Genomic DNA, 288,358 nt, shown 5'->3' on the forward strand with positions numbered 1-288,358 from the left:
TTTATTATGCTTGTACAACAATAATTTGCATAGCCTAGTAGAATACATTGGTAAGGGGCAGCCTACAGGATGTGATGTAGTAATGTTATTAAATTAGTCTGCATTAAATTACAAGTCATGGTAATAATAGCTTGCTTTAGGAAATCTCCATTCACAAGAGCACAACAATAGCGTGATTGAGCACTTGAAAGGGACCCAGCTGACCTTACACTGTGATGTTAACCTAGATAAGGAACAAACTATAACTCTAGACCATCCCAGAGGACAGCTCCTAAACTTTTCAAAGGCTTAACTGTTCAACAGAATCTTGAAATCCTCAGAGTCCGACTATACACTGTCATGTTTATGTAATTTATCTAGGTGGCCTGTCAAAAAATCTGCCACAGATTCATCAGAACTTTGCAGATAAATCAGGTCTGTGTTTCTCTAAAACTGTATTTTTCTTGATATTATTGAATAAGTGCTCTTTGTGAACTATTTCTAGTTCTTCATTAAGGTTTTTGACATTTGTTTAATTGAAAGCCTTGCTAATTTAATAACAATGTCCAGCAGATGGCAGCACTACTTTTCGTATCTTCTATTAGTTCCACTGATGAAACAGGCCAGTTCTGTCATTCTAATGTCCATCATTTTAGTTGTAGTGTTGTATTCCTTGTTTTGGATTCAAGGAGTAAATGTAAACGAGGAATTCGAGTCAAAAGCCTTGAGGATCAAAAATGTCTAGTATTACTACCCTTACGAAAAAGAAGTATACTTCAAGTTCATTTTATCAAGTAGGCCTATACTTAAGTAATGTTCAAGTATATATTTTTAAGTATACTTCATGTAATAAGTATACTAGTATCAATGTACTATTAGTAAACGTATAACTTATACTATTTTAATAGGCCTACCGCTTGGGACTAAATTGGTTTAATTAAAGTATATGTTTAAGCTACGTTTAACTGTACTGCACCTGTGCTACAAGTGAACTTGTAAGTATACTAGTAATTTACTATTTTAATACTAGTAGTACATTCTTAGTATATGAAAGTACACTTTGAAATATAGGCTGCGTCCGAAAACTGGAAAATGCTGCCTTCTGAGGACACATTTCAAGGTAGGAAGACATCAAGGCACGTCCGAATCCAATGTTAGCTTCACTTCCTGTCTCATGAGATACCTTCCTCAGATCGATTTTTGAAGGAAGCATGGATGTATCCTTAGCTGCCTTTGATATCCCACAATCCTGTGCTTTCCATTCTGTGACAGTTGAGCTAGAAAAATAAAGATGGCGTCCGAAAGTTGCGTTTGCTGCTCAGTTTGTGTATAAATGTACGATTTTGACCAACATATTTCAATTTTGATATCATTTCTATCGAGAAATTACTACTGTAGTAATTAAATATTTGTTTAGTTCTCACCAAAGCTCGCACTATATTGCTGTAGATCATTAAACTGTTACGCTGCATCAGAAGTCTGTCCGTAATCAGTTTCGTGAGGTACCTTCATGCACAAACGCTGCCGTACAAGTCATTCTCTTATAAGACAGCGAGGCAGCAAGACAGCTACCTAGGTTTTCGGACGCAGCCATACTCTCAGTAAACTACTAGTTTAGTGCAAGTATACTTGTAAGTTTTCTTTAAGTGAACATATCTTATAGTTTACTTTTTATATATTATTTTTGCACTTTAAGTATACTACTATGTTCCTATTTAGGTATTATTTTTTTTATACCTGAAATATACCTTTAACTCTTTCCATTTTAAAAAACATTTTATTATAGCTTCATGAATCCTTTTTTAATCAACACTTATATGTGGTTAAGTTTCTTCTTCTTTTTTTTTTTTTTTAAAGTAAACATTTTAAACAAAAAGCTGAGAAAATTGCATTTTTGTCAAAGACTATGTCCGGATGTTATTCAGAACGATGACCAAACACAGGTGGAGTAGATCGAGTCCATAAACACCCCCAAAGCTTCATAGTCCTAATTCAGTAACGTTTGGCAGTTTTTATTTATAAGCTGTTTAATGTTTGATGATCGCTTTATTTTACATTTGCGTGAGTAAACTTCTATCGCTTGTTTCAGCTTCTTCTCCTGCATTTTGATCCGGAGATTCTGTTTTCTTTCAGAAGATGCATAACAGCGCCCCCTACTGTATAGCCTGAAAATTCAGTCAATGGCGAGTCAAGAGTGAAGTAGATTTGAATTAAATTCCTATGTACACTACCAGGGGACTAGCCTACACAAACATTCAGATACTCCGAATCAGGAATATATCCGTTTTCTTTATAAATCAATATTTTCAAACGATGTACTTTTATAAATATACTTTTAAGTTTATCTCGATCAAAAGACTGAGTCCAAGTATAGGCCAAATATGCTTAGACTTTTCTGTCAGTATAAGTCAAGTATACTTAAGTGCAACTTTAAGCATATTTCTCAGAAGTACATAAAGTATATTTATGAGAAGTATATAAAAAGTAGACTGAAAGTATACTTTCTTATTTTTAGTTTAAAAGAAGTATGCTAATAGCACACTTGAATAAACTTTTTCGTAAGCGTAGTCTAGTAATAAATGTCTGAGTAATATGAATGAATTTACAGAATTGGGTGAGAATAAGACAGACAGAGAGGTGTATGTGTGTGTGTTTTGCTCACTGGTTGTGAGGGAATTAGAGGCGCAGCAACGGTATAAGATGTCCTCATCATTTTTCTCTGCTGTCAGAGCCCTAGTCCACTGGGTCTGTTGAAGGGAACAAGTGACCTGTGCCTGCAGAGCAATGCCTCACATGCTCATAAGCATATAAACACTCTCACACACACCCCTAACGCTTTTCTTCCACTTACCAGTGAAAAGTTGTAGCTCTTTGCAGACAGTCATCCTACTTTTCATCCTAAAAAACAGATTCCTGATTTATAACATATACCAAAGCACTTCAGGTCTGTTTCAACTCTCCAGTTCACTGGGCTGCACTATCAGAGAGATTTTTTTTTTTTTTTAAATAAATCTGTGACATTAACAAAAACATTCTAGCACAGACATATATTATTAAAAAAACCATTCTCCAATGAACAGCATTCTTGCAATTAATCAATAAACCGTTAACTAGCAGTTGAAATACTACACAACTGCTAATCTATGAAATTTATAATCAATACCTACTGCTAACCAGTAGTGCTCTATTTATTTTGTGATCTCACGCACATGCACACGGATTGCAGCTCTGTGACACTGTTAGAACAAACGTCCTGAATGCGGTTTGTTTTGGGCATAGTGATTGCTGGGTTATAATTTTGCTCTAAAATAGAGCAGTGCCATTATGGAGAGAACAACCAGACTGTCCTTATGCTGCAACCGTCAGACAGGCACTTTTTTAAATCGATGAGGTGTTTTAAATAGTGTCACTGTCTGGTTTTATTGCTGTCTCGCTAGTTTTGTCCTGACCACAGCTTAGGCTTTAGAACTGATCTTTTTTTTATGGAATTAAGAATTTCTCTCCTCAGGAGAACCTCATGTTAGTGTTGTATATAGAAGCTGCTTTAAAAAAAAAACCAAAACAAAACAAAAACTCCAGGGAACAAGTAAAAAATTTTTTTTGCCTAAAACAAAAAGTGCCGATGCCCCGGTCACTTTCCTTGTACTAGCATAAATACTTTGAATTAAGAACCTTTAGATATTAAAGTCAGCATGAAGTCAAAGTTCAAAATCATATTTTCTCCATTTTTGTGACGTATGTCTGAGTGAAAAGGACGAAAAACACAAGAAAAATATGTAGTATAGGTTGGGACATTATTATGTCCATTGGGAATTGATTGGAATACTGTTCATAAGTTCATAAAGAGATCATAAAACTAATCCATATGAATTAAGTGGTTTAGTCCAAATTTTCTGAAGAGACATGATCACTTTATATGATGAACAGAATGAATTTAGGCTTTTATTCACATATAAACATTCATTAACTCACACATCAGTTGAAGCTCAAGCATGTTCGCTTGACGTGCAAGAACCAATGAGGTTTGTTCGTCAAGCAGTTTCATTTGAGCTTCTGGTTATGTTTGCTGATCAGTTTTTATATGTGAATAAAAACTTAATTCAATCTGTTCATCATAAAGAGATTGTTTCTCTTCAGACAATTTGGACTAAACTGCTCAATTCATCTGGATTAGTTTTACTTAGGGCTGTCACGATATTTTTCACACCACGGTTATTGTGGCCAAACAATATCACAATATCGATATATCGCGGTATTTATAGAATCCTTGGGGGGGGGGGGGGGGATTTATCAGTCTAAATAATTTTTACTTTGTTTATTTAGTTTTTCTCTTTCAGGGTCGCTGCACATTTTTAAAGTCAAATTTAAGGCCTTTTAAGACCTGAAGAAATAAAAATTAATACTAGCATAGTAGCCTATACATTATGGCTGTTACCAGTCAAATTAAATCATTATCAACAAAATCCATCTTTGCAATACAGAGGTGACACAGAATGAGAAGTGGCATTAATATATTTACACAGCATTTACAATTTGTCTACATAAATTTAATTCAATATTTAAATATTTGAATACATTTTTCTAATTTTAACTTTTTAATTAAAATGTACCTTAAATATGAAACTAATCTACACTGCCAGTAGGTGGCAGCAAGTCACTGTCTTAATGAGTGAGTGAGTGAGTGAGTCAACCGATTTGTTCAAATGACTGATTCATTCAGGAACGAAGCTCGGATTCATTCGTTCTAAACGCGGATTCAGTCAGAATAACAAAAACATTTCTGTTGCACGGGACTCTGTTCTGCTGTTCATCATTTTGAAATTTTTGTTGGCGAAATAAAGGGGAAAAAAAACAATATTAACAATAGGCCTACTGTGTCTAAAATGTAACTCACATTGTTCATTTAACAATAAGTTGAAGGAACATTGCATTTGTGCTGATTTGGGGAAAACGGCACTTTTGCTCGTGTGATATTGTAAAACAACTACATCTTATAATATGATATAATAACAAAAAAATGCCTGGGTATCTTGAATTTTGAGGGCATATAACTGCATGCATAGCTATATCAAGCTGAGTAAAGAAAACGCGGTAGGCTTATTAAAAGAACCACCCTTTATTTAAATATATGAACACAGAAAATTGCTGTTAACAGGTAAATATAACATTTCCCATTCCATGACTAGTAAAATAATCGCAACTAACTCTCTGTAAAATGGCGTAATCTGGAGGGTTATGGACACGGAGGTGGGTAAAAAGTTTGGTGGTGTTGCCACCCTTCGCACTGACTGTAGCTAGGCAAATCCTGCGGACTGGGCTGTCTAAGGAGCCGAAAAACTCCCATGCTGTCGAGCTTATTTACTTTTTTCGGGTGTGGACAGAGCCTCTCACTCTCCCGCTCGGAATAGCTGCGCGAGCTGCGTCTTCTTCTTGTTTGACAGGTGTCAGCGTTAAGGTGCAATACTGCCACCTGATCATTTTAAATATTGTGGTTATCGTCAATACCGGTATTCGTCACACCCTAAATTAACACGATATCGATATTTCATGCTTTGAATATCACGGTTATCGTCAATACCGGTATATTGCGACAACCCTCGTTTTACTATCTCTTTATTAACTTTTTAAAGCGTCAAAATGGTAGTTGCATAGCTGTCAATAAAGGGACAGAAAGCTCTCAGATTTCATCAAAAAGATCTTCATTTGTGTGTGGAACAATTGGAATAATTTGGAACAGCAAAGACACTTTAACTCACTGCAGGTCATGAGCAAAAAATGGATGCAAATTATATTATTGCATACCGTACTTTGTCCTTATTAAAGAAAATGATGTGGGACAACCTTAGTGCAAAACATTAAGCTTAGGTAAATCATTGAAATTAATTCATGAACTCAAAACATTATTAGGAGTCCCGTCCGCTCTTGTCGCTCTCATCAGATGACGGATTCTGGTGCTGGTCAGAATCGGAGTCAAACATGGGGCTGCACTGTAAAGGATGTGGCAGACGACTCTGTCTGGAGGTGAAGGGAGGGGACAGCGAGCAGGACAAATGATCCTCTACATGGGGGATCCTGGCAGGAGACTTGCCGGAAGTGCTGCGTAGGGCTGGAGCCACGGTGGCTGGACTGCTCCTCAACACCACCTCTCTCAAGCGCTGACTCTCTCTGGTCGCTGCCTCCCAAACCACCTCCAGTTCACCTTCCACTTCTCTGAGAAACACACACAGAGAGAGAGAGAGAGAGAGAGAGAGAGAGAGAGAGGCTTATTTCATTGCAGTATGGCTATGCTTTCCTGATTTAAATACAAGCTCTCTTGTACCATCAAGTGCTCTAAAAATGGAGAATGTCTTGCTACACACTCCAGCAAACACACACAAGCATTCAAAACACACATGAACACACACACACACACACACACACACACACACACACACGCTGTGACCTTTCAGTTGCTTTGTAACCTCTAACAGTGGATTCACTCACCAGGATTCTGAAGGCTCAGCTGTGCAATAATAACAGGTATTAAATGGTAATGTGCTAAGGCACAAACACGAACAGAAAGAGAGAACGAAGAAAATGACCGAGCGGCGGAGGGGTTTAAGCTGTCATAATTATAGATCAATTAGCCCAACCATCTGTTGACGCACATCCTCGCTTCCACATGCGCGCGCACACACACACACGCGGTTTATGACAAGCTTTCTATCTCTCTGTCTCCCGCTGTGTGGAAAGTGGCGAGTCATCTCTGTAACTGCCCTTACTTTGCGGGTTTCTAGTCTGTTATTAAGATGTGTTTTTGAGCTGCCATCTACTCCTCTGCCTGCCTCAATACACAAAATCTCTGACAAACGTAAGCAGTGTCGAGCAGACTTGGTCAAACTCATCTTCTCTCATACCGCTTCAGACACCACAAACCTCAGAAACATAATGAAACATGTTTGTGTGTGAACATGTGATCATCAAATACGTTCCCTTTCCAATGGGAACTCTACACTGCATCTTGGATAGGCCCTATGGGGATGCCATCAGTGTAACCGGTGTCTGAAGCATATGTAAAAACACTCCAATTTGATCGGAAGTATAAGAGGGTGCCCGTAGTACACATCATCACCTTTTTTGTCTTCAGGAGCCGTTGTGTTGTTAGCACATGGTGAAGGCAGGATCTAAAATGGAGAATCCTAGCAAGCATTTTAGGAAGTGTGTGCCTCCGTGTCCCAGGTGTCTGACATCTGAGGACACACACGACTAGGAGTGGGAGAGAAAAAAAAAAAAAGCATTGTGATTCTCTTTCCAATGATTCCGGACCGATTCTGACAATTTCAGAATTGATTCTGCGCTTAGTTTTTACCCAGATGCTCGATGACGCCGAGTGTGCTTTCAAACATTGTATTCTGCTTGCTTCCAATTCCTCACACACATACACCAGTCAAACCTTCTGTAAAATAATCTTTCATAAAGTTCGGAAAGTTGAAGCGAATTACAAGGACATTCGCAGGCTTCATTGCACAGGATGCGCTGTGAGAGATGCGCACTGACGTGATGTTACACTTGCAGTGCGCGGTAACGCCTGTCTGTATTTTCCTTACAAATTCTCTACGAAGTCATCATTTATGTTGTTTGGAATGCAGTGGACATATATTTAAAATATGGAACTCACTAAAAGAAGGCTGCTTTCAATTTCAAATGCGGACGCACGTTTTGTTTGTGAAGAGTAAAGAGTGCTCGCGCATGCAGCTGTGCACAACTCCGTGTAAGTGGTTTAATGTACTTGCGTCTCAAAATGGTTTTATGACACAAAATTAATTAAAACTAAACACAGCCAGTTATGTCTTAAGGGAATTAAACAGACAGGGCAAACCACATCACATTGCAAAAGAGATCCGTGTGTGAATGCAGCTTATTAGGTCTCCTGCCGTCTATGATGTCATAGTAACAATCAAACAACAGTAAAGATGAAAATGAAAAATCACTCATAGTTCTTGAATGGAAAAAAAATCTTAAATACTGAAACCACTCTTTGTTTATTGCTTGTAATATGTTTCTTTGCTCCTCTTTATTATGTGCTACTTGCTTGTATGTTTTGAAGTTAGTTTAAAATTCTTAACAGACAATTGTTTTAATTTACTTTTTTTTTCAATTTGTAGATAATTATTTTAAAAAGTACTTCTAATTACTTATGTAAGGATATGTAAATGTAAGGATTTTAAGATTTTCAAGTCGGTAGAGGGAGATTTCAAGGGAGATCAAGAACTGTTTTGGAATCGGATCGTGACTCCCAGAATCAGAATCGGATCGTGAGGTGACTAAAGATACTCACCCCTACACATGACCAGTGCGTTCAGAAGTGCAGAGGAAATGGGACACGAGGAAGAAGAGACAAGATCTGGGGGAAGTGGTTAATAAAAAGCAGTTTGGTAAAGACATTACGAGAGCAAAACAGGAATACAGTAGGAAAACCGAACTACAATTTAAATGCAGTAAAGATGCGCATCAGATGTGGTAGGGGATTCAAACCATAATGGACTACAAATCGCAGATGTGGATATTTAAGGCTGCAGGTGAGTCTCTCCATGATGAACTGAACATGTTCTATCCACATTTCAAGCTCGTAAATAAAGACCCTCTAATGCGAGCTCCCACAGCATTGCATGACTCGTTTTACCGTCTCTGAGACAGAAGTGAGATGCACTGGTCCAGATAGAATTTCAGGATGCATTTTAAAAACATGCAGTACGCAACTGGCTGCTTTGTTTATGGACATTTTTAACATCACTTTAAAGAGCTTAACTCCCAAGAAAAATCCAATTCATGGATATCTGCTGAAACATACGTTTATAATCTGCTAAACAATAATTTTTCATAGTGAGGAGCAGCAGTGTGATCGGAGCGGCTTGGTCAGCTCAGTAAATGCTGCTCCATCTCTGCAAACGCTGTGAGTTTGAGTCATATATGATGTGCGTTTGAAAAGCAAAATCCGCCAAACATTACATGATTTTACTCCAAACTCACTTCATAACGTGAATCGAGTGTTTGAAATAACTTCCATTTGGGATTAGAAGTGGCTTCTTATCACAGAATGAGGCCGACAGTATTCTATACTGTAATTAATGCTATGTCGACTAGCAGGGCATTACGAATATACTTTATTCTTATTAAAATTCCCGCGATGGAAGAAACCATATATTAAACCATATATTGTTGCAGTCATGTGTTTGTCTTCATGTTTTATAAGTCAAAGTGTTTCATTTTTTTGAGCTACAGCGATAGCTCATAGCTAGATGTTTTTGTCCATATCAGGGATTTCCTGGAATGTCATAAGTTATATTACTTCTGTAAGGCATATTTGGACTTTCTGCACGAGGGCGCGCTCCGGCTTCCAGTATGAAAGAAGCAGACATAATGTGTTTATAGAGCTCAATAATGCTTACACCACCCTATTTTGGGTAAAAAATATGAATAAATTTAAAGTAAACATGATAATCTATGATTTTCTCTTGTGTAGTGTACTGAAGTGTTTGTTTCTAATGATTTATAGTTATAGGCCACCTGCATTTTCCCATAAAAGTTGTCTGTAAAGTAAAATTTGTATTATTTTAATTACTATATTATGTTTATGCTTAAATACAGTATTTAAAAAAATAAATCTTCTTACATTCTTTCTTCTAGTTCCCTCACAGTCACATTCACCTGATTCACCTGCCATTAGGGGGAGGGGTCATTGTCTTCCCAGGAGTGAAAAATCAGTATTCATGATCATTCACGCATCCTTGCATAAAGCCTTTCTGACATAAAACATGTTTTACATATTTGAAATCAATATATTGTTTTATTTGAATGAGTGGGCAGGATGATTCTCACATTGTTTTGAAGAAAAAACTCTACAAGATCCACTTCTCAAAAGTCTTGTGAACAAATATTCAGTATGGGCATTAGGTTTTAGTTTATTTGCACAAATATAAAATATATACAATAAAAAACAAGTACCATCCATATACTGTGCAGGGAGAGGCAAAAAACCCAAAGGGTTATGGCCTTATTTCAGTGACTTAAATATATTTTTTTCACTTACCATGCATAAACGTCATTTTCTCAAAACTACAATTCATATATATGCTGCTCACATATTATTGTAGCAGAATATGTGCTGAATACAGTCTAGACTTTAGCCATGAAAATGTTATATGTAAAGGAAATAAACACGAATGTGCACGAATGTACACCTGCAGGGCCCAGAAAATACTTCAGACTGCAGAGGGTTAACCCCTATTGCAATTAAATACTTTGAGAGGCTGGTGCTGCAACACAAAAAAACATCATCCCAGACACTGTAGATCCACTGCAGTTCGCCTACCGTCACAATAGATCAATGGAGGATGCAATTTTACACACGATTCACACCACTGAGTCATCTGGACAATAAAAACTGCTATGTGAGGCTATTATTTGTGGATTATAGCTCTGCATTTTATACTTTCATCCCAACCAAGCTGATTTACAAGCTGCTAGATCTGGGACTAAGTGCCACATTGTGCAATTGGATCTTGCATTTTCTCACCAACAGACCCCAGTGCGTACGGACTGGCAGTAAAATCTCTTCCCCACTGACACTCAGCACTGGAACTCCACAGGGAAGCGTTTTTTAGCCCGGTGCTGTATTCCTTTTTTACACATGATTGTGTGGCTGTTCACAGCTCCAGTTCCATTATTAATTTTGCTGATGATACCACCATTGTGGGTCTAATCAGCAACGATGATGAGGCAGCCTACAGTCTAAGGTAAGCTTCTTGAGACAATGGCGCCAGAACAACAACCTGTCTCGTAATGTCAGTAAAACTAAGGAGTTGGTGATTGACTTTAGAAAGAGCGATAAAGTACACATACCCATTCATATCGGAGGGAAAGTACAGAGAGTCAGCAGCTTTAGATTATTAGTGGTCACCCTCACTTCTAAACTCATATAGACTGTGCACACAGCATTCATCATTCATCGTTTGAAGAAATCCAGGATGTCCACTACAGTCCTCATCACTTTTTACAGGAGTGCAGTGGAGTCTGTCCTTATAGGGTGTATTGCATCCTGGTGTGGCAGCTGCTCCACACTGGAAAGTCCCACAAAGGGTTGTTACAACAGCTCTGAATATAATCGGCATACAACAACCAGCAGTTGAGGACATCTACATTACACGCTGCCTCAAGAAGACAAAGCGCATCATGAACGACCACAGTCACCTGGCACAAGCACTCTTTTATTTTTTGCCCTCTGGCAAATGGCTCAGGACTATTCGAATATGCACTACAAGATTCAGGAATAGTTTCTTTTCCAATGCCACAAGACTGTTCAACACACACTAATGTTTAACTAACACTAATGTTTAAGACTTATGCTAGTGTTACTGTAGGTAAGAATACTGGACACTTCATAATGTCATAAATGTCACTTCTGTCACTTTATTATCTTATTGCTTAGCAATTCTTTTGTAATTTCTGTATATTTTGTATGTATATTTTTTGTACATAGCAGTGATGTCTGTCTAGTCTGTGGAGTAGCATTCAAGTACATTTTTCATTGTACTTGGTAACTTGTACACATGACAATAAATGATTTTGACTGAGGAGAAATAACATCTCTCCTCTTCGGTTCGGTCGCCTTTTTGATTTCCCTCTTAGGGTAATGCAAAAGCAAAGAGTTGACAATACTAACGAGTCAAGGAGGTTCACCTAAGGGGCGTTCCTTCTTATCTGCCCTTCACTATAAATATTTTCATTGCTTTGTTTCTCTATCTGGCTTTATTTTTCACTTGCTGGAGTAAGCAAAAACAAAAACAAAAAAACTGTTAGATCCTAGAGAATTATTTACCTAACCAGGGTTTGAGTTTCCTCCCTCACATTTTAAGAGTTTTAAAGTAAGGCTGTGGTAACCCTGTGGCTCTCAAGGTTTAGCCTCTCTCCTGTGGCTCTAAGGGTTTAGCCTCTTTATTGTTGAGGCTCGCCTTTTGAAGAGGCAGCGATATCGGAGAAGGCAGACACTGTCAAAAAATAATAATAATAAAAGGTGTCCCTCCCCATCTATTTTGAGTATTTATGTAGGGTCACTTGTCCCTTTTTTCCACCCTGAGTGAAGGCCCAGTGCTGCAGCTATCCAGCTCTAAAGAGGTGGATGTGCACAACATCAAAGCAGGAGAGCTTGAGAACTCGCCCCATTCACTCTCCTGCTTACGAGGAGCTGCTGAAGATTGTAACTGAAGTCCAAATTAAACACCAAATTGGTGTGAGCTCTGCAGCAAACTTCTTCCCGACAGCAAAAGCGTAATTACATCATGAAAATGCAGACTTGTAGAAAGACCATGAGTGTCTAGGATGCCATTTGTGACAGGGCCAATTATGGGGTTGAAAGAGCATGGTACGGGGCAATGCCTAAGGTGGAGCAGACACTTGCAAGCTATCTATCCTGTCACAGCATCGTCCCTGAAGGCCCTGAGTAAGTTCTTATTGTTGAGACCTGAATTGTGAATAATAATACAATACATGTTAATCTAAACACCGCACCCCTCTCTTCTCTGGTTGGGAGTTTGAATGTTGTCAGTATTTCTGTGTTAAGTGTCATAACAGCCATATAACCCTGTAGCCCAAGACTGGTTGCCCACTGAAGCTAAGCAGGGTTGAGCCTGGTCAGTACCTGGATGGGAGACTCCTGGGAAAACTTGGTTGCTGTTGGAAGAGGTGTTAGTGAGGTGCTCACTCTATGGTCTGTATGGGTCCTAATGTCCCAGTGTAGTGACAGGGACACTATACTGTAACAAGCACCATCCTTCGGATGAGACATTAAACTGAGGTCCTGACTCTTTGTGGTCATTAAAAATCCCATGGCACTTCTCGTAAAAGAGTAGGGGTGTAACCTCGGTGTCCTGAACAAATTTACTCCATTGGCCCTTACCAATCATGGCCTCCAAATAATCCCCATCCACTGAATTGGCTCTATCACTCTCTCTCCTCTATACCTAAAGCAGGTGTGTGATGAGCACACTGGCACCATTGTACTGTGGCTGCCGTCACATCATCCAAGTGGATGATGCACACTGGTGGTGGTTGAGAAGAGACCCCACATATGATTGTAAAGTGCTATGGGTGTACAGTAGTACATAAAATATATAAATGTGATCCGATCTGGGAAAACTCATTGGATGTCGCGATAGAACATTTTCAAAGTCAAAAAATAGGTCGAATGTCATTTTTTTTTGGTCAAAATTGGGTTTTCATTAAATTATTATTCTATAACATCTTGTCCATCATCTCTGAAAATATCTTGGCAAAATTCAGTTAAGTGCAGAAAAATAGCAATTTATAGTGGCAAGCTGAAAAAACTCTTTCTCTATTGTTAATATTTAAGAACACACCTGACGGAGGTGGGGGGGAAAAATAAAATCACCCATAGTTTTCCCTCTCTGAACACTACAAAGACAGTTCACCTATCAAAATAAACCACACAAACATGTAGAATGAAGGTGTATTAATGCAAATTACAATCTAATAATCTAATACAACATTATCGTGAAAAGGCGTAACATAAGAGAACAACGAAGCTATAATGCATATACATGTTCTAATTGTGTTTATGCGAGGTTGAATTCAAATCAAATAATAATAATTAAATTTATTGTCATTTTAAAAATACAACGAGATTCAGCAGTCTGACTGCCTGGGGATAGAAACTTTTGGCCATTCTGAAGGTTCTGGCCTTAAGGGACCTATACCTCCTACCCGAGGGCAGCGGGTGGAACAGACTGTGTGCTGGATGTGACCGGTCTCTTATGATGTTGTATGACCTGCACAGGAAGCGGGAGGTGTACACAGTAGAAATCTCTGGGAGAACAGTCTCGCTGATCTTCCCAGCATTTTTCACCACCCTCTGGATCCTCTGCAGTTCAGCCATAGTATAGCTAGAAAACCACACTAACAGCCCATAAGTCAGCACACTTTGGATTGCACAGTTATAAAAATTTATCATGAGCCTCTGAGGGAGTTTGGCTCTTTTCAACTTCCTCAAGTAAAAGAGTCTCTGCTGGGCCTTCCCTACAGCTGAGGTGATGTTACTGCCCCAGGACAGATCCTCAGACACAGTAAGACCCAGGAATTTAAAGCTATGCACTCTCTCCACTACCTCTCCATTAATGTAGAGAGGGGAATGTCCAGGATGATTTGATTTCCAAAAGTCAACTATGATTTCTTTTGTCTTTTTGATGTTAAGAGCCAAATCATATTTTTTACACCATCCTGCCAGTAGTTCAGTCTCCTCCCTGTATGCCATCTCGTTGTTTGTTATGAGGCCAAGCACAGTTGTGTGGTCTGCAAATTTAATGATGTAATTAGTGGGGGAAGAGGTAGAACAGTCATGTGTATAAAGTGTGTAAGGTAGTATGCTGAGCATGCAACCCTGAGGGGCACCAGTGCTGATGTATACGGTGTTTGAAACGTGCTCGCCTATTTTCACACATTGTGATCGGTTGGTTAAAATAATCCAGAATCCAATTACATAATGAATTGTTCAGTCCAAGGTTACACAGTTTCAGCAGGAGTTTATTTAGCCAAATTTTATTAAAAGCTGAACTGAAATCCATAAAAAGCAGCCTTGCGTAGGTGTTTTTGTGCTCCAGGTGTTCCAGCAGTATGTGAGGCACAATGGCAATAGCATCCTCCATTGATCTGTTCTCCCAGTAAGCAAACTGGTACTGGTCAAAAGCAGTTGGTAGGGCCTTTTTTAAGTGTTTCACGACCAGCCGCTCCAAGCATTTGGTGGGGATAGGTGTAAGTTCCACAGGCCTGTAGTCATTCTGGCATGTGACCTTGGCTTGTTTGGGGACAGGAATGATTATGGCTGCTTTGAAACATGCTGGGACCCATGACTTAGTCAGTGACAGGTTAAAGATGGTGGTAAAGACCTCTGCAAGCTCGGCCGCACAGCCTCTTAGCACCCGGCCCAGCACTCTATCTGGTCCAGGTGTCTTCCTGGGGTTGATGTTACCCAGGCAGAGTCTCACTTCATGAAGGCTCAGGACTGGTGCAGTGTTGTCATTGGTGGGAAGGTGGGACCACAATGTGTCCTTGTTCTCCCAATCAAAACGGGCATAGAACAGGTTTAAGTCCTCTGCTAGAGTGGAAGAACCATTTACAGAGGCAAATGTTGTACACTTGTAGTCCGTTATCACTCTTATTCCTTCCCACACCTGCCTACGTTTCACAACCAAACACACGCGAGAAATGACAAAGGAAACAACGTGATATCACGTGTTCAAGACCAGAGATCTCACGTGAGATTGACCCTGCGTCTCAGTCAGCTCCCTAGCTCCCTAGGTCGTGAATCAGTATATACTGAAAGTGAATGTGGCTGATACCCTGATCAGTGCCCTGACTACTGAACTAGGGAGCTGATTGAGACACACGGTGGGATTATTATTAAAAATAGTAGCCCGCAAGAAGCTTGAAATACAAATTGCCTGTGTGCTGATTTGCAGCGAAAACAACATAAAGAAAAGAATATAGAGGAGGAAATGTTTGGGGAGACGCGAAGAACAAGGATTGTGTGTTCTGCAACGACAGTTGGAGCTAAATACATAACTTTTCAATGTGCTGCTGTTGCGGATGGTCAAGCAAATGTTTGTGCTTTGGTTCTGTTTGATAGAATTGTAATGTTTATGTGTACGAAGCCATGCTTGATGATATTGTGGTCTATAACTCCTCCCCGAACTCCCCGCTGCTCTGTATCTTGCTCTTTCATTGGCTGTCGGTCATTGCCGATGTAGTTTTCAGTCAGAACAGTTTTCACACAGCAGGATTTTGAATCGCCGACAGGTCCAGATATATAGCATGCCGACTCGTCGGCGATTCTCTCAGATCGCGTCTTTGCTCATTCACACTGCGTGATTGTCACTCGCGTGAACGAGCATCGATTTCCCTGTGATTTCGGGCATTTGTCGGCGATTTCTCAAAACCTGTCGGCGAGCCAAAATCGGGGCTAAAATCGTGCAGTCTGAACTCGGCTTAAGAGCACTCCTGGCTATACTGTAGGCCTCTCTGTCTCCAGACCTATAGGCTGCATCCCTGGCATTAATTAGCATCTGAACATCATGTGTCATCCATGGTTTTTGGTTGGGAAAAACATGGATCAGCTTTCAGTATGTAACTCTGTCCACATAAAAATTTATATAATCCATAACTGTGGTGGTGTATTCATCAAGGGCCTGGCATGTTAGTAATTCCTGGTCACCGAAAACATCCCAGTCTGTGTAGTGGAAGCAGTCCTGTAGCTCAGGGATAGCATGTTTTTGCCATATTCTAACTGGCTTCACTGTGGGCCCTGCAGTCCTAATAATGGGTAAATACTGAGGATGAAACAGGAGGGAGATATGATCACTCAAACCCAGATGAGGATATACCTGGACTTTGTAAGCATTGGCCACAATGGTATACACTTGATCCAGTGTTTTATCTCCCCTGGTTGTGGGTATTTGTGAAATACAGACTTCAAGTCAGCATGATTAAAATCCCCTGCTGCTATAAAGACATTGTCAGGGTGTGCAGCCAGGCTGTTATCAATACTGTCGTGTAGCTGTGCTAGAGCCAGTTTTGCATTAGTGTCGGGAGGAATATACACAGCACAATTATACACAACAGAAAATTCTCTCGAGAGATAAAACTGCCTACATTTAAGCAGCATGAACTCCATGTCAGGGCAACAGAGTCTTTCAACTACAGTGGCATTTGTGCACCAAGGGTTGTTAATGTAAATACACAGGCCTCCGCCGATCTTCTTACCTGGATCAGCTGTTCTGTCGGCTCGGTGGGAGGTAAGGCCGGTTAACTCGATAGCCGTGTCTGGGGTGGTGTAATCCAGTCAGGTTTCCGTGAAGATCATGCTGCAACAGTTGGCTATATTCCTCTGCGTTGTCAGTCGCAGTCAAATCTCGTCCATCTTATTGCGGATTGATCGGGCATTAGAGAGGAAGATGGTAGGGAGCGCAGGCTTAAACGGGTTAGTCTTTAGCCTAGTTAACACGCCAGCCCGCTTGACTCTCTTCTGCCTCCACTCGCAGCGTTTCCTTTTCTGTCTTGCTGCTGCGAGTGTCCCGAAATGTGTTCTGACGATCTCAGGAGGGATAAAAAACAAGTCCGCAGTTAAACGACATGTATCCCCAGTGTTGAGTTCAAGGAGTTCAGCACGGCTGTACTTTAGTGCCTCAGCCAGATGGATGTGCAAGAAAATGCACAATAGCAACATCACCAGGAAAACACATTACGCCAGTCGAGAGAGCTCAGAGCTGCTGCGCCTGTGCACGCCGCCGCCATCCGCACCGCTGCCAAATTGCACATACTGCTTCTAAATAGGATGTCTACTTCATAAAATGTATGAAAATATGGAAATATATGGTTCAGATCACTCAAACCATAAATGGAGGTGCCCTTAAATGGTCAGTAATGGAGCTTGGATGTCATCTAGTGAAAAAGTTTGGTACTGTGCCCAAACAAAATCTTACTAAAAGCTCATTTTTGAAATATCAACCTAAAATTGAAATGTTGACATTTTTGCCTTTGATTTTCTTGTAGTTTAAGAGTAAAACATGTTTTGTAATATATTATTATAAAATAAACAATTATATTTTTAAATTTTCATAAAATTAGACTTCTATAACTTTTTTCATTTCACTTTCATAATTTATTTCACTTCACCTTAGGTCTATATTCTAAAGCATTCTTGAATTACAACCATTTAAGTTTTGCATTTGCATGTCTATGCAAAAAAAAGGGGGGTGACAGTTACTTAAACCTGTTTTTCTCAAAATTCCGTTCCTGAAAATCATAGCAATCAGCCGACTTCAGATAACATAACTTTTGTTAAAGAGAAATAAAAACAGATTTGGAAAGATATTGGTAGGTAAAATTTCACCATGTTATGGGTTTTCGCAGATCACATCACATATATAAATGCCTCATTCATTCATTAATACAAAAGAACTGACAGTCAAACAGAATGGCCATTAGCTTTACTCTTACCACCACAACATTTCTGGACCCTTAAGCTTAGACCTCCATTTAGGAATCAAACACAAAAATGCTAATTTCGAAAAAATCCATATTTCAGTCACAACAGTTTGAGATAGGAGATTTGTTCTAATACTGAATATTATACATCATTTTGTCATTGATGTGTTGTCATATAGTGCCCGAGGCTGTTCTTTTCACATCCTGACAAAGAATCAGGTACTATAAATATGGCTATGTTCATTTTTCATCTTGTTTTCAGGCATACTTGAATACCTAATGAAATTCTCACCTCGAGACTTTTATTTCTCCTTGCAGGTGCCCTTTTTCTCTCTCCTTCCTCCTTTCTATTCATCACATATTGTGCTGTCTCAGCAAAAGTCAAACAAGGTCTTATCTATGCACACAGCTATCCTGCCCCTGTCACCTTAGAGATTTATAACAGAGAGAGAGAAACAGAGAGAGATTGCAGCCAGTGGGTGGGTCAGAGCTGATCAATAGTGTCAGACAGGGGAACAGACAGTAGGACAGAGTGATGCAGAGAGAGCAGATGTGAGGGACAAATAAACCCACAGACTGACAGATCAGTAGGGAAGACATGTCTGACAGACTAATATCACATTTGAATGTAGAAGCCCATCAAACTTTTGTGCATTTTCTGTGCTGAAAATGGAGCTGAGAATACTAGACTCTAATTGATAACTGAAAGCATCATCAAATTATATGATAAAACTGTTATATTAATGGTTGCATAGATTCTGATCAGTGTACATCAACAATCCATACAGGAATAAACATCGGTAGAAACTAGAGATCGACTGATATATCGATTTACCGATATTTTCCCCGATATTTGAGCATTATTAATATCGGATTTACCGATAAATGCTGCCATCCTGTGGGTGTTTTGAGAATTGCGCACAGGATCGCCATTACAGCGCATCTGAGGGGAGACGAGACAACGGCGTACACAGGTAAAGTATACTTACCTGCTTTGCTGTAATTAACTTTATTTAACATAACAGCCATTAATGCACAAATTAGATGTGTTACATAAATGCCTGAAATGTAGCTAGTTTATGCAGCTTGTCTCTAACAAATAGAGACAAGCTCACGGAGTCACGTAAGATAATCCGTCACATCCTATCCCAATAAAGATGTAACTTTGCATGAATTAAATAATACAGCCATGAATGAGCACATGTTGGAAATAAAAGCGCTGAATTTAATTCTCTTTCTGTTGTCTATGCTCATCATTAGTCTCGTGAAGTCATCTGCATTTTGCTGTTCACTCAGCGGGTTGATGTTCAGGAAATTCTCCAGTATGGCCATCGCATGTAACTTTTAACAAGATTCACTTGTTTAAAACACCGTAATTATATAAACATTTACTATATAACTATTAATTCGCTAATAAACATCCAAGTAAACACAACTCTATGGAAATTAATTATTTATCTCCTAGCACTTTGTCAGCAGATATTTCATAATCTAGAATGACAAAACATTATTAATAATTCTGATATAACATACCAGTCGAGAAATGCAATAAAATACGATGTTTTTTTTTTTTGTTATATTCCAATATTCCAGAGAATATTATTCAGTTAACATTATCCAGTGAATTATTCTTCACTCTTTAGCCTATTAAACAGCTAATAAATCTACTAAAACTGTAGTTTAAAATGAAGTATTACATTTCTGCAAAGTTGATATGACTCCTGTCTTTACTTTATTTTCTCCATTTGAAAACATCAGACATTCATGACCTCAAGGCTAGATTACTGTAACGCTCTACTGGGTGGTTGTTCCGCTCGCCTGTTAAACAAACTAAAGCTGGTCCAAAACGCAGCAGCTAGAGTCCTTCTAGAACCAGGAAGTATGATCATATTAGCCCGGTTCTGTCAACACTGCATTGGCTCCCTATTAAACATAATCATAGATTTTAAAGTCTTACTACTTCCCTACAAAGCACTAAATGGTTTAGCTCCCCAGTACCTGAGAGAGCTCTTAATGCATTATAGTCCTTCATGTCTATTGTGATCTCAGAATTCAGGACAGTTGATAATACCTAGAATATCAAAATCAACCGCAGGCGGTAGATCCTTTTCCTATTTAGCACCTAAACTTTGGAACAGTCTTCCTATCGCTGTTTGAGAAGCAGACACACTCTGTCAGGTTAAATCTAAACTAAAAACACATCTGTTTAAACTTGCATACACATAACACATTATCTACTTCTATAACTCAAATCATGTAAATTGTTAGGCTGTATAGATTAGGTCAGCCTTGCTACATCATAAAAAGAATGGTGTCTACGCTAATATTAGTCTCTCTCTGTTTATCCCGAGGTTTGCCGAAGCCTGCCAGATCCAGGCCGTATCCAGATGAGATGAAGGACCTGCATATAGACATGACGATAACAACATTGACGATAACAGTGTCAACTAAACTATCCCCTGAGAAGGCCTCCTTCCCTTTCCTTTCCCTATGTATAGATAAAACGTTATCAAATTATTCCAGTTCGCATAGATCAAACATGCAAACCTATAGACTAAACATGTAAATGAACAGCAAGAATGCATTAAAGGTATTCAGTTTTTCAGTAGGAAAGGTGTCATTTAAGCATCCCCTAAAGTAATAATTAACAATTTTTACAACGGACATGATTCAATCAAAAACCAACTTTAGCTCGATAATAATTTTCCTATTGTCACTGTGAAGCTGCTTTGAGACAATGTGTATTGTGAAAAGCGCTATATAAATGAAGATTACTTGACATTCTACATTTATTTTGCTTATTGTTAACATTAGTGTTGCTGCTGATGCTTTTTAAATAAGATTTGTTTTGTTTTCTATGCAAGGAGGGAGTGATTGTTATAAATAAAATGGTTTGTTCAGTTGTAATTGTGTCAAAAACAGAAGTAACAGTAAATAAATATTGGTTCTGCATATCGGTTATCGGGCACATAAACACACAAACTATTGGTACTGGTTCTAAAAAAAAAAATCAATGTCGGTCGATCACTAGAAGAAACTGTTTCTAGGTTAATAAAATTTTTCTTCTCTAAAATTGTCCTTTATAAATACATGAAAATAGAAAATAATAATCATTCAGATAATTCATTTTAATTTGTGCTTCCTCCAGGTCCTTCTCTCACCATCTGATCGATTGCTAGTGTTTGCTTTCACTCTCATTCTCATGACCCAGTTGCCAAAAGAGAGAGGGAATAGGACCGGAGAGACGGGCGTGAGTGGGAGTGAAGGAAAGAAGTGACACGTCTGAGTGCTGAACGTCAGGAGATGAAAGATGAGAGAGAGACCAGTATTGACCGTGCTGGTTTTAGCATCAAAGACTTCTAGAAGAGATTAAAAAAGAAATGAGAGAGATGGGAGAGTTCTTTGAGAATGCTGCACAGGGAAGTAGGTTCATGGGAGCAGTAATAATTTAAGTAATGAGGTTGTGGTACATTCTGCTGTGTCATTGTGTATAAAAGCCACTTTGAATGATGCCATACATTTAATCTACGTCAGATCAACCAAGCTGTAATTTACTGGTAAACGGCTAATGTCAGAGATAGGAAATACTTGGTTTCTTCCTCATAGTGTTTTTGAGAGGGCACCAGCGGGTGTCATGGTGAGATGACCAGTTGCAAGTTCAGCTGCACTGTTTGTTTAGTTTTTTATTCCACAAAAAAAAAAAAAAAAGAATTATATATATGTATATATATATATATATATATATATATATATATATATATATATATATATATATATGATATGTGATAAGTCTTTATTATGATACAAACAGAAAATATGTACACAAAATGTTAAAAAAAGAGGCTTCTTTAAGAAGAAGCGAAACTTATAATATTTTGAAAGTTTTCTTTGCCTACAAGTCCTTTTCCATTCCATTTAGGTTTAAGAGAACGTACTCGGTTACTAACGTAACCTCGGTTCCCTGAGATACGGAACGAGTACTGCGTATGGGGAAAGGTCTCCTTTTTCCCCGTTACTGAAGCCTTTTTCAATAACGCAGTGTAACTGCATCGTCATTGGTTCACTCATAGACAAGTTGTTGAACCAATGACAGCGCGGCATAGCTGCGCGACCTATGGCGACAGAGCGCGCGAATATTCCCGCTAAAATGGGCGGGGTTTAGGGCTATATAAGCGGGCGTTTCGCCATAGGATTTCAGGTCATTCGACTGAAGCGACGACACTGAAGCCGCAGCCTCGTGGAACGGCATGTAACGCAGTACTCGTTCCGTATCTCAGGGAACCGAGGTTACGTTAGTAACCGAGTACGTTCCTTTTCGATACTTCACTCGTACTGCGTATGGGGAACGAATTCAACCGCGCCGTGCCACGGCAGGGAACGACTGGACTTGTCTTGGGCACCGTGAGGGAACCAGAGGACAAGTGAGAAGGCCGGAGCCGTTGAACCCTCGTTACACTACAAAAAGGGAGTTAACTCCCAGAGTGGCATGAAGCAGAGCTCGATAGAGGCCGCTGGATCATACCGAGAGGACCCGAGCTTGTAAGGTCGGGACGTCCAAATGATAAAATCTGACAAAAGTGGACGGCGAGGACCAGCCGGCCGCCTCACAGATGTCTTTAATCGAAACTCCACTAGACCAGGCCCAAGAGGAAGCCATTCCTTTAGTAGAGTGAGCTCTAACTCCTATGGGGCAGTCGAGGCCCATAGAGGAGTAACAAAGAGCAATAGCGTCGACTATCCAACGCGAAAGATGTTGCTTTGAGACCGAAGACCCCTTGGTGCGGCCACCAAAGCAGATAAAGAGCTGATCAGATTGCCGAAAAGGCTGTGATCGATCAACGTAGGTCCTTAATGCCCTGACAGGGCAGAGTAGTTCCAACTCTCGCTCGTCTGACGAGGGAGGAAGCGCTGAGAGGGAAATAACCTGTGCTCTGAATGGAGTCGAGAGCACCTTAGGGACGTAGCCATGCCTAGGTTTCAAAACGACTTTGGAGTCGTTGGGCCCGAACTCAAGGCATGCAGGGCTCACGGAGAGGGCCTGCAAGTCACCAACTCGCTTAACCGATGCTAGTGCAAGTAGCAGAGCGGTTTTGAGTGTCAGGGGACTGAGGTCAGCTGAACGCAGTGGCTCAAAGGGAGGCCCTTTAAGAGCTCTGAGGACCAAAGAGAGGTCCCAGGTGGGAACAGTGAGAGGACGAGGAGGATTTAATCGCCTAGAACCTCTCAAGAAACGCACCACAAGGTTGTTTCGTCCCACTGACTGGCCAGCGATAGGAGCGTGAAACGCTGCAATGGCTGCTACGTAAACTTTGAGCGTTGAAGGGGTGCGACCCAGATTCAAACGCTCCTGGAGAAAAGACAGTATCGGAGATACGTCACACTCCACTGGGTCTATGTTGCGTGTAGAACACCAGTCAACAAAGACCGACCATTTCTGGGCGTAGAGGCGTCTCGTGGACGGAGCTCTTGCCTGAGAAATGGTATTCAGCACGTCCCCGGGGAGGTTAGCAGGCTCCCGTCGAGGGACCAGAGGTGCAGAGCCCAGAGTTCTGGCTGGGGATGCCAAATCGTCCTGTTCGCCTGAGAGAGGAGGTTCCGTCTCAGGGGGATCGGCCACGGAGCTTTTGTGGAAAGCCTGAACAGCTCTGAGGACCAAACTTGGCTCCTCCAGAGCGGGGCCACCAGGAGGACTCTGTGCTTGTCTTCCCTGATTCGTCTGATGACCTGTGGGATCAGAGCGATCGGGGAAAAGCGTAAAGGAGGGTGCTGGGCCAGACATGGGCCAGCGCATCTTCCTCCTTTGAGAAATAAATTGGGCAGTGAGAGTTGCCTTCTGAAGCGAAGAGGTCTACCTCTGCCTTTCCGAAGAACTCCCAGATCATGAGAACCTTCTGGGGGTGGAGCATCCACTCGTCTGAGGGGACATTGCTCCGAGATAGCATGTCTGCTCCCAAGTTTGTTCTCCCGGGTATGTGAGTCGCCCTGAGCGACTGAAACCTCGGTGATGTCCATTCCAGAAGATGCTTCGCCAGAGCGCATAAGCGGCTGGACGAAAGACCGCCCTGGTGATTTATGTATGACACCACTGTCATGCTGTCCGACTGGACTAAGACGTGGCGCCCTGTCAGGTGTGCTTGGAACGCATGAAGGGCTCGAATCACTGCCAACATCTCGAGGCAGTTGATGTGCAGATGGCATTCCTCGTGAGACCACGAGCCAAAGGCCGGTCTGCCCTCGCAAAGAGCGCCCCAACCTGCGTTGGACGCATCCGTTGAGAGCACCGTCCTTCTGGACACCGCCTGTAGGGGTACCCCTTGGCTGAACCATACAGGGTTCATCCAGGGTTTCAGAGCTGCCAAACAGGCCTGATTGACCCTGAGACGCAGGCGGCCGTGCCGCCAGGCGTGAGGAGGGACCCGGAACTTCAACCAGTACTGCAGAGGCCGCATCCGAAGAAGGCCGAGCTGCAGAACCGGGGAGGCGGAAGCCATCAGCCCTAGCATCCTCTGGAAAAACTTCAGAGGGAAATAGGCTCTGTTCCTGACCGATGCCGCGAGCTGCTGAATGGCCAGAGCGCGCTCTGGAGATACTACAGCCGTCATACGGACTGAGTCGAAAACTGCACCCAGGAACGTTATACGCTGGCTGGGGAGCAGTGAGCTCTTGGCAAAGTTGACCCTGAGACCCAGGCACTCCAAGTGGCTGAGTAACACGGATCTGTGATGCTCCAGCTCGGCTCGTGACTGGGCTAGGATGAGCCAGTCGTCGAGGTAATTGAGAACCCGGATTCCCATCTGTCTCAGTGGGGAAAGCGCCGCGTTCATGCACTTGGTTAAAGGTCGAGGAGCTAGGGACAGTCCGAATGGAAGGACCGTATATTGGTAAGCCACACCCTCGAACGCGAATCTCAAGAATCGCATGTGATGGGGGGCTATCTGGATGTGAAAATATGCATCTTTCAGGTCCAGCGAGCAGAACCAGTCCCCGGGGCAAACCTGCGCGAGGATCTGCTTCAGCGTTAGCAACTTGAACTTCCGTCTCATGAGGGAGAGGTTCAAGAGCCTGAGATCTAAGATGGGTCTGAGACCGCCATCTTTTTTGGGAACTAGAAAATAACAGCTGTAGAACCCCGAATTGCTCTCTGAGGGGGAGACTATTTCTATAGCTCCTTTCCTCAGAAGAGACGTGACTTCGGCTCGGAGGACATGAACGTCGTCCGTGTTGACTGAAGTCTGAAGCACCCCGCTGAAGCGCGGGGGCCTTCGGGCGAACTGAAGCGAGTAGCCTCGACTTATGTTTCCCAGAACCCAGCTTGACACTCCGGGGATAGCCCGCCAGGCCTCGGCCCGCGTGACAAGGGGCTGAATGGTATCGGGTGACGGGCCGCCAATCGGGGGCCCGTGCACTGGAGAGAGTGGAAGAGGAACTTCGCTCTTTCTTAGAGAAGGTAGAATATTCATAGTGTTCGCCATAAGAATAGCGTTTTGCATGGACGCAGCACTGGGCCCAGTTAGTACAACACTGAACATATCTCCCACGCCCGGATCTGAACGAGGTGGAGGGGGGGTGGAACGAAAGAGCTTTTGGGGTGGTCCGGCCGTGGCGAGACTTTGCCCCATCCTCTTCCTTCCTGAAATATCAGGAGGGCTTAGGAGGCGTTGGGTCCAGCGTAATCTTAGGCCGGGGTCCCTGACGTTGCCTCGGGAAGGAGGAGCGCTTACGATGGCGCTGTTCCTTGGGTGGTGCTGCCTGAGAGGTAGAGGGGCAGTTTTGTTCTGCTGAGCCGGCGCAGACTTGGGGCGGCTGGAAGCAGACGTGGAGCTAGGGCGTTTAGGCAGGAAGTGTCGCATAGCCTGAGACGACTTTTGTGCTGCAGTAAAATGCTCCGTAAAGCCCTCTACTGCTGGCCCGAAGAGACCAGAAGGAGACACCGGGGCATCCAAAAAGGCCGTCTTGTCCATCTCCTTAATCTGGAGAATAGCCATGGTGTGCAGCGCTGAGGCAGCCTGGCCCGCGGACGTATATGCCCTGCCAGCCAGGGCAGAAGTGGTCCTGCAGGGCTTGGATGGAAGGGCCCTCTTAGTTTTCCAACCCACAGCCGTGGGGGACAGAGGTGAGCCGCCACCGCTTCATCCAGGGGCGGTAGATGCTCGTAACCCTTCTCTTCAGAGCCATCCACAGAGGTGAGAGCTGAATAATGCGTAGTACATAGGCGGGCAGAATACGGGGCGCGCCATGACTTCGTCAGCTCGTTGTGAACCTCTGGGAAAACCGGTGCGGCGCGTTGACAAGGGGCCTGGCGGGAACCTGGCAGGAACCACTCATCGAGCCTGCTCCGTGATGGCTCCTCTGGCGGAGCCCATTCGAGGTCCAAAACCTCTACTGCTTTCGAAAGGATGCGGAAGAGCTCGGCATCCATACCCGGCTTGCAGTCAATGGGCTCCAGCGAGGGAAGGCGGGCGGGGTCAGAATCACCGGCCCAACCTTCGGATTCAGAGGCCGCGAGAGACATGACGTCATCAAGCGGCTCGTCCTCAGAACCGCCAAAAGAGATGAGGTCGCTCGCATCTGCCGAGGGACTCAGCTCTCTCGGGGGAGAGGGTGAGGCACGCGGGGAAGCCGGCGTGGCGTCATCCACTCCGTGCGCTGGGCCGCTCTACCCCGCCGTCTCTTCCTAGCCGGCTGAAAGAAGACGGGAGGGCGCGAGCGGCGAGATCGCCTTCACTGAAGAAGGCGATCCGCGAGCGCAGAGAGGCGAGACTCATGTTCTCACAGTGAGAACACGAGGTCCCGGTGAGCGCGGCCTCTGCATACCCAGGCAGCCGACGCACTCACCGTGACCGTCGTCGTCATGCAGAGGGGCTCTGCATGTGCCACACGAGTGGCGCGGCATTTGTAACAATGCCGCCGCCGTGAAAACGGCGTTTGAGGGGCTCTTTTAGAGCGGCGAGGGCCGCTAGAGCAGTGAAAACCGCTGTTGGAAAGTTCTTTTAGAGCGGCAATAAACCGCGGGAAAATCGCTCTTTTAGGCGCGCCGGATGGCGGCAGGAGACGGGCTGGCAGGCGGCCGGAAGCGGGAAGCGGGAAGCGGGCGGCTCGAGACGGCGCTCGAGGCGGCAGTCGACGAGGGCGCCGGCGCTTCTTCCTCGGCGAGCTCAGCAGTCCGCTGCGGGAGCCTCTTCGATGGTGGCGAGAGCTTCTTTCCAGGCGAGCTTCTTCCAGGCGGCGAAGGCTTCAGCTGGAGATCAGCGAGGAGCGATGTGAAGTCGTCGCTGAAGGAGAGAGAACTGAAATCCTATGGCGAAATGCCCGCTTATATAGCCCTAAACCCCGCCCATTTCGGCGGGAATATTCGCGCGCTCTGTCGCCATAGGTCGCGCAGCTATGCCGCGCCGTCATTGGTTCAACAACTTGTCTATGAGTGAACCAATGACGATGCAGTTACACTGCGTTATTGAAAAAGGCTTCAGTAACGGGGAAAAAGGAGACCTTTCCCAATACGCAGTACGAGTGAAGTATCGAAAGGGAACCAGGTTTCTGCTATTGCTCAAGTATAAGGGGAGGTCACTAAATACCTGCTACTTTAGCCTATATAATCTTTTTTTTTTTTTTTGGGTTTGTTTGTTTCTTTTAGTTTCTTAATACTGCATACAAATTTCCTGTATTTTCTGGTTATATTGTAATAAAAAGACTGAGAAATAATTCTATATGGTCATTATACCCATAATAAGTTACTGAAACAAAATCTAATGGTGGCCTAAGACTTTTGCAAAGCACTGTACAGTACATATGTATATGTATTAGAGCTGCACGATTAATAGTAAATCGATTCAAGCACCCTTGCGATCCTACTTTATTCTTGCGATCCTACTTTATTAATGACAACAATTCTCCCGCGTCTATTAAACCCTTGACAAAATCATACCGGAACATTCAAATCTGTGTTCGTGCTGCCAGAGCCAGAGAGAGCCGTTTTGAATCACACATTAGTTATTTCTGTGTTACAAATATTCACATTATCACAGAAGTACTGAGATATAAGTTTTAAGTTAGTATTTAAACACCGATGTCTACGACAGCAATCAAAATAGAGCAAAATAGCTTTTGAAACTAACTTAGCACGTCAAATAATGGTTGTATCAATTACATCTAATTTCACTAGGTGGCTGACTGTTAAAAAATGTATTTGTCATTGAATCGCTCATTCAAAAGATTCGTTCAAAAATGCTGATTCATCCAGCAATGACAAGTATTTATTAATGATTCATTAAATTCATTCAAAACCATTTTTTAAATAATTCATTCAAACATTTTCCAGCAATTAGAGTCAGCAATTTATATTTTGTCAGAACCTCTAGTAAATTACATTTTGTTTGGTTGCATATTCAGAATCGTGGGAGAATCGTGATCTCTATTTAAAACCAAAAAATCGTGATTCTCATTTTATGCAGAATTGTGCAGCTCTAATATGTATGTATGTATACACAGGGCTTGACATTAACTTTTTTGCTCACCACCCACTGTGGCTAGTAGTGGTTTTCCAAAGTTACTAGCCACTTAGCATTTTCACTGGCCACAATTTTGACATGGATAACATGGGGAAAATTTGCCATATAGATATTTTTTTATTTTTTTATTATTATCTCATAATTTGGCAGCAGATATATTAGCTCTTTCCCCACCAGCATTTTTGAAAAACAATAATGAGTCCGCATTCTGACATAGAACCTGGAAGCGTTGAACATAAACAGTGTAGGGGAATGACAGAAGATAAGATATTGTTGAATAAAGTCATTATTTTTGTTTTGTTTTTGTGCACAAAAAGTATTCTCTTCGCTTCACAAAATTTAAGGTTGAACCACTGCAGTCACATGGACTATTTTTAACGATGTCTTTAGTACCTTTCTGGACCTTGAAAGTGGCTGTTAAATTGCTGTCTTTGGAGGAGTCAGATACCTCTCGAATTTCATCAAAAAGATCTCAACTTGTGTTCCGAAGATGAACGAAGGTCTTACAGGTTTGGAACAACATGAGGGTGAGTAATAGTCCTATTAAACATTCCTATTTAACATGAGTCCTATTAAACATTCCACACACATCAAAATGACTGTGATGGATGTGGAAACTCGGTTCATGCGTACCAGGTCATTTCATGTGTTATCTCTGATCGGATCTAATCGTGCAAAGACCTAAAGAGAGGGCATTTTTTCGCATTCCAGATAAAAATGGACAAAATGCATCTGGTTGTTGAAGCCACAAATGTAAATTTTATTCCTCCTAAAATAGCAAAAAACTGAACATGTGAGAGCATTATAACGGCTCCCGGTACCCAGATAAGACGGCATTACTGCAGCACGCATCGCTGCAGAGGAGCAGCGAGGAGCAGCTGAGCATCATTCAGAAAGCCGATGTGCTAACTGCTGCAAATGGTACTGAAATCAGCGTCACATCCTGAAGCTCAACACAGTCATCTTCATTAAAAGTAGTACTAAATTATCTTACCAGTGCTGACGCTGCTCTCTCTCTCTCTCCAATTGAGGTCTTTGATCTTGAAATTGGCTGATGTTAAATAAAATGAAGCTCATATCCTGCTTTCTTTGACGTTAACTCCGTTAAATTTGCATATAGTGCGGGAATTGAAGATTAGATTTATGTTCATTTTGCATAGACACATTTAGGCCTATGTGGCCAAGTGTAAATGTAACAGTTTAACAAAACAGATAGCTATCCGATCAGTTAAAATGCATGAATAACAGTGATTAACTCTGAAACTTAAAAATGGCACTTCATGACAAAAAGGTTGCTGACCCCTGCTCCAGAGTCTGGGATGGGTTGCTATAACTGTATACTTCATTGTTTTGTTTAAGGTCATCACATGGGTGCTTTGTCTCCATTTCTGAGCACTGCCCCCTAAAATGTATATAAACTATAATGTATCACTGCCTTAGTTGGACTTGATGACTGCAGTGATCAACAGCACATTCTCAATAAAAAATCCCGCTGAAGATACACCCAAGTCTCCTGGTCTGCGCTTCTGAGTTTCCTACACACCCAACTGATTTGTTCAAAACGTAGATTCATTCAGAAACACCACTGTTCCACTTGCGGGAATTCAAGATTAGATTTATATTCGTTTTGGTTAAAAACATTTAGGCCTATGTTGGCAAGTGTAAATGTAACAGTTTTAACAAAACAGATAGCTATCTGATCAGTTAAACCACATGAATGATGATCAGTTCTGCTCTGGCTTATAGGTAATATTTTTGTTGGCAAAACAGAGCAAAAACAGACAATATTGTGTCTAAAATAACACAATATTAACTTTATTGAACTGTTGTATAAAATCAGTATCACATTTGCACTCATGCATTCAGGCATAACAGCACTTGTGTGATATTGTGCTCATTACTTGTGTAATATAAATCATAAGATTTAAATATGAGACAAATCTCATACAGGGGCATTTTTGCCACGATAACATGAATTTTAGGGGCATTCTAAATATATTCTATAAGCTCCATCATGCAGTGAGTTGTTGCCCTGCTTCATGTTCATCACCAATCAACTGTATGAAATGCAAGATGCTGTAGGTCTGGAGCGGGGTGGGTGCATTAAATGCGTTAATAATCGACAGCCCTAATACATATACAAACCCGATTCCAAAAAAGTTGGAACACTGTACAAATTGTGAATAAAAACAGAATGCAATGATGTGGAAGTTTCAAATTTCAATATTTTATTCAGAATACAACATAGATGACATATCAAATGTTTAAACTAAGAAAATTTTTCATTTTAAGGGAAAAATAAGTTGATTTTAAATTTCATGGCATCAACACATCTCAAAAAAGTTGGGACAAGGCCATGTTTACCACTGTGTGGCATCTCCTCTTCTTTTTATAACAGTCTGCAAACGTCTGGGAACTGAGGAGACAAGTTGCTCAAGTTTAGAAATATGAATGTTGTCCCATTCTTGTCTAATACAGGCTTCTAGTTGCTCTTAGGTCTTCTTTGTCGCATCTTCCTCTTTATGATGCGCCAAATGTTTTCTATGGGTGAAAGATCTGGACTGCAGGCTGGCCATTTCAGTACCCGGATCCTTCTTCTACGCAGCCATGATGTTGTAATTGATGCAGTATGTGGTCTGTCATTGTCATGTTGGAAAATGTAAGGTCTTCCCTGAAAGAGACGACGTCTGGATGGGAGCATATGTTGTTCTAGAACATGGATATACCTTTCAGCATTGATGGTGCCTTTCCAGATGTGTAAGCTGCCCATGCCACACGCACTCATGCAACCCCATACCATCAGAGATGCAGGCTTCTGAACTGAGCGCTGATAACAACTTGGGCTGTCCTTGTCCTCTTTAGTCCGGATGACATGGCGTCCCAGTTTTCCAAAAAGAATTTTGATTCGTCTGACCACAGAACAGTTTTCCACTTTGCCACAGTCCATGAGCCTTGGCCCAGAGAAAACACCTGCGCTTGTGGATCATGTTTAGATATGGCTTCTTTTTTGACCTATAGAGTTTTAGCTGGCAACGGCGAATGGCACGGTGGATTGTGTTCACCCATAATGTTTTCTGGAAGTATTCCTGTGCCCATGTTGTGATTTCCATTACAGTAGCATTCCTGTATGTGATGCAGTACCGTCTAAGGACCCGAAGATCACGGGCATCCAGTATGGTTTTCCAGGCTTGACCCTTACGCACAGAGATATTATGCACTGTAGATGATGATAACTTCAAACTCTTTGCAATTTTTCTCTAAGAAACTCCTTTCTGATATTGCTCCACTATTTTTCGCCACAGCATTGGGGGAATTGGTGATCCTCTGCCCATCTTGACTTCTGAGAAACACTGCCACTCTGAGAGGCTCTTTTTATACCCAATCATGTTGCCAATTGACCTAATAAGTTGCAAATTGGTCCTCCAGCTGTTCCTTATATGTACATTTAACTTTTCCGGTCTCTTATTTCTACCTGTCCCAACTTTTTTGGAATGTGTAGCTCTCATGAAATCCAAAATGAGCCAATATTTGGCATTAAATTTCAAAATGTCTCACTTTCAACATTTGATATGTTATCTATATTCCATTGTGAATAAAATATAAGTTTATGAGATTTGTAAATTATTGTACTCCTTTTTTATTGACAATTTGTACAGTGTCCCAACTTTTTTGGAATCGGGTTTGATATACTGTATATCAGTGGTGAGCTGTGACTTTTTTAACCAGGTATGCTGGGTCGTGCATCATGTAAAAAAATGTGACCGATGCAGTTAGGTTGAATGGGTTTATAGTTTATAGTTTATAATATGCGAGACTGGAGAAAATGAAATACTATGAAAATAGTTTTAGTTATGATTTTTTTCCCCATTTGGTTAAGTTTAGTTAGTTTTGTATCAAATACAATGTGATTTTCGGTGATTGAGATCTGGTAGCAGCTAATTTTTCCTCTTGGGCAAGCGGTCCGCTCACAGCTTATCCTGCCCATGAAAACTCAGATAACTCACAACAAACGGGACACAGACGCGCATTCCGACTTCACCTCAGCACCAGGCACAAGTCAAACGAGCACAGAAAAGGTGACGACGAGGGAGCTTCAGTTGAACAACAGTGAACTGTGGTCAGATGATATGTTGTCAGGCTATGTTGGTAAAATTCAGAAAAATTAACATGACTGTCCAATCAGCCGTTACTATGCTCGCGGCACACACTCAAGAATTGCATGTGCAAATGCGCTGGCGTGCGCTGCATAATTACTTTATATTATAGCTTAAATAAAGCGCAAAAGAAACTACGAGCATGCACCGTCGTTGTTCTGTTGTAAGTTAAAGGTGCTACAGAGGATGTTTTGTTTTACACATTTTTGCAATATTACTTGAAACTGTCTTTACTAACTGATAAAAGACTATTTATTAGGTGCACTGAAAGGAATAATATTAATATACATCATCTGTGCACGAGGTAGGGCCTTAAAAACATCAGCCAATCAGCCGATTGGCCCTCTGGCTTGTCAATCAAAGCCATTACGTTCCTTGTGAGAGACGTGCGCGCTCCAGTAACTTTCCACAGGCGCGGCATGCAATGTTTTTGTCAGGAGACAGGAGTAACAACTGCAGATTATGAGTTACCTGTGGTGAGTCCGACATAATGAATCCACTAACACAACACAGTGAATGCCGGTGGTAAACAAACACTCGTGTTCCAATACTCGTGCACGAGTTTTAAAACATCTTAAAAATGCACATATGTACACCAGGGAAATCTACATTTTCTTGGGGGAGCATGCCCCCAAACCCCCCTAGCAAACTACTTTTTTCTGACCTCGGTAATTATTAAACCCTGCGTACAGCACATCTTATATTCTATCTAATGAAATCTGAGGTAAACGTGTATTTCTACAAATGTGCGCAATTTTGGGCTAAAAGTTTGTATGTGTATGCACTGTGATCAAAAATAAATGGGACCTAACACGATTGAATGTAAAGGTTTGTGTCTCGTTATTCTATTAATAACTACCAATTGATTTTGCATTTCTATCAGAAATTAAAAATCATTAGTGTCATTGTAGATGCAAATATCTAAGCTATCTAATACAAATATCTAACTCAATATCTAACTCAAATCTCAAGGTTAAATCAGAATTATTTTGTAGCTGCCAAAAATACCTGAATTTATTAAAATACCCCGTTCATAAGTATGTGAACCATTGGTTCTCAATACTGTGTGTGGTTACCTGGATAATCCACGGCTGTTATTTTGTTTTGTGATGGTTGTTCTTGAGTCCCTTGTTTGTTCTGAGCAGTTAAACTGAGCTCTGTTCTTCAGAAAAATCCTGCAGATTCTTCAGTTTTCAAGCATTTTTGCATATTTGAACCCTTTCCAGCAGTGACTGAATGATTTTGAGATCCGTCTTTTCACACTCAGGACAATTGAGGGACTCAAACACAACTATTAAAAAAGGTTCAAACCAGGGCTGGGCGATATATCGCATGTGATTGTCACGCACATTTCGTCAGTAAAGCCGGTTCCCTGATTACCGCTAAATCGCCATCACCTGCTTTCAAATGAAGCGGCATTTAATAGACAGAGCCATAGTTCACTGACAAGCTACGCAATATCGCGTTCATTATCGAAGGCGATTCATCTGCGATAATGAACGCGATATTGCGTAGCTTGTGTGCAGTATTAATTCGGAGAGGAGGGGGGCCTTGGCGTAAAAAGGGTTGGGAACCACTGCTCTAGAGAATAGAATACCTATGAGAGTTCTAGAGAATAGAATAGATACCTATGTCAGATACCTATGGCAAATAACATGTTATTACATTACTGTGTGTATCTGAAGCATCTCTGTGACTGTATCATTAAAATCACATGGTCTTGTTAAATGTACAATAGCAGAAGAATCATCCATAGCATGTGTCCAGTATAATTTGCAGTATAATCTACATTTTACAGTCTCATCTGTTCATTTTACTTCTGTACATTACAATGTTAAATTAGGTGCACACATGGCCAATCAGCAGCATTAATCCAATGCACACACATACAACACTCTTAATATAATTGATTAGTGGCGTGTATGGATTGCAGACGTAATGAGAGATGATTCGCCCATACTACTGGAATGGATAAACATATAGGCCAGCACATGCACACACATGAACACAAACCTACACTCACATGTGTGAGAGAACGACAAAGACTGAATGTTACTGCAAGACAATAGTGGCCATAATTTGTGAATGATAGACATGATTAGAAATGTCATTTTATTTAATACTGAGACAAGTATTTTCTACACTGAGTGTGTGGAAATTAAATCAATCTTTCATCTGCCCTCCAGCACTGCAGAGCAACATGCAGAATTGTAATGCAGCTCACACAGAATGGCTGATAAGCAAATTATTGTTTTAACATGTCACAACCCATCTGTGCCCACAGAAAACTGAGTGTCATTAAGTGTGGTAGGGTCAGGGTGACAGGGTGAGAATACATTGCCTGGCAAGTCCAGAATGATATATCTTCTACAAGATATATCAGTCTGGTCAGTCCGCCCTCCGTTGCGCCTCGAGTCAACTCCAAACTGTACCGTGCACTCAGATTTGTTTATTTCAGTGACGCAAACAGCGTCACTCTAGTGCGGCGAAAGTCCCTTCAATATCAGTTGGCAATAACACCACGTATTCTCAAATTCTTACCGCAACAACGACACAAGTCATTAACGTCGCTCTCTCTAGCGGTAGCCTTGTTAAACTACTCTCTGTGCTTGCCAAAAAAACTATTGTGCTTGCCCGGGGCCGTTTATTTACTTTTCGCTGTTGACTCTCTTGTCGCTTTGCTAACGTCATATCCGCCCTTCTCTGATTGGTTTACTCCGCTTCCTGTTTGCTCGGATTTGCTCCGCCCTAGAAATCGAATTGATTCAATGGCAACCAGACTCATCCGCTGGTACAGCGGTGAGGCTGGATTTTCCAGGCAAGAGAATACAAGGGCTTACAGGTCTTTAGTTGCATAAGAGCATCTCATTACTTTTGTGTGTGAGTTTCTCTAATGAGGAAAAAATACCCAGATGTAAATACACATAAAAACTAATCCCAAGCAGAGAGATGTGAGACGTATGCTGATGCATTTGTGTGTGCTTTCAGGTGTCAGTTCTGCTAAAATCACTTACACCATCCTGACCTACAAAATACAAAAACCTTTTGAGACTCCTTCATTTTTAAAACACTAACATGACAAGAGACGTAAACACAAAAATTTCTGTTTTTTATACTCTGTAAGGTAAATGCTTTTTCAGATCCACACATATTTTCCTTCTTTCAATCAATGGCACATAACTGATAAATCCACCAAACTGTAATTCATCAAACTATGCTTTTCTGCAAAAAAGGTTTGCACAGTACTAGAATGACAAGCCTTTTGCAGGCTGTAATTTGTAATTTTTTCCATTGTTCGTCCGGCAGTCCTTTCAGTCGACTCAACAAAGCGATACAAAATACAGCCATGTTCAACTCAAGCTTAGTACTTTAGTCATGAGAGAGTCTGTCCCATGCGTTAAACTGTAGTTGATAAATAAATAAATAAAGACAGACGATGAAAAAGAGAAAAGGCAGGCAGGAGAAGAAGGATTAACAGTGAGAGAAAACAAGACATTAAAATTAGGATGTTTTAGAAATGAAAGAGGTATCCTGTGCCCTGGGTTCATCTCTGACCTGCTGACACACACAGCTGTCATTCAACACTGCTGGGAGAGGAGGAATGACTTACAATAAATGACACATCACATGCCCATAATAATAAAACAAGAGGAACACTATATAATTTGTCGAAATGCTCATGTGTAATTTAGATATGTCCATTAATCTTCCCTTTCTTTTCTCTTTTCATTCTCTCTCTTCCTTCTGTTCTCACTCACACAGCCAGGAGACATTTCAGTATATATCAAAGATTTTTATCTCTCTTTCTCACACACAAATCTCAGAGCACACACACTAATCTCTAAGTGATTGGAAGTTAATGTTTCAGCAGCCTACAAAAGCAATATGAGCAGCAAAAGTTCAGCCAGGTTAGATCTCTCCAGATCCCCATGAGTGCCACCTTTGGCCCACACTTGAACTTTTTCTCTCACATTCACCCCCACACAGCACTGCAAACTAGCCCATAGTTGGAGTGAAATCCTCCAGAAATAAAGGAATAGTTCACCTGAAAATGAAAATTCTGTCATAATTTACCCATCCTCGTGTCATTCCAATCTATGACTTTCTTTCTTTTGCTCAACACAAAAGAAGATATTTTGAAAAATGTCTTAGTTTTTGTCCATACAATAAAAGTCAATAGGGTTCAAGGTTGTTTGGGATCCCATTGACTTGCATTGTATAAATATAAAGTTATTCAAAATACACTACTGTTCAACAGTTTGGGGTCAGTTAGATTTTTTTTTTTTAATAAATTGATACTGATCAAAAGTGAAGACATTTATTGTGTTGCAAAAGATTTCTATTTCAAATAAATGCTGTTCTTTTAAACTTTCTATTCATTGAACAATTCTGAAAAAATTCTACATAAATATTAGGCAGCACAACTGTTTTCAACATTAAGAATAAGAAGAAATGTTTCTATAGCAGCAAATCAGCATATTATGTTTTCTGATGGATCATGTAACACTGAATACTGGAGTAATGATGCTGAAAATTCAACTTTGCCATCACAGGAAAACATTACATTTTAAATTAGAAAACAGTTATTTTGAATTGTAAATTTCACAATCATACAGTTTTTACTATATTTTTATATATAAATGAAGCCATGAGCAGAGACTTCTTTCAAAAGAACACAAATCTTTTAAACAGCAGTATGTATGCTTTTGTGCTGCACAGAGGAAAGTCATGTTTGCAGCAACATGGGGGTGAGTAAATGATTATTAGTTTTCAATTTTTATGTCATTATATTAGTTATTGAGGAAGCTCATGAACATTGCATATGTTTTAATAAATTTGCCATTTGTATGTATGCAAACTGCTTGTATTGAAAAGGTCCCATGAGGGACCAGTTGAGTAAGTGTCTATGAATCATTCGCACATGAAAGAGAAGCATACAACACAGCAAACGAGAATAATTACAGTATTAAATGAATGTTCATTACACCTTTGAACATCATAGTGTTAAAAGAAATCAACACACACGGTTACAAACAAACACAGCACTAGACCAGAGAACATGCCACCACAAACACTTATAAACACACTCATGAAGACAGAGAGGGAAAAAAAAGCATCATGAGCTGTGGTGATAGCCATATTCTGAATAATGCCACATCTCTTCCTGAAAAACAGCCCATTCATTCAAAATTAAAGTTTCGAGTCAAAATTAAATGTTAAAAACATTCTAAATAAAAAAACCAAGAGGTTAAAGCAGATGGGTGAACAGCTGCATAGTAAGAGCATGAATAGTAAATATCAACAAAGGAGTTGTCATTTCCTATTCATATTCTTCACAATGTCAGACACACATGCATAAAAACAAATTCTTCTGCAGGAGAAGTATTTTACTGACATATCAAAGCTGACATTTAAAACCCTCACACTCAGGCTTGGGAAGGGAACTGACTTCAATATGAGCTTTGATGTAAGGTTGAGACCACGAGAGAAAGAGAGAGAGGGAGAGAGGCTGTAAGCGTTTAATGGGCGAGCGAGTACACTGCAAGCAGAGGACCTGAGCTGAGTTGGACATGGCTCAAATTCTGAACAAGAGTATAGTGTGTCATAGTTTGTGAGGATGAGTGGTCCAGACAGCAGAGCAGATCTGAGTCCATCAGTGTGCGTCTGTCCCTAGCTGGACACTGTATCCTGCCTTGACTGTCTGACTTGTTTCTGTCCTGTCTAGTGTAGACTATTGATATGTGAGTGTTGTGTGCACTTACACCACCGGTCAAAAGTTTTGGAACGGTAAGATTTTTTAATGTTTTTAAAAGAAGTCTCTTCTGCTCACCAAGGCTTCATTTATTTGATCCAAAATACAGCAAATTATTTCTGTGATGGCAAAGCTGAATTTTCAGCATCATTACTCCAGTGTCACATGATCCTTCAGAAATCATTCTAATATGCCGATTTGCTGCTCAAGAAACATTTCTGATTGTTATAAGTTTTGAAAACTGTTGTGCTGCTTAATATTTATGTAGAAATTTTTCAGAATTGTTCAATGAATAGAAAGTTTAAAAGAACAGCATTTATTTGAAATAGAAAGCTTTATTTTGGATCAAATAAACAAAGTCTTGGTGAGCAGAAACATTTAAAACATTAAAGGGTCATGAATTGAGAAATCAACTTTTCCTTAAGCTTTTGATATATAAGAGGTCATCGTACTTTAAGAATATCCTGAAAACGTCCTTGGTAGTCCAATAAAATTTTTTATTGACACCAGGCCCACGACTCGTCCTGGTATGTGCCTATCTATGACACAGATAGGTAAAACGTCGCCTCCGCATAAGAAATCAACGCCTACTTCATCATTGCAACATTAGCCCCGCCCACTGGCGTGTTAGTGAAATGAGGAGAGAATAGGCTGCCTGTGGCATCTGCAAGCAAATACAGATACATGAACATAGAATTCTGTACTATTAAGAAAGCAGCAAAAAGTATCTGCTCTTCAAAATAGATAATTATAAAGTAGAAACCCAGTTTTGCTGTTTGAGCAACATATTTCGAAAAATAAAAGGTAAAACTCCAATTTGTTTCTAAAAACAGTTATAATTAACTAACAATGAACAATTGTTTAGTCACTTATGAAATCTAGGTTAATGTTTAATTAAATAAATGTTTGTGTGTGTGTGTGTGTTTGCGGCTGTCAAATGATTAATCGCGATTAATCGCATAATATGTATATATAAATACACACAAATGTATATATTTAAGAGAAATATGTTATTTATGTACAAAAAATGTATTTATATTAGGGCTGCACAACGATTAATCGCGATTAATCGTTTGCAAAATAAAAGTCTGTGTTTACATAATATATGTGTGTGTTCTGTGTATAATAATTATGTATATATAAATACATGCACATACATGTATATATTTAAGAAAAAAATTATATTTATATATAAAATATTTATATTTATATGTAATATAAAATATATATAAATATGTATATTTATTTATACATGTATATATTTCTTAAATTTATACATGTATGTGCATGTATTTATATATACATAATTATTATACACAGAACACACACATATATTATGTAAACTAGGGTTGTTCCGATTCCGATACTAGTATCGGAAATACCACCGATACCACAAACATTTCTGGCATCGGTATCGGCGAGTATTTAAACTCACGTACCGATCCGATACCATTTTCTTAAACAATACCTAGTTGTGCCCGCTATCTTTGCTTAACGCAGCTAATCGGAAATCAATTCTTCTTTGCGGCTCAGAATGCAAACACAGGAAGTTGTGCTGTGTTGCCACAAGCAACCACTATTTAGAGCAGCGGAGAAGTGAAAACGCGCTAGCAGCATGTCTGCTGTTTGGCAGTATTTCAGACCAGTAAAACGGCGACATGTCTCATATGCAATGCTGCAATTTCGAGTGGCACAAGTATTGGCAACTTTAACACAAATAACTTAATAAAGCATTTGAAGATGCGTCACCCCGCGCAACACAATGGTTACATAAAGGCTAATGCTGCGTTCACACCAGACGCGAATGAAGCGATAAGCGCGAGTGATTTACATGTTAAGTCAATGCAAAGACGCGAATTGACTTCCTGCGGCACGATTCGCGTGAATGACGCGGTGCGAATTGAGCGATTCATGCGTTTGACGCGCTTAAGATGGAGAAGGATGAGGCGTGCCAGCTTCATTCAAACAAAGAGAAAAGTTTTCAAAAGACAAATAAAGATAACCGACAAAATTGTCGGGTTTATTGTTCTGGATGACCATCTGCTGTCAGTCGTCGAAAACGTGAGATTTTTATTTAACAAAATTGTTTCTGGACTTCAAGTTTTAAAGAGATTATTTTCTTATATAATTATATTCCTAGATTTATTTGTTGCACTGTTTTTATAGTTATATTGTAAAACTAATATACCTTTTTCAGTTTACAGTGTTAGATTTGTGGCTGCATTTGAAGTTCTTTTTAAGTTAAAATAAATAAATAATATAACTGACAAATGTATGTCAGATAATAAAAATACTCTACTCTACAAAAACTCTACAAAAACATACACTGTATGTTTTTGTTCTTGTTTTATTAAGGGATAAGTCTGAAGCACACCATAAATAATTCTATCAATTCATACAGGGCTAGTAGTGTATATATATATATATATATATATATATATATATATATATATATACACAGATACACACCCAGGTATCGGATCGGTACTCGGTATCGGCCGATACCCTGAGCTCAGTTATCGGAATCGGTATCGGGAATGGAAAAGAGGTATCGGAACATCTCTAATGTAAACACAGACTTTTATTTTGCAAACGATTAATGGTGCAGCCCTAATTTATATATAATATAAATTATATAAAAATATGAATACATATACTTGTAAATATTTCTCAAATATATACATGTGTGTGTATTTATATATACATAATTATTATACACAGAACACACACATATATTACGTAAACACAGACTTTTATTTTGCAAACGATTAATCGTGATTAATCGTTGTGCAGCCCTAATTTATATATAATATTAATTATATAAAAATATAAATAAATACATATACTTGTAAATATTTCTCAAATATATACATGGATGTGTTTGTATTTATATATACATAATAATTACACACAGTACACCCACATATATTAGGCAAACTTTTATTTTGTATGCGATTAATTGTGATTAATCATTTGACAGCCCTAATATATATATGCACAAGAGTGCTCACTGATTCTAGTTTCTGAATCTTTTTGTAGAAACTGCAATACTTGTCTTATAAACCCAAAACTAAAAATAAACTGCAATAATAAATCGGTATACAGCGTCATGAGAGAAAGCGACAAATTAAAGAAAAGCAAACATAATTATGAAAGCTCGAAATGATGAGAGTACATGGAACATTTAGACAGATGAGCCTGCAGCTGTGCCAGCTTGTCTAGAGCCCCTCCTCTTTCTCTCTCTCTCTCTCTCTTTCCGCTGTCTGTTATTGGTTTGTGCCTTTGTGACAGCTGCTCCACTACTGCTCTCACCTCTTCTGCTGCATCCCTCTATTCACAGAAAGCAAGAGAGAGCGGGAGAGAGAGAGAGCGTGTATGTTCATGTGTGTGAGAGGATCACCTCTTCTGCTGCAGAGCTCCGTGCAGTTGTTCCTGTCTGTCTCTTAGTTGACTCTGCAGGTGCCGGATCTCTCGTTGATAACTCGCTGCTTTTCCCGCAAAGTCTTCCTCCTGCTCGCGCAGACGGTGACCCAGCGCATTTACACTTGCTGACGCCTGCTGCTTGTACACCTAGGGTGGCCGGGAGAGAGATATGAAAACAGTTGTGCAGGAGAGCACTGAGGAACGGTGGAGTACCACTTAAACTAATAAAAAATCAAGGGAAAACAAAATAACTCAAACAACCCTGGAGGAGCCAGAGACAGAGACTACACAGCACGGTAAGACTAGAACGAGAGCTAATGTGTGTGTGGAGACATGTTCATCTGTCTGGATTAGATGAAGTCTAACCAATGCAGGAAAAGTGACAAACTATTATTACCTGTAAAGAGAGGAATGCTGAAGAAAAGGGAGGGTATAGGAGCAACGGAGAAGGTCTGAATTTACAGTTTAATAGCTGAGGTTGTAAACATTTATGAGGAAATATTTTACCTCCAGCTGGTTACCTTGTGGAAGAAAAATAATCACGCATACAAACACAATAATAATAATAAAAAACAGGTTGAAAGAAATACAGTTAATGGCGATGAATGAAGCAGCGATCTGATGTATTGGGATATTGCAGTGATATGTTGAACTGCAGACTCAGGGCAGATGCATTACAGAGAGGAACAGATGTTGGCCTGTCTGCTGCTAAAACAGATGTGAGCTATTTAGATAAACAAACACACACATTTGCGCAGCTCCTGGGGTTTCTAGGGAGAGGCAGCCTGTTGATATAACTTATCTTCACATAGAAAAGGGCAATGAGACAATTACAGCCGCGTGAGTAAACGTGAGTAGTCAGATATGCTCAGTCCATAAATGCCTCATCGTAAATACATAACACCAGGGAGGATATGAGATGGATCTCTGAGAAACAATTAGGTGCAAAGAAAAACCAAGAGAGATAGACAAATGGATAGAAGAGCAATAAAAGGGAAAGAGACAGAGCGACAGATAAGTTGATGCTAAGAGTCGTGCTCCTAGGTAACTGATGCTAGGCACAATTGTGATTTCCTTCAGAGATCAAAACCCAGAAGGAGGAATGCACAAATTAACATCTAATAATATCCAGGAAGAACGTGTAAACGCATACGGATGCGTTTAGAGAGCTGATTAGCAATGGCAATGTTTTTAATGGACCACCCTGTTATCATATCTGTTTCGAGCAGAGAATGAGCATGTGTGAAGAAAGTGGGATTGTGTGTGTGTGTGTGTGTGTGTGGAAGAGAGGGAGAGATTTGACTGTATTCTGACTCTGGGGTTTTAGAACACATAGGGTTCAGTCTTTCCCTCACATATGGATCAATAACACTCCACACAAACAAGTCTCAGTCAACAGCTCTTTCAGTGCATGTGTGTGTGTGAGCATTCAATTACAGCAATTCTGAATCTCTCTGGTTCTCTCGTCCCTTTCTCTTCTAGAGATATTAGTGTTGTCTTGATTGTGTTAAAGAGCATCTGAGCAGCCACCAGACAAAACCAACAAAACCAATAAGGAGTACCGGAATTTATATTGCAAAGCATGCCAACATGAAGCAGTTTCAGTGACAAGGAGTGATCTGCACTATTATAAAGATGGTGCTAATGTGATTTCAGTTTGTGACATTTTATTTATGTGATAGTGATATATTCAATTTGAGCTTGTGATGGCAAGCTTCTGGTCATACTGCTCTTTAGCAATGCTTGCTTTCTTTTGAAATTCTCACCATCATGGTAAATCTATTTGCTGTTTGGATATTTCACTTCTGTTCTAAGTTGTTCTGTCTTTAGAAAGCCTTGTACACTGTCCATAATGGAGCTTTTCCATACAAAACTTCCTCTTATGACCTCTTAAGGAATCCAGTATGTCAAATCTAGTGTTGTCAAAATGAATAGGCCCTACTCATAGCCAGATTCTTTCTGTGTGGTTAGAATGAGGCTAAACACTGTAGTGAATCCTTTGGGAAGTTCAATCAATAAAATGTATATCTTCAATATTAAATGTATATATAACATTTTCTGCCATCTTGGATTTTGTCTGAAACCTACTTTTGCGAACTAGTCCTAGGTTTTTCACCTGATAGGAACCGAATTAGTGCAGAAATATTCTCTGGAGAGTGAATATCAATATATATATATATTTTAAAAAAAGTAAAAATTTCATGGTCGCTAAGTCTGAGGTCACAGTAAAAAGTTGCAGAGCTTGGTCACTTGGTGGCGCTATAACAGGAAAAAAATAAAAACAGCTAAAACTATGCAATGGATTGTCCGATTGACTTGAAAATTGGCATGCAGTGTCTTTGTCCAAGGTGCCATGACTGTCTATGAGGACATTTGTGTATCTTGAAAAACATGGCCGCCATCAGCCAATGAAATTTGAGCACCTATTAGACAAGGTTAACAGAGGCCGATCAGAATGAAACTCAGTGGGTCTGTTTGACTCATGGTATCTGTGAGAATTTTGAAAGAAAATGGCCACAAGGGGGCGATAATGTGTTTTACAAGAAAATGTAAATGATTGTATGTTATGCAAGGTTTCGCACATAAACACAATATTCATATCATATGATAGATCTCATTCGGAACAATTTTGCCTAAAGAACCACTGCTGTCAATCAAATTGTTAAATATTTGAGAACATTTAAAAAAAAACAAAAAAAAAAACAAGTTTTAGGTTTTTTGCTCAACCTCAATAAAACCAGTGCAGTACAATTCTCTGGACTCTCTAGGTCAATAGTTATACAAAAAAAGTTTAACTTTTGCTTTTGGATGGCAATAGTAGGGTCATTTCAAAATGTGGACTTGACCAAGTGTCCCCAAAAGCCTATAACTCCTCTAGGAATGCTCAGATCTTCTTGAAAACTTGTAAGAACAAATGATAACACATGATTACAGTGTAATCATTATGTGGCTTGATATTAAGTATTGGGGACACTTAATTTTCAACAATTTTATTGATCTGACTGCATTGACACCACTGTATTAGAAGTGAACTGAGCTAGATGACATCACTGTTCTCTCCAGAGATGCTGTATAGATAAACAAACTAAATGAGTAACTAATGATTTTTGCAACAGAAATGAATCAACACTGAGCTTATTATGATTTCACTTTTTTAACATTAGGTAGTATGTAATGTTGCTGTTAGAGAATAAACAACATCTGCAAAGTTTCGACATTCAAAGTTCAAAGCAAAGGGAGATATTTTCTTTCAAAGAATTCTCTGTTTAAAGGACTACAACAAACAACTGGTAGGGACTACAACAAGCTCTTTCCCGGGTTAGTGACATCACTAACCCTAAAATTTACACAAACCCTGCCCCCAAGAACACGCAACAAAGGGGTGAGGCCATGTTATTGCAATACAGTATGTAACATAAATGCAACAGCATGTCACAAAAGCTAAATGACAACATAAGTTATAACCATAATTAAACTAAACTATACCTGTTTTGTCTTCATGCAGAAAATATTCTCTGGCTCTGTAGTCATCTTACAACAGTTCCCACATGAGCGATTTATAGATGATCATGGCAGAATATGCTAATCAATGACCTTAAGATAGTTAACTCCACATCAGCTACATACATTAATCAACTAACCATTCAGAAATGTCCTGTTGCATTCTACATGTTGTCACTTCTTGAGTCTCTCCATCATTGTCTGACTCCGGTTTGAACATAAAAGGCTGAACAGTTTCAGTGAGACTGCTAACGCATATAAGGTTGATTTGTTGTTTTGCACCATCAGGTCTACCTCAGGGTATGAACAACAATAATGTTAATAAAATGTTTATACAGTGCCTGAATTTCATTTTGGAAAATGGGGGAGACCCCTTAGGTGACTCTTATAAATTAAATACAGATTAATTCTTCTCACTATCTTTTGTTGCTTAATTAACAGTTAAGACAGTCAACAGCAGGTAGGCTGCTGTCACTTTAAGAGTTTATGCACGGATCCAATATACTGATACACATGCATTTTGTTTTTCAACTGTTTAGGTTCACTTAAGACATCACCGACTGTGTTCATGTGAGTACTCGCCAAGACAGGCATGTGACAAGATGTTGTGTTTCTGAACATTAAAGCGCAATAAGCCTTGAAAAAGCACTCGGTTTGGTACTCGCAAGCTGTTTGAAAGGCAGCTTTATTTGTATGCGCTCTGGGTATGAGAGCGTGCGTGTACTACTGAATGCTTTAAAATTGCTTCAATGTTTAAATTGACAAGTCATGCATATGATAAACTTTAGTAACGATGCAACACTGGCCGGGCTGGGCAAGTGACAATTCTGTCCCAAAACGTGAGCTAAAGTCTTGTATCGCAGCGTGCAGCTCGCTTGTACAGAAGATGTGGTGATGTGAAGCCATATGCACATTTTGAAAGAGAGAGAAGATGAGGTAGAGCTGAATCACTCTGGCTGTTTGTGAAATTATGTCTCAGAAAGTTTTCAAATTACTGATTTAATCTGATAATCTGTGTGGATTAGTTTGCTCATTAAACCAACAAGCTAACTGTATAAATGTTTGCGGGAATTTCCCGCCTTATAAGCATGAAACCTGCGGGAATGAGTATTAATATTATGCGCAATACCCACAATCCTGCACCAAAATTCAAGTCCTGTTATATGTCATCCATTTATAATTAAAAGATAGGGACATTTTGTGCATGTGTTTGTCAGTGTACTATGCAGCTGTTATTGGCTTCTTTCAGGTGTGCATCCCTTCAGCTCAACTGAACTACAAATAACCCTCATTTTCAGTAGAAAATCTCATAAATAATTAAATAAAATAAAAATTGCTTGTTCCCTAAATCTATTCCCAATCTCCCACGTAGCTTCCACTTAGACACCAAACCTACAGAGCCTTTTTTCCTCAAATTCTGGTTACAAAAGCATCTTTGAAGCCAAGGGTCCCACTTTAATAGGGACTTGTGAGTTAGGGCTGCTACAAAAGACACACACATTACACAGCAGGGACCTGTTACTTACAAAAAGACTGGATACATGATCTGTCATTTTCACTCTGCCTGCCCTGTTTGAGTGAGGAGGATGAAGACTTTTACACCTACAGCATTTTTACTAAGATTGTCTATGAGATCCTGGAGATACATGAATGAGATGTATGGTACAGCTGGGAGATTACAGAAAGATAAAACTGAATGAATAATCTGATTGAGTTTCAGTCCTCTAGAATAGATAATATCACTCTAATCTAAACTTGTTAGTGAGTAATCTTTAATAAACTAAACTCTTTCATACAGTACACACCTAAACAAAAGCACCTCACCCCAGCTGCATCTGCTCTCTGACAGACGGATTCAGGTAAACAGGTTGATAGGATGCTAAACAAAAACAAACCCACAGAGTAAGAGAACAAACACAGTTAATGCAACCTAAAATAATAAAACCGATTAATAAAATCAATGATCGATAAAACTTCTCGATTAAGCTCAACTGTTAAACTTGTAAAGCAGACACAAGGAAAAACGATGCAAGCACGCATGACTAATAATAACTACGATTGGGACGGTCATATTATATAACATTAATAAAAACAGTATTGTAATAAATCATTGTGAATTAATTTAGTTTAGGTGCCTTTTTCAGTGCATTGTTCCAGGAAGAGCACTTTCACAACAGGAGTACACATTATGACAAGCATGCATCTGACATGGCGTCATTGACACGTTGTATCAGTTGTTATGTTTGATTAATAAATAATTAGATTAAAAACCCTTGTTGAGGAACATGGTGTTTTGAGCAGCATTTGCTCACACTGTCATGTTGTTGACTATATATGCCACTGCAGTAGACCCTTGTTGCAGTATTAAGGCTAATGATTAATCGATTAATTGATCGTTAATTTAAACGACGATCAATCATGGGAATTTGTGTAAATTGACATCCTTACTGACAAGACACAATCAGTTAAACAAGTATGCCAACACAACAAAGGCAAACTATGAATTCATTCTTTTCGACATAACATGGCATGCATTTATCCTCAAGCATACAAATAAACATTTAACCTCTTGACAGAAGCTGATGAGCAGGAACAGATGTTCAACTGTGTGTATATGAAGATTCTCTTACAGTGGTGGCAAACATTTATTTCTCTTGTCCTCAGACTAGAGGAATAATGACATGGTCCTAATCAATTTGCCTGACATACTGTATGGATCCAATTATTTTAGCTGGCAGAATAGATTAGCAGCACAGACCTGCAATCTGCTTTTGAATAGGGTTCAACAAAAAACACTACTACTATCTTCTGAAAAGCTCAGTTCACTCTATCATTGTCTCCATCCTTTCATTCTATTACAATCTCTCCACAGATGCAAACGTGTTACTGCAATACTTCAGCATTTCAGATTCTCTAACTCATAGGTGTGATTGGCAAAGGACAAAAAAGCAGGAAACTATACGGTGCACTTACCATGGGGGCGGGGCTTTGTTATGGGGAGGGGCTTATGGAGGGGCGTGGCTTGCTTTTGTACTTTTTTTTATGATAAAGTTATGTAAAATAACTGCTCAGTGCTGCAAAACAGACAACTCTGCTAATGCTAACTTAATTCTATATAAACTATTAGGGGTGTGACGAGACAGGTATCTCAAAAGACGAGACTCGAGATTGAGTTCACGAGACGAGACAAGATGGTGAAATACACGACTAGATAAAATATTCTGCAGGTGTATTTGAAATGTTTTAACTAATCATCTTGTAATGAATGTCATTTCAGTTCTACTTTCCGAGTATGAATTATCATATGCAGTAAAAGACAACAATACTCAAGCACTGTAAAAGGTTTTGCCACTAACTCAACTGACTGACTTCTCTCCTGTATGATTTCAGTCTCTTCAGGCCTTACTGTACATGATTTATGAGCTTCTACAACTTTTGACCTCCTAACTGAACTCCTTTCCACAAACTGATCATAGAAATAAAAACAGTATAAATAAAAATGGTAACACTTTACAATAAGATCTCATTTATTAACATTAATGTATTAACCAACATCAACTAACAATGAGCAATATATGTGCTACAGTATTTATTAATCTAACATGTTAATGTTAGTTAATAAAAATAGTCATTCATTGTTAGTTCATAGTTTACAGTGCATTAACTAATGTTAACAAATGAAACATTATTGTTTGTGCTTAATAAGATTAAGAGAAAACTGTTATTAATTTTTATGATAACACTTTACAATAAATGCAACCATAACCGCACTCTCTTAATATTCAAAGTGCAAATAAGACCAAATTTTTCTTTGATACAGAGCTAAGAGATGGTTACAACTACACTGCCCAGCCTAAACTAGCTTTCATATTGAGAGATATTTGTATTCATCAGGGAGCCGCTTTCAAGATGCGGGTATTTAGATCTCGTTTGAATGCGCGCGCGTTTACTTTCACTTTCGTGATCGCTCGTACTCTGTAAATATGGAGCGGCGGCAACCGTTATCCAACTGAATTAAATGTTTTTTTTTATTTAAATACAAAGCAAAACGACAGGAGAGGCATAATGTAAACGTAGCGGTGGCATATTCTTTCCTAATCATCCTAACACTCTGTCATGGCAACATCACGAGACTACTTTTCTGCCTCGACGAGAAATCTCGCCACATTTTAGTCTCGCTCGTCACACCCCTATAAACTATATAACAGCATAGGCCTATTAGTTACTAGCCTAAACTGGACGGAGACACGGAGCGCCCTGTAACTCACTGACCTGCCTGCGTTCACAATTCACACGGTGCAGATGGGAAGGAGAACGGCTGACTACACCGTTCATGGGAATAAATTGTGTATTTCCCTCACAATTGTCACAAAATCTCACTAGTCTGTACACTGTCTGTCTGGTCTCTCTGCGCGTTGCTTTGTGAGATCATGCGGCGCGATTTTTTTCCCTCACTGCTGCACGAGTCTGCGTGAGAATATGGGGGTGTGGCGTCAGAGCGTGAGAATTGGGTGAGTTTAGCTGAATGCGTGAGAGTTGGCATCCTTGCCGTTACTTTGCTAATTAGCACAGCATCGTTTAACATTAATGTTATGGAATCATGACAAAAATGATCAATAGATTGGTTAAATTTTACTAGACCTGCATATAAAAATGAAAGACAATATGGATTTGCTTATCTGAATCATCCGTGTTCACTGAAGCTGTTCACGTGAGTAGATGGTTGGGCGCGGTTGGGTGTGTGCGCATTCATAACAGTGCGCGTACACTTTGAACTTCAATCGTGACAAATGATTGGACTACTTGCGGAGTGACATGACGACATGAATCAGAGGCACAAAAAACGTTGACAGCGGTGAGCGGTCATTATGTTTACCAATACTCGACCCATCGCAACCGCCGCAACCCTGACCCCCCACCCCTGGTTTTTTTTATTTTTTTTTTTGCATGATTTACGAGAGCATCATTTTCAGGTCGGAAAATCCGGAAGAATCACACCCCTGCTAACTGTGCAAAACTCATTGTAAGATGAATCCAGTCTCATTCTCTTTAAGATGACAGTAACTAGAAAAAAATTGGACAGAGCAAGCAGGAAACACTTTTTCACTGCTGTGCTCCAGTTGAAGATACAGCACAAGAGAGTGTACATATATATGCACCCTGAGCCTGATTCACAGTTAAAACATTTGTGAAATGACAGATGATTGTGCACAGACAAGGCAAATTTGTGATCTAACAATTTTTAATCTCAGTAATCACTATCATAGCTCAACACAGAGTTGTATGAATAGCTAGTATGAATGAGAGCATGATGGGGTGCTTAGTATTATCTGTCACTGAGGTATTTCTTGATTTGTGCCAATTTCCTATAAGTGAGTGAAATGCAGGAGACTGTTATTTCCTGTGCTCTGAATCCCTACCCTGAAACTGCAAGAATTAAAGAAGTTACATAGACATTACTGCCTGTTTTGCCCAGATTTATTTGGTTTCGGGCTTGACAGAAACACCACCCTCTTTGGTTTAACCCACTCAATGCCAGACTTTAGACATTCAACTAATATAGAATACTGATACAGATACTAATTTAGAAATTTATCTCAAAGAACTTAAGCGAGTCTGGCTTTGGAAAAGAATCAGTCACGCAGGATTTCAAACCACAGCCTTGAGTAATGAAATATTAACAATTATGCATGTGCCTTAAGAGCAGATCCAAGAATCAAGTGAGAATCTTCCCTTTGTAACTCACTATTCATAATGTATTCATAATCATAATCTATAAATGACTGAATACAGCTTTAAATAGCATTGCTTTATCGTTAAAACAGACAAGCACTCACGGTTCCTCTTTTGCCCCTCGCTCTCACTCCTTGTAACTTACATATACATGATGGTCTAAATAATTGAGTTGACTTTGGATTCTCAGGTCTCTGGAGGGCAATATGAATGAGGCGACTAAATTTAAGAAGTCTAAGTGATTACACTTAAAAGCGACTTAATGAGCTGTGCGTGTTGCTGTTTGTGATGTCTTGCTGAAATTCATCCAATAAGGAGCTTTGATTCACTTATCTGATCACACACTACACATCTCCTGGAATATGATTACAAGAGATGCTAAGTGTTTACACAATATACAGTGTGAGCCACATTAGTGCTTTATTTTATCTTAAAGGGATAGTTTACTCAAAAGCAAAAATTCTGTCATCATTAACTGGAGCTGTGAACCACGCTCCGCAACCAGGAACCAATTGTCCAACCGTGAATGCTTAAGGCAAGGCGGAGGGTTCCATTCAAGCCCGATTCCTGCAGAGGCCCGGGAAAGCATTGCCCTCAACTCTGACTCCGACTCAGCGTGAGTGACCACCCCAGAGGGGGAATATCAGCTTCGCCTTCATTCAGCTTGTGAAACTAAATCAAATCAATATGTGAAATTTGTGTAGATGCCCATCCCTAAATAAAATAATGAAACTGTGTCCCCATTTGTGCTGACAAAACCACAGAGTATTGGCCTGTGTCTGCATCACTGTGTGGAGACAAGCTTTAATATCCAATGGGACTCAGCAACAATAAAAGACCATTTTATTTATTTCTGAAATCTCCAGTCTGGACTGCTACATGTTTCTATTAACTAACTGGACTGCACTGTTAGTTTAGTGGGAAACCTGCAGTCAGGCTCACAGCAGTCCCATAACTACAAGGAAATGTTAAATAATTTCACCTAAAAAGCAACTCAGAAGTATTCTGTAGGGTTAATGTTTCCATGGAGGTGAAAGTAGAATATGCCAAATCATAGTGATGTCCGCTGACAGGCTTATAGCATGTCGTCCACACATTTCCTCTTTTAAGGTGTGAGGCTCTTGAAGTATTCTCAAAATGGTGTCTGTTTTTGCTTGCTTTGCATATTAGAGTTGTATTTAAGCAAAAAACAAAAAACAAAAAAAAAGGCATTAAATATTTGCCTGTTTTCAGATGTTTGATATGTCATTATGACAGAAACTCTGTGTGAAGTTGTCTGTTGAAAGAGTTTTCTGACACTAACAGTGTTGTCTCAAACATACGATTTCATTTTAGTATAGAAAAAATACTGTAAAACATTCTGATTAAACTTCTGCCATCTCATCCTTCTAACAGATTTTTCCAGGAAGATTGCCAAGTACACATCAACATGTTGCTCTCCTGAGTGACATGAAATGGCCCGTTACATTTATAATTTATAATCCATGACATTCATTAGGTCCCCATTTCAATGCTTTTTGTGAGATAATATTACAATGACAAAATTGCTTTTGTCCATTTAAGCTACAAATGAGCTTCTTATATTAGATTTGAAATGTAAAATAAGATGACTTTTCAGCCCAGAACACAACTGAGCTCTGAAAAGCATGTTAAAACGCCATATGTCATTATTGCCAGGAGAAAGGAAAGGAGGGAGAGAAGAACAGAGAGGAAAAAGAAAAGCTTTCATGCCCCAATACACATTGGAGTGACAAATACTGTGGTACATTACCATTACTATATCAATCAAAGCCATTCTCATTCAATACGGATCAATACTGACATGCAAAAAATTGACATGCAAAAAAACTCAGTTCCAAAACAGGGACTGGAAACAATTACTCTTTTAACTGGTAATTCAAAAAGGCTCTGCTAATACAGTTTGAACCCTAAATAGCCTACAAGCCTGTTTCCTTATCGGGCTTCTATTGACAGCCTCTGCTGGCTATATTTTTCTATCCAGCAAAGCAAAAAAAAATCCTCTCAGAATTACAATTATGCATGGGCATTGTTGTCATTAATAATAGAGACAGGTTTGTATGCTGGAGGACCATGCTCTTTGCCCAAAGGGCCGCTATTTTTTTCCTCTAACAATTGGTATCTCTTTCTTCAGTATGACAACGGCTGGGTGACATTAGGGAAACAAAAACGGTTGGCTCCCCAAGACAACAAAAGCAAAATCCCTACGCTGATCCCACATTTCTTTCCGTAATTAATTTCACAAACAGCGATTAACAAAGCTGCTTAATTAGGCCTTTGGAGAGTTGCACACTGAATGAGACATTTGAAAACATCCATGTGGCACAGTAGGACACTTCCTGTGAAGACTTAATAGCATGGGTGTTAATATATATAATGTGACACGAACAATGCACTAATGCATGATTGCATAACACACTGTAGGAACCTCTTATTCTATGAAATCAAGTCACTAAATGCACAGATTTGTTTAATGTTTTCAATGTCATTCATTTTTAATGACAGCTCACTTCAGCTAGATATGAATGGTGATACAAAATGCATCTGCAATCAGTAACGTAATTAACTAAATTAATCAAGATCTAATATGAATTAATAAGTCATTGTACTGTAACAAACGTAGAAATTAGTTTAGTATAAGATTACGATATCACGGTTCAAAAAAGGCAAGTTGAAGATCTTTAAGCATCAGTCAGACTTTATTGAACAAACTCAAAAACACACAGGAGCACAGAAAACATGCAGGCGTAACCTTAAAGAGACCTTAAAGAGATGAGAACGGACAAAGAAAATGAAATGAAAATGAGGGCTATTTATAGTTTTTGTATTACATCACACAGTGGTGTGTGACTTCATGACAGCATTGATAAAGCACAACTCCCTCACACCTTCAGCAGTCATACATCTCTATATAAGTGCTTTACTACCACTGAACTTCACTGTGGGAACCATACACTTCTCACTGTACTCCTCCTCTAGCAACACCATAACATTTCGGATACCATTAGGTCCAAAATTATTGACTTGGTCTCATTACACCAGAGTATGGATTCCCAGAAGTGTATATTTTGTAAATATAGGCTTTGGAAAAGGCTAAATGACTTTATTGTTCTTTGACCACAGTGGGTAGTTCCAGTCTCCACTTATAAGACATGTTAGGGTACTTTAGAGATGTAATGTTCCAACAAGTCTGCTTCATCAATTAATAAGTGGCTCTGAGACACTCGCTTGGTATTTCTCCAGCTCTTTGTCTAGCAAAAAAAAATTTAAAAAAAATCACTCAAGACTAAATGAAAGCTTAAAATGAAGGCCCGATTATTTCAGGGGCCTTGTCACAAGTCCATTGTTTTGAATTTCTGTGTTACTTTTGCTATATTTTCACACTTAAAACAATGATTTGGTAATCCTCTTGTATGACTGTACTCTTTTGTGCTAAGAAATAAGTCTCCTGACAGTTCTCTCCCAAGTGGTTCCATTGTTGTCAGCATTACAACAATGAGAATGATTCAGTGGGCTATATAACACGTTTAATTGTAAAGAAATTACTTCTCTTTAAATGTTTTGGTTCAACATACTTACCTGTTGATCAGAAATTGCCTTAAACTTACACCAGAAAAAAATTATTTAGTTTTATTTAGTAACTTTCAGGAGGGTGTACTCATTTTTGCAACACAACATTTATGACTTTGATAAGAAAATCTTATTTTCCTACATAATTTTGACATGCCTCTTTGGTAATTGATGAAGCAGACTTGTTGGAACATTACATCTCTAAAGTACCCTTACATGTCTTATAAGTAAAGAGTAATTGCTGGATTTGTTAAGTTTCAGAAGGGGTGTACTCATTTATGCTGTGCACTATATTATATATATATATATATATATATATATATATATATCTCTGTCTGGCAATCCGATGGACGATTCTGGGTTTGGCGGTTGCCAGGAGAACGGTACTTGCCTAACTGCATTGTGCCAAGTGTAAAGTTTGGTGGAGGGGGGATTATGGTGTGGGGTTGTTTTTCAGGGGTTGGGCTTGGCCCCTTAGTTCCAGTGAAAGGAACTCTTAATGCTTAAGCATACCAGGACATTTTAAACAATTTCATGCTCCCAACTTTGTGGGAACAGTCTGGGGATAGCCCCTTCCTGTTCTAACATGACTGCACACCAGTGCACAAAACAAGGTCCATAAACACATGGATGAGTGAGTTTGGTGTAGAGGAAATTGACTGGCCTGCACAGAGTCTTGACCTCAACCAGATAGAACACATTTTGGATGAATTAGTGCAGAGACTGCGAGCCAGGCCTTCTCGTCCAACATCAGTGCCTGACCTCACAAATGCGCTTCTAGAAGAATGGTCAAAAATTCCCATAAACACACTCCAAAACCTTGTGGAAAGCCTTCCCAGAAGAGTTAAAGCTGTAATATCTGCAAAGGGTGGGCCAACTTCATTTTAAACCCTACGGATTAAGAACGGGATGTCATTAATGTTCATGTGCACGTAAAGGCAGGCGTCCCAAAACATTTGGCAATATAGTGTATATATAAATTAGTTTTAGTGGCATCTGCAGTCAAGAGAAAAATCTAACCTTACACCTTGAAATAAAAAAATAAAAAATAGCTTATACTGTATCGCTGTATAAGTACATGTTTTAGTCCGTGCTAACATCCTGTTCTTGTTTCCCAGAGCATGAGGCCACGATGAGCTGTGCTCAGGCTGGACCGGAGGAGGGCTCCACTAATGGCAGCGTTACTATTAACACCAGCCTCAATGGCACCACCAACGATGAGTTGGAGTGCAAAATCTGCTACCAGCGCTACAACACACACGGCCGCAAGCCCAAGATTCTGGACTGTCTGCACCGTGTGTGTGCCAGATGCCTCAATAAGATCCTGGACATTGGGGACGGCTCAAGCTCCATCAGCTGCCCTTTCTGCCGCCACGAGACGCAGGTCAGTGAGTACGAAGTGGCCAGGCTGCCAGATGACTCAAACATCATGTCCCGTCTTGCTGTGCGTGACAAGTCCTGGAGCTCGGACAACAGTAAGGAGGTAGTGCTGACTCCCAAGAGCCTGTCCTCCAATGATAGCCCATCCCACGACTCCTCCAACTGCCTGGTCATCACCATCATGGAGGTGCAACGGGATCAGCAGCACTCACCCAGCCAAAACAGCAGCTCTGATTACTATGGTGATCACAGTCTGGACTCAGTCTCTGTAGCTTCCAACAGTGGTGTGGTGGATCAAGACGCACTATCCAAGTTCTGCAATCACGTTCCACGGGTCTTGGTGTGGCTGCTGGGCTTTTTCTACTTTGGTTCGCTGCCACTTGGCATATACTTGCTGGTGATCCAGAGAGTGACTCTGGGGATTGTGTGCGTGAGCCTGGTGCCATCCAGTCTCACAGTCTGTCTGGTCTATGGCTTCTGCCAGTGTCTGTGCCAGGGCATGTGCGACTGCTCCAACAGGGGGTGATTGGTACGAAACAGGCCACTGAAAATCAGGTTACATCATCCTACCACACCAAGAGGAGATAAAAATAAGCCCTAGGCATCTGAATCTCCTCGCTGCAAATCAAATGCAATTTGTACCTTCTTGCTTTAAAAGGATGTGTACAAGCAGCTGTGATAAGAGGATGAGTGAAGCATTAAAGAGGAAGGACAGTCTGGAGGAAACACTATTAGCTTAACATAGCTTCTGCACACACACTTCACGCTCATTCTGAAGTAAAAATGCTGACCTAAGAAAGTTCTCCATGCAGATCAGATGATGATGCATGAGTGGGAGTTTATCAAAGAGGAGCAGATGGACTCTATGTGTACAGCCATGCAGAGTGGATGGGCCACAAAGAATAAAGTTTCATTGTGGTTGATTCTCATTGCTGTGAAATAAACTACGTGCCCTGATTATCAATGAAACGGCTCCATGAGCAGCACTGTAACAAGTTAATAAGACTGGAATAGTCTGTCTGGTTAAAGACTTTTACTCTAGGTATTACAAAGTGAAGGGGTGGGTAACCACTGAGGTATGAGGGGGCCTTGAAATAAAAAGATCTGACCCATTTTGTTGTTCTGTCCATGTGTTTATGACCCTCCAGGACTCTTTGGATTATGCCATGTTGTTTCATCAGGACTACGGAAATCATAACCATCTCACACTATAGTTTTCTCTCTCACTGACATTAGAATGTGAAAATGTCCCTTTGAGATCATGACACAAATTGAAAGGGTGTTCCACACTTCCTGGCTGAGCTGACATGATTAAAACGCTCCTGGAATTCAATAACAGATCACAAACTGTCTGTATAACACCACATGTGCTGGAGTGCAGGTAAGGAGGGGATGCTATTGCACTAGATGAGCGGAATATCTTATCTAAACTCACTGACACCTGACCTGCATCTAGGAAGTATTTGAAGAGAGTGCCATTTTTTGTATGACAGTGAATCTCACAGCTATAGTTGTGGTGATGCAATCAGTCCAGGCTCAAAGAAAAATCTAATCAAAACATTGCAAAATCCTTGGCCATTTAGATAAAACCTTTGCTCTAAAGGTCATTGCACACTGAGTCCGAAATTCGCATGCGAAACTTTCGCACGTTAAAAAATAAATTCGACCTCACGTTATGTCAATCGCGTTTGCATACTGCCTCCGAAACTTTCGTCCGTCAAAAAAATATTCGGATCAGGTTCGATTTTCTGCGTTTTTCGCATCCGTGGCACACATTTTGAGAGACGTTTTGACAATTCAGAGCCACCGTACGCGAACGCAAAAATCCAGAATGCCATCTGACAAGTTGATCCACGTCGTCTACAGCACAAAACAGCAGCACTGAATGACAAACAACGTGAGGAATACAAAGAGACCGAATATAAAGACAGATTGTGCCAGTAGTAAAGCATCAAACAGAGCCACTGACATCCTGAAGTAAACTTTGAAACGCTCGGATAATCCCGCAGCTCCTTGATGAGGTGAATTCTCCTTTCTCTCAATGCAATCTCGGGATTGAATGGACCCAATATTTCCTCTTTCTTTTTCTCTTTTTAAGAAGAGAGACGACAATCGTGCTCACTGCTTGAAGACTTCATTTTGTATTGTTTTGCGATTTGTTTTGCGATTTTTTCGCAACGCATTAATTTTTACGCATCGGACTCAGTGTGCAAGGTCTCTGTGCGTGACGAATTTTTAGGATTGCGAATACGAAAAAACGCATGCGAAAATTTCGGACTCAGTGTGCAAAGGCCTTAAGCCTTAACTTAAACCTTATACTTTATCTAAAATCTATATCTTTAAAGGTAACTTTGAATCTAATAAGTACAGTGGCTCTTTTACCCTTCACTCAAGCCTATGTTTCTTCTCCCTGCAGGTCCTTTACGGGGGCCTTCACCTTGAGTTTCAATGAGAGCCATTCTTCATTCTAAGGCAGAATTTGAATTTCAGAGAACATCAATGTGATATATTGAAAACAAAGAGAAAATTTGCATGAATTATGGTTGGTTTAACAACAATTTAATTGAACTCAGCCATGAGAATGTATTTCTGAGCAATCGAAAATCAAACCACCTCCTAATCACCGCACACCACATTCTCTAAAAGCAATTCAACAATCAGGGAAGGACGGCTAAGCGTGCAATCTAAAAACAGCTCTCATCATCACAAAATTCCATTTAGGACTGTATTTATACACACAATCAAATATTCAACATCTTTTTTCTGCCGTTTCAGGCAAATGTGCTGCATGAATTTTAATAACCTGTGAATAATTTACACACAATATTCTCTTGTAGGAACTTCCACATCCATCCTTTTCATAGACTTGTTCCCTCTTTTCTTTCACCCACCTCCTCATCTCTCTCATTAATTCAACCAACCATCCAATTATTCATTTCTGGTTCTTTATGTATCCTTCCTTGTCTTTGCTTCAAAATTGTTTATGTTTTGGAATCGGCTTAAGCAGGTACAGCTCTGTTCATCTCACTTAACACACACACACACACACACGCACGCACACACACACACACTCAAGCAGTGCTGCTCTTCTGCTACAGTCAAATCTGAATCTGAAATCTTAATTAGTGGCAATGGAGTGAGGGTTGTCGGTGAACGAAAGTGTGTGCAAAGCGAGTTGCAGCTGTAGAAGGAGGTGTGCTAAACCATACTAAGTAGCCTAATTTATACAAGGTGAATGTGTCTACAGATCAGGGCTAATGTCCTTAAAACTGTCTGACCGCAAGTCACCATGGGCTTCTGTGATTTGAGAAGAAAACCAAACGCATTCTCCCTTTGACAATACAGACAGACAACAAACTTGACAACGCTTCTCTAGCCACATATCAGGTTTAGTTCGTTGAGTTTTTTTTCACATCACAAGCTCTGCAAATTGCTATATTTTCAAGACAAATCATCCACACACTTCCTTGACTGTGCAAGAACTCCACACAACTTTTCGTATAATTGTAAGTGTTTAGATGTCGAAGCGGTGAAAAAGAATATGGTTTATTGAGATTGTCAATTGTTACAAACTAAGTTCACAATGTGCCTTGTGAACAGGGCTGACAAGAAATGTCTGTTTTTAAAAGTTTTTTTATTATTATTAAAAAAATGGAAACATGTTTTATTGTTTTATATAAAATAATATTTATTAACTTATTAATAAAATAATATGTATGAATTTATTTATATTTAAAAGCATGTGTATTTAAAATAATAAACTGTATAAAATAATACATTACATATATTTTATTATAAATTATTTAAAAATGACCGATTTCTTAAAATTATTTTTTACTTTTTTATATGAAATCCCTAAAATACTGAACAAGATTACAAAGGGAAAACTCTCCTTTAAATGTCTGAATGGAGTTATCACTGGATGATATCACTTGAAAAGATGCAGTCAGAATAAGTAAAATATAAATTACTCTTACAGCCATTCATATGCTGGAACACACAACCAACACAATCACTTTTCCCCTCTGTAAGCTCATGCATGAAGCTCTTATATTTTCTTAAAAGATCACGTGCACTATCTCATGCAATTTATCACATAACTTCAGCTTGAAAGAGCACAGGAAAGAGCGAAAGTAGGGCTGCACGATTAATCGCATGAGATTGTCATGCGTGTCTCGTCAGTAAAGCCGGTTCTGTGATTAGCGGTAAATGTCCATCACCTGCTTTCAAATGGAGCGGCACTTAATATACAGAGCCGTAGTTCGCGGACAAGCTACGCAATATCGCGTTCATATCGCAGATGAATGGCCTTCGATTATGAACGCGATATTGCGTAGCTTGTCCGCGAACTACGGCTCTGTATATTAAGTGCCGCTCCATTTGAAAGCAGGTGATGGACATTTACCGCTAATCACAGAACCGGCTTTACTGACGAGACACGCATGACAATCTCATGCGATTAATCGTGCAGCCCTAAGCGAAAGACTCAAAAATAACCCTAAAGAACACAATGCCTGCAACAGCAATGGCCCTCTTTTAGCCTTTCTTTCTTTCTCTTTCTTTCTTTCTTTCGCCCTCTCTGTGATTATGTTTAGAACTTCATTTTTCAGTATATTGCAAAGATTTAAATTGCTGTCTGATTTCACTATAGGGCCATATTTTATTGTTTTTTAAGTGACAAGAAGTGATATGTATATATATATATATATATATATATATATATATATATATATATATATATATATACACACACACACACACAGTATATATACACATACACATATGCAAAAGCAAAACAGCCTGTAGCTTTGCACACATACTGTCAGAGTTCTCAGGAGCTATGAAGACTTGAGTCAGCCAATCTCCTGTATTCCTGTTGTTACTATAGAGACAGCTTGCATCAGGATGAAATGAAGGAAGCATGTGCACTTTTCTGTGTGCACAGAACAGAACTCAGATGCCAGAAACAAAAGCCTCAGCTTCTGTTGCTGAAATAAGACAGTCTGAATGCAAGTAATTCAGCTAATTCCAAATTCACTGAAGAGGTTCAGCTAGTTCCAGTTCATGTTTCACAACAAAATAATTTTTACATAATAACACATCTTTACGGACATGAAGCCAAGGACTGTTATCCTGTTACTGTGAAGCTGTTTTCAAACTATTTGTAGCGCTATTTAAAGGTGCCCTAGAATTGAAAATTGAATTTACCTTGGCATAGTTGAACAACAAGAGTTCAGTACATGGAAATGACATACAGTGACTCTCAAATACCATTGTTTCCTCCTTCTTATGTAAATCTCATTTGTTTAAAAGACCTCCGAAGAACAGGCGAATCTCAACATAACACCAACTGTTACATAACAGTCGGGATCATTAATATGTACACCCCCAATATTTGCATGTGCCAGCTCATGTTCAAGGCATTAGACAAGGGCAGGCAGTATTAACATCTGGATCTGTGCACAGCTGAATCATCAGACTAGGTAAGCAAGCAAAGACAATAGCGAAAAATGGCAGATGGAGCAATAATAACTGACATGATCCATGATATCATGATATTTTAGTGATATTTGTAAATTGTCTTTCTAAATGTTTTGTTAGCATGTTGCTAATGTACTGTTAAATGAGGTTAAAGTTACTATCGTTTATTACTATATTCACAGAGCCGTCGCTATTTTCATTTTTAAACACCTGCAGTCTGTATAATGCACAAACACATCTTCATTCTTTATAAATCTCTCCAACAGTGTGTAATGTTAGCTTTAGCCACGGAGCATAGCCTCAAACTCATTCATAATCAAATGTAAACATCCAAATAAATACTACACTCACATGATCCGGTGCATGCATGCAGCATGCATGACGAACATTTTGTAAAGATCCATTTGAGGGTTATATTAGCTTTGTGAACTTTGTTTATGCACTGTTTTATAGTCACAAGCTCGAGGGCGGGGAGCGCGAGGATTTAAAGGGGCTGCAGCCTGAATCGGCACATATTTAATGATGCCCCAAAATAGGCAGTTAAAAAAAATAATTTAAAAAAATCTATGGGGTATTTTGAGCTGAAACTTCACAGACACATTCAGGGGACACCTTAGACTTATATTACATCTTGTGAAAAAACATTCTAGGGCACCTTTAAATAAAGGAGACTTGACTCATTACAAAATTCACTAACCTGATGTCATCAGAGTTCAAAAAGTGGAATAACCTGATGTCATCAAAGTTCAAAAAGTGGAATATACCAGCCACTATTTTAGGTACACCTTGCTAGTACTGGGTTGGACGTCCTCTTGCCTTCAGAACTGTCTTAATTCTTTGTAGCATAGATTCAACAAGGTACTGGAAACATTCCTCAGATATTTTAGTCCATATTGAGGACCAGGATTGATACATGCTTTCATGTTGTTTACACCAAATTCCTTCCATCTAAATGTTGCAGCAGAAATTGAGACTGATCAGAACAGGCACCATAGCAAGGCACTTATGTGCTCTTCTGCTGCTGTAGCCCATCTGCTTCAAGGTTTGACATGTTGTGCATTCAGAGATGCTCTTCTCCAGACCTCTGTTGTAACAAGTGTTTATTTGAGTTACTGTTGCCTTTCTATGAGCTTAAGAGTTAAACAGGTGTACCTAATAAATTAGCCAGTGAGGGTATATTTTATAAATAATTACCTAGTTCTGGCATGAAACTCTTGATGGTGCAGGCTGATAGGTCTTTAACTCATTTGGTAGCGATAACTTCATTATCTACATAGCACAGCTGATTGGTTGCTGTTGCATCAGCGGCCAATTAGCTGCAGCTCAACATTCAAACAAATAATGGTAGTGTTGCTGTTAGCAGTCTCCAGCGCACTTTCAGAACGCATCTGGAATCAACATTTAAGATCAGTGATTTATGTTTTATTCAACATCTCTGTGCATATTGTGTGGTCCGGTTATTAATTCCTAAATGGAGCAATCTTTACAAGTTTTAAACTAGCTTTATGCTAGAAATGTTTTAAACAAGCGTCATGTCAACTACAGATGTTGATGCAGCAGCAGCGGTCTATTGCATGTCATTGCTGTTGCTTTTTATACACTGTTTTGCACGGATATGAAAACAGTTGAAGTGATATAAGCATTTGCGCTTTAAATGGCGTTCAGCATAATTAGTGGTATAACTTGATGTATTCAGTTTTTTCCAAGAGCAATGTTTTCATTAGCTATGCTAAATGTGTGTTGTTGATTCAGATGCTCGTGTGTCTGAATCACGATAAAAGAACAATCGATACAGTTAAACTAGGTGTCATGTTCATAGTCTTGTGGAGTGATTACTAAGCATAAGCTGGAGAATTATGCAGTTGTGTCTATGCAGCACCAAATGGTTTACTGTTCGTATCTCTGTGAGTATACGCTGTCTAAGCAATGGATGAGAAGGTAGTAATAAGCATTCAAATTAAAATGGGATTACATGTTTAGCTGCATAATATTGACATTCCTTTATTTCAAGGGTAATGTTTTCATTAGCTATGCTTAACATGTTGATGAAACATGCTCCTGTCATTCATTATTCCTCCTAATGGCTTTACATTTATCAATTAAGAGTATAAGGGTATGTAATGATTTGCAGCTTGCAACATTATATCTATTGTTCACAAGAACACATAGCATGCATTTCTAGTGCTAAGCCATTCTGCAAGGTAGCCAAGTCACACATAGCTTTAGGTCACTAGTGTAAAACGGTCGGCAAGGTAGCACAGGCACAGATTGTAAAATATTGTGGTCTCATTAAAAAAACCCACCACATATGTCTTGGCGATAGATCGGCTTGTTTTGGGGGGTGTTTTTTTCCTATCCTTTCCTGTCTCTTGTCTATGTCATCATTGTACAGATATGCAGTAGCTTGTTTTTTCACTCAACATCATGAATTGTCTATTTGTATTGACAAAACAGCTTTATTGGCATTGGCAGTAAAACCTGTAAATTATCTGTTTAGATCAGGGGTTTCAAACTCAAATTGGCGGGGGGCGTTTCTGTGATTGACACCTAATAGGAGGGCCATATTAACAATCAAGCGCAAGAAAGTGCAACATTTCAGAAAATTTGCTTTCCTTTGCATTATTTCTCATTTGCTTCAAATTTCATTAGGCCTACTAAAATATTTTTATACCTATACTATAAATATTTTATTTACCATACTAAATGTAAACAGCAGTGTCTCTCTCATTGTTACAGAATGTAATATAATTTTATAATACTATTACTAATATAATACTACTAATATACTAAAATAATACAATTAATTGCAATAGTCTGGTGCAACTTTTCACATCCAACAAGGTGCATGGAATAAAAAAATTTGTAATTTAGGAACAAAACCAGCAACACTTGTGGCGTGGAGGGGTCAGAAATAAACAAAATACTAGAGCTATATCAACTTTATTTTGCCAAAAAATAAAAATCTCTCATTTTTACATACATTAGTAGTTTTTAATATTTGGTGGAAGCATTTTCCCTTACTTTATGTTAGCTTAAATAACATTAAAATCTTGCACTGAACAACACTGTACTGAACAAATACAATCCCTGAATACATTTGTACACTCTTCTGTTTCTTGACAGACACCTGCAGCGCTTCTGCTCACACAGCTGAGACACATTTGTCCAAGATGCCGTTTGAGCATCGGTAACGTTTAATGGTTGCATCGGATGCATTTCGGTGGTTTAAATCGGCGCTCGTGACTTAAAGTCGAGTGCTTTTACTGTAATTTAGGCAAGCACGCTCATAATAGGAGCGACGCGGTTGAGAGCGCGGCTCGTGGTTGCATAGCAACGACAGACGCCACTGGAGCGAAAGCGCCACTTATGTGACGCGATATGTGAATGCCCCCATAGAACGGCAACTTTTTCTTTGCATATCAGATAGGTAGCAACTAGTGAATAATAATAATAATAATAATAATAATTTAGCGGGCCGGATTATGTTTTATTTTTGAGATCAGTTCTGGGCCGGATGGAGGGGGAGGGCGGGCCGTAAATGGCCCGCGGGCCGGCAGTTTGAGACCACTGGTTTAGATGTTTGTATTGAAGAGGGCTCTGCCCTTTTCTCTTGTTTCCTGCTTTGTTGGGGGTTAATTTGTGTATGTTACATGTGCAGCAGCAGCAGCATATCTTACACGCTCACAGTGTCTGTGAATGTAATGGCAGTAGCAAAATCTCAAATTTAGGTCATCATAGGGGTTCAATAATTTGATTTGGAGGGACATCAGAGGTACTCAATCACATATTACCCTGTTGATTCAACAGATTTTCCTTAAGCAAAGTGATGAAAATGAGGAAAAGGTCTACAGATTGGCCTGAGCATAATCCACAAATCACCTACAGCTCATCTATTATTCAGCCATCTGTGCAAAAGAATGAAAGAAATCCCTAGAAGGACATCATAACTATGCAGGACTTAGGCGAAAGCAAATATATGTATATAAATATATGTATACATGTGCAGTAAGAAAAAAAAATGGTTATATGGCATATTTCTCAGCTGGATGAACTACCATTGCCTGCGCTCCTACAGAGACACAAATGGACCACATGATATGAATGACCATATACCTCATGCTTTTGTGAGTGTGTGTCTGTGTGTGTCTAGAGCAGAAACAGAAGAACAGAAGCTTACGGCAGTTTGTTCAGTTGGGCAGTAAGGAGAATGCCATCCACCCTCATGATACAGATTTTATATCTTTTTATATATAACAGAATGCATTTTACCCAATAATTTTTTTTTTCATTTATTAATCTTTATTAATCTCAACATTTGCTAATACATTTTTAAAATCAGAAGTTGTATTTGTTAACATTAGTTAATGCACAGTGAAGTAATAACATGAATACTTCTATTAACTAACATTAACAAAGGTTAATAAATGCTGTAAAAATATAGTGCTCATTGTTAGTTCATGTTAGTTAATGCATTGACTATTGGTAACCAATAAGACCTTATTGTAAAGTGTTACCAAAGCAATACTCAAATTTTGGTCCCACTTTATATTAAGTGGCCTTAACTACTATGTACTTACATTTAAATTAATGATTTGATACATTGCACTTATTATGTACATACATGTTTTTACATTGTACTTATATTTGAAAAACACCTGCATGTAATTACATCTGTAATTCATTTCTGTAATTACATTTATAATTACACTGTTGACCCATCCCTTACACCTTACCCCTACCCTTAAACCTACCCATACCACCAAAGCTTTCCCTAAGCTTACCTGTATCCCACCTCAATAGCAGAAAAAGTGTTTTGCAATTCAATATGAACCTAATAAGTACATTGTACTTATTTTTTGATGTAAGTACATAGTAGTTAAGGCCACTTAATATAAAGTGGGACCCAAATTTTATTTACACTGTTGTCAGTGTGAAAGCAGCTGCTGTTGCTGTTGCAGTTGTGCTGCTGCTTTACTTACATACTGCTTATGTCTATGCTATAGTCTTACTATGTGTTCTGTGTTGTAGTTGCTTGATCTCACTTTCTTTTACCATCTTGTGCTTCTCTGTGAGGTAGTGATTTGTGATTTTCTGCATGTATTTACTCTGCGTGAGTCTAGCATCTGTTCTGTCTAATTAGCCATCAGGAGACGGATGAAGATAGAGATAGAGAGAGAGAAAGAAGGAGTGGAGAATGGAATAAAGTAGGAAAATAACAACAGGGCAGAAAGGAAAAAGGTGTAAGGGACAGAGAAAGTGGCTGAGAAAAAAGAGAAACAGAGCAAGTAGTGTGACAGAAAATCATAGGGGTCTCAAAAACATATCAAATTATTAAAGGTATAATATTTTTTACTCGCCCTCATGTCGTTATAAAACTGTGTGATTATATTTATTCAAAGGAATACAAAAGGTGAATTGTACTCGTTTTTTCCCATGCTATTAGTCTCCAAGGGGACTGAGGCTTTCAAGTTTCAAAGACATCATAAAAGTATCATAAAAGTAGTCCATATGACTCATGCATAATAATGCCTGTCATCTGAAGCCATAAGATTAAAATATTTATACAATCTTGTTATTCACTGATAATCTTACCCTCCAGTGGGCTATTAGCTGCTGTGACCGGATCACTGAGTCGGAGAGGTCTGATTTGTGAATCAATCATTCAAAAGCGTTCTGAGAACTTCATCAACTGACTCACTGAAAAGACCTGACTCAAAACAATGATTCACTCACAAATCAGACATCACTAATGTATACAGACTATTTTTACTATAGGCTTCTGTTTTGGTGCTTTTTGAGGTTAAAAAACCTCATTCACTGTTATTTTTCTATGGAAAAGAATGAGCAGAAAAATTCTTAACAATTTTGTGTTCAACAGTCATATAGATTTAGAATAACAAGAGGGTGAGTGAATAATTTTTCAGAAGAACTATTCCTGTAAGGTCCGCAAAGGCTCCTCTTAACTTAATTGTAGAAAACACAGGGGCAGACTTAGAGATTTGGGGGCCCTAAGCAATTCCAGGTATGGGGCCTCAACACCAACTATGCAACCTTTTACTTTTGTAACCCTGTTTTTGCCGTCTCTTTCTCCAAACACTCAACCTTTCTTCTACATTTGTAAATAAACTGCATGTCAAATATTCATTTAATGCAATATATTTTACAATAAATTAACTGGTCCTCTCCCAACAAGCTCACAGTACTCTTTGTCTGACAGGTGTTTTGGCCAGGAAAGCAGGGTTGTCATTCATTTACACCGCATGTGTGCAGTTTGCATCCCTCTTTGTTGTTTGTGGGCTACATTCACCAGCACATTGTAATTTTTCCAGGACCGGGAGAGAGCTAAAATGTATCCCTGTGTCTGGCGGGAGAGGGGCTGCTGCAGCACTAACTGTGTTGGCCAATAGCAGTGTGGTTTGTGTAAAAAAAAAAAGAAGATTCTCTGAGAAGTTTCGCCAAATTGCTTTTTGTCTTTTCTTTTTTTCCTTCTTTTTTTCTGCTCCACTGGGGTAGCTGCATTTCATTATTAATTTACTCCAGACAACTTTAACTTCAACTTCACTCTGCTGCTAGCATTTTACACTCTAGCTCTACTGATTCTGCTTTAACTTTCTCTAACTCTGGCCAGTGTCAAGCTACTGGCACATGTGCAGTACTAATGGAATGACGGGGCCCCGCATTTGCACAGATGTAGTAATAACATTCAAAAATTAATGGTGATATCTTGACCATACAAAATGTGTTGAAAAAATTAACATGTTTGATCTATATTTGATCTATATTAGGCTTCTGGGTATTTACTGGGGCCCTAAGCGGGTGCTTAACTTGCTTATGGTTAAGTCTGCTCTGAGAACACGTGCATACACATGTGAGAGAAAGTCTTTGATATTTAGTAAATGTTCTCATTAAAATACTGCGACATAGCCTGAGAGTTTTACAACACACTGCTCTCCCGACTTTGCTAAGGGAGGAAGAAGTGCAGATATATATGTGAATTTGTATCAATTTGTATTGTCATACAAACAGTCATTATATCATAATATACCATGGGGCTGTTGAAAGTCTGAATTTGGAAAAGAGGGGGGGGGGGTACCTAAATCCCTAGAGTACCTAAATCATACCTGGTCATACCTAAAGTGGTTTGAGAAAAGGCATTTTTTTTTATTTAATCAAGAAGACACAATGGCGGCGGCGCGCACAGACACAGCAGCTCTGAGCTCTCTCGATTGGCGTAATGTTTTCCTGGTGTTGTTGATATTGTGCATTTTCTCGCACATCCATCTGGCTGAGGCACTAAAGTACAGCCATGCTGAACTCCTAGAACTCAACACTGGGGATACATGTCGTTTAACTGCGGACTTGTTTTTTATCCCTCCTGAGATCATCAGAACACATTTCGGGACACTCGCAGCAGCAAGACAGAAAAGGAAACGCTTTGAGCGGAAGCAGAAGAGAGGTAAGCGGGCCGGCGTGTTAACTAGGCTAAAGGCTAACCCGTTTAAGCCCCCGCTCCCTACCATCTTCCTCTCTAATGCCCGATCAATCCGCAATAAGATGGATGAGATACGACTGCGACTGACAACGCAGAGGAATATAGCCAACTGTTGCAGCATGATCTTCACGGAAACCTGGCTGGATTACACCACCCCAGACACAGCTATCGAGCTAGCCAGCCTTACCTCCTACCGAGCCGACAGAACAGCTGATTCGGGTAAGAAGATGGACGGAGGCCTGTGTATTTACATTAACAACTCATGGTGCACAAATGCCACTGTAGCTGAAAGACTCTGTTGCCCTGACGTGGAGTTCATAATGCTTAAATGTAGGTCGTTTTATCTCCCGAGAGAATTTTCTGCTGTGTATATCTGTGCTGTGTATATTCCCCCTGACGCTAATGCCAATCTGGCTCTAGCACAGCTACACGACAGCATTAATAACAGCCTGGCTGCACACCCCGACAGTGTCTTTATAGCAGCAGGGAATTTTAATCATGCTGACTTGAAGACTGTATTCCACAAATTCCACCGAAATGTGAACTGTGCAACCAGGGGAGACAAAACACTGGATCAAGTGTATACCAATGTGGCCAAAGCTTACAAAGTCCAGATATATCCTCATCTGGGTTTGAGTGATCATATCTCCCTCATGTTTCATCCTCGGTATATACCCATTATTAAGACCGCTGGGCCCACAGTGAAGCCAGCTAAAATTTGGCAAAAAAATGCTATTCCTGAGCTACAGGACTGCTTCCACTACACAGACTGGGATGTCTTCAGAGACCGAGAATTACTAACACGCCAGGCCCTAGATGAATACACCACCACAGTTATGGATTATATAAATTTTTGTGTGGACAGAGTTACATCCTGGAAGCTGATCCATGTTTTTCCTAACCAAAATGCTCACAGGATGGATGACGCATGAGGTTCGGGTGCTAATTAAAGCCAGGGATGTAGCATATATCTTGAGACAGAGAGGCCTACAGTACAGCCAAGAGTGCTCTTAAAAGGGGCATCAAGTCTGCCAAACTGAATGATAAAAGGAGGATTGAAGACCACTTCAACATCTCAACGAACTACCGTCAGGTGTGGGAAGGAATAAGAGCGATTTTGGACTACAAGTGTACAACATCTGCCTCTGTAAATGGTTCTTCCACTCTAGCAGAGGACTTAAACCTGTTCTATGCCTGTTTTGATTGGGAGAACAAGGACACATTGTGGTCCCACCTGCCCACCAACGACAACACTGCACCAGTCCTGAGCCTTCATGAAGTAAGACTCTGCCTGGGTAACATCAACCCCGGGAAGACACCTGGACCAGATGGAGTGCTGGGCCGGGTGCTAAGAGACTGTGCGGATGAGCTCGCAGAGGTCTTTACCACCATCTTTAACCTGTCACTGACTAAGTCATGGGTCCCAGCATGTTTCAAAGCAGCCATAATCATTCCTGTTCCCAAACAAGCCAAGGTCACATGCCAGAATGACTATAGACCTGTGGCACTCACACCTATCCCTGCCAAATGCTCGGAGCGGCTGGTTGAGAAATGCTTAAAAAAGGCCCTACCAACTGCTTTTGACCAGTACCAGTTTGCTTACTGGGAGAACAGATCAACAGAGGATGCCACTGCCATTGTGCTCCACATGCTGTTGAAACACCTGGAGCACAAAAACACCTATGCAAGGCTGCTTTTTATGGATTTCAGTTCAGCTTTTAATACAATCCGGCCAAACAAACTCCAGCTGAAACTACGTAACCTTGGTCTGAACAATTTATTATGTAATTGGATTATGGATTTTTTAACCAACCGCTCTCAATGTGTGAAAATAGGCGAGCACGTTTCAAACACCATATACATCAGCACTGGTGCCCCTCAGGGTTGCCTGCTCAGCCCATTACTTTACACACTTTATACACATGATTGTTCTGCCTCTTCCCCCACTAATTACATCATTAAATTTGCAGACGACACAACTGTGCTTGGCCTCATAACAAACAACGAGACGGCATACAGGGAGGAGATTGAACCTTTGGCAGGGTGGTGTAAAGAATATGATTTGACTCTTAACATCAAAAAGACAAAAGAAATCATTGTTGACTTTCGTAAATCAAATCATCCTGGACATTCACCACTCTACATTAATGGAGAGGTAGTGGAGAGGGTGCATAGCTTTAAATTCCTGGGTCTCACTGTGTCGGAGGATCTGTCCTGGGGCAGTAACATCACCTCAGCTGTAGGAAAGGCCCAGCAGAGACTCTTTTACTTGAGGAAGTTGAAGAGAGCCAAACTCCCTCAGAGGCTCATGATAAACTTTTATAACTGTGCAATCCAAAGTGTGCCGACTTATGGGATGTTAGTGTGCTTTTCTAGCTGCACAACAGCTGATCTGCAGAGGATCCAGAGGGTGATGAAAAATGCCGGGAAGATCATCGGGACTGTTCTCCCGGAGATTTCTACTGTGTACACCTCCCGCTGCCTGCGCAGGACACACAACATTATAAGAGACCGGTCACATCCAGCACACAGTCTGTTCCACCTGCTGCCCTCGGGTAGGAGATATAGGTCCCTCCAGGCCAGAACCTCCAGAATGGCCAACAGTTTCTATCCCCAGGCAGTCAGACTGCTGAACAAACACTGTTCCCCTCTCCCCCTCTCACTCACTTAAAGTATAGTAGTTATGATGCACCATTTTCCAATAACTGCAATAACTATGAACTGGACTTTTATTGCTGCAGCACACTCAATTATACACTTTTTCCGGTTATTATAGTTTATTTATCTTATATATTACACTTCTTGTTTGTTACATGTTGTACTGTTCTGTACCACGCACCACCCTCCAACAACTGCAATAACTGAAGATCTGGACTTTGCATTGCTGCAGTACACTTAACTATACATGTTTTCCTGGCTACTTGAGGTTATCTATCTTATGTTTTACATTCCTTGTTTGTCACATGCTGTCTGGGTTATAATTGTGCTATTGTAGATCTTTTGCACTTCTAAAATCGATTGATGCTCTAATGTAATCTCGTTATATTCTTATAATGACAATAAATTATTATTACTATTATTATTATTTCAGAATCCTGGATAATAATGCATCATGAATGTCCCAAAGCATTAACCGCTTTTCCACTGTCGGGCCAGCGCGACCCAGGGCTTTCAGCGGGCCAGGCTAGGCTAAGCCCCGGACTTGTAGCACCGAGCCCAAAATCACGCTGCATTTTCACCCTCGGGCCAGAAGCTCCGCAGTGCTTCACTAAACATACTTCTCTGGAACAACGTCACACAAACCCGTCATTTCACAAACAAAATGGAAGTTTTATCAGAAAAATAATCAGAAAAAAAACACTGGAAACTAGCGAGATCATAAAGTGAACATGATAAAAACAGGCTTTTGTTGGCATTTTGTTGTTTACTTAAAAATTTAAAAACCCAAGCATCGACAACATTAAACATTAGTCATAGAAATAAAGTGGTATTTACTGTTATTTCACAAAAGTGAGACACACGTACTTATTCAGTCGTGTCTGTTTCTGTTTATTTCTAGTCATAGGACAGTTTGTTTACATCACATTTACAAAGAATAATAATTTCTACAAATTTTCCACCAAAAATACGACCTGAGGAGCTTTAGCGCTCTCTCCAGTGACAGAGAAGCAGAGGAATCCCGAAAACATGGAGTTGCTTTATTTTATGAAATATGGGGAGCTAAATATGGATATCAGTCCGTTGAGACGAGACGTGCTGACAGATAAAATAAATACATGATTGTGATAGCCTACGTATATTTGTCTGATTTCTTCAAGCCGTCGTATTTACCATGTTTACTATGGTAATAGCGCGCGTCGTGGTGATCAGAATCCACATCGGATCACAAACAGAAGTTATTTCAAACACTTGCTGCTGTCTGAAAGTGAGTTTTGAGCTAAAATGATTTTAAAAGTCTTTAATGCTGATGTTAGCTGGTAACCTACATGTAATCATCCATGGCGCCTCCGTTTCCACACACAGATAAACTCCGCCTTTGTTCGTAACCACTCCCTCAAGCCCGAGCTGGCCCGCTTTGGACCAAGGTATTCGGTGGGCCGAAAAACCCTGGCCGTTGGCCCCGAGGAAGCCCCGACGAGGCACGATCAAGCCCCAGAAGTGGCACGCACTAGCATGCCCGCTTTAGGTCCGACAGTGGAAACACAGGCTATTGTTAATGTGCATAAAGACTTCACCCTAGTCTTTAAGATTGTACATTTTAATATTAGAAACAGTGATAATAGTATAAGTTAGATGCCAAATATATGTTTTATATTCTTTTAAGCATAATTTATATTTGGACAATTGCGAAAGCGTGATTCTCATGATTTCATTCACCATGACTCTGTCCAAATACTGTCCTCTCAGACCTAACATGCATTCACATGCATTCTCATAAATCAATGGCACACATAAACAGCTTTAAAGGTGCCATAGAATTGAAAATTGAATTTCCTTGGCATAGTTGAATAACAAGAGTTCAGTACATGGAAATGACATAAAGTGAGTCTCAAACACCATTGTTTCCTCCATTGTTTCCTCCACAGCTGAGTCATCAGACGTTATGCAGGTAAGCAAGCAAGGACAACAGCAAAAAATGGCAGATGGAGCAATAATAACTGACATGATCCATGATAACATGATATTTTTAGTGATATTTGTAAATTGTCTTTCTAAATGTTTCGTTAGCATGTTGCTAATGTACTGAAAAATGTCGTTATTTTCATTATTAAACACTTGCAGTCTGTATAATTCATAAACACAACTTCATTCTTTATAAATCTCTCCAACATTGTGTAATGTTAGCTTTAGCCCGTTAGCCACGGAGCACTATCAAACTCATTCAGAATTAAATGTAAACATCCAAATAAATACCATACTTACATAATCGGTTATGCTGCATGACGAACATTTTGTAAAGATCCATTTTGATGGTTATATTAGCTGTGCGAACTTTGTTTTTGCAATGCATTATAGAGTCGCGAGCTCGGGGGCGGGGAGCACGAGCATTTAAATGGGAAGCACGCTGAATCGGCACATATTTAATGATGCCCCAAAATAGGCCGTTAAAAAAATGAATAAAAAAAATCTATGGGGTATTTTGAGCTGAAACTTCACAGACACATTCAGGGGACACCTTAGACTTATATTACATCTTGTGAAAAGTATTCTTTGGCACCTTTAAAGTGGCAGTAAATGATACTGTATAGCCAAACTAAGACAGAACCCGTGCAGATAAAAAGTTCAGAAAGCTCAACACATTTATGTCTGTTACACAAAATTCTAGACATCCTCTTTGTTGTTTAAATTTTGTTAAATGTTTCTTAAATATTTTGACTAATCTGCATATTCTTTCTGCTGCCAATAACCACACAGCACTCTCTGCTCACATTTTATGTGTATAGCTCATACATACATAGTAGGCACAATATGTAGATGTGCAGCATAAAATTCTCCTTTAGCGTATAACTAAAAAAACAACAACTTCGAACCGTTTTGTCCATCACAGTAGAAATAAATGGGAAATGGATTTCACTCAAGGGAAATAACACAAATATAGACTGACACTTTCATTCAGTGCTATCCAATCACACAGAGCTCCATCCACACGGACACAGGCAGCATCTGAACTGAAGCGCAGTTAAAGGAGAGGGGGAAACAATCACTCTGCAACTAAAATAACACTCCATTTGAAATGTTAATTATAGACCTGCTGAGTGTGTGGGGCTTGTGTGTGTCTGGATTGACCTCTTATTGGACATGTCAGATGGGCAAGGTCATTTAATTAGAACGTGTGTATCTGTGCATGTCAGCACTCTCTCTGTGTGTCTTAGACTCTCTCTGTCTCCGTGTTGAATCTTTCATAAGTGTGTTAAGGCAAAGCCATCAACTAATTCCTGGCCCTCAACCTTGGTGTGTGAATGTACTGTATGTCTGCTCTTGTGTTTGTTCAAAATGATATTCAGGCCCTATGACTTTACAAGCTGTTTGTGAATTACTGGACAAAGATTGAGGATAGGGATCTTTAAAAATATATTTTACACAATTTTGGCACAATAAGATATTTTAGTGCTTGGTATAACTAGAAAAAATGTATATTCATTATACAAATGCACATGGAGTTATAACATTTGATTCCATGTTTTTCAAACAGTGGGATCTCTGATTCTTAAAAGAAAAAAAACAATTGTTGAGGAAGTTAATTAAAATAAGAAATATGATTTTTTAGTTATTTTAATGCTTATTTTGTCTTATTTTAAATCAATTTAAGTCATCTTGAGGCTTCCTTGGATGTTTTTTTCTGGTTGAGAACAACTCCTCTAACACAAAGCATTTCAAGCAAGGCAAATTCACTTCCCTTGCAGTATGTGAATTGCAGGCCTCACCTTTACTTTTTCCTGCAGCTTTCCCAGGCTGACAGTGCTTTCTATGATGCGTGTTAGGACGCCCTGCTTGTCTTTTTCTAGAGATGAAGCCTGAGGATGAAGAGAGGGAACAGGAAGGGTTACACAACTACAGGGAGGCAGAGAGAGGAAGAGGAGGGACACAGAAGACAGACATCATTGAAGAGAAGTTGCAGGAGAAAGAGCCGGGAAAGAAAAGAGATAGAGAGGTGCCAGTTACTTTGATAAAAGTGTAAAAATAGCAAAGCAAGAGCAGCAGAGCAAATCTTTAAAAGTTTAACTAGACTTATGGGTACTAGCATTCTGTTGAGTACAAATATTTCCCCGAGCGGCAGTGAGGCTCACAGTCTGTAAAAAGAGGAGTATGAAATTTTCATAATCCCTTAGCTTATGGCTCTGCCTCAAAAAACACAAAAATTGCAGTGGAAATGAATTGATGAAGGTTTTAAATGTAAACTCTTTAAGGCAGATGAATTCAGCGAATATGGCGTGTCCTTGGCTAAAACATGCTTTTTATGTTAACATAAACTATGAGAAGTATTGCATTTGTGATGTGGGATAGTTTGAACTATTCATAAAACAGTAATTTTGGTTCTGTCACTACATCCTGTTATGTATACAGTCATTAAGTCTCTTTTTATTGGTAGACGATCAATAATAACCTTCTGAATAACTAGAACATTAATTATTCTAATAATTTTTCACTCATTTAATACTTAAAAAAAAAAAAAAAAAAAAAAAAAAACATATTCGAACAGTCCTTGTGGATAAATATTTCCAACAGGTACATTTATGAAAAGCACAACTGTAACCATCTTTTAAATCATATTCTCTTCTCAGCAATGTTGATGATTCTCAAAAAGCAACACTTTTCAGCCATATTTAACTGTTATTATCCACAATCTTTCACTAAAATTCCTAAGATGTCAAGACTGGTGAAGAAATTCTCTGTTTGACTGAGCTGCTGCTGGAGAGCACAGATCAGAACTAACAAGAACCAGAGATCAAAACATGGTGATGTAAATAGATAGCAGCTCACACAGCATGTGTGTGAGTTTCTGTAGAAGTACCATGTGCATGAGCTGGTCTCTTTCATGGGTGGTTTTCTCTGCCAGTGTGACAATGTTGGCAAGGTACTGATGAGCGATGAGCTCTTTCTCTAAAGAGTCTTCAACCTGTTGCTTCAGGACATTTATACGCCTCTGAGCCTTCCTAAGGAGGGAGAGAGAGTGAGAGGATGAAGAGACATGAAAGAAAAGCCAGGAGAGAAAATCTGAATTTAAAACCTTACAAAAGACAGTATTTATGCAAGTTTAAAATAGAAAGCAGTGGGGTCTGAGACCACACTGAAAATATGGCATTCAAAATCTAATTTGAACAAAGTTGAAAGGATTTTGACAAATATAAAGGAAAAACATTAGGATGTCAAATTAAGAAGAGATATCTAAGATTCTGCACTATTTCTAGGTCACTAATGTACAAAATGTCACAAAATGTAAATAAATAAAAATTAAAAGTAAATTTGTGACATTGACCATGTAAATGCCTTTGTACAAAAGTTGTGGTGTTTAGCTTGAGTGCTGGGGTTATTAAAGTTATAGTGTGACAACCAAATACTAACACATTCTGTAATTCATGTTAATAGTATATTATTCCATGTTTTACTAGCATAACATGTTCTGCTGATAAAACCTTTTATTATTATTATTATTATTATTATTATTATTATTAAGGATGCATCAAATACATCAAAAGTGACAGTAAAGATATTTATAATGTTACCAAATATTTCTATATCAAATAAATGTTGTTCTTTTAACCCTCTGGTCCTCTTCATTTAGGAGTCACGCTTTCTTCTTCGCGGTCAAAAATGACCGAAGTCATAAAATGTGACATTTTTTTGCCCCCAGGAAAACCAATGAAATATATCTTTGTTCAATAATACGTTTTTTGATTATTATTTAGAATTTTGAGGGTATTTTTGATACGATGCAATATTTATACGATTTTTATTAGCTATTTTTCCACATTGAAAATAATGCACAATTTTTTTCTATTTTTTTTTATTATTATTATTTTTCAATTAAAGCAGTATTCCATGCTAAAGGTATTTAAAATCCAATTTTTTGAAGGTAGATTGATGCCATCTGGTGGAAGTAAAAAAAAGAAAAACTTATGTAATGCCATGTTGTAACCACTAGATTCCTATATAGTTCTATATAAAGTGGCTTATAAATTATCTAGTGATTTTAGTGTTTTAATACAAATTTTTGTGGATTTGGATTTATACTTAGACATTCTCAAAGACTACTATTTGTCAAGGTTTAGATTTTTTTTGTTTGAAATGTTGATTTGAAGTGTCAATTTTTACATTAATTTTACTACATTCAAACCTGTACATAGAGGAGGACATTTTGTTACACATAAAAGCAAAATTCAATAAAAATGTAACAAAAATGAACAGGTATGCTTTATCACAGCTTAATAAATCTGGGTTTGATCTGATTTCTCCTATTTGAGTCTTTTGGCTCAATTTTACCACATTGTTACAACCAAATCAGTTCATTTGTGTGTCTAATAGTGTGTTGTGTGTGTGTATGTCTTTGCATGTGTGTGAGTTTGTGTCTTTTTTGTACTCTGTGTTTTAGAGTGTAACCTCTTCCTTGCAGTTCATTTTTTACTGCTTTGTGGCTGATTTATAGTGTTATAGTCAGTCTAGTCAGGGGTGTCTATTTTGCCCTCTTTCAGAGTGTCCCCCCTTCATTGCTGTGCACTTTTCTTCTGCACAGTGGCTGATTTGTAGTTTGTACCACCATAAGTTTCTCTGAGTTTTAGTATTTTTTTGTATTTCCCATTCATTTCCTATGGCGGTCATTTTTGACCACGAAGGTGTGAATCTTTTTTTTTACGACCATGAATCATGTCCATAATTTGTTGTGTGTTCACATAACTAATATGACAAAAGTCACCAAGTTTCACCCCATTCCAATCAAGCAAAAAAATTTAAAATTTCAAAACTTAAAAGTTTTCGGTCATTTTTGACTAAAGAGGACCAGAGGGTTAAACTTACTATTCTTCAAAAATTCCCAAAAAAGAAAATCAAAGTATCCACAAAAATATTAAGCAGCACAACCATTTTCAACATTGATAATAATATGAAATGTTTCTTGAGCAGCAAATCAGCATATTAGAATGATATCTGAAGGATCATTTGACACTGAAGACAGGAGTATTGATGCTGAAAATTCAGATTTGCCATCACAGGAATAATTACATTTTAAACATTCAAATAGAAAACAATTCTTTTAAATTGGAACTATAGTTCACATATTACTGTTTTATTGTATTTTTGATTAAATAGCTGCAGCTTCAAAAACATTAAAAATCTTACAGATCCCAAACTTTTGAACAGAAATAATTAATGAGGGGTAATTAATGAACACTGTACATTTACAACCTCTGCAAGGTCTCTCAAAAATTTCTGCAATTTCAATGTATTCCTTATTCTCGCCAACTGAGTGGCCTAAATCTTTCAGCAAGCAGTTCCCCTGCATCAGAGTTTACTGGTATTGATTGTTTGCTTGATTTAGAGTTTCTTTCTCATCTTTCCTCTAACACAGCTGCTGCTATTACACTTCCTGTCTGTTCCCCTTCTGTTTCTACAGCCCTCTGGCCAAAATAATCTGTCTCTGCTTCTATGGCCTATTACTCATCCTGATCTGATTCCTTCATGCTCTTGCAGTCAGGAACATCAAATCTCAATATTATCACTTTACAGAGACTACGAAAATGTAATGTTTCACGATATTTTCCTGAGCAGGTTTCTTCACGCAGATTAAGAAAAACCAGAGAGTGCATCTCATTCCAAATGCAGAGTTTCTTAATCCATCCATCAATCCATTCATCATGAGCCAGAATAAACAGCCTGGCCGCGACTGAGCACACAGAAATTTGAGAATATTGCAAAAAATGAGTCTCTTCCATACACACTTCACCCATACATACATAGCAGAGAGAGTGGGTGAGTGAGAGAGACAGAAACAAAAGAAAAACATCTTCTGCATGTTTGCATTTGTATGTGCAGGTGTGCACCTGTTAGCTTGCTGTGAAAGCTGTAGCTCTGTTTCCAAGTGTTTGATATCTGTGTTAAGGTTGGTTTTGTCCAGCAGCTGAGTTTTTTTCTCCGCCTCCAGCGCACTTACGCGAGCCAACAGCTCTTCAACCTCACAATTCTTCACCTTCTCATGATCCTGCAGTTGTCTGAAATGCAAACACAGACAAGACTGATTGAAAAGCTTATAGAAAAAAATTCAAGGTTAAAGCATACAGTATATTCGCCTTTACAAATGGAGTAAACAGCACCGCCATTCCAAGGTGCTTCAGTAATCTTTGTATGTGTTGTGCTTCCTGATATGGCATCTTGGAATAAACTGTTCAGTTTAAGCTTCTCTATTAGCAGTTATCCATGATTATTGTTATTTATTCAAAAAGTAAAAGGGTACCATTTTTATTTCAATAGCAATTTTAATTTCTTTTTAATGAGGAAAGAAACCACTGGTTGCTTTTAAAAGAACTTTGGTACACAAGGATATTTTATTGTATTTAAATGCACATTTATTTGAACTGTCCATATTTATGAGTGTGGGTGAATGAGTTTGTGTCCTTGTGTGTGATGAGTACATCTGTGCTATTTCCATTCATTCTATCTTTTAGTTACCTCACTCACAGACAGTGCGTAGGCTGTTTCCTTAGCAATTGTCTGCTTAAAAAATGGAAAGAAGTGATTTTTCTCTCACCCTTTATCTTTCTTTTGGTTAGTTCCAAAATTATTGACATACCCTTGAAAAATTTCAGTGATTTTTATTATATATATATATATATATATATATATATTCTGGCATTACTGGAGTAAAGTATCTTAAAGGTAGCATATACCTAGTGGGAAAAAAAACTGTATCAATATGTATTTATTTCATATTAAGAATAAAGTACAAATCCAAAAACATTTCAAAACATTGAAATTCAAAACAAAAAATTCAAAACAAAACATTGTGCAATTTTTTATTGCACAATGCACGTTATTTTGCCTAAAATGTTTTAATATCACTATTAGTAAGATCACTATATAATATCAGTCTTTAAATGCAAGATATTTTAAGTGTACCTAAAGTTTACTTGCAATAGTTACATTTTAGCACAATCAAATATATTTAAGTATATCTTTAGTTGGACCTCAGCACTACTTCCGGATAACTAAAGTGCATTAAGTGCAAAATTAGTTATTCCAATTTAGCAGACTTTAAGTATATCAATTTAGTATACCAAAAGTACAATTGCAGGGTATTAATATACTTAGTATAAATAATATATTTTGGTATATTTATATTTCACTAGGGGTACTACCTTCCTTCACTCATTACTCACAGAAATCCTTTGCTGCAAACCCTCACATACTTCAGCAGATCAGATACTTGACACTTTTCTGCCCGTTCTTTATTTATATTCTGTCTTTTTTTATTTGAAGCTTCTGCCATCCAATCTTATAACACTAATCAATAATGAAGAAACTAGGGGTGTAACAATATTTCATGTCACAATATATCGCAGTACAAAAATGCAACAATATGTATCGTGGATGGTGACAATGTGTTCTGCATAGTTCACCCAAAATGAAAATTACTGAGAAAAAATCCAGTTTACAGAGTTTTAGTGTCACTACTACATTAAACTACTATATATAATGTTGAATATAATGTATAATAATGCAATGAGGGAATATTTGTGGGTCTTGATAATGCCAAATGTTATATGTTACCAGTAAAAAGTGCCCTACATTATTTTAAATACGCTCCAAAATTTGAAATTCATTAACATGAAATGTATGACTGGTACCTTTTAAGTTTGTCAGCCACAGCATTGTGTTCAGCCAAGCTCACAGAGTGTTCTAGAGCCAAGCGCACTCTCTGAAACTCTGTCTTCAGGGCACGGTGTTCTTTACGCTCCACCTCTAGCTCTTTTTCCAGAGCCTGTTTCTCTGACTCCAACAACATCACCTGTTTAGAGACCTTACACACTACACACAAACATAGAGGTGCTTTACATTTTACATTTACACCTATATGAATAATATGTATACAGTATACATTGAATAAAGACAGTGAGGAACATGGTGAGGAAGACACCGTAGATAATACAGTACATGAGGAGAGTCGGGATCTTAAAATAAACCATTACTAGAAAAAGATCACAAATGAGATCTCCTCAATAGCTTAGAGATGTCAACAATCAATCTCATAAACTGTTCTCACATTTAGCAAGATAAAGAAGTCTGATAACAAAAGTCAGAGATTTTAATATGGATAAAATTTTCTGTAATACACATTTAATTTATAACTCTGTACTCTTACAGTATGTCCACAATTGTCTCTTTTGTTTATTTTTCCTAAGGATTCTGAATGGACGTCAATATTTGTATCATTCATAAGCTGGAAACAATTTTTCTAATTACTGATTACAATGATATAGCTCCTCTATGGCATTATTATTATGGTTGTGATGGACTATATGTCCACAGAATTAGAATTATTATTAAAACTTTATAGTTATAGTTATAATTACATTTACAGTCCTTGGTGTGAATGGGCCTTAACTAAAGGAGAACAGCAGAATCCACACCACAACTATAATGATAATGACACAGGGGAACAAATTCTTTAGAATTATTTAAGAACATTTTATTTTCTTCTACTTCAAAGCACTCATTGAGTTATGCTGACAGTAAACATCATTACAAAATACTATGTAGCTATAAAAAAAAGCAATCTTTAGTAATAAAATATTCTCCTGTACATGAAAAATATCATAGTGACTGTATCTGAAATAGACAGCATTAATCTTGAGCTGTTTTGTTGTGTAACAGTTTTCATTAGCAGCTGCTGTCATTTGAGACTACATCTGCTATGAGACTACACCACTCAAAGTCAGACAAGATGTTTTGTATGACACTTAGGAGACAAGAAAAAACAAGACATGAGCATTAAGAGGTATGAATGAGGAATATAGTGTTTATGTGTGTACCATACCCTCTTGTGTATGTTTGCTGTGAGCTTCTTTAGCTTTGGCATGCTGTAGTTCCAATTGTTCGATCAACACTTGATTCTCCTCCAGCACCAAGCGAGCCTGCTCCTGCAGTTGCCTCCTACACACAGTGCACACACACATACATACACACACACACACACACACGTGTGAGTGTTTGAATGAACAGTGAGGTTGGCAACAGGGACAAGAGATCCTTCACTGATGAAGAAGATGAACTGACTCTGAACAGCTGGCAATTAATACAGACAAAGACAGAAGCTATAACCTCTCTAGGATATTCAAATTAATTACAGTTAACACAAAGTATCTTCCTGAGCTCTGGGTTAACACACACACACATACAAATTGTTCAGCTCAATGACAGGGTTTAAATTCAGAAATTCAGAGAAAGGGAAAAAGTATTGTTGAGGAAGCAGTGCAGTGCTGAAATATCTTTTTGTTTTCATTTTGACATTCCAATTAAACAATGCAGAGAATGTTCTTCACATTCACACTTCACCAACCACAATTTGTATTTGTATCAAGCTGAAATTTTACTGTATGTTTGACATGCTGATGCTAACACTGCTCTCATGGCAACATAGACCTAAAACATGCATTAAAAACAACCCATAACAACCTGAAGGAGATTTAAAAAAAAAAAGGGGAATGATGAGGAAAATATTTGTGTGAAGAGTTCTTTAAAGTCGCAATGAAACGGAAGTAGGGACATATCTTTTCTTAAGTATTGTGACATATAGCCAAGTAAAACAGATCATTCTAAAAGAAAAAAAACTGTTTCCATCAGTTGATGATTGGATGGATGTTTGAATGCAAGTTTGCAGTTTGTTGTAAAAAAGGGGTGAGGGTTAAGCAGATTAAATGATTGGTGATATATGCAAGTTTTTTCCAAACGTAAGTCTGTAATTTCATCAGAAGATTGACTTATGACTTTGATTAAACATTACGAGGTCAAAAAATAAAGAAAGAAACATATGCATGGATGAATTGTTCACAATGGCCCTCATTTATCAAACGAATGTAGAAACCAGTGTACATTTGAACGGAAAAATCATCTTACAAAAAAATTATCTACATTAAACTACTATATATAATGTTGAATATAATGTATAATAATGTTGTCACGATCACGGTCGGCTCCTGTCAGTTTCTGGACTACACTTCCCACAATCCTCCCTGCTAATCACATGCACTCACTCCACCAATCACCGGTTGCCACATACAGCCATGCACATTCCACACTAATCACCACACCCAGCTGATACGCATTACCTGGACTATAAAGGACTCACACACACACCACCTCACTGCGAAGTCTTGATTCCTTGTGACAATTCTGAGCGTTTCCTTGTATCCTGTCTGCCTGTGATTGATCTTGCCTGTTCCTGTTTATTGACCCGTTGCTGCCTGTCCTGACCCTTGCCTTGTATACTGTTCTGTGAATGATATCCGCCTGCCTCGATCTATTGCCTGTACCCTGACTACGATTCTGCCTAGCCCTTGCTGTTCCTGTTTGCCCCTGCTTAGACCCTGCCTGTACGACTACGCTTACTTTTGTAATAAAAGCTTGCATATGGATCTTACCAAGAGTCCCGCCTCGTTACAAATGTAATGGGGGAATATTTGTGGGTCCTGATAATGCCAAATGTCTTATGTTACCAGTAAAAAGTGCCCTACATTATTTTAAATATATCTAGTCAGTGACAGAGTGCAAACATATTCATCTAAAATAAATCTGTGTTTCAGCATTAGAATCATATTTTTATTCTGGTGTCATCATTGTCCTGTGCATTGGGTTACCAGCACCAAGTCCAAGCCTATTCATTTTCACCCCCCAATGTAATACCAAATGTAGCATTTTAATCAACAGTACATTTTTTGTTATACTTTTACCATGTCTTGGAGTATCACAATAATATTGTATCATGAGTTCAGTATCATGATATGTATCAAATCGTGACATGAAGGTATCGTTACACCCCTAGAAGAAACTTAACATGAAAAGAAAGTTAAGTTTCCTTACTTTTCCCTTACGGAAAAATCATCTTACGACAACACTCACGTGTGATTCATTAAACTTTTGTATGCGACCAATTCCGTCGCATGAATGAACGGGTGTTGATAAATGTGGCGGCTGAAAACAATCAACAATATCACGCCCCAAATTTTAGAAGCCTCGCCCTATAGTTTACGACACAGAGAAATGTAACCCAGCCATGAAGAGGAAGTAATCGCATGAAAAATAAATGTATCTTACTCTAAAACCACACCTCAACCTCGTAATTTCAAACAATAAAATTAATTCAAATAATAATACTGGTAAATAAAACTAAATACTTACAAACATTATTAATATATATATAAACTTGGTTATTTTAGCACCTCACTTATTTTATTCATAACAGAACAAGAATGAAAAATAAGTAGCTATTTATTGAAACACAAATTAGGCTATAGTGGCATTCATTATAATGCAGAAAAGAATTTATTTCAAGCAAAACTGAATTGGGCTCACATAGCCTACCTTCTCATTCGGGAAGAATCCAAACGTTTCCATATTTGCGATGTAACATTTATTGCTTGCTGAACTACTGTTCATTATGTAAACTAAGGCTTTCTATTTCACTCTTGTTTCAATATTCACGTAAGACATCATCCTTCACGTGCGCAAAAATCTGTTTGGATGGGCGTTGCGTGCACCGACTGGTACAGATGTACTCCTAGCGGACCATTAAACTGAGCAGTGTGAACTTTGTCTGCAGTTTAGTTTGCTGATAAATGGCTGAAATGTAAAGTTAGCAACGCTAGAACTGATATGTTTTGTCTGCGTATGTGAGTGAGGCGCCTGCGCGATCAATTGAATTTAATACAATAAAGATAAATATTTTAATAAAATAAAGAAAACGAATACAACACATCAAATAAGCATAGCCTGTACAAGCCCTACTTGCTGCACAGTTTTTCTCTTTTGTTTTGTTAATCTGTTAAAAATTTTAGTGATATTTCGTGTAGTCCTATTTTTTTATTCCTTGTAGGCTATATATTCTGTTTTTCTCTGCCTTGGAGGTATATGATGTATGAATACTTATGTTCTTTTGATGCTGCCATTTGCGCATCCAAAGCTAAATTCCTGGAAAGAAAAAAAACAAACAAAACATTTGTGGTATTTTAAATAATCTAAATGTTCACATAACAATTCTCCACCAGATTTACTATGTTGCACACAAGTTCCCGCTGACTCAAAAACGTGCGTACACGAGCTGAGACCTGACGTGAGATATGATTGTAGCCACCGCTCACGCTCATATTGATAAATGCCAAATTTTGTGTGGAAACGAGCATACGCACAGTTTTCTGGCATACGATCATTTGATAAATGAGGGCCAATATGATCAATATCATGCATTTAGAAAACAGATGAATTTTAATTTCTTGTCAACTGTCTTGTAAACAGATTTAACAGTTTTGACATAACACAGAAAATTGTAAACTGTACATGATTCACTAAAAAGAACCGGAATTGATTGTAATACACTGGTTGCACTGAATACATTTGCTTCACTACAAAAGACTGATTCATAAGAGTGATTCATTTGGCAATCAGACTACACTGGTTGCACTGTATGTGTCATGATTCACAAAAAAGAACCGCTATTGTGTTTGCATAGGTGGAAAAATGCATCTGCAACGACCATTAACGGTATTCTGCAATATTTTTTTTCTTGGTTTTCAACCCAGTAAACTCTTATTCTCATAACTTCAGCCCCATGACCGTCAGCCATAATCAAACAGGACCATGCAGCACTATCAGTCCTGTGATAAAAGCATGGCTAGCAGAGTAAGGCATGCCTCAAGGACAAGATGCCCTGTTTTTGTTATTACCCTCAGGATTATTGCAATACCCTGGATATTTTTCCTTTCACCTTTCCCCCCTAAGATTCTCTGAGGGAATGCCAGCATAAGTCAATTGTTATTTCATTCCCAGGCACAAAAAACAAATGCATACACACACTTGTACATTACATAGAAACACACTCAAACTCACCATTCTTTATTGCGGACAGTGCTGTTCTTGTTAACCTGAGAATGAAGTTTTTCGTTTTCCTGAATGATCTCCTCTGCACGTGCTCTCAGACTGTGTAGATCGTCCTGTCAGAAGAAAAAAAACATAGGCTATGTTTATTTTGCCATTGAAAAAACTCCACAAACTGCTAAAATACTTTAAGTAGGTTATTGGTCTGCATGAATATCCTCTGGTGCATCTGTAAATGTATTTCATCTCAGCCAGAGATCATTTGAAACTTCAGCACAGGTGCACAAAGCAAAAAAAAAAAAAACTCACCTCAGCTCTCACCAAACCGATGCTTAGCAAGCTCCCAAAACAACACCTTAACACATTAATCTCTTTAATCTATCTTTAATAAAAATTTCTGAATAATCTGGGACACGTATTGTGGCCTTTTTGTGCATATTTGTCTTTGACTTCAAACACTTAAATGTGACTATGAATGTGATTAATCAACCCTTGACTTCTGAAGCAATATCTTCGAAAGGTGTTCTTGGGGGGCATTTATTTAAGGCACATATATATGCCAAAGATTTACGAGATTAAACTTGTAACTACTTGTAAAAGAAAATAGTCTGCAACATTCTAACACAGTGTCTACACCGGCGCATCTTTGGACGCATCAAAGTGAACGTTCCAAATGCATGTGTCAGTTGCGCAAGCAACTAGAATCAATGGTGTATTATTTCCATAACAATGAGTGCGTTTACATGCATGTTCATAAGCCGATTATGCTTAATAAGCTGACAACGAGCGTGGTCATGTAAACGCAGTAACCCATTTTCTTTTATCGGAGTAAGGTCATTAACGACTTAAGCATAAACCGGTCGGAACAGGTAGTTTTTTGGCTCTTACCCCGATTTCACACGGCATGTAAATGCATTAACCTGCTTTCTGTCGGCTTATTGAAGTTCGCATGTGTGATACGTGACAGAAATGCATCCTTAGCGCAGATTTAAACACATCCAGACAGAGCGAGCATTTTGCAGGAAATGAAGAAGGAAATATCACAAACGCAGACTCTTTCAAGATCCAGAAAATTGTAAATATGTGTTTCCTTCTCTCGTGCGGCAGAAGTAGAAGTGGTTCAGTCAAAATGCTGCTTCTGTAACTGCATGAGAGAATAATATATGAGCTGTAAGTTTCCCACTGACATGTTGCAAGCTTTATTTAACATCACAACTGACATAACATATGGAATACTCTGAGTCAGATCTGCAAATGATTATTATTTTTTGACGTCACTACAGGGAAATAACCCAATCTATTAATAAAATCATGTAAACGCGGTTTACTTGCATTGTCAGTTTACTGGTGTGCATGTAAACATGCTCATTGACCATTCACTTAAGTGTTTCGGTCAGCTTTCTGTAGCAGAGCTGCCCAACTTCCAGTAAAAACAACTTAGAGCATCTAGCATCCAGACACAATATAACATGATTTGCTTTCTTCTTGTTCTTGTTTTCCGGTTGTTAATATGAAAAATTAATATGAATGCTTCTTGTTTGCTGATTGGCTGCAATTTGTGATAATCTACGTAATCAAAGTTTCAGTGCCAAATTTCTAAAGCATTTAACACTCATAAATATAATTTTTATTCACATGCTTTTTTTGCTCATTGGGAAACTACTCATAATGATATTTTAACTATCCAGTCATATCAATTGTAATGTGGCATTCAATGACATGCTTTTTAAATGATATATAGGTGAATAATAGTAATAATAATATACACCAAAATTATAAATAAAAATATATAATATACACCACAGATTGAAAGTAATGTTATTGAAAGAAGTCTTTATGCTCACCACGACTGGTCAAAAATACAGTAAAAACAGTAATATTGTGAAATATCACTACAATTTCAACAAACTGTTTTCTAAATTGAATGTATTTTAAGGTATTTTTTCCTGTTACTCCAGTACTCTTCAAAACTCGTTCTAACATGCTGATATGGTACATTTCTTCTTCTTCTTCTTATTATTATTATTATTAGCTGAAAATGGTTGTGCTGCTTATAGGAATGTGGAATGTGTGGAGGTGTTTTTTTAAAATCAGGATTTTTGATGAACAGAAATATTTAAATAGAAATATGAAATGGAAAATAGAACTAATTAAATTATTTTAAATATTTTTATTATTTTTCACTGAAAGCCAATTAAAAACATTCACCAACAATTTAGTGTTACAGATCCCTTGTTCCCCTGGACTCCATTTCCCTTGATCCTCCTGTTTCGTCACCTGCACTCACTTCCCTCGTCAGCTCCTCATCTTCACTCATCACCTGCACCTGGACTCTATTATCATCACTCCCTTTATATGGCACTCACTCCCTGCACTCCTGGTCCGTTCTCTGTTGTGTTATGCTTGCGTTTGGTGTTTCCTGCCTTTTGTTTATTAAAGTATTGGATGTTATTGTGGAAATCCGTATCTGCCTCATCTCTACACCAGCAACCGTAACAGAAGAACGGACCCTAAACCGACCGGATTTCCCCAGAAAGGAATGGAAGCTTCCTTCATCTCCCGGGCTCCAGCTTCTCCCATGCCTCTCTCTTCTTGGACAGCTGGCGATCGGCTCATTGGACTCCTACAGGTGGGTCGTTCGCTGGAGATGTATGTGGAGGAGTTCGTTGAGCTTGCTTTTTTGTCTGACTGGCCTGAAGCATGTTTGATCTCCCTGTTTCTGGATGGACTGGATGACGACACTATCCGTTTGGATGAACCTGATTATCGTTTCTCCTTAAGCGAAACTATCAATTTAATTTTGTGTTTAAATGGCTCCAAATTCTTCGTCGACAAGGTTCAGGATGAGTGTTTGTCTCCAGTCCATCCAGAAACACGGTTGGCCGGACCAGTCAGTCAGCCACCGTCTTCCTCCGCATACCCCTCCAGTGAACTTCCTTCCTGTCCTACGCTGGGCCCACACTCTCCCGTTGGGTCCAGAAGGCGGAGGAGGAGGAAAAAACCTGCCGCTGAGCCCTCTCCAGCCTCCACCGAGCCCGCTCCCGTTCCAACGGGAATTTTAATTATATTTAAGGGAATGAACTCCGAGCCCGCTCCAGCCCTCTCCGAGCCCGCTCCAGCCCTCTCCGAGCACGCTCCAGCCCTCTCCGAGCACGCTCCAGCCCTCTCCGAGCACGCTCCAGCCCTCTCCGAGCACGCTCCAGTGGCAGAAGGGATTCTGGTGGAGTATGAGGGGATGAACTGGCCCTCAGCTCCAGCCGCCGCCGCCGCCGCCGCCGCCGAGCCAGCCGCTCCAGCCGCCGCCGAGCCAGCTGCTCCTGCCGCCGCCGAGCCAGCCGCTTCAGCCCGTCACGAGCACGCTCCTATGATGAACTTTGTTATAAAAGTCTCCAGCCCTAAGACTGTTTACCCTCCCCGCCTCCCTCTCCCACCTCCTTCCATTTGTGTCTATACTGCACCTCCACCTCAAGCCCCCTCGCCCAGATCTCCACCTCGGACCTCTGGGCGATTACCTACACCCTGGCTCCAACCTCCCTCGACTCCACCATGGTCCATCAGCCCACCAGTCTCACCAGTCTCCATCCTGCCCCCGTTCACACCTTGGTCACTCGTCAGCCTGCCCTCACTTCTGGACTGCACTCCTCCGTCTGCGCTCCGTCCCTCCGTCCCTCCGTTCCGGTTGGCTTCCTCACTCCCCCTGGTGTTCACTTTGTTGTATGTCGTCTGTCTTCAACTGCGGCCTTCTGGAGCCCTGGCTGCGCTTCGGTCGGCGGCGCCGTCGGTTTCGCCATCTCCCGCCGGTCCTTCAGCGCCGCCTGGGCTCAACGGCTCTAAGGCTACGGCCCCTGACCCGCCATGGCTGCCCTTGGCCCCTGACCCGCCATGGCTGCCCTCGGCCCCTGACCCGCCATGGCTGCCCTCGGCCCCTGACCCGCCATGGCTGCCCTCGGCCCCTGACCCGCCATGGCTGCCCTCGGCCCCTGACCCGCCATGGCTGCCCTCGGCCCCTGACCCGCCATGGCTGCCCTCGGCCCCTGACCCGCCATGGCTGCCCTCGGCCCCTGACCCGCCATGGCTGCCCTCGGCCCCTGACCCGCCATGGCTTTTGAAACCGCCCTGGAGACCTCCACTCCAGTCTGCTCCTCCCCCTGCACCGGCTTGAGGTCTCCAGGGCGCCCGCCCCCCTCCCGGTTGTTCCATCTACGGCGCGAGGACGCGCCTACCGAGAGGGGGAGGTACTGTTACAGATCCCTTGTTCCCCTGGACTCCATTTCCCTTGATCCTCCTGTTTCGTCACCTGCACTCACTTCCCTCGTCAGCTCCTCATCTTCACTCATCACCTGCACCTGGACTCTATTATCATCACTCCCTTTATATGGCACTCACTCCCTGCACTCCTGGTCCGTTCTCTGTTGTGTTATGCTTGCGTTTGGTGTTTCCTGCCTTTTGCTTATTAAAGTATTGGATGTTATTGTGGAAATCCGTATCTGCCTCATCTCTACACCAGCAACCGTAACATTTAGAGGTAAAATCACATAGTAAAAAAGCTTTTCAAGAGTTTCAGTAAAGGAAGAACAAAAATTCCACTATGGATATTTCCTAAACAGGATTTTTCTAACCAGTCTCTTTAACCTTTGTAGCAAAAGGGTATGTCAGATAGAAATTTAAAGACACTTCAACAACACCAAAGGCTTTATCACTGTAAATCACCAACAATACTATGCTTAAACTTTGTAAATGAAATTATTGCACTTATTGTGAAATCAATTTAATGGATCCTTGCTTAATGAAAGTATCAGTTAAAAAAAAAAAAAAAAAGATTTCTACTGACCCCAAACATTTGAATCATATTGCATATAATCACAGGCCTAAGTATAATAAACACAGAATAATAATCAACATTAATATTCAGGGAAGACAATTAGACTATATATTTTTTGATGGGGGTGGGTGGGGGATGGTAAGGGCCCTAGATAATCGGTAGGGGGCGCTGGCCAAAAAAAGGTTGAGAACCACTACTTTAGAATATAAAACGTGACTCTGAATGGAAAGATCTTTAAATTCAAGGCAGGTAAGTGGTGGGAGTGTTGGCTGCACTTCAAGTGTGTTAGAAAGAGAGAGAGACAGAGATCAAGTGAAAATAAGAAACATGTACGTGTGTGTGTGTGAGAGAGAGATAGAAGCACAGGCAGAGAGTCAAAAACAGAAAATCAGACTATTAAGAGAAATATCCCATGTAACACAGGCACACACGCAAACTTACCTCACAGGACTTGAGGAGTTTGTCTTTGGCATTCAGATGGTCCTCATAGGCCAACAGCAGGGGTGATAAATATTTCATATCCAGCTAAAGGCAATGTAAAGTACAACCACAGCATTAAACAAAACAATAGACCATGCCTTTCTGCATTTCTTTTCTGTACTTCTGTGAAATATTATAACAATTGTGACCATCACCCTCTTTGGTAAACAATGCACATGAGCACATAGTGAGTAATAAGTGTTTTCACTTCAATTAATGAAATGGCAATCAGAAACCAATCAGAAACATTAGGTAGAGACAGTATGAAAATGTGAGACTATATGAAACAAACACACAATGAAAACTAAAGAATACAATAAGTTTACGCACCAGCCAAGGAGGTGGAGGTCCTTTCACTGGCAGGTCTTTAAGCTGAGCATTCTGGGGAATTCAGGAAAAAAAAAAATGAGCCTATACATTATCTCACTTCCTTTATTCCTATAGATATTGTGATGTGACAAAAGAACTAAAATTACTGTAATTACACTGAAACATAATTACAGACCAGTGCCAGTTCTTAGACAGACAGCTGAACTGTAGAATAAAAAAAGAATGAGTCAGACTAATGGGCCTTTCATGCAGAATGCGTTTTTGCTTTTAAAAACTCCAGACACAGGGCAGTGCAATGCAAGAAAAAAAAAGCAAGGTTTAGAGACACACATTTTAAAATTTGAACTTTCTGACATTTTTAGAACGCTGCTTCATGAGTGAGACCCTGCAAAAGCCACAAGACACAAGCGCAACGGTCAAACACGTTAATCTAGAGCATATTTACAAAGAAAAATGTGTAACGAGTGCAGTTGAATACAAAAACATATTCTATGTGAATAGTCATTGTAGTTTCTTTCCCAGTAAAGAAACAGTTGAAAGGAAATGTACCATAAAAAGCAGTGCAGTATGCAGTCAGTGAGATTAGCAGTAATATTGGATTAAATCTGTGACATGAAGGGATAGAGTCTGACAGTAGTGTGGAGCTTGTTTTAGCGGGTGTGTGGATATGTGCTTTAAAGAAATGAGAGATGAGCCTCTTTTGGACATTGATGCAAGAGGGCAATTCAGAGCTCACAAGTGACATGAGCCAATGCCCCCCTCAAGACAGAAAGACACACACAGACATACACAGCTCAGAGCTGATGTAGCTCAGAGGTTGCTTAAGGACAAGCTGCCATTGTGAATTGTCAATTTCGAACACACAGTGGCAGATGGCAAGTTGTAGGCAGATGTCCTGGGTGCATTTCCCATGCAACAATGTAATTCTTTGCCGAAGTACCATAGTACGATGCATCAGAGAAATTGACCCTTCGCCGGGAGTCTGACTGACAGGAGATCTAACCAATCATAACCAATCACAGTCAGGGGAGTTAGGAGATTAACGTTGGTGGACTTGAACTTGAAAAATGATGTGTACTGAAATCTTTCTGGTTGAAATGTGGTTAAAATCATTCTTTAGAAAGATTATTTTTAAAAGCTACTTATTCTAAAATGATTTTATTTGTAATGTTCTGTGTGATCCTTTGAGCAATGTGCTTTTTATCTCTAATTAGAGTAAAAGTAACACTGCTGACAGTCCCCAGACTTAATAAATCAATCACATTGCAGCAGTGTTGGCAGACACTGTCCTAATCACTCCAGCAGCCCTCCTGTACACGCTTCCCACTGCCCGCTCCCTCAACAGAGCATTCAGACACACACTTAGTGTTACACTGATCCACTTAAGGCTAGAAAGTAAAGTAATCAACAGTACTGTTAAAAGCAGAGGTTGGTGGACAGAGTTAGAGGGACACAGAGAGGGCCTAGTTTCTTCTTTAACTAAAGCCCATGTGACATTTCCTTAAGTTTCAACCCTTCTGTGATGTAAGTAGGCACAGCGGGAGAGACAGAGCAGAAAAGAGAGTGATATCCAGGCTACTGACCTGAAACTAAAGTGACAGAGTATATTTAGCCTGCCGATTGTCTCCTTTCACCCCATTCACTCATTTCTGCCCAACCACACACCAGTGCAGTGCTCTAATTATTTTTTTTTTTAAAAACCAAGAGCTCAAGAGTTGAAGTCAAACGTTCAGTCTCACTAAATGAACATAACCGATAAACCTTCTGAGATGTGAAAAAGGGAAATATTTAAGAAAGAGCTTTAGTTCTGTGATCAGCAGATCTCTAATTCATTGCAAGTTAGGGAGTGTTAGCCCTAAGCTCATATTTAAAGGTGCCATAGAACGTGTTTTCAAAAGATGTAATATACAGTGGGGATCGAAAGTTTGGGAACCCCTTTCAGAATCTGTGAAAATGTATACATTTTTAACAAAACAAGAGAGATCATACAAAATGCATGTTATTTTTTGTTTAGTACTGTCCTGAGTAAGATATTTTACATAAACGATGTTTACATATAGTCCACAAGACAAAAAAATAACTGAATTTATTAAAATAATCCTGTTCAAAAGTTTAGGAACCCTTGGATCTTAATACTGTGTGTGGTTACCTGATGATCCATGACTGTTTTTTTGTTTTGTGATGGTTGTTCATGAGTCTCTTGTTTGTCCTGAGCAGTTAAACTGAGTTCTGTTCTTCAGAAAAATCCTCCAGGTCCTGCAAACTCTTCGGTTTTCCAGCATCTTTTGCATATTTTAACCCTTTCCAGCAGTGACTGTATGATTTTGAGATTCATCTTTTCACACTGAGGACAATTGAGGGACTCAAACACAACTATTAAAAAAGGTTCAAACATTCACTGATGCTCCAGAAGGAAACACGACGCATTAAGAGTCGGTGGGTGAAAACTTTTGAACAGTATGAAGATGTCCACATTTTTCTTATTTTGTTGAAATATATATTTTTTTTTTTCATTTAGTACTGCCCTCCGGAACCAACAGAAGATACCTGCATGTTTCCCTGCATGTTAAAATTAAGTACAATTTACCTTGATCTTCAAATTAAAAAAAGTTTTCACCCTCCGACTCTTAATGCATCATATTTCCTTCTGGAGCATCAGTGAATATTTGCAGCTTTTTTAATAGTTGTGTTTGAGTCCCTCAGTTGTCCTCAGTGTGAAAAGATGAATCTCAAAATCATACAGTCACTGCTGGAACGGGTTCAAATATGCAAAAGATGCTGGAAAACTGAAGCGTTTGCAGGACCTGGAGGATTTTTCTGAAGAACAGAGCTCAGTTTAACTGCTCTGAACAAAAAAAGAGACTCATGAACAACATCACAAAACATAAAAACAGTCATGGATCATCAGGTAACCACACACAGTATTAAGATCCAAGGGTTCCCAAACTTTTGAACGGGGTTATTTTAATAAATTCAGCTATTTTTTTTTGTCTTGTGGACTATATGTAAACATCTTTTATGTAAAATATGTTACTCAGGACAGTACTAAACAAAAAAATAACATGCATTTTGTATGATCTCTCTTGTTTTGTTAAAAATTTTCACATTTTCACAGATTCTGAAAGGGGTTCCCAAACTTTCGATCCCCACTGTAAGTCTAAGGTGTCCCCTGAATGTGTCTGTGAAGTTTCAGCACAAAATACCCCATAGATTTGTTTTTATTCATTTTTTTAACTGCTTATTTTGGGGCATCATTAAATATGCACCGATTCAGGCTGCTGCCCATTTAAATCCTTGCGCTCCCCGCCCCCGAGCTCGCGACTGCCTTAAGCAGCATAAACAAAGTTCACACAGCTAATATAACCCTCAAAATGGATCTTTACAAAGTGTTCGTCATGCAGCATGTCCAGTCGTGTAAGTATGGTATTTATTTGGATGTTTACATTTGATTCTGAATGAGTTTGATAGTATGCTCTGTGGCTAAAGCTAACATTACACACTGTTGGAGAGATTTATAAAGAATGAAGTTGCGTTTATGAATTATACAGACTGCAAGTGTTTAAAAATGAAAATAATGACGGCTCTTGTCTCCGTGAATACACTAAGAAACAATGGTAAGAAACTTTAACCACATTTAACAGTACATTAACAACATGCTAACGAAACATTTAGAAAGACAATTTACAAATATTACTAAAAATATCATGATATCATGGATCATGTCTGTTATTATTGCTCCATCTGCCATTTTTCGCTATTGTTCTTGCTTGCTTACCTAGTCTGATGATTCAGCTGTGCACATCCAGACGTCCTGCCCTTGTGTAATGCCTTGAACATGAGCTGGCATATGCAAATATTGGGGGCGTACATATTAATGATCCTGACTGTTACGTAACAGTCGGTGTTATGTTGAGATTTGCCTGTTTTTCGGAGGTCTTTTAAACAAATGAGATTTATATAAGAAGGAGGAAACAATGGTGTTTGAGACTCACTGTATGTCATTTCCATGTACTGAACTCTTGTTATTTAACTATGCCAAGGTAAATTCAATTTTTAATTCTAGGGCACCTTTAAATGAGGAGCATGACAGGCACCCCGAGTACTGTACAGATGAATGAGAAGCAGATTAATATATTATACTGAAGTATCTGAGCAATCAGGACAGTCATTCTCTTAGTGAACCAGCAAAAAAGACAGGCTTAAAGTTCAGACAGCCCTCATCAATACAAAATAAGCTCAATCTCTCCTTTCCTCCTTAATAAAATGACACCAGCAGGACAAATCAGAGACCTTTGATCCCTCAAATATGGATAGCGAAGAAGTCACGCTGCTCTCTGGCTGTAAAACTCTTCTGAGGCTTGTTAAAGAAGGTCAGTTATGCAATTCCTCAGAGTTCTTTTAAAATTATTTAATACATAAAGGCTCATTAAAACTTATGATAACTCAGCTGTTTAGTTACAAGGCTCTTTTCAACATTATAAAAAATCCACGCACATTTAAACAACATTCAGTTGTCACCAAAGCTCAGAAGGTATCCATTAGAAGGGATATAGTTAAATAAAGGTCTACGTAATTTGGAGCTGTGGACATTTTCTCAGCTGCCCACTATCTCAGATGCACTAGAAGATAACTAAAGCATTCAGAAGACTAAAACAAGCTGCACACCAGTGTAAAGCAGAAACAATCTCTGATTCCATGCGCGCACACATATCTGATCTCAACCTCTTGCTGGTAATGCTTCTTTGAAATTATAATACCCCACAAACTATTATCTCTGCATTAAACAGGAAGTAGGAGATGAAAGGAAAAGCTGCATATCATTACTGTGGCGTTAGCTAATCACACCCTGCAAGACTGAAAGAAGACACTCTCAGATAAACTACTGAAATTCTGAGAGCCCTTTTTTCCATCAGTTACAAGGATAAATTAACTACAGTTTCGAACACCGCTCCAAAATCAGTCAATGCAGATTTGCAGCAATTAACTTCAGTTATCATACAGCACTCATCTATCACATCAAAACAGAGGATCAGGCAAGCGAGACTACAGATATAATGTCCCGTACATGAATTCAAACATTTATCATTTCAGAGAATCTCCAGAATTTTAATTAAGGACTATGTGGCATTTTTCTACCCATAATATGTGAAAGTAGTTTTTTTTGCAAGCACTAAAAGTGCATTAGTAGATTTCTCCTCTTTTATCCTCTAGTAACTCTGAGAATTCAAGCAAAACTGGAAAATGTCAAGTCCTCATACATTACATACATATTAATGTGTATGACAAGATGAATGAGCAGGTTGATAGTTAAGGGGAGGGATTATTCACTGTTACTTTTTGAAAAGTATACTTTTACATAAATCACTTTTACATAAAATTTCCTAAGCTATTAAAATCACTATCATGTAGTTTTAAGTTTGAGCCTATAGAAAACATCAATGCATCCAAAATCGCATACTGAGCAGGTACTACATTTGAATTTGAACTTACTTTGCGACAATTAAAAAATGTATGTTCTATATAGTATGAATGTGTGTAGTATGAATGTAATCCGGAAGGACTACATCTGCCATGTTGTCATTATCATGTGATCAACCACTGTCTGTTACGTCGCTTTACCTCCATTCATAAATCCCCTCCCGTGGCCTCACGGGATAGTAAAGTGTCCATCAAATGCGCACTTCAGTATCTTGCTGGAAGTAGTAGATCATCTGGGGACTTTTCGCCTACTGTTTTTCAAATACCATGTATTCGGACATACTACTCTGTCGGCGTACTGTTTTTCACACACTATATAATAGAGAAGTATTCAATTTCGGAAACAGCACACTCTGAAAGTGGTGTACAGTGAGCTATTTTACCTCGTCCTTGTTGAGTGGTCGGAATCTGGCCTGGTATCTGCTGAGCTCCACATTGAGACGGTGGACCGTCATCTTCAGCCCATCATTCTCATCCACCAGCTCCTGAGCCTGCTGCCTCAGACTCAGCAACTCAGAGCTCTCACCTACACACACACACACACACACACACACACACACACACACACACACACTGCACATAGTCAGATCAGAGATGATTTATGCAAAACCCCACACTAAAACAGCAAAAGAACTCGGGCAAGAACCCCCACCCAGCCAGAGATGTACATATTATGGGTGTTTCTTCAAATATGGACACTTTGGGTCCTCTGGAAATGTAGGTACATATATCATGGGAGAATTCTGTCAATATTTTTTTATCTGAACAGTTATGAACAAGTTTCATTTCCACCACATCTCAAATAACCATTCATTTTGTTTTTGAAATAATGTTTTAAACATTTCTGGAACAGACAACAATTAACAACTAGATAACAATTTTAGCTATCCTAATCCACAATAATATTTTACTTTTTTTTTTTTACATATGTTCACAAGTGATATTCCTCTTCATTTTAGTCATTTTGTTTTCTGCACACATCATAAATGTATCTCATAAATCATCTCTTCACTGACACAGTTGTCTCCTTGGTAACCTGGTAGACTATTTTTTTGTAAAAACATAACTAGGGGATAAATTGTTGAGTTGTCACGGAGGAGCTTCGGGAACATACAGTGGGTGCGGAAAGTATTCAGACCCCCTTAAATTTTTCACTCTTTGTTATATTGCAGCCATTTGCTAAAATCATTTAAGTTCATTTCTTTTCCTCATTAATGTACACACAGCAACCCATATTGACAGAAAAACACAGAACTGTTGACATTTTTGCAGATTTATTAAAAAAGAAAAACTGAAATATCACATTCTCCTAAGTATTCAGACCCTTTGCTCAGTATTTAGTAGAAGCACCCTTTTGATCTAATACAGCCATGAGTCTTTTTGGGAAAGATACAACAACCTGGATTTGGGGATCCTCTGCCATTCCTCCTAGCAGATCCTCTCCAGTTCTGTCAGGTTGGATGGTAAACGTTGGTGGACAGCCATTTTTAGGTCTCTCCAGAGATGCTCAATTGGGTTTAAATCAGGGCTCTGGCTGGGCCATTCAAGAACAGTCACGGAGTTGTTGTGAAGCCACTCCTTCGTTATTTTAGCTGTGTGCTTAGGGTCATTGTCTTGTTGGAAGGTAAACCTTCGGCCCAGTCTGAGGTCCTGAGCACTCTGGAGAAGGTTTTCGTCCAGGATATCCCTGATCTTGGCCGCATTCATCTTTCCCTCGATTGCAACCAGTCGTCCTGTCCCTGCAGCTGAAAAACACCCCACAGCATGATGCTGCCACCACCATGCTTCACTGTTGGGACTGTATTGGACAGGTGATGAGCAGTGCCTGGTTTTCTCCACACATACCGCTTAGAAGTAAGGCCAAAAAGTTCTATCTTGGTCTCATCAGACCAGAGAATCTTATTTCTCACCATCTTGGAGTCCTTCAGGTGTTTTTTAGCAAACTCCATGCGGGCTTTCATGTGTCTTGCACTGAGGAGAGGCTTCCGTTGGGCCACTCTGCCATAAAGCCCCGACTGGTGGAGGGCTGCAGTGATGGTTGACTTTCTACAACTTTCTCCCATCTCCCGACTGCATCTCTGGAGCTCAGCCACAGTGATCTTTGGGTTCTTCTCTCTCACCAAGGCTCTTCTCCCCTGATAGCTCAGTTTGGCCGGACGGCCAGCTCTAGGAAGGGCTCTGGTCGTCCCAAAGGTCTTCCATTTAAGGATTATGGAGGCCACTGTGCTCTTAGGAACCTTAACTGCAGCAGAATTTTTTTTGTAACCTTGGCCAGATCTGTGCCTTGCCACAATTCTGTCTCTGAGCTCTTCAGGCAGTTCCTTTGACCTCATGATTCTCACTTGCTCTGACATGCACTGTGAGCTGTAAGGTCTTATATAGACAGGTGTGTGGCTTTCCTAATCAAGTCCAATCAGTATAATCAAACACAGCTGGACTCAAATGAAGGTGTAGAACCATCTCAAGGATGATCAGAAGAAATGGACAGCACCTGAGTTAAATATATGAGTGTCACAGCAAAGGGTCTGAATACTTAGGACCATGTGATATTTCAGTTTTTCTTTTTTAATAAATCTGCAAAAATGTCAACAATTCTGTGTTTTTCTGTCAAAATGGGGTGCTGTGTATACATTAATGAGGAAAAAAATGAACTGAAATGATTTTAGCAAATGGCTGCAATATAACAAAGAGTGAAAAATTTAAGGGGGTCTGAATACTTTCCGTACCCACTGTAAAAGGAGGAGCAATGACAGTGAAGGATGAGAGAGGACCACACCTTTATGTTGTGTTTTGTTTATGTGTGTGTGGCAGTCGTCTGTGACGGGCTGTCGCTTTACTTTCATTTTGTGTTTGTTTATTTTATAATTAATGTGTGTTAAATGGTTGCAGGTTCCCGCCTCCTTCTTCGCTGAACAACTAACCACACTACAATGCGAAAAACACATCCAAGGTTTCAATTTGAAAACATTTAAAAGCCTTTATTCAAGCGGCTATTTCATAATAGAAACATGAATTTTACAATAAATATAAATGGGCTGCACTCGTGTAGAGCAGCAAAGAAGGCCTTCCTAGGGATGCCATATTAATAATTACTTTTTTATAATTAATTTATAATAATTAATTATAACTCGGATATAAATAATTAATTTTAACTTGGTCTGGGACAAGGGTAAAATGAATGATAAAATACGAGTATAAAAGGCATTTCGAAAAAATGGTACATTGAATGTTGAAGCCATGCTAAACAGTTTTAAAGAAGTGAAAGTTGAAGTCTGTTACATTTAATTAAAAAAAAATAATAATAATCAACCCTGAGACATAAAACACTTGTAGTTTAATAAACACCCATATACTACACTCAGTTGCCACTTTAATAGGTACACCTGCTGTTTAATGCAAATAACTAATCAGCCAATCATGGAGCAGCAATCACAGCATTTGACAAGACATTTGCTGTGTTCGATTTGCCCCCTATACCTTAATTCACTATTCTCTACATTAGTCCACTTATATAGTCCATTTGAAAGAGTAAATGAAAACAAGTGAGTGAATTCGGACACTGAGTGCACCGGAAGGGCTGTTGCTTTTGCATAGTTTGTGCTTGCTGTTTAATAATCATTTGAAACTTACGAAACTGGCAGCTCCAGTAGCAATGAAAAAATTTATCTTGAGCTCTAACATGAAAACTAGCAAGTATAAACCTTAATTAAACAATTTAATTATCAAGTAAAATGAATTTATACCTGTATGATATTACGCTGTAGCCACATTGGGAAGTGGATGGCTGGAAGATTCAGCTGCCATCTTCTAGTCAGACACAGGAATTCAATCGCGACTCTCACAGTGTATTATGGGTATTCTCTAGCCGTTGAGTGTACATCGGTTGTACACTTGTCATTGCGGTGCATCGTGGGATTGAAATAGTGCACTCAGTAATGTCCACTATGGTTTTGGACATCACTACAAATGTCGCTGTCCCCTCGAATAGTGCCCTATTTAAGGGTATAGGGGGCGATTTTGGACACAGCAATTGTCAAGAGTTTCAGTGTTTGTTCAAACCCAACAGCACAGGGAAGAAATGTGACCTGTAGTGACTGATTTTAACCACGAAATGATTGTCTGTCTCTGTTGGGGTGGATTGAGTATCTCAGAATCTGCTGACCTCCTGGGATTTTCATACACAACCATTTCTAGACACTATTTCACAAAAATAGGTGTGAAAATATGCCTGATTATGCAGCTGACAAATGACATCATGTCAGTGTGGACCATGAAAAAGTAAGGCTGTTTTGGGAGTCCTTTCTAGAACTAGAATGTTGTACATAAAGGGGCCACTGGATATGAAAAGAGCAAAAGCCAAAACACAACAAACTTTACCTTCATTAAAAATGGCTTGTTTGAGGTTCTTTACAGCTCAGTTTAGAGCTCAGCAAAATGTACAATTTGAAACGCTGCTTGAAATAACTTGAAATGAAGTAGGCATCTGTTAAAGATTAGAGCTAATCTGTATTTGCATTGTAGATTCACAGTAGGTTGCTTAAAGGGATAGGCCACCCAAAAATTAAAATTCTGTCATCATTTACTTCTCCTTATGCAATTCAAAAACCTTTATGATATTTTTTCACCTTAAAAAGGAGAGTATTTGAAGACTGTGTAGTCTTCTGAGATCATACAAAAACTGTGTGATTTTAGAGGCCTATTTAGAGACTCTTTTAGAGCCCTATTTATTTTAGCAAAAATAAATTACAGATTGTGAAACAAGAAACATTATTGAGCTATTCAGTAAGTATATGCAACCTGCTGGAACGAAACCTTTCAATAAATTATCTGTCTCCATATATATCTAGTGGATTGGTCCGGTCTCTCATTACTCTTTCCCACCGGAAAGCCCGCTGATCGTGTAGCCTGTATACCAGACGCGCCATCGTCTCAACGTTTTTATTTACCATTATTTTCACCATGGAAACAAGTCAAGACTTCTCACTTTACACCTACGTTTGACTAGGCGTAAGATTTAGGCCCAATCCCAATTCTATTTTATACCCCTTCCCCTTCCCCCTTCCCCTTGCCCCTTGAAACAGAGTGTCAAGGGGTAGGGCTGAAAATATTCCCCTAAGAAATGGGACACCACTACTAGACCGTTACACGTCATCATAAGTCGTCGCTAGCTCCTACGTCATAGATGCGCCGATGTTTATCACACACTTCTAAGATGCTATCGATAGCTGTAGTGATCTCTGTTGCTTGGGCGACAGCTATTTTTACTATTAGTGCACATATCTCACAGTAATCAGGCACAAGCAACATAAACGTTTAACAGATGACTCACTCCCAAAGTTGTTTTGCTGTGTATTTCGATTTCAAGAAACGCTGCTCGTTTTCTGCACGAAAACGTATGAGCCTGCGTGTTTCCTCAGGAGTCCCTACATACAATACTGATGAATAAGCACGCAAACTGAATGCACTTTTTGTTTATATCATGTAACGTACACGTATTTATGGACGTAACCACAACAAAACAATACATTAATCAGGCATGCGGCAAAAAGACAAGTTAGCTGCCACCGGATTTGAATTTATGTTGTCAAATCAACGCGGGTTTCAATAAAATATAAAAAAATATGTTGTGGAACTATCATGAAGTAAAAAACATTAGCAAACTTTTTTCATAGCGATTTTAACAAATCTTTTTTCGGAGAACATAACCGTATACATGAACACAAGATTAAAGGCAACATAAAACAAGTGATTATTTATTACTAAAATACTGTTTACCGTAAGAAAATACTTACATTTATGGGTCTCTCTGCTCGTTCGGTCGGCCATGTTGGAAATTTATCATACCCCTTCGTCTGAAAGTGTGGTCCCGAAAAATCTTCGTTTGAAGGGCTACCTGGCCCTTCCCCCTACCCCTTCCCCTCCAACCAAATGAGAATTGGGACACCCCTACCCCTTCACGTGAACGCGCGAAACAAAGGGGAAGGGGAAAGGGTAAGGGGTAGAATTGGGATTGGGCCTTAGTCTCAGACATGCGCAACGGCCAGATGGTGCAACAGGTATTATTTCTACGCAGGACTTAAAACGCATTTTACGTTAAGCTTAGTCTTACGACCGGGTGTACGTCCAGCTGGTGCAACTGGCCCCAGCATTTTTACCAGCGAGATCCTAACTTAAACACCTCTGATTGGCCACTGAATTCAAGAAATCAACAGATATGTTTGGGATGGACTACACTGCTCAACACTCCAAAAACATGTTGTAAATAGACGCTCTCCAGAGCACCTATGTTGCCAGAACATTCTTGAAAATTTCACCTCTTGTTCCACAGAAGAGAGAAAGTCACATCAATTTGGAGTAACAAGTGGGTAAGTAAATGATGACAGAATTTTCATTTTTGCAGTAGCCCTTGACTGCAGAACACGAGATCCAGGGGGTGGAGACAGGTAGGTTTAGGGATATGTAAAGTGAGAGGAGTTGGATCCAGATCCAGGGGGTAGAGATAGGTAGGTTTATATCCAGGGGGCGAGAAGACGGGTAGGTTTAGGGATATGTAAAGTGGGAGGAGTTGGATCTGGATCCAACCTCGCCCCCTGGATCTCATGTTCTGCAGTGAGGAACATCTCCATTTTTAAGGGAACTATCCCTCTAATGAAGGATAAGCCCCTGTGAGCGCAGTGGGATGTGTAGCAGCAAATGAGGAGGCACCTGTGGAGTTTCCTCTCTCTGTGTGAGAGTGGCAGAGCTCCTGCTGGAGATGCTCTATGTGCTGACTCTGTTGTAAACATCTCTTCTCCAGTGTCTCCTTCTCCTGAGCCAGAATTTGAGTCTGCTCCCTCAGCTCCTTTACAAGCGTTTGCTGCACCTCTAGTGTACTGCGCAACACTTCACTGGCCTCTGCACCACACAGCCACACACAGCACACAGGGCAGGGCAAAACACAGCAAATCCAGAATAGAAACCACAGAACAGAAATGAAAATACATTATATAAGAATATATGAAAAGCAAAGTATAAAAACAAAACAGAAAACAAGACACAGCAATACAATGCAACACAGCACAATGTAACACCAACAACAACAGCACAAAATGCAAAGACAGGAGAGAGGGAAGATTGACAGGACAGATAAAGAAATGAAAATGTGACAGAAGAGATAAGGAATGAGAAAATATGATTATGTGAAGATGAGACTGATTTTCTGATTTTCTTTCTAAGATGGACTATATTAATTCCCCTTGATGCGCAAACAGTACAACATTTATGACCATCTGTTTAGTCCTAATACACATTCATGAGTCTGGCGCTGTATAGTCTGTTGAGATTACGCAGTACATTCATTCCATTAGTCTAGCTGAGCTTTATGTCAGCCAAATCACATTAGCACTGATTAAAATACACACACTGAGTGATCCTATATATTCATGAAAATAAGCAGCATTAACAATAAATTAGAGACAGACAAGCTTAATATTATTAAATAACTTAATACAACTAATGAGATCTAGCTCATTATTTATTTCATCAGTCTTTTGTGCTCTAGTCTTTCCTTAGAATTTTTCTGACAAGTCAAATCAAATAAGATGAGTCTGTTTCTAAGACTCACAGCCAGTAATACATTTAAAGGGGTGGTTACGTGTTTTTTTTCTAGGCTTGATTGTGTTTTTGGGGCACAGTTTAACATGTCTTAATGCTTTGTTTTTTTGAAAACGCTGTATTTTTCATATATTTTATCTTAATTCTACACCTCTGTTTCCACTGTCATATGAATGGCTCGTCTGACTTCCTGCTTCTAAGATACCACTCCCTCCAACAACGCAATGTGCTCAGATTGGTTAGCAGGCTCTGAGCAGGTTGGTTGCTGGTCCAGTGTATCGTGATTCGCTGAAGCGTCCGGAAACGCCACGCCCCTTACCATCCGTTATAACGCGCTTATTTGAGCCAAATCAGACCCAGACGAAGAGAGTCAAGCAGAACCTCTGCAATCGCGGCTTTTAAAGGATGTTTATGAATGGTATTTCATTTAGTATTTGTGTCAAAGTGTTTAGTTACTAATCACTGCTGTTTGTTAGCTTTCAATATACAGTTGTATCCTGATTAAAGCTTTACTGTAGCCGAATACATGCCTGAGTAGTCGCATTTTTGTAAAGGTAGAGTTTAATTTATAGCATGAACAACTGTTTGTCTATGAACATAGAAGTTTGTTGGTGTTGTTGCAGTAGAACGTAGCTAACTGGCTAGCAAAAACGAGTTGCTCTTTTTATATGTCCTAGATGCATCAAAAATAGCAACAGAATATAACATTACGTTTAAAAGACATGTAAGTTACAAACAATAAAATGTACTTACAGTTTGAAGCCAATAAACAGCAGCTTCTGCTTTTAAAGTGGGAACTGCTTCATCTTTGAGTAAAAGCCTTTGTGCAAATCCAGCATTGAACTCGTGTAGATTCTGGAAGCTGTCTTCCGCCCCGCATCCAGTGTGAAAATATCACAGATTATAATGGGTTCTATATCTTTTGACGCGTCGCGTCACACAGCTCGCGTTCGGTGTAAACAACTCTTCCGCTTCCATTTTGCTGTGCCACATGGCCTCGCCCACTTTGTTGCGTGTTCCCGGGGGCAGTGTTTATGTTAATAGCAAGGGTTTATGATGTCACCAACCCGGGAAGAAGCTCGTTGTAGTCCAAACCGCCCGTTTTTGTAGGCAAAAACTGCCATAACTTTAAAAGACAATATCTCCATTTGCATTGAACTTTCAGCGCTGTAACTTTGCAGATACTGTTTATGCTCAAGCAGCAACATTACACACTAACTAAAGTAAAAAAAAAAAGTGAAATCGCATTTAACCACCCCTTTAATAATTTATTAAACATTGATTTGAAGCAATAAGCCAATTTGGGCCATGCGTTACAGTAACTTTACCATAATTAAGGAGATTTTAGCTGCAAAATTATTAATTAGAACATCAAAAGAGCTGGAAATGTCAGATGTCAAACAGAAGAGTTCAAGCACCCTTACCTGGACTGATGTCTCTCTCTTTCCCTCTCACTGGACTCGCCTTCATCCGCGAGGTCTTCCTTTTTGAAGTATTCAGTGATCTGTGAGATTGAGCGCTCCAGTCATCATTAAGCTCTGACAAGATTAAAAAAAAAAAAAAAAAAAAAAAAAAAACAGGTGAGTAAATGAGTGATAAATTGTTCTAAACATTCTAAACCCTGGGTGAATTGTTCTTGCTTCACGTTTCACATTGCTCATAATTTACCTGGGGTTAACAATTAAATTGCTGGTATTAATAAGCTGCCTATTCACACTGTACACTCCTAAACCCTGAGTTAATGTTCTTATTTGCATATTTGAGTTGTTAGTGTTATTGATTGGATGGACACAGCACATAACCTGCTAATATAAAGGCTATAGCATTGCACGTCCTCATATTATACATTGGTGACTATACCCTCAAGTATACTGCCTTTTAATTTTTTAGGGAAAAGGTAAGAATGAAACGTCACTTTAATTGTTGCATTTTCTGTCACGCAAAAAAATGGTTCATAACCCCGGATAAAACTCAGTGCTAAACCCGCTTCTAAATTATAAGTGTGAAATCTTCATCCTTTTAGAAGCGGGGTATAGAACGCCGATAACACGGGGTTAAGCGCAGTGTGAAAACCCTACTGAGGTGAAAAAAAGTACACTTCCTTAATGTACTTAAAGTGTTCTATTTTCGTGCACTAATTAAAAAAATTCTTCTCTAGTACTTCTTAAGATAATCTTACGAAGATCTAAGTCTATTCAACTGTGCGTACTAAAGAAGAAATTTTACTATATTAAGTACAAAATTAGTGCATGAAAATAAAGCACTTTAAGTACATTATGGAAGTGTACTTCTTTTTCAACTGGGTATACTAAATGTTTCTTTTTCAACTGGGTATACTACTGGGTATGGTAAATTACCCGTAAATACCTTTTAAAGATCACACGTGAACAGGACCTTTTCAAAAATAGCATTTAATCAGTTTTTCCTCGTACAGGTGGATGAAGAAAAAGGTGCATCATTTACAGGTAATTTCCAATGACTGACATCATAGAGTTTACTAGTATTTTGGTACTGATGTATGAATGGAATCTTACCGGTAAAAATACAGAATGCTTGTTTAAACAGCACATTTGTGCATTTACTGGAAAGGTCAATGTGGTCATTTTTTACAGTAATTTACCAGGTTTAATGTGTGAAAGGGGTTTATGAATCTCTCTTTAATAAAGCAATCTTAGTCAACTCCTTAGCCTATTTCTTAAAGACAGTGTTCTTCTTTTATTTGGCAATGTCTATAAACCTTCCAGTACTCCAATTTACTTTAACATCTCCTTGTACCATTAATCTTTCACATCAATTTGTCTGCCAAAAAACAAACAGCTGGCAACCAACCTCGCTTTTCCTTCATGCTTACTCTCATACCCTTCATTTGTCTGATTACTTCTGAATCTCACACCCACAGTCTCACACCTTCCTTTTATCCATCCATAGACTGCTTCAGTGAAATTCTCCATGGCTTCTCACCTGATTTAAGCACTTCCTCAGACTACAGAGTACTTCCTTCTGTTGACATCTCTAACAATAACCACTTAAACCTGATGTAGTGTACCTTATTTCTGGACTCTCTTGCTGCTCACACTATAAGTCCTTGGATATCAGAGAACTGACATAGTGGAAGAACAATGTGTAGATACATTGTACTATCATTCCACAATTAACACATGCAGCCAGGTCCATCCCACTCAAATCATTCTACATCCTTCCGCTATCCAATGCTCACCCTCTTACATTCTCACTCACTGCTGAGGACTTCATAACCTACTTTTAATGACCTATGAATGTTGACAACTTTCTCAATCACAAGGTCATTTTCTGTTGAAGGAATTCACTCAAACATGAAAAACTTACCCTCATGTAGCGCTAAACCTGTATTACTTTCTTTCATGAAGAACTTGAAGAATGCACAGGTCATTTTATGCATGCAATTAAAAGTTATGGAGTCTAGACCTTTCAAACATGAATCTTCAAAAAGATACAAAAGCACCCTAAAGTATCAGAAAAGTGGTTCATCTGGGTTTGAGTACCATTTCCCAAGTCTTATAAAGTCATATGATATAACTCTGAGAGAAGTACAGAACAAAATTTAAGTTGTTATTACCTAAAACTGTGACATTCAGCTCTCATTGACACATTCATTAGAGAATTTGTGATAGTCTGTAAATTAATCTAAATAGTTTTATTGAGTCAGAACTTTCAATGATTTGCTTGATCTGGTTCACAAAACTGAACTGATTTTATTCAAAAATGAAACATTGGGGGAAAAAAGACATTCCGCATTCATTTTCAGTTCCATGAAGTAAAGTCACAAGAGTTTGGAACAACATGAGGGGATACAAGTAAATGATGACCTTTTTTTATTATTATTTTTTCATGAACCAGGGACTTTATCCTGTACAATATTAAAATCCACAATTTAGATCTCACTGAAGGTGGGAATTATAAGACAGACTGCAGTATATGCTATATTACATCATGTCAAACATCCTAACCAAAGACATTCTGCTTGACTCTCACAAGGCTTAAAATTGGATATTGGGCTGAAAACCTCTTATTGTGACTCCTAGTGGAGCTGTATCATCCTTGCTCTCCTTCTAATCTAATTTAGTTCTCCTTGATCTGTCTGTGCCTTTGGTCTCTAAAATTACAAACACAGACAAGATTTTGTCTGCTTTTTTTGACATCTCAGCCGTAGATTAGACCTCAAGGTCATCCTAATCTCATCCTCCAGCAAAGTTCTTCCTTCACTGGAAGTCTCTGTTGCTGTTAAAGGTGATACAGCCGTTGTCTCCTGGTGCATAAAAAGCTTGGCAGTTGTCCATTGATCACTTTGCAGCAACTGTCCAGACCTGCTGTTTCATGTTCTATTTCAGAGGGTAAATCCATCCTTCCTGCAATCCTCAAGGCTAGACTAATGCTGGTTTGCTTGCATCTGCCACTTGACCTCTCGAGTGAAACTAAATGCTACCAATTTTATTAAATCCATAGAATAAAAATATGCAATTTGCTAGTAATTTTATATATAAGCCACAATATAGTTAAAAAATCCCATTATAATAACACACACATATTGTATACCATGTATTGTGAATATAACAAAACAGTAACATTAAAGGGTTAGTTCATCCAAAAATGAACTTTCTGTCATTAATTACTCACCCTCATGTCGTTCCAAACCCATAAGACCTTCATTCATCTTTGGAACACAAATTAAGATATTTTCTTTTTTTATAATTTCTTCTCTTCCCTGTCAGTCTCCTATGCTGTTGACGTAGTACACACAGTGCAGCACTTCCTTGTTCTACGTCAGAACGCTGGCTCATTATTGGCCAGCTCCTGCATCAGCATCACACACATGCGTCTTGGTGCTTATGTGCAGCATCGGCCAATACTGAGCCGGCGTTCTGATGCAGAATCCAGAAGCACTACACTGTGTTTACTATGTCAACAGCATAGGAGAAAGACAGGGAAGAGAAGAAATTGTTGAATAAAGTCATTATTTTTCTTTTGTTTTTGCGCACAAAAAGTATTCTCATCGCTTCATAACATTAAGGTTGAACCACATTTAACAATGTTTTTACTACCTTTCTGGGCCTTGAAATTTGCAGTGATGTTGCTGCCTATGTGTGGTTCACAAAGCTCTCGGATTTCATCAAAAAATATCTTCATTTGTGTTCAGAAGATGAACAAGGGTCTAACGGGTTTGGAACGACATGAGGGTGAGTAATTAATGACAGAAATTCGCGCTGACAACGGAAGTGATGTCTCGCGCTTATACTTCAATGAGTGCTAGACATTACTTCCATTGTCAGAGCGCGATCAGACCTCACTAAGCGAATGCTGAACGCAGTTGGACATAGTGGTGTTTTAGAGGTAAAAAATTATATAAATGCTGTTTGGTTTAAACAGCATTTAAACAAACCGATCGTTTCGTGTCTTAGGACATCAATGTGTCGTCACGAGCTGCAGGGTTTAATTTGGATTTGTCTAAGCAAGTTTTATTTACTCTTATAGTAGAAGTTCCCATTGATACACATTATACGGCTGACAGACGGCAACGGTTGGAGTTAAAAATCATCATTTGTGTTCTACTGAAGAAACAAAGTCACCTACATCTTGGATGCCCTGGGGGTAAGCAAATAAACATCAAATTTTCATTTTTGGGTGAACTATCCCTTTAACTGTAAACTCAACAATCAGGTGCAAGTACTATAAAAAGGCAAAAGGTGAGTTTATGTGTCTTCAACAAAATGGAAGGCAATGTTGCAGTAAGAGGGAGAGGGAGAAACATCATTTTGAATGTCCCTGGCCAACGTGGTGTTAACATCACAATATATGTTGCAATCACGCAGAATGTGGTCCTCCACCAGCATGCCAACTTAGGCCCTTACAACACGGCCCACATATTCACATTTTAGACAGACTACACAAAATCGTCACAGCAGAAGACCAAATGGATGCAGAGCAGATGAGATACACTGTCATATGGGACAATGTAAATTTCCACCTATCTGCTCTGGTCCAAAACTGGTTTCATTAGCGTCCACAATTTTCACTCCAATTCCTCCCACCATACTGTCCCTTCCTTAAACCCATTGAGGAGGGTTATTTTTGTTTGTTTGTTTACATGAAGGTTTACAACCACCAGCCCTATGTCAGGATATGCCTCATTCAAGCCATGGAGAAGGCCTGTGACCTAACTAATACAGGGTCTGTTCAAGGATGGATTCGCCATTCAAGAAGATTCTTCCCTCGCTGTCTTGCGAGAGAAGACATTGCCTGTGATGTGGAAGAAGTGCTATGGGCAGATCCGGATAGACCAGAGTTGATGCTTAGGTGTTTTTTCTATTTTTTTTTTCATTTAAAATCATGCTTTTATTTTGTCTCCACAAATGTTTTTGTTTGTGTACTATATTGTATTTAGAATATGTTCTGATTTTCAGTGCAAAATGTAACCTTTGGAAAGGCATGGATGTATTGAATGGTTTTACAATGTGGTGAGAAATAAATATTTTCATCAATGTGCGGTATTGGTCTTGTGTTGTTGTTTTTTCTTTTGTTTGTTTGTTTGTTTTTGTCAATATATTCATGTGCATTACTCTAACAATACCTCTGAAAAAAATCAAACCCAGACTATATCATTAGAAAAGTATAAAAGTTACAAGTGTTTAAGATTGATTCATTTACACACTGCTGTGCTCAAACAGAATCAGAATGCATGAACCATGTGTGTTCCATACAGTGTCAAAGTTGGGTTTTGTTAAATGAATGTAAAGTTTTGAATTAAACTTTCATTTTGCAAAAGAACTGAGGTGTTCTGCTACTGTGAATTGTGTGTAGTGTTTTGACAAAATGAGACTTGTTTTTAAAATTGTGCTTAAGCAATTGTAAAAACTGTAAGTGTATCAGTTGCATTGTATGTTCTTTTTTTTTGGGCCGAAAACAACAGTTCCAATTACCTTATTACAAAAAAAATTGACTGCTAAATTACCAATTTCGACATAAGTGTATTTGGCAGGTAATGCACAGTTAATGTGTTTTACAGCTAATAATCCTGTTGCAGCACAGCATACAGCATACTTATATTTAAATCTACTCCTAAACAACTAATAGCAACTTCCTTTAGCAATAACAACTTGTTTAGGAGTGGGTTTAAAAAAAAAAAAAAATCTTTACTGTTGCCACTGAGGACAACAGAAAGAATCAAAATTACTGCAGTGGAGGAAGAGGAGAAGCAGGGAATATATCAAGACAAATGTCGAGGTAATTCCAGTTTCTGTCCTCATAGTCATTATAGTTATAGCCTCATCTCTCTCTTTTCTCATTGCTGACAACAATAAGCCCATGAGAGAAGCTGAATGAGAAGATATCTGTTAAACTGGCAGAGGCATTACTACCTTTTTTATTATTATTATTACCTCTCACAAATGTATTACATAGTAACTACCTAATTTGTCTCCAGTCTGCTAAAAGCTGTGCTTCAATAAATTTGACATTAATTAGATGTTTACAATGTCCTTAATTTGCTCTCTGTCAAAATGAATCAGAAATGATGCTTTTCTTTCAAAGCTTTGAGGATTCCTAAAAAGGGGACACATTTCACATGGACTGACAAAAAGATTTTGAAATGAGCACAGGTGACATTGCACATGTTTTGCTGTGGAGTTCAGCTGCTGTGATGGATAATGTATGGCAGAGAGGGGAAGTACCTGGAGATGCCATGCTCCCACGAGAGCCCGATCTCGGTTGTCGTAGCAATGATGGCTGCTATGGAGACAGAGGGAAGTTCTTACTGATTAAAGGGTTCTTACTGCAGAATATCAAAGACCAAAGAATGAAACAGACTGAAAGCAGTCTGAATTACTAAGTATATACAATAGTGAAAAATGCTATGCTTGCTCATTAGAGGCAGTTAAACTCTACTAATGAGCAATTTTCCACATTAAGAGTTGAGATTAGAGAGCTTCTGGTAAAGGTCTCCAAGCACCTACAGGAATGGTAGAATTCTGATCTGACAACATGGAGTTATAAGACAGTAAAGGGCTGGTCAGTGTGTGTGTGCGTAAGTGTCTGCATATTAACCGAGCACAGGTTCACATGGCCTAATTGGGATGCGTGTATGTGTGTGTATGTGAATGGATGAATTGGCTGTCAGATCAGAGAGCCACTTACTGAATAGTGAATCAGAATAGTTTTGATAGTCTCTTGTGTCAGAAATGGCTGAGATTATTAATAAACTGAGAGAGTTTATTAATAATCTCAGCCATTTCTGGTCTTTTTAGCCACTTCTACATTCATGTTCACCAACCCACTCACGCTAAACACCTTCCCACTTCCTCTTTCATCCTGTCTGATTCTCATTCACACTCCTTCACTGATAACAACCTCTGTTTTGTTGTTTCTAAAGGTGCCTTTAACCTCTCCCTTTATGCCAGTGTGATTTTTCCCCTTTGTCTTTAGATAATTTGTTGAGCCCTGGGGCAGAATGACCTTTAGTCCAGAATAAGAGTGCTCTAGGTTTCAACATAATTGACATTTCTACAGCAGCTTTAGAAAATTAGCTTTTAAACCTGAATTAACTTAATCAAAATAATGACTTCAGCTTTTCATTATGGCTGATCTGATGAGAGGTTCTCTTACCGTTTCAGCTGCTTCTTCCTGCACCACAATTTCCTCTAAAATACAAAATTTGATTAATTATAGCAATCAAGCTGCAAAATTACCATGGCTCTCAAAGTCAATGAAGTCACTGAAGTGTAATAAGAGTGAGATGTGAGATGTGAATTTTATTTATAATATTTTATAATATTTAATATATATATATATATATATATATATATATATATATATATATATATATATATATAGAAAGAGAGAGAGAGAGAGAGAGAAAACATTTAAAATAAATGAAGCCTTGCTATAAGAGACTATATATACACTTTTTTTTAAGAAAATCAAGAATAATTTTCAAGAATAATCTTTGTTATTCCAAACCTTCAGTCTGTAGGGGAGACACAATATCGAACGCAGAGTCTTCTGTCTCTTCGTCAACGTCTGAATTGGTCTCGTCCTGAAAGAGAGATTCATTCAGTCAGTCAACTTTATAAATATTATATCTTCAACATAAATGCTGCAATAAGCAGTGGTTAAACATCACAAGCTATATATATTGAATCAGATTTTAATTCATATCTTTTTATGATCTTAGACTAGGTTTTGATTTAAAGCAGGATTTGAAAAAAATCAGCAGCTCCACCTCATGGTGAATATTAGTAAATGAATCAAATGCATAACAAGCCAAAGCACTTCCACATACAGACCCAATCAAACAAACAAAAGGCACTTTTCCACCGTCGGGCCGAATGGTTCTCATTGCGCAACCATTCCATTCCGTGCCGATCTGGGCCAGATGGTACGGTTACGGTTTCATTTTCCACTGTGGGGCTGATAACGGCCACTCTTTGGAATGTAATACAAAAGTGACAGTCGTTGCCGTATGGAGGATGATCAGATATTTCTTTTAATTTTATTATTAATTTGTGTTTACGTCGCTCAAATAGAGCACTTAGCCAGCTACAGAGAAACTGGTGGCAAGGCAACAGACAAGTGACGAATCCTGAGTGGCGTCGTTAGACAACCATGCCAAGATTTCCGGGCTGGGAATGGTTTGTAATCATGCCATGCTGTACCAGGCTCAAGTGGAAACACAACCGGAACCGTTCCTTACCATTCTAAGAACAGTTCAGCCCGATGGTGGAAAAGCTTCTAAACAGACACAGACTGTACCTTCCTGTGTTTTAATGGCACGGCGTAAACAACATTTATGTCATCAGCTCTGCTCTGCCTCTCAAGGGACTGATACACATGATCTTCATCTCCCTCTAGTCCCTCCAACTCATCACTATCGTCACCTTCATCATCATCAGTATGTCTTGGGGAAGGCACAGTGGGTCTTTCTGTCACTGAATATGGCCATCTGTCCCTAAAGTGAGAGAGCAAATACATTTTCATGCATCTAGCTTAAAGAGTTAGTTCACCCAAAATGAAAATTCTGTCATTAATTACTCGCCTTCGTGTCGTTCCACACCTGTAATACCTTTGTTCGTCTTCGGAACACAAATTACAATATTTTTGATGAAATCCTAGAGGTATATGACTCGTCCATAGACAGCAATTTAACCACCACTTTCAAGGTCCTAAAAGCTACTAAAGACATCGTTAAAATAGGCAACGTGACTGCAGTGGTTCAACCTTAATGTTATGAAGTGATGAGAATACTTTTTGTGTGCAAAAACAAAAACAACTACTTTATTCAACAATATCTTTCTTCTATGTCATTCTCATACGTTCTTTACGTTCAGAGCTTCCAGGTTCTACGTCAGAACACAGGCTCAGTATTGGCAGAGGCTGTTCACGTGAGCAGCACTTGATGACAAGCTTTTGCTGCTTAACCCCTTAACTGTCAACATCCCATATACTTTATTACAATTAAAATCTAATCTAATCATGACAAATTATATATCATTGGAAAGGTCTAAGATTCCTAAATAGATATTTGACCACTGTTTTTTGTTACAAATTATGTAGGAATAGTAATAGATTAATTTATGACAAGAGTGCCCCTCAAAAATGTACATGATAATAGGAGTTCCGACCTTTTTCACAAAAAGTATTTTTTGTTTCCTTTTTCCCTATAAATTATACATCACAAATTATATATCATTTGAAAGCTTATATCAGAATTCATACTGTGAAAACCATTTTGAAATCGGACATTGCTATATGGAAATTGTACCTCAAAATCTTTTAGCGGTCTCCTCCCCCTTAGTGTGTCATATTACGGTCTTTTAGAATGAAAACTTTTTATAATCTTGACAAAATACATATCGTTGGAAAGGTCTGAGTCTCAAGATTCCATATTTGGTGATTATTTGTAATATTGAAAGAGAAATTTATTCATTTGTGACAGAAAAAATGCATCAACATAATTCAATGGAGTTTGGGTGTCACCCGGTGGCTTTTTTTGGTATTACACCTAAACAAAATTGCATAGGAACCTCAATTTTTTTGATATCAACTTCAAATTTGGAACACAACTTATTGAGACATATGGCTTTAATTTTATAGCAATTTTGGATTAAAAACTATTTTGTAAAATATTTATTTTATATAAAATATAAAACAAAGTACAGTACATTTTTTTACAGTAAATTTAAACTTGTATAACTTTGTTATACTTTAATTTTTGAAATTATTTCACTTCCACAATAATCTGCTGATTGTCTTCTTTAAAAAGAGACTTATGTCTGTATTCAAAAGCGTTCATGAATTATAACAATTTAATTTTGGATAGTGCACTTTTACGCCTATGTTCAAAAATGGGGGGGTGACAGTTAAGGGGTTAAACCAGTATCTGTAACACATCCTATCACACAGTGCAATCAGACCAAAGACTAAATTTGTAAGTAAACTGCTTTTCCTCCTGCTGAACTAATAATGTCTATACACTTGCAATCAATGCAGCCTGCTGTGTTACCCTGATTAGAAGTCATTCTGTTGTATTATTAATGACTTATTTAAAGGATTAGTTCCCCCAGAAATGAAACATCCTCATGTCGCCAGCAATGTGTGAAATTCTTTCTTCCATGGAACACAAACGGACAAATTACAGACAACTATACTAGTCGCTTTCAAACTTCAAAAATGATGATAAAGCACCACAGAACTGTCATAAAAGTGGTCCATCTGACTTGTGCACTATATGCCAAGTTTTCTGAAGTCATAGCTTTGTGTGAAAGGCAGACCGAAATTTATCTGACCAATTCATTGGATAGATCTGTATATTTTGCTCATAAACTCATGAATGTGCCAAGGAGAGAATAACAAGTGAATGACAACTTAAATATTGGTCTTTTCTTCACAAAAAGCTATCATATGGCTTCATAAGACTTGGAATATAGAACACAAGTCATTTCTTGTAACAATATGTTTGTTGCTTTTTTATGTAATATTTATTTATTATGCTGGCTCGTGGGCGGGACAACCTGTCACTCACATGAGATCACAGCAATAGCACCACAACCATCCAACCATCCAATCAATTATTGACAGACAAAATCAAGTTTTGTCATACATATTTTCTTGTTTGGGAAGCCATTTCACTCGGATATACGTAATGTCAGAATAGGGAAGAAAAGACTATACATTTTTTTTCTGTAATTCTCTTCATAACTTTTTTAAACAAGTTACATAAAAATGTATATTGGCCTAATTTGATACCGAAAAAAGTAAGACTGGATGTCCCTTGACTAACTGCTTGTGGGTCATACTAGACCTTAAGGCACTGTCTTAACATAATGGCTATGTTTTTGAAACTCACCCCAGGATGATATTAAAAAAAAAAATCCCATGGAAGAAAGTAAGTCATTTAGAATGACTTGAGGGTCAGTGAATGTGCAAAATTTTCCTTTTTAGATGAACTACTTCTCTAAGTAAAAGAGGGAAAACTGGGTTCATGAGGAAACTGCAGGGGTTTTGTGAACTTTAAATAAAAGCAATCAAAATAAAACAATTAAAAATATGAAATATTTTGTTAACCTGCATGTCATGTGATCATTAAAGTGATAGTTCACCCAAAAATGAAAATTTGATGTTTATTTGCTTACCCCCAGGGCATCCAAGATGTAGGTGACTTTGTTTCTTCAGTAGAACACAAATGATGATTTTTTAACTCCGACCGTTGCCATCTGTCAGTTGTATAATGTGTGTCAATGGGAACTTCTATTATAAGAGTAAATAAAACTTGCTTAGACAAATCCAAATTAAACCCTGCGGCTCGTGACGACACATTGATGTCCTAAGACATGAAACCGAACAGTATTTATATCATTTTTTACCTCTAAAACACCACTATGTCCAACAGCGTTCAGCACTCGTTTAGTGAGATCTGATCGCGCTCTGACAACGGCAGTGATGTCTCGCACCCATTGAAGTATAAGCGCAAGACATCACTTCCATTGTAAACAAGTTTTATTTACTCTTATAGCAGAAGTTCCCATTGACACACATTATACGACTGACAGACGGCAACGGTTGGAGTTAAAAATCATCATTTGTGTTCTACTGAAGAAACAAAGTCACCTACATCTTGGATGCATTGGGGGCAAGCAGATAAACATCACATTTTCATTTGTGGGTGAACTATCCCTTTAACTGACATCAGAAAACCGTGAACATGCAGATGTGTTGTTCATTTATTGGAATATTAACTTTCAAATCTCCTTCTGCCAAACATTTTAAAGCAATGCCTGATTTAGGTCAATGAAACTAATATGTACTAATATTACCTGGTATACAGTGCTGTGGCAGCATAGGGCTCAAAGCCAGTTTGGCTGTCTGCACGTGAACAATCACTCTCAGAGTAAGATCTTTGGCGTGGAGGAGGAATGGCAACAGTACGGCCCGTCAAGGAGGAAGACAATATTGCAGCTGCCAAGGCAGACCTGTGACAGTTATCAGAAAGATTACAAAGTTTACATATTAAAAAAGTTTAAAGATATTGGAAAATATATACCTGAAACAGGTATGTTCTATAAAAACATTATGGCTAATGATTGAATTAAAGGACCCGCAAGAACATATGCATTAAATGATGGAGGGGAACCAAAGTGATATGAATGGATTGGGATATGTTATGTGGGTATACCTGGGTCTCTCTGGAGAGGGGTTGGGGCTTCGTGGGGGAGGAGTGCGGGGAACCGCAGGTCTGGGGGCAATGGTGGCAGCAGGGATCAAACCATGAGCTATATTCCGCTACACAACCACAACAGCAAACGAGATTACACATTTTACTACACAACTACATCACAGGACACGCATGTTCAAGTAACCCATTACCACTGATAATAAAACAATTAACGTTAAACTGGTTCTGAATTAATATAACTATTTATAGGTTGCTTAGTAAGACGGCCTTTTAGCAGCTAAATTGGTTAGCCACAAAATGTAACGTTAACAGTTTTATTTAAGCAATAGAAGACTTACAAATTCTCTCTTCTCTTTTCTCCTGAAGCTGAAGTTGAATTTAGATGACATAGTCCTCAACAAACTTCCTCGTTTCGGTGAGAGATGTGACATTAAGATTTATGAAAACCGCGGTCAGGACTGAGCTTTTCAGCACTATCACACCGATAGCTATGTAAAGAAGGTAAGTTATGTTTTATAGCTCATAACTGGCAGTTTTATAGGTTACTTATTATATACAACGATTATTTTTCATCGAAATCACACTAGCTTCAACTCAACTTCACGTAACTAGACGCTTTCCCTCAAAACCTTGAAATATAACAAGTCCTCCTATTGGTTCGCGCGTCCTCGCTTAACAAATCAGCGTTGCTTTTCATTCCTCTTAGCAACGGCGTTGAGCCAAGGTTGAGTGCGGCAGTTCTCCAGCAGAGGGAAGTCTCGACCACTCAACTGTGAAGTCTGCACGTGGGTGTTTGGGAAAAAATAATAGAGGATTTGTATTAGTTGTCATTGCATTATTGACTTTTCTGTTGTCTATGGGCAATTTTAAATAGATTTAAGTAAAGATTGAAATGTGTAATGTATAATATTTCGTTTTGGCGTTCAACCAGGAATTGTGTCCTCAGAATCTATAATTCAACTTTAAGCCTATTTGAAAAAATTAAGAACTATTTAAAGACTTAATAATCTTTCACCTTGTTGCCCAAAATATCTGAAAATTTCTAATATTGAACCCCACACATATGTGAAAAGTATAGGGTTCTCTATGAGGGTGCAATGGAGTTAAAGGCCACAGTTTAAAGTATTTTCACAAAAAAACACAAAATCCTTACTTGTCACACAATTTCTGAAACCTGACACTCAAACACCAGAACCACACACCAAATCTGCAACCATACACTTATTCTTGGCCTTCGACTCGGTTTCAATTTCATAAAACACTATTTGCAAAACACAACACACAATTCTCTATACACACAAAAATCTAACAGGAATTATCTTGATTTCCTTTTTCAAACACTACCATTGTTTCTGTCCAACTACACATGGTTGATGTATTTATTTTCTTCCACTGTGTAATACTATATTCACAACCACAAATGCTTACAGTAAAAAAAAAAAACATAGTTTGGTTTCAATCTTGCTTTCGTGTTTACTGTGAATTTTCAAAATCTCTCTGCCATTTACTTTCAATCTTGAACAGAAATGTACATAGGACCTCATGAAAGAAGAGCTTTAGGTTTTGAGTAACTGTGTATATGAAATATCCAAAAATAGTATATTACGACAAATGTGTTTGCACCGTAAGAAAAATGTTTGTGATGTTTTGAATGCAGTGCTTCATTTTGCAAGAGATGTCAGGCATTTTGCGTGTGCAATTCTTGGATTTGTGTATAGTTTTGGAGGGAAAAAGAGGCAAAGTTTTAAAAATGTGTGTAAGCAGTTGAAAAAAACCTGTAAATGCAACAAAACCACTACATCACTTTCCTAAACACATATCGTTTTGCAGGGGATTTTGTGAAATATGATAACCTAAAACTGTAGCTCTAGATGAACACCATTCATCAACCAACATCAGAATGTTATGTTATAGCTAACATGCTATAATGCTAACATGCAATATATATTCCTCAATTCTTCCATGTTTTTTTTTTTTTTTTTACTTTATCACTCCATATTAGGATTTGTATTAGTTGTCATTGCATTATTGACTTTTCTGTTGTCTATGGGCAATTTTAAATAGATTTAAGTAAAGATTGAAATGTGTAATGTATAATATTTCGTTTTGGCGTTCAACCAGGAATTGTGTCCTCAGAATCTATAATTCAACTTTAAGCCTATTTGAAAAAATTAAGAACTATTTAAAGACTTAATAATCTTTCACCTTGTTGCCCAAAATATCTGAAAATTTCTAATATTGAACCCCACACATATGTGAAAAGTATAGGGTTCTCTATGAGGGTGCAATGGAGTTAAAGGCCACAGTTTAAAGTATTTTCACAAAAAAACAAAATCCTTACTTGTCACACGATTTCTGAAACCTGACACTCAAACACCAGAACCACACACCAAATCTGCAACCATACACTTATTCTTGGCCTTCGACTCGGTTTCAATTTCATAAAACACTATATGATAACCTAAAACTGTAGCTCTAGATGAACACCATTCATCAACCAACATCAGAATGTTATGTTATAGCTAACATGCTATAATGCTAACATGCAATATATATTCCTCAATTCTTCCATGTTTTTTTTTTTTTTTTTACTTTATCACTCCATATTATACTACTACTACAACTATTATTATTATTTTCTATTATTATTTATCTTGCATAAATCCACAGAACATGCACTGAAAGTAGTAAAGAGGTCAGTATCGCTGTCACATCTTGAGGTTTAACAGTTTTTAATCCTATTGTGTACTATCTGTGGAGTCAGCCCTGCCGGAGTGAAACATTCTATACTTAGTATCTAATCTTCAAATGACACAGCATTGACACAAATACATTCACTAGATAAAGTATGCATAATGGCAGAAAACTGCTCCACATCCAGTTTTCATTTAAAGAAAACTGTCAACATTAAAGATACTGTCAACTCCTAATGACTGCATTTGTAAGTGGGTTAAATGTATGCTCCCTGTGTTTTACAAGACTGCAAGAAGAGAAGAAAGTGAGTGAGTCATGCTGTTAGAAATCACTCTGGTGGAAAGTGTTCCCGTTAAAACAGACTGATGGGTTATGTAAATGATTCCAGTAAAACTCCAGTTTTTGAATAAAAGCAATTGTTGAATAAGTCCTGAGTCAGTGTATTTCTGATAATAATGTTCTCCAGCTGTAGAAGATGCAGAGACATCTTCTCTATCTCTATCTTTCTCTTACACACACACACACACTTAACCACTGTGACATCACTGCTGGCGTTGGTAAGCAATCTCTCTAATAACCTAACCAAAGCCACACCATAAAATTCCTCAGTCTGTGAGTGATTTAAAATCCATTAGTCCACCACACTATTTTCACTGGCCAGATTCACATGCGCACAGAGCACAACACGAATGATGCTTTTCCTCTAATTAATACAAAGAGAGGAACTGAGTATGAATCTCTTTTTATTGTTTGTTTTACTGGGGTTCCTTAGAGTTATAGAGGTCAATCGAACATTTTATTATGGTATTACTGCAGTCTACTCTCTAATGGTGAAATAACTCCATTCTGCCTTGCCTTTACGTTGAGTTTCACATGAGTCGCAGAGGTCCACAAGGCTTTGAAATATATTTTAGAATTCTCAAAGTAGAAGTGTGTAGTCGATGACTTTGGTTGTGGACTAAAACCATAGTCATGTCATAATCTGCATAGCCTGCTGCATTCATACTGTCAGTTTTCTGCCTTAAAAAACACAATTTGGAAAAATAAGGTTGAATTAAGGCAAAACTGACACAATCTGCTTTACATCAGTCAAAACTTATTCATGCATGACCTAAGATATAGCCTCTTGCTTACGCAATTGTTACTTTTAGCCAGAATTGGCATGGTTGGGATGATTACACAGTGAATGACCACAATAACCCCTTACACAATAAAAGCAGCCACAGCTTTGACCCCATAGTTTATTTAGATCAAGATTTACATATACAACATAAAAGTAGGCAACGATATAGATTCCATTATAGTCCAGACATTTCCTCAGCTGTGTCCCATTGGTAATCTACATAAGTTGTAGACACAAAACAAACTAATCTAGAAACTAATCTCTGCTTTATTATTATGTTAACATTTGTAACCAAGTAAGAATTTAGGGCACTGATGCAGATTCTGGTTTGACCCTAAAGAAAAAGTCTGAACATTAACTTTCAAAGAATCATTAATATGTAACCTTACAAAATCAACATCCTCTCAGAACAGTGTTTGTCATTATAATTCCAAATGTGGCACTAGCAGAAACATAATTGATAAGAATACATTCATTAACAACAATAAAATATTTACAAGCAAGGAGCAGAGGTCCACAGTTTAATACGATTTCGTCAGTGTAGACTGTTGTAAGGCTTTTTAAAGGCTTCTGACTTTCTAGGATTCTGAGAGGCAGTGTTTTCTACAAATAAATGAAAAGTTAAATATTGTCAGTAAGACAAAAACACATTTTGAGCTATACCATTTAAACAGAAGAACATACACCAAGTAACAGAAAGATATGTAGCCACAAAAAAACAACCAGGCTACAGTTTCACGATACAAAACCTAAATACTTCCAATACTTAAAATGAATACAGTTTATATAGATATTTTTTTTTCTCTTTATTTTGCATATAAATTATTTGATTATCAAATGTGTATAAAATCTACTTTGTAGACAGTGAAATATTCCAGCACTGAAGAAATGCCAGGTAAAACACATTGAACAAAGGTTAAATAAGAACGGCATTTGTATTGACAGCTATACTTTCCATCCTTCTTGCTTGAATTTGGCAACAGAGTCCTATCATAGTATTTTGCTTCAGTATGTAAATACTTGATTTACACCAAATAATATTACTGTTTGTATAGACATTCCAAGGGCAAAAGCTATTCACCATTCTCTCCTACATTCTGTTCTTTTACAGTGATTGACACAGGATTTAGAGCTCCGTTTCAGTGATGCAAGATCATCACAGAAGCCTGCTATGGTAGTCTGTCTGTAAGCTACAGGCTCAAAAAAAGGCTGCATGTTAACTGCCAATCTACCAGCCCTCATTTTAATATGAAGAGAATAATTTGTGGAATTTTCCAAAAAAAAAAAAAAAATCCTTCATAACACCATTTAAGCCATTCAATACAATAATAATAAAACAAACTAAAAAAAATCAAATACTTTGAGCAGCATACATGTTGTGTTTTTATCTACTGATTTGTTAAAACACGTAATCCTTCACCTTTAATTTATTGGTGAGATTTTCTAAAAACCAGACTAATGAAGGAATACAAGTATAGCTTACATCTGTGTTTATAGGTTTGTGCAAAATGTACATTTTCCGTCTTTAATTTATTTGAATCTCTCTAAAAATATCTCCTTTTCTTTTTGTAATATAGCGTGCTTTTACACGTGCTTTTATCAGCGCACGTATAAATCCAGTTTTGCGTGTTTAGTAGAGGGCGCTTTCATTATACGAGTTGGGATAGGAAGATCTGTTCCAGGGTCCATTGTAGTCTGCGGTAGGAAGACTCAGCGTGCTGCTGCTCTTCTTGTTCTTGAGACCCCAGCTGAGGAATGATGGTTTTTTTGCTACCTTGCGAGACTTTGGGTTCTTATCATCCTCATCATGTGCCAGGCAGATCATGGAGTAGGTCTTCGGCAGACCGCCGCAGTATGTAGCACTCTTGGTGGGCTTCAGAGATAAATAGAGAGAGAGAGAGGCAATTAAACCCCTAACAACACTTGATCTGAATAAAGCAGCATTTATTTGAAACAGAAATATTTTGTGACGTCTTTACTGCCACATTGAAGAAATGTATTAATTTCTTTTTTCAAAATCGTACTGACCACTTTTGATCGATTCTGTATTTATATTCATAATTATGTTGTTAATATTAGCGCATCTAAATAAATATGATTGAATATTATTCCTCTTTGGGATATTAAATCCTACCAAAATCAACCAATGAGACAATAAAGCTCGGGGACCATTTTGGGGATTTCCGCCTGGATTTGGCGTACCCAAATTGAAAAGTTTCCTATACCCACATATGGTGCTCTAAATACAAACTTTTGGTGTAATTTTACAGGAAACCCTTTGAAGTTACATAAAACACTGGTGAACATGATAAAAAAAATTATAGTATATGTTGAAAAAAGATTTTTTTCTCTATCATGTTGTGTGCAAGAATTATTCAAATGCACCTGAAGGGAAGAATATTACCTTTTTTATGTAATTTCAGCCTACCCAAATCTAAAGTCTTCTCATACCCATATACAGTGGTATAAATGCAATATCCCAGTGTAATTTTACATAAAACCCTTTGCAATTACATTAAACACTGCTGAAAGTGATAAATATTATTGTATATGTTGTCTATTTGTAGCTGTTTGTGACTGGTTAAAGCAGTCATCGGAGTTGGAATGTGGCGCTTGTCTTTGTTTCATATTTCTATGTTATCATATTTCACTGCATGATTCTTTGGAAGATCATTCGATCTATGATTGTCACACAATGAAATAATGGGCAAATTCCTTAAGATGAGAACTTTCTTGTGAAATATATCTTGACTGTTTTTTGAAAAATATAAAAAATACATATTCATAGAAAATTTTCTTCGCCATCATCAAGCGGAAATTTGTGTCTGGGACCAATGCATATATAATTTACATTTTACTGCTGTATGTATCAAAAAAATAAAAGTTATGGTATTCTCTGTAAAGTTTAGATTCTAAGATTTTAAATGATACCAAATGACAATATGGGGTGATACCAAATATGGAAGCCTTTAAAATGGATGTGTAAACATTATAACGTGAATTTTTTGACCCTCATAAGGGTCCGTGGAGTTAAAGTAGGCAAAGAAATCCTTAAGAAAAATAGGGTTACCATTGGCTGGCTGCTGCTGTCCATCATGCTGACCACTCTGATGTTGACGCCCTCCTCATCCACATCCTTTAAAAGCTTCATAACATCACTCACTCCTAGCCATTTACACTCTGTGTCACCCACAGCAACAATGTAATCTCCCTCTCTCAGTCCCTCAGCCTGGTGATGAAGAGATTGTGGAGAGAAAAAGCAACAATGGAAAATCAGAAAAAGGTCAGAGAAGTAAATCACGTCCTGCAAGTGTGGCACTCTGACACTTCAGATATTTATGGTATGAGTTTATCGGCACGACCACACTGCAGTTACCATAGAGATGAGCTCTGAGAGGACTCGTTCATGTCCTCCAAAAAAATAAAGGGAGTTATTTGTGGGAGACACACAGCTGCTAGAGACAGCTTGAGACTCATATGGTCAAAAACAGGTGCAGTGGGCGTGGATATATGCGGTTTGTTTTCATTCAATTGCTGTGGTCAAAGATTATATCTATCCTCAGCTTTAGGGACATTGACACGTGTAAAAGGAAGATGAATTGAAACAGGAAGAAGTTATCTCTTCTGATAAATGTCATGACTTACGTTACCTTTTGTTCTTCTGATTAAGGCATAAAATGGAGGAGGGAGAAGTTTACAACACAAGGAACACAAAAAAGAAGATATGTTGATAAATTGTCTCTTTTTGTCCATACAGTTTCAGTGGGGTCCACAACTGTTTTGAACACCACTGACTATCATTATATGGACAAAAACGGTTCTTCAAAATATCTTCTTTTGTGTTCCGCAAAGAGGGTGAACAAGCATGAACGCTGAAGCATGAACTGTGCATGAACACTCACCGCAGCGGGACAAAGGGGATCGAGTGACTGTATCTGAACAGGCACATCTCCCTTCAGAGTGAATCCGAGGTCTCTGTCCTGCAGTCTCAGGCGGACGGTGCGTGGAGCTGACCATCTCTGCTTAGCTGAGAACACTGACAAAGGCCCCTGCATAACACAAATACAACAGCACATCACTATAGCAACTCACCTAATTCAAAGACACACAGGGTGTTTTTAAGGGTAGTCTGCCACCCTGGTTGTCCTTGGCTGTCATTCAATACACTGGCACACTGACTTCACGCAGTATATGCGAATGGTTTTGCTCAGGTGGCCAAAAAGGTTCAGAACCACTGGTTCAAGGCATGTGCAGCAAATGGTTGACCCCTGCTTCAGAAAGATCATCTGATTTGATTAAGGACTTACAAAGCTTATATGTTAAACTGACCTCCCCATGTACTACGGAAATGAAATTTCAAGTGAGGGGTCATTTAAAGTGCCCATGGCAACTATTACAGGATCACAGCAGTGGTTCTTTGAACTCTCTGAAGGTCACTCAGACATCTGAAGGTGGTAAAACTCAAATACATGCTTCCATAAAACTAACCACATCATAAACTCTGCCTCCTTCACCTGAATTACCCTTCTCCCACAGCCGGAGGGAACGGAATATATACGTCACTGTGGTTCTCGAATGTTCCAGTTCTGCACACCAGATTTACAAGTCTAAGATTCTAGCACAGAGTCAAAACCATTCTTACAGTTTCACAGAATCTACTGCAGATGAAGACTTGAGGTCGTCCAGAAATCAAACTCAAACTAAAGACAAACAGGTCAATGAAATGATGCTAGTTTTTTTTTTTTTTTTTTTTTTTTTTTTTATAAATACATGAATACATTAGTTAATGTTTACTTAAATAAAAAAAACTTGAATAAACCTCTTCTATGATGAGCATGTTTTTAATTTTTAAAATTCTCTTTGATAACTATCCTGATATCAAGAAGTAAAAAACCCTCATTAAAAACCCAAATAGAGTGTTGCAGAAATTATTCATAAAAATCATTTTTGTACTTCCGGTTCCATCATCCCGAAGTCAATGGTTTTTTTTTTTTTTTTATGAGTTTTTGTTCAAATGACTGAAATAAGTTCAGTGGTTATTACAAGCTTAAGATATGTTCATGTTTTATTCTATGACATGAACTACATAATTAATACCACATGTCTTGAAATATGTGGTTGCTAGCAAGTGGTTAAATGGGATTACAGAGGTTGTTGGGGTTATTAAACATCATTGCACTGAATAGGAAATCTCATCTACTCACTAGTCCGCTTTTACAGCCTCGTGTTTATACTCGCACTGCTGCAAACAACTCAAACTTTCCAAATTGTAGACTTTAAACAAAGATGGAAAAGTTTTCAGAAGCTTTTTGGTGGTGACGCTGAAGTCATAAGACCGCAGTGTAGTTCTTTTAGATTTTTTTTACTCCTGCTGATTGTATTTAGGCATCAAAATTCATAAAAGTTGTGTTCATTTGTGAAGATTATCTTGAGCAAAACGTGTAAGAATCAGAAACATTTGTTGGTCACAAAGCTTATTTTTTGCAATAATCCAAAATTCAATTGAAAAATCCTTTTGAACCAGAGTGATGCTAACTTCTGGATTGGCCTACAAAAATAGATCATCACTGCAGCACTATGTAACTTAACTCTTTACACAGAGACATACATTTGACAACCATATAAACTTAATTACTCCAAAAAAATTAACGTTTTAGGAGGAATCAAGTTAAAAAAAGAACACACAAAATGAAACAGCAAATCATCCCTTAACAAGACATTCCATATGAGGTATGTATCATTGATGTCTGTGGACAAATAGTGCAGGATGAGTTTTGTGCCAAAGTTCAATACTTCGTGTTAGAGGTTTGAACAAACTTCTAACCCCAAGTATGAGTAATAGTGATAACACGGTTGATTTGAGTTTCATAGAGTCATAGTTCCAGGATGTCATAACGCTCAGAAATTCATGTTCAAACCAGGGTTATTCATATTAGTACTGTTAAAGGAGTATAACACTCTACAGACTGACCAAACAGATTTTAAAATTACAGCTCAGCGTCATCCCCAGCTGGTCACAGTATTTTGGTTTTACAAAAGAAATTGAAACGTTGGATTGTTGAGGTTATGGTCTGTTTGGCCAGTGTGTACAGGTCAATCAACACGGGTCTGTTCAACAGCACACATGCTCACAGAATACTTAGATATTATGTAAAACTATTCTGTGCACTAAGAAATCTGCAAATTTGCACAAGCATTCCTGTGCTGTGAAAAGAGCTCAAACTGTCTTTGAGTAAAATTAGTAGCCCACATACCAGCCGATGGAATAGGTCTGTGACTTTCACCTTGGTGGCAGCTGGAATCTCCATCTCAGCTTTCTTTTCTGTTTTAGCTAACAGAGAAGGAAGAAATCAATGTTACAGCATGTTTACACTGTCAGCTGAACTTACATAACCACTTTTGTTCTCTACTGTAAGATGTGGGTCATGTTCTGAGAATCTAATGAACAGTTCAAAATGTGATGCTTCGGTGAAAACTCACTGTTGCATACAAGTTAATTTTTAGATTTAAAAACTACAATAGAACTGTCAAAGTTTACATAATGAGCGAACAACATCAATCTCCAGTAATCCAATCATGTGATCAAGGGAGACAGAACATTTGTTTATACCTGGAAGTAATGTACCGGGACACATCCAGATCCATTAGTGTTTATAATACAAATGTGACATGGTTACATGCGTTCAGACAAAAGGGGCGGTCCCACTGCACTTTTAGTTCCATTGATTTGTCATAGCGTGACCGCGTGGCTGAATTAAAAGAACCAAAGGGCTGCAGCGCTGCAGTAAGGTGGAGTAGTTTGCATATTTTTACATTATGGATGCATTATATTTTGAAAAAGAGACATATTACGTTTTGCAGTATTACGACCATTGCAGTGTCTGAAAAATTTTGTGTGCTCAAAGTCTAGTGTGACCATGGCTTAACACCACATGGCTTAATGTGGTTTGAGTGATCACTAAACATTCTGAAACTGACCACTTGTGATCAGATCGCTTGGGCTGGATGTTAATATCAGGGGCAAACGGTGTCTATCTCCAACTTACAGATAATGTCCGGTGCAAGCATGTAGTCTATGAACTCGTCATCCTTGTCGTTTTGGTCAAACTTGGTAAGAGAGCGTTTGAGGCTAGCTTGCAGGATGTCACTCAGAATGTCCAGTTTTTGCAGGTGTCGACAGTGAGAATGTGTGCGGATGGCCTCTTCGTGTCCCATGATGGAGCGCTGCAGATGAGCTTTACCTGACCAAACAGACAGAAAATATTAGCTCAGTGTGCTGAAGTGGAATATCCCAATCATTTACACCTCACAGGTCAGAATGGATGAGCCACTCACCTATTCTCCGTCTGTCTTCCTTATTCTTCAGGATGTCAAGAGGAGAACGTCCCTCCGGCATGGCATCGTATAGTTGTGACAAAGCCTTCTCTTGCTTGTCCTCATCATCACTAGGTGTCACTACACATACAGACACATATATCAACCAATATTTAAACACTGCATTGTTTTGTTCAATAAAACTGGATACATTCCTGTAAATTTCATCTCATTCAACTGAGGCTATGTTAAATGTTATGGCATTTACACATCCCATTGTGTATTTTATGGAGTTAAGGAGACTTAAATACACAAGAGAGGGAGAGAGGATGGAGAAATTACTGTTTGAATAAGAAAGAGAATGTTACATAATCCCATTTGTTCTGGCACAGTCTATTAGTACACTGTCAAAAGTAGCCGAGATACTGAACCGTCTCTGGCTTTCATCTGCCTCCCTCTTTACATCCTCAAAAAAAAACTTCACAGAATAAAGTCCATTAAAGCACTGATACCTGAATCCTTCTTTACTCTCACAAGGAAAAGGAAACAGTTTCTATGAATGAGACACAAAGGTAACCTTTAAAGGTTCCAGAGGGCTGTCAGCCAATGGGAGTTGGCCAAGAGCTGTGATTGGCTGCTTGACTTACACTGGTGGTCAAGCAGAGCGGTGGACACAAAGTAATGGGCCAGTGAGTTGTAGTGATTGGTCTTCAGATGGGACATGGTAGTCCAGAAAAAGGGCACATTGTTCTTAATGGGGGTTTGGATCATGGACTGATGAACATGACTGTAGGTCTCCCCCACCTGAGAACAGAAAGGAGAGAGGGGTAAATGTCACAAACACTTGGGACAGAGGAGTAACTACAGGCTTTAAAAAAAAAAGACCTGCATACTGATAGGAACAATAGGTCATGTATTTATATGTAAAAATGTCTCTTCATACCAATGCCCCGGAAAGAACATAATAGCAAAATTCTGTGATTTATACATACACTACCTGTTAAAAGTTTTGGGTCAGTACATTTTTTTTTTTTCGTGTTTTTAAAGAAGTGTCTTCTGCTCATCAAGGCTGCATTTATTTGATAGGAAATACAGTAAAAACTGTTTTCTATTGTAATATTAAAATATAATTTTTTTCTGTGAAGGCAAAGCTGAATTTTCAGCATCATTACTCTAGTCTTCAGTGTCACATGATCCTTCAGAAATCATTCTAATATGCTGATTCGCTGCTCAAGAAATATTTTTTCTTACTATCAATGTTGAAAACATTTGTGCTGCTTAATATTTTTGTTGAAACTAAATATTAAGATTTTGAGGATTCTTTTGATGAATAGAAAGTTCAAAACAACAGCATTTATTCGAAATAGAAATCATTGGTATTTTTATACGTCTTTACTGTATCTTTTCTTTTGATAAATTCAATGCATCCTTACTAAATAAATATTAATTACTTTATAATGTTGTGATATCCAAATTCACTAGCTTTAAAAATTATTTAAAATGTACAAAATTTCTTTCTGAGATTTGCTAAAGATTTAAAAATGAACTTTAAGGGACTGTTAGATGACAAAAAAAAGCTAATCTACAATGTAAAAATGGGGGAGATGAGCATGCACAATTAAATATCCAAAATAAACAAAACTAAAAAATAAATTATTTTTTTTAGTCTGAAAATGTTTAACAAATACCTTGGCAGCCTCTTGGGCCATTTTGAGCAGGCCGAAGAACTCATTTCGGATTCCTGGCAGAGTGATCTGCTCAAACATACACTCCTGCGCCTGTGCTAGCATCATCCGGATCAGCATGCTCAGCATAGCAGGACTCATATCATAACTGGGAGTGTGTGTAAATGTCTCCTTCAGGAAGTGCAGCACACCTACAGCAGAACATACACAAACAAAACCAGACAGAATTCAATATTAAACTCAACATTCAACATTACATTTACACAAACCAGTCCCCTTATATCTGCTGTCCACTGCAGCAAAGCGTAAAAATTAAACAGAAAATTCTAGATAATTTCTTAAGCTTCACAACATTATTTAACTTATATAAAATAGCATTGTCATTTCCTTCATTTAATGCTTTTGCAAACACACAGATCTTAGAGATAAAAAAAAGACTTGTAAGACAGTGGGTGTTCAGTCTTTGTTTGAGGGATCATATTTGGACTTTCTTTCCGGTGGAGATATACAAAACATTCTATGTGATGAAAGACAGTGGGGTTGGCTGTTTTGATAGCTTAAGAAAGCCAGCCAAAACTCTCTTTATGCTGCTGTTATTTTAAGGAGGTTAAAAACCAACACAAGCCACTGAGTTCCCATGAGCCTGTGACAGATCTGCTGTTGAGGGGGAAGAATTACATCATTTTTACTCCACCTTGAAAAACAACCAGAACCTGAATACACATCTGTTCTCATGGAGGCAGGAGTTTATTAGGCCAGCTTTGGATACTTTACTTTCCTTCTCACAATCTTATCTGCATATAATAAGTGCATCTACTCAGAACCTCTCACCTGCAGATTTCTGGAAGGCAGCGATGGCGTCCTCGAGTCCAGCTTGTGTCTGTCTGTCGGCACGAGTGCCAATCTGGGAGTAGAGAGCTGCCATATTGAAAAGTATGCTGGCTTTCTCCAGAGAGACGTTCTGCTGGCACACAGGCATGCCGGTGAAGGAGTCATACCTGCGTAGGCACAAATGTGTTAAAACTCGTGTTGGCGCAAACCACAGGTGAGGCTTTTTTTTTGTTGTTGTTCGGTTACATATGCAATGCTGTGTTATTAGGAATTGCATATTGTAAGCTTATTAACAGTTCAGTTCTCTCCAGCTTTTTTTATGACACATTTTCTTTATTTATCCTGTCATCTCCCTTTGTTTCTAGGATACAAATGAAACAAAAAGCTGATGTATAAACATAGAAACAACAAAGGCAGCCTGACAGCCCCGTCAGACCAGTTGTGTGCTACCTCTGAACGAGTTATGTTTACAGCTGATACAGTAGCGTATAAGTTCATTACAAGCACATTACTGCTGGTGTGGGCGAGATTCAACCTACCATGTGAAGAAAATGCCAAGCTGGCGTGTAGGGGAGAAAAATCGAGTCTCCAAGAAGGAAAGTTGACTGTAGTAGTTGGAAAGCAAATCCACACCAGAAGGATTACGACTGGGGGTCCGACAGGCCTGAAACACACACATTTAATTCAAGTCTCATTGGTTGCCTTGTATGTGTGTTTTTACTGATCAGATTTATTTTGTCCTAAACTTCCATTTCAGCCAAGAATCGAACTTGGCACCTTTTACAGATGTTGTATCATACCTGTCTCAGGTCCATCAGGTCATCGATCTGATCCTGAAAGTTTGAGCCATCTTCACTGTAGTGTTCCAGGATGAAGTCCTGTTCAAATAAAGCATTTTCATATCAATTTATTCATAATGACAACGCAAACACAAAAACATTACACAGTCAAGTATTCGCAGACCTGTTCTCCTTGTTAAACTTGTCTGTGAGAAAACAGATGTAACAATGACACAGGTGTCATAGATTCACCTGCACGGCTATCATTACAGACCAGCTAAATTACAGGTTGGAAGCATCTGATTGATCCACGTCTCTCAACACCCACTTATTTATAAGATAATAAATGTCTTGCATCAAACATCACTGTAGACTTTTAAAAATGCAATTTAAGTTTTATTGAGTCTTTGGCTTCCTTGTTTATTAATCTGTGACCTACTTTCTATTTTCCCTTAGAAAACCTTTGAGAATCATGAAAGCTGCCTAACTGAAGGCCTGATAATTGAGGTAAACATTGAGCAGGTGTTGTGAAAGGAACTGACCTTGAGAGGAACAGAGAAATCAACATCCTTTGTCTCCTTCAGTCCCAGAGGGATGAGCGGAATGCTGGATGTCTCTCTGTAAAATGAATAAAAAGAGAGAAGAAATTAAATTTAGAAAACCAAAGGAGAATACTTTCAGTATTTTAGAAAGAAAGAATAAGACTTCAAGGCTGACTCAGAAAGGCCAGACCTCCTAATCTGTATGTGACTCATAACTGAGACATGCTTTTGTATGTCACCCCTTTCACACATTACAAATACGACGACAATTTTAAGTTTAAGTTTAAATCAGCTCTAAGACTGAAACAGCTGATTCTTGAGTAAAGGATGGTTTACCATCATAAGCCTATTAACCTACTTACGTTATAGAAAATAATGACTATTAAAAATGTGAGCTAAGAAAGAGGTGTATGTGTATGAGTGGGTATGTCTGCTACATTTTGTGCTGATCAAACTTTGTAAACTTCAGCACAATATAATTATTTACAAGTTGCCATTGCATTAACAAGTTACCATGCTTGCACTGGTGGGGCATTAACTCAAAGCAGTCTGGGTGAAGACAGACTAGAGAATACATGAGTGTGAACTGATGAGAGGCAGTCCTGGTCTGTCCTGATTGTGTCTAGATGACAGATAACAGTGCAGCAACAGTGTGGTTCTGGGAAATGTTTGAGAAATATTGCTGGATCAGAGGAAATGACAGAGGAAATATCACTCATGCTTTAAGGAGATGTGCCTTTCAACTAAATTCTCTATGCCTAAAGAACAAAAAACAAAACAAAAAAAAACAAAGCAGGAAGATTTTCAGTAAGACTGTAAAGTCATTTATGATGTTATTAGATATTTCTATTTTGAACTTTCTATTCAACAAAGAATCCTGAAAAAAAAATTCAGTTTCCACAAATTACATTGTAAAATATATTACAATATATATTTTAAATAATAATATAGTTTGTTCCAATTATAATAATATTTCACAGCATTACTGTTTTTACTGTTTTTTTAATTAAATAAATGCAGCCTTTAAAAAAATTTTTTTTTTTAAATCATATCAACTTTAAACTTTTGAATGGTAGTGTATGCTAAAACAGTTTTAACATTTTGAGTTGTATAACTTGATATTAATTAATGTATTATGTAAAAACAACAAAATTATTTATTCATAAATAATCTAGATTAATAAATTCTGTATAAGTATTAAATGAGCCTTGTTGTAAAGTGTAACCAAGTAATTAAACACACAAGAGGCAGGAGGTTTGTAGAAGTTTGTGTAAGTCAGGCATTCAAATTCTGGAACAGATTACTTGCAGGTCTAAATATAAGATCTCACTCTTAAACTGGAAACAAAGTTCATTTCAAACTCAAAGAATAACAATAACATTCCCATGTTGCACGTATAGCACTAAATCACACATCACAATATCATGTTGACATCCACCATATTCATCGGTGCACTATGTAATGAGAACTTCAAAGAATGCAAACCAATCACGGTGCAGAGAACTTTGACTGCAGTGATACACAGACAACAGAAGACAGGTTTTGTTCCTGTACGCTCTTTAGGCCATGAGAAAAAGTTTGTTTCAAAAACAGACAGAGAGGGATAGAGGGGGGTGCAGGGCATGAAAGCAATGAAAGAATGCAGTTCTGTACTTATACTGATACACACACACACACACACACACACACAGTAAGCTGGCAGCCAGGTGCAAAAGAGAATGCCACACTGTGTGCAGCTACAGGAAGACCTTGTTCTGTTCGGTCTTCTGTGCATGAAACACAGGTGATAACACTGCACCAATGGGAATATTCCTTTTCTCACACTCAGTCATACTCAGGAGGTGATAGGCTTTGTTTGTTTTTCAGGAAAAATAAAGCAGGTTTGTAGAAATTTGACGAAACACATTTGCAGTGCAGAGGAAAAGAGTAACTGGAGCTTCTAGAGAGAGAATGCAGGCTGGTATGCACAAGCTTTTTAGTGTCAAAGAGCACAACCACAGATATACTCGCAAATACAATGCCTGTCCAAAACTGACACACCTGCTGCTATTTCAGAGTAACAGTACATTCATAAAAAGTATGAAAAAAGAAAAAAAAAAAAAAAAGAAAAGAAGAAAGCTAAAAGATTATATTCTTCGACAAAACACACAAAAGATCTAAGATCATAAGAAACATACATTCAAGAGTTAGGGTTAGATGAAGACTTTCAGTCATCTTCGGAATACAAATTAAGATCTTTTTGATGAAATCTGAGAGCTTTCCGTCCCTCCATATAGACAGCCTAAGCAATAGCAACTTTGACACTTCAAAAAGTTCATAAAGAAATTGTAAAACTAATCCAGATTAATTGAGCAGTTTAGTCCAAATTTTCTGAAGAGATTTGATCGCTTTTTATGATGAACAGATTTAATTTAGGCTTTTACTTGCATATAAAAATTGATCAGTGAACAAACAGAAGCTCAACTGAACCTGAATGACACACAAGAACAAACCTCTTGCGGAAGCTCAAACAAGCTGCATAACACACGAGAATGAAACTCATTTGTTACGCAGCATTTTTTAGAATTTTCATTTTTGGGTGAACTAATCCTTTCAGAGTCAACAAACCTGTGCCTTGGTTAAAGTTCTCCAAAATGGGAAAAGATGATCATTTGAAAAATTAATAAATAATAAAAAAAATTATATATTATATATTATATATTATATATATATATATATATATATATATATATATATATATATATATATATATATATATATATATATATATATATATATTTATTATAATGCTGTTGTTTTGGACCCCAATGACTTTCATTATATGGACTAAAACAGTTAAAGCATTCTTCAAAATATCTTTGTTTGTGTTCAGCAGAAGAAAGAAAGTCATACAAGTTTGGAACAACATGAGGGTGAATAAATTAATTTTTTTTCATTTTTGGGTGAACTTTCCCGTTAACACATAGCATACTTTTACTTAAAAGAAAAAAAAGGGTGATTGTCTCTCATGTTTACAGCTTTACAGTGAGTTATAATTATAAATGTAGGTCAGGGGCTCAGAATCAGGTGCAGATGTCTGCAGGAGGTTTTTCTAGTTTACTATGAACCCTCCAGGCACAGGGGATAAACACTCTTTCATTAGTGCTTGGCCTAGAGCAACAAACCTCTAACTGTAAGCCTCAACATGTTATGAAGCTAATGCTGATGAAGAACTAGGCCAGCCCTGCTCAGTTAAGCAGGGTTTGAGCTGAAAATATGGCTGAGCTTTCTTAGAGCAGAGAAAGACGGCTGTTCTCATGCAGAGAGTGAAGCAGGCCAAAGACACTCAAGGGTGTATACGTGCACACAGCCTCACTCACAGTGGTCTGAGAGGCAAGAGGGCTTAGAGAGGATTTAAAGAAGACAAGAATCCAACGGTAACCAAGGAAACACACTCAAGGACTACAAAATAAACACAACATACACAGCGTGACGGTCACAAAAGCATGACTGCAGTGCCACTAATGAATCCTTTCATTTTGACTGCAGGATTTGTATGCCTAATGAAAGAATCGCTTAAACATCCTTGAATATAGATGACATGTTTTTCTCTCTCTATTGCCATCTATCTTAGGGTATGACGATTCTAAGCAATGACATTTTTTCACATATGGTGATTTTGAAAGAATCTGATGAGAGTCAGAGAATTCATCATACATGCTATGGAAAAGGAAGCAGAAACACAAAATTAAAAAGAAAACTTGCACACATCCTCTTCTGACACGTGAGGGGGGACACATGTGGCTTGTGAGTGAGAAGGGAGGATGTGCCTGAGGATTCACCAGAATCGTCAATCTGTCAAACCACCTACGCATAAATCTGACCAGTTTTGTGGAGTGGAGTCTCTTTCTATTGGGAATTTGATTAAGGTAAAAAAACTTGAGAAGATTGATTGAACTCGACTGACCAATGAACCTGCATCCCAAGTCTTGTCTTCTCTTTAAACTTCAGCCAAGTTTAGATTATTTCTCAAATATAAGGGTACATAGCAAAGGAGTGATCATTGGGTAGCATAAGTAGAGGAGACCCTCCAATCTACCTTTTTCCTGAAAGCGGAAGTGTCGCTCGACTCATAGCGGAATTATCCTTTGTGTTTCTGGTCTCCAGTGTTTATAGTCAAATTAGCATATTTTCCAAGCTATGAACATGGTTTAAAATAGCACATGGCTTCATAGCACCATCACTTTACAGTGTCGCAATAATGTCTTTTTGTCAGTGCCTCACCCATCAAAGTTTAATGAGTGTGTAGATGACATCAAGCTGCCCGAAGATAGCTACACTGAAAACTGATAGGCGCTCATATCCTACACAGCTACACAGGTGTATTTCGGGGGGTTTTGTTCTCAAAATGATAAGTGCACACATATACCTTTATGGGGTGTATTTTAATTTAAGTGCTGCAAGCCATGCTCATCAGTCTTTGGCATAAAATGCATGGCATACAGCAATGTATACAGATCTTTTCAGATTTGCTGGTGCTCAAAACACATTGTTTCCAGGTATTTATTCAGTTTATTGCTGTTGTTGTGGCAGTCATGTGGCAATGATTTCAAAGTCATTAAGAAACGGAAATTGCAATAGTCTTTTCTTTCCTATTGTGATGTATATATTTGAGTGAAAAAGCTTCTCAAACAAGAAAAAAAAAAAAAAAAAAAGGTGTGTCCATTGGGATTTGATGGGATTGTTGGATTGTTGTTTGCAAGTTGCTGCGATCTCATACACTGGACGCGACAAAGCGCCCGTTGCAAAGCATTTGTCCTTCATGTCAGTACTTCATCAATAGAACGAGGCATCAGTTTACTGTCAGAGATTTTTCGCTCATGTCGCGCTGCATCTAGTGTAGACAATATCACTGATTACACTGTAAAAAATGACCATGATTTTAACAGTAAAAGACTGTAAAAATGCTGCGGTGAAAAACTGTCAATTGGTTTACAGAAAGTTTCCGTACTATATACGGTGAATAACTGTAATAGATCTAACGGTACATTTAATGTAATTTTATGGTAAAATACCGTTAAATTCACAGTTTTTGGAAGTGAAAAATAACAATTCATTGTAAAATTTACAGTGAAAAACCGTAAATTGACATTCCCACAATTCCCTGCGTGACACTTCACATTTGATATATTTTCGTTGAAATAACTCTGTTTCTTCTTAGTTTTTCTCATTTTTTTCTAATCAGTTATGTACATTAGGGTTTTATGTTACATCTAATGTTGTTAAATTAATGTTTATTGCATTTTTAAAATTTCATGCATGTTACCATGATGGTGTTTAGTGTGTGTGTGAATGACACTGTGTGCACCTTCTATATATTAGTATTGTCCTCCTCAGCTTGTGGAAAAGCTGCTTGTGATGAACTTTGATTCATCATGTAACTCTCATCACCACTGTGTTTGGTGACTGTCATTGTATTATAAAGGTACAAAACAGATATTAGTACTTCATTAGGTTGGTAAATTAACATTATATAAGTTAATGAAATACGTTATTTTACCGTAAATTTAACAGATTTTTTTTTACGTTGCTACTGTATTTTTTACGGTAAAGTTCTGGCAACCACAGCTGCCGTTTTTTTACCGTAAATTTTACTGGGATTTTTTTTACAGTGTATAATGGGTTCTATTGTCTTTTGTCACTTCGCACCACTTGTGTCCGGTGTAGACACAGTGTTAGTGTAAAAGCTATGTGGATTACAAATAACGATTTGTGCAGTTTCAGATCTACTAACATTTCCATTATTGTCCTTCAATTTACTGATGGAGAGATTTTTTAAATCTTCTGCTGGAAGGCCTTATGACTGTGTAGCAGGAGCTCACCAAATTTATTCTGAGATCATTTCACAGGAAATCTATGCGCAGACTTACATGGAATCTCTAGCCACTGATTTTTTTTAAAGAAGCTTTGCTGATTTCCACAAAATTCAAACATCTAACATTCACTAAACTCTACACATTCCCTGGCCCTTCTGCATTTTTTTTCATTAAATATTTTGCCCAATTTTGTTATGGTTTCAGCTACCAATAACCATGTAGTTCTCTCAGTTCTGTTGTAACACTCAAACCATATTTAAATACATTCCACAATTTCCTACTGGATAAGTAGAGAAAATGTGATAATACAGGGCAGTGAGCAGGGAGTTCAGCAGGGAGTCTGCTCTTATATATCATTCTGTGCACACCCCTTACATTACTTTCGTTAGGGAGGCTCTGTGTGCCCAGATGAACTGTGTGTGAGTAGTAACTGTGCATTCTGTCTCTAGAATGGATCTTAATCTGCCTTGAGTAAGTTCTCACTGTATCTTCATCCTAATCAGTGCTATGTGTGCATGTACTTACTGTACGTTCTGATAAACTTCCACAGAGCTGTTGAGTCCTTCCAGCTGTTCCATAAGAAGCTGCAGATCTGAGTTGACATAACTCAACTCCAGCACCACCTGCTCCCGAACCTTATTATTGGACGTCGCCCTTGAGAGAGAGAAAGAGAGAGAGGATGAACAGAGGTCATATCTACAGTAACTCGCCAAACAATATGGCATAAGTCACACAATTTCACAATGTCTCTGGTTTGAAATGTCATGCTAGTTCAACATCTGCAATACAAAAAAGGGAGAGCCTGATAAGACTGGGGCCTTTGTTATTTTGTGTGCTTCCAGGCACATGATAGAAGTAAGTGGCAAATGTGCAGTACAGCCACTCTTGTCAAAGAAAGGCTTTAGAATTAAACAACACAGCCCTGATCAAACACATACTAAATAGAAAAAAAAGAGATATGCCTGACTAAAACCAATGAAACAACACATTATAGAAACATTTGCATAGCGACCCCGTTTCATCTTTGACTTCTATTCTAAAATCTTGTCAATGAGAGGAAGTGAGGTGAAAGTGAGCAGGTCAGGTTCAACTGGAGACTAAGAACACAAGTCAACAAAATATATAACACTGTTTTAGAGGTTTTTGGATATTTTAATCCAAAAATCTTACATATTGTGCCTTTAATAAGGAATACTGATTCCATCGGTTACATGATTTCTTATTTCAGTGGGCCCTTGAGGTCTGTGACAATGTAGATCAGAATGATCAGAATTTTATAGTGAATATAACTTTTATGAGCCATGTTTGTCCTTTGTTAATACCCAACACTATTATAATACAGTGGTTCAGTTTCAACAGCAGAAGGGGTCTAAAAACATCTTAAAGTCCTCATGAGGCGTATACAGTATTATTCTGTACACAAACCCAAAGGCACATTGGCAGGGCGGGACGTCACAAAATTAGCACTCAATGAAACCGGTCGGGCATGGTAGCTCACTCAAACAAACACACAAGAATGTAGATTACAGCCGCTTAGATCAGAAAAAAGAGAAACACAGAGGGAGAGGGAGAGAGACATTATAGTAGGCATATGGGGGGGGGGGTTGGTTAATAAAAGCAGACGACTTCCTTACAATTGATCTATTATGTGGCTATCCTTTCTCCCATGAACCACAAACCTCTGAGGCCCATGAATGAGGGAACATTCCAGATCGCCTCTGAAGATATGCAGCTATGAATGAAAGGAAAAGAGATTGAGCAAGAATCCACACCTCATCCCAATATTAATGAGCTCAGGTAAAGAAAAACACTCAGACACCCGGCTCTAATGACTAAAAATGACTCATATATATCATTAAAATACATACCAGGACTTCTTTAGATCTGACTCACACAGCAAACACAGAAGCAATTAGAGCGTTTCACTGAAGTATCGACAGAGAGATCCTCAGGCAGTGTTTGCATGTACGTGTGAGATACCCGCTACAGTCACCTCTCAAACAGCCTAATTTTAACAGCTTCTGCTGACATGCATTTTTGCAAGTCTATGTACGTGCCTATGTGGATGTGTTAAACAGGCTGACAGAAGACCTCAGGGCCATTTGCACACCCTTATAAGCACTGCAATGACCTCACTAATGTACCTGTCACAACTCTCACCTGTTGACTAGAGGGAATTTGACTAGATATAGAAACATTCCTTTGGGATTAAAAGCACCAAAGCGCTTTATGCCTTGTATCTGCTTGGATCCAGCCTTGTTTTAGTCAACCAGCTCACAATATCCATCCAAATGCCAGCCAATGCCAGATGACAATAACTCAGGCAACATAGATTTTAGCCCCAACATATCACCAAAAGATATAGTCAAAACAGCTGGTCCAAACTTTATTGTTCTATTAAGATTTAAAGCCACTTTGACGTCAGTGCCAATCAAATGCTCTGTTCCAAGGACCAACCCAGCAGGTGTGTCCTTCAAAACCATGGAGACAGACACACTTAACATCCCCATGGCGACTGGTTTGTCCAGTGTTACAGTGTGTGCTCTCATAGTACAGGGAAAAACCAGTCTATGGGAAAAACTCTGGGAGCTTTTGAGAGAGGTAATGTAATGTATGAGCTGTGGTTTTCACAACAAGATGCAACAGCAGTTCAGTAAACTTCACAATTATCTGTCTTTTCTGAATGCCTGCGCAGGCATGAGTGTGGGTGTTCGCAGATAAGATGTCAGTGCTTCTCATCAGCTCATGTTTCATTTATATAAAAGCTTCCATGAACAGAACTGATAGAAATCTGAAAGACAATCTAATAGCCCTTGCCAGTTACAAATCATGCAAATGTTAAAATATCCCACAATCAAACCAAAGTACAATCAGAGCTTCCTTGTCCTGACACAATTTGCAACAAGTTACAGTATTTTAAAAACAGAGATAAACTGAAATTATCAGCTGAAAAAAAAAAAAAAAAAAAAAAAGTATAAAAAAGTGACCAAAATATATGTAGGTTTATCATTCAAACTTTTGATCATTTTTTTAAAAAGAAATGAATCATTTCATGTAGCAAGAACGCATTAAATTCAAAAGTGACTGTAAAGACATTTACATTTTTACAAAAGAATTACGATTAAAATAAATGCAGTCCTTTTCTTTATCCATCAAAGAATCCTTATTGTATTATGGTTTCCTCAAAAATATTAAAGGTGCCCTAGAATTAAAAATTGAATTTACCTGGGCATAGTTAAATAACAAGAGTTCAGTACATGGAAATGACATACAGTGAGTCTCAAACACCATTGTTTCCTCCTTCTTAAATAAATCTCATTTGTTTAAAAGACCTTCAAAGAACAGGCGAATCTCAACATAACACCGACTGTTACGTAACAGTCGGGATCATTAATATGTACGCCCCCAATATTTGCATATGCCAGTCCATGTTCAAGGCATTAGACAAGGGCAGGACGTCTGGATGTGCACAGACTAGGTAAGCAAGCAAGGCCAACAGCAAAAAATGGCAGATGGAGCAATAATAACTGACATGATCCATGATATCATGATATTTTTAGTGATATTTGTAAATTGTCTTTCTAAATGTTTCATTAGCATGTTGCTAATGTACTGTTAAATGAGGTTAAAGTTACCATCGTTTATTACTGTATTCACGGAGACAAGACTGTCGTTATTTTCATTCTTTAAACACTCGCAGTCTGTATAATTCATAAACACAACTTCATTCTTTATAAATCTCTCCAACAGTGTGTAATGTTAGCTTTAGCCACGGAGCATACTATCAAACTCATTCAGAATCAAATGTAAACATCCAAATAAATACCATACTTACGCGATTAGACATGCTGCATGACGAACACTTTGTAAAGATCCATTTTGAGGGTTTTATTAGCTGTGTGAACTTTGTTTATGCTGTTTAAGGCAAGCGCGAGCTCCGGGGGGCGGGGAGCACGAGAATTTAAAGGGGCCGCAGCCTGAATCGGCACATATTTAATGATGCCCCAAAATAGGCAGTTAAAAAAAATGAATAAAAAATAAAAAAAATCAATGGGGTATTTTGAGCTGAAACTTCACAGACACATTCAGGGGACACCTTAGACTTATATTACATCTTTTGAAAACACGTTCTACGGCAACTTTAAGTGGCACTGTTAAGTACAAAAATAATAATAATAATAACAACTGTTTCTTGAGGACCAAATCAGCATATTAGAATGATTTCTGATAGATCATGTGACACTGAAGACTGGAGTAATAGCTGCTGAAAATTCAGCTTTGACATCACAGGAATAAATTACATTTGAACATATATTATATTATAATAATATTTCACAATGTTATCGTTTTACGGTTGAACTTTTACTTTTTGAACAAAAAAAAAACAAAAAACAAAAAAAAAATGCAACCTTGGTGAGCAGAGGAGACTTCTTTCAAAAACATAAATATCATTATCATTATCATTTTGAGGTAATGGCATTCTGTTTACTGCATGTCATAATTAGTGTGTGCCAATAAAACATATCCTTGATCAACACTGACACATGCAAAATTATATTGTTTTGTCAATTTTGTCATTAAGCCATATCATTTGAAGAAAGTTAATGTACTCATAGAAAAATATACATATTATTATTAATTTTAACAAAGGCTAATTTAAAATGAATATTTTTGGTTTAGGTTTTCAGTCCAGTGGGCCCACAGTATTCAGTTTGGACAACAACTGAAAACACATTACTAGTTACAAAGTGAAAATTCAATTCAAAATTCAAATTCAAAATGATTCGTTTTAGAAACACCAAGGCATTAACATTCTCTAAACTGATGTGTTCTTCTGTATGAAAACTTCCCCTTGACACCATATTAGCATGCAACATGACATCAGAAAGGTGACACTAAAAAATTATTTGCATGATACTTTGCATATTTTTTTTTTTTTTAGTCAGACAGTTTTTTCCTCTCTCGTCTAGTTCAGCTATAGTAGTACGCATGGCTGACCAGCGGTTACCATTCAAATCAGTGTCAGCATTTCCTAGCTGACAGCTGGCTGCTAGAATGTTCGAAAAAGAACTTGCATGGTAAATGCATCTCAAAGAACATACTTATCAAAATAAATTGAGTTTATAATTGAGTTTAAGATATTAAAGAGGTACTTCATCTCTGGCAAAATGGGCTTTCAATAAAATGTGGCTGCCTATACAGCAGAAAGTGGAAAAGATTTTTGAAAACGGTGCTACCTGACTAAAGAAAACAGAAAAACTTTCCTTTTGCCAAATAGGTAGGAAAACGTCAACACCCATAATGCACTCACATGTTGCCATCCAAGGCCACTCCCACCAGTCTGCTATGGATACGCCAGAGTCAAATACTTCCTTGCTTTAGGAGGAAATACTTCTTAGTAAACTTTTAGCCCTACTGCGAAGAATCCTAAATATGGAGAGAATGCCACAATGGAAAATCTGAAAAACCTGTGTTTGTAGTCAATATTTCAAACTGGATGACTACACAAACACAGTGTTTTAGGCCAAAAGGAGGGGGAAAAAACTGAAAGAAACTGTCATTCTGTCAGCAAAGCAAGACGCTGTTTTTACCATAATGCTGTCTAAAGAGTAGACAGGTGCGATACAATTTTCAGTGATAAACCTAGCCTTACAATGACCGTTTTGTTAATAACCCTTTGTTGATCCGACAGTATGAGGTGGGCGAAAGTATAATCTGTAGTTTTCACGAAAACCCTGGAGCAAACACATCATCCGGTGGACTTTTGCTGACAAATAGATGTGAATTTCTCTGTCCAGGTAACAGAGAACGAGTAAACATTTTTCATTTACATATACTATCAACATTGTAACAATACAAAGCGGGTTGAAAATTGACGAAGTTATACTTTAAGGTTTCAGTGTCCTGGCTCTTGGCTCCACTGGTATCTATCAGGTCTGAAAAATCTCACATATAGCATTCCTAGCCTCTTTAGTCATCAGCTTTAACAAAGGCACAATGTTACTGTGTCTATCATCAACTCCAAATCTAAAGGTAAAAATGCTAAAGGTATGCCTGACAGCCAGATCAGAGTGCAGATGAGCTCCAAACACTTGCTTCTGCACACATTCACACATACAAACAGAGAAATTCTTTGACAAAAGGTTAGCAGCAAGGCTTCTGACTGAAACCTCACCAAAAAAAGAGCAACGGATTCCTCCAAAACAGGGCAGTGATTTACCCAACAGAGCCAGGGCTCTATGGTCCAGTGCCAGACACTTCAAGACAGATGTTGTTATGCAACCAAAGTAAAATTGTCAATGAAAGACTACAGAACTTTCTTTAAAAAATAAATAAATAAATAAACTTGTTTCGTCAATGCATTTAAACATTATTGGGTTATTTAGGGAAAGATGTCCTGCATATGTTTGCATATCCACACACATGCTCGTAAACTAACATGCGATGTGAGGGTGATAAATGAGCGCTTGCCCTTGTGTTTGTGTCCACACATAAGTGTGCTTGACTTACTTGAGAAGGTTCTCTGCTCCAGCTCTCATCCTCATCTGTTTGATGATTTGCTGGTTGAGAAGTGCCCTTTTATTCTGAAGTTTACTGCGGCCCGTCTGAGCAAATGGATTACATCCCTGTCAGAGAAAGAGATGGAGAGAAAGAGATTAACAACAGTTCACATTGTTCTTGGGGTGGGGACTCCTTATTGACAGCTAATATAAAATGAATTTATTGCATGTTTTTATACGCTGTGAACATTTCACAGTCTTATAAACTACAAATGCATGCATTCCATTGTTCCTATAAATGATAAATACACAAGCACATGCCAGCCGACTCATACACCTTGCTATGTCATTAAGGTGTGGCGTACACAGTACGTGATGTAAGGAGATCAATATCCCACCCAGACACGCCTATAGAGAGTATCTATCTGTCATAAATCTGATAGCTGAGGGAGGAAGTCTGATTTATAGGAGGCTGGTATCAATATAGATGGTTAAAATAAACCGTTTACTGCTCTTATCTTGACAAACATTCTATGAGATCCTATTATGAAAACATGTCTATTTCTAAAAGTATGTACACTAGATATGACTGAGCACAGAGGTAAGAGCACCAGCTTTGAAGGGTCAAGTGATCTGAATTTTTATTTCATTATAACCTGGTCCTAATGTATTAAGTTATGAGAAACTGACTGCTTGATTCATACTGATAGTAAATGTTTGTGTGAACAGCAGATTTACCCATTAATTTATGGGTAAATCAATCCAACAATCTTTAATTTACACAGTTTACTGTAGAAATCATAGATTTCACATCAGGTTCAAGTTAGTCACATGAAGTAGCCATGGAAAGCTGTTTGGTTTGGAAGGTGACCTCTGTGGAGTGGTACTTCTTGTATTGCTATACTATTAAGAATGGACAATGGACCTTTTATGCTCACAAAATTTCACCCAAATTTCACTAATGTGACTTTTGAATTGTTATGTTAGCAGGTTGAAAAACCTATATGCATGAATAACCAAGTCAATCCTATTTTCTATTCTGGCAACAGCCTTGAATAACATCTGGAAGCACAGTGACTTAAGTAAATGTTAAAGCCGGTGAATTTCATACTACCTGAAAGTCTTATTTGACAATTTTTTTTTTTATTATTGGTTACTATCAAGTAGAGCTGCACGATTAATCATATCGCAATCGCAATCGCGATGTCAAGCTTGTGCGATTATATGACGCAAAATGCTGCGATTTTATGAAATAAAATAATAATAAGTTAATAAATAAATAAAAAAAATACATGTGTGGACACAACAACCCATTATCGGAGAGCTGTTTGCCCATTTTATACACCGCTAATAAAAAGAAGACCAGTCAGTTTCAGTTTAGGCAGTGGCATGTGTGGCGCGCATGGTCATGACTTTTCCGGTGTGCAGCGCAGAGAACGGGTAAAGATGGAAGCGCAGCAAACGGTCACTGAACTGGTGGCAAGAAAAAACGCTACCTCTGTTATATGGCGATATTTTGGCTATAAGATTATAAACCCAGATTAGTAGTGGTTGAAGAGGAAAGAGGATTTAATTCGGTATCGCTCGCAGCGCTGTTATCGGTGCGCAAATGACGCACATACATACAACGCTCGCGCGCACAGAGAGAGAGAGAGGCGCGTTATAGCTCGCGAACTCCAAATTGATTTCTCTTTCGCGTCCTCAATGCACTTGGATGGTCACATACACGCATTATGTCAGTCAAAATACCCCTCTCAGCAAGTATTCATGTAAACACATTCAGTTATGTCTTAACTGAACGAGGTGAGAATTCGGATGTATATCTGTCCGATGTGTGCGTGCATGTCTTACTCTTAAAGTGACAGCAACCTATAAATACCTGCTGTTGTCTGTCATGTAAATCAAACAACAAAACACAGCTTTAACAAAGATTAATCTATATTAAATTTATACAATGAACAGTGTCATTTTACATTTAATTATTACATTTCTGTGCATGAAAATTAATACTACAGTTAGACCTTATACTTTATTTGTAACTTTATGTAGTATTTATCTATGCTTGTTGTAATTGGTGTACAGTATTTGTTCTTTTTACAGTCTGTTCACTTGCCTTTAATAATGTATTATTTAGGCTAGCAGTTTATGCTATGGTATCAGAATAGTTTAAGTGGGCTAAGTAATAAATGCAAAGTTAAGTTACCCCCATCCAATTTTTTTTTTTTTTTTTGTGCTGATCTGAAAAATGATCCGATCTGTGACGTCATAACCATGATGTGATCCGAACCGTGAGTTTTGTGATCCGTTGAACCACTACAGATTAGTAAAGAAACAAATATCTTAAATGGGATTATAACAAGTTTGCAGTAATGCAAAGATGTTATTTAATTTCATAAAAATATTTTAATTTGAAAACGCTGTGCATTTGTTTGCTGTTGTTGCTAGTTTGAGTTGAGAAATACACATTTCAGCATTATCAGTAATCTGTGTGTGTATTTTCATTGAGAACCAAGCAAGATGACTCATGATACTATTTGTTTATTATATCGCTATCGCAAATCGCAATCGCAATATTGACCTCAATAATCGCAATATGACATTTTCCCCAAATCGTGCAGCCCTACTATCAAGGTTTATCTATCAAATCTTAATTAACAGACTGTGGCATTACAATGCTTTATTTATAAGTGCAGATGAGAACAGCTCTGGTGGAAGAGAGACAGTAAATACATCTAAAAGTTTCAGATAACACACAGCTCATATCTCCGTCTCTACGAGTTACCAAAACCTCACATGAAAAACCGCAACACTTGAGATACGAAAATGTGCAGTGTAGAGAGCCTCTGACTGAATGCGAATGTAGAAACCTTAAACAAGAAAACCATAGTCTGCTGCCGTGTAAACATGGGTTGTCTCAATACATGCAATTGTGGTTGTCAAAGGGACCAGACATGACCTCTGCACATTCTAGAATACTGACCAGGTCAATGTTTAGCGGAGCAGAACCAAAGAGCTGCCAGCGTAACTGCTTTCCACAATCATACAGCAATTACCCTGGACTAATAGTGCAGGCAGAGCAGAAACAAGGTCCTAATCAAACCAGGGGACAAATGTGACAGAAAACAGGCCCTCAGTTGAGTTGTATAAGAGTTCAACATTATGCAACTGTTATATATGGCGGGTATCCGCACAAATATGAGAGTACAGTAACAAATGTTAATTTCTATTCTCAGCCTTGGACAAAAATGTGCCAGTGACTAACCGTTCTGTCTCCGCATTGGGGTCACAAAGTTGTGCTTCAGTAAACATTAAAGAATTACATAACACAGAGTATATGCCATTCTGATGAATGTTTTCATTTTAGTTTAAGGAGCACTCTTTCCTTCTTACTCACAGCTGTTTGATCACTTTACTTAGTCTACATAATGCTGCCTGTGAGATGTTCAGAAGCCATGTTATACTAATCCTAAAGCACTGAACAGTTTCTCCTGCCTATGCCAGGACATGAGATGGGAGCATCTGTGTTTCATTAATGTTTGTGGTTTGGCTATGCACTGTCACTGGGCAGATGCAACGCTAATAGGAGGAAAACTGGAAAAAAAATGCTGAATCTGCGATTCAGTTTCTCCATGTAGCACAGCCCAAGTAGGATCAGCTCAGGAGGAAATGGACCAAAACCACATCACCGCTCTGAACCAGCCCCCACCTGGTAACAGGCCTGAAACCTTCTCGCTGTAGACAGCGACCACACTAATTTTCAAAGAATTCATGTAATAAATGAAAATGAGACACAGGAAATGTTCTAAACAAACAGCATTTCCTCAGCTTTGCAGTACAATAACCATATTAACTGCCCATATTAACTCAGAAAACCCAGTCTGTGATTCATTTTGCTGTTTCCTGTGGAAGGGCCTTCAGAAAAACATCCCAAGAGAAACTGTAGAAACTGATCACTATCCAGGCCAGTTTTACAACAACCACTTTAATATCAATAAGAAGCCCTGAACAACAAAGCCCAATAGATACTCTCAACACAAAGAGAGGTGAGCTCAAGAGACAACAGACCTCTTCAGTTGCCATTCACACTAACAAAACAAAATTCCAGAGTCCAGGATAAATGCCAGAAACCTGTCACACGTTACCCTTCCAAAATCAGCAAACACATATAGATGTGCACACTTGACTTCAGTCACACACAAGAAGACACAAGATATTCATAAGCATGTATAAGTGTGAAGAGTAATACCGAATCCTGTAGTCACTCAATGGTTTATTTACAAATACACTGAACCAATTTCACCACGATCACTGCAGAACCTCAATTTAAAGAAATCTAAGTCCAAATAAAAGACAAGAAAATGCCAAAAGCAGATCTTGCTTACAAATAATTCACCATAGTAACCAGTTTCCCTCCAAATATGATAGTTCTGCAAAATCATGATATATAATAAGGGATTGTCTTCTGTAATGTTTATAAATTTATGATGGCAGTGGCTCCAAATTAGAATATACATTTGTATAGACTCTACAATAATTGACAACAAATTTTATCATAGACTGATCTTCAGACTTCAGTGAATGAGTACCAGCGCATGAATGCAGGTGAGTCAGACAGAGCGCAACTGAACAGCAATGCAATAGCTCTGGCAAAAACAGACATTTTTCTAAAACATTTCTTGATAGATATCAAATGTAAGTATAAAATTCTACATGCATCACAAGTAATTGTATTGTGTTTTATATAAGAGCAGTAAATGTACTATTGTAATGGAGTATAAATGTAATATGTTCAGATGGGTGAATGTGTTCCTCCCTCATACCTAGTCTGCGCTTTTGTTTTTCTATATTATAATTTTTAAGATATATTCGATACATTGTTGGAAGGACAAAACTGGACAGGATATGGAATAACAATTTGTGTTAATAATTCATTAAAATTATTTTTAACCAATTAATCAAAGAAATAATTGACAGTTTAATCAATTCTAAAAATAATAATTAGTTGCAGCCCTACACCTAATAACAATTTGCTAAGGTTTTTACTGTAGAAACACTACATGGAGTAACTATGGATAGCATGGTATTTTTAAGGAACATTGAAATAAAAGTTGTAATTAAGAAACCAAACGAATATGTGAATAAAATACATAAAGCAGTGGGATATTGAACCTTCAAATAAGAAATTATAGACAGGGTTAATTGGTAGCCTTCTGAGTCTAAACTGTCTTCCCTTGGCATTGTTTGTGGGCAGCAGAGCTCGCCAACGTCCACATGCCCCGCAGATGTGCGTTCATCTCAACAGATCCTATTACAAACACCTTATGAAGGAAAGAGGCTGAACGCCTGCTGCTTCACTTTATTGTCTACACTTCACGTTTTACAACTCATGAAAGAACATAAAAATAAGCCACGAATATTTTCAAAACGATAACTTACTAGCAAAACTGCAGTGATGCTACATCTAAAACCGTGACTAATAAAAGGCCTTGAGGAACTTAACGTCAGACAGTACGGAACCTTCGAGAAAAACAGAAATAAACTTCGAGTCTCTCTTACCTTTTTGAAGTATCCATTCTCCACCGGTCCGTTGGTCTTGCAACCATTGGGAATAAGAGTGTCCGTCATTTCTGAATTCTCAACCGATTCAGAAAGTAGAAGTCGTAAGAAGTTCTTGCCCAACAGGTGTGTGTCTCCAAGGAGATCTCAGATATCTGTTGATGCTCCGTCTACTGTTGTTCAAACTCTCCTAATCACATTCAGCATTCGCTATTTGCGCTGTACTTCCCCGTCCCGCCCCGCTCCGGATGCGTCACGAGTCAGAGGAGCTGCCCCTCAGTGGGCGGAGTCTGTCTGATCTTACCTGCGCAATTGCCACGCCCCCGATTCGACTTGCTTATAAAGGCTCAGCATCAATGTTATATTTAGCTCAGACATTGGTGACTGTATAACTAGACGGATAGTCCACAACGTAGCCTACCAACTTCTGACAACTACATCCTAGTTTTCAAATTACAACAGTGCTGTAAAGAGCATTATTTTGTCTACTCATAGGATAACTCAGTCTGCTATCAGACCCATCAGTTATGCAATTAGCTAAAAAAAAATTATATATATATATATATATATATATATATATATATATATATATATATAAATCATTTATTTTATGGGGGTGTTTTTTTATTCATTTTTTTTTAATCATTTATTTTATGGGGGTGTTTTTTTATTCATTTTTTTTTATCATTTATTTTATGGGGGTTTCTGTGTGTGAAAGCACTGGCAATAATTTTCATTCTGTATTTAGGACAAAAGCGCCCTCTAGTGTCTAGATTCCAGGTGTTAAATTTAGCAGGTTTATGGAGTGGTTTCAGTATGCCAGACACTCTCTAACACAAAAAGACATTGTTTTATGCATTGGGGACATTTTTCCACATGCTTTAGAGCTTGTAAGTCAAGCCAAGGATTATTACTTTTTATGGGGTGAGCTCAGCTGTTACAAATCCGTCTGTGATTTTCTGTTCAGATCCTACAGCCACTTAATAATGTCTGGGGGGTTATTTTTGTTCTTGCCCTTTCAGCCCTGGAGTATGAGTAAATTCCCTCATAACATACTGTTACACAAACACACAGAGAGAGAGAGAGAGAGAGAGCGAGAGAGCTCACGTTAGCCATGTTTCCCTCTTTGAGAACTGGATCAATGCTGTCTGACAGTGTGTAGACATTGGGGCCAGTGATTTGAGGTCAAAGCTGTTGTAACTGGTCTCATGCAACACTTTAGCCTCATATGAAACTTGTTTACTCATATTTACTGAGCTATGCTTTGACAGACAATGAGATAGGTTATCTCATAGGTTGGTTTTGTTTCTTCTAGAAAAGTTTTCATTGGAATAAAGTGTGTCCAAGGGTGGACTGATTCAGAATTTTGGTTAGGGTTTGAGCTTTGATTAGTTTTGTAATATCAATTAGCCCTCTTTTTTTTTTTTTTTAAATCACCTTTACTTCTAGCTCTTTATACAATTAAAAATGTAACTCATCACAGATCTCCTGTTTCCTTTATAGGGCACTCTCTACATCTATAAAATACTCTTCCTGTCAACACACTTTTGTATGTGCTTTTTCATGTGTGCAAGGGTGTAACTGTAAAAACAAAAGAAAAAGAATAGAAGAATGCTTGATAAAACATTGAAGATGCATAAGCTAGATTTTGCAGCTTTTGAATGTTGTTGTCCTTAAAATTACTCTGGGTAATCAAAATAGTGATAATTGGGACAGCCATGACTGGCTCATGACTGAAAAAAAAGGCCTCACCACAGACCTTCACCTTTAACTGCCTACATTCTCCACACCTCATGGAACTGAGACTCATTACATGTCTGAATATGAACATCTTTATTTAATGCTTCTGGTAGTTTCAACCTGGAAGGTTTGTTTTGTTGCTTCAGCCTGTGCGTGTTTGTATCACGTGAAACTGTTCTTTACATTCCAAAAAAGTACACCACTAGATGGAGCAAAAAGTGTACAAAAGACTCAAGAATCACTGAGGAAACGGCACTCAGGAATCCAAAGGATCATTTCCCATTATTTCCCAGGCTTGTCTGTCCAGTAAAAATGACTAAAATGTTAATGTGCAGTAAAATGTTAACCTATGATAATACAAAGCATAAAGAAGAAAATATGACAATTTTTGCACAAAAACAAGCAGCCAAAAAGTATTTGTGAGTGAGAGTGACTATCTGTCAACTTATTGTAAAGGAGGCCGGACTACTTTTAGAGAGAGGAGTTCCTCCTCTGAGCCTGAATGACTTTTACAACAACAGGTTTCCGCTCATTTCTCTCCTCTATTCGGCTAGGCACAAAGCTGAGTGCGAGGCAGTGCTTTTCCTGCTCTGAATGGGCTGAGAGTGAGAAATGTCATGTTAAGCTGACCTCAGATCAGTGGAAACAGAGAAGCGCTCATGGCTGGTGCAGAGTTTAGTTGCTATGCAGCCGTAGACCTCACCCAAAGAACTTTAGTTGCTCACTGGACAAATTATGTTTTGTGATCCATAATGGCAGACCATTCGAGGTAGTGACATGATCTGAGTAAATGTCAAGGATTTCTTTTTGGTCTGTTTTGCTTCTATGTGTTTGTGAGAATGGGAGATGAAGGGGGTTGGCATAGGAAGTTGTGATTGTATAATTAATGTGTGTGTGCATGTGTGTATGGAAGTGAGCATGTATGGGTGAGAGTGTTTGTGTGTGTGAAAGACCACACCAGTTACATTGAACATTAGACAAAGTGATTGATGACAGAATTGTTGGGTCCACCAGTCTCCCAAACACAGATGCATTCTGTACTGGCAATCTAGACTATTAGAGTTCAGGAAGTGTCTCAACCATTAAACAGGCTGTGTATATTCACTCCAAACTGCCAAAAGGACTGTAGTGCGGATGGAAAAGCCAAGAGGAAAAATGCATTCTGCTTCTTTTTCTCTCTCCCCCCACCCCAATCTATTGGCTCACATAGTGAACCATATCTGGAGATAGAGCTATTCGGTTTAGACGCCTGACAAAATTTTCCATGACGGTGGAATAAAGGTTTCCACTCTGTATGTTTGTTCCTCTATTGGTGATACTACGTTTTTAAAGTTTCTATAGAGTTATAGAGTAAAATGTATATGATGTGATATATATTTTTATTATTATATTTAATTAACATAAGATATAGGCTATATATCACTATAGGCTCTTTAGGTTTAAGACTAAATGAGAGAGCAAAGATCACTGTACACATAAGACTGGGGCGGAGCTTCTGTTCTCACCGACTCTTGAGTTGGTACTTCAAAATGAGTGTCTTCACATGCTGTGATATTTACAGGCTGACTACCCCTCTCCATCTCATACTCAGTGTCCTGTGTTTTCTTTTTCCTAATGTTCAACCAAACATTAGTTTGCTTTATAGGCCTAAAAAAGCCCCTCTTGATTTCATGGCTTTTTTTAAGCGATTGTAAGTATTCACTCAATTTGCGGAATATTCAAAGTTTATAATCAACAAAATTTGCTAAACAATGTCAAAATTCACTAAGTATTTCATTAAACAAGTCTCAGCAAACAAGCAGCACAGTATGTAATGGAACAATGAGTAGGCCTACTCTGCATTATTTTCTTGTTTCTTTCATTTCACCATCAAAAATAAATATGAGCATATATAATGTGTACATACAGTGGGTATGGAAAGTATTCGGTCCCCCTTAAATTTTTCACTCTTTGTTATATTGCAGCCATTTGCTAAAATCATTTAAGTTTTTTTCCTCATTAATGTACACACAACACCCCATATTGACAGAAAAACACAGAATTGTTGACATTTTTGCAGATTTATTAAAAAAGAAAAACTGAAATATCACATGGTCCTAAGTATTCAGACCCTTTGCTCAGTATTTAGTAGAGGCACCCTTTTGATCTAAGTTTTTAGATCTACGTTTTTCACACCTGGATTTGGGGATCCTCTGCCATTCCTCCTTGCAGATCCTCTCCAGTTCTGTCAGGTTGAATGGTAAACGCTAGTGGACAGACATTTTTAGGTCTCTCCAGAGATGCTCAATTGGGTTTAAGTCAGGGCTCTGGCTGGGCCATTCAAGAACAGTCACGGAGTTGTTGTGAAGCCACTCCTTCGTTATTTTAGCTGTGTGCTTAGGGTAATTGTCTTGTTGAAAGGTAAACCTTCGGCCCAGTCTGAGGTCCTGAGCACTCTGGAGAAGGTTTTCGTCCAGGATATCCCTGATCTTGGCCGCATTCATCTTTCCCTCGATTGCAACCAGTCGTCCTGTCCCTGCAGCTGAAAAACACCCCCACAGCATGATGCTGCCACCACCATGCTTCACTGTTGGGACTGTATTGGACAGGTGATGAGCAGTGCCTGGTTTTCTCCACACATACCGCTTAGAATGAAGGCCAAAAAGTTCTATCTTGGTCTCATCAGACCAGAGAATCTTATTTCTCACCATCTTGGCAAACTCCATGCGGGCTTTCATGTGTCTTGCACTGAGGAGAGGCTTCCGTCAGGCCACTCTGCCATAAAGCCCCGACTGGTGGAGGGCTGCAGTGATGGTTGACTTTCTACAACTTTCTCCCATCTCCCGACTGCATGTCTGGAGCTCAGCCACAGTGATCTTTGGGTTCTTCTTTACCTCTCTCACCAAGGCTCTTCTTCCCCGATAGCTCAGTTTGGCCAGACGGCCAGCTCTAGGAAGGGTTCTGGTCGTCCCAAAGGTCTTCCATTTAAGGATTATGGAGGCCACTGTACTCTTAGGAACCTTAAGTGCAGCAGAATTTTTTTTTTTTTGTAACCTTGGCCAGATCTGTGCCTTGCCACAATTCTGTCTCTGAGCTCTTCAGGCAGTTCCTTTGACCTCATGATTCTCATTTGCTCTGACATGCACTGTGAGCTGTAAGGTCTTATATAGACAGGTGTGTGGTTTTCCTAATCAAGTCCAATCAGTATAATCAAACACAGCTGGACTCAAATGAAGGTGTAGAACCATCTCAAGGATGATCAGAAGAAATGGACAGCACCTGAGTTAAATATATGAGTGTCACAGCAAAGGGTCTGAATACTTAGGACCATGTGATATTTCAGTTTTTCTTTTTTAATAAATCTGCAAAAATGTCAACAATTCTGTGTTTTTCTGTCAATATGGGGTGCTGTGTGTACATTAATGAGGAAAAAAATGAACTTAAATGATTTTAGCAAATGGCTGCAATATAACAAAGAGTGAAAAATTTAAGGGGGTCTGAATACTTTCCGTACCCACTGTATGTTTGCACATACTTGCAAACTCCACATTTGAGACATTATTGTTAACAAGCTTTCATCTTTGATCTCTGTTCATAGTTTGTGATGTCACAACCATGATAGAGTTACATGCACCATCAGGTGTCTTTGTACCCCCACAGGATCTGTTGGGATTTCTTTTGTTTTCCACTCACAAAGAAATGGTGTATTAGCAAATCAGGCCTAGAGAAGTGAAGAGCGTCTGATGATGACTAATATTTATTCTATTATATCACTCATACAGTAAGTGTTCAGTAAAGAGAATGAGAGGGGGAGGGATGGAGTGAGTCATTAAAAGTCCCACACAGAATAAAAATAATTTTCACAGAAATTCACAAAGACAGACATCCTTCATGCACGTGGTTCTACACACCCACACCTGGTGTGTTCACTCATGAAATATTGTGGCTCATTAAAAATGTTTACATCTCTTTTTAATAGTCTACATTTCTTTATATTGAAATATTTTACTTTTTTCCCCAAAAAATGGGACAACGTGTACAGGTTATATGTGGGCCTAGTCATTAAAATCAATCCCTGAGCAAATATATGATGAAAATACACTACGAATCAAAAGTTTAAAATTTTATTTTAGAAAAATTAGGTTGTGTATATAAAACAACAACAAATATACAAATAAACAAACCTATAGGCTATTATATTTTTGCATCCTTTACGAACAACCATTAATATCAAATCCATACACAAAACCAATTTCAAGTATTTAAACCTTTATCAACAGGTTTTTAAGATCATGAAAAACATAAATTCTGTTTAATTTCAGTCCGGTATAAAAAAAGATAACCAGGCTTTCCTAATATGTTGACTTGAATGCAACTATTAGCATTTTCACACCAGTTAAACCAGTGCTTGATCTTTTTGAGCACTTTGATTTTTTGCTTAATATAAAAAAGGCTATACAGTAACAGAAAGGTCTAAGACTAAAATACCATATAGTAATATCACAGTGTGTGAAAGAACATGACACAGGTATGAGCATGAATACAGCAAGAATACATTAACACATACATTCAAAAGCATTATGGTAGTTGACATGGTGTTTCAAGCAGTTTTAGTAGTCTTGTGGAGTGATATTCTATAATGTAAAATATTATTTTATTTTATTTTCATAAATATTGTACATGTAGCAATTATAAATACTGAGAGAGTAAATGGAATAGGCTTTTTTAAAATGTATTTGTCACACTGCTGGGACATTTAAAATGTACTGATTAAGACAAAAATCTAATTAAAATGGTGGGGTAAAAAAACAAAACATTTAGTTGAATAAAAAAGAAAATGTTAAGAAATGTTATATGTCAAGTACCCATTTGCAGCCTCGTGGTGCAGGTAAGCGGGCGCGTGCCAGTGCACAAGACAACCTGTTGATCTTTCTGGAGGCAGGCAGCAAGAGTTCTGCGCATGCGTGAGAGCCCTGCGTCCTGCATCAACCAGCTATATGAGACCGGGCGCGGATACAGATGCAGTTTTCTTGAACAGCCGCACAAATGGATGGAACCGAAACGAACCGGAGAAACTCCGCGAAAACGGAGCAACAGAAGATGTTAGACTCCGGAGGAAACCAAAGTGGATCTAAGGACAGAGTGACTCTTAAAAAAGAAATTGGTCTCTTGAGCGCGTGCGCCATAATTATAGGTGAGATGTTTCCTCATATTAATATGTCAACGCGTGCTCTCTAAACAGCTTGAACATTATCACTCCACATGTTTCTTTGTCATTTTCTCACTGCCTGCTTCTCTTTACACTATTCATCTTAATATTTAGTCCTCACTCTTTCATATCCTTTCTCTTCAAGGATACCGTGTTATCCGAAATGCGCTTAGCTGTAAATGTCGACTGTTTCTTGTGAAAAACAAAGTATTAAAAAGCTACTTCTCAAAACTCTTGTCCAAACTTATCGTGTTTGTGTCTAGTGTCTTAGTTTGTTAGGACAACAGTCCACGTGAAGACAAACGGCATTGCATGGTTTCCGCAGAGAAGAGCGTCTCGTGCCATGCCGCTACTTACAGTAGTCTCCATCAGGCTCTGTTCATCAGAGCGCAGATTGCATCATTGAGGAAGAGAATCAGGCTGAAACTCAACTCCGCGCTTACGTGGCTGCACCCCACTACACTGTGTCCTTCACGTGCGCTGAACAAACCGACCATATAAGAGTCCGTTATTACTATATGCAGTGCAGTGGAATACATAAAATTAAAGTAGGTAGACTTTAGAAAGTGTAGATTTTTTATGTAAGCAAGATCATTTTGCTCGCTTTAATGCTCATTTAAAGCTCCAGTGCAATGCATGTCCTGTAGCTACTGTAGCCAACATTTGAAGTGGATCAAAAAAGTTGTCCTAAGAAGTAGGATTAAATTAAATAAAGATTAAATAAAATGCATGTATTACTTTGTATAGCATCCTCAAATTTAAGCATCCTTTAAACAGACTTTAAAAAACCCTAAACCTTTTTTTTTTTTTTTACTTTTTTTTTTTCATTTCTGTGCATCCATCCATCCAATGAATAATCCTCAGTGTGTTGCGTGTATATACAGCGTTTTAAAAAGAAATGTAAACTATTCATTTGAATGTGAGCTGGTGATCTTAAACAGAGAAGCACGAGATATTATGTTACACAGATGAAGGTCATCTAATAGAAGCCTTTAATAAGATTGACACTATGTGCATTTTGTTATTGTAATTTGTAATGTGTTGTGTCAGTGATATTTGGCTATCCTCCCTGAAGCCTTGTATAAAGTAGACTATTTTTCCCCCCAACAAATATTTCTCAGGCTATGTTTGTTTATAAAGACAGTTTCAGTATAGGCACATAGGGGTCAATTCAGGGTGACTGGGACACTTTTTCCAAGTCATCTCAATGGCAAAAAGTGTCCCAATCGCCCTGAATTCACCCTACTTTAAAGACTTGGCTACAAAAAAAGCTAATTACCATTACCATTACACAGTTCATTAAACATTTTGATATATAAGTCCTTTTAAGATACAAATGTTTATTTTTCAACTACATTTCTCACATGTGCAAAAGTTCAGCTGTGTAGAGATTTTTTTTAGGTTTAGCCTATATATAACTACTAAAACATATGTCTCTCTTCTCTTTGAGGTTTTTAAACATATATATTTTTTAACAAGAAACAATAATAGGGGGATTATAGGTTTACGATATAATTAATGTTAACTGTTCGATATGGCCTTTACCCCAAAATGTATGGCTGTATAAGATCAAGTGAAAGAGGTACTGTTTTGAGCTTGGTGTCCCAATGGAACATCAGCATACAGGTGCAGCTGTAGATTTCAGTTATGATTATGGTTTAGTGGCTTTATGGGTAGTAAGGTTGAGACAATTTGTTCACAGCCCTTCACCTTTTTAAATGCTGGACATTATTCTGACAAGCACTTTTTATAAAGAGTACGGGATTGCAGATTACTCAAAGGATTTCCTAGAGGTAAAATAACTGCTGAATTTTAACTGGTGACTTATTTACCTCCTGGCCATGGGAAAGTTTTCCTCTGCTAGAATGTCCTCCTGATATTACTCAAGGTCAATGACAAATTTTATCAGTTACTTTACACTTTTCGTCTGTTTTATCAGTTAACTCTTTGCCCATGCGGTAATCAGTTTATTTGCTTTTTTTTAATACTTATTACTTACTTACCTCATACTTACCTCATTCACCGACTTAATTAATTAAAGTCTGGGCTTGTGATTGACCGTTTGTCAATGGTTGATGCAATGGCCGATTTCATGATGATATACACTACAATTTAATGACGGCAAATTACATGAAACACTTTTTATTTACACAAATTTTAAAACAGAAATGGTTTAATATCCATTGACAACATTGTCAGTAAATTTTGGAACTAACACAAGGTAGAGTTAATACTTCTGTTAATCAGCCAAGCGGACAATGTTTTCTTATGTTGTGTGTTGTATGACCAGCCAAAGTAAAGTGTGCTGTAGTGTGACCCTGTGAACTTCATTCATGAACTTTGAATCTCATTTGACTGAGTGTTTTTGAGATGTGCTGGGTCTCATCAACTTCAATGCCTTGTCCTCTGTACAGGTCTGAGGCGCTGGGAGCAAACATTCACATCCACTCACAATACTACCTAATTCTATTTTATGTGAACACTCGAATACAAAGAGAGGACCCAAAGGTTACATAATGCTTCCATAACTGTGGCTGAGCCTTGTATAATTGAAAGTCTTTTGTTTACGTTTCCTGAGGCATAATCACTCAGGCACTGCACATGAGTGGTTTGAGTAAAATATTATTATATGTAATGAAGCACAATATTTACCTTTCACTGAATACTGGACTCTCACCTCGATTTTGCAACCGATGTTGACTCTAATGTTGTTGATTTTATTTATCGTGTCCGCTTGCCTGGAATGTGCTGCAGAGTTTTGACAGCTGCGAGGACACGTTGTCTTTGCACCGGGAAAAAAGATTTTCACTCGTACAATCATTTTGTTAAGACTGTGGTGTAATTCAAGTAAGCAAGTGATATGAAAGCATGATATAGCATAATTAAATTCTCACATCATCAAATATTTTTGCTTCACTTATTCCCAATGCAGCCATGCACAATTAAAGTACAATGAAATAGTTTCAATTGCTCTAATCCATGCAACTGTGCAAACATCAGCTTTTGCATGTCTATATTTATTTCTAATACAGAATATCAAGCGAGCATTATAAGGCGAAGACCTCATAATTCAGTCCAAATAGTTTGTTTTACATTATATGAACAGTATATGAAGACTAAACAACCCATTGCTGTTTCTTTTGTCTTCTCAGGCAACATCATTGGCTCAGGGATCTTCATCTCTCCAAAGGGTGTTCTAGATCATGCAGGCAGTGTGGGGTTTTCACTTATTGTGTGGGTTCTCGGAGGAGGTATCTGTGCCCTGGGATCTCTTTGCTATGCCGAGCTGGGCGTCACCATCCCCAAATCAGGTGGAGACTACTCATATGTGACAGAGATCTTCGGGGGCCTGGTGGGGTAGGTCTGTTGTTAGTCTCAGTGTTCATATAGTTCAAACAGTAGACCATGGCACTAACAATGCCAAGGTCATATGTTTGATTCCCTGGAAATGCATGAACAGATCCAATATTAGTTGCTTTGGATGAAAGTCTCTACCAAATGCATAAACGTCAATATGGACATCTCCGTTTGTGTGTGAAGCACACAAGGGAACTTCTCCTCAGGGAGATTCAACATGTGTTTACTTGCTTGCTCAGTTACAACACTAACACTGCTCAGAATTCTGTGTTTGTTTTATATTGGTGTTGATGAAGATGGCCATTTGTTTGTTTTCACAGTTTCTTGTTGCTGTGGAGTGCAGTGTTGATCATGTACCCAACTACTCTGGCTGTGATTGCGCTCACCTTCTCCAACTATGTGCTACAGCCTGCCTTCCCAAACTGCCTGCCTCCATACATTGCCACCCGGGTCCTCTCAACCGCCTGTGTCTGTGAGTACAGCACACACCATTAGTAATGATGTTTTATATGACATTCTTAGGTCAGCTCTGATTTAGTAATGCTGTCATGTGACAGCCTACCTTTAACGTGATGATACACAGGCAACTTTTTGAGCAATGTTGCTGGGCAGTGTAGGTGAGCGATGATGTTTGGGCACTTTCCCATTAAGAATGGGCAAAAAAATTAAATCCAGATACATATTTGTTGCCCATTCTCAATAGGAAAGTGCCCAAGCATCATCGCTCGCCTACATTGCCCAGCAACAATGCTCAAAAAGTTGTTCGTGTATCATCACCTTTAATTTTGCCAAACTGATTGCTCACTAAAAAAACCCTGCCCACAGTCATCGTATATTCAGGATATTTCAAGTTTGATTTTGACATGGCATAAAGCGGTGATACTAAAGTGGCTGAGTTATTTACTTACTTTTTAATTAGTCTTCCCATTAAATGCCGCAATTTTGTTCATTCAGAGTGCACACGAAAACAAGAGGCAGGATTTATCGCACAAACCAATTATACCAATAATATCCAATCACAGCACAATGAAGGCATTGCCTCCTCTCACGTGACTTTCTCCCATTCATTCTCAATTACCTTCCACCAAACCCAGTGCACACTTTAGGGGGTCTGTTAAAACTCAGTGTGCTCATGGGAGGCAAGAGAGACGTGATGGGAGGCAAGAGAGACTCCCACTGTACCTTTACCTGTTGGTGTCACTGTTGGACAGTGTTACTTTAGATAAATGAGTGATTTATACACTTTTTAATGTCACATTTTGTAATATTCTTGTTGTTTTATTTTTGTAATATAGATTATTTTCTCAATCAGTTTTTTGAGGAGGCACCACCTCCCTTGCCTCCTCAAGAGGAAATGGCTATTGCATACAGAGTTAATTCTTACAGATTCAGTCATGATTAGTCTAGAGCCATTGTTTTGTCCTTCATTCTGTCTTTCTTCTCAATTGCCTTCTCTCCTTTGTGTGTCTATACCACTTTACAGTGCTTTAATCTTGATCCTGGTTCTTAACCCTGATGGGTATGTGGCAGGATATTTTTGGAGCTGGTGGAGATGAAGCAGTCAAATGTATGTCTATGTGTGTGTGTGTGTGTGTGTATATGTGTGTTTGTTTTAGAAGAGCCCCGTGACTCAGCTGGTTTGGACCTGTCAGATCTGGACAGGGGCTCTCAGGAAGGAGTACTGGGGGTGTGTCAATGTGAGGGCAGGGGTCCTAATGACAGTGCTGGCTGAGTTGAGCCATCCATTCCTATTTTTGGCAACAGAATCCAGAATCTGTCTGGAAGAACAGCCAACTAAAGCTTTGAGTCAGACATACTCTAGAGAGCAGGGTAACAAGGGCCAAAGGCTTATTTAAGGAAGATACCTCATGTAAGCGCCCAATCAAAGGATGCTAGACCTGCATCCCAAATCACTGTGCTCTCATCCGATTAGGCTAATATTCAAGGAACGTATTTGTTTGGGTCCAGATCACAGGGTGGCGTTGGTATCAATGTCATGGTATAAGGGCACCTGACCCTCACTCTGCGTGTCGTCAGACTCCGTAATGGTGCCAGGCTTTGAGCCGGCGGAACATGTGGGTGTGTCTCTGTATTGTGTATTGTTTGGGGATCTTGCCGTTGTCCTGGCTACCCCAATGTTCTTTGATGGACATGAGCATGGAGGCGGGACTTTGTGAATGGCGCTAAAACAGTTAAACCTGACAAATGAGGAGTGAATTGTGATTTTTTTACTAAGCCATTTGAAGTGTGTGAGTCATGCTCAGGAAGGGCACAGTTGTAATGTGTTCCCTCCCATCATCTGTCATTAACCTTTAGACCAAGCAAATACCCTGATATACAGTGCTCAGCATAAATGACTACACCCACTTTGAAAAGTAACATTTTAAACAATATCTCAATGAACACAAAAACTATTTCCAAAATGTTGACAAGGCTAGGTTTTATAAAACATCTGTTTAACTTATAACATCTTATAACATGAAAGTAAGGTTAATAATATAACTTAGAGAACAAAATTTTCAGTTTTACTCAAAATAGGGTGATGCAAAAATGAGTACACTGCACAAAGACTCTGGAGCAAAGCTAAATTTTAGACTACAAATGTCTAATTTAACAAGAATTCAACCACAGGTGAGTCTAATTATTCATTACACAGGTGTCCAGCAGACAGTTGACTATAAAAGCATGTTAAAACCCCTTCCTATTTCATGCTGTCAGCAATGGCACCACATGGAAGAGAAATGTCACAAGACCTGAGAAAAAAAAAATTCTTTACACCAGAAAGGTGAAGGCTACAAGAAGACCAGCAAAGCTTTACTTATCAGTCAGAATACTGTAACAAAAGTGGTACAAAAATTTAAAAAAGATGGAACTGCAACCATCTCACAGAGACGTCCAGGTCGTCCACTCTATTCTCTGGAGTGATGAATGTTAATAAATGTTAATGTTGTAGATAAATGTTTTTGGAACTGATGGCTTCAAAACTGTATGGCATTGCAAAGGTGAGGAATACAGAGAAAAATGCATGGTGCCTACAGTGAATATGGTGGTGGCAGTGTCCTTATGTGGGGCTGCATGAGTGCTGCTGGTGTCGGTGAGCTGCATTTCATTGATGGCATCATGAATTCACAGATGTACTGCTCTATACTGAAAGAGAAGATGCTACCATCACTCCGTGCCCTTGGTCGTTGTGCGCTTTTCCAAGATGACAATGATCCTAAACACACATCTAAGACAACTGTTGTATTTCTGAAGAAGAACAGGGTGAAAGTGATTCAGGGGCTCCTGATCTGAACCCAATCGAACACCTATGGGGAATTCTGAAGAGACAAGTTGAGCATCACTCTCTATCCAGCATCCAGTCTCTAAAAGAGGTCATTCTTGAAGAATGGAAAAAGATAGATGTTGCAAAATATCGTCAACTTGTTCATTCCATGCCTAGAAGTCTTGGTGCTGTCATTAAAAATCATGGAGGCCATACAAAGTACTAGATGTAGTAGTTTTTGTTGTGGGGTGTACTCATTTTTGCATCACCCTAATTTGAGTAAAACTGAAAAATGTGTAATCCAAGTTATATCATTAACCTTACTTTCATGTTATAAGTTAAACATATGTTATATAAAACAGTATTGTCAACATTTTGGAAATTGTTTTTGTGTTCATTGAGATAGTTTAAAATGTTGCTTTTCAAAGGGGGTGTACCCATTTACACTGAGCAGTGTAAGCTGTGATATTCAAAGACCTCAGGAGAACACCTGAGGTCTTCACACACTTTCACATGTGGTCTTTACACACAGATTTTTCATACCCATTATACACTCACACAGTTCCCAAACAAATGCCCACAAAACATGTCCCTTGCACTGTAAAAATGCAATGGATTTTACCTGCTTGTCACGTGTTCATTAACTGCCTCTGAGTCAGTCACTGGTGTGGATTGAAGCAGGGTTGGACAAAACTGGCAGCCTTTTAGTTTGTGAAATGGAATTTGAACTGGCCACGCCCACAGGAAGTTTGTTGTGAGTAAAATGACAGGAAGAGGAATTTACTTGATTGCAACTTAAAGAAATTTAACTCTAAGACAAAAGTTGTGACAAAACAACATTAATTTTTTAATGGATTCTTAAAAAGATTAGACTTCTCAAAACTATGTTTAGAGGAATAAGCAATTAACACAGCCATTAAAACAGATTTAATTTTGATAGACAGCACCACAAAATGTTACACCATCTGTAATAAGAACTTACTATAATTATTAAAATATAAAATTAAAGGATTAGTTCACCCCATGATTTACCCTCAATCCATCCTAGGTGTATATGACTTCTTTCAGACGAACACAATCGGAGTTATATTAATAATCACCCTGATGCTCCCTAGCATTTATAATGGCAGTGCACAGAAACCACCTGTTTGAAACTCAAAATAGTGCATCCATCCATCATAAACATACTCCACGTGGCTCTGGGGGGTTAATAAAGGCCTTCTGAAGCGAAGCGATGCACTGGTCCCAATGTCAGTTACGCTTTTTTCGTAAGTTGAATATGGAAGGCAGTCTGGCGGAAACTAGTTATTTTACTTTATAAAGTGTTAAATATGGATTTTTTTTTTTACACAAACGCATTGCTTCGCTTCAATTCTAATTTCATTCAAATTCAGGAACACATTTTGAAAAAGCATAACCCATAGCTTGAAATGCCTGAAAAGGTTTTGGGGCCTTTTTTGGCTTCAAGTTGTCTGTACCTGTGTTGATGTAGCAGTGGATATTCTTAGTGGTAAACTGATGCATGTATGAACCCTTGTTTATGTGTGAGTGAATGTTCTTAGTTGCACGGTGTGAGAATTTGTCTATATTGCGGCATGTGTTACATTTGCCCTCCCCTTCTGAATGTTCTGAATGAATGTCACAAGCTCTGTCTGCTGCAGTCAGATTACAAACAGGGATACACACACACACACACACACACACACACACACATTCTGCTGGACTGGACACACAAACCTTTGCTGAGAGTCTTCTTAATCTGCATAATGCAATATAGCTCAAAATAGCAACAATATCTCTAATTTGACTTGAAAGAAACTTTGCTTTTTTACAACAGTGTGTAACAGGTAATTTACCAATGCATTGTAATTGTTTATGACTGTGTTGGAAGCTTCTCTCTTGTGTAAAGGCCATGCCCTCCAGAGATTGATAGAGATCTGTTCATGTGACTGAACTCTTGTTTCTCAGATTTATGTCTTCTGATGAAAAGGCTGACATCATGTGTTTCTGAACAGCCATATCATTTGGAAAATATTTATAAATGCATAAATCCTGCCAAATAAAAGTAAAGAGACAATACCAGTCAAAATACATTCAAAAATATTAAATGAAATAAATGAAAATATATAAGTTATGCAGTGACAAAAATATTAAGTTGTATTTTAGGTTCTTCAAAGTAACCAACTTTTTGCCTATATTACAATTCTGCACAGTCTCTCAACCTGGTATCCACATGGGTTGCTTTTTCAAACAGTCTTGAAGAAGTTTTATTTATCAAATTTATTTATTAATGCCTTTCTTTAAATAAAATATTTTTAAAAAAGCCTGCCATCTATAATACAGAGTAAATGTGAAAAATATAGTACTCCTTTTAGGCTTTGGCCACAGTGAGTTGTAGGCTATAGTGTTTTGCACATTTTTGTGTATTTAGTGCATCTTTTGTTGGCTTTATCGGTCAATTAGCTGCAGAGGGATGTCCCTCTCAGGGGTTTGGAGTGAGTGGTTGTATTTTGGCAGATTTAAAGGCTGTTAGCACTTCATTAGAATTCTCCTCTCATTAGTTTTGTGTTCATTTAACTTCATTTGGCCACTCATAGTCACTCCTGCACTGTGATACAAAACAGAAGGAGCTGGAGTCAGATCCGTTAAAGCCAAACAAGAGCCAACCAAAACCATGGCAAACACTGTAACTGTTCTGAACCTATGCTATAAAGTACTTAAAGAGTTAGTTACCCAAAAATAAAAATTCTGTCATTAATTACTCACCCTCATGCTGTTCCACACCCATGAGACCTTTGTTCATCTTCGGAAAACAAATTAAGATATTTTTGATAAAATCCGATGGCTTAGTAAGGCCTGCATCACCAGCAATAACACTCCCTTTTTCAGTGCCCAGAAAGCTTCTAAAAACATATTTAAAACAGTCCATGTGACTACAGTGGTTCAACTTAAATATTATAAAGCGACGAGAATACTTTTTGTGTACCAAAAATAACAAAATAGCGACTTTATTCAACAATATCTAGTGATGGGTGATTTCGAAACACTGCTTCATGAAGCTTTACGAATCATTTGTTTTGAATCAGTGGTTCAGAGCACCAAAATCCCATGATTTCAGTAAACGAGGCTTCGTTACATCATAAGTGTTTTTAAACTTCAGTAGTTTACATGAATTTGGCAGTTTGATACACACGCCGAACCACTGATTCAAATCAAAAGTTTCATAAAGCTTTGAAGCTTCATGAAGCAGTGTTTTGAAATCGCCAATCACTAGATATTGTTGAATAAAGTCGCTATTTTGTTATTTTTGGCTCACAAAAAGTGTTCTAGTCGCTTTATAATATTAAGGTTGAACCACTGTAGTCACATGAACTGTTTTAAATATGTTTTTAGTAGCTTTCTGGGCATTGAAAAAGGGAGTGTTACTGCTGTTGATGCAGGCCTTACTGAGCCATCGGATTTTATCAAAAATATCTGAATTTGTTTTCCAAAGATGAACAAAGGACTTACAGGTGTGAAACGACATGAGGGTGAGTAAATAATGACACAATTTTCATTTTTTGGGTGAACTAACCCTTTAAATGCACACATGTGACCACAACACATTCTGTATTAAAGGGATAGTTCACCCAAAAATGAAAATTTGATGTTTATCTGCTTACCCCCAGTGCATCCAAGATGTAGGTGACTTTTTTTCTTCAGTCGAACGCAAATTATGATTTTTAACTGCAACCGCTGCCGTCTGTCAGTAAAATAATAGCAGTAGATGGGAACTTCAACTATAAAAGTAAATAAAACTTGCTTAGACAAATCAAAATTAAAACCTGCGGCTCGTGACGACACATTAATGTCCTAAGACACGAAACGATCGGTTTGTGCGAGAAACCGAACGTTATTTATATAATTTTTACCTCTAATACACCACTATGTCCAACTTCGTTCAGCTTCCTGTTAGTGAGGTCAAAAAACGCATTCTGAAGACGGAAGTGATGTCTCGCCCATATACTTCAATGAGCGCGAGACATCACTTCCGTTGTCAGACCTCACTAGCCGGAAGCTGAACGAAGTTGGACATAGTGGTGTATTAGAGGTAAAAAATGATATAAATACTGTTCGGTTTCTCGCACAAACCGATCGTTTCGTGTCTTAGGACATCAATGTGTCGTCACGAGCCGCAGGGTTTAATTTGGATTTGTCTATGGAAGTTTTTTCGACTCTTATTGTTCAAGTTCCCAATCACTGCTATTATTTGACTGACAGACGGCAGCGGTTGCAGTTAAAAATCATAATTTGCGTTCGACTGAAGAAAAAAAGTCATCTACATCTTGGATGCCCTGGGGGTAAGCAGATAAACATCAAATTTTCATTTTTGGGTGAACTATCCCTTTAATGTGCATTAATATTAACAATTTTAGTTCACTCAAAAATTAGTTTCTATGTTCTATGTTGCCTTTTTTAACATTTTGATTATTACTAATAAATGTAACTATGATTTGAACATTGTGGCTTTGATCATATTGCTATTGCTGTCATTTTGCTATCATTTTAAGGTGCCTAAGTGCACATATTATCTTTGAAAATATTGCAGTGGCTCTCAAGGCTCTGTCAGGGCATGGAGGTTTACAGGTGGTTGAGCTCAAGATTACACGAGTGGATGAAGTTGAGCAGGTTAGCTGTTAGTTTGCAGGCTGTGAGCTGCACTTGTCGACTGCTTACGCTGGCCAAAAATTCAGCTAGCGTCTGGACTGTTTTGTTGTGGGGCATCGGAAGCTGTTTGTCTAGGGAGGTCTGACAGATGCCCCGCATGTGTTTGCGTGTGTGGGCGGGTAATTCCGGCCATTGATGGATGAGTGGGGGTAACCCGTCTCCCCTTTGCCCAGTGTCTCCCTCAGCATGCCTGGGTATACCGTGCCATCAAGCCCTGGAGACGGACCGCTGTGTACCGGATCTACACCGGAGCTGTTACACAATACGGCTGAACACAGAAGCCACTAACCTCAACACAGATGTACAGACAAGCAGTGGCCTATAATGCCTGTGCTTCCATTTGTGAATGTATAGTTTTACTTTTTTAATCTGTCAGCTTTAGGCTGTTGCATTGATGCCCCTTGATAAACTACTTAACTACTTTTTTTTTCTAAAGAAATCCCAATTGTGATGCATAAAGATAGACACCAAATACATCTATAAGGTAGATGAGGTAACCAACTCACTCTGTTTTCCCTCTGCACTAACCCACACTGCCTTTTTGACTCCAAGGCCCTGCATTTGAGGGCCCTACACCCCACGTTTTTGTAAATTAAAATCAATAAGTATTAATGAATTTACTTTACTTTTACACTCATCCATGGTTTACTGTATAAGAAAGATTTTTAAAAATATTTTTACTCACAATCATATATGCAGGTATCCCAAGTCTGTTGGAACCCTGCTTATTTAAAGAAAATAAAGTTGCTGAGGGGGTGAATTAAAATAAGAAATATCTTGTTTTTTAGTTGTTTTAGCAGATTTTAATGCTTATTTTGTCTTTTGAAAATGTTGTCTTTTTAAAAAGTTTTCTGAGTGGGCTCCGGCCCCTTGTTTGAGAACCACTTAGCCATGAATGGGTTAGTGTTTTGCCTGCAGCAGTAAAATAAGTTACATCTGATCTTTATTTCCCCTCTTTAAGCTAATAAAAATGGGCCATGTGACCAGTTAGTGCTGCTCTGCCAACAAAACCACACTGCTTCCATTACTGAATCACAACCTGATTTGTCCCCAAGACACTTAGTTTTTCTCGTGAAACAGGTCTTTGATAAGACATCCGAAGAGTGCGACACTAATTCTTAAATTGTGATGGTCTTTATTTATGAATGATATTACATTTTTGATTTTCCTTTTCTGGATTTTGCTAGTGTTTTTCATAATATTTAAGGTAAATTATTTTTAAAACTGTTAGTGAGTTTGGAGTATAAGAATGAATAACTGTGGGTTCACTCACTGTGTTTGTTTACAGTGTTCCTGACTTGGGTGAACTGCTCCAGTGTGCGCTGGGGGACACGGATCCAGGATGTTTTCACTGTGGGGAAGCTGCTGGCCCTTGTTCTCATCATTGTAGTGGGAATTGTCCAGATTGCCAAAGGTGTGTGTGTGTGTGTGTGTATGTGACTGTCAGTACACTTTACACGCATGTTCTTGCCAGCTGTCATCTTTCATGAAACATGCTATTCTCTCTCAAAAAAGAGTGTTGTGTTGTTAAAATCGATGCAGTATGAAGTACTGAAGTCTATAAATGTACAGCGATTAAATATTAAACATTAAGTTCTATACTCTATTGATTTTTCCCTCATTTTCAGTTGTTAGGCCAAACTGCAGTACAGATAAGCAATCTAACACATACCTTCTTGAAAAATAACAGTATTTTGCTAGTGTGTAAACCACTGAAGCAGAGAATTAAGTTTAGAAGAGATTTAAAGAGAAATAAAGAGTAGGCAAATGATAGAAAAGAAAAGAGTGTGATAACTCACATCTGTGACTAATTCCCAATGTTAAATGCCATAAATCATCAAGCACTGCCATGTGCTGCCAGCCCAAACGGTCCTATTATCTGATGAATAAAAAGCAAAAGATTCACCTTGAGTGGGTGCAGGCCACTGAAATAATCCAAAAACATGAGAAGAAAAAAAAGGGCTGTTTTGAAAAAAGAGAAAACCATATATTCTAAAGCCTTCCATTAGATGACTACTTCTCTCAAAAGTGAAAATTTTGTCATTATTCATGTTTCTTTTCTTTAACTCCATTTTTTTTCAATAGTGACATCTAGTGGTAGGTCTTGTATTATGAGTTACCTGTAAGATACTTTCTTTTTTAAAGTGATTTACAATATATTTACTTCTGGGATTAGCCCACTTAAAGAAACCTGGGGCTAAGTGCCTTGCTCAATGGCACAATCATGAGTTGGTTCATAAATCACCCCCACTAAAACTTGAACCACTGACCTTTAAGGCTAGAATACACTACATGACTTTTAAAATCTGAACAGATTTTAATCACAAGGCATCATACGCTTTCCGACTTTGTAATGGTTACAGAAAAAAACATCAAAACGCATACACTTTTAGGTTGTTCCGAACACAATAAACTCAGAAACGTGCCTCTTTGCTAAAAGTTGCATGACAAATGAAAACAATGTGTACTAAAATCATATCAAAATATCACGTTTGATATCCTCCAACTGGATGCACATCATACACTATGCGTATATGCATTTTCTGCAAAATATGTCAACTCTAACTGCCCAAAATCTGCAGACAGATTGTAAACAGATTTTGTAAACAGATAGCATCAACTCCAGACTGCAAATCAGGGCAAAAATCTGGGCAAAAGTAATTTAGTGTATAGATAACTCTTCATCACAGCCTCTATTTAGCTTTAATTTTATATCTTTAATCATAGTCACTGGAATGAAAATAAGTTAGCTGAATCAGAAAAATATTTTTTTTAAAGCAGTACAGTATATAGCTCCATTTAATTTAGGCAGTTCATAACAAACTAAGCAAAGACTGTAGCATATAATTGTGGCACTAATACAAAATTTAAGCCTCCATTGCAGAAGTGTTTTAACAAAGTCAGTGTTCTGTGACTCACTTTTATACAACTGAGTGATATAACATTAAAGCAGCAGGTTATGGCTGTGAACCGTAATGGGCAGACTTATTTATTTTTATTTATATTTTTATTTAGCGTGCTTGTCTGGAGGCATTCCCTGAACTGACAAGAGAAAAAATTGAGTAAATGAGAGAACTAAGCAGTGCAGTTTCACACTTGATTGACAGTAGAGAGAACGGCTTTTTGGAGGCTCTGCCTATCGAGTGGAATAACAAAATCAAACTGATGACATTAGAGTGTCAGGATGAATGTGAACACATACAGCATGTGAAAAATACAGTGTTTTATGCTGAAAAATAAAATAAACAAAGAGCTCAGGATCTGATTTTTGGCTAGTATTCCTGTAGCTGAAACAGTAGAGCATAGCTATAGCAACACTGAGGTCATGGGTTTGAATCTCAGGAAATACATGAACTGATCAAACTTGTACTATAAATGTAATGCAAGTCCCTTTGGGAAAAAAAGCATCTGCCAAATGCAAATCATGTATGAATTAAGCAGATATTTATCTCTCTCTCTAGGACACTATGATGCATTGGAGCCTCAGAGAGCTTTTGAGTTCATAAAGGATCCATCAGTGGGGCAGATTGCTCTAGCCTTCCTGCAGGCCTCATTTGCATACAGTGGATGGAACTTCTTGAACTATGTCACTGAAGAGGTGGTTGAGCCTCGCAAGTAAGTCTTTATTAGTCTTTACTGTCAAAATCAGGGTCAGGCCATCCTATAGGTGATCGGTTTAAGTCAGAGGTGAAAAGAGTACTAAAAAATTGTACTTAAGTAAAAGTATTGCTACTTAATTTGCTACTAAAGTAGAAGTACAGAAAAATAATATGACTCAAGTAAGAGTAAATAAGTAGTTTGCTGAAAAACTACTGAGATTACTATTTTACTAAGTACTTCAGTATTATTTTTCTATTTTTACACAAAATGGGGAAATGTGATCATTATGGAGCACTAAACACTCTCATGTAATGTCTGTTTCATTCATACTGGAAGCCGGAGGGCACCCTCACACAGAAAGTCCACAAGTGAGAGCCATAAATCTTACGAAGTTCCAGGGCTGCTTTTAACTCCACTTTTAGACATACACTTGCACTTTGCCTTGGGGGAATCCCCACCGTTAAGTGCGTTCAACTTTGTCAAGTGGTTGACCGAGGGAGTCTACTCAGCATATACACTTCAGGCAGATACATAGACCACAATGCAACATGATTGTGACAAAAATTTAAATTCTGTCATCATTTACTCATCTGCAAGCTGTTCCAAACCTGTATGAGTTTCTTTCTTCTGCTGAACACAAAAGAAAATATTCTGAAGAATGTCAGTAACCAAACAGTTGATGGGCCCCATTGACTTCCATAGTATATTTTATTTCCATACTATGGAAGTCAATGGGTCCCATCAACTGTTTGGTTACCCATATTCTTCATATTCTTAATTTTTGGGTGAACTATCCCTTTAATTTACCCCCACCCCAGATGACTCTAGTGTATAATATTGGAGTTATTTTGACATTTAACTGCATTTAATACTTGTAGCTACCTTAACCTGACTGACTTTTTAAACAAAGTTATAGTTTATTGTATTGTTATAATTTTCGTTTGTGTTTTTTTATATTTAATATTTAGTATAAATATATGAATATATTCATAATTAATATTTGTTTATATTAATTTTTTTAACAGCTCAAGCATACATACGGCCTATAGAATGGTGCATAAAACAAATAAATTATATTGATTATAAATCAGCTCCATAGCAGATTCCAAGTGATCAAGGGCTTAGGCCTTAGGGCGTTCATTTCAAGGGTTCCGTAAGTAGTGGGCACTCGTGTAACGTAAGCAATGATGTACATCTGACTGAACAAGACAGAGGGAAGTTAGCAAGGGAAGGGCATAAAAAATGTACTTAAACGCAGCCCAGGAAATCCATCATATGGACAAATGCATTAGATATCACTAAGGCTTAATAACATGCAGAAAGAGACATTTTGACTGATGAAACATGAAGAAAATAAACACATGATTGCGATCAAGCCATCTTGGGTATTTTCATAAGAATGATGTGTATTTATAATACAACGCTAATCGATAGCCTGTATCACAGTATAGAATTTTATAAAATAATATATTTTCTGTCTCATTCTGTGATAAGAAGCAACATTGGACAGAAAGAAGTTATTTCAAACACAACTGTTTTTATACTGTAGAGTGATTTTGGATCAAAACATGGTATTAATCTCATAAATTGTCATGTTTGATGCTACGTGGAGCAAACATATAGTACTAGCTATCCCTGTTGCCAGGAGTGATTGTTTTATAACTAATTTTGAAAAGCAAGTCCACTTAAGATCATTTGAAAGAGTTTTTTTTTAAAAAGGGCAAAGGCAAAGAATGATAAGTGAAGGTTTGATCAAAGAAATAAGGGATTAAAACAGTGTGAATAGAAATGTGTCAGTAAAAAAATAAAGTGGGGTACAGGTTAACATGTTAAATAAAATGCTCTTTTTTGTTCTACTGAAAATGTGGTGGTGTCCACTGTTGCTATAGTAATGAATTACACTTTAAAGGTGCCCTAGATTCAAAAATTGAATTTACCTCGGCATAGTTGAATAACAAGAGTTCAGTACATGGAAAAGACATACAGTGAGTCTCAAACTCCATTGTTTCCTCCTTCTTATATAAATCTCATTTGTTTAAAAGACCTCAGAAGAACAGGCAAATCTCAACATAACACCGACTGTTACGTAACAGTCGGGGTGTGCGCCCCCAATATTTGCATATGCCAGCCCATGATCCCAACATTATGAAAGGCATTAGACAAGGGCACAACGTCTGGATGTGCACAGCTGAATCAACAGACTAGGTAAGCAAGCAAGGACAATAGCAAAAAATGGCAGATGGAGCAATAATAACTGACATGATTCATGATAACATGATATTTTTAGTGATATTTGTAAATTGTTTTTCTAAATGTTTCGTTAGCATGTTGCTAATGTACTGTTAAATGTGGTTAAAGTTACCATCGTTTCTTACTGTATTCACGGAGACAAGAGCCGTCGCTATTTTCATTTTTAAACACTTGCAGTCTGTATAATTTATAAACACAACTTCATTCTTTATAAATCTCTCCAACAGTGTAGCATTAGCCGTTAGCCACGGAGCATAGCCTCAAACTCATTCAGAATCAATGTAAACATCAAAATAAACACTGTACTTACGCAATTAGGCATGCTGCATGATGAACACTTTGTAAAGATCCATTTTGAGGGTTATATTAGCTGTTTTAACTTTTTTTATGTTGTTTAAGGCAAGCGCGAGCTCCAGGGGTGTGGAGCACGAGATTTAAAGGGCCACACACCCTGAATTGGCTCATTTCTAATTATGCCCCAAAATAGGCAGTTAAAAAAATGAATTAAAAAAAATCTATGGTGTATTTTGAGCTGAAACTTCACAGACACATTCAGGGGACACCTTATTACATCTTTTAAAAAAAAGTTCTAGGACACCTTTAACATGCATCTGTTTGAGAGATAAACCATGTGCTCTTATTCCATTGATGTTAATTTTGAGGTTATTTCAGCTTTGTACAAAGTTTTCTACGTACACTTAACTACATTGTTAAAGAGGGCAAGCTTTACCATTCAACTCAACTGTGCGCATGCATTTTAGACACTTATATTGTTAATAATGAAATGTTAGCGATTTGAATGTCCTGCCCCCAGCTGAATTGGATGTTTTGACTGGTTTTGACAGTCAGACCTGTCAGTTTTGAAAAGTGCCTGTCAAATGCCAGCAATGTACTTTTGGTAAAAAATAAATGTAGCGAAGTTGAGTACTTCATTTTTTATTAAACTCAGATAAAAGTACCATTAATTTAATTATACTCAAAAAAGTAGTTCAAGTACTATAACGAAAGTGTTTGTAATTATTTACTTTCCACCTCTGGTTTAAGTACAGTTACTGCCAAGTAAATATTCTTTGTTCTCCATTAACAAAATTCAATCAGAACAACGGCTGCACGGCCTAACACAGAAACAGACACACATACATAGACCTCCTTTAAAAGACAAACCATAGTGATGGTAAGCCTAAGTAATCCTATGTAAAAGATAAGCTTTCAATAACTAAATGACAAATAACTGACAAATTATTTCAGTTACCAAGTGACAATAAATACAGCAACAGCATAAAGAGAAGCAGCAAACAGTAAAACAAACAAGTATCCATAGTCTGCATAATTTATTCTTGTTATGTAGCATTGAGTACTATATAATCCACAGATTCCACATCTTCCTCAAAAGTGCTGAAGTTGTCGGACATGCACAAAACAGGTCACAGAAAGGATTACTTCACAGATATTTGAGATGCTTTCTGTGTTTCAAGCATGTCTTGATGGCAAAAACAGCACTTTTGTTGCCAAAGGCTTGTCATATTTTTCTTAAAAGAAGCAAAAACAGAGCAATAATAATTACATAACCAAGTTAATTAACCAAAAAATAATTAACCAAATGTACTAAAGAACTGCTAAGAGATATCTGAATATAGTTTGTGTGTGTGTGCTGTAAGGCCTGTTTAAATTTTTACATTTTTTCATTATTTATTTTTCATACTTAATGAATTTTCACTTTTGCACATACAAAAGTTCTTTTGTGGACACACTTTTTTATAAATCTTACAGAAAATCAGCCCAGCTCTCATACAGTGTACATTATATGGTGTGTTATGGTTTCTGGTGTATCTGTCTAGGAATCTTCCACGTGCGATCTACATCTCCATCCCCCTGGTGACGCTCGTCTATACTCTCACCAACATTGCGTACTTCTCCTCCATGTCCCCTCAAGAGCTGCTGGAGTCGAACGCTGTTGCTGTGGTGTGTTTCTCTGACCTCTTCTGCAGAAACAATACATTATCAATTAGGTGCTTTGTTAAATCGGCATCTGTTTTTGTGTGTTGTGTTGCAGACATTTGGAGAGAAGCTGCTAGGAATGTTCTCCTGGGTGATGCCCATCTCTGTAGCTCTTTCCACCTTCGGGGGGATTAACGGATACTTGTTTACCTCTTCTAGGTAAAGAAACACAAACACTATTACACTGGCCTAATACAGCAACCCCTAAACCAGAGTATTTACCGCTTCATTGCCCATCCTCCACAGGTTGTGTTTCTCAGGCGCCAGAGAGGGTCACCTGCCCTACCTGTTGGCTATGATCCACCTTAAGAGCTGCACACCAATCCCCGCCCTGCTCGTTTGTGTGAGAGAGAAAGAGCTATTCACACACACAGCACATGCAACATAACACTGCTTTCAGTCTGCATGATTTGGTCTAAACAGGGTGTTTTGTGAACAGATCACTCAAACCACATTGAAAGGTAATAGAAAAGTCATGTGATCACATTGCGTTTGTTGTATAAACACTTACTAGTCTGTCCTGATGTTTTCTGGACAACAATGAAGGACCGCCTACTCACTTCTCAATCAACCTGCACTAAAAAAAAGGTTCAACAACAACATTTATTTATAAAGCGCATTTAAACACAATATAAATTGACAAAAAAACGGCTGTGCATGTAGACCACACAATAAAAACAACAGCTACAGATATCCAAAAGCTAAAGAATAAAAACAAGATTTAAGAGTACACTTAAAAATCTTCAATGAAGGAGCAGACCTCACATGATAAGGGAAACTATTCCAAAGCTTGGGCCCAACCACAGAAAAGGCCTGATCACCCTTTGATTTATAGCAACACCATGGCACAGTTAAAAGCAAGTGATTTAAGAACTAAAAAAAGGTTTAAACTTTGCTGGTTATGTGCTTCTTTTACAATAACTACCTAATCAAAAAAATGGGAAAATACTTTTTTTATTTACTTCACAGAACTTCACAGATTTGCTTTACATCAACATTCAATGACACAAATCATGTGAAGCACATTAAAAGTTAATATAGCAGTTGAACTAAAATATGTCACAAAACATTAAGCCCCGGTTTCACAGACCAAGCTTAAGCTAGTCTCAGACTAAAATGCATGTTTGAGCTGTTTTAACTGATAGCAACTTGTACTGACATATCTTAAAATATGTCAGTGGCATTGTTTTGCCTCAAGATGCACACCAGTAATGGTTTTTTTTTAGTGGACATTTATAAAAGCTACTTAAATGCCCTAATTGAACTAAGGCCTAATCCTCGCTTAGGCGAAGGCCTGTCTGTGAAACTGGGCCCTAATTTATGGTGATTTTTCCCCTCAGTAATTGATGTTTTTATTGAAGAACTAGAATCTTGAATATTATAGAACCACAAAATGAATCATGGTTAATTTAATAAATCAACATTCCCAGTTTGTTAATTAACAAGTTTGAGACAACAAGCAGCATTGTCATTATTACAACATGAAATGCCAGAAGAAAATATCTTAGTCATCGAGTGGGGCCATCGAGTCAAAAAGGTTGAGAATCGCAGTATTAGACGGATCTTATACCAGGTGCAAACCGGGCCTAAGTGTCTTTCTCTCTTGTTTTCCATAGTGTACGGCCACCATAGTGATCCTGTGTATCGGGGACACTCATAACTTGATAAACTACGTGTCTTTTATAAACTACCTCTCATATGGAGTCACTATAGCTGGGCTGCTGTACTACAGATGGAAGAAACCCAAACTAGTCAGACCCATCAAGGTACTTGAGTTGCCACCTACAGACCTCATCAGGAAGATGGATTTAGATTGACTGGTCAGTGTTTTGGTTTTATTCACCGCTCTTCTTCTCTCACTTTGTGCAGGTAAACTTGTTGGTCCCTTGCAGCTATCTAGTGTTCTGGGCAGTGTTGCTGGGCTTCAGTCTGTACTCGGAGCCAGTGGTGTGTGGTATGGGGCTGGTGATCATGCTCACTGGAGTCCCCATCTACTTCATTGGAGTTCAGTGGAAAAACAAACCATACTGGGTTTACAGTGCTGTGGGTGAGCAAGACCAGCCAAAACTTCTTTGCATTGTTTTGTTAGCACTCTGCAACAAAAAACCATCTGACATCTGTAAATGACATCATGTGTTTCAGAGAAAGTCACCTATCTGGGGCAGAAGTTGTGTTATGTGGTCTTCCCCCAGGATGATCCTTCTGAAATACAGCCTCTTACAGAGAAATCGGAGCTGTGAGCATCAGCACAGGACCTCTTGCACTCCTGTTTGGAATAGCAAAGACCTGTTGTCCATCCGTTATTGAGTGTTCTCCTTGTCCGATGCTGTATGTGAGGAGATGTTCCCCAAAAGCTCCTCTGAGACTCAGCCATCACAGCAGAAGAAACAGAAATTTAACGTTATCTCACTCAGACATCACATTTCTTAGTTGAAACAGTTCTCCCCTCGCATACATTCGTCCGGACATCACCTTGTAATTGAACGTACCCTCCTCCTGTCCTGTCAGAGCTGAATTTCTATGTCGTCTTCATGTTTTCTCTGGGAGTTGTTCGTTTTTTGAGAACTGTTGGTGTATTCTCGTGTGCCTTACAGGATCTCTCTGTATTTGAGGTTATTATCTTTACTTTAAGTAGACTTTTTATTAGTAATCCCCTGTAAGTGAGCGACTTCTTGAAGCCTGTTTACCTTTTAACAGTTTTCTGAAATCTAAACTCCATTTGTGAGTCTGAACTTTCTCTCCTAGAGGATTAGGCCTTGTCCTCTAGTCCTCCTAATTATTACTTACTCCCTCAAGCAAAAAACGTAATAACGTCTAGCTGCGCTCAACTGTCTATGCAAGAATAGTCTAGGCACTTTAATGAAGTTACCTATTTTTAGCTCATATTGCACGCTAAACTTATTGCCATGCTTCCTGAATAAGCAACAATCTCCTGCCACTGTTAAACAGAGGCTCTGCCCCAGCACTCATTAGCACTGCCAGTCTTTTAGCCTTATGCTAATGATAGGAACCATGAGATGTTCCAAGTTCATTCTTCTTGAATAACATTATTTACATAAAAGGTGCTTTACATTTAAAAAAAATTCTCAAAGGCAGACACTTTCAACTGTTATCCAAAAGGAGATGTAGTCCTCCACCCATTAATGCCTTTAGATAACAAGACATTAGTCTATTTTGGCTTTGATTTTGGGCACTGAACATGGACATTCCACTGAGCTATATGCAACAGCGATGATATCCATCTTTTCATTTGAAACTGAATACCAAACCGAAGTCAAACAGATTTTGGATCTGAAGGAGTTGATTAGCGGATTTGGGACTTGAGCGCCCTCTTCAGGCCAGATCTTTCTAGACACACAATCATACCCGGTATGAAGACCCCAGTGCTCTTCTCTTTCCATGGGTCCAGCTCAGTGTCTCTCAGTGATGTCCGCCAAGACTAGCAGTGTTCATGCTTTCACTGCCCACAGCGGCAAAGGCACAATGATAAGCACAGTACAGTGAAATCTTAATGTAAATATTGCTTAACATTTCAAATACATCAGGGATTCATTGTGAGATCACATTCCTGACATTAGTAAAGTGTGAAATGTATGTATTAAGTATACATATGTTTCATATTGTATGCACTATAGACATGTATGCTGATATACTTGTGTTTTGTAAAAATTGTTAAAAGGTGTTTATCAATAACAATATTAGCACATTAAATTTAATTCTAAAAAAAGGTTGCAAGTAATAATTGTGTTATACTGTGTGTGTGTTTGTGTTTTTTTGAGTAAAGCCTTTGCAGTCTCATTTTGAAAGCTGTGCCCTCCAAAGGTCACACAACTTAAAAAAAATAATTAAAAAAATCACATAATGTAAATAATTAATTTGTTACAAAATAAGAATATGTGAATAACTCAATTTTGACAAAGATGTCAGATAGAACCTTATAATTCCAAGGGGATGATATGTCATTGATGCTTCCTCAATTCAGAAAAGTTACCATTATATTGCAAAGACAGGGATTTGTGCCACACAATAAATAACAGTCAAATAACATTCAATTTTATAATGATTACTATACAGTTTACAGTGTTTTACAGAAACATACTAACTCTAGAATCCTATCTGTTTAGTAACTATGGCAAGGGAGGGTTAGGATCTTAAAGGTGCCATAGAATTGAAAATTGAATTTACCTTGGCATAGTTGAATAACAAGAGTTCAGTACATGGAAATGACATACAGTGAGTCTCAAACACCATTGTTTCCTCCTTATATAAATTTGATTTGTTTAAAAGACCTCCGAAGAACAGGCGAATCTCAACATAACACCGACTGTTACGTAACAGTCAGGATCATTAATATGTGCGCCCCCAATATTTGCATATGCCATCCCATGTTCAAGGCATTAGACGAGGGCAGCCAGTATTAACGTCTGGATTTTTAAACACTTGCAGTCTGTATAATGCATAAACACAACTTCATTCTTTATAAATCTCTCCAACAGTGTGTAATGTTAGCTTTAGCCACGGAACACTATGAAACTCATTCAGAATCAAATGTAAACATCCAAATAAATACTCTACTTACATGATCTGACGCATGCATGCAGCATGCATGACGAACATTTTGTGAAGATCCATTTTGAGGGTTATATTAGCTGTGTGAACTTTGTTTATGCATTGTATTATAGAGTCGCGAGCTGGGGGCGGGGAGCGCGAGGATTTAAAGGGGAAGCAGCCTGAATCGGTGCATATTTAATGATGCCCCAAAATAGGCAGTTACAAAAATTAATTAAAAAAAATCTATGGGGTATTTTGAGCTGAAACTTCACAGACACATTCAGTGGACACCTTAGACTTATATTACATCTTGTGAAAAAGCATTCTAGGGCACCTTTAAGACTTCTGTGAGGAAGTTTCTGTAATATGCCCCCTGGTCTATGTACGCTAAAGATTATGATTATGAATGACACTAACCAGATAACAATAAATTAGTCTGAATATCTAATGGAGAAATGTGCGTTTAATGCAAGGTACAAATAAACACAGTATTTTTCATCCTTCCAGGAAATGAAATCCATCAAAAGCACAACCAGTTTGAAAGGGGGAAAAAATTTAAATATATTTACAAAATATGTTAAAGGTAACCATAGACTGCAATGAGGGGAAAAAAAAAAAAAAAAAAAGTCAGTCCAGGGCCGTGGTTCCCAACCAGGGGCCCCATTATACTTCCAAGGAGGCTGCATGATGACTTTTATCAGTTTTATCAGTTATTTTAATATAATTAACTTAAATAATTTTAGTTAAAATGCTAAACAAACACACACAAATCAAAATCATAATTCTCTTCCCTCCTCAATACCTATTGGTTTTATGCTAGCTCAAACAGTTCTTGAAACTTCTGGAAACACAAAATGAATCTTTATTAATTAAATTTCAACACTAATTTTTGTTATTAAAAAAATTGGGGTCTTCAAACATTGTGTTGGACAATGGATGGCCTCCGAGTCAAAAAGGTTGGGAACCACTGGTCTGCTGGCCGAATAACCCCAAAGACTTTACTTTGGCTGTATCTGTTGATTGATCTCACCCACTGAATTTTTATTTGAATTCTTCAGGACACTATTTAAGAAATGTCAAAGAAATAGTCACAGATACTGCAAGGAGATAAAGTATCTTAACAGGACTTGTTTAAGCAATTTTAATTGAACCCAGAAAATGCATGACTTCCCTAATGGCACTGAATCTAAATGCTTTACAATGTAATAAAACATCATTTACATTTGTATAAAATCTGTGAATCTCTGAAATGGCACATTCTTGAACTTCTGGGATCAGACAAGAGATCATGCAGTCTGAGCAAGGAGGATGGTGACGTGAGAAATAACAGGCAGTCGGCCAGCAGAGAGAATCAGATGAAGGAAAAGACTGACCCCTTCAAAGATGGGACCAGCTTTTTAGTTTGATTAGTTCCGGTCCAGGACCAAATGTGCTAAAGCAGCAAGTATGGCTAGCACAGAGTAGTGTGGCACTACATTTAAAAACACAGAACATACATTCATGGAAAAGGCAGCAACCTAATCTTACTAGCAAACAAGTCCTTCAAGTGCCAAATGCGTAAATGCAAATGAAATTGAAAAACAAAGATACAAACTGGCGTGAGCTCAAACACAAATGTGATATTGAGTCATTTTCCCATGACCCTGATGTCCTGATTGCTTCAGAACTTCAGACTACAGCTGTTAACAAGGAAACTCACAATAACTGCTTCTCTCTCATTAACCATTTTACAATCCCTGAGTTCTGCTTCCCTTAAGAAAAGACTTGGTCTTTTACATGGGGGAAAAAGCTTAACATTAACTCATGTCATTGCTGGACCTGCCATGATATTACAGTCTGGTGGCCAGACTAACAAAACAAACCTTAAATACAAAAAAGCTGATATAGATCATCACTAAATGAGCACAAAGCTCCAGTAGTCTGAGGGTATAAAATCTTACACTACCATTCAAAAGATTGGGGTCAATATGATTTTTTTTAAATTTATTTTTTAAAGAAATTAATCCTTTTATTTAGCATAGATGCATTAAATTGACGTTACAAAAAAAATGACTTTTTACAGTTTTTTTTTTTTATCAAATAAATGCAGCCTTGGTAAGCATAAAAGACTTTTCAAAAACATTAAAAAACCTTACTGACCACAAACTTTTGAACAAACGTAGAGCACAACCAACAAACACTCAGATCTGAATGTGTAAAGCATAATTCTGACACAACTGTCTGGTTCAGATAGACATGAAATGAGTGCAGGAATGTTACCCTTTGTAGGCGACACAGTGGATCTCTTATAAGGCGTTGGGGAGGTGAGAAAAAACTCTGAAGCCTTTTCAGAGTTTCTAAAGGTCATAGCTGAATGTTATTGATGAGAAGTAGAGATTCAAGCAAATGAAGCTCTGTGTTATTGACATGATATTCCATGAGGGATAGTATCTATGCACATATGTGTGCTATAGTGTTGTAGCCACATTCATTAGGTTTTTGGTGATTTCTAGCATGTGAACAATCATACCGAATGCTGGAGCTGGACTGTGAGATAATCTAATCAAGTATGACCAAAGAAAAAAACTCTGCAGTGTCTGAGCTGAGGTCGACTCTCCTGTGTTCTACTCTGACAGGGCAAACATTCTGTAACTACAAGGCTCCAAACTTTCAAGTACACTACCGTTCAAAAGTTTGGGATTGGTAAGAGTTTTTAAAGGGATAGTTCACCCAAAAATTAAAATTTGATGTTTATCTGCTTACCCCCAGGGCATCCAAGATGTAGGTGACTTTGTTTCTTCAGTAGAACACAAATGATGATTTTTAACTCCAACCGTTGCGGTCTGTCAGTCGTATAATGCATGTCAGTGGGAACTTCGTCTATAAGAGTAAAAAAAAACATGCATAGACAAATCCAAATTAAACCCTGCGGCTCGTGACGACACATTGATGTCCTAAGACACGAAACAATCAGTTTGTGCGAGAAACCACTATGTCCAACTGCCCCACACATCCTGTTAATGAGGTCAAAAAACACGTTCTAATGACGGAAGTGATCTCTCGCGCTTTGCTTCAATGAGTGTGAGACATCACTTCCATTGTCGGGGCGCGTTTAGACCTCACACACCGGATGTGGAGGGCAGTTGGACATAGTGGTGTTTTAGAGGTAAAAAATTATATAAATAATGTTCGGTTTCTCACACAAACCGATCGTTTCGTGTCTTAGGACATCAATGTGCCGTCACGAGCCGCAGGACTTTATTTGGATGTCTATGCATGTTTTTTTTTACTCTTATGGACGAAGTTCCCACTGACACGCATTATATGACTGACAGACGGCTGCAGTTAAAAATCATCATTTGTGTTCTACTGAAGAAACAAAGTCACCTACATCTCGGATGCCCTGGGGGTAAGCAGATAAACATCAAATTTTCATTTTTGGGTAAACTATCCCTTTAACATATTTTAACACATCATTACTCTTCAGTGTCACATGATCCTTCAAAAATCACTCTAATATGCTGATTTGCTGCTCAAGAAACATTTCTTATTATCAATGTTGAAAACAATTATGCTGCTTTTTTCTTCTTCATTCAATTCTAGAACAGCATTCATTTGAAATGGACATTTTTTGAAACAATGTAAAAGTCTTTATTGTAACTTTTGATCAATGCAATGCATCCTTGCTAAATAAAATATCCATTTCTTAAAAAAACAAAAAACAATTTGACCCCAAACTTTTGAATGGTACTGTATGTTTACATGCACTTCAATTTCAGTCTAACTAAAGCAATAATTTGTCTTTTTAAAATGTCATGTAACGCTTTAGCCTGACTGAAATAGAACCAGTGTGGTTTTTGCAAAGTCGGACAAACAGACCCAGGCGTGACTGGAGTTCGGCTTCGCCCAACATGTATACATGTTATTCAGACTACAATTGGCCTTGGCATTGTGACATTCTCCAAAAGACTGAGGTGACGCTCAACATTTATTTAATCCTTCAAATATTTGCATTTTGCCATATATTCAGTCAGATGAAGACTGTAGCTCGTCTTTGCAAAAAGCTTGATAATAGCTGTGCATGTAAACATACTTTATGACTCTAAATGGAAGTCTGTTGGTTGAACCTGGTAAGGCTCACTGTGTTGGCACAAAATCAGAATGGGGGGAGGGGGGTGGATAAAGGCTTCTCAGTGCACTAACAGAATCTCATCATCCTCTTCCTCACTAGTTGTGAGTCTGCAAAGCCTGACACAATCACCGGGAACATCTTCCGTTCCTGATGATTTCCTGGAGTGTCCGTGAGCATCTGTGAGCGAGTCTGTGTGTGGTTTTCTGAATGTAGGAAAGCTCCTCTGCTCCTCAGACTGACTGCTGGAGGACATCGGTGACTCTGGGGAAGAAAGCGGTGAGATGCCCACAGAGGTGTAGCGTAGGAGAGAGACTCCTCTGAGCTCTGCAGCCAGTTCCTGCACCAGCCGTCTGGAGGATCTCGAACGGCTCGTGCTACGTTTGGGGCTATCGGGAGTTCCAGGAGGGCTATCGGCATCTTTATGTTTTGGGGAAATGCCCTGTTTGGGTCTAGCTCTCATCCCCTCTGAACTTCTGTCATCTTCATCATCTTCGTCCTCCAGGGTGTCAGAGGTGGAGCGGGGCGAGCCGGGTGAGGGCAGAGAGAGAGGAGAAGCCGGAGACTCTCTGTCAGGTAGGCAGAGGGCCTCAGTGTGAGCCTGCAGCGCCAATCCCAGCGCCACCGTCGAACAGGGTGACGGAGTCTGTCCCACGCTCTCTCGCGACTCCTCGCCGCCATCGTCCGCTGTGTTGTAGCTGTGGAGGCTCAGATCGGAGTGCGTGTTTGTGTGTGTGGGACCCGGACCCGGAGGCGTGAGGAGTGGAATCTGACCCCGTAACCGAGAGCCACGATGGAACAAGCGATTCCACAGACGACCAAGTCGCCTCCGTGACGAGGAACGACGAGAGGAGTGACGGCGAATCTGCCTCCGCATAGCCGAACGGAGATTCTGCAGAACAGATGCCTGAGAGAGACAGAAAACTCTACAGTTGTCATGGAGACAGCATTTGCCTTTTTAATCACATGATGAAAACTTGTGTGCTTTAAGTAAGAAATAATTGACAACAGGCCATTGAATGATTGAAAAATAAGCCTCATCCGAGGTGGTAATTCACCTTAGATGTGCATTATTTTTCAATAATTCAACTTACCACAGTTAGCACATTCAAGACATTGTTCATATGTTTTATTTCAAGACATTTGTTTTTGTTCTTAAATGCTCTTGTGTGTGTAGAACTCATTTCTTATGCATCTCATATTAAGCCCCTGTTGCTAATTTGTAGCATTAAAATATGTAGTCCATTAATAAATGGCATACCGTTTTTCAGGAGAAAGAATCAGATAATAGATAATAAAAAGTAATTTAGTGGGGAAAAAAATGGAAATTGTTTGTCATTTTTATCATATTTGTTTGCTTAGTGTCTTTGTGGGAATCTTAACTGAACTGGCACAACCCACAGGAAGTTGAACGGGAATTTGATTTTGAATTAAAGGAAGTAGAATTTACTGAATTACAATTCAGACAAACGGGTAAAATCTGAGAAATGAAGCATTTTTTTCATTTTAGGTCTAAAAATGTATTCAATATAAAGAGGAAATAAAGAAATAAATAAAATACAAATATCTAAATGGTAACATATATCTGTGTTTTGAAACACATCAATATGCAAACTTTGCAAACATTATTTTAACTTTGTTCTGCTTTTCTAGTTAAAAATTACACGTATTGCAGTTGTTTGAATTTCTTTTAATTTGAGTTCATTTAAACTGTACTTCCTTAAACTCAAATTTGAATAGCAATCTTGTATATTACCTCAATTGAAATTCAATGTCATATTGACACACCTGCGTGGGGTTGTAGACTGGAAAGTCATCCACTGGGGGTATGAGACCTTGAGCTATTAGTTGACCATAGGAGGGTGGAGCCTCCCTCTGAACAAACTCCGCCTCTAGTCGGGTCATCTGGGTTTCAAAAGCTCTAATGAGAAATAGGAACATATAAAGATCTCTTTTATAAATATGCTGATTGTTGCCATTTAAAAATGTAAGAAAAAACTGCACACATGCAGGCAGGGTCTCTCTTGAGAATCTCCAGGAGCTGTTAACCAGCAGACCAGAGGTACTTTGACAGTTTGATGAAGTGCAGGTATTTTGGGTGCTGCTGTGTCTTTACAAGGCTAACTGGAGAAAAACTGTGTGCATCACCCCCCAGAGCAACATATGGGCCGTTACTGGAGATCCAATTATGTTTAAAGCGAAACAAGAGAGTCATCCTTCACTTCAGGTTGGGATAAACTTGTGCTTTTCTAGCTTTCAGCAATAGGTTTCAAGATTAAAGCACTTAGTCATTTCTGTTTCCTACTGACTAGGTGTGTGTCAGTATCAGTATAGTTCTTCTATTTAATGCCATGTTGGCATCTGTGGCTATCTTCGTGGCAAAAACTGAATTACAAAAATAGAAGACTTCCACATATACAATAAAAATAAATACCAAGCAAACTATATAAGATTTTTAACATTAACATATCGTTAGCCTCATAGCATAATTGCCCAGATCATATTTCAAAAGCAGATATCACAATCAGGAATTTACTATATGTGTGTCTAAGTAGGAGACAAAATGAATTGGACTACAGTGTGAATCGATTTAGCACAAAATAAGGAACATTATCAATTAAAAAAGAAAGGATAAACATTGACACACTGCAAAAAGTAATAAAAATGTTCTTAACATTTTTACACTTTTGGAACTTTTTTCCAATGTTTTTAAACATCAGTAGAAAAAGACAAAAGAGAAAAAAGATTTTTAAAAAATTTTATATAAATATACTTCTATTTAAAAGTTTGAGGTCATTTTGAGGTCACAAAAAAGTAATAATTCTAAATATTAATACTTTTATTCAGCAAGGATGCCTTATACTGATCAAAAGTGACAAAGACATTTACACTGTTACAAAAGTATTTTATTTAAAATAAATGCTGTTCTTTTGAACTTTCTATTCATCAAAGAATGTTGAAAATATGTATTACCATTTCCACAAAAATATTAAGCAGCACAACTGTTTTCAAGATTGATAACTGAAGACTGGAGTAATGATGCTGAAAATTCAGCTTTGCCAACACACACTTTGCCAGTACATTTTAAAGTACATTAAAATAGAAAACACTTATTATAAATTGTCATATTTCACAATATTACTGTTTTTACTGTATTTTGATCAAACAAATGCACTTGTAAGTTCTTTCAAAAACATAAATTTAAATATTTAAGCAAACATTTAGTGAGAAAAAAAAGTTACTAATGGGTCAATAAAAATAAAAAGTATTATCTTACACAGTTTTTGATTATCAAATAGATCTTGTTTTATAAAGACAAAAATACAGATAAAATAAACAATAAAGATTTTAAATAATAAAAAAAAGCCATATACCTTGGAAAAAATAAAAAAGACAGGAAGAGGATAGAAATGACCTCACCTGTACTCTCTTGTCCTGAGCGAATAGAGTTTAAATGCACAACCCAGTGCGATGACCAGCAGCAGGCCGCAGACCAAGCTGCCAATCAGAGCCGCTGTGATCACCTTCCTGGGCACAGAGGCCAGACAGTCTCTTTCATCACTGCCATCGAGACAGTCCTCTTGCCCATCGCACCGCCACGTCTCAAAGATGCACAGGTTGGTTCCGCAGTGGAAGTTTCCAGGCTGGCAGACAAAGCAGTTTTTCTCATCCGAGCCGTCGGGGCATTTCTTCTGGTTGTTACACCTCTCAGAAGCTGAGTAACATGCCCCGCTGCCACCCTCACAGGGATACTCTCCTGGCTGGCACAGCGGGCATTCCTCCTCATCTCGCCCCCCAGGACAATGCCAGTAACCATCACAGCGCTGCAGCTCAGAGTAACAGCCCTCGTCTGTGCCACATGGATGCTCACCTGGAAAGCAGTACCCCTTAACCTGCAGAGAGAGGGGTCGAGGTTAAACACCTTTAGTGTAACCGTGTCTCCATCCTAATCATAAACTGTAGTAGTGAGTTCAAATTACTTCACAGTTTTGCATATGGATATCTATAATAAAGCTGCACTGTGGAATGTTGGTCTCTCTATCGCCATCTGTGGTTGAAACATGAAACTGCAGCTTACTTGTGGAGTTTATTTTATCAGTTGTGTTTCTGCAAAACAAGAGCTAATAAACCACTAAAATTTCCAGTCAAATTTCACTCCACCACTTAAAATAAATAACTTTTTTTTATACACTACCGTTCAAAAGTCTGGGGTTCATATAATTTTTTTATGTTTTTGAAAGAAGTCTCTTATGCTCACCAAGGCTGCATTCATTTGATCAAAACATTAATATTGTTAAATATTACAATTTAAAATAACTGTTATAATATGTTTTAAAATGCGATTAATTCCTGTTATTGTTTTCAGCATCATTACTCTAGTCTTTAATGTCACATGATCCCTCAGAAATCATTCTAATATGCTGATTTGCTGCTGACAAACTATTGCAAATGTTTGTCTTGACATTTTTCAATCTATTTTGAAATCGAAATCTTTTGTAACACTGACAATGTCTTTACTGTCACTTTAAATCGATGTAATGCATCCTTGCTGAATAAAAGTACTGACTTCTTTAGAAGAAAATTAACCCAAACTTGTTACTAAGATCGTTAAACAAACACTAAACGGTCCCACTATATATTAAGTGGCCTTAACAGTGTACTTATTGAGTTCATATTGAATTGCAAAACACTTTTGCTGCTATTGAGGTGGATACTGGTAAGGTTAGGGAAAGCTTTGGTGGTATGGGTAGGTTTAAGGGTAGGGGTAAGGGTTAAGGGATGGGTCAATAGTGTAATTATAAATGTAATCACAGAAATTAATTACAGATGTAATTACATGCAGGTGTTTTTAAAATATAAGTACAATGTAAAAACATGCATGTACACAATAAGTGCATTGTATCAAATGATTAATTGAAATGTAAGTACATAGTAGTTAAGGCCACTTAATATAAAGTGGGACCCACTAAACATCATACAAAGAATTGTTCCCATTAATTTGACAAACTTGGGCAATTCTAGTAATTAATATCATCCTCAAAAGCACTTCTATCAAACACTGTAAAAACGACTTTGATTCTAGGCGGAGTGATTAAAAAAAACATTTGTGTACCCTTACAACCAGAAGTTGCATACAGCCAAACAATAAGATTAGTATTTTCTAGTATTGTGAATTTGTGTGCAGACAGTGAATGGACTGTGAGGCTAAGACAATACAGACGCATGACAATACAGATGCATGCAATCACATAAAGACCAGACAGTTCTACACTGTACTGATGCAAAGTATTTTAACACAACAGGCAATATCAATGAAAAATGGAGAGCATCATTTATCATACAAATGGTCATTAGCATAACCGAGAATAAGAGACCTGGTAAGTGGCATTGAATCCGTGTCCAGGGCTGTGTGGTTTAGCGTGGTAGAAGATGCTCATCTGTCCCTGGGAAGACTCCAGCAGGGCTCGTCTGTGGTTATTATGGTGGGAGAGACTCTGCAGAAGACGTTCTGCACGCTCTCCCAATCCATCGTAAACGCGCACAGAGTCTCCCACACCCAGCTGCAGGTCCACCTGCAGCACCAGCGGCTTTGGGTCCTAAAGCAAAAACAGCCCAGAGTATCACCGTAAGTGATTTAATCATTCTTGCAAATTTTGGACAAGCAAAAAATGTAACTGGGAGATTTTTTCTTATAAACATTTTTTGGAATCAGCAGTTGAAATCGTTTTGGAAAATTCTGATATTAGAATAGAACTACATGTTGTTTTGACTGTATGACTGAGGCTCTTCTTATCATACTTGTGTGTCCAGGAACCACATGCAGTGAAGATCTGTGCCGCTGCTTCTATTTGGACGGAAAAAATCAGGTGAAGCAAATGTCCCGTAGAAGTTGACTAAGCGTTTTCCACAGGACGTGTCGGGGCAGTGGGCCTCGTCAGATCCGTCAGGGCAGTCCCTGGCTCCGTTACAGCGTAGAGACACCGGAAGACAGCGGGTAGATTGGATATCAGAGCACTGCAAGGTGCCTGGCGGACACAGACTCACCCGGGCGGGTGTGGGTGGGGCGGCACAGATCCTTTCATCTGTATTGTCGCCGCACTCATCCAATCCATTACAGCGCCAGGAACGTGGAACGCACTTACCGTTTCCACATAAATATTCATCGTTCTCACAACTACTTTGACCCAGTCGACCTAATGAGAAAAAAACAGACAGAGAGGAGAAGAGAACTGAATCTTTTGCACACGTAAACACTGACACTGTTGAAATAAGCCAATCAAATCTACCCACTCTGCAGATGGTGGATGCCTGGTGACAGCTTAACAAACACAGCCGTTCAGTATTATTGATTGAACTGCACCTCTAAGGAAAATGCACAAACACAGCATTTCACCCCTCACACACACACACACACACGCACGCACGCACCCACGCACGCACGCACGCACGCACGCACGCACACACACACACACACACACACACACACACACACACACTCAATGACAAGCACACATGCCCTGTGGAGTTGAGTAACAACAGCCCATTATCTCCTTCATCTTCATTAGCTACATATTAGATCAAACTAAATAATAAACAGTGGAGATCTGTCTAAAACACACTGACAGTAGTACTATCCAAATATGCACATCAATTGTAACAAGTGCTGCAAAGCATTAGTGTTTCATCATGGCTCTATGGCTATACACTATTGATCTTCTACGCCTGCATTTGCCTGGTCAATCTGTGTTTACAGTAAATCTATATGCCACGGCAAGTCATTGTGATTTAGCTGCTTTCTAATGTAGGAACACAACTAAATCTGATGAAATATTTCAAAACCAAAAGAAAAAGCATAAAGTATTATACAAATACGCCAAATTATTTTATATTAAACCCTAGAACACATGGCATCACCACTTCTTCTCAACACTGTTTGAAGGCTTAAAGTAATAGTTCACCCAAAAATTAAACATTTGCAACACTGTTCAAAGGTTTATTGGTCAGTAAGATTTTCTGTTTGTTTGTTTAATCAATACTTTTCTTTTTTTAAGGAAGGATGCATTAAAACAGTAAAGACATGCATAATGTTACATTACAAATTTTCTTACTTTAGATTACATTTACATAACTTTACAATACACAGGGTTCCCACACCTTGGTTAACTTCAAATTCAAGGACCTTTCAAGGACTTTCCAGGTCCAATACCCTCAATTTCAAGTACTTAATGTGGGTTACATCGTGTTGCCTTGTAAGATACATTGTTACAGTTTACATGTGTCAAACACAACTATGCAAAAAAGCATTTTTTTTGCATTTATTTTTGGCCATATGACAGAGAACTTATATTTTATTTGTCATATTTCTGTTTTGGAATAGATAGAATTTTCGGCACATCCTATACTGTATTCTAAAATTATGTGATATTAACTTTTGCACAGATTTTATTGAAAAGAGCTTAGGCTCATGTCAATTGTCAAGAGACGCAATAACCAATGAGAAATTTGTGTGCACTGGCAGTAGTGAAAATGATAGAAAATAACATTGCATAACTACTTTGGAACATAATGAGAAGGTAAATGATGACATTTTTGAGTGAATTATTCCTTGAATGGGTTCTAATGGAACATATGCACACTCTAAGCTCACTCACCTCGTATATAAGACAGTCTGAAGCCCTGTGCCTGTCCGGAGCTGTTGGCCTGAGAGTGGAAGTAGACCCAGACTCGTCCTCTGGAGGAGATGAAGGGAGGAGGAAGAACTGAGCCACAGAACCGATAGTCAGCTTTCCATGTGGGGCCGAGCAACAGCCAGTCCCCCCTGCAGTCCGCCGTGTCCTCCACATCAAAGCTGTGAAAACTGGACACAGTAAACACATGGTGCTTAATGCATGCAATGGAATCTCTACTGCTTCATCAGCACTTCCACTGTACAATAATGTACAAGAAAACTTCCAGAACAATATCACAATAAATGAGTTGATAAAAAGAAGATTTACAGAAAATGTCAAATTAACATTCTAAAAATACAACACAACTTTTACACTATACATGCATAGCAGAGCTCTGTTTTTTTTTTTTGGTTTAAATGGGTCATTTGAGTTTCTTACATTTCTCTAATAAAGATTCTTTCAACATGCTTACTTGAATTATTTTTTATATAGTAGTTCCTGTGATTGCCATTGTGATGACTCCTTAAATTACACACTCATATTCATTTTTCACATAACAGAAATGACCCTAATAATATTTCAGAGATACCAAAGAGTGAGGGATCATAAGCAAGAGAGAGAGAATATGTGCAGTGGAACTATTATCACATTAGACAGAGTACAGAAGTGCTATCAAAGTGCGCACACACACACACACACACACACACAAACACACACACACACACACACACACACACACACACACACACACACACACACACACACACACACACACAAAAGAGTGAGAGATAAAATCCAGCACCATTTCAGAAAAATGGGCCTTTTGCAGTCAATAACTTGACAATGGTACACATCTATTGGCCTCTTCTCTTTCTTATCTCTTTCTCCTGCATTCTCTCTCCAAATCCTGCTGCGTAAAGCCTCTTCAACTGTTTGTTTTACAACAATCTGAAGATGTTTCATGACCATTTGAGTGACAAAACATGTCAGACGAAAACATGCTCAGGTGTTATTGAATAGATTTTAGCATAACACATAAACTGCAAACCAGTAATACAATAAGTCTGCAGAAGAGTAATTAAGTTTCATCTTTTTTAATTTATATGGTATACATTATTGAACAGCACTATCACTGAAATCAAATCTCACAATGAAGCCCGGTCTGATGTTCTGTTGTCCCAGTCTGCACAGTCATTATACTACAGACATTCAAATTTCCTCTGGCTGTCAATCAAATGCACATGTACATACACATTATCCAAAGCTTCTGAATATTTCAGACAGGACTCAACAATAAGGATGACCTGATGGCCTGGGGCCAGTGCCAGAGAGTTTTGGGCCATCTGACAGAACCATCACTTATATTTGTATATATCATCTTCTTATATTTGGTGATAATAAAGTGTTTTTATGCCCTACAAACTTAAATGTTTAGTTTTCTGTGATATATTAAACATTGTTGTGAAAACTTCTTATTATATGCTCAAACTGTCTGTCTGGCTGACACAGATGAGGCTTTGTCAAAACTGCAAAAGATTTGTGATAGACTCAGAATGAAATAGTTGAAATTTCTAAACAAAATCGCTGAATACCATCAGTTTCCTTTCCAGCAATAATTTAATTTAAATTAAAACCCTAATAAATTATTAGTTACTTTAAAAAACAATAATAATATTTTGCTTTCTAATGTATAATTTTATTACCCTGGGACTAGAGAAAATAGCAGTCAAAAGTCAACAGGATCAGTGAAGAAATCATTAATTTTAATTCTCCATCTCATTTTAGTTCTAGATGAGTGGGTTCAAATTTCCATATGCCACTCTGTCTGAGGCAATTTGAGAAATCTGTTTGATTGAGTTTAGCATAAATACCTCTACTGCAGCTTTTACACACTGAGTAATTAGCCAGTATGGATTAAAAAAATTTGAAATTCTCTTTATCAGAACTACACTGCGTTCCAAATTATTATGCAATTGACATATCAGTAAGATTTCAGTACAATAAACATTCAGATTTTAGTTTTTCTAAGAAAATGTTTGTTTGTTTATTTATCCATGTCTTTTTAGATAACTGGTATCAATCTCAGACAAAATAATTTGCCAGATCTATGGAAACACTACTTAGAGGTTGTTCCACATTAATAAGCAAGTCACAGTTCTCATGCAATATGGAGAGGAAGAAAGATCTTTCTGAAGATGAAAAGCATGAAATGGTCCAATGTTGTGCACTAGGCATGAAAAAAACGAATATTGTGTGAAACTGAATGGAGATTATCGAATTATCTTAGGATTTGTGAGTGATTTAGAGCACAGCAGAACTCGGTCATATAAAGGCTTATTAATGAAAGTTCCTGTCAAAAAAATGTATTGTATTAAAAGGGAAGCTATAAAAAAGCCAGTGTTGAGCAGCAAACAGGTATTTGAAGCTGCTGGTGTCTCTGGAGTCTTGAGAACCTCACCATGCAGGCTGGCAGTTGTGTGTAAAGATGCATTTGAGACAGCACTAACCAAACCTCACAAAGAGAAACATTTACAGTGGGTGTAGAAATACATTTTCAAACAGTTTTATTGCTCTGGTGTTTTTTTTGCAGCATGGGATAGTGCATAGTGCATTGTACAACAGTGCATTGTACAATGCACTATCCTCCTTTTTATACCATAGTTGAAAATGGCCAGTTATGAACTCCACATATCTTGCAAAAGTCATTTTAATACCCTCCATCTCACTTCCCATTATTCCAGCCCAAAACATCACCCACCAGCTCCCTGCTGACGTCGCAGTCTTGTTGGAACGTGGTGGCCATTCACCAACCATCAAGAAATCCATCCATTTAGACCATCCATTGTAGTACAGCATTAGTCAGTGAATAAAGCTATTTAAAAATGAGTCTTCATTTATTTCTACACCCACTGTAAATGTTTCTCTTTGTGAGGTTTGGTTAGTGGTGTCTAAAATGCATCTTTACGCACAACTGCCAGCCTGCATGGTGAGGTTCTCAAGACTCCAGAGACACCAGCAGCTTCAAATACCTGTTTGCTGCTCAACACTGGCTTTTTTATAGCTGCCCTTTTAATACAATTAAATTTTTTGACAGGAACTTTCCTCAATAAGCCTTTATATGACCGAGATCTGCTGTGCTCTAAATCACTCACAAATCTTATGATAATTCGATAATCTCCATTCAGTTTCACACAATATTAGTTGTTTTCATGCCTTTTGCACAACATTGCATCATTTCATGCTTTTCATCTTCAGAAAGATCTTTCTTCCTCCTCATATGGCATGAGAACTGTGACTTGCTTAATAATGTGGAACAACCTCTAAGTAGGGTTTCCATAGATCTAGCAAATTATTTTGTCTGAGATTGATACCAGTTATCTAAAAAGACATGGATAAATAAACAAACAAACATTTTCTTAGAAAAACTAAAATCTGAATGTTTATTGAACAGAAATCTTACTGATTTGTCTCTTGCATAATAATTTGGAACGCAGTGTATTATCATTTTCCACCTTTCCTCTAAGAACAGATCTCTGAAGAGAATCAGGAGATGACGTCATGCTTTTAGACAAAATCATTACATTAAAGCAGAGACAAAGCTCGCAAACACACACACACAGCAGCGGTATGAGAGGCAAGAAATAGTACATTATAAAATCCCTGCAGTCAGCTCTAGTCATACAGCAGTCTAAGCGTTCTCATACGAAAGAATGCACAGACCGATATACATGCGCACTTGCAAACAGGCTCATAAACATTGAAATGCACAAAACAGTTAATAATTTTTTTTTTTTTTCAAAAAAAAAAAAAAAAAAAACTCTTACATTGGTTTTTGGTCTGGAAATATCATACATTCATACAACTGACTAGTAAAAGCCTTTGGAGACCATAACAACAGCATTTCTTCCTTGCACAGAGGAGAAATAACATTATCTCCTATATCAAGATCCCATGAACCGGACAGCTGCTGTAGAGGCATTATAATCTTGTAATGTATGTTAATAGAAATAAATAAGACACTCCTCATATAATCACCACAGTGAGAGACTGCTTGTGTGGGTCTACCTTATTGTGATCACATCTCCACGGCTTCCCTGTATATTCCAGCTGCAATTCACTCCGGCTGGGTAATTGAGGGGCCATGATGGGCTGTAGATCACTCCTCTCCTCTCAGTGTGTAACTCCACCTTACCGCCACAGGCAGCTGATGAACACACACAGAAGACATGGGCATTGTTTGTGTGCGACCACCGCTGTCACACTGTGATTGACATGACATCAACACATCACATCAGCCTTTATGGATTCTTAAATGCAGGGCAAGAATTTGATCTGCTCACTCAAGAAGAATCAGAGAGACACACAATACTCAATTTAGTGTGGAAGCGTGTGAGAGTGTGTGCTAATGATTACGCTTTTGGACGGAAACACAATAAGACAAGAAAGAAATAGTCTGGGAAACAACAGAAATACTGTAGTCCAGGAGGAAATGGAAAGTGCAAGAGAGTAACTGTTCACTGTTTTCTACTCTTCATCGTCATCTTTTTCTCTTTTTATCTATGCTGAATCACTGTAAAGTCTCTTTAAAGAAAAAAAGGACTGTATAGAACTGTCTATTTATATGTGTAAAAAATAAAATCTGTAAACAAAGATGATCTAGGAAGACAATGCTTATAAAAGGTAGTTTCAAGAAAGCTGTGCATCTTCAACTCACCCTTAAAGGGTTAGTTCACCCAAAAATGAAAATTCATTTATTCATTCATTTAAATCATTTATTACTCACCCTTATGCCGTTCCACACCCGTAAGACCTTCGTTAATCTTCGGAACGCAAATTAAGATATTTTAGTTGAAATCCGATGGCTCCGTGAGCCCTGCATAGGGAGCAATGGACACTTCTTCTCTCAAGATCCATAAAGGTACTAAAAACATATTTAAATCGGTTCATGCGAGTACAGTGATTCAATATTAATATTATAAAGCGACGAGACTATTTTTGGTGCGCCAAAAAAAAAAAAAAAAAAAAGACTTCTATAGTGATGGCCGATTTCAAAACACTGCTTCAGGAAGCTTCGGAACATAATGAATCAGCGTGTCGAATCAGCGGTTCGGAGTGCCAAAGTCACGTGATTTCAGCAGTTTGATGGTTTGACACGCGATCCGAATCATGATTCGACACAGAAGAATCATAACGCTCCGAAGCTTCATGAAGCAGTGTTTTGAAATCGGCCATCACTAAATAAGTCGTTATTTTGTTTTTTTGGCGCACCAAAAATATTCTCGCCACTTTATAATATTAATATTGAACCACTGTACTCACATGAACCGATTTAAATATGTTTTTAGTGCCTTTATGGATCTTGAGAGAGGAAATGTCATTGCTGGCTATGGAGGCCTCACTGAGCCATCGGATTTCAACAAAAATATCTTAATTTGCGTTCCGAAGATTAACGAAGGTCTTATGGGTGTGGAACGACATGAGGGTAAGTAATAAATGACATCATTTTCATTTTTGGGTGAACTAACCCTTTAATAAACAGTTGTGATTTTTGGATTTTTAATTTACATATAAACAATTTTAATGTTGTGTACTGTAATAATAATATCTATTTAGAGCTAAACATAACAACAACAGAAAATATTCTCTATAGTATTTCCATGACTTTTTAATCAAAAATAGAAATCACAATTTTAAAATTACCTTATATTTCCTATTTTGGCATGAAGTGAGATCCTTGAATATAAACAGCAGCACGTGTCGCGATTTAACTCTATCATGTCCCCAACACTTATTCATTATCCTGCAGGATAAACGCACATCTCTAACATCGCTAACACCCTGTTCTTTGTGTGAGAGAACAGAAAAGCACAAATAACTTCTGAGTACTTTTAGATATTGAGTCTCACCTCACATTTCATCACCTCACTGACACACTTTTACATCCCCAGATACAAAGACCACACAGACCCTGAACTCAGATCAGTCTTTCCCATATTTCTTATCTGTCTGCTGCTTAAAATGGACTTTTCTGCTGTTTTTCTCCTCGGAATGAAATTCTAGCAAATTACCTCTACACACACACACACACAAAAAAAAAAAACAAAAAAAACAAAAACAAATTGGTGTTATTGAGATATCTGTCACTGTTTTACAGTAAAATAACATCCTCATTGTCCTCATTTACCAGATAGAACATCCTCTAAAATGAAAATGTGTAAATATCAGTTATACACACATTTAGTAGGGGGAACATGCCTGGACATGGAATATCTGTAGTCAAAGAGAAAGGCTTGTATGTGTGTGTGTGGATGAGAATGATAAAGAAAGTGAGAAGAAGGTCCCTTTGTCTGTGTGATACGAAGAGAGCTCTAGGTGTCACTGGTGCTATCAACACATCCCAACCCCCAACCAAACCCTCTTTTGTCACCACCACTTCACTGTATACCACCGCCAATAAAACAGACATTCGTTCTCTCTCAGTGCTTCTGACATGAGAGGATCTGCTTGAGTAAAAGCAGATGTCTCTCTCTTACAAATTCTCTCTGTTCTATCTGATTGTTTGCTGAGCGTTTAGCGGACCTCAACAGATCATATGCTTCTTAAACAAGCCTAGAGTGCTGTCTATGAATAGATTGTGGGTGAGATCATATCCCCAAAACATTGCAGATTGTGAAATAGTTGCTTTGGGTTTAGTTTTGAATGACATCTAGTTGTGGACATAGATTTTATTTTCAAAACTGATGCTCAGAATGCTGAAGAAGTCACTGTGCAGTGCACTAGTCATCAATATGTTATCAGATTATCTGATCATAGTTTTCTGAAAGATTTTCTTCCTATACAACAATCAGGGCCCAAGCTAAAAAGCCAGCTAGTGATGGTTTGTTGGTCTTATGTTCTTCCAGCCTGGGAGATGCTGGTGTTCAGCAGGTTTTGGTGGTCTCTCAGACCGATCTGTTGAAAAGTGTCTCAAACCCTTCTTAAACCAACAAGCAGACCAGACTGGGAGAGCAACAAACCATTTTAGAAGAGTTGAAACTGTTTATTTTTCACTGGTGATTAAGTGGTAGCCAATATGTGGTGTTTTAATTACAACAATGTGTGTAAAAAAAAAAAAATGCGCGTAAACCAAATCATTTGCTATAATTTGCAATAATACAAATTTGTAAAAAAAAAAAAATAAATAATAATAAAAAAATATAATCTGCCAGTCGGTCTTCGAGGAGAGGAGATCAGAGACGATACCGCCGTGTTTATAACTGTCATGGCAACAAGCCAAACGCTGATCCGTCCTGCTCGATCTTCCCTGTATGAATGCTGCAAAACCTGCGCGCGCCGCTTAACCTTTCTTTGTCATCGGTGCCATTCCCATACTTCAACCTATAGTCACCTGTATCAGGTCTGAAGTAAATAATATTTAATATTATTCTGATACGTGGGCTGAAAAAGTGATTAAAGCTTCTGATTTCGAGTAAATATACCGTAAACCTCACTCTTTTGTTCTATTCAATAATATATAACAATTATATATGCAAAAATATCACAATCCCTAAAAAGTCTACTTACCCACACAAACCCAAGCCCAGCGCAGACAAATCCATTTCATAAGGTAAAGCCGAATTCTCTCCATCATCACCATCATCTTCTGGTTATTGCACAGTTCAGGTCATTTCCTCATAATCCAGATATATTCTGCTGCGTATCTCATGTTGGTTTCACGCACACGGTCGATTTAACTTCTTTCTCGAGCATCAAAAGCGACGTGTCTCCCTCTTTTCGAGCGGCTCATTGCGTTGTCTGGAGGGAAAGGCAGAGAGACCTTCAGGGGAGAGACGGGATTGGAGGTTCAGAGGGGAAACAACGCAGGACACACACCGATTCTCAGCTTTTCTTGAGGCGATCACTAAACCTTTGACATTTACTTATTTATCACTATATATTATCTTTTCATTATATATGGACGAGTAATAATATCGTTCACTACTTCTATAGTGGTACTTTGTGCCAAATCGCCAATTATGTAATAAGCCCTGATGCAGGGTGAAGTAATCGCGGCAATGCAGCTCAGAGGACTCCTGTCCATCGCAGACCGCTGGAGCGCATCTCTTGCAAATAAACACCACTGTCTGAGGTCAATATTAAAACACCAAGATAAAATGCAGCTGATCTAAACGCCAATATTGTCAACTGAAATGTCTGTGAATCAGCTGGGGAAACTCGTGTAAGACGTTCTGCTGCAGGCTAATCATGTACACGGATTATTTTTCTTGCCTTGGTTTGTTTTCATGGTTTGTTTGGGGGAGATTTACCAGCTGTAAGGTCTTGGCAGTGAAAGCCTGCACTCTCGTGGACGGAGGGATGCATCGTTGTAAATCATGGCTTGCGCACCATTTTATTATTTACATTCTGAACAATAGCGTATCGTATGAGAGCCATTTTAAATATTTCTGCACAGATTGGTTTCAAAATACAAAACAGTTTGCTCAGTTTTTACAACGTACATACGACTAGAAAGTTTTGCAATACATTTCCAGTCGCATTAGTCCCTTTTAAATTTATTGTTTTAAAGCATATGTCGTATTTGTATACAGTGTTTTGTGCACCTGAGAGTAGAGTTGTGCCTTCATAGTACAAAAGGCACCGCTGGGATTCGAACCCAGGATCTCCTGTTTACTAGACAGGCGCTTTAACCAACTAAGCCACGGCGCCGATGTGTGATTGGTCAGTACCTGAGCCATATATACTGCGGTGTAGACACGCTGCGTGGCTACACATTATAAGATTATATAAATGTGCGCGCTTGCAGGCGCGATTCTAGAATTTCAATGTTAGGGGGCTCAGCCCCTAATGAGGAAATTATATTTAATATATTGTTTGAGTAGAGTAAGCAGGTTCTACGCTACCTATCAAGTCAATCCCTGAATATTGATTTCAAGTCATTTTAACTAACCAGCTAGTAACGTTATTCAGTCTAGATTCATATAGTCTAAATTGGAATTAGCAATATTTTTAATCCATAGGTGTAATTTGCGGGTGGGACATGCGAGTGATGTCACTTACAGATTACACGCCTGCGCACATACGCATTCTTTTACCGAGCACTCGCGCCAAACGCGCATGCCTACACTAAACACGTAATACACGTGCTTTTACATTGATCTTTTACAGTCTATGAAATTGATGCATAACAGTGAAAAAAGAGACAGGGTAGAACAGTTAATTAAAGGCGCTAAACACTTCATGTAAACTCATGTCTCAAAAAGTTCATAAGTAGGTAGCCTACAGTTCTGACACACAGTTTTTAAGTTTTACCTGGATCTTCCCTTTTGAGCTTTCCTCCTTTGGTTCTTTCTTGACATCAGGTGAATTTTATCGGTTATTGCACCTAAACTGTCAGCAACTTTCCAGTTAATAAAGCAGAGAAAAGCTTTATTTTACATTTCAATTTGTACCATAATTGCTTTTATAGTAACATGAATCTTAAACAACAGCATATGGTCAAATTATTGTTGCGTTACAATAAGGTTAATCACATTGTGTTTGTTGACATTTTAATGTTTTTTATTAAAAAATATCTGCAATCATTACACATTCTGCCATCAGGTACACTTGTGTAAATAAATGCACCAACAAACACACACACACACACACACACAATATTAGAATTCACTGTATTATCTTGACGTTTCCGTAAGACAACGTCCTCACTCCCAATTCTTCTATATCTTGTTCTTGATGTTTTTTAACCTAAGCCAGAGAGAGAAAGAGAGAGAGAAATCATCCTTCAAACTGTTAAATTACAAATATATATAAACCAAGAAACCATTACCATTTAAAAGATGCATTATAAAATGCTATATGATTGCAAATATGAGCTCTGACCTCTGAAGCAGTTCACTAGTAGACACAACTCTATTTTCATCTTCACTGTTGGAGTCAGTGTCGTCTGAGCTGCTATTGGACTCCTCCACCCTCTTCTTCTGTTTCCCTTTATGCTTATGTTTCTTGTTCTTTTTCTTCTGAGAAAAGATAGAGAAACAATGTAATTTCTAGTTTTGCAAAGAAGCCTGTCACTCGGACCGAATAATTCTGTTCCAGAAAAACTACCTTTTTCTCTTTCTTGTGTTTCTTGGCTCTGTGTTTCTCTTTATCTTTTTTCTTCTGTTTCTTCAGCTGCGGTGAGCGTGCAGGTGGCACAAGACCTGATAATGAGAAGTACAATGTAAAACTTTATGTTAGCATTAAAAACGGGCTACTACAATATTCTGGATGAAAGAGAAAAGTAATAACTCTAAAATTACTGTACCTGTATTTTCAAAAATATCAGATAGTATATATAGTCTTGTAAAGAAACTATGTCTTGTGAGATTGAGCTGAAATCATTATTATTTAACAAAAAAAAGTTAATATTATTGCTTCAATGTAGTCTCACAGTGTCTACATCAGGGGTGTCCAATCCTGCTCCTGTCCTGCAGAGTTCCAACCCCAATTAAACACTCCTGAACCAGAAAATCAAGGTCTACTAGGCATACTAGTGTTCCAGACAGGTGTGTTGAGTCAAGCTGGAGCTAAACTTTGTAGGACAGTGGCCCTCCAGGACTGAGTTTGGACACCCCTGGTTTATATGATAAATTGAGGGTGGTGGTGATGTAGTGGTTATAGTGACTGACCAGGTGGTGGCAGTCTGGGGCCAAACTCTTCTTCATCCAGGCCTTGTGATTTAACAGGTGCATTAACAGAGGACTGAGTGTTCTGTGCTGTAGTTTCAGCAGATGGCATGTTCTGAACTGTAAGATGCTTCAGATCTGAGGGGAAGAGTAAATAAAGTCAATAAATGCTTATGACAATGCCATCTGAATCATTGAAAGAGGTTTTTGTAGAACTGCTCATATAAAGCATATTTAGATTATACCTGTCACTTTGCTGACGTCAGGAACAGGACTGATCTGAGCCTGAGACGAGTGGGTTCACCGTTCCTGCACTGCTTTGAATTGGTTCAGATGTTGAAAAAGCCACCTCTTCATCTTCCTCGCCGTCATCTTCAGATGACGATGAGCTCTTCTCATCTGACGAGTTGGCAAAGATGGCTTTAAAGAGATCCATCGGAGGCCTCACCTCTTCTTCATCCTCTTCCTTCTCCTCCTCCTCCTCTTCAGTCTTTTGTTCAATCTGCTGCCCATCGGACTGTTTCACTTTTACCTGCACAGACATCAGGGATGTCATAAGAACTGATACTTCGGTACCAAGTCGGTATCAACATTTTAAAATGTACTTGACGGTACTTGTTTTTCTACAGTACTGTAAGTACTAATAGTATCGAACATTTATGGACTATTGCATGTAGGTTGAACCCAAACAGATTATCAGAACAAATTAGTAATTTTAAAACTTTCTGTGAGACATTCTCTCTCTCTCTCAAAATGCGCAAATGGCTTCACATCCATAGTATCCACATGCTCTGCAAGTGAGCTGCATGGTGCAAAACAAGACTTTAGCGCACATCGTTTTATATCATGGCAATTCAATTTATGAATTCAAGCGGTTTTAAATTATGAAGTGGCCAACTCGAGCGAGCTGAGATACGGTCTTCAGTCAGTGCGCTCTCAACCAAATCGCACACACATAACCGCCTCTCGCGAGTGTCAGATTTTCGCAGCTTATTACACATAAACGTTCAAATACACACAGTTATGTCAAAATGCCCATCTTGGTGAACATTCACATAAGCACAGTCGGTTATGTGAATGTGAAGAAGAGAGCTAGTTCAAGATGAACATTTATGGTTAAAATGTATAAAATTAAATTTTTTTTTTAGAAAATGATTGATGGTTTCTTTAGATAAGACCCTTATTTTTCATCTGGGATCGTGTAGAACACTTTGAAGCTGCACTGAAACTGTAATTTTGACCTTCAACTGTTTGGAGGCCACTTGAAGTCCACTATATGGAGAAAAATCCTGGGATGTTTTCATCAAAAACCTTAATTTCTTTTCGACTGAAGAAAGAAAGACGTGAACATCTTGGATGACATGGGGGTGAGTAAATTATCAGGAAATTTTAATTTTAAAAGTGAAATAATCCTTTAAAACCTGCTATTGTCTTCTATTGGCTGTCTGTATAATTAATGATAATCAAACAACAAAAGAAAAGCTTTAATAAAGCATTGATCTATATTTATATTTAACTTACAGTTATGAGTATGCAGAGTTATTTTATATTTGATTATTCAATTTATGTGGTTCAATATTTACTTGAATGCTGTTCAGTACTGACTGCTAGATTTTTGGCATTGTAAAATAGGGGTGTAGTATTGTGACATCCCGAATTTTTTCTTCAGGGGAGGCTCTTTATTGGCATGTTAAATCAATATAATCAAGCAATAATCAAGCATCCACTGGTACCTCTGGAGTGACAGAAGTATGTTGGGTGTCAGCTTCATTTTGCTGGGCCACTGAAACCTCACTGCGAGTTTCACTGAGGAATGCACTGAGTGGGTCTTTGGGTTCAGATGCCTTCCCTGGTACGTCCCACCTGGATCTCTTATTGGAGACTTCTGGAGTCAAACGGGGAAGGGTTGTGCTGGAGGCTGGGAGGTTTGGGAGCACTTGGGGCCTCCCTGCTGACCTGGCTGCTATCCGTTATGGACAGGAAGTTAAAGACTGAGTACTTATCTCTCTTTATTTTAGGCATTCCCACTACACTAGACCTGCAAAACAGACAAAAGATAAATGAAACTCCAAATGAAAAAGAAACTTGAAAAATACATTTATTACAAACCTTTCCTAATGCTAAAGCAATAATAATAATAATAATAATAATTTAAACTTAAACATGTAATCATTTTAATTACATTTTTATCATTCCATTAATTTAAAGGTTGGCAAAAAATACCTTCCATAAAAAAAAATAAAAAAATAAAATAAATTGGACTAATAAAAAACTAAATAAAAAACACATTGCATTAACAGTAATTGCATTTTTGAGGCTGCAATTTAATATGAAAGTTTTTTTCTCCCCAATTAGTTTTTTGTTCCCAATATTTCTTGTACGTTTGTTTTTTATTAGAGATATTTGTCCTTAAAGGTGCTAAAGAGGATGTTTTGTTTTATACATTTTTGCAATATTACTTGAAACTGTCTTTACTAACTGATAAAAGACTATTTATTAGGTGCACTGAAAGGAATAATATTAATATACATCATCTGCGCACGAGGTAGGGCCTTAAAAACATCAGCCAATCGTTTACGCGATCGATCATCGCGTAAACGATTGGCCCTCTGGCTTGTCAATCACTGCCGAGACGTTCCTTGTGAGAGACGTGCGCGGATTGGCCCTCTGGCTTGTCAATCACTGCCATTGCGCGCTCCAGTAACTTTCCACACTCCACAGGCGCCGCATGCAATGTTTTTGTCAGGAGACAGGAGTAACAACTGCAGATTATGAGTTACCTGCGGTGAGTCCGACATAATGAATCCACTAACACAACACAGCGAATGCTGGTGGTAAACACTCGTGTTCCGATACTCGTGCACGAGTTTTGGGAGGCGTTCCCTCTAAATTCTTACGCATGCGCTCATTACAAAAACTCAGTAACAGTCTTTGGTTTCTCAGTCGACGAAAAGATCCTCTATAGCACCTTTAATTTACTCCAATAGTAAATGAATGTCTTCAGATATATCATATGATTTGATTCACAAGTCTACTTCTTACCCTGGATAAGGGTTTGGAATATTGAATCTTTTACACAATAGTTTATCAGGGTGCCACTCAAATGTTTCTCTGGTCAGTTTCCCAAACATCTTCATCTTCACAGCGGCCTGCTTGTCATCCACATCATTCTAAATAGAGTATTAAAGCACAATTAATTATTATTATTATTTTTAATTATACATTTTTTGTGTCAAAAAGATTCTTATGTCGAAGATTAGCTGTTTGAACTCAAGGTGGAGCTTCTTACCTCTTGATCCCGTGCGACCTCCACACTGTCTGTGTCATCCTCTTGTTTGCCACGCGTGAAGCGTGAAGAGAGAGAAGAGTTACTGGGCTTATAGAGTAATGCAGCGCGTACAAATTCGTCCCTTTCTCTCCCTCTCTCCCACTCCGTCATGGAGCAGTCCAGACTCGACTCCAGGGCATCTACAAATATTGTGGAAATCAGGTATTTAGCCAAGCACAGATTAGGAAAATCCAGGATAAATCAGACCAAACATAAATGTTAAAATTCACCTTTATTGCCCTGTTTGAGTTTGTTGATGTACAGATCATAGCGGGCCTGTTTCTGAGGATTGTTTGCAAATGGTTTAAATGTTTTGCTAGCATCTGCAGTGGGACCAGACCAAGCATTCAAAGCCATCTGGGACTCAGATGAAGCAGGAGTATGGGAATCAGGCTGTGGGGTGTTTGACTGGAAACGGCTGGACAGGGCCTGCAAAGCGGCTGCTTTAGCCGCAGCCACCACAGCAGCTCGATCCGCAGCTGAAGAAATGCTTCCCGCTGACTTGTTCAGTCCCTCGGCCCCTCTGCGGATCTCATTCAGCCGCTCTCTGTCCTTACTGTCAAGCAACTCAAACACAGAACTGGGGCCTATAGAACATAAAAACAAAACATTTTAGACAAAAGTTTGTGTTCTAAATTGTATTAAATGAGTAATTTTTTTAAAAATCTTATAATGTTCTTTGAGGTCCACTTAATAATGTTAGCAAGATTTTTAAATAAAAAACACCCTAATTTAGAAGTAATAAGCTAGTTTTCATCCTGTTTTTTTTAACCCTCTCTTTGAAACACTCTGTTTTAACACGTGTGCCGCATTCAAGACTTGGAAGTAAACACCCACTGTTATGATTGGGTAACAGCTTTGCATATTAAAATAATTTTCGATTTCCCCACCATTACCTGTTTGAAGCCAGAGTCTGATCCCAAATCAGAAGAAAACTACACAAATACCAAGGATACTCCACATGGTAATTATTAATCATATTCTTTATATTTATTCCTTGTGACGTAGTATTGTATTTTATTACATTATATTAGTGTTGAACCAAAGACACTACAGAAAAGTTCTCTCGTTACATAGTTGAAACATTTATGCATATTACATATGCTTTAAAAGTCTTGGTTGTGGCAAATAAAGTTTAAGTACTTGGAGATAATACAATTATAGTAGACAAAAGATGACTTGCAGCGTTTTGTGTAAACGAATTATGAATGTATGTACCATCATTTGACGCACTGTCATTCTTATATTCATTGTTCATCATTTTGAAAGTACATATCAAATGATCTGTAACAGGCAAAGCAATAGTGACACAGTAAAAACATTGTTAATCACACTTGTGTGTTGCAACATTACAGTCAGATCCAATATAGTCAGCACTGCATCATCTTTTATTCTTAGTCTCTCTGAAAAGTCTGTGTTGAACTGTGTCTTTAAAAAAAATTAATGTGTTAAAAAAACGAATCTGCAGTATAACGAAGCGAACAATCAAACAGTGTCTTACTGATGCGATCTGAAACTTTATTAAAAATCAAGTGTTGCTGGAGCAATCCTGTATTTGCATCTCTCTCGTATTTACTACTACATGACATACGTGAATTGGTGGGTGGGGCTAAAGAGCCAATGGTGTAGAAGTAGGTGTTAATCTTCTGCAGATGCGGCTTTTTGTCGCACTATTGCGTCATACTGAGACAAAATTGTTTTGGGAGATTTGTTTCAATAAAAGCTGTTTTTGGACTAACGAGGAAGGTATGATATCTGAAACGTACAGGATATTAATAATAATGTAATCCAGTGCCAGTAACTATCTGGTTGACAGATAGTAGGTGGTGGTATTGCACCTTATTGCTGGTTGCCACACGTTATAAAATGGAGATGACAGACGAAAGCAAGACACACTACCCCTACCTATCCCAGTCAGCAAGAAGAGCTGATCAACAGTAAGTTCTTTTTTTGTATGCATTTGTACAGTTACACTTGATCTAGCTTCCTGAACGAAACTCTCTCTCCACCTCCCTACAGATTTTGAGTGATTCTTTGGCTGATTCTTTGTGAGAAAACACAAAATAAAGTGAAAGATAAATTTGACTGATAGCATTATTCTTTTTTTTTTTTCAAAGTTTCTATAGATAATGTGATCATATCGTTATTGCAAATTCTTTTGGTAACCGTGTAATGAAAATGCGATATTTTGACAGCCCTGATCGGAATCCACCTGCAATCACAAATCTATCATTCAAATCACTCTTAAACAACCTCAGCAGATACACATAGACATCCTTACCCTGTAGAGGCGTTTCTCCAAGCATGTCACGTCTCTGAGTAGAGTCTAATTTGTGACGACCCTGCTGTGGTGCATCCTGTGATAGGTGTCCACGTGAAGCCTGCAGTGCCTGGGCAACAATGGGGCTGACAGTGGATGGATCAACCACTGGACGGAAGTAGTGTACAGGCCGATAATCACGGGGGAGATCAGGGGGAGGATAGACCTAAAAACAAAACCAGTGAGCCTAATTTAACAGCACAACTTTTTCACATTAAATAAGGTAATATAGGAAATTAAAGCCTAGTGCTGTATATTTTACAGTTTTAATCTCTGTGACTTTGGGAGGCCAATGTAAACCCCTCCAGAATTCTGCCCGAATACGCCACGTCTCTTTTTGAGTCTGGAACAAAAACAAAAACATCTGTCATAGAGGAGCCATCTTTCCTGCTAAGCCTACAATTTCACATGAAAGAGTATGGTCACATTACAAAAGACACTCAAATAGCACCCAGTTCTGACATCATGATGCAGAGTAAATGCATCATGACATTATGAGGACACAGCTAAGGACTTCCTGTCACCAACCATTCTTCTTCCTGGTGTACTGCTGGGGAGCAGTCCATCCGAAGAGTCCATCCCCTGGCTCTTCTCCTCCCAGCACAGTATCGTAGTTGGACATGGAGTCTTTATGATAAATATCGGTATCTTCCTCCTCCATAGCACCAACTCCAAAAGCCTACATATACACTGATGTCAGCATGTTTCTTCTAATGGAAGTGTTCAAATTTAGTTTTCTAGGCCAATACTGATTGTACTTTGCACGGCACTTTGGCATTACCTGTCCTCCAATCCCGCCCCTGCGTTGTCGTCCTGATTTTCTGTCTCCAAATAAGCTGGTTGTTCTGTCAGAGTGAAGCGTGAAGAGGTTTATGTGTCCTGAACCTGACTCGCCACCCAAGGCCTGTAGAGGGTTCAGCCCTCTGTAACCCAGACCATGGGAGTCCACTTTAGGGGTGAAGTCCACTGGGATCACATCTTTGGGGGCAAAGGTCACATTCTCTGGAGCAAATTCATCATCCTCCTCCTGAACAAAAAAAGGTTTTTCAGTCTGACTACATTCTTTACATAATAATCACATATGCTGCCTCCGAATAATGCAAACTTCTCTACTATATCCTAAGTGAAAAAACAGTATGTGAAATGAGTAGTATGTCAGAATTCATAAAACGGTAGGCAAAAAGCACCTGGATGACTGAGATTCTGAAGTGCACATATGACTGACTCTTTACTATCCAATGAGCCCACAGGAGAGATTTGTGTATAGCAGTGAAGCAACTATATAGAACATAATTTTTTAACGGTCATAAAGTAAGTACTTATTCAAAAGGAGTACCTACTCAGAGAGCATGCGATTTCGGATGCAGCCATTATAAACATTAAACAATATTCACCTCAGATTCCTCTGATCCATTGGGCGGCAAAGCACAGCCATAAGCTCTAACCACATCTGAAAGACGAGAAAGAGCAAAGCTAAGCTTCTTGAAATGTTAACATGGTGCTCAGTACAAAATGGCACTTCAGAAAAAAACAAAACATCTGTGATATCTTCTCTCATCACCAGTTTTTTGCTTGGGTTGCTTTCTCTTCAGTCTTGGTCCCACCCCCTGGCCATCTTTCCAGCCCATTTTTCTCAGCAGCTCCACACCAATAGATGACCTGGCAATTACACAATGGCATGTAATAAGTTTAGTCTTCAATTACATTATAGTTAGGCCATATTAGTTAGAGTGGTGCATACCGTGCAGGGGCAATAAGCTCCTCCAGCAGTCCAGTGTCTCCAGGTATCAGAGCAGCAAGAGAGCTGACGGCTCGTGCTTTGTCTTTTAACTGATCCTTCCTCTCCGATGCAAAATCATCTGTAGTGATAATCTCTCTTGGGGCAATACCATGCTCACTAAAATCCTTAAACAAAACATATTCTGTATTTGAAAAAAATTACACACCAAGAACTTTACAGTATTACTGAAGTGTGAGAACTGAGATTCACACACTTACCTCCTCATCCATAAAGTCCTCTGGTCTAGCATTCTGTCTCTCTGCCTTTTGCTGTCGAGTTGATACAAATGTTGATGGTGCCCAGCCTAAAGTACAGAGCAGACTAGTTAAACTACGACAAGACCCGGTTAATAGAATCAAAAGCATTAACTGCACCAAGCAAGGCTGGCACTGACCTTCTTTGGTGCCCACTGTGTTAAAATAACCAGCGGAGAAGCCACCAGTGAAAGCTCCGTGAAATCTCTTGTATCGACCCTTCTCATCTTTAACCGTCTGCTCGTGTACAGGTACTGGTTTTCTGCTGGGTTCATCTGAAATAAACACATACGAGCAACGTGGAATTGATAACTAGGAAAGTGTGAAATTTCAGCGCCTGCTGTTTTCATTAAATATTCACGGCTCTTATGCATTAAAAACCTGCAAATTCAAACAAATGACAGCTTCATTGTACACATATAGTACCTTCTTCCAGAGGCTCTAAAGGAGTTCCGTAAGTCACGAAATCCTCATCACTATCTTCGTCGGACGCCATGTTTACAATAAGTACGGTGGCCGCATGAGCTCTTGCGATGTCCGATTCGTAAATCAATCGTTCTTTTGACTCGAATCACTTCAACGGAATCACAACATAAGTCGGTCCAAGCGGTTCTCGAGTCAACTCACCGACATGAACGATTCATAATGGTTTCGATTGTTAAGATTCATACCCCCGGTTTTAAAGAAAAAGGCTTAAGCCTAGTCTCAGACTAAAATGCATTATTGAGCAGTTTTAACTGAAAGCACCTTGCACTGAGATATCTTAAAATATGTCAGTGCCATGGTTTTGTCTCAAGATGCACACCAGTAACGTTTTTTTCTAAGGCATGTTTATAAAAGCTACTTCAATGTCCTAATTGAATTAACCGTCTGTGAAACCATGCTGTATATTTCAATGTAACCTTAAATTATACTGAGGTCCTGAAGGAATTGTTTTATATCTTCTAATAAAATATTTTAAGTGTATCACGGCTGCAACAAACCGAACTGAGAAAAAAATTACATTAAAAATAAAACACCAGTATGTGCATAAATGTAGATTTCTTGAAATGCTTTATTTTATGTTATAGGCCCTATAGTATATGCGTGAAGTTAAGAATACGTGATGATTTAAATAAGTGAAAAATAATTTCCAACTTAGATTTGAATAACTAATAAGCTTAATAAGCTGTCTCAACTGACAGACGCATTGGCTTTCATGTTAACTAGTTCTGTTTCAGTGACATTAATAACAACAAATAGCAACAAGCTCTGTACAACAAACAACTTTTATTATTGCCAACACAATTCACTTTAAGATATTCATGTAGATTTTAACTCTGGAGTGAAAGTAAATAAAATCTCAGCCAACCATGACACTCACTTAAGATGCATTTGCCTGTTACCCTTTATGTTAAACTAGTGCAGCCTTTGGTCGCATAAATGTTCTTTAAAAACAACAAAAAGCAGCGCATCATGCCTAAATAGGCATAAACATTTCATAAATGTTTCCTACATGTAAAAGTCAGCTTAAAGTGAACAAATATCTACACTTTAATATTTATTATGTGTTCAGCAATTTACTTAAAAAAACATACACCGTATGCATCTAAAATAAGACCACAGTATTACAGATGAGGATATCAAAACCCACAATCAAATAAAACTCAAATTTTCCAAAAGAAAAATAAGGATGTTATTTAAAAATAGCAGAAACCATTTTTTTTCCTTCAAAATGTTTCCTTTTGAGCTCCCATTGCTTCTTCATATATTGCAATGGGAAGTTAGAGTCCTATTTGGGAAGTGGATCCCCACACACTTTGGATAATATCCTCGGCACTGAGGCCGATGTGCAATCTTTAATTAATGTTGATATGAAATACTCTCCACTTCCATCTCTTCAAGGTGCTATTGGATATGAGGCCGTGGTTTCAGGATAAGTTTCCCCGTCTAGCATAAGAGGGGGAAAAATACAAATGAATGCACAAGAAAAGTGTCTTTGAATTCTTAAATCAGTGAAATTGAGAGATCATAAAGGGCAATGCAAAGGACAGAAGTACTCACATCATCACAGGACATGTTATATTCCGCTAGTACTGTTCGGCAGCGTGCTGCAATACTGTAACAAGAAGTTAAGGAGAGATCCAGTAGTCACTGATAATCTGCAGTCTTGGAATTGCTAATACTCAATAGAACGGCTGAGCACAACGAACACCACTGCAAATTTCCAGCATTGAGAAGGATACATAGATGGCGCAACGACTCGTTTGTGTATTCCAGCAAAGAAAAGGCCAATGAGTGTCACACAGCTGATAGTGAAAAATGGATGATTCCATAAAGATGAGAAGAAAGAAACCTGTGGAGAGAGATGACAAAAGACTAATGCAAAATCAGATGATAATCTGATTTTATTGCAACATCTTTTAATTTCACATACTTTCTGAGTGTCTGGATCTATAAGCCAGTTCCAGGCTCCCGTGGCTGTGCACACTGACACCACAATCAAAATCACTGCAAAAAGAAGACAGAATTCATGAATTTAAATGAGGCAGTGTATTGCACAATAAAACCAATCTTTGTGGATATATGAGAGTTATGAACACTCAGTAAGTGTGTACACTTCTTGGCTCAGAGTATAGGTGCATAATCCAGGTTTTAAATGGCTTGAGACAGATTCAGTAAAGATTTGACCAGGCAAGATGGACTGACTTACTGCGCCAACGACCTGTAGCCGGCTGCAAACAAGACACATACTCTGTCAGTCTCCTCTCAAAAGCCTTCAGGTCTGGGGATGAGAAAAACATTTATATCAGCACAGTACTTACATCCAATCTCTCTCTTTTTAAAATATTGAGGCAGAACCCAAACACAATTTAGTTTTTTTTTAAATTTATTTCCAGAGGACAAGTTCACTGGATTTCATCCAGCTTTGTATTGTTAGAATGTCAGTAATATGTATGAATGTGTAATATATATTTATATATGTATGTATATGGTGTATGCAATGTTTGTCAGCTATAAAGGGCTTGTTAAAACTATAGATCATACTTCCGCATTTTTGCATTCCAGTCTGCAGACAATGGGATCGAGCCCAGAGAATTATGGGTGTTGGAGTTTCCCTACCTTTCTGGCAAAACTAAACACCACAGATCTTTTTGGTCATGTAACACCATTTTCAAAATCATTTAACCTTTCTACTGCATAGACAGTCAAATTTTATTAAAAGCCCACATTGCCAGCGGTAAATTACTCCTTTAAGTCACCATGCTGCAGTTCCACATCACTTTGAAAAATGCATTAACAAGAGCTAAAAATACAGAAAGGCAAATAGACTGATGAGAGACTAAATAACATTGATTGAGTTTATAGGGACATAAATATCAGCTGTACCAGGCATATCAAGGCACAGGCAGCTTTATGGATTCAAAATTTTGTGAAATATAATGAACAATGTACACTAACTGGCATGTGTTATACGTCAGTGTCTGGTATAGTGGTGTTATGACTGACCAACAATGTTTAAATCCAATACCCGGACTGTACAATGACAGAAGAGCTGCACTTCTTGTTGAGGCATCAGTTTTTCCGAGATCTCGGTGATAACCTGAGAGTCTTAGCCTACATGCTAGCAGCCCAGTGTCAACATAATACATCTAACATGCCATAACAAACACGTGGATGCTCTGCTAATATATGAAAATGACACCTGGAGATGAGTGCATTGAATTAATAATCTATCTACTGAAAAGTACCTTCGGCTTGTTCTAATGAATTCATTGCTTTTCCCACCAGTGCTGTGGACGCTCAGTTCAGGCCTGCAGACACACTCAACTACCGTCAGCGGGCACCAGCCAATCGCAGAAGCTCTCTTCTCATTGGCTACTAGAGAGGAATGCGTCATCTTAAAGAAACATGTTAGTCATTTGGGTAACACTTTACTTGAAGGGGTGTGCATAAGACTGACATGACACCTTCATAATTATGACATGACACATGTCATGAATATGAAGGAGGTTTTATGCATGTTTATGACAAAGATGACATTGTTTGAGATGTCCGAGTTATGACAACTTGACATAAACCAATACATAATAACCTGTCAGTGTCTTTGTCATGACAACTTGAGATTATTTAGCTTTATGGGTTAACATTACATTAAACTGTCATGTGGTTGGTTTTGACAATGGCTGTCATGAGGCCATTATAATAGTGTCATAAATATGTATCTTGACCTCAAGTACAGTGGTACAAATTGAACTTGTCATTAAAATGTCATTAAGTGACAATACTCTGACAAACAGTCTTCTTGCTTGGAGATTTTAATAAATGCAATGTATCTACGCTGTTGCCAAATCTTGAGCAATATGTAACCTGTCCGACAAGACTGGTTAAGACTCTGGACAAATGCTTTGGTAACGTGGAAGGTGCATATGTGCCAAAGCTATACCCACCTCTGGGACGTTCGGAATATAAAGAGAATGTTGAAGAGAAATTAAAAACAGGGAATGTAAGAGACGCATGGAAGGGTTTGAATACAATGATGGGTAGACAAAAGAAAAGAGTTCAAAAACATGAAGACCCTCATTGTCTTGCAAATAATCTTAATATTTTTTATTCACGATTTGATAATGATTTTAATGATGATGATTTGTCTGTTAGTAATGAATTAATGATGACCATGACTCAATCACAGCCTATGATTATACAGGAGAGGGAGGTTGTCACAGTGCTTCATAAAATTAAACCGTATAAGGCATCTGGCCCAGATGGCCTGAAGGGGAAAGTCCTGAAAGAATGTGCAGCACAACTTGGACATGTGTGTACAAGGTTATTTCAAATCTTCCTGAACAATGGTTTTGTACCATTAGCCTGGAAGAATTCCATTGTCATCCCGGTGCTGAAAATACCTAATGCTAAATCTCTCAAAGACTTTCGCCCAATCGTACTCACATCTATTCTGTGTAAATGTATGGAGCGCATAGTATGTAAGGAACTGTTATCCCAAATCGAGACATGCATAGACCCCATGCAATTTGCCTATTGGGCAAATAGGAGCACTGTGGATGCCTCTCTCACTCTTTTAAATAAGGTTCAAAATCATCTAGATAATTCAAATTCCTATGTTCGAATACTCTTCATGGATTTCTCATCTGCTTTTAATACTGTCCAACCTCATCTTCTTTTAAAGTGCCTCTATGAGTTAGGTGCTAGTAGTTGGATGATTTTATGGATTAAGGAGTTTTTAAAAGGTCGTCCTCAGCGAGTTTGTGTTAATAATGTTATGTCGGATTGCTTGGTTTTAGATACTGGGGTACCACAGGGATGTGTACTGTCTCCAATACTTTTTTCCGTATACATAAATGAACGATAACCTTACCCTTATAAAATATGCCGATGATATGGTACTGGTTTCATGTCAGAAAGAAATGAACTGCACCTCATATTTTGAGTACATTGACAGTATTATCTGTTGGTTTGAGAGTAGTTTTTTACATCTTAATATAGAAAAGACAAAAGAGCTATGTTTGAGAAATCAGTTGAGAAGAGTAGATACCGTATCTGAATATAAACCAGTTGTCATAAAGGAAAAAACTGTAGAGCAGGTCTCGAATTTTAAATATTTGGGTACAATTATAGATGAGAAACTTAATTTTGAAAGTAATGTGGAGTACATTTATAAAAAAGCACGACAACGCCTGGGTCTCCTCAGGAAACTGAGAAGCTTTAATATCGGTCAGCAGACCCTAACTATGTTATATCGATCAATGATAGAGAGTATTCTCACATATAATATTGTTTCATGGTACGGCAATCTAACACTTAAAACAAAAGAACAAACTCTCACAAATAATTAATCAAGCAAATAAGATTACTGGACAAAAACAACAACCACTTCAGAGCTTGTTCGATCATTTCATGGGTAAAATGGCAATTGCGCTAGAAAAAATGTCTATAAAAGATCTTTTTTTCCATTGGCAGTGATTATCTTGAATCGTACAGTATTTTAATTGAAACAATAGAATGGCTGTTGATATTTTCAATTTTTCTTTCTTACAGTGTTTTATTATAGAATTGTGTTGTTGATGTGTGATGTGATTTCTAAGCAGTGAATGTATGTTACAGTGTAAAAGAAAAATTTCCTCTCTGTGAAAACAGACTGGACAATAAAGTTCAATCCCAATCCCATAATTTTATAACAGCGTCATGAATATTTTTCATTTCATTTTTTTTTTAAAGTTTCCTCCAATAGAAAGTCAGATAATAGACCATTTCAAACTTCTTAAAAAAATGACACTGTTATAAAATAATGGTAACACTTTATTTTAGGGTCTTTTAACTAGTTGCTTATTACTATTAGCATGCATACTACTAGAATATTGACTATTTATTAATAATTATTAAGCACATATTAATGCCTTATTATGCATGACCTTATTCTAGATTCTTAATCCTACCCAATACCTAAACTTAACAATTAACTATATTTAGAAGCAGTACATTAGGAGTTTATTGACAGAAAAGTCATAGTTAATAGTTTATATATGTGTTTCCTATACTGAAGTGCTACCAAAATAATGTAATGTTAATGTTAATGTTAAAAACCAAAGTAGTTTAAGTTTGATAATTACTCTGCCATGTTTATGACAGGTTATGTTGTCTTGGTAATGTCAAGTTGTCATGACAAAGACACTGACAGGTTATGATGTATTGGTTTATGTCAAGTTGTCATAACACAGACATCACAAACAATGTCATCTTTGCATTAAAAATGACATAATTGAGCGAATGACACTTAATGACAGTTGTCATAAACATGCATAAAACCTCTTTCATATTCATGACACGTGTCATGTCATGATTATGAAGGTGTCATGTCAGTCTTATGCACACCCCTTCAAGTAAAGTGTTACCGTTCAAGCCATTTTAACTACATCAAATTCCAAAACTGCCAAGACGTTTACTTTTATGCCTGTTTTTTCCTCCTAATTCGCTAAATTGAATGTATGTTTATAAATCTGTTTTTTAATGACCCTGAACTTATTTAAAGTTAGGATAGTAAGATTCTCTGTAAAAAAGAAAAAAAAAAGAAAAAAGAAAATATTATGATCAATAAGTCATGGCAACAAATGTTTTTCCATGAACCTACTTGAAAATAATTTAAACAGTTTCAACAATGAGCTGAAATGACAGCCAATTTCATTATATTTAAAATGTTAAGGCAGCAAATGAACTAAAGATTTTAAGCTGAAGTGTTTACTCTATCTATTTATTCAATTTTTGTTCATATATTTGTTTTTTTTTCTTTGCTCTTTTCATTTATTTCTTTTTTGTCCCTGAATACTATAAACAAATGTCATTATTGTTCTCAAACAGGCAAAATTGATGGCTATGTTTGCTCACAAAACTTCACAAACACTGTTAGATTTTTACTAGCTGAGAAGAAAAGCAGACGCATGCAGGGGCGAAGAGCAGAAATTAGGAAATTAGCAGAGTTTATTGAATATTGTTAGTTGTGTGTGTCCTTCTCAATGCTTAGTCTGAATTCATCTTACCAGTAAAAAACCAACAAAGAAAATGCAGTGGAAAATTATTGCTTCAAATTGTCCTGACAAAGTAATGAAAGAGAGAAAGAAACAACATAAATGATTCAGGAACCCTTCAGGTACAATTTTCATCTTAATATTAAAACAAAACACACTGGGTGCTAAAGTTTTAGATGAGTGGATTAGCTGAGTACTAGATGCAATAACTAACTTTGTTGTTTTTTGGTGTGAATTTATTAACTAACACCAGGTTAAACTTTTCCCTCAGTAAAGCCTCTATTTCACTATCTGGGATTTCTTTCATGTCCACCGAGTCTGTATCCTCTTTGAATGTGACCTCACTGTAAGTCCAACCAATCAGAGCTCTGAAACCTGTGGGCATCTGAAGGGAGCAAATGGATTTGAGCATGAACAGAGATTCTGGATTAGTCTGCAGGTACTCCGATGTCTCCAGGAAATGATCGGCATCACGGGGTGTTAATGTGAAAGAGTACATTGTTTTGGTGAGCCTTTTGTCAATGAGGCTAGAATTAGCAAAGGCCTTATCTTGAACCACTTGCTTCCTTCCGGTCTTCTCCAGAACCCACTTCACCCCATCGTTTATGAGGCGGAACACACCCGAAGGCTGTGGCTGGTCTTTACCTGAGATCAACTCTAAGGGATGCCAGATTTGGTACGACACTCCGAAGCTCACATCAGCAATGTACGGCTTCCCATCAATCTCCACCAGATTGATGAGATGACAGTCCATGGGGAGGTACTCCTTTTCCAGCGGGTTAAACACTTTGGCGCCTAGTATGGTGAATTTGTACCCCATCTCCCTTAGAACCCATGAGAACAAGAGATTGTTTTCACAACACCAGCCTCCCCGATTGCTCTTGACTATTTTATCATAGATGGTGTGCAGATCCATAGTGTTCTTCTCCCCACAGTGGATGCTGAGGTTCTCAAATGGAATATTCATAACATGCAGCTTGTGGATGGTGAACAAACTGTCCAGGTTGGCTTTGTCATATTGGCCAGTAAACCCAATCCTTTTTAAGTACTCTTTCAGATCCATTATATCCCTACAAGAAACAATGCAACAATTTTAACAGACTTTATGTAGCCATTTTAAATTGTTATAATGTATGAGATATTTGATGTGATAAAGCATATTAACCATGTTATGCTTTTATGGAATTCAAAAATGATAAAGAATCAAATAGCAAAAACTGCAACAATGGAGATCAAGAAAGAAAGATTTAGGAAAAGGAGAATGTGAATATATATATATATATATATATATATATATATATATATATATATATATATATATATATATATATATATATATATACACACAGTCAAACCAAAATGTTATCAGACACCTTGAACATTTAATTCATTATTACAGTTTATTCATTATAGTTTAAAAAATGGTAATAAAATAAGACAAGATCTCAAAGTTAAACTGTGTCAGAAGAAAAAAATAATATTAATTATGTCAGATAATGACAGATATTATGTCTGAATAATGTTTGGTTCCAAATTGTTATCAGTTTCACTGGTAGTCCACTTATGAAGAATTTTTGGTTATAATATGTCACAGTTTACTTTATTTTGCTATCCTCACTTACATAAATGAACTATAGTGTCCTGCACCCACTAGTAAAAATATATCAAAAATATCAAAAATGTCTGAATAATATATATATATATATATATATATATATATATATATATTTCGAATGCTAATATATACTTCAAGGAGCAAGAGAATATATGCATAAAAATTGTATTGAAAATATATTTAAGAAAAAATATATTATCAGTTTAATTTTTGCCATTTTGTATATTTTGAAATACATTAAAATTACATTTTAAATTTAAATTTAGTTTCAGGTTCTTCTTTAAGACATTATATACATAAAAAGAACATGAGCACAAATCCCTTTCATTTGTGTCAATGACGTGACGAGTAATTTTTTTTGTCCAAAGGCCTTAATAAAATAAAAAAACAAAGACATGACTCCCAAAGTAGGTAGTACAACTAGATCTCTTTTATTGAATCCAAATGGTTTTAATTATATTGTATATAATTATATAATACTACATATAAAGGTGTTTTAAAGATTTTGAAGTGTCAAAAGGTCATTCAGTTTAAAAGTTCAAAGGCCAATACAGCCATTTCATTTGTGATTAAAATATCTTAAAATGTAATAAATGTATATATTTTTTATTCTGGCATGATTTTTTAACATTATATTAACTGTGCAATATGGTTTTACAATTATGTGTAGAAGTCGTTGCTTTGTTATGAGAAAGAAAAAATTAATTTCATTGATGTCATTTGGAGTAACCAACATAAAGGGATCATTTTGGATCAAGTCATGTGGTCAGTACCATGTGACATGAAGTGACATCATTCAGACACCTGCAAAGGACCACATGGTTATGAAGCAAAGTAACGAACTCTCTGTTTGAAGCATTCATGTTTTCACATGCTCATACGCATGTCCCAAAACATCAGGTCATTCAATACAACCGCTATAAAACATGGAAAATGTTGTAATATTTAAAAATCTTGTACTAAATATAAAATGTTTGATTGTCCTTTTGCTATCTAAGCTAGCTAGATATCAGCCTGTTAGCATTGTTTGAAAATATCGTCATTCGGTATAACCAAAAGTGTCATTCAGTAAAACCAAAATTTTGACTTTTTTTGGTGACAAATTTTGTCCACATTGTAAAAAATAACAAAAGTAGTGTTAATTGATTAGAAAACCACTCATTGTTAACACTTAATAAATCTTCAAATTTAATTATATCGCCATTGTTTTTTTTTACCACACTTTTAAAAACCTTATTTGTCAATGACCCATTTACAACAAGCAATAAAGATCTTAAAATGTCATTCTTTTCATATTCATACTTCAAATCCTACCCCTAAGATGAGTCCAGTGAGAGTTGAAGAGAGAATGAGAGAATGTGTGCAAAATGAAGGACTGGTTATTGAATAACACAAGAATCCTTGAACCACAGAGTTGCGTCATTAGATGTAATAAATTAATGATATACACAGGGCAAAATCCACAAAACTAACGTTTCTGTACGACTGAACACGCAGCATTCACTACCGCGTTTCAAACTGTCATGAGATAGACAACAAAAAGTAGTGTTTCACAGAGTAACACTACTGCTAATGGAAATCGAAACCAAAGCTTTTCTGTTTGTTTCAGCAGGCCATGATACAGCATGCTTCTTGTATTATGACTGTTGCTAAAATTAGTTAGGCAGATACAGTTTGATCCCCAATCTACGTTGTAATGTCTCTGCTAGAACTGACTGAGAATACATCATGAAATTATTTATTAGATTTCTTAGACCTGTACTGCTCTCTCTACAGGCTACTGCCATGTATAATGTCCCAGACGTTAAATTCATCAGATAACAGTCTGTGAGGAATATGGTTACTACTCTTATTACTACTCTCGTATTATTGTGAAACATAATAACATGAAAACTTATGATACCTAAAACAGAAAGATATATTAACACTTACGCACACTTGAAACTTGTGTAGAAGGACAATGCTCAAATCAGGAGCCTTTTTAAAATTGTTCTACAGCGTCCTCAAGTGGTTAAATCAAGCTAATATTTAATATTCAGAATCAGTTTTGTTTATTTGCTATATTAAAAACTGGTGTCAACACACATGCATCAAGTAACTATTTATAAAAGCTCTGTTTAATTTCTGAATAAGTACTAATGTACTATATAGCAATCCTAAATGTTAATACTGGTGTTCTCCAGAAACACCCCTTTTGATATTAATCTAATCTAACAGAAAAATGAAAACACATTGTTTTTATTCAGAAAAAAAAATATATATACAGTGCAAATTATGATCCACTATAAAATCTACAATACTCTGAGTAATTGAGCATCTGAATTGCAAATCAACCTGCTCTGTCTGCCCCTTGCAGTGTAAAAGAAAGCAAAGAAAGCATGATAAGCTTCCATAAACTGAACAAGACCGGTTGAAAGTTTCCAACAGAGAGACACTCTTACATGTGGAACACTGCAAATGAACCACATGCAGACTGTGATGATTGTGCAACATAATATGTGTATTTCAGATTGTCTGGGCGCACACAGAGAAAACAAAGTGTAAAAGTTGTACCTTTAGGGGTACAACAGCTTGTCACTGGGCCAGCCTTTCATAATAGTACATTGGCTTAAGGTATGTATTTGTACTCTAATATGCACATTTTTGGGATAAAAAGTAGTAGTAGCAGGAAGAGTGAGTGAGAGTTTTAACATGGTTTGGTCAGTAGACACAGAGCTGTTGTTGTGGAAAAACATGCATCACTGAGCAAACTCTAAAGCCTGTGAATCTGAAGCTCTTGTCGCTTGAATCAGGAGACAAACCATATCACGAGTTAGTCAAAGAGGAGGAAATTCCTTTTTCCGGTGTTCTTTGCACAGCAAAATGAGAAGTTTTAGGTCACACAAGGTATTTTCCGTTTTATGTTTATTTTTTCTCTCTTTGAAATTTAATCTGCTCCTGGCTTTAAAAACACAATTGTGTTTAACTTTACATCAATATGATGATGTTATATTGATAATGTTTAATAATGAGCTTGTTAAATACGTTGTTTTGGAAGTTTTAAAGTAAATTTATAGTAGTCCTATATGAATATTTATGTTTAAATTTTAATATTCATAAGACTGAAGACAATTTTGTTTCTTTTTATTTGAAGCCTTAAATTAATATGCATGTTTACAATGTACAGTATATACACACACCTATGCTATGGACTGCCCAGTCAAACTGCATCTTTGTGGCACCTCACAGGAGTAATTGTTTTCAGACGGGCACCCAAGGTATCATAAACTACGTCTAATGATTTAGAAAATATTTATATGAGTTTTAGTCATAACCAAGCAAATAATTATTGGCCACTTTGCTTTTTTCTCCGGACATTTAGCCTATTACAAAAAAAAAAAAAAAAAAAAAAAAAAAAAAATTACTTAGGCAGCGAAGGACGCCTCAAAACAATTAGTAAAGGCTTTTTAGACAGGATGTCAAGGAGACAGGATGTTACGCAAATATGGGATAATTGTGGACATGCTTTGATGTCTACCGCAGCCTATGCTGTCTTTTTCTTTTCATTATGTACTGCTAAGTTGTAACAGTTCCTCATTTTTGAAAAGATGCATTCCAATTTGCACTTGTACGTTCTTGGTTTAGTTCAGTCAACTGTCATTTGGTCACGATCATTTGATCTTATTATCGGATTCACGAATTAACTGTTATTTTGAATCTTTTGAACGTGATTGCAAAAGGAAATGAACCAAACTTTCGACTCGAATGAACTGAAAACTGCTGCACGAATGACATGATGCCGAGAACGCATGCGCAGGAGGATTTGTTGGCGATCCGTAAGAAAAAAGGTAATTGGTGATGAACAAACAAGCATAACGGAGTTTGTTTTTGTCGTGTGATAAAAAACCCGCCAGTTTAATATAACAAACAAACAAAAAAACATGAGAAATCATTTATAATTAAAATAAACCAATTATAAAAATAATGGTATGTTAGGATTGAGCGGCCATTAACAAGACGAAGAAGAAAATATATAAAGGCTATTGGTATATCCTAAAGCATCACTTCTACATGAATGAATGTTAGTGATTATTGATATATGTACTAATCTTATTGATATGTGTATGTGTACTAATCTTGCCAGAGCTTGATGATGTGACTGCTTGTACCGAATTTGTTTTTATTTTGCTTCTGCTATACAGTTTCCCATGTTCAGTTTTGGACAGCTATGCTCGTTGTTGAGCTATTTTGTGTTTATTTATTTGACTTTCCTCCAGTTCAATAATCAGCTACACAAAATAGATAGATAAATACTTTTTGGTAGGTGGTTGCTAGGCAGTTGCTAAGGTATTGGGGGGTTTCTAGGGTGTTGCTAGGTGGTTCCTAGGGTATTCTGTATTGTAGCTGCCAGGCTGTTTTGAGTGATTGCTAGGGTGTTGCTAGGTCTTTGTTATGGTATTCTGACTCTTTGTTAGGGCGTTGCTTGGTGGTCACTTGGGATTTTCTATGGGATCAGTACACTGTTCAAAGTCAATAGAGGCCAACCCTAAAAGTTACTACAATGTTCTGTGGCCGGATTGCATAACTTAGTCTTACAAGACGGGTCATCATTTTTTAAAGTCAGTTACATAAAAAGGTAGATTGGTCTAATTTAAATCGGAAAAGTAAGACTGATTAGCCCTGCTAGTTGGTCAGACTTAGCAGCTATGCTTATGCAACTGGCCACTGGTGCATATGGCTTTGCATGTTCCTATACAGTTGCTAGGGTGATCTGGATGGTTGCTATGGTGAGCTAAGCACTCATCAGGGTTATATGTTTAGACTGGTTGCCCACCCTAATTAATAGAGCCACCCCTCATATATCTATGATGTTCTGGTGCTGGAATATGACTTATTAATGCTGTTATGCAAGTTCTAGGGTATGTCCAATGTTAAGTCTATGGGCTTTTTTTGCCCGCTGGGCGAACATCGTATGCCCGATCATAGCACACCTCTCCTCAATAAGTCACATGATTTAACACCTCATTCATGGGTCTACGAGTTTGCACTCTGTTAATCTGGTGTTGTTAGGCGGTTGCTAGGGTGGCATGGGTGGTTGCTAGAGTGTTATGAGGCAGCTGCTAAGGTATTATGATTGGTTGATAGGGTGTTGCCAGGTGGTTGTTACATACTATGTGGTTGCTAGGTGACGGCTATGGTTTTTCTAGGTGGTTACTATGCAGTTACTAGGGAACTCTGGATTGTTGCTAGGCAGTTGCTACGGTACACTGGGTGGTTGCTAGGTTGTTGCTAGGTGTCACAGATGGTTAGTATGGAGTTGCTATAGAGTTTTTATGGTAATAGTACTCTGCCCCAAATCAACAGAGGCCAACCCAAAGTTATCACAATGTTCTGGTGCTGAGATATGGCTTATTCATGCTGCCAAATGGTTGCTAGGGTGCAGTAAATGATTGATAAGGTGTGGCTAGACAGTTACGAGGGTGAAAATAATTGACCGAATGTGTGTCTGAATCAAAAGAGCTAAATTGTCTCTACAATGTTCTGATCCACAGATAATCCTCTTCACTTTTTTCAGCGGAAGTCTTTAGGGTGGCTATGATGTCACTATTTATTTTGTGAAATGAGTCCACCCCCAAGTCTCTACAATATTCTGAAGTGGAGATATAATGTCACAACGTTTTGTCCAATGTTAAAGGTACAATATGTAATTTTCGCCACTAGAGGTCACTTATTCGAAATTTCACTGCATCCCTAATGCTTATGCTGCAGTCGGCTGCTTCTGCTCTTTCATTGTGTATGTAGGGTAATGCAGCGCCGTTTTACATGGTTAAAACAATCATACTAAATACTAATTGAATGTGTTGAAAATTATGTTATAATGATACATGTGCATTCGCTCGGTGGCTGGTATAAGAGACTTGTTGCACTTTGCAGTAATCTATTGATATCAGAATGTCATATTAATAAAAACTAGATGACTTGTGTTGATAAATGACATGCAATTTATAAAAATATGGTTACACTTAAGGTGACACTTTTAAGATGACATAGTTACATTGTACTTACAGTACTCCAGTAAGTACAGAGTAATATTAATTAAGTATAATATGTACTTACTATAGAGTTATGGTTAGAGTTTGGTTTAGGGTTAATTACTTGTAATTATGCATAATTTACTGTTATTACTATAGGAAGTACATCCTTTGCGTCCTTTAATTACCCTCAATCCCTGGCACGCATTTAAGTTCACGAAAAAGATCTGACGGAAAACAAATTGAAAGTGAGATTGTCTGAGTTCATTAGGCTATGAAATTTATGCCTTCATCTTTTATAATGATTTTTTTATAATGTTTTTTGCCAAAAAGCAGTTAATATAGAGATTTTTAATACTACAAAGTATTTTTCTAATAATTAATTTTCAATAGTATTTTCGTGGTGTGACCATGTGGACGGGAACATGTGTGATGTTGCCATGTGCACTTACTAGACCGTCTCATTCTAGCGTTTAATGCTGAGGAGGAGTCTAGCCTACAAGCTTCCGAAGGACTGGACTAGGAAGGACACAGCCTCACTATGATGCAGTCTTCTGTTTGAGAAGCACCCACGATTAAGATGTTGTTAGCATAATGTTATGGAATTTTTTTTTGTCCTGATTTTTCGCCACCTGAGCGAAAACTTCTTCTGTTGTACAGAAGAATACAAAAATAAAAAAATAAAAAATAATAACTATATAAGATTCACAAGCACTACTAATAATACATATGCAAGAGAACATTACAGTGGTGCAGGGATTACGTCAAACCCCGGAAGACTAATTTGTCACTGATTCCCTCAAAGATTTCCTAGGGGGTTTTATAATGGGGTTTTTCAATTTATGATTAAAATGCGGTAAACAACATAAACTGCACACACACAGACCCCAAACTGTCTTATCTAATTACTTATTAAAAAAAACATACGTTTTCAAAAATTAACATAACTGCTTCAAAAATCACGTTTTTGCTATGTGTGTAATTTACCTTTTAGAACAAAACATTAAAGTATCGTCAAGTTATGTTTACCACAGCCTTTATTTTATTTTACTTGTATACTGAAACACCGAATTATAAAACCCTAGGAAAATCTTGAGGGAACCATCGGTGAATTAGTCTTCCGGTTTGTGATGTCATACTTGCACCACTCTATAGAGATGCTTCGCAAGCACCACTAATAATACGTTTAAATAGTAGAACAGCTTGAGAAAGCCAACATACTGTTCTACTATTTAAACTTATTATTAGCTATAATTATATAAAAATAACATGTCTGGGCATGTTATTTTTTATAATATATATATATATATATATATATATATATATATATATATATATATATATATATATATATATATATATATATATATAACATGTCTGAGCATGTTCTTTTTAGAACAACTGTGTGTGTGGTGTGTGTGTGTGAGAGAGAGAGAGAGTGTGTGTATTGCCACCATAGTAGGATCAGTAGTACCTGAACTATAGGTTAATGACATAACTATAAACTTATATTATAAGTTTAAATAGCATTTCAGTATCTCGGCTTTCTCAAGCCAACATAATTATAATATTATGATATTATTTTATTTACAATGTGTTAATCATAATTGTAACTTAAAGATGTAGAGCATGGACAAGTTAATAGGATAGAAAACTTTGCTAACTGTCATGTCAACAAAACTGACTCATCAGAAATACATGTTCATAGGTCAGAAGAGCTTTAAAGCAGCATTGGCTCATACTGAGGTCAGGTGCACCATCACCTACTGAGAGGTTATGATGGTTAATATATAGACAAACAGGACAGATCTTACACAGCATCAAGAAGTCTCTAAATGATTAAAAAAAACTTTAAAGTTAAATAAGTTTGCAAGATTGCTGTAGAAATATATTTTACAGCAACTAATGACTGTTATTTCTGTTGTTAAATAATTTCCCTGGAAAATTAATTACCCTTGTGATCTTTTTGTTATTGCGAGAAATTTATAGAAAGTATAGAAAGTTATAGAGCCTGCCAACTTAATGTTAAAATTTGCATTTGGAGAAACTAACTAATTTTTACTTAAATGTGAACTAATATGGTGAGTGACGTTCAGTAACATAACACCTACATGAAAAGTAATATTTGAGGTGAAAGAACCTACTTGTGCCTTTGCCTTCTCACCCAGAACCAGTTTCCTCAGCTGTTATAAAGTTGGTTTATTTCACAGGTTGAAAAAAAAAAAAAAGATTTGCAGCATCCTATGGTGACAAGGAGAAACAGAGGAGGAGTGTGAAGACCTCTGCTTTTGGTAACCTTTGAGCCTGGTAAAATAGTGATGTACTCAACGTCAGGACTTTGATGCATGTTGCTGTTAGAGTATTGTTAGTGTTTTAGAGAAAGACATTCAGATTAATAAGGCATTCAGCCTGACAACAACATTGACCAGCACAGAGGCAAAGACAACTGGTAAACGGTAAGGCGCTTACTATTAACAAACTTTATGTTTTAAGTTTCCTCATGTTCACGTGAAGATCTTTATTAATAACCTACAGGAACTGCTGAAAAAATGAAGAACCTCTCATCCTCCACAGAGAAACAGAATGTGGAAGGAGTTTCTTTTGTAAGTGAGATGCTGACTGCATATTTTAATTTTCTTCTGTAACAGCATTTGTCCTGTTATGAGATATTTTTTTAATCTTGTTTTTCTATTGTTCCTTTTATTTTATGATATTTATCTCTTTGTTTTTTTCCCATATCTCTCTTATTGTGCAGAAACAAAGAAGAAATAGTGCTACGTGGAAACCACCAGCATCATCTTCAGTCATGAGTTCCTTTCCTGAAGGCCCTCCAGTTCTAGATTACAGGGAACCAGGACCTCCTCCTAAGAAGCACAAATACCAGCAAAGCTTGAAAACCCTCATCCCGTTCCGTTTTGGCTCACAGTAAGACAGATTTCTCAATGTATTAGAAGCATACATTTTTGATTTCAATAATGAAAGTGATCTGTCCAATTTATCGAGATCAAAAAAAAAAAAAATTGTTTTCATGATTACTAATGACGTTTTTATCAACAAGTCTGTCATTCTAGTGACATTGCTGAAACTCCAAATGTCTGATAAATGTTATGTCTAATGTCTAATGTACATTTTCTTACTTTGCACAGCTCACACCCAATTGATGATGCTGGTTTCTTCTCCTTCACATCATTTGTATGGATGACACCCATGATGTGGAGTCTCTTTAGGAACCGGTTAGATGAGGACTCTCTTTCTATCTCACCTCATGATGGAGCCCACATTAATGGAGAGAGGTATTCTTCATAATCTTTCCATTTAAATCTTAGCCTAATTCAGGTAGTCTCAGCCGAATGAGCAGCTGCAGTGTGGCATTTGGTGGACAAAATCACTGGTTACACTTGTTAAAGGATTAGTCCACTTAAATAAACTTCTCCTGATAATTTACTCACCCCCATGTCATCCAAGATGTTACGGAACGAATGCGGCGCCAATTTCGTTTTTTTTCATAAGTAGAATAGGAAAGGCGTAGGACATACAGCATAAGCGTTTTGAAGAATGCGGAATGCGGAAGTACGTTCAAGACGATATTTTGTGTTTATAAAGCATATGCAGTTGTATTTTTTTCGAAAATGACCGATCGTTTCGCTAGATAAGACCCTTATTCCTCGTCTGGTATCATTTAAAGCCCTTTGAAGCTGCACTGAAACTGTGATTTTGACCTTCAACCATCTGGATCTCTTTGAAGTCCACTATAAGGAGAATAATCCTGGAATGTTTTCATCAAAAAACTTAATTTATTTTTGACTGATGAAAGAAAGACATGAACATCTTGGATGACATGGGGGTGAGTAAATTATCAGGAAATGTTTATTTAAAAGTGGTCTAATCCTTTGAGTCGTTAGTAGAATATCATACATCTGCCATGTTTCAAAATGATGATTTATGACCTATAATTTATGACCATAAATTATGGCCCCCCATCACTTAAGATGACTGGTCAGTGGTTGTCAAATATGATTTATGGTCAGATTTATAACTCAGTGTCACAGATTGGCAGGTCATCCAGTGTCAATTAGGGATGGATTTATAGTTAGATGTATGGGTATATTTATGCAGGGTTGGCAGATTGACATTTTTATGACATTTGTTGAATCCAGGCTATCTGGCTCCTTCCAGTCTGTTGGGGGTGAAAGTCACACAAGCAAATTTTCCGTTATGTTGAACCTCAGTGTCAAAATCAGTGTTGTTTGATCAGTAGAGTATACTAATCAAAATATTTGAGTCAAGTCATTCAGGAATACCATTACCCCTACACCACACTGGCTATAACCATTAAAATAATATGTCTGGGCATGTTCTTTTTAGAACAAGTGTGTGAGTGTGTGTGTGTGTGTGTGTGTTGCCACCATAGAAGGATCAGAAGTACCGGAACTATAGGTAAATGTTAGTGCTCAAGACAAAGAATCAGAGACATTCATCAAGCCGAAGAGTCCTCATTCTCTACAAGAATAGGTGTTGTTTGGGGATGTTCTTTCTAGAACATCTGTATCTGTTTCTGGCACATTGATAGAATTAATGTTAAAAAGACAAAGAATCAAAAACACATACACATTTGACTTAAAAAATCTGAATTGTCATTATGGTCATAAATTATAGGTCATAAATCTTCATTCTGACACATGGTGTATGGTATTCTACTGTTGTTGGTCTAAGGTCTAAGATGTTTTTTCTGTATCCAGGATGAGTCTGGAAGAATGTATTTGTGGGTTTCAAATAATGAAAACAGATTGTGATTTCTGTTGTGTTCAGGTTTCAGAGACTGTGGGATGAGGAAGTTGCCCGTGTCGGCCTAGAGAAGGCATCTGTTGCTGCCGTGGTCATGCGTTTTCAGAAGACAAGATTAATAGTGTCCTTCTTGGCCTCTGTCCTATTTTCTTTTGCCGTATTTGTTGGTCCGGTATGTAAAATGGTTTAGTAGTACACAGTATCATTCAGTTGATTAATGAATAAAACATATTACTTACATGTTACTTAAAGTGGTTTATAGTTTATATTAAAATTGATCACCTTTTGAGGGACCCACTTGGAAAAATATAGTAGCATCTGTATATTTTCATGTATAAATACCCATTTATACTGTGTGAGAAAAATATTAAGCATGATATTATAAAGACATGTTATTTCCTTAATTAAATCATTTTATATTGTCACTGTACTAAAACCAAATTATCTGTTAAGTAGAATAAAGTACAGTAGTCAACATTTGAATTGGATCAAAACCTTCTTCTTAGGACAACTTTGATTAACTTTTTTGATTAATGTTGTCTACTGTAGTTCCAATTAAATTTGAAATTTAAATCAAGTGCATTATTTCTCACTAACTATACGCATTCAGTACTGCTTTATTTATTTATTAATTTATTTGCCTTACATCATGGATCTGTTTTGAATGCTATTTTTTCATTTGGTATGTCTTCTAGTCAATTCTAGTGTATGAAATCCTGAACTACGTCGAGCAGCCTGAGGCATCCACTCTGTTCCATGGTGTTGGTGTGTGTGTGGCTCTGTTCATATCTGAGTTCAGCAAGGCATATTTTGCATCACTCCTGTGGGCTGTGAACTTGCGTACCGCTGTGAGAATGAAGGGAGCATTCTCCATGCTTGCTTTCAAGAAAATCATCTCTCTCAGGAATCTTACCAGCATCAGTGTAGGAGAGGTAAGCTATTGTGGATTTAGCAGTGAAAATTTACATTTTATTGTCTGCTGAATCTATTTATTGGTTATCTGATAAGGAATTAATTTGTCTTTATTTACTCTAGTACTCCATCCACTTTTGTTTGTCATAAATGGTTGCGTGCATTATTTCTATGTTTTGTTTCTCTACGGTGTAGACTATAAATGTGTTGACGAGTGATGGCTATCGGCTGTTTGACGCGGTCCTGTATGGAACGTTTCTGCTGTCTGTTCCGTTTCTGCTTATCATATGTATCATATATGCCTGCGTTATTCTGGGATACACTGCACTTATTGGAATTCTGGTCTACATGGTGTTCATACCAATACAGGTGTGATGGTCTTTTCTGTTTTTCGTATTGCATTTTCGGCATATACATTTAATATTTAATTGTTTCAGTAATATTTTATTATTTTCCCTGTCTTTCTGTATATGCTTGCTATAGTTCTCAATTGCCAGGCTAATTGGTGTGTTCAGAAGGCGGGCTGTATCCGTGACAGACAGACGTGTTCGCACAATGAATGAGGTTCTAAACTGCATCAAGCTCATTAAGATGTATGCGTGGGAGGAGTCTTTTGAGAAAACAATCACAGGTCATCCATCCATCCATCCATTTTACTCATGACTCTATGAAATGCTTTGTTTTTTGTCCTTTTTCTCTCACCCATTCTCTCCTTATTTTTTCGGATCTAGATATCAGGAAAAATGAGAAGTTGCTATTACAAAAGGCTGGTTATGTTCAGAGTTTAATCGCTTCCTTAACAACGATAGTTCCCACACTGGCAACCATCCTCACCTTTATTGCCCACACCGCACTGAAACTGCCTCTTCATCCTTCTACTGTGAGTGCAAAAAAAAAGCTTATATTCTGCTAAATTGATAAATGTACACTACCATTCAAAAGTTAGGGTTGAGAGGTGCAACAAGAAATGAATACTATTATTATTTTTTTCTTTTTCAAATAAATGCTCTACTTTTAAAATGTCTATTCATCAAGGAATTCTGAAAAATTTGCATCACAATTTCTACAAAAATGTTAAGCAGCACAACTGTTTTCAACACTGATAATAAGAAATAATAAGCACCAAATCAGCTCATTGGAATGATTTCTTAAACTTCAGCTTTGCCATCACAGGAATAAATTACATTTTAAAATATATTAAAATAGAAAACTGCTACTTTAAATTGTAATAATATTTCACAATATTACTGCTGTATTTTCGATCAAATAAATGCAGCCTTGCTGAGCGTAAGTGGCTTCTTTCAGAAACAAAAAAATCTTACCAAACCTAAAACATTTAAACGGTAGTGTAAATGTGTAAAACTTTACACATTTAAACTTTACAAATGTGTAAAACATCACTTATACACTGATTGATCAATTTATTGTTTTTATTTTGTATTTGAGTAATTGCGTTCTAAGTACTGTTCTGTAAACTCTTAACTGGCTTTACTGTTGTAATTCCTTCCATTACGTGAACTGGCAAATGACATACTTGAAACTTTGATAGAAGAGATGAGTTTTCTCTAACCATCTGATTGATTCCCCACAGGCGTACACTATCATCGCTGTATTTAACTGCATGAGGATGTCTATGGGCTTGTTGCCATTCTCTGTTAAATCTGTGGCTGAGGCTAAAGTGGCTCTTGCGAGACTCAAGGTAGACACATTCACATGTTTCTCTCAGTTTAAATCAAAATCAAAGACAATTTTCATTCATTTATACCTCACTGTCAAAAAGTTATTCTCCTTTTCCCTGTGCATTTTTACCCTTAGCCCCATTATCTGCTCTAACCAGGCATTAGTTTAGGACATATTGAGGAACATGTAAATATTGTTCGTACAAGTAACTTAAGATAAGTGTGTGGAAAATATATTTTCAGAGTATTTTACATGTGCTGTAACTTGATAATCTGACACATGTCAGTCACGTCTTCTTGCTTTTCCTCAGCAGTACAATGCAAATAACAGAATATTTAATGATTGCATCTCTACAGAAGCTTATGTTGGTACAGAACCCCAAAGGTTATCTTAACCAGGATAAAAATATGGATTTGGCGCTGGTCATGGAAAAGGCCTCATTCTCTTGGAGCCTGTCAGATGACATGAACGGCACTGAAAAACCACAAGATCCCTCACAAAGTGCCACACAGCAGTCAGAGTCACAACCTTCACTCAGAAGCATCAGTTTCACTCTTTCAAAGGTGTGATATGAATATATTATAATGTGGGGTAGTCGATAGACAGGATGTCTTCTGACACTACTAGAGACTAATGAAACTCTCTTTTCATTTATAGGGAAGTCTGCTTGGGGTGTGTGGCAATGTTGGAAGTGGAAAAACCTCTTTGATATCAAGTATTCTTGAGCAGGTGTGGTGCCTCTGTCTTTTTTACCTACTAGCTAGACACATGATGTGATGAGGTGTGACTGTCAGTATAATCATTTATTCCTGCAGATGCATCTTGTGAGTGGGTCTGTATCAGCTAATGGAACATTAGCATATGTTTCCCAGCAAGCCTGGATATTCCACGGGACTGTAAGGGACAATATCCTCATGGGAGAACCATTTGACCAAACCAGGTAAAACTATAGAGAACAAAAACAGGTCAAAGAATATGTCAACAGTTACATATTTGTTTTTCGAAAAGTGTCAGGAGACTTTACAACTGCAAAGTAAAATGATTACCAAAATTTGCAATCAAAAATAGGTGGTGCCAGAGCTTTACTTATAAACCCACAAAGCAACATTTGAAGTTAACAGTATGACATTTTACTGGAGGCCAAATGCCAACACCAACACAAAGGCTATGTGGTGATTGAGAGTGATAAACAGCACTAAATTGAACTAAGAAGAAAATGTACAGTCATGTCCTAAAAAGCAATGAAATTATTCATGACTGCAGCCTTTTACCTTATATGCTGTTATGGATTTTTAGCTACAATAGGTCTCGATAAAGCTTTACAGCCTGACCTACATAAAAGGTAAAAGGAAAACTTTCATGAAGATGAAAGTTCACTTTTTAAAAGTGAATCAAATCTCATATGATCAGCATATACAGTATGTGTAATACAAATTTAGCTGATGAATAAATGTATCTGACAGTCTTAAGGTGCGGTAACATTAAAAAAAAGGTCTTTTGTCTATTGTCAGCAGTATAGCGATGTGTGAGCTGTGCTACTTATAGAAGTCAAGCTTTCCGTTGGTCAGCGTGGCAAAATCTGTGTAGGAAAAATGTTCCGTCATTGCACAATTTTTTAAAAATAATTATTAAAATGACAAACAATGGTAAATGTAACCACTCCTTTAGCCTCTCTGATAGATCTAAATATTATCTAAATATTAAGAAGATCAATATCACAATTGGAGTGTAAAAGAGTAGCTTTGTATGAACCTTGAAATTATTTCCCCATGGGAAGTATGAATTTAGTGAGCAAGGCCTCAGAATAAAACTATTTAGACATCACTAACCCATTCGTCTTGAAATAGCAAATTTTAATTTACCTCAATGTCAGTCCTACCATGCTTCTAGGAAGTTGCCCCTCACCTTTCTAACACATGTAATCTATAAAATCCTGTTTTAGTGCCATAAAGACAGTAAACCACTTTATGGTGTTTTTTATTACTTTTATTGGATGGGGTAAATTTCTGGCTCTGGACAGTCTCAGCTGCTTTATAATTGATGTCAAATTGTTGTTGAACATTGATCTGAGATGAACATTGTACTGAGATTAATTGCTGCATTTAAAAAAATGTGGTTGTGTGCTTGCTGTGTTTTAGATATGCCAGTGTCATTCATGCCTGCTCTCTGAAGCCTGATCTGGCAATACTTCCATATGGAGACCAGACAGAGGTCTGTTTCCACACGAACATACAGTAATCTGATTAGATATACTAATATCATTATTTAATTATTATTATTTATTTTTTTTATATTTTATTGAACCATTAAATGTTTATAATACAAAGTAATACAGTTATATAACATATGGAAATAATAAAATTACTTATGTGTGTGTGTGTGTGTGTCAAGATTGGAGAGCGAGGTATTAATCTTTCAGGTGGTCAGAAGCAGAGGGTCAGTTTGGCCAGGGCAGTGTATTCTAACAGAGACATTTTCCTTTTGGATGATCCTCTGTCTGCTGTCGACGCACATGTTGGGAAGCACATATTTGAAGAATGCATCAAGAAAGAGCTGAAAGGCAAATCAGTCATTCTGGTCACTCATCAGTTGCAGGTAATTCACTCTAACATTAATCCATTATGTCAATTATTTTCATTTTTTGAAATGCAGGCTTTGGAGGCTTCTTTTCTGTTTGAGCTGTTAGTGGAGTAAATATTTGCTTACACTAGATAACATAGGTAAAAATATCAGGAAATAAAAAATGTTTTATTTTTTATGTTTTATTAACAAATTTTGGGAGGAGCACGTTCAGATAATCTACCCATTCAGCGCGAGGAGCCCTATAAATAAATAGCCGACTCACCTCTGTCCAATGACAGTTTTCCAGCATCCCTCCTCCACCACAACTCCTTTTGTCTGATCCTCAACTTTTATTTGATCCTATCCCAGCCAGGGATACGAGGGGAGTACTCTGGGTTCAGGCCACATTCCGAGCATGGAGCCCTCCCCCAGGACAGTGCTAAATACACATACTCTTTACTCTATTCGATTATATGTAAGTGTGAACTCTTGAAAATGGTGTTTGTGAAAAGTCATGGACATCAATAAAATCTTACAAGTCATTATACTCTCTAATAAAAACTCTCTCTTTTTTTTTTTAAGTAATACAAAAGTCAGGCCAGTTTCTATAATGATATAGATTATTTAATTCAATTCAATTCACATTTATTTGTATAGCGCTTGCATATAGTTTCATAACAGCGTTACAAAAAATGCATGTATACATTACAATTTAGAGCAGGGGTATCCAAACTTTTTTTTTAAAAGGGGGCCAAATTCGATATTGTGAACACATCTGGGGGGTTCCCAGTTTCCAGGGGGTTCCCAGTTCCTTTTCTATAATATATATATATATATATATATATATATATATATATATATATATATATACACACACACACACACACACACACACACACACACACACACACACACACACACACACACATACATGGGGTGAAAATTGTTGTTCTGTTGTTCAACAGAGCAAAGAAAATTTTACAGATTTTGAACAACTTAAGGGGGAGTAAATGATGATAGAATTTTCATTTTTGGGTGAAGTATCCCTTTAAGGGTAGAGGGAGTACGGCCTCTATCCATTAAGTTTTGAAGGAAGGACAATATCTGGGATATGTCACAAGTCAATGGGTCCTCGCCCCAGGCTGTGCACCAGGCGGCAAAGACGGACCACTTAAGGCAGTAGAGACATCTTGTTGATGGAGCTCTAGCTTGTGAGATAGAGTTTAAGACATTTTAAGGGAGGCTTGCAGGCTCCCATTGAGAAACCATACATGAAGGTCCCACAGCTCGGGTCTGGGGTGCCATATCTTTCCTCTCGCTTGAGATGAGGTCTCGTCTCAGAGGAATTGGCCATGGCTTCATTGGCGATAACTGAGACAGGTCCGAGAACCATGGTTGGGTCCTCCACAGAGGAGCCACCAGGAGGACCTTATGAGCACCCTCCTTCATTCGTCTGATAATCTGGGGAATCAGAGCGATCGGGGGAAGAGCATAAACGGAGGCTGGGCCAGTTGTGGGCCAGCGCATCCCTGGTTTTTGAGAAATATATTGGGCAGTGATAATTGTCTCTTGAGGCGAAGAGGTCAACCTCTGCCTTCCCGAAGGTATCCCAAATTTTCTGAACTGTGCGGGGATGGAGCGACCATTCCTGAGGGAAGGTTGTCCCGGGACATGTCTGCCCCTGTGTTCAGAACGCCCTGTACATGCGCTGCTCTCAGTGTTCATCGTCCCGATTGCCACACCCTGCTCGAACCAGAAAATGAAAAAAATAGTCTGTAATTTGGCTTTTATTACTCATTTAATACATGTCTACATTAAAAATGAAAATACAATGAGATTAACCTACATTTCTGACAAAATACCATGGTTACAGTTAGTGTTACCACAGTAAATTCATGATAAATGTTGAATTGTTGGTTGAACAGTATTCTAACTGGATCGGCTCAGTGTTTCTCCATATTTGCACGTTAGTGTTGTTGATTAAGTCAGCGCTCTTTCAACTGGCTTTAAACTGAATTAAATCACAGAGAGACAGGGCTCTCAAGTTTTGGAGACAGGCAAGAGTGACATCCCCTCCAAAATTTAAAATTTTGTACATTTTAAATTTAAATGCATGAATCTAGTGCATTCTAATAGCAAAATTAAGTGACTAGATCAATGAAGAAATTTGTTATCTTGTAAACAATTTTGTGCTCTAAAAGTAATGTATTTATTGCTGATGGTTGGGCACATTAGTCATGTACACAACATATAGTAGGCTAAATGAGAGTTCGTAAGTGGTCAAACATGTAGAGTACACATTTAAACCATTATAAATATGTAGCAAAAGAGGTTACCTTTGTTGAATTAATTTATTTGTGGGAGCCTGTGTCTGTATTTGTGGAACTAATGGTCACTTTGATTTGTTAACCAATCCAGAATGCACTAAACACACCACTTCATTATAGATAAAAATAACAAATGAATAAAAATATATAATCATAAGCTGACCAATAAATAAATAAGTAAACTAGGTGAGTATATAATTCAGCTGATTATCTGATTATCTAACAGCAGTCAAGTTGTCATTGTTTGTGTCAAACAAGTTGTGAATTTGTTGTAACATTAAAACAGGAGATCATGACTTACTCTGTGCTCAAAGTGATGCTCAGAGCTCCAGTGGTTCCCTCTGTGGGTGAACGAGGATGATGGTGAACAATTCCCAGGATATGCTTTTTTTTCATTGGTTGTTGCTTTAAATCTTACCCAGATACAATAGTGCTATTTTCTGATTGGCTATTGTGTAGCCTCTTTCTTTTTTTTTGATTGGCTGATAAGTGGCAGGTTCGAGACGCGCTTGATTCCTTCCCGGTTCCATAGAGAGAGCGGCGCGGCCAGATACATTTTGGGCGCTGCGGCATATTAAATATATGATAAATAGTTTTTCTGCGTGAGAAATGCAATGTGTGGCGGGAGTGCGTGACAAAAGACCGAAATGAGTGACTGTCACGCTCAATGAGTGACTGTCACGCTCAATGCGTGACACTTGAGAGCCCTGGAGAGATTTGCAGCTTGTACCTGAGACCTCTACGCCGAACTCGAAAACTTCTCACTGGCTGTTTAGTGCTCGTGTGATCGAGACAAGTAAACACAATTGTAAACTCGTGAGTCAAGCGCTGCGTAGTGCGCAAAAGTAGCGCTGTTTCGTTTCGCGTTGTTTCCCTGGCCTAAAATCTAGTTCTGCCACCTTGTGTTGACATTGTGAAACTGCACGATTTGTAAATTATGCATGGCGGGCCACATATAATGTATTTTAATAGACAAGCTGCGGGCCGTAGTTTAGAGTGATCTGTTATCAGATGTGACTGTGTCCAAGTAATGTATTTCAGAAATGTACATGTAGAAATCATGCAATTTTTGGCAGAAACAATGAGCTCATTTAAGTAATTATTACAAGTTGTGAACATATTGATTACAATAAAAAAAATTGGCTGTGGCACATGTTGTTTGAATGAATTAAACCTATGTTATGTTTTCTGAGTAACATTAAGAATATCTCTATAGATTGTTGCAACATCGCCGCCACAACCAATTAGATGGAGACTGTGCTTCTTGGAACTAGATTATTTTGGTTCTGATCTCAAACTTTTAAATATTTAAAAAGTATATATTTTAAGATATTGCTCTTGTGTACACTGAAACCTGTTTGGAAAATAACTTAAGATAAATAGCTTAACTCTGGAGGAATTGCTGATTTTATAAGGTGCTTTTTGTCAACAGATGTTTCTCTCCAATATTAAGGGGTCACAGTTGAATGTAAAGTTAATGTATAACCAGTGTCCTGGAGGAAGATACAATAAAACATGGATGGAAATGCACATAAAGCTCATGCTGACAGTTTTCTGAAGTAAACAGTAATGATTCATTTGTATTGTCGTAACACATTTAATATATAACCTTAGGTTAGGAAAAGGTTCATCTAAGCCTGCCTCACCATTATGTAATGGCAGAAACACATTCTCTTTCATGTACATTCACAAAATTCACCATCAGAGAAATCACACACAAACTTTTAATCACCTTTAATCACACAGCACATCTGTGTCAGTCAGTTGGTCTCAGCAGCACAGCTGCCTTTTAATGCACAACTCTACAAAAAATCTTAAAATCATAGCTTTTCACCTGTTCTTTGTGTGTTCATCTCAACTGATGTTGTCTTTGCAGTATTTGGAGTTTTGTGATGAGGTGTTGCTGTTGGATAATGGGGAGATAAAGGAGGCAGGCACTCACAGTGATTTGATGAAAGCTAAAGGCCGCTATGCTCATCTTATTAACAACGTCCAGCTGGAACAGAGCAAAGTAACCATCCTCAATTACTTTACACATGAAATAAGCCTTTAAAATAACACAACTTATTTACTCTGTTGACATGTGTTGGTTTTCAATACTAAATTAAAACAAACAAAATCTGACAACGGATTGTGTCAGTTGTATGCCACTGAATTTCCTCTTAATTTTCACTTTTGGATCATATAGGAAAAGGCAGAAGCTGATTCCACACATACTGAACACAATGACTCTAACCAGACCGATGAAGATAAGCCCAAACTCAATGGCATCGAAAACCCAGGTTAGTGGGTAAATATGTTACCTATCTCATGCTAAATTTCTGCACCAAAGTCTCTAGAATCTACTTTTTCCATTTAGGGTCTCTTTAGGAGAACCCTATTATTTGTGTGTGTGTGTGTGTATATATATATATATATATATATATATATATATATATATATATATATATATATATACATTATTAACTGCAGTGAATCTTTTTTTTTATATATTTCCTGTCATTATTATTTTATTTTGTAATAAATAAAAAGAAAAATAGCCTTCTCTATGCAAATAAGTAATTTATTTATAAATGTATTTATATAAGAAATATCAAAATGACTTAATATAATTAAACAGTAGCTGAACATAATATTAATTGAATTATAAAAGGAAAGTTTATCAAAGCAAAATTTAAATAAAAGTTCATCATTAAGGATTTTTGTGTGTTGCAGATAGATATAAAGCTGGAGAACTGTCAAATTTGTTTTCACATAACTTGATCGGAGGAGTTAGGAGGAGTTACCGTTTAAATAGAATTACAAACTGTACAGTTTTAACAGCCATCTCTCTTTCTTTTTTCTTTTTTTAGCTTTTGATATGTCTGATGAGAAACATGTAATAAATGAATTACCCAAAGACTCCACAGAAACAGAAGGTAGGTGTATAAACATCTTCACAATATATAATCACATTATTATTATTATTATGAATATGTCCATTATGTTCACACAGTATATTCAGTTTAATATGACTTATAAAATGGTGTGCATGCTTTTTTCAGGGAAAAAAGATCAATTAGTAACACAGGAAGTGTCCCTTGAAGGTTCAGTTGCATGGAGGACTTACCACCAATACTGCAAAGCTGCTGGAGGTTTTTATTCTTTGTTTTAAACTTTTTTTTTCTTCCCTCTCCTTCTCTGTCTTGCTGTCTGTACATTATAAATGCTGTAACACTGTTCCTCATTCTGTCTTTCTCTTTGCCTATATATATCTCTGTAGGGTATATACTGCTGGTAGTTGTTATACTTATCTTCACTCTTCTTGTGGGATCGACTGCTTTCAGCAATTGGTGGCTCAGTTACTGGTTAGACCAGGGATCAGGGGTAAACCCCCCCCCAACACACACACACACACACACACACACACACACACATATGCATAACTAGTCATTTGACTCATGAAGAACTTACCATTACTTTTCAAACTCTCTGTGTTCTTGTAGAACAGTTCCAGTTCTAATCTAACAGCAAACAGTGGTAATATCTCAGAGAATCCAGACCTGCCATTCTACCAAATGATTTATGGCATTATTATTGTTGCCATGGTACTGTTGAGTATTGCCAAGGGCTACATCTTCACTAAAGTCACTCTGCATGCCTCTTCCAAACTCCATGACACAATGTTCAAACGGGTAAGACAAATTATTAGCAGATTTACACTTCATGAATTTTTGGTTTTAGCTCATATTATTCACCACCTTTTTGACTCATAGCCCCCCTCAATGTCCAAAATGTTTAAGATATTTCCAGTATTTCTACTGTAATTATGACAAAGGTGCTTGTTTTTGAACCTTTTTAACAGAAACTGGGAGTAAGTGTATTATTATTATTATTATTATTATTATTATTATTATTAATCTTAATATATTATACATAAATTAGTGATATATTAGATTAACCATGATTCATTTTGTAATTCCAAAAGTTTCAAGAACTGCACTGTTCTTTAATAAAAGCAATAGTTAAATAGCTTTGTTGATTTTAAACCCTCCTCATAGCAAATAAACTCCCCTTTTAATGTGAGTGATCAAGTTTAATATGAAAGAGTTTGTTTAATAATGGAATATAAGCATTGTGCTACTATTTGTTTAGTAAAATGAGAACTACCATGTGACCGTATTTTTCATCAGATCCTTCGCAGCCCAATGAGTTTTTTTGACACAACTCCAACTGGCCGCCTGGTGAACCGCTTCAGTAAAGACCAAGATGAGGTTGATGCAGTTTTACCGTTCAACATGGAGAACTTTTTTCAGTTCTGTTTGATCGTTACTTTCACCCTTCTCACCGTCTGCATTGTATTCCCATACCTCCTGATCGCCGTGGCAGTTCTCGGAGTCATCTTTGCCACAATCCTATAGTAAGACACAAACATTGCACCTTAATATCCTTAATATTCAGAAGTAGATTATAAAGATTAGTGCCATGAAAATGCTCTGAAATGTACAAAATGTCCATTTTCTTCTTGCCTTAGTATTTTTCAAAGGAGCATTCGTCAGATGAAGAGGATGGAGAATGTGAGTCGTTCTCCCTGGATCTCTCTCACCACCTCTACCATACAGGGACTCAGCACCATCCATGCCTATGACAAAAGAAAGCAGTACATTGAACAGTAAGATATTACTGACAATATATTTAGGTTTATGACAATATTTTAAGATTTATTTTTAATTAGAAAATATTTCAGAAAGACATACAGTGCAGGGCAACATGCTGTGTTACTTGCTGCTAAATCATTATGACCCTCATGAATCATATCCTAGAATGACTCTTTTGTTGGAGAAAAAAAGTAACTGTGTTGCAATTCAATTTCATTTTCAATATTAACTTCTTTTTTATTGGACTGTTGCATAAAAGCAATATCACACTCATAATCGTGTTGTTGGTCTACATATTAACACTTTTGCTTGTGTGCTATAGCTTACTATGCTGGATAATTACAAAGCCAAAACAGAATGAACTGTTATGTGGTATTTCGTTACTGAATTAAACTATTTTTGAGCGAATCACTTGAGTCACTACGGGTGTTATGTTGTAACCCGTAAAACGAGTCCCAGTGCATATACGACCAATCAGATTCAAGGACCAGAACTAACTGTTGTATCATTTTAAAGAAAATTTAGCCCATAAGAACTGTGGCTTTTAAAGAGAACCCAGTACTAAATGTCAAAAACTAATATTTTTTTCTTTACACAAAGCCAACACTAATAGCTCAGTCTAATAGCCAAGAGCCTACATTGGCTTTACATTACAGAAATGTAGCAAACACTGAATTAATTAAAATCCTCATACTGTTTGTGTGTTTCTAATAACAGGTTTAAGATGCTAAGTGACACCAACTCTAATCACTTCATGTTGTTTAATTGTGGGACTCGCTGGCTGGCATTTTGGTTAGACTTCCTGTCTGCTTCTGTTACTCTAATGGTAGCACTGTTTGTAGTGCTCAGCCCCAATGAGGCCATAAACCCTGCTCTGAAGGGCCTGGCTTTATCTTACACGATACAGGTAACTCTCACACCTAGACTAAAACAGTAGTTTAACAACTGACAGTTTATCTCACGTCAAATTCAGCTGTATATCTGAGCACTTTGTGTTTATGTGATTACAGCTGACTGGAATTCTTCAGTTTGTGGTGAGATTGTCCACCGAAGTGGAGGCGAAGTTTACCAGTGTAGAGAGACTACTGGAGTATATTACGGTAAGAGACATTAGGTTAACCTTATTGTTATCATGCATTCATATTCCATTTAGCCAGTTCAGATAATCATGAATATAGCTTTGATTTTTTCACTGCTTCATTGTGTGCTGCAGAGTTGTGTATCAGAGGGTCCACGAAGTGTCAAGGAAGCTCACATCCCCACCGAATGGCCACAGGAGGGCGCCATTACCTTTAAAAACTACAGTATGAGATACAGGGACAACACACCCATTGTCCTCAATAATCTCCACATAAAGATTAAGCCAGGGGAGAAACTTGGCATTGTGGGACGCACTGGCTCTGGTGAGAGAGAACATATAATGTTTTATTCAAAGCTTAATTTTTTTGTTTTTAAATTTTAAGATTAATTTCCTCTAATTGTTATAAGTTTAGATTGACGTAGTGCATACTGGGTAAAATTAAGAAATGGAGTCTATATTAAAGTTGTCATACTAAAGTATTCTTTAAAAAATGTGTCTGCCTTCATAAACGTGCATAAAGTAGCTTGTGCTTTTCAGTAAAGTTATGTAATATGAATATTTTATGTCTGTTCTGCTTGGTTTCATTCATTGCCGTTCTTTTCTCATTCAGGGAAGTCCTCTCTGGGTGTGGCATTGTTCCGTTTGGCAGAGCCGGCTGAGGGCACTATTTTGATAGATGATGTGGACATCTGCAAGCTGGGGCTGAAAGATCTTCGCAGCAAACTCTCCGTCATACCACAGGATCCTGTACTCTTCATCGGAACTGTCAGGTGACCTCTGACCTTCCAACTCTATACTTCTATTCATGATGTCATGATGATTTAATTTACGCCTGTTTTATTCACAATAAGTACTTATTCTAGCAGTGAATCACTTTGTCTCATTCATTGAATTGTTTTTATCAGAAAATTACCTGAACTAAAATGGGCAACATCCATTGTGATATATCAAAAAATAAAATGGCAATAATCTTCGATACTTGTTATAACCTTAATCTGTATGAATTTTTTGTATATTGTATTTTTGTACATGTTCAAGTGTGTAGATTGAGGAATATTCACTATAGTTAAACTGAAAATTGTGACATGTATATCCAAGTGAAAAGGGTTCTTGAATGAGAAAAAAGTGCGGGATTTGATTTTTGTCTATCGAGAATTGATTGGATCATTGTTGTTTGGTCATTTCTATGGCCGTTTCATATGAGAAAGGTTACTGGAGGGGAAGGATTGAAACTCGTCTGGCAATTAAGACCTATTTAGATGGTACTAGTTTTCTAAATGATATTTGAGTTACAATTCTTATCACCCATGGTCTGTGATTTCATGTACTGATTCAGACGGGGCTCTGTGTTTATTATAGAGGTGGGAGGGAGTGTTTTTTTTGTTTTGTTTTTTTTAGACGTGGGCGTTTCAGAAGGTCATCTTGCGTGCATTACCTATGACACAAATGTTTTTTAATGTTTTTAATTTATTTAAATAAACTTCACATGAGTTCATAGAAGTGGCTTTTTATAATAAACCCAAATAAGTGAGCAGAGACATCTAAACAAGTATCTGACCTGACAATGATTTTAAAAAGTCTTCTGCGATTTGGCTCTATTTATTCATTTTATTTTTTATTCAGATACCATCCATATTGAAATAAAATGAATGCATACAAAATATTGGTTTGCAAACGGTAGCTCAGGTAGGAAAAAAAACGCTAGGAGAAGCATTAGTACAATATAATAATATTGTATAATATTATATAATATAATAAAAAAAATCACAGACAGCATTGGGGATTAGATTTCTCAAAGGGCTGTTGAGTTATTTACTGAGGTGTGAAAAAAAAAAAAACAGACATGGCAGATTCGTACTGGATAAAAATCACAAACTACGCCTGTAAAACACAAATTTAACGTCCTCCATGAAAACGAGTCCCGTCTGAATATGGCTTAAGACAACATTTTTACCTAGCTCTCATGCTGGTGTTTTTTATGGTTTTAAATTTCATTAAAGTTTTAGTTAACTAAAATAAACCTGGAGATGTCATTGCGATGGGGGTGGAATGTTAAAGGGATAATTCATCCAAAAATGAAAATTATCCCATGATTTACCCACCCTCAAGCCATCCTAGGTGTATATGGCTATCTTCTTTCAGACAAACACATTATTAACTCCCTGGAGTCATATGGATTACTTGTTTTATGGATGGATGCATTATTTTTGGCTTCAAAATGCGGCCCCCCCATTCATAATCATTGTAAACCTTGGAGGACTAAGGATATTTTTAAAAATATCTCTGATTGTGTTCGTCTGAAAGAAGATCATTCAAGTCATATACACCTAGGATGGCTTGAGGGCGAGTAAATCATGGGATAATTTTCTTTTTTGTCTGAACTATCACTTTAATGTTTGTGATTAAATATTATGAGGGCACATGTTCATTTGTTCACATGTTCAAGACACATTTTTATAAAACTGGTGTGCATGGATAAATCGATTATAATAAACTTTGCAACAATCCATAAAAAAAGAATTGTCCATTTTGATTTCATGGTGACTTTAATGTGTTTGTTTGTGTGATTACTGTATACAGGTATAACCTGGACCCCTTTAACAACTACAGTGATGAGGAGCTCTGGCTGGCTTTAGAAAAGACCTACATGAAGGACACGGTAAAGACCTACTTCTATACGAGGCCTGCTGGCAATACTGGATATAGTTTTGATGATGTTTCAAGTACATATTTTTGTAGATCCTGTGTCAGAGGGGGTTCTCCAAACATGTTCCTCATTTTTCAAATAGTAGAAAACAGCTTGAATGTTCACACTTTTTCAGCTACAGGTGTCAAACTTAATAAACATTACCTGTTTAAGTAGCCGGTATTTGATCAACTGATTCTACTCCTTTCACTGAATATGATAAAGTTTACTTTTTCAGGTGATCGGTGGGGTGCCATGATTTCATTGTTATTTCAACAGTCACGGTTTCTACTAGGAGCAGCTTAAGCATCATTAAGTTAATCTAGCCTTTTATGTGAAGATATAATTTATTGAGAGAGCAAAAAAAAAAAAAAAAAAAATCACAATATAAGAGTGGGCATGTTACTGTGAGCTGTACTATAGTGATGAAACATAGACGTAACACCTGCTTAAATTCCTCTCAGTACTTTTCACACATAAAAATGAAAGGAGAAACAGCAATCAAATATAATAGTCATAGAGTATAAAAGAAACACTCATGCATTCAAGTCATCCGCACCTCTCTTTCTCTCTCTCTTGCAGATTGCTAAGCTGCCAGAGAAGTTGCAGTCTCCAGTAGTGGAGAATGGAGAGAATTTCTCTGTCGGAGAGCGGCAGCTCATGTGTATGGCCAGAGCGCTTCTCCGTAATTCCAAAGTAAGAATACAAAACACACCCAGAATCCCCTCAAAAATATTCCTTGCTCTTAAAAGAGTCTGATACAGTTGTGCTTATAGATCATTCTATTGGATGAGGCAACGGCATCTATAGACTCTGAGACTGACAGCCTGATCCAGCACACCATCAGAGATGGTTTCCAGCACTGCACTATGCTCACGATCGCCCACAGGATTAACACTGTGTTGGAGTGTGACCGCATACTCGTCATGGACCAGGGCAAGGTAATCCACTACTTTTTATATATGAATTGACAATACAATCAACTAAATACAGTATATTACTGTCTTATAGCTTTATTTAAGTACTATATTCCCCTTATATAGCCTATACCTATTAGCCTTAACCTATAAGTAGAAGTAAGCTATTTTCTATGATTGTGCGGGCACTTTGGCTTATAGGTAAATAACGGGAATACTGTAAATGGTAAAATAATGTGCACTACAATTCAGTGTGTTCATGATTACGATAATAAATTCAAATAATATGATAACAAACATAATTTTGCAGTATTAAGCAGCATAATGAGCAGTTTTTGTACAGCTAAAAAAAATGGAAGCGGATGAGACCGGAAGCCTCGACACAATGAAGTTACAATGGCCGTGCCTGCTCTTACTTTAAGAATAAGGTGAATATAAGCCCTCTTTTATGTTTTCTCCTAGGTGGTTGAGTTTGATCCGCCACAGGACCTGAAGCAGAGACCGAACTCTCTATTTGCATCACTTCTAGCAGCAGCTAATCAAGTGAACTCATGAAGGACTCGGAAACATTCTCATACTGCATGTTGTTGCAGAATTTGACAGATATATATACACAAAGTGGTTTACGACATCTATATGTACACGACTCTTACAGAATATGTGCGTGACCTCATACATCAATCTTTACATATGAGCTGTCAACTAATATGATGAATACACCATAGCACATTTGCCACACTTCTTTTCAACATTACATTTATAGGTAAAAGCACATGGATTTGCACTTTTTTTTATTTGCGCTTCACATTAGTGTAATTTTTCAGAGGGCTCTGCACATTTTTGCTCGTGTGCTTTATATGTCTGTCTTCATATTTTGTTATTTACAAAGCTCTTCCTGACAGCATTTACAGACTAAGCTTTAAATGGTCACTCAGTTTGCATAGGTTCATCAGATGTATATATTTAAAATATTTATTTGATTTTTATATGTATGAAACAGATATAATATCAAAAGACAATATATGCACAGATAAACTCTAATTTCTGTCTTGTACACTTATTTTCACTTTGTAGTATAAGGCTATTATATAGTAGTATATTTAAAAAATGATGATTCTAAGAATGTTCTAGGTGAGTCGGTGTGTGTTTCTCATCTTGAACGCTAGGTGTCTCTCTTCTCCTCCAGTACCAGAGCTTATTGGGCCACGGTTGCATCAGTGGAGACACTAACTGATGAAATGTGTTGAAATTTCAGCATCAGCGTGCATCTCAGACTGATGAGGGATTGAGGGAATTATTTTAACTCAGTGAAGAGACAGCGTGAAAGACATTAATCAGAAATCAGTGACTTTTTATTGCTTGAGTCCAATATTCTTAAGCACAACTTATCCAGTGACGCTCATGCGGCCAAAAGACGCACTATTTTGAAAATACAGACTTTCTTTCAAATACGCTTGTATTTTAAGCAGTGTTTTTTTTTTTTATAATTTGGACCATGTAAGTACCATGAGCTGAAGTTGTGTTTTTAAGTTGTGTGTACACCAAGTTTCCATCGGCACTTAGGCTACTGTTTTTGATTGTAATGTCATCGTGTTCTGTCAGTCTGTCATCAGGTGAGAGGATGAACCAACCGGCTTGACTTCCTGTCAGACTTTTCCCGTCATTAGCAGATTCTGTTTAACTACAGCATTAGTCATGATTTAAACTTTGCCCACAGGTTTACTCAAAATGTAGCCTGTTCTGAGAACATGGGAACATGCACACCAATACAGAGTGTCATTCATTCCCAGAACCTGTCAGTATCGTATTAATCATCAAATCAAATATTCCTTCACGTGATGCCCAAGTCTCACTCCCTTTAACCTGGATTCCAACCGCATGTTGAATCTTTAACCTTTAAACATTCAATTAAGGCTTTAGTTATTGCCTAAACAATACTTAATGGAATAAAAAAAAAAACTCTTCAGATAACCTAACTCTTAATGAATGTGTACATAACTTCTTTGTATTAACTTTGAATTGTCTTGCACCCACTAGGGCGCAGTGTTGTCTGAGAAAGTGGAAAACTGCGTGCAAACTAACTTGGCATAAAAGCACATTCAGTGGCCCCACTTGGACAATTAAGTCAGACTTAAAAATGCATCAGTGTCATTACATAAGATGAGAAAATATCAAACCAAGCACCATGTCTTTTAAAGAAATATACTTTTTAAGGAAATATACTTTTTTTTTTTTTAACATTTCATAAAACAAATATTTCATTTCAACAATACAATTTATGGCTACAGTAAAATAAAATCTTTTTCAACACTTTCATGTTTTCAAACTTAGTCAAACATATCCATAGTTAATAGTTTGCAGATGCCGCTTGGTTTGATATCTTAATTGTGACTCAGTGTCCCAAAACTTTAAAGTCCACTGTAGATACTGTACGTACAAGTGTATGTACGAAATGTTCATCAGCCTGAACGCCAAGACTAACTAATGATGTAAAGATCTGCAGTTGTTTTACAAACCTTTGTTGAACTAAAACTAATTTAGGCCCCATTTCTCTCTCTCTCTCTCTCTCTCCATCTCTCTCATCCGGTTGGTAGTTTGCAAGAACAATAAATCATTGACAAATGTGAACTCTATTCTTAGCCTTGTATTACAGTTGGCCCTAACTAGTTCTTTCCTAACACTGTTGGACAAAGCTGAATGCATTGTTTCTAATCAATGAATGGGATCTTTGATCAGGCCAAGGCTTAATTGAAGATGATAAAGACAGTAAGCAGACATGCTCAGTGGGGCCAGATGTGCCTGTAATAGTCCCCAAAGCTCTGCACATGCAGAACAATCACCATATAATTGTGTTTTCCCTTTTGGAAAGTTTGGCCATGCGATATTAGTAAAGGAAGTCTTCAATCACACAGCAGTGAAGCTATTCCTCAATACAAAGAAAAAGAGGAATCATTCCACTTCTCTGTTTGTGAAGTCCTACTGTGTTCTGTCAGTTTTGGCATGATGGATATTTTTCTGCTTATAAAATAATACTAGCAAAAAATAATATTACTCATCATCATTATCATAATCATAGTCATTTGTTTAAAAGGTAATGAAACGTTTTGGGCTCTGCTGAACTATCACCTATTTTAAACCAGAGAATTGAGAGTGATGATTGTAAAGGACAGTTGTTTTAGGCAAGTACTAAAAGCTGTTACAGCTGATTGATTTATTAGCCTATACTGAAACAAAACAAAATGAAAAAAGGCATAAAATGGAATGGTTAAAGTGTTTACCAAAACTGAACATAAACGATGAATTTGAATTATTGGATGTTTTAAATAAGACTCTGATGTGTGAACGTTTTACAAAGAACATTAAACGTTTACCTTAAGTATGCCATCCAGACATGTATCTTTACCTGATTGCAGGGTTTCTGTGGGGAAAAAAAAAATCTTAATTTGCCCTTACACAAATTAAGACTAAAAAAGTCTTAAATCAGGCCCTGATAGCAACTTTGTGCCTACATTTGCCACAAGTGATGATGATCTGGGCCACATGTGGTGTGGAATGATGGCACTTGGGCACTTGGGCCACTCCTATTTGCCCGATCTGGGCTACAAGCAGACCATAGCAATGCCACATGTCAGCCAAGAGCAAAGAAATAAACCAGAACTGGACCTTATCTGAGCCACAAAAACTTTATATTATTTATAGAATCATCTTAGCATTAACAAGCAGAATCGCTGAAGGAAAGAAGAAAATAGAAAAAGAGACAAGCAGAAACACAAGAGCTACAACTGACTTCAGCCACAGCCTTAGATGAAATCAAATGAAGACAAAAGAAGACATGAAATCTCTCCAGATCTCAGCAGAGGAGGACACAAACAGCATTACAGCTTCACATATTACTAACCAGATTGACTTAATTTCATTCATCTACAGAAGTTCTTATTGAGAATTAACAGAAGTTTAACGCTCATGTTTGTTTCCATTAGTTGGGCTCTTAACTCTTATAATATGTTTGTCTTCTCTGGCTGCTGTGATACTGTGTTTGTATTACACAACTATGTTACACATTTGCAGTAGCAGCTAAAACTGCAATGATATCAGATGATGATTTTTAGCTATTGATGGTTTTATAATCTTTGTGAAGTAGCCTGAACCACTTATGTCATTTGAATGTAATAATTGTGTTGTGCAAATAATACATTTAAATTACAAATCCTGTTTTATTGCAACGCAAGATCACACTGTATTGCAGAACACAGATATGGGCAATCAGTGAATTAATCTCAACAATGGTGAAAACAAAATATTTAGACAACCAGGTCAACTCTGGAAATCACAAAATGCTACTAAAAGACAGAAAAAAAAAAAAAAAGAAAAAAAATCTAATTTCTGCAATGATCTTATGTTGCAGTAACATGGTTTGTAATGTAAATGTGTTACCCTACACTTATTTAGTGTTTTTTAGCTGTTTAATATTTTCTTTTTCTTGAAAGATTTAATTCATGTGATAAGACTTGGTGCTGCATATTTATAAATGTCTTGAACATATAAGCCAGTGGTCCCAAACTCAGTTCCTGGAGGGCCACAGCCCACAGTAATCCTGAAGACCTTGATTAGATGAATCAGGTGTGTTTGATTATGGTTGGAACAAAACTGTGCAGAGCTGTGGCTCTCCAGGAATTGAGTTTGAGAACATTACACAAGCACACCTACATGTACTAAACCATTCACCAAAAAGGCATTCATAAGTTCTTATGTCTTTAAATAAATAGCATACGTTTGTAAGTATTTCAACCTAACCACAGGTTATCTTCAGCACAATGGTAACCCCAAAAACTCAAACATACCAGAAACCATTTTAAATTACAAAATAATACAACATAATAAACATTAACAGACTATATTAATATTGAACAAAACATGAAATACAACTTGAATTGTACATATAATGCTATTTTAGTTGGCTGGGTAGGCCAGTAGACTTGGTAGCTGTGGAAAGTGGTGTTAGAGAGGCCAGCGGTCTGATCAACCTGTGGCCTGAGTGGGTCCTAATGCCCCAGTGCAGTCGCCATAAACTGTATTGAATAAAGGGTTAAAATAAACCCCAGAAAATAAGGGGTGTAACCCTGGGACGGGGAAGGGGGCGAGCTTACGCCGAGAGAGTCTACTGCTGTTCTGAAATTCCCAATAAGTAAACTAGACTACACTGGGGAAGCGAACCTGTAAGGGATGCTGCGGAGACCACTACCTACCCTGTGGGGGAGGAGTTTACGTGGAGAATACACATATGGACTGGCCGTGGGCAGTACGCATATGGAGTCCCTGGGATGGCTCCACCTGGGTAGGGGGAGACTCATCTGACAGGTGACAGCAGAGCTGGCTCTGCTAAGGGAAAGACATGGGCTCACCGTAGGGAGTTGACCGTGGACAAATACACATATGGGACTGCTCACGTAGAGGGGTCGCGACATATGGAACCCAGCCAACATCAACGCCAGTGACGGACGTTGGCCTGGCAATGTCCGAGCCGAAGGGGGAGGCGGAGGAACTCGACAGGGTTCGCCAAGAGGGGAACTCGACTGGAGTACAGGATGCACGTATCCGGCCCAGGGGTCGGGAGTGGCAATGCAAGCCAACACTTAGAGTGGGTTCAACGCATCTACTGGCTGGTGGAAACGAGTACACGGGAAGATACCGGCTGTACATGAAGACTATAGAATCTAGCGAATGTGTTAGGTGTCGCCCAGCCCGCAGCTCTACAGATATCTGTCAGCGAGGCACCGTGCGCCAGCACCCAGGAAGAGGCCACTCTTCTGGTGGAGTAGGCTCTCAACCCGAGCGGGTATAACAGGCATAACATTGAAGCGGCCCAGTGCAAGACGTACTGCTAGCAACTCGAGGCAATTGATATGCCAATGCAGCTGAGGCACCGTCCACAGACCCGACACTGCATGCCCATTGTACGTGGCCCCCCACGTGGTAGCAGAGGCATCTGTGTGGACCACAGCATGCCTGGACACTTGTTCGAGGGTAACTCCAGCCCGCAGGAATGAAGGGTCCGACCACCGGGTGAGAGTGTGATGACAGCTCGGTGTCATGGGGACACGGGAACGTACCACGCTGCCACGCCCATCTCGGGACCCGGCCGCGAAGCCAGTGTTGAAGCGGCCTCATATGAAGCAATCTGAGCGGCGTGACCACGGCTGCGGATGCCATATGCCCCAGGAGCCTCTGAAAGTGTTTCAGTGGGGCCGCTGTCCTGCGCTTGAGCGTACTCAGGCAGTTCAACACTGACTGTACACGCCCTCGGTGAGGCGCACTGTCCGGGCGACCGAGTCCACTTCCATACCGAGATAAGACATCCTCTGCCCGGGGGCGAGTTTGCTCTTGTCCCAGTTGACCCGACGACCCAACCGGCTGAGGTGAGCTAACACCATGTACCTGTTTTCGCACAACTGCTCTCACGAGCTGGCCAGGATGAGCCAGTCATTGAGGTAGTTGAGGATGTGAACGCCCTGTTCCTTGAGTGGAACAATGGCCGCCTCCGCAACCTTCGTGAAGACGTGGGGTGACAGGGCCAGCCCGAAGGGCAGGACTTTGTACTGATATGCTCGACCCTCGAATGCAAACCGTAGAAAGGGTCTGTGGCGAGGCACAATCGAGACATGAAAGTATGCGTCCTTCAGGTTGATCGCTGCAAACCAATCCTGGGGACGGATGCATTCGAAAATGCACTTCTGCGTAAGCATCTTGAATGGCAGCCTGTGAAGGGACCGGTTCAGGACACGCAGATCCAGGATTGGCCGTAGCCCACCACCCTTTTTGGGTACAACGAAGTAGGGGCTGTAGAACCCTGACTTCATATCAGCTGGAGGGACCAGCTCAATTGCATCCTTCGCCAGGAGGACAGCAATCTCCGCCCGGAGAACAGGTGCATTGTCCAGGGACACCTGAGTGTAGTGGACACCCCTGAACACCGGGGGACGCCGGGCAAACTGAATTGCATAGCCGAGTCTGATAGTACGAATGAGCCAGTGGGACGGGCTGGGGAGTGCTATCCAGGCATACAGACACTGAGCCAGCGGGACCAAAGGCACCACAGACATACCGGGGGTGGGGCAGCGAAGCAGAGTGCGGGGACCCGACTCGGATAGCATAGCGGCCCGGAGTGTGTTCAGACTCTGCGAGGTAGCAGTGTGAATGGGAGACGGCAAACGGCGTGCGGCCTGGACCAACACACTGGAACCTGCTAGTGAAGTGAGAGGGGCCTGAGAGTGGCGAGGCGGCGCCTGGCACACTGACAGCCGCGCCCTCTTGTGACCTGGAGGATTGGGAAACTGCTCTTTTTGTGTGGAAGTGGGTACCGCTCAAGCCCATCTCAGCATTGTGACTTCCTCGACCACTTGCCACCTAGCTTGGCTTGAGCGGGCTGGGCACCGTGTCCGCGACCGGCTCCCGTCACCTTAGTCACTCCAAAGGGAGTGTCATGATGTGTTCAGGTACACCACTTCCCGAACACAACGGAGGAACCGGCCCAAATCGCAACGGACAACTGCGGTTAATATGGGAAAAAGTTTGCTGTGATAACAGCAGTTGAGAGCTTTAACTGCTCAGGCTCCTCGGGAAGCTCGCGACCTCATTGCTGTGCCGTAACACCAACACAAGATGCTGGAATCTTCTTCAAAGGCTTGTAGTTTCACTATTGAAGTCTGAAAGCTGGAGAACACCAAATGGTTGGCTCCGAAGCGAAAGACAGAGTGCAATTGCATCTGCTTCCTATTTATATACACCTGTCGGTGGCGGTGCGCATTATGCAAATATCGCACGCCAATTCCATTGGCCTGTTTTAGTTCACTTGAAGCTGATAGGGCTCTCTAGCGATATCCCAATTCGTCGGTCACTACTGGCGTACGTCGAACGTGACCGACTGAAAGGGAACTCTGTCTTTGAAATCTCATAAAAGAACAAAGAAACAAAACCGACCGTGTTTAAAATTATATAACAGAAAAAAAAACCGACTGACACTGAAAACTTACCATCATTGAGATCTCGTAACCAAACAAAACTGACCATGATTGAAATCTTATTAAGGAACAAAACCGAGTGCCATTGAAATCTTGTAATGAAAAAAAAAAACAGCCATAATTGAAATCTCATAACCAAATAAAAAAGATATCATTGAAATCTCGTAACTGTATAAAACTGACCATTATTGAAAACTCGTAACGCAACAAAACCAACTGTCTTTGAAATCTTGTAAAAGAACAAAGAAACAAAACTGACCGTGTCTGAAATCATATAACAGAAAAAAAAACGACTGACACTGAAAACCTATCATTGAGATCTCGTAACCAAACAAAACTGACTATCATTGTAATCTCATTAAGGAACAAAACCGAGTAGCAATGAAATTTCGTAATGAAAAAAAACAAAAAAAACAGCAGTAATTGAAATTGCATAACCAGATAAAACAAATCTCGTAAAAGAACAAAGAAACAAAACCATCACACTCTGAAATCTCATAACCAAATAAAACAAATGTCATTGAAATCTTGTAACTGAATAAAACCAACCATCGTTGAAAACTTGCAACGGAACAAAACTTGTAACGCAACAAAACTGATTGTCTTTGAAATCTTGTAAAAGGACAAAGAAACAAAACCGACCGTGTTTGAAATCATATAACAGAAAAAAAATACCCACTGACACTGAAAACCTACCATCATTGAGATCACGTAAGGGAACAAAACCAAATGGCACTGAAATCTCATAGTGAAAAAAACGGCCGTTTTTTAAATCTTGTGAAGGAACAAAATGGACTGTCATTGAAATCTCATAAAGGAACAAAATTGACTGTCATTGAAATCTTAGAATGAAACAAAAACAACCATCATTGAAATCTCATAATCCAGCAAAACTGTCTGTGATTGAAATCTCATAAAAGAACAAAGGAACAAAACAGATCTTCTTTTCTCGTAACTGAACAAAACCAAACATCATTGAAATCTCGTAATTAAACAAAACTGACAGTTTGATTTGTTTCGAATTCAACCGTCATTGAAATCTCATAACAGAACCAAACCAACTGTCATTGAGATCTCGTAACCAAACAAAACCGACCGAGATCCTGTAACAAACAAAACTGACCATCACTGAAACCTAATAAAGGAACAAAATCGACCGTCATTGAAATCTACAAGTGGAACAGAATCAACTGTTGTTCGATCTTGTGAATGAACAGAAATGATTGTCATTGACATTTTTTGAAGGAACAAAACCGTTTTTGAAATCTTGTAAAAGAACAAAGGAACAAAACCGACTGTCTTTGAAATGTCATAACAGAACAAAACTGACTGACACTGAAAACCGACCGTCATTGAGATCTCGTAACCTACCAAAATCGACCATCATTGAAATCTCATAATAGAACAAAACCAACTGTCCTTAAAATCTGGTTAAGGAACAAAGCCGACCACCATTGAAATCTCATAATGGAACAAAACGGACCATCATAACCGACCATCATGAAATCTTGTAATTAAACAAAACCAACCGTCATTGAAATCTCATAACAAAACAAAACCGTCAACCATTGAGATCTTGTGAATGAACAGAACTGATTGTCATTGAAATTTTGTAAAAGAACAAAACTGACCATTTTTGAAATCTCGTAAAAGAACAAAGGAACAAAACCAACCGTCTTTGAAATGTCATAACAGAACAAAACTGACTGACACTGAAAACTGACTGTCACTGAGATCTCGTAACCGAACAAAAATCGAATATTATTGAAGACTCATAACAAAACCAACTGTCCTTAAAATCTGGTTAAGAAACAAAGCAAACCGCCATTGAAAACACATAATGGAACAAAACCAACTGCCATTAAAATCTCATCACAAAACAAGATTCATTGAAATCTTGTAACTGAATAAAACCAACCATCGTTGAAAACTTGCAACGGAACAAAACTTGTAACGCAACAAAACTGACTGTCTTTGAAATCTTGTAAAAGGACAAAGAAACAAAACCGACCGTGTTTGAAATCATATAACAGAAAAAAAATACCCACTGACACTGAAAACCTACCATCATTGAGATCACGTAAGGGAACAAAACCAAATGGCACTGAAATCTCATAGTGAAAAAAACGGCCGTTTTTTAAATCTTGTGAAGGAACAAAATGGACCGTCATTGAAATCTCATAAAGGAACAAAATTGACTGTCATTGAAATCTTAGAATGAAACAAAAACAACCATCATTGAAATCTCATAATCCAGCAAAACTGTCTGTGATTGAAATCTCATAAAAGAACAAAGGAACAAAACAGATCTTCTTTTCTCGTAACTGAACAAAACCAAATATCATTGAAATCTCGTAATTAAACAAAACTGACAGTTTGATTTGTTTCGAATTCAACCGTCATTGAAATCTCATAACAGAACCAAACCAACTGTCATTGAGATCTCGTAACCAAACAAAACCGACCGAGATCCTGTAACCAAACAAAACTGACCATCACTGAAACCTAATAAAGGAACAAAATCGACCGTCATTGAAATCTACAAGTGGAACAGAATCAACTGTTGTTCGATCTTGTGAATGAACAGAAATGATTGTCATTGACATTTTTTGAAGGAACAAAACCGTTTTTGAAATCTTGTAAAAGAACAAAGGAACAAAACCGACTGTCTTTGAAATGTCATAACAGAACAAAACTGACTGACACTGAAAACCGACCGTCATTGAGATCTCGTAACCTACCAAAATCGACCATCATTGAAATCTCATAATAGAACAAAACCAACTGTCCTTAAAATCTGGTTAAGGAACAAAGCCGACCACCATTGAAATCTCATAATGGAACAAAACGGACCATCATAACCGACCATCATGAAATCTTGTAATTAAACAAAACCAACTGTTATTGAAATCTCATAACAAAACAAAACCATCAACCATTGAGATCTTGTGAATGAACAGAACTGATTGTCATTGAAATTTTGTAAAAGAACAAAACTGACCATTTTTGAAATCTCGTAAAAGAACAAAGGAACAAAACCAACCGTCTTTGAAATGTCATAACAGAACAAAACTGACTGACACTGAAAACTGACTGTCACTGAGATCTCGTAACCGAACAAAAATCGAATATTATTGAAGACTCATAACAAAACCAACTGTCCTTAAAATCTGGTTAAGAAACAAAGCAAACCGCCATTGAAAACACATAATGGAACAAAACCAACTGCCATTAAAATCTCATCACAAAACAAAACCATCAGTTTGAATCGTTTTAAACTTGACTGTTATTGAAATCTCATAACAGAATGACCATCATTGAGCTCTTTTAATAGAACAAAACCGACTGTCTTTATGATGTCGCAACCAAGCAAAACCAACCATCATAGAAATCTCGTAACAGAACAAAACCAACTAACATTAAAATTTTGTTAAGGAACAAAACCGACCGTCATTAAAATCTCATTAAGAACAAAGAAACAAAATCGACCGTCATTGAAATCTTGTGTCTGAACAAAACACTGATCATCACTGAAATCGTTGATCAAAACCAAATGTCATTAAAATCTCATAAAAGAACAAAACATACTGTACTGAGATCTTGTGACTGACAATGAAAACCGACTGTCATTGAAATCTTGTAAGCGAACAAAACCGACCATCACTGAAATCTCATAATGAAACAAAACTGACCATCCTTGAAATGTCATAATGGAACAAAGCTGATTGTCATTGAAATCTTGTAAAAAAACAAACAAAAAAAAACAAACAAAAAAAAACTTTTATTGAAATCTTGTAATCAAATTAAATTGACTGACACTGACAACCAACCATCATTATTGACCATTATTGAAATGTCGTGGAACAAAACAGGCCGTCACTGAAATCTCGTTGTAAGAACAAAACTGACTGTCATTGAGATCTCGTAAAGGAAAAAATACAGACAGTCATTGAAATCTTGTAAATGAACAAGTTATGAGTTTTCAATGACGGTCGGTTTTGTTCGCTTACAAGATTTCAATGACAGTAGAAATTTTGTAACAGATCAAAACCAACTGTCATTAAAATGTTGTTAAGGAACAAAACCGACTGTCATTAAAATCTTAAGGAACAAAACTGAGTGGCATTAAAACCTCATAAAGGAAATCGACCATCATTGAAATCTCATTACCCATCAAAACCGATCGTCATTGAAATCTCATAACCAGTTAAAACCGACCGTCATTGAAATCTCATTACCCATCAAAACCGATCGTCATTGAAATCTCATAATCAATCAAAACCAACCGTCATTGAAATCTCATTACCTATCAAAACCGATTGTCATTGAAATCTCATAACCAATCAAAACCGACCGTCATTGAAATCTCATTACCCATCAAAACTGATTGTCATTGAAATCTCATAACCAATCAAAACCGACCGTCATTGAAATCTCATTACCCATCAAAACTGATCGTCATTGAAATATCATAACCAATAAAAACCGACGTCACTGAAATCTCATAACCGAAAAAAGTCCATCATTGAAATCTCATAACCAAATAAAACCAACCGTCATTGAAAATTTGTAACGGAACAAAACCGTCAGTCATTGAAATTTCGTAACGTAACAAATCCGACCGTCATTGAAATCTCATAACAAAAAAACGACCATCATTGAAATCTCCTAACGGAAAAAAAACAACTGTCTTTAAAATCTTGTTAAGGAACAAAGCCGACCGTCATTAAAATCTCATAACCCAGCAAAACTGACTGCTATTGAAATCTCATAACCGAAAAAAAAAAGAGGCTTTCATTGAAAACTTGTAACGGAACAAAAACAACAGTCATTTAAAATCTCATAATGTAACAAATCCAACCGTCATTGAAATCACATAGCAAAACAAAACCAACTGTCATTAAAATCTGATAAAAGAACAAAACATACCGTATCAAGATCTCGTATCTGAACAAATGAAAATTTCACTGACTGACAATGAAAACTGACTGTCATTGAAAGTCCTGTAAAGGAACAAAACCGACTGTCATTTAAATCTCGTAATGGAAAAAAAATGACTGTTATTGAGAAAATCTCATTAAGGAACAAAACTGACTGTCATTAAAATCTATTTAGGGAACAAAACCGAGTGGCATTGAAATCTCGTAATTAAAAAAAAACAGCTGTAATTGAAATCTCGTAAAGGATCAAAATCGACCGTCATTGAAATCTCAACCCAGCAAAACTGACCATTATCGAAATCTCATAACATAACAAAACTGATCATCATTGTAATCTCGTAACCAAACAAAATCGACTGTCATGAAATCTTAGAATGGAACAAAACCGACTTTCATTGAAAACAAACATTTAATAATTTCAGCTTTCTTTGCTACTACAAATGTGTTTGACAAACACACTGTCACAGCAGCCAGAGAGAGGAAAAAAAAAAAAAAAACATAATAAGATTTAAGAGCCCAACTAATGGAAACACCAATTGCCATTATGGTAACTTGAACTGAAACTATCATGAGCGTTAAACTTTTGTTAATTCTAAATAAGAACTTCTGTAGATGAATGACAGAAATAAAGTCAATCTGGTTAGTAATATGTGAATATAATGCTGTTTGTGGAGTTGTTTAATCCTCCTCTGCTGAGATCTGTAGAGATTTAATGTGTTTTTTTGTCTTTAGTTGATTTCATCTAAGGCTGTGGCTGAAGTCAGTTGTAGCTCTTGTGTTTCTGCTTGTCTCTTTTTCTGTTCTCTTCTTTCCTTCAGTGATTCTGCTTGTTAATGCTAAGATGATTCTATAAATAATATATAAAGATTTTATGGCTCAGATAAGGTCCAGTTCTGGTTTATTTCTTTGCTCTTGGCTGATATGTGGCATTGCTATGTCCTGATTGTGGCTCAGATCTGGCAAACAGGAGCGGTCCACCCAAGTGCAATCATTCCACACCACATGTGGCCCAGATCATCATACCACGTGTGGCAGATGTAGGCCGAATCTGGGCTGGCACAAAGTTGCTATCTGGGGGGCAGCAAGTATTAAATTCATAACTTCATGGCATTAAATGTTGCATGTTTTGCAAAAAATAAATATCACTTCAGTATTTTGTCCCGTTTTCCAATACAAATATCTAAACATCTTTAAATCAAGATGCATTTACTTGAGTTGCAAATGTAAAATAAAGTCTTGAAAACTTGAATAAAATGATGAGTTACTAAGTAGATGAGTGATTAAAAAGAACAAATATCAATCAATGAGTTATGAAAATTTCCTTTTGAATAAGTTGAAATTTTTGAGCCCACTGGTAGATATTTGTTCTTGTTTTAATCATAAACTCACTTCTTTTTGATCATTTATCAGAAAACAAGACTTCATATTTTATGTCATATTGTATCTCCAATAAATGATTTTTGATTTAAGAATCCTTAGACATTTGCACTGGAAAACAAGACAATTTTAAAGTACAGTAAAAGTTATTTCTGTATTCTATTGTTTGGTCGCAGAGCAATTCAAGTTTATTTATTTATTTATATATATTTTTTGTCAAATAAATTAAAAGGTGTTGGATATCTGTTGGAATTGTTGGTAATAAAACTAAATGTTTTTCTCCCTAGATATTTACATTTTGGAAACACATTGTATTGAGTTCTCTTCAATTTATTCCTTTACTTTTCTTAACTTGGTCTTAAAAAGGTCTTTAAAAAGTTTAAAGTTTAAATTTACCTTTGTACAACCTACAGAAACCCTGTGGGTGAGAGATGGGGTAAAAGCATATTGCAGTCAGGATGCTTACAATTACTTCCTTAGCAGAAAGGTTGGGAACATTAAATGTTCGTACAATGTGGACGACATTTGTCTTGTGTTTGGTGAAGCTGAATCAAGTCAAACGGTTTCAAAATGATACTCTTTTCATATATAATAATCATTTGAAACATAGCAAATTGGCAGCTCCAGTAGTAAGAATGAAAGTATAAAATATTTATCTTGAACTCTGTCTTGTAAACTATGTATAAACCTAAATTGATTTAATAATCACTTAAAAATGAATTTATACCAGTATGATATTACGCTGTAGCCACATTGGATCAGCGGTTTGGAATATGGATGGATGATTCAGGTGCGGGTCAACTGAATCAACAATAAACTGACTTCAGCTGAACAATGACACTATTTACTTTTAGAGCTGCTGTACAGCTATAAAAGTATGGTGGCCGAGAGAGCTCAACGCGCTGCAACTGAAGAAACCCATGCAAATAGAAAAAACACCAGCAAATAAAGAAACCTTCTTCATCAGTTTGACAACACATGCGCTGCAAAAGTTCACAACACATGCAAATACAAAAACGTGCTGCAAAAGTTCGCAACACATGCAAATACAAAAACGCGCTGCAAAAGTTCACAACACATGCAAATACAAAAACGTGCTGCAAAAGTTCACAACACATGCAAATACAAAAACGCGCTGCAAAAGTTCACAACACATGCAAATACAAAATGATGATGATGATGATGATGATGATTTTGCTACTTTCAGAATTAAATTAATATTTTAATTTGCCCCGCAATAATTTATAGCGTATCACACATAACTATAATAAGATTAGCTAACTCACTTAAAAAAAAAACTTGTTTAAGACCTACATCTCTTCTCATTTTTTGCACTACGTATGGGCCACAAGAGAAATATAAAGAAATAAATTAAGGTTAGTGTTATCAGAACATGTTGAAGTAGAGCTCTCATCGCTGAGTTTTTAGTTTCACTTTCTGCAGTGAATAATTGACTGGAATTTGAGACATAAAATCAAGTAAATTATTAAAATTTTGTCCTGGCTCCGGGACTGGCACAGACCACAACGAAAATGTTATAAGGGAACACCAAGTAACGTACCTGGCTGAGACCGCTTATTGTTCAATGTTTACTCTTCAGTGGTGTGCACCTGAAAGGTGAGTTTTTTTGTTTATCTTAACATCCTGATCGTATGTGCATTATGAGCAGGCCTATGTGCAGTGCGTTTTTGTATTTGCTTGTGTTGTGAACTTTTGCAGCGCGTTTCTGTATTTGCATGTGTTGTGAACATTTGCAGCATGTTTTTATATTTGCATGTGTTGTGAACTTTTGCAGTGAGTTTCTGTATTTGCTTGTGTTGTGAACTTTTGCAGCGCGTTTTTGTATTTGTTTGTGTTGTGAACTTTTGCAGCGAGTTTCCGTATTTGCATGTGTTGTGAACATTTGCAGCGCGTTTTTGTATTTGCATGTGTTGTGAACTTTTGCAGCGTGTTTTTGTATTTGTTTGTGTTGTGAACTTTTGCAGCGAGTTTCCGTATTTGCATGTGTTGTGAACATTTGCAGCGCGTTTCTGTATTTGCATGTGTTGTGAACTTTTGCAGTGCGTTTCTGTATTTGCTTGTGTTGTGAACATTTGCAGCGTGTTTTTGTATTTGCATGTGTTGTGAACTTTTGTATTTGTGAACTTTTTCTGTATTTGCTTAGCCTGACGTGGTCATACTCAATTCTAGTTCGAATATGAGTCTGATACTGCTCCATTGGGCTTTGGTTATGGGGGCGTATTTCAACCGATCCAGGAAAGACCTCAATTGGATAGACCTACAACCAATCAGAGCTACAGAGTAAGTGACGTATGTTGAGCGAGGCATAGTTGTCAACAGAACTCTTCTTAGCGACCATCGGGGCCAGCTGATAAATCAAACTTTTGCCGAATCCCGTAGGAAGGACGGCAAAGACATCTTTCCCATCAACAAATGCCTTGATCGCGGTCCTCTGTTCCTTTTTTAAAATTAATGCGCTGTCGATATCTTCTATAACGGACGCGATGGCGGAATCTACACATCTCAGTTCTTCAACAGCCATCATTGTTGTAAACTAACTGACCTTTCGCAAAGACCCGCCCCCCTTAGTTACTGTTGCTTTGTCCGACAAGCCGTGGTGCTGTCACGCCACACAGAGTGGAAAATACATTGCGGAGCAAAGAGGAAACTGACAACACATCAACAGACGAGACAGAGCAGGTTACTTATGATATTAAACAAAGTCCCAGCTTTCAAACTGTGTAGTTATTAAAAAAATTCAAACAATAAAAACCGTTTTGTGGCTCTTTAATGGGATGTGACCATGATCGTGACAGATTGCTGTAGCGCCTCAGCTCAAGAGGCTCGTGAACCGATCATCTCTTCCTACTAGTCCATTTATAGCATCAAATAAACATGAATGAACATGAGAATGAATGTTGTTTCAAACGCGGAAAGACGTCAATATGCACAATTTTTCAAGTTTAACTCCACCGAGGTTAATCTTCTAACTCCTGACTGCTTTGTCGGACAAAATGGCGGATACGGCGTTCTGATTGGTTAGATCGCTTGTCAATCAAACTTCCCAAGCGCTCTTTGATGACGTGGCTGATTACGTTTCTGGTGATAATCTGTCAATCATCGCCCTGACAATTTGATTGGTCCGAACAGTTTCTGTTCGGGCATAATTACTCCTCTATGGATCGAGTCCAGACCGAACTCCCCGACCTCAAAATGTTGTGGGCGGTGCTAAGTTCGGCTGGCATCCAGGCTAGTATTTGCTTGTGTTGTGAACATTTGCAGCATGTTTTTGTATTTACATGTGTTAACTTTTGCAGCAAGTGTCTGTATTTGCTTGTGTTGTGAACATTTGCAGCATGTTTTTGTATTTGCACGTGTTGTGAACTTTTGCAGCGAGTTTCAGTATTTGCTTGTGTTGTGAACATTTGCAGCGCGTTTTTCTATTTGCATGTGTTATGAACTTTTGCAGTGCATGTGTTGTCAAACTGATGAAGATGTTTTCTTTATTTCCTGGTGTTTTTTTCTATTTTCATGTGTTTTCTTCATTTGCAGCGCGTTGAGCTCTCTCAGCCACCATATAAAAGAACTCTGCTTGCATCATTGAATCATTTTCCTGTTAATCACTGTAAAGCTGCTTTAAAACAATCTTTATTGTATAAAGCCCTATATATATAAAGGTTACTTGACTTTCTACTGTATATGCAGCCAAGTTTTATTGAAAGCCCATTTTGCAAGCGGTGAAAGAAAATGTAAAAAGTAAACTTATGCAATTAATTAAAGTCAAATCAACATTTCATGTCCAAGTATTTATTTATTTACTCCACTAGTGAATGAGTGATTATAGATGTGTAATAGATGGGATAATGTGATCTCTTAATTCTTGCCCTAATTAAGAAATTACTGTTTTACATGTTACAATAAATAATAAACTAAACACAAGTGATGTGTGCTCTTACTGGTCATAATTATGTTCAATAAAGTCTTGTAAAATCACTACTAAATAATGATAATAAATAATAATAAACCTGACCTTAAGTGTACGTACACTAAATCAAATCAGCTAATCACACTGAAGAACCCAAAAGCTGAACACATTCCATTTGTCTCTGCTCAGGAAGTTGCTAGTCTTTTCTTTCCTATTGAAGTGAAATGGCTTCTTGAACATGAAAAAAAGTAGGGCTGGACTTAATTTTGTCCATCAGGAACTGACTAGATCTTTGGATCATTGTGGTTTGCTGTTGCTGTGATCTCAAGTAAATGACAGGTTGTCCTGTTAAAAAACAAATCAGAGAAGAATTGTTGTTGCAGGAGGTATACGGGAAGTTAATTTGATGAAAGATTATGAATGCACATGAATTAAAAAAAGAATGATGTGCACATATAAATAATTTATAATGAATACTGCAATATTCAATAAAAAATAAGAATTGTCAGTTTTGATTTCATGGTGACTTTAACATGAACACAACAACAGCCTAAAAGGCACATCTCTCCCATCTCTGTCAACTAGTTGTGGAAACGTGGTTTCACAGGAAAAAAGTCCCAAATTATGATTTAAAGAAGATGCTCATAAATCACCGGCCCTGGTTTACATTACCTTTCAGCCAGTTGAATATGCACAGAGCTATACTGGGTGTGGCAAGTGTGGAATATATTGAGGTGGATTAAAAGTATGAAATCAAATTCAGTGTCATGACTCTACAGCAGCAGAATGTACTTGTGGTAACACGGCATTTCCTGTCTCACCCTATTACAACGAAAGAATTCCCAATCTGAGTCAACTAAATCAGGTATATCTGAAACCTGGTTGTTTACCTGCTACATCAGGGACATGTTTAAACACCAGATATCAGATTTAAATACACCATATTTCTAACACATTTGTTTTGATAGGTTTCAATACCGTGACCGAATGAAGCATTTTTAAGAGGTCATGCCACCACATTCAGCTATGTATGAACAACACCTGTTAATCCTCTCAAATGTTTCCAAGAACACCTAACTCAAACCCAACCTCCCTCTCGTTTTTGCTCTTTCTGGATAAGATATGGTAGTCAGTGAGCTGTAAAACTGGCCTATTGAACCTAACAGGGACTGAGATTGTTCTGTGGACTTTATACACAAAGGACATTCTTTTACCTCGTCTTTATCTTTTCTTTCCTGCGGTACGTTCATGAGTCTCAAATTCAAAGTTTGATAGTGATAATATATCACCAGCTATTATGCTGAGTATGGGTTTGATAAAGCTAACCCACTGATATTCTTCTGCAGTCAAACAGACTAGCCTTCCTGGATTTAGCTGGATCTTTAGTATCTATTTGGCAAAAGGTACGAAAACACAAGCATGTTTTTGCACCACTGCCATTTGAAAGCGCAATGCTGCTGGCAGCAAGTGTGGAAGTGCACCTGAAGTTAATGCCGTCACTGCTGCCATAAATCCAGCAGAACAACATAAAATTAAGAAATTATTATTTTTTTTTTTTATGATTTCATCACCATACAAACTCATTATATGATACATAAAGTCTTAATGATACTTTAAAGTCGTCCATACATTTGTATACAGACTTTGAAAGGCATCAAAGCACATCTAAATATAATGTTTAATTCAGTTAAAAGAGTAATTTTATTCATAAATGTCCATTTTTCTTAACTTTGACTCAAGCAAGAAATTTGAATTACTAAGTATTTGTTTGGTCTAAAGCTTACTCAGATTTATTCTAGGCCATTAGACATGAAGATATGGTGCCTTGGAAGTTTGTCTGAAAACAGTTCCCTCACAAGCTGCCTTAATGCAAAAAAACTATGGCCTGCAAAGTCTAACTGGGTAGCAAAGCAGCAAGGTTTCGGACATAGCATTTGTAATCACAAGTCTGATGAGACACTTTCACTTACCCGAGCCTTTTACATTGCAACATTTGATGACATATTGGCCCCATTAACAGTGTGAAGTGATTGACTACAATGCAATAACCTTTTCCCTACTGAAACCCTCCATATGAACAGATAAGATGTTTAAATCACCTCTGAGTGAATGCAGATGTATGTTCATCTCAAGCTCTCAGGCAACCTTTCTGTTAGGTGAAGGCCCTATAAGTGGAACTATAACTGCATTATATTTTATGCTTGAAAATATGATCTGTATGCGAGTACGCAAAATTAGTGCACTTTTTTTGGATAGATTAATAAACCAAATCATTAAAAAACATGTGCAAGCCATATTATGTGCCATTTATAATGTATTTTTATTAAACATTTTGCATATTGTGCAAACGTCACTCATTTGTAAGCTGAAAAGTTCATTGGTGTCTGAATATATTCCCACAGAATATAAAAAGGAAAACCAAAGAGGAAAATACAAAATTGATGATTAATTTCAGTAGGCAATAACTTTAATCAAAATACACACAGAAGTATAATATAGTATTAGTTCATTTCATCTACGAAAAGCACAAAAAATAATAGGCAGTAATAATAATAGATTTTTTTGCTGCTAAAATCAATTTATACTTTTCAAATCTTTAAAGCTGGTAGAGCTACTACAGTACCATCATGCCACACTGTGCAAGCCAATAACCTGTTTCCTTGGGCACAGCGTGCCCTTGTCCAGTGTTCGGAAAGATTTAAGTAGTAATTACATACCTCTATCCCAAACTGTAAGCATATACAAAACATTACAGACACCAAAACAGCATTATCTCAGTTACTTGTACGCAAATGTTGTATCTCACATTTTGCATTGATTTCACAGCATATCATGTTATCCGAAACAAGAAATATAAGGTGTAATATATATAGAAGTATAATCTTTAAATTATATTATATTTAAATTAAATTAAATTATATTATATTTAAATGTGTGTGTGTGTAAACTGACAATTCTTGGTTAGTTCCCTTTCGAAAGGGAACTTCAACTCTGCGCTTGATTGCGCTATGGGGAACGTCACTCGTGACAGGTGTTCGAAATGCCAAGAATCACAAAACTTCAATCCTATTGGCCGGCGACAGCCTATGACGTCGAATGGCGTGAACCGTGACGTATAAAGGGAGTGCCTGAGGAAGCAGTCAACATCTTCTCGTCTTTACTGGACTGTCTTGTTTGTGCCATTGTCTCACAAACTCCGGTAGGAAATTACTCCATTTGTCTGCAAACGTTCAGGAGAATGTGTTGATCCGTGTCCCAGGGGTTTGACACTTGATTTACACATTTCTGGCGTTTTTCTGTCTGGAGAGGGGCGAACGCATAGACGGTGCTTGAGGGCACCATCTATGTGTGTTTGTCTATTGTTCACTGTGAGCGTCTCTCCTGTCGGGACGCTTCGTTTTCGTTTGACACTCTTCCTGAGGGAGGAGGTGTCTGCATCTGTGCCTGGTGTTTGTAGCCCCATACTGCTGAGGCAGTATGGCGGCTGCAATCATAGGGCTCACAGGTGAGCTCTTTGAAAAGTCTGAGAGAATTATATTCTCTCTCAGCTTCCCCGGGGCTACGAGGATGAGTAGATGACGGTGACGTCTATGTTAGATGTCACTGCGTCCGATAGCAAGCGCTCCTCTGGCTGCTGGGGTATGTGGAGCTGCTGTGTTTTTGGGAAGTGCTTTTCGGTGGGCTGCAGCTGCCGTGAGAGCGTGTTAAGAAAGGGGCCGTGCGCGGATGGCTTGACGAACGGTTCCTTTCTGTCCATGAATGTTGCAGCTCCCATAGACTTTCCATTCTCTCCTGATCTCCGCATTTGAGATCGGGAGGGCATGGAAAACCCCCTGGCCGTTCAGATTTGGATCTGAGCCAGACAGACGGGAGGAGGAAGAAATGAGAGTAATGGATGATCGATTATAAACACCATTGCGTTTGTAACGGTTTGTAACCCTCTCCTCTTCTTCTTTCACCTCCCATATATACAGTGGGTACGGAAAGTATTCAGATCCCCTTAAATTTTTCACTCTTTGTTATATTGCAGCCATTTGCTAAAATCATTTAAGTTCATCTTTTTCCTCATTAATGTACACACAGCACCCCATATTGACAGAAAAACACAGAATTGTTGACATTTTTGCAGATTTATTAAAAAAAAAAAAAACTGAAATATCACATGGTCCTAAGTATTCAGACCCTTTGCTGTGACACTCATATATTTAACTCAGGTGCTGTCCATTTCTTCTGATCATCCTTGAGATGGTTCTACACCTTCATTTGAGTCCAGCTGTGTTTGATTATACTGATTGAACTTAATTAGGAAAGCCACACACCTGTCTATATAAGACCTTACAGCTCACAGTGCATGTCAGAGCAAATGAGAATCATCAGGTCAAAGGAACTGCCTGAAGAGCTCAGAGACAGAATTGTGGCAAGGCACAGATCTGGCCAAGGTTACAAAAAAAATTATGCTGCACTTAAGGTTCCTAAGAGCACAGTGGCCTTCATAATCCTTAAATGGAAGACGTTTGGGACGACCAGAACCCGTCCTAGAGCTGGTCGTCCAGCCAAACTGAGCTATCGGGGGAGAAGAGCCTTGGTGAGAGAGGTAAAGAAGAACCCAAAGATCACTGTGGATGAGCTCCAGTCGGGAGATGGGAGAAAGTTGTAGAAAGTCAACCATCACTGCAGCCCTCCACCAGTCAGGGCTTTATGGCAGAGTGGCCCGACAGAAGCCTCTCCTCAGTGCAAGAAACATGAAAGCCTGCATGTAGTGGACTCCAAGATGGTGAGAAATAAGATTCTCTGGTCTGATGAGACCAAGATAGAACTTTTTGGCTTTGATTCTAAGCGGTATGTGTGGAGAAAACCAGGCACTGCTCATCACCTGTCCAATACAGTCCCAACAGTGAAGCATGGTGGTGGCAGCATCATGCTGTGGGGGTGTTTTTCAGCTGCAGGGACAGGACGACTGGTTGCAATCGAGGGAAAGATGAATGCGGCCAAGTACTGGGATATTCTGGACAAAAACCTTCTCCAGAATGCTCAGGACCTCAGACTGGGCCGAAGGTTTACCTTCCAACAAGACAATGACCCTAAGCACACAGCTAAAATAATGAAGGAGTGGCTTCACAACAACTCTGTGACTGTTCTTGAATGGCCCAGCCAGAGCCCTGACTTAAACCCAATTGAGCATCTCTGGAGAGACCTAAAAATGGCTGTCCACCAACGTTTACCATCCAACCTGACAGAACTGGAGAGGATCTGCAAGAAGGAATGGCAGAGGATCCCCAAATCCAGGTGTGAAAAACTTGTTGCATCTTTCCCAAAAAGACTCATGGCTGTATTAGATCAAAAGGGTGCTTCTACTAAATACTGAGCAAAGGGTCTGAATACTTAGGACCATGTGATATTTCACTTTTTCTTTTTTAATAAATCTGCAAAAATGTCAACAATTCTGTGTTTTTCTGTCAATATGGGGTGATGTGTGTACATTAATGAGGAAAAAAATGAACTGAAATGATTTTAGCAAATGGCTGCAATATAACAAAGAGTGAAAAATTTAAGGGGGTCTGAATACTTTCCATACCCACTGTATATATATATATATATATATATATATATATATATATATACTTTCTACTTGCTCAGGTGCTTCTTTTACAGTTAGGCTGTCGGCTGGCCTTTTTCTAAAGGCCGCCTTCTGGCTTGATAGTGAAAATGCTTTTAGGCTTGAAAGGACTTTTGATTTCTTACTTCTTTGTGCTTTAAATAAGGAGGGAAAATCTTCGTTCTGCAAGCCACAGGAAGATAAGCTGGGTCTATATTTTTATGTTTATAAAAAGTGTGGACCTTGTTTTTCCTGTATAGCTTTCCTGATCATGTAGTCAGTAAGGTTAGAAGGGGTTCTTTTGGGCAAAATAACTGTAGCATTAGGTTGGCTAGTTGTCAAAATATGCAGGCTGCTTTATGGCCGCTATTTTGTAGCCTCCTATGTTCTCGTCGCTTCAGTTATTTGTGTGCAGGATGGCTTTTCGGCTGCCTGACACTGTTTGCTTGCAGTGCTTCATTTTCTCCTTATATTTGAAGGTATTTGCTTGGCCCAGTAGGCCTTAGCTAGCAGCTAGGCTAGAGCTTGGTTTAGGTGTTTGTTACATCACCCTTATTATTACTATCCCTGTGAGGTTGTATCATTCCTAGTTCTGGCCTCCTCCTGAGGGAGTTGCGGGCCGGATGCCCATTTCCCCTTCGATGTGAAAATGTAGGTGCTATGGCTGAGGTTAACAGCTAAGGTTATAGACTGTTATTAGACTTCCTGGTGCTGTTTTTCCCAGGTGGTAGGCCCTTATCTTCGAGAAGATGAGTTATGCAGTGCTGCTAGGCCCCACTTTTTAGAACTTTGTCATGTTTATAATGTCTTTTTGACATTATTGAATTATATTCAAGTTTGAGATTACGATGCTAAATATTTTAGTTTTCGTTCTCTAGGGTTCATTAAAGATTTCAGATCTGTTCTGTGAAACATTTATCCTGTTTGGATGGCATGTATTACAAAGCATTTGCGTTTGCTTTGGGGTTCTAAGCTTTAGCCCTACATACATATGTGAGCTTACTCTAGTGCTGCCACAGGTTAACGCCTGTTTCTGTGATAGCAGGCTGTGATTAGCCTCTATCTATGAACGTGGTGTTTTGTTGTACTCCCCGGTTAGGGTTTGTGTTTCACTGAGTGCATCACCTGTTGGATTGCACACTCAGGTTAAGTGTAGAGAGTCTTATTCTGGTTAGAATAGTATGATCTCTGATGATCTATCTATTTATCTGATCTCTATGATCTCTTGCATTTGCTGTTAGATTGTTGGATCTTTATTGTAGCCTCTTTCTTAATACAGCTTGTTTTTTGGGCGCTGTTGGTTTACGGTCACGAGTTTGCTCACGTATTTTAGCACTGTCTCAGGCTTATGCTCACGTTGTTTGAGGTGATAGGCCTTGTAGGCCTTCCTTAGACCGTGATAGCATATTTATGTGTACTGGGTACATTGCCTGTTGGAATGTGTAGGCTTAAGCTCAGGTTGTGTAGCTAGTTACCCACAGTTATTGTGTAGGGTCTAGAGCTGGTCCCCTTTGAGCTTGGGCCCTGTTATGACCATGGGCTGGTGCCACATGGTGCTAGAAGTAGCAGGCCTTGCAAGGCCTCCTTTGTAGCCTCTGTGTTGGCCCAGCTGGGTTGGTTATATCTAGACTCATTCCATGGTTGAGTCATGTCTTATGACTCACGCCGCCATCGGCCACGCCCACCTCCATATGAATAGGCCCTAGGTCAGGCCTTTTGTTGAGTTCTGTGGCGTAGTGTGTACTTCTCCTACCTAAGGGTTTCTCGAGTACTTGGCCTGCTTGCTGGCTTTAGTCATGAAGCTACCACTGGTTAATGCCGAGTTGTAGGCTTTCGCAGGCCTCCTAGTTATCATGCTGGAGTTTGGCTTTGTACTCCTCTCGCTTAGAGAGTAAAAGGTGCTTTTACTAAGTACACTTCTGAGTGGCCTGCCTCTCGAGGTGAGCTCTTGTATTAAAACCAACTGTTTGTCTGGTTTTATGCATTTGCTTCCTTGAGCTTGATTTTCTTTAGCTCTAGTCGAGCTAAATAGCTACCCTGTCTGTTACTCAGATCTATTTTGCTCCTAGAACTTTAGTGGCCGCTAGCTGACGCCATGTGCGAAGGGTAGGCTTTAAGGGCCTCCTTTGGGAGCATGCTGGATTTTTCCCTTTGAGTTTTATTTTACTGTAACGGTAAAAAGGGTCTTGTGTCGCTGGCTGGCCGGGGCTCGGAGTAGAAGAGTAGAAGGGTGCTTTTACCGAGTACACTGCTCGTCGGATTGTGTTGGATGGGCTGTTTCATGGGCACTCACAGCTACCTAATTACTTGGTCATGCTATGTTTTCAGTCGAATGGCCTTATGGGCCATCCTGAATAACACAATGTGTGTTGGATTCATGTTGTGATATTAGTTAATTGTAAGAACTTTTAGTTATGTTGTAGGCCCCTTCTGTTCGGCCTCCATGGCTATGTGCCTGCAGTATGGTCTGTCCGTTAGGTTGAGCTTCGTACTTCCCTTCGGGTTGACTGTGTAATTGTGCTTAGCTCCCTAAGCTGGTCATTGGTTGTAGACTTCTGTGAAGTATCCCGTTCAGACTGGCCCCTGGCTGGTTTGTGCTCCCCTGTACCAGGGTTTTTCTTGCGCACAGCCTCCTCAGCGCTTTTATCAGAAGCTGAGTAGATCCTAGGATGAGTGGTTTTACTCCCCTCAATACGAGGGTTTATAGCGCTCAGCTGAGTTCCGCTCTCTGGGATGCCCATCTCTGCGTGTGGGTTTGAGTTGCTTACTGCCTTTTCACAGTTGCTCTTTCCTGCTCTCCTCTTTTGGAGTTTGCGCTTGGAGATTCTGTATATCAGACAAGGGTGGCCAAGCTATGTTTGGCTTTCGCTAGATTAGTAAGGCCTCCTTGGTGGCGTCGGGGGTGATTTTGTCCCCTCTAGTGACTGGCCAGGATTCCTTCTGGTCTCCTGGCCACATTCCCTTTAAAGGACCACTTTCTACAGGTTGTTGGTCCCAGATGCCTTTAGCAGCCTTGGCAGGCCTTTCACGGAGGGCCTCTTTTAGGCTCAGTTTGGGCTGTTGGCCATAGGGAATGCTGTCACTGACAGCCTTGGAGAAGTTGCTCCCGGTTTTTCCCTGGAACTACCAGACGTTTGTCCAGACATTTTGGGCATGCACTCTCCTCTAGCATGGCAGCATGGGTATATCGTTCCCCTATAGTGCAATCAAGCGCAGAGTTGAAGTTCCCTTTCGAAAGGGAACGTCTCAGGTTACGCATGTAACCATGGTTCTCTGAGAACAGGGAACGAGACTCTGCGCTTCCCTGCCATGCTTCGGGATGCCTGCTGAACAGTCCCTCAAAGACGAAACTGCTTCCTCAGGCACTCCCTTTATACGTCATGGATTGCGCCATTCGACGTCATAGGCTGTCGCCGGCCAATTCAATTCAATTCAATTCACATTTATTTGTATAGCGCTTTTCACGATACATATCATTTCAAAGCAGCTTTACAGAGAATGCATGTCAACATCACAATTTAAAGAATGAAGTTAGCAAATAATGTAATAATTTAGGCAATTAATTTACAATCACTGTTAGCAGTTTAACTGAACGTAGAAGCAATGAGCTCCTGAAAAATGAATTACATTAACAATGATTAGGATATATAGAAATTGTGTAATGTGCATGTTGATCCAGATGATTGCGTCTTCTGAAGTCCTCACAGGAGTTGGTACAGTCTCTTCATAGGTGTTGGTCATCTGAGGTCTTCTTAAGAGGCTGGATCCAAACTGAAGCTGAAGTCCTCTCTAGTCACCTCGGGATGGGTGTCCCGAGGCAAAACAGAAAAGCAAATGGAGAATAATTAGCGTAGCTGCTGTTCATAACATTAAGCAAAGATAGTCATGTGCAATTGATCTGATATGAGATGCATTATGTGAATGCTTGGCTAAAGAGATGCGTCTTTAATCTAGATTTAAACTGGGTGAGCGAGTCTGAGCCCCGAACATTATCGGGAAGGCTATTCCAGAGTTTCAGAGCCAAATGTGCAATCGGATTCCAATAGGATTGGAGTTTTGTGATTCTTGGCATTTCAAATACCTGTCACGAGTGACGGTTCCCCATAGCGCAATCAAGCACAAAGTCTCGTTCCCTGTTCTCAGGGAACCATGGTTACATGCGTAACCTGAGACGTTTTGGAATATTGCAGTATTAATTATAAATGACATCCACGCACTTAAAATTCATGTTCCCTCATAATCATTAATCAAAACAACTTACCCTTCCACTTGCATCGTCATCTCTTCTCTTCTCTGATGACGTGTTTATTGGCTCGAGAGTGGTACAACCTGTCAATCACTTGAGATTACAGCAAACACCGTTCTCCTGGCAACCGCCAAACCCAGACTTGTCCATCGGATTGCCAGACAGAGAAGCATGATTCGTCACTCCAGAGAACACATCTCCACTGCTCTAGAGTCCAGTGGTGGCGTGCTTTACACCACTGCATCCCACGCTTTACATTGCACTTGGTGATGTAAGGCTTGGATGCAGCTGCTTGTGGAAACCCATTCCATGAAGCTCTCTACACACTATTCTTGAGCTAATCTGAAGGCCACACGAAGTTTGGAGATCTGTAGCTATTGACTCTGCAGAAAGTTGGCGACTTCTGCACACTGTGCGCCTCAGCATGCGCTGACCCCGCTCTGTGATTTTACGTGGCCTACCACTTCGTGGTTGAGTTGCTGTTGTTCCCAGTTGTTTCCACTTTGTTATGATACCACAAAAAGTTGACCGTGGAATATTTAGTAGTGAGGAAATTTCATGAATGGACTTATTGCACAGGTGGCAAACTATCACTGTACCACACTTGAATTCACTGAACTCCTGAGAATGACCCATTCCTTCACAAAATGTTTGTAGAACCAATCTGCATTAGTGCTTGATTTTATACACCTGTGGCCATGGAAGTGATTGGAACACATGAATTCAATGATTTGGAGGGGTGTCCCAGTACTTTTGGCAATATAGTGTACATCTCAATAGGGAAGAAAAGACTATTGCAACTTCCATTTCATATCTACTTTAATGCCACCCAAATACACTACATGATTTTAGCCCTGATTGTCCGCTCACCGACAGTTAATGGAGATTATCAACAAAAGCCCAAAATAAGAGGCAAATCTGTGCTTGATCACTATGTATGTATGATTGAACAAAGATGCGATCTGAGAAAGGCATTGATGCATTGGCCATATAGATATTTCACAAGTTCACACTTACAAATAAGTCAGATAAAATAAATGGTATACATATTTGGTGTGCTGTCCAGGGAGAGAGCTCCGAGCTCGGTATTTGGCCCGAACACAGAGTAACGTTGACCTGTCTGTGATCCTGCAGCATGAATGTGATGACAGACAGTTGTGTATAGCATGAAAAGTACAACAATCCGACAACTTTGAAAGTTGTGTATGGGCTGCATAAGCTGCCTTTGATTTCAAAGATGTAAGCAAATGGCTCAACCAAAAATATTAGTAAAGTTCCTAAACGTAATTTAGGGAGGAGCGAGCCCATCTAATCTTCCAATCAACAGCCAGAGTATATAAGCAGCTGTTTACCTCTCTTCAATCTCAGCTGTTCCAGCATCTCTCCACCTTCATCTCAGGTACCTTTCCCTGTGTAATCATATCCTATATTTATTCACTGTGGGGGTATATCAGAGCTCAAGTTGAAGCTGCTTCATCAAGCACTTATCAGTGGACAGTAAGCCAAATAAGTTAACCTAATACCTTAAAGATTATATGGACAAAAGAACTCGTTAAACGGGTCCTATATCAGAAACTTTATTATGATGAACTTGATGAAAATGAACTTTATTTACTATGAATGCCTAAATTATTTATTTATTTATTTATTTAATTGTGTGTGTGAGACTGAATTGGTTGTCTGTACTCAGACAAAAGTTACAGTTTTGATAAGCTGTTTGCTGAACAAGCCATGGGTGTGGACTTTGTTCTTCATTCACTCTGTTTGATCAAACTCAATACCATGACAACTGTATGAGCTCCACCTGGACACAATATGCACTTTTTCTTGTAGCCTACCTCTCTTTCTGCCTCACAATATCAGTGTTCTGAGCCCACAATCAGCAGTTCCCTGTCAAGGGACTGGACCATTTGCACAATAGTACCCAACCACAAAAAGTACCAAATGGAAAGTGATATTTAAAAATTGTGTGTCATATCAGGAGAGTGATGTCTAGAATAATGACTATCAGGGGTCTTATTTGCGCATTATGCAACATCAGTTCTGTTGCGTTATAGGAGCACATAAAAAAGGAGGCAAACACTCATACTGTAGCTTTTTTGTTCGATGGTTCAGCAGTTGCCAGAGTACATATGACCTTAAGGTCTGTCCCTAAAAGCCTCTGGGGGACATGGGTGGGGCTTGGCAAATAGGCCAGGCGGTGGCATCATGGCACAGGCTTCTAAGAATTGCCGGCATAACGGCCAAGTCGAGTCCCATTGGAGATAAAGGTCTGATAAGTAATGATCAGTTCTGTAACAGTGTAAGAAATGACCATCACACATGGTTAACAGTTATGTAGGGCAAGAGTTGCAGTTATTCATTGGGTTCGGCAGGTCTATCAGTAGAACTAGTTTTGAAATATAAAATTAAACCTACTGGGATACCAACAAATATACTTAATGTTGAATTTGGATTATTCAAAGATAAGTTTGGCTAAGTCTTAAACCTAGTAAACACTCCACAGAATACATTAGAACTCTGCTTCCAGCTCGGAAATTCATTCATCCTTTGAGGAACATAAATGTGTTGTGCAGGGAAATTAAGGAGCCATGAGTGTACAAGTGTGTCTATGTGTGTGTGTGTCTCTGTGTGTGTGTGCGTGAATAATCATAAAAATGTCACTTTGCTAAGATCTCTGCAGGCGCCACATGAAACTTGAAGTGCTAAACACTTCTCAAAGAAAGTCATGGCACTCATTCTAATAACCTCATTCATACAAGTCTAAGAGTGCATACAATGAAATGTTGGCTGAAATATGAAATATGATCTTTTTTTCATACTTCATGATCATTTTGTGTATTTATTTTTTTTTAAAGTGCAGTGTGGGTACCTTCTAGTGAAGTTTTTCATAACTTTTGCACAGGGCAGTCCATCAGACCTCTGTACATGAAATTTAGTAATTAGTCATTAGTGTATCTTTAAACTTTAAACTTAGTTAATTTTATCTGTACAGTACATAAACTAGTAATGGCTGCTGAAAATGTATCTTTGCCATCACAGGAATAAATGACAAAATATATTAATTTACAAAACTGTTATTTTAAATTGTAATAATTTCTAAATAGTACTGTATTTAATGTATTTTTTATTTTTTAAAAATGCAGCCTTGGTGAGCATAAGAGAATTCTTTCAAAAACATGAATTTTACTGATCTCAAACCTTTAACCATTAGTTTGTGTATATACATAAACGGCAAGATGAGATCTTTTAAAAATAGAAATTCACATATAAACAACTATATGTATATTCCATTTAAAATGTCTCCCAACTTCATACACAGGTCCTGCCAGTTGCTGCTTCTGTGCTCATTATTTGTATCAGCACCTTTCAGCTTACCCACAGGCTCTGAAAAAGCCCTTGATAAACAATGTTGACAATATGTCACAAAGCTTTCTGGACCAGCTTAAATGACACTCAAAACATTGTGATGTGACCCTTTAAGCAATATATATGAAACAGTGACATCAGATGGCAGATTAGCCATTAAGACTTATATGTCCTCAATCACCATAATGTAGATAAAGCAATACAAATAAAGTGTGAATGGAACTAAGCCTCTTATCAACTTGCTTTATTAAGGTGTCATTAGAGTTTATCTCCTCCTGACAGCATACAGACTTTACTCCGAATCAGACAACCCAGACGACACACATTTACACTAACCAATGAAAAACGCCTTCCTCTGAGGTGTGTTCAAATTAACGTTACGTCACACATAAGGCTGAAAGTAAGGCTGCAGAGCTATGGCTGTCTGGTCATAGCAGACACAGTTGCTGTACTGTCTGAACTTTCACAATATGTTTTGAGGTTTATGCCATTTCAAACAGAAAAGTCAGACTCAATCATTGTAACTGTGTAAATAATTAACTTTTTTTAAAACTCAATTTGGTGCTGAGAATAATAGACCAGTGCTGTTGTTCACATGGTTTGCCTGTTCCATATCAAGATCTTAGTCTAAAGTCTTTAGGAACTTGGATCAGGACTCATATTGGATAATTTTGCTGTCTTAACTTATGCTTCTATCTATAACAACTTTCGTTTATAAAGAATCACACTGAAGTTTCAAGTTTAAAAAACATTTTGCCCCATATTATGCTAGTTGAATTTATTCATGCATTCTGCAGTGCTAATGATAACAACAGTATACATACGCATGCAAAAAAATAAACTGACACTAAAGTAGACCAAAGGTGATAGCCTTTCACTGTGTTGCAACAAGGATCACTTGTAGATTAATCAAAACATCAATTTTTGAATGGTTGATTTCTGTATATTTTCATTGTGTGTGCTCTTTCAGCAAACACACTGGAAGTTATTAATTTCTGGCCTTTAGATTGTGTCCCAAATCCCTAAAGAAGTTTCAAAACTGATGAATGAGGACGATGTCAGAGGATGGTGGCTGTAGGGGGTAACAGGACAGCTTGAGGCTGCAGATGAAACCAAGGGAAACTCAAACCAATAGATCACTGTGACAGGTGAAAGACAACGAAAGAAAAAAGGGTAACAATGATGCATTTTATGACTATATTCAAAGTAAAAATGATGACTGATTGCATCTCAGACACATGATAATGTTCTTTACAATTTGTCCATTAGTTAATAGTTATTAATGATGGTAATCTCATTAAGTAATTATTGATTAGCTAATAAGGAACTATCGTAGTCCTAAATTTGATATTATTTATTGATTAGTTAAGCTTGTTTCTATATTAGTTAATATTAGTAGCTGAAGTGTTTATGTAGTACTACTTATAAGTCCTGGATTACTTCCTGCATAGTTACTCATTAATGGTAGACCATTATTCTAAAGTGTTACCGAAAAAAGTTAAGAGAGCAGAATTATTTGTTGATTAGTAAAGTGATTGTCTTTTATTTATGCTGTAAAAATATGGCATAGCTGCAAAACCTCAGAAACTGCAATGAAGACCCACAAAAAACAATCATCACTGTGCCCTAGAGCAATGCAACCAGGTTGCTTGTTATATACGTGCAAGCATATATATATATATATATATATATATATATATATATATATATATATATATATATATATATATATATTAGAATTTGACATTTTTAAAACAGTAAATTTCTTGACGTAAAACATACTATTTTTAGAACACTAATCAAATAAGCAAATTGGTGTCATTGACCATGTTAACTGTTTGTACAAAAGGTCAGTTGCATTTACTGAAGATGCACTTTCAGTTATCTCAAATCATGCCGGATCGCGTGATCATTGGATTTATGCAGTGGAGTTTATGCAGCTTATGCTGTCATTAAAGAGAAATAGTTAAAAAAAGTGAAACTGAAGCATTGTCATTAGCAGTTCCAGACTTTTGGGATGAATGTGTAAAAGCATTTGATAATACCAAGAGCGTATGTACAGTATGTACGTGAAAGTGTGTTCTGACATAAGCGTGCACGAGTGCTTGTGTCTGTCCTGAACTAACCCCATGCAGCAGTCTCTCAGTGCTGGAAACAGATAAGGCAGCTGTGAAGGCCACAGATTGAGTGCCAAACACTGTAAATCCAGGGTGCACTCACTCTCTACTGTGCAATGCCTTGCAAACTTCCCTCAGGGATCTGCGCTGCATCCATCTCATGCCTCATCCATGCTATAGTCACTGTCCTCTAGAGCAGTGTTTCTCAACTCCAGTCCTGGGGACTCGCATACAGAATGTTTTGATGTCTCACTAAATAAAACACCTGATTTAACTTGTCAGCTTCTTAAGTGTGTTGAATAGGGAGACATCTAAAACATTCTGGGAGATGGGTCCCAAGGACTGAAGTTGAGAAACACTGCTCTAGTATACTACCATTCAAAAGGTGATTTCAACTTCCATTATTTTGTACTTTCTATATTCATCAAAAAAATCCTGGATTTACGTATTCCATGTATCACGGATTCCACAAAAACATTAAGCAGCACAAATGTTTTCACAATTGATAATAATAAGAAATGTTTCTTGAGCAGCAAATCAGAAGGACCATGTGACACTGAAGACTGGAGTAGTGATGCTGAAAATTCAGCTTTGCATCACAGGAATAAATGATATTTTAAAATATATTCAAAAAGAAAATAATTACTTTGAATTGTAATAAAATTTCTCAATATTACTGTTTTTACTGAATTTGGCACTATAAAAGCAATTGGGTGCGTTTGTCATTGTTTAAATTGATTTGTGGACTGAAACGTTATCAATCACTGGGCATTTTTCTGATGGGGTGAAGAACTGTTAAATAAACTGCAGCTGTTTAACATCAGGCCCAATAAAGAAAGCAACTGAGATTGAGGACTGAGGTGTTCACATCTTAATGTATGTTCACCCTCCTTTTCCATGTTCACTTAACCACTGCCATCCTTCACCCAGTGCTGGTTGTTGCTGTCTGGATTGTGTAAATGTTAAGTTAAGTGGCAAGAACGCTATCACCAATGCCATCAAAAAAGACACTTAACCCCAGGATGCTCTGTGGGAACTCTCCAAGGTGTTTTTGTAAAATAACATGCTTTGTAAGAAAAGCATCTCTAAATTGTAAGCAATCAGTGGTTATGACAGCAATGCTGCAGCGTGAATTCAGGCTTCCTGACATCTTAAATTTTCAGAAGATGTAGGGCGAGAACATCTGTCAAAATGTGGTTGAATGGCTCAGTCTGAGTGGCTATTAGTCATTTTTAATATCTCTCTTTAGCTGAAAAGAACAATTATTTAAGTCAGAGGAAAGCCCCAAAGTGAGCTACTTTCAATAACATTTTGTCTACGAGATGATGTCCAGCTTTAAGTGTTAAAAACTCCAGTAGCTCAAAAGATTAGACAGAAAGTGATAAAAGTTTCCAGTGTGTTTGAGGCCATAATCCGCTGTGTGAACGCTTCACCCTGAAGTAGTTAGTCCTCTTAAATTATGATATGTTTAGAAGTTTGGAAATGCTGTTCTGTCCTCAGAATTTCACAATATTATATTATCTCATATTTAAACACCTTCCAGTTAAGCACTAAATATCATTCTAAATCATCTGAACAAGATGGTTGTGGTTTTTATTTTATTTTTATGCAACCCTGTGTGCAATTCAGTGAAAGTGAAAAAAGATGTCTAATTTTAATCTTGTTGGTGAGTTCAGAATGAGGGAATTCTCAAAATGTCTAGATTTCTGTGTTAAATTATCCTAAACGAGGCTCTGGTGGAAAATAATTCAGAATAAAGTTTGCTCACTCTGGGACTTTTGCTATGGAAACGCTCACAAAAGGGGGTATAGGACCGTTTTAGAGATGTGTGCAAGTTAACTGAAATACAGTGGGGTAGAGATGAGATGTGCAGTTCACTCAGGACAACATAACTTGTTACATTCATACACTGTATTTCAGTCTAAACAGTCCAACTGATTCAGTTGTCAATAAATCAATGATTTGGTTGCAGCAGTTAACATCTCACTGTAGGGAAAGATTATCAGTGAATAACAAATGAATGGAATTATTTTAATATTTTTTGTATACTATTTTAACATTTATTAACATTTTTCAGTTTTCATTTTCATTTTAGTTTGTTTTAGTAGTTTTGTTATGTGCTTTTCTCTTTTTTTAGTTCGCTTTAATTTATTTTTATTTCAGTTGTAGTTTTTTTTTTTTTTTACTTTAGCTTAAACTTTTTTTAAGTTTATTTCGATTTTTTTTAAAATTCTGATTCTGAGTTAAGTTAATAACAACATGACTGGTTTGTTCATTACACTAACTTATCGTATGGCTTATATACTGTATAATGCATTAGTCATCAATATATTCTTAAACATGTCTCCTTTTTTGTTCTGCAGAAGATCGAGTCATATGGGTTTGAAGCTACATAAGGGTGAGCAAATGATCAGTTTGAATGAACTATCCCTTCAAGAAAAGAAGAACGAGTGAAATGTTCTCTTCCTGCCGGTGTAATAGTCTAAAAACTGTCCTCATAGTAAAATGAAAATTTAGCCTTGGCTGTGTTACCAGATATTAGCAAGATCTATGTGTGTAGGTGTATTTTTTTTAATTTTTATGACCATTCAGTGCTAAAGAGTTGATCATGACAGAATGTTAAATCTTAGACAAACTACAATAACAGACACAGAGATGTTTTTTTTTTATTCTTTTATTTCCTATCAAACCCAGCCGCAACTTTAAAACTAAGTTTAAAGCTAATGCTGATGCTACGCGGCATATTGCTGCAAATACAACTTTATGTTCCTCCTTTTAAAGCCTTTATCTTTAACCCTGACATAACCTCAGACTCCTCCCTAATCTTAATCTTACCACTGTCTCCATCCCTAAGCCTGACACAAGGGTTAACCCTGATTCAAATTGACCCTAACAGTGCCTCAAACCCTATCCTTGAGCCTTGAAGGAAAAGATCAACATATCATCCACTTATGTGGGTGTAAATGGTGTGTTATGCATACAGTGACTGGATTTGTTTAGTTTCTGGAGTTTCTGTGGCACATTGCAGCACCCTCTGGCTCTGTGTGCTCTTGGAGAGATGGCCCAGAGCAGGGAAAAGGGCTTGTTTGGATTATATCCTGCTGTCTGCGTTTAGTCATCTCCTAGAAGCACAAATCCATGAACATTAGTTCTGTCTTCCTGTAGCAGAAATGTTTTCATCTCTTGTTGACTCCCTTTCTCACTTTTGGTCTCTTTTTTTTTTTCTTTTTTTTACTGCCCTCTCCAATTATTTTTTGATTTCTCATTCACTTTTAATCCTGTCTTTACTATTCCTCCCTTGACTCTTTTTATCTCCCTTTGCTGTTTTTACTTTGCCTTTCTGTGCTACACTGACGGTGGAGTTTCATGTTTTTATTATGTAACACTGAAGAGAGTTTGTGGGATGTGTGGAAGTCGATGGTGTCTCTCATTTTTCTTCTGGCCTGTGTGTCATGGATTAATAGTATAGAAAGAACATGAAAGACTGGAGTACGGAGCATATTCTACAGCATAAAGCTTATAGTAGATGAGAGTAAGATATTGCAAGAATGCTGCAATATCTAATACCTCTTCCAATCTGATGAAATAGTGGATGTGAGAGTGAAAATAGGGATTGTGATGAGAAAGTTGATTTTAAAGTTACTGGACTTTGTATTTCTTGCCATTTTGACTTTACCACAGGCTGTAGACCTCCACCACAGTGAAGAAGAGATGAAGCCTTGGTTGGCAGTAAAGAGGTGGGAAAAAATATTTACTCCATGTTCATTCAGTGGTCTACCAGTAAAATTGATAAAAATTTGGGACCAAAACTTATTTAGACACTTTGACCTGACCATGTTTTGCTTAAGTGTTATCTGACATAATTAAGATTATTTTTTTCTGACACAGTTTAACTCTGAGATCTTGTCATATTTTATTACCATTTTTTTTAAACTATAGTGAATAAACTGTAACAATGAATGAGGTGTCTGAATAAATTTTGGTTTTACTGTCTGTCTATCTATCTATCTATCTATCTATCTATCTATCTATCTATCTATCTATCTATCTATCTATCTATCTATCTATCTATCTATCTATCTATCTATCTATCTATCTATCTATCTATCTATCTATCTCTCTCTGTCTCTCTCTCTCTCTCTCTCTCTCTATATATATATATATATATGTATATATATATTAAAAAATAGAAAATACTAGGCTACGATCAAGTGCTTTGGGAAAAGAACTGTGAAAACGTAAATTCTTGCATAAATCTTTTTTTCATTGTGCGACAACTTTTTAGCTTTTTTCAGCAAAGTTGAACAACTTTCTGAAATGAAAACCATGCATGGACATTTATACAGTTCACAATGAAAACAATTATTGCAGAATATAGCTAATGCAGTAAACTAAGAAAAAATCAGAAAAGTGATAAGTAATAACTGTTGGGTAATAACAAAATCCCTTTAAGACAAGTCATTTCATTCGGCGGCCATCTTTGAAACGCCTCTTGGGTATTCAAGTGCAGCTCCTATCTCTTTGAATTGGGAAACATCAAAATCTCCAAAGCTGTTAGCCAAGTTTTCTATTAAATTTCATATTTGAAATCACCAATGAAATCTGACAACAACTGTCTCATAAATTTTGTTTCTAAACGTTCGAATCATGACAAAAAACTGTATTTTTCAGGCTGGATCAAGCTAATGCGCATGCGCAATCCTAAATGCTCATCTCTTGTGCCTCATGTCATTTCGGAGGCGCACGTCTGGCCGCTGCAGTGACGCAATGACTTTACCAATCGGTGATTGGCTCTTAGGCGGGACTTATTCTGCCATATTGCGCATTGCACTTTTTAAATTTTTAAAAAATTTTATTAAGATCATTATATAGACCAGGGGTAGGCAAGTTTGGTCCTAGAAAGCCGCTGTCCTGCAGAGTTTAGCTCCAACCCTGAAAAAAAAATTCAGCTGCCTATAGCCTTAGTAATCCTGAAGAGCTTGATTAGCTTGTTCAGGTGTGTTTGATTAAGGTTGGAGATAAACTCAGCAGGACAGCGGCTATCTAGCGCCGAACGTGCCTACCCCTGATATAGACAAAGAACGAAGCAGTAACAATGTAGAACAAATAATAATAATACAAAATTAAAATAAAAAAAAAAGGTACAAGGGGTATACAACTAATCACAGAAGATCACCTTAAAGGAATAGATTAGAAGACTTACAAATTTCGATTGTTTTTCGATTGTTAGCCTTCTTGTTACATGAGTTAAGGATAGTCCCAAAGTAATGCTGCAATTCAGCAAGCAAAATACAAAAAAGTGGTTTCTGACCTGAAAATTTACATTTATGTATATAAAATTTTGTTAATAAAATAAGATTAAGAAAGTATAATTT

The 288,358-nt window shown here is 38.1% G+C and overlaps 9 protein-coding genes and 1 non-coding gene across 23 annotated transcripts; 3 read left to right on the forward strand and 7 right to left on the reverse strand.

Moving 5' to 3' along the window:
* Nucleotides 1–5,082: 5,082 nt before the first annotated feature.
* On the reverse strand, nt 5,083–119,659 carry cep89 (centrosomal protein 89). 4 transcript variants are annotated; one of them, XR_007184193.1, is made up of 21 exons: nt 119,342–119,659; nt 119,004–119,110; nt 118,645–118,800; nt 115,085–115,280; nt 114,293–114,368; nt 113,939–113,973; nt 113,008–113,065; nt 106,729–106,842; nt 104,417–104,605; nt 98,095–98,237; nt 92,234–92,284; nt 91,865–91,948; nt 86,614–86,717; nt 82,550–82,665; nt 81,360–81,540; nt 79,560–79,727; nt 76,538–76,679; nt 75,450–75,539; nt 41,827–41,996; nt 18,305–18,439; nt 6,059–6,189 (listed from the first exon to the last, which is right to left on the reverse strand). XR_007184193.1 is itself a non-coding variant. In XM_048184981.1 (20 exons), exons 1-20 carry the CDS (start codon nt 119,432–119,434, stop codon nt 5,883–5,885), a joined length of 2,577 nt encoding a protein of 858 aa, XP_048040938.1. In that variant the 5' UTR covers nt 119,435–119,658; the 3' UTR covers nt 5,083–5,882. The 4 variants fall into 4 exon arrangements, 3 of the variants coding, with proteins under 3 accessions (XP_048040938.1, XP_048040937.1, XP_048040939.1); XM_048184981.1 differs by lacking the exon at nt 18,305–18,439 and having other exon boundaries at nt 5,083–6,189; nt 113,008–113,062; nt 119,342–119,658; XM_048184980.1 differs by lacking the exon at nt 18,305–18,439 and having other exon boundaries at nt 5,083–6,189; nt 119,342–119,657.
* On the forward strand, nt 41,821–57,163 carry zgc:165481 (uncharacterized protein LOC100073327 homolog). 2 transcript variants are annotated; one of them, XM_048184984.1, is made up of 3 exons: nt 41,821–42,145; nt 45,890–45,920; nt 55,790–57,163. In XM_048184984.1, the coding sequence occupies exon 3, from the start codon at nt 55,804–55,806 to the stop codon at nt 56,575–56,577; it is 774 nt and encodes a 257-aa protein (XP_048040941.1). In that variant the 5' UTR covers nt 41,821–42,145; nt 45,890–45,920; nt 55,790–55,803; the 3' UTR covers nt 56,578–57,163. The 2 variants fall into 2 exon arrangements, with proteins under 2 accessions (XP_048040941.1, XP_048040940.1); XM_048184983.1 differs by lacking the exon at nt 45,890–45,920 and having other exon boundaries at nt 41,825–42,145.
* A 3,261-nt stretch (nt 119,660–122,920) lies between the features above and the next one.
* Nucleotides 122,921–152,172, reverse strand: rhpn2 (rhophilin, Rho GTPase binding protein 2). 2 transcript variants are annotated; one of them, XM_048184986.1, is made up of 15 exons: nt 151,883–152,172; nt 146,337–146,452; nt 140,352–140,480; nt 133,972–134,047; nt 133,451–133,528; nt 133,190–133,314; nt 132,651–132,817; nt 131,823–132,010; nt 130,782–130,938; nt 130,156–130,275; nt 129,867–130,061; nt 129,105–129,151; nt 126,723–126,869; nt 125,891–126,049; nt 122,921–124,693 (listed from the first exon to the last, which is right to left on the reverse strand). In XM_048184986.1, the coding sequence occupies exons 1-15, from the start codon at nt 151,949–151,951 to the stop codon at nt 124,451–124,453; spliced, it is 2,016 nt and encodes a 671-aa protein (XP_048040943.1). In that variant the 5' UTR covers nt 151,952–152,172; the 3' UTR covers nt 122,921–124,450. The 2 variants fall into 2 exon arrangements, with proteins under 2 accessions (XP_048040943.1, XP_048040942.1); XM_048184985.1 differs by having other exon boundaries at nt 129,075–129,151; nt 151,883–152,171.
* Nucleotides 152,173–158,545: 6,373 nt separating this feature from the next.
* On the forward strand, nt 158,546–181,726 carry slc7a10a (solute carrier family 7 member 10a). The gene is made up of 11 exons (XM_048184987.1): nt 158,546–158,795; nt 161,963–162,167; nt 162,488–162,639; nt 171,428–171,553; nt 173,601–173,754; nt 177,828–177,951; nt 178,043–178,146; nt 178,234–178,330; nt 179,604–179,753; nt 179,857–180,034; nt 180,130–181,726. Exons 1-11 carry the CDS (start codon nt 158,648–158,650, stop codon nt 180,225–180,227), a joined length of 1,536 nt encoding a protein of 511 aa, XP_048040944.1. The 5' UTR covers nt 158,546–158,647; the 3' UTR covers nt 180,228–181,726.
* A 4,438-nt stretch (nt 181,727–186,164) lies between these two features.
* On the reverse strand, nt 186,165–202,644 carry lrp3 (low density lipoprotein receptor-related protein 3). 3 transcript variants are annotated; one of them, XM_048184990.1, is made up of 9 exons: nt 202,623–202,644; nt 201,880–202,110; nt 198,382–198,520; nt 194,299–194,504; nt 192,446–192,840; nt 192,022–192,243; nt 190,067–190,539; nt 188,435–188,567; nt 186,165–187,553 (listed from the first exon to the last, which is right to left on the reverse strand). In XM_048184990.1, the coding sequence occupies exons 2-9, from the start codon at nt 201,953–201,955 to the stop codon at nt 186,708–186,710; spliced, it is 2,490 nt and encodes an 829-aa protein (XP_048040947.1). In that variant the 5' UTR covers nt 201,956–202,110; nt 202,623–202,644; the 3' UTR covers nt 186,165–186,707. The 3 variants fall into 3 exon arrangements, with proteins under 3 accessions (XP_048040947.1, XP_048040946.1, XP_048040945.1); XM_048184989.1 differs by lacking the exon at nt 202,623–202,644 and adding an exon at nt 202,189–202,612; XM_048184988.1 differs by lacking the exon at nt 202,623–202,644 and having other exon boundaries at nt 201,880–202,612.
* A 304-nt stretch (nt 202,645–202,948) lies between these two features.
* trnat-agu lies at nt 202,949–203,022 on the reverse strand. The gene has a single exon. It is a non-coding gene; the product is annotated as a tRNA-Thr (tRNA).
* Nucleotides 203,023–203,852: 830 nt separating this feature from the next.
* gpatch1 (G patch domain containing 1) lies at nt 203,853–213,245 on the reverse strand. The gene is given in 22 exon segments (XM_048184991.1): nt 203,853–204,060; nt 204,196–204,332; nt 204,421–204,515; nt 204,984–205,118; nt 205,226–205,268; nt 205,270–205,512; nt 206,714–206,896; nt 206,898–207,018; nt 208,023–208,150; nt 208,270–208,448; nt 208,539–208,895; nt 210,590–210,794; nt 210,891–210,908; nt 210,910–210,971; nt 211,157–211,307; nt 211,410–211,655; nt 212,023–212,078; nt 212,190–212,287; nt 212,370–212,533; nt 212,627–212,712; nt 212,803–212,937; nt 213,089–213,245. Coding segments are annotated over 22 exon segments (2,940 nt in total). The 5' UTR covers nt 213,159–213,245; the 3' UTR covers nt 203,853–204,032.
* Nucleotides 213,246–213,912: 667 nt separating this feature from the next.
* Nucleotides 213,913–216,550, reverse strand: cnep1r1 (CTD nuclear envelope phosphatase 1 regulatory subunit 1). The gene is made up of 6 exons (XM_048184992.1): nt 216,394–216,550; nt 215,355–215,426; nt 215,079–215,152; nt 214,888–214,997; nt 214,706–214,760; nt 213,913–214,591 (listed from the first exon to the last, which is right to left on the reverse strand). Exons 1-6 carry the CDS (start codon nt 216,416–216,418, stop codon nt 214,550–214,552), a joined length of 378 nt encoding a protein of 125 aa, XP_048040949.1. The 5' UTR covers nt 216,419–216,550; the 3' UTR covers nt 213,913–214,549.
* A 3,567-nt stretch (nt 216,551–220,117) lies between these two features.
* On the reverse strand, nt 220,118–229,993 carry zgc:103601 (Arylamine N-acetyltransferase, pineal gland isozyme NAT-10). Of its 5 annotated transcripts, none has more exons than XM_048185000.1 (2): nt 229,953–229,993; nt 220,118–221,252 (listed from the first exon to the last, which is right to left on the reverse strand). In XM_048185000.1, exon 2 carries the CDS (start codon nt 221,243–221,245, stop codon nt 220,379–220,381), a length of 867 nt encoding a protein of 288 aa, XP_048040957.1. In that variant the 5' UTR covers nt 221,246–221,252; nt 229,953–229,993; the 3' UTR covers nt 220,118–220,378. The 5 variants fall into 5 exon arrangements, with proteins under 5 accessions (XP_048040957.1, XP_048040955.1, XP_048040953.1 ...); XM_048184998.1 differs by lacking the exon at nt 229,953–229,993 and adding an exon at nt 223,734–223,810; XM_048184996.1 differs by lacking the exon at nt 229,953–229,993 and adding an exon at nt 223,730–223,808.
* Nucleotides 225,269–250,436, forward strand: abcc12 (ATP-binding cassette, sub-family C (CFTR/MRP), member 12). 3 transcript variants are annotated; one of them, XM_048184993.1, is made up of 32 exons: nt 225,269–225,624; nt 230,019–230,264; nt 230,344–230,411; nt 230,564–230,733; nt 230,955–231,101; nt 232,618–232,765; nt 233,289–233,525; nt 233,701–233,874; nt 233,989–234,136; nt 234,237–234,385; nt 235,097–235,204; nt 235,542–235,748; nt 235,843–235,914; nt 236,001–236,125; nt 237,324–237,396; nt 237,577–237,780; nt 241,951–242,085; nt 242,263–242,356; nt 242,927–242,992; nt 243,119–243,208; nt 243,337–243,440; nt 243,560–243,748; nt 244,247–244,473; nt 244,588–244,725; nt 245,429–245,618; nt 245,722–245,811; nt 245,925–246,114; nt 246,403–246,562; nt 248,373–248,451; nt 249,061–249,174; nt 249,255–249,419; nt 249,858–250,436. In XM_048184993.1, exons 3-32 carry the CDS (start codon nt 230,358–230,360, stop codon nt 249,948–249,950), a joined length of 4,140 nt encoding a protein of 1,379 aa, XP_048040950.1. In that variant the 5' UTR covers nt 225,269–225,624; nt 230,019–230,264; nt 230,344–230,357; the 3' UTR covers nt 249,951–250,436. The 3 variants fall into 3 exon arrangements, with proteins under 3 accessions (XP_048040950.1, XP_048040951.1, XP_048040952.1); XM_048184994.1 differs by lacking the exons at nt 225,269–225,624; nt 230,019–230,264; nt 230,344–230,411; ... (11 more) ...; nt 237,324–237,396; nt 237,577–237,780 and adding an exon at nt 240,512–240,890; XM_048184995.1 differs by lacking the exons at nt 225,269–225,624; nt 230,019–230,264; nt 230,344–230,411; ... (17 more) ...; nt 243,337–243,440; nt 243,560–243,748 and having other exon boundaries at nt 244,250–244,327; nt 244,443–244,473.
* Nucleotides 250,437–288,358: the final 37,922 nt, after the last annotated feature.

The sequence above is a fragment of the Megalobrama amblycephala genome, linkage group LG3 (assembly GCF_018812025.1).
Source record: "Megalobrama amblycephala isolate DHTTF-2021 linkage group LG3, ASM1881202v1, whole genome shotgun sequence".
Lineage (NCBI taxonomy): Eukaryota > Metazoa > Chordata > Actinopteri > Cypriniformes > Xenocyprididae > Megalobrama > Megalobrama amblycephala.

What these genes read in the sequence shown, in the direction of transcription:
- zgc:165481 (XM_048184984.1), top strand. Translation starts at nt 55,804, where the DNA reads ATGAGCTGTGCTCAGGCTGGACCGGAGGAGGGCTCCACTAATGGCAGC.
- cep89 (XM_048184980.1), bottom strand. Translation starts at nt 119,434, where the DNA reads ATGTCACATCTCTCACCGAAACGAGGAAGTTTGTTGAGGACTATGTCA. An exon ending in GCCACAGCACTGTATACCAG is followed by an intron (nt 115,281 to 118,644) that starts GTAATATTAGTA and finishes CTCTCACTTTAG; the next exon opens with GGACAGATGGCCATATTCAG. An exon ending in ACTGTCCGCAATAAAGAATG is followed by an intron (nt 82,666 to 86,613) that starts GTGAGTTTGAGT and finishes CACTGTGTGTAG; the next exon opens with GAGGCAACTGCAGGAGCAGG.
- rhpn2 (XM_048184985.1), bottom strand. Translation starts at nt 151,951, where the DNA reads ATGACGGACACTCTTATTCCCAATGGTTGCAAGACCAACGGACCGGTG. An exon ending in ACCTGATGGACCTGAGACAG is followed by an intron (nt 133,315 to 133,450) that starts GTATGATACAAC and finishes TGTGTGTTTCAG; the next exon opens with GCCTGTCGGACCCCCAGTCG. An exon ending in ACAGCAGCAGCCAGCCAATG is followed by an intron (nt 124,694 to 125,890) that starts GTAACCCTATTT and finishes TTATCTCTGAAG; the next exon opens with CCCACCAAGAGTGCTACATA.
- slc7a10a (XM_048184987.1), top strand. Translation starts at nt 158,648, where the DNA reads ATGGATGGAACCGAAACGAACCGGAGAAACTCCGCGAAAACGGAGCAA. An exon ending in AATTGTCCAGATTGCCAAAG is followed by an intron (nt 171,554 to 173,600) that starts GTGTGTGTGTGT and finishes CTCTCTCTCTAG; the next exon opens with GACACTATGATGCATTGGAG. An exon ending in TACTTGTTTACCTCTTCTAG is followed by an intron (nt 178,147 to 178,233) that starts GTAAAGAAACAC and finishes CATCCTCCACAG; the next exon opens with GTTGTGTTTCTCAGGCGCCA.
- lrp3 (XM_048184990.1), bottom strand. Translation starts at nt 201,955, where the DNA reads ATGATGGTGATGATGGAGAGAATTCGGCTTTACCTTATGAAATGGATT. An exon ending in CTGGGCTTGGGTTTGTGTGG is followed by an intron (nt 198,521 to 201,879) that starts GTAAGTAGACTT and finishes TGTGTTCATCAG; the next exon opens with CTGCCTGTGGCGGTAAGGTG. An exon ending in CAGTCTACAACCCCACGCAG is followed by an intron (nt 187,554 to 188,434) that starts GTGTGTCAATAT and finishes TGTCTCTCTCAG; the next exon opens with GCATCTGTTCTGCAGAATCT.
- cnep1r1 (XM_048184992.1), bottom strand. Translation starts at nt 216,418, where the DNA reads ATGAATTCATTAGAACAAGCCGAAG. An exon ending in GGCTACAGGTCGTTGGCGCA is followed by an intron (nt 215,153 to 215,354) that starts GTAAGTCAGTCC and finishes TTCTTTTTGCAG; the next exon opens with TGATTTTGATTGTGGTGTCA. An exon ending in TAGATCCAGACACTCAGAAA is followed by an intron (nt 214,998 to 215,078) that starts GTATGTGAAATT and finishes CTCTCTCCACAG; the next exon opens with GTTTCTTTCTTCTCATCTTT.
- zgc:103601 (XM_048185000.1), bottom strand. Translation starts at nt 221,245, where the DNA reads ATGGATCTGAAAGAGTACTTAAAAAGGATTGGGTTTACTGGCCAATAT.
- abcc12 (XM_048184993.1), top strand. Translation starts at nt 230,358, where the DNA reads ATGAAGAACCTCTCATCCTCCACAGAGAAACAGAATGTGGAAGGAGTT. An exon ending in TTTTGAGAAAACAATCACAG is followed by an intron (nt 234,137 to 234,236) that starts GTCATCCATCCA and finishes TTTCGGATCTAG; the next exon opens with ATATCAGGAAAAATGAGAAG. An exon ending in CAATGGCATCGAAAACCCAG is followed by an intron (nt 242,357 to 242,926) that starts GTTAGTGGGTAA and finishes TTCTTTTTTTAG; the next exon opens with CTTTTGATATGTCTGATGAG.